Source organism: Mytilus californianus, unplaced genomic scaffold, assembly GCF_021869535.1.
Source record: "Mytilus californianus isolate M0D057914Y unplaced genomic scaffold, xbMytCali1.0.p SCAF_7, whole genome shotgun sequence".
In the NCBI taxonomy this organism is placed as follows: Eukaryota; Metazoa; Mollusca; class Bivalvia; order Mytilida; family Mytilidae; genus Mytilus; species Mytilus californianus.
In genome coordinates, this window is record NW_026262723.1 from 82486663 (window position 1) to 82775020 (window position 288358).

Below are 288358 nucleotides of genomic sequence, written 5' to 3' on the forward strand. Positions count from 1 at the left end.
GACTGGTTTAAGGACTATATCAGCAACAGACAGCAAGTTGTTTTTATAAACAATGAAACTTCAAATCAAGGCGAAATCAAGGCAGGAGTTCCGCAGGGATCTATATTGGGTCCTCTATTATTTCTTTTATATATTAATGACATTACAGATAATCTTTATAACCTAGCCCGTTTATTTGCAGACAACACCCCTCTCTCTCATATTCTGGTAGCAACTTTCAAACAATTGAAAGTGATATTCTAAAGACCTTTTTAGTTTAAATGAATGGGCCAAAAATGGTTGGTAGATTTTAATCCAAAGAAAACCAAAGCATTGGTGATTGCAAATGTTAAACCACCAGTAATGAATATTTTATTTAATGGTGAAAACGTTGAAACTGTTAAATGTCATAAGCATTTAGGTGTCACACTTTCACCAGATGGAAACTGGACCAGCCATATAGATAATATTACAAAGTCTGCATTAAAACAAGTATTTGTACTACGGAAACTAAAAATTCACACTTTCCAAAAAAAGCTTATCCAATATCTATGTCACTTTTATAAGACCACTATTGGAATATGGATGCGAAGAATGGGATGGTTGTTTTGAATATGAATCTAATAAACTAGAAAAAATACAATTGGAAGCTGCAAGGATAGTAACAGGGCTTACAAAATTTTCAAGTTGAGAATCCTTACATTTTGAAACGGGCTGGGAAACTTAATTTAACAATTTTCTATCAAATGCATAATAAATTTTGTCCCCAATATTTAATCAACTGTCTACCTACAGTTACATCTGATGTCAGTAGATACAACCTAAGAAATAATGATAATTATATACCCCCTAGATGTAGACTACGAATAACTGAAAAGTCATTCGTACCATCTACTGTCAGAATATGGAATGAATATGGAATAATTTAAATCTAACAATAAGAAACGCACCAACTATCCCACAATTTAAACGAAAAATAAAGGGTGAACTATTTAGACCCCCAACATATTATGGGAAAATTTAATATACTGCATACAAGACTAAGGCACCAGTGCTGTTCATCAAATGCAGACTTAAATAAGATAAATGAAGTGAATGATTCTAAATGCTCCTGCGGTTCTCCTGTTGAAGATGCCATCCATTACTTTCTAGAGTGCCAATTATATTATAACCAAAGAATATCTCTGATTAGTGGTCTTATAAATATGAAAATACACATTGATATTGAAACGCTATTGTTTGGAAAAGATGCATATAATTACGAAACTAACTATAAATTTTTTTATAAAGTTCGTTATTCCATTAAACAGTCAAAAAGATTTCAACGTTCTAAGTCAGCAGCTTTCTTTTTTCTTTCTGTCCTATTTGCTTTTTTTGTTGCCATGCCAATGTTTGACTCCTTCCTTTATTTTCTATAACTGTCGCTATATTATGTATGTGTTTGCTGTCATCATATATGTGTATTGTATATGTAAGGAGAGGACTTAATATAAGTTGTAATAACTTGTGTCCAATCCTATTGCTTGATTAATGCAATAAAATATTATTATATTAAAGTACATAAAAGAACATACAAATGAACATCGGTACAAGAAAGGCACTAGCATATCAGTACAACAGATAAGAAAAAATAATGCAGAAACAAAATAATAATACTAGTAAATGATTATCATATCGTTCCAAGAATGCTAACAAACCTTGTTGGTAGCTGCAATGTGCTTTCTTAAAATTTGTGTTCTAGTTCTAGATACATGGTATATATATATACAAGAAGACGGCGGAAAAAAAGGGGGAGGGTGATGGTTGTGTGCAAGTAAAACTGGATTAACACCACTACATTGTGTGCATGTACCAAGTTAGGCCAACTGAAAGCAAGAGTAAGGTAGTTAACCTGCTGACATGAAACAATGCAGTCCTTCACTCTTAAGTCTAACATCGGTGGCAATAAGATTTCATACAAAAACATCATGGCAATACAGGAAGACACGATCTAGTACAATGCCCAGAACAATATGTACACAATTCCAATACAGAAAAAACAATAAAAACATTTTATTCTCCGGCAAAACCGGAAATCAGCGAATTATTGTTTATATTCCCAGAAAAATAAAAGCAGTAAATGTAACTGTATAGTTATAACCTTTATCAATAAGTCTATTAATCAAAAAAAAAAAAGAAGAAAGAAATCATCCTATAAAAAAGATACATCAATATTTTCAAGTTCATTAAAATGATACAAGTCGCTATTCAAATTAATTTAGTAACACATATGGTGGATTTTTACAGGGTAGTTTTATATATAATTACTTTTACGGTACCAATTGTGCTGAACCAGATGCGCGTTTCGACAATAATAAAACCTTATATAAGTGTGCTTGATTTTGGTTGGTTGATAGCCAGTGTATTTTCATATACCAAAGTTTATCCAAAGAATATTGTTCATATTTCACCGCCGCTAAAGATACGCGCTTGATTATGCCTTTTTACCATTCAAGGAGACGATCATTTGTGCGTTTTGTCAAATGCAGCTGTTTTTGCTGACGTCTTGATATCGCGAGAACACTGGAACTAAATCAAATGTTTAACTTTACCATTCCTTTTGATATTCGGTGTGATAAAACAGATCTATCATGTTGAGGAGGGGTATTTGCACAAACACGGGTTTAAGAAGATATTACGTTCCCAAAGCTGCTCAAGAAATTTGACCGTTTCTCGGCTGGTATTTTTTCAGAGCTTTGAATGAGAGAGATACATTCCTTAATTCAAAATAATTTATAAACTTTTATACCAGCAAATTCAATAAAACAATATCCATATATTTAGACAAGTTCCCAATAACTGGCTACTGGGTACATATATATGTTATGAATAACAATAAGGGGATGAAGGATAAACGCCTTCCACACAGTCAAAAAGAAATACATGACATCTGAGAATATATAGAGAGGTTGTTTTACCAATATACTTGAACACATATGGCATGTAGAATTTTTTGTGCAGGTATATCTAGACGAAACCTAGAGATTGAATTAAGATGGTTGGGTCAACTATTCATCAATCATGAATAAGCTTTTTAAGTCACTACCAATAATTAAATACCCGCAGTTGGACTAAATATTGGACATAACTATTGCAACAAGAATATCTTAATTCTTATATTCCATACAAGACTTTGATATATTAATCTTGTATTTAGCTTGTAGATTAATGAAGTTTTCGGCAACCCTTAGCGCTAACATTATTAATATTATCAATTTTAACAGTTTTGTTCAAATATTACAATTCTAGTTCAAATAAATAAAAAAAAAAAAAATAAAATAAATAAAACTTACCATTTCAACTTCGAACAATATACAATCTGTTGCAAGGGAAAACTGTATCAATTATCCGATATTTGGTTAAATCTCAAATTACTTTTTAATTACTGTCCAACACCAAGATCAATATTTTTTATGTATTTTTCATTGAAACTGTTTTTCGTTGAATTGAAATTCTGAAACTTTCCAACAAATTGTATAGTACTATCAGATATACCATTTTGAAACAGGGCATACCGGTATAGGATATGGCATAACTAATGTAGCCAATTCTGATAAATCGAAATATCACCTTCAACTTCGGGAGAACTATCATTTGTGACTGATTTGTTGTTAATGTTTACAATTATTTAAACACCCTCTACTGCTTGAATCTAGCCAAAGAGGGAGTAAAAAGCATCTTGAATAAGTCATAATCCTATAGATGAGATTGATATTAGGGACAATAATAAAGTAAAAACACTTCGCTTTGCAGATTTTTTGTTACTTGTTCTACGAAAGACCCATTAAACGTGTTTTAAATCCATTTCGGAATGAACACGTGAAATTTACTAGACATGACAGTTGTTCTGTATCAAATTTTGTAATCTAAACACGTTAAACGTCTTTAAATAATTTAATGCACATGCATGCAAAACCTTCAAATCAAATTGAAAGTTTTAGTTGAATCCTTAGATTTAGTGAAATAATACGGTAAAGTAACACGACAAAATGTCCGATGTTTTAGTAATTTGATTTAACGTCCATTTATATTATGCTTAAATGTATACCTTTAATAAATATTAGCTGGAGTCTTATTTTAAAAGACAGATATTTTGATTTGCTTCTTAAATGCATATCTATACTTTATATACAATATTTATCCTCAGTAAAAGGTAATTGTGTACCTTAATTTATATGATATGTATACAGGAGTTCAAAGTAAAGTTGATTTTTTTGGTAATGCAGGCTTATTGGAATTTTTCTTTTTCAAAGCTGAAATTTGCACACAAGCTGAATCAAGGTAATAATTTTTGCTTTTAATCTATTTTCTCTACAAGGAACTAGCAAATACAAACTTTGATATTTGTGAGACTTAAAAATATTTGAAAATTGCTAAAAGAGGGACGAAAGATACCAGAGGGACAGTCAAACTCATAGATCGAAAACAAACTGACAACGCCATGGCCAAAAATAAAAAGACAAACAGACAAATAATAGTACAGATGACACAACATAGAAAACCAAAGACTAAGCAACACGAACCCCACCAATAACTGGGGGTGATCTCAGGTGCTCCGGAAGGGTAAGCAGATCCTGCTCCACATGTGGCACCCGTCGTGTTGCTTATGTTATTACAAATCCGGTAAATAGTCTAATTCGGTAAGTCACATTCGTGAAAAGGGAGGGTATTGTAGTTACGACATAAGGAACATATCCGATATCATATGTGAAACGGTTATTCCATAACGGTCAACCAACTCGTGAGGGCGTCCGTAAAATTTACGAAGGGATGATTTCAACCTCCCCATTTGGAACTCTTGGTTTAATAGCTTCCTTGTGAGCAGCAATCCTCTATCAAGGAAATCATGATAGGAAACACAAGCCCGGGAATATCGCATCAATTGGGAGATATATACTCCGTATGCAGGCGCTGCTGGAATGTTACTACATAGAAATGGAAAGTTCACAATTGGGAAGCTGAAATGATCTCTTTTGTCGTAATGTTTTGTTTTCAACCGACCCTCAGTGTCAGTTTCTAGATGTAAGTCAAGATATGAGGCAGACTTAACTGTATATGTAGTATCCTTTATCTCTAGTTCGATGGGATAAATTCGTTCAACATAGTCACCAAATTTTGTAAATTTCCCATGACACCACCCAACGTAAACATGCATGTTATGTATGTATTTTTATTTTTATCTCAAAAAAGTAAATTTTATCTAGTGCATATGATACACACTGCAAACAATACATATCCTGTTTTTATTGTGAAAACATACAACAATGATTTAGCTGTATACTCAACAAATTGATTTCATTGAAATATGATCTTAATGGTTTTGTTGAATATAAAAAGATTTAAAAAGTGATAGAAACCTCTACATTTGATACGAAACCTTGCAATATATTTTGACATAAAGATAGATTTACATCAGATTAACACGTACTTCAAAGGATTACGGGTAGCAAAATTTGTTCATATGGTCATTAAATAATGAATATCACGCAGTGGTGATGATTTAGTTTGTGGTAGATCATATTGTTATATTTTAATAGAACACTAAATTGAATTTGAGTACCAAGCATGCCCGCCCTTTCGTTTAATATTATATAAATACTTATGACACAATGGGGAATTTTCACATGAACCTAAGAAATATCAAATTAAAAAATATAATTTAAGTTAGATTAATATTCTTGTCAATCAATTCAGATACATTTAAAGATGTTCTTTCACCGACCAGTTCAAAGTATTTTTGAGTGCTTCCACCAATTTTATGCAATTAGCATGTTTCACATCTTTCAAATTAGTTTCAGTAGGATTAGAGTTTTTTTTTATCGTTTTGACCATGGTGAAATGTTTTGTTTAGATATTTACGTTTTTCTTTTTATTTCAAGGGTTTATCAACACTAATAAATAATTTCACAGTTTATAGATTGACAAAACGGAGAAGATACCAAGAGAGCAATCAAAACATACAGTCTATGAAAACAGACAATACTATAGTCAAAAAGAAAAACGAACCAAACACAACAGTCCATAACCAGACTCAAGCTAGCGAACACTAAGCCAGCGAACAATAAGATGCATCAAGCTAGCGAACAATAAGCCAGCGAACAATAAGAAAACGCGCCAACATGATCATGCCTAAAAACCGAAGACTTGCAATAACACAAAACGTCCTTTTAATTCTAATAACACTAATTTCCAGTAGGAGAACGAAATGCAATTCCATTTTAACACAGACAAAGTTAATTAGTTATTCGTGTATCTAATACAACTGTTTTTTAACCGGACATCTAAAATTCCTATTAGGTAATCCTTTCTCTTTTTAGTGCTCTCTGATTAGAGATGGGTTTGTTGTTTTTATAATAATGAAACAATTAATAACAATAGTTCACACTAAACTAGTGTACATGTAACGATACAAATAAATCTTCTACTTTACATATGCGTTTGAAAAGAAAAGAAAAATAAATCATCTGATTTTGGAACGTCCAGTCTTTTTTGTTAGATTTTCTTTAGAAATAAAAGCATTATACGCAGTTATCTTCTTTTGTCAAAGAACTAGTTCATTTTTCTAATTATTCAAAAGTATGTCGTCACTCTGGTAATGTATTTACTATATTTCGATAGGAAGAGTGATAAGTGTAAGAGAGGCACCCAAATAGAACGAGAAAAGAATCGACATACAGATTTTGGTCCATAGTTGGGGTAGGGTGACCCTACCACCACCCAATTTTAAATCATAAAAAAGTCCCCACGGCAAAGCTTTTGTCCACACTAGGTACAAATGATAGGCAATTGCCTAAGGTTGCCTGGACCCAAAGACCCAGGTGGGTAAAGTTACGGAACTTTTTTAATTGAGGTCCAAAGTTGGGGTAGGGTGACCCTACCACCATCCAATTTTAATTCATAAAAAAGTCCCTACGGCAAAGCTTTTGTCCACACTAGGTACAAATGATAAACAATTGCCTAAGGTTGCCTGGACCCAAAGACCCAGGTGATTTAAGTTACGGAACTTATTTCATTGAGGTCCAAAGTTGGGGTAGGGTGACCCTACCCCACCTAATTTTAATTCATAAAAAAGTCCCTACGGCAAAGCTTTTGTCCACACTAGGTACAAATGATAGGCAATTGCCTAAGGTTGACTGGACCCAAAGACCCAGGTGGGTAAAGTTACGGAACTTTTTTAATTGAGGTCCAAAGTTGGGGTAGGGTGATCCAACCCCCTCCCTTCTTTAATTCATAAAAAAGTCCCTACGGCAAAGCTTTTGTCCACACTAGGTACAAATGATAGGCAATTGCCTAAGGTTGCCTGGACCCAAAGACCCGGTGGGTAAAGTTACGGAACTTTTTTAATTGAGGTCCAAAGTTGGGGTAGGGTGACCCAACCCCCTCCCTTCTTTAATTCATAAAAAAGTCCCTACGGCAAAGCTTTTGTCCACACTAGGTACAAATGATAGGCATTTGCCTAAGGTTGCCTGGACCCAAAGACCCAGGTGGGTAAAGTTACGGAACTTTTTTAATTGAGGTCCAAAGTTGGGGTAGGGTGACCCAACCCCCTCCCTTCTTTAATTCATAAAAAAGTCCCTACGGCAAAGCTTTTGTCCACACTAGGTACAAATGATAGGCAATTGCCTAAGGTTACCTGGACCTAAAGACCCAGGTGGGTAAAGTTACGGAACTTTTTTAATTGAGGTCCAAAGTTGGGGTAGGGTGACCCAACCCCCTCCCTTCTTTAGTTCATAAAAAAGTCCCTACGGCAAAGCTTTTGTCCACACTAGGTACAAATGATAGGCAATTGCCTAAGGTTGCCTGGACCCAAAGACCCAGGTGGGTAAAGTTACGGAACTTTTTTAATTGAGGTCCAAAGTTGGGGTAGGGTGACCCAACCCCCTCCCTTCTTTAATTCATAAAAAAGTCCCTACGGCAAAGCTTTTGTCCACACTAGGTACAAATGATAGGCAATTGCCTAAGGTTGCCTGGACCCAAAGACCCAGGTGGGTAAAGTTACGGAACTTTTTTAATTGAGGTCCAAAGTTGGGGTAGGGTAACCTAACCCCCTCCCTTCTTTAATTCATAAAAAAGTCCCTACGGCAAAGCTTTTGTCCACACTAGGTACAAATGATAGGCAATTGCCTAAGGTTGCCTGGACCCAAAGACCCAGGTGGGTAAAGTTGCGGAACTTTTTATATTGAGGTCCAAAGTTGGGGTAGGGTGACCCAACCCCCTCCCTTCTTTAATTCATAAAAAAGTCCCTACGGCAAAGCTTTTGTCCACACTAGGTACAAATGATAGGCAATTGCCTAAGGTTGCCGGGACCCAAAGACCCAGGTGGGTAAAGTTACGGAACTTTTTTAATTGAGGTCCAAAGTTGGGATAGGGTGACCCAACCCCCTCCCTTCTTTAATTCATAAAAAAGTCCCTTCGGCAAAGCTTTTGTCCACACTAGGTACAAATGATAGGCAATTGCCTAAGGTTGCCTGGACCCAAAGACCCAGGTGGGTAAAGTTACGGAACTTTTTTAATTGAGGTCCAAAGTTGGGGTAGGGTGACCCAACCCCCACCTAATTTTAATTCATAAAAAAGTCCCTACGGCAAAGCTTTTGTCCACACTAGGCATAAATGATAGGCAATTGCCTAAGGTTGCCTGAACCCAAAGACCTAGGTGGGTATAGTTACGGAACTTTTATTATTGAGGTCCAAAGTTGGGATAGGGTGACCCAACCCCCTCCCTTCTTTAATTCATAAAAAATTTCCTGCGGCAAAGCTTTTGTCCACGCTAGATACAAATGATAGGCAATTGCCTAAGGTTGCCTGGACCCAAAGACCCAGGTGGGTAAAGTTACGGAACTCCTACAACTTAGGCCCAAAGTTTGTAGATCGTATCTCCCAACTTGAATTCTTAAAAAATTTCTCACGGCAAACCATTTGGCCACTCTAGTAACAAATGATATTAATTGCCTAAGGATGCCTGGACTCGAAGAACCCGCAGGTGGGTAAAGTTCCGGAACTTCTACAACTGATTTCACATTTGGGGTTTGCACACCCTATCACATCCCAAGTTTAATTTTGTCAAAAAATCATTCCGGCTAAGCGTTTTTCTCACTAGGTACAAATGATAGGCAATTCCCTACGTGTTACCTGGAACAGATGGGCCGGGTGGATAAATTCTTGGAACGTTTGCAACGGAGGTCCAAAGTTGGGAAATGGAGACCTTTTCCCCTCAAAACTTTAATTCGTCAAAACAATTCTCTACGCGGCAAAGCTTTGACCACATAAGGTACAGATGAAATTCAATGGCATAAAGTTGCCCGGATTAGATGAACCTGGTGAGTTAATTCACGGAACTACTGCAACTGAGGTTCAAAGTTGGGATAAGGAGATCATTCCGTCCAAACTTTAATTGTTATAAAATTTCCTACGACAAAGCTTTGATTTTGTCCATACTATGAACAAACGATAGGTTAGGCCTTGAAGTTGCCCGGACCAAATAGCGGAGGTGGGTAAATTCACCGAATTTCTTCAAATGAGATTCAAAATTAGGGTATGGAGACCCCTCCCCTCCCAATTTTACATGTAACCCTTAACAGATTCCTATGGCAAAGCTTTTGTCTTTTGCCCAGACCAGATGGCCCATGTCATCAGATAAATAATCTTATGAGTAGTATTGTCTGTGGTTTTTTAACCATCCACCAAAACCCGTGGTGCTGTGGTTGTCCCATATATGGTCATGCCCCGCCCCTTAATGCCAAATATGGGCATGTCCCACCCCCTAATATTATATATGGGCATATACCGCCCCCTTTTCCCCCAACCTAATGACGTCACCGGAGGTAAGTATATCTTTATCATTTTATTCTGGTGTCACCTATGTTGAACAGAGGTAAGGAAGATGAATAACGACGGATGCATACTGACCATATTTGGATATGAATATAACAGTATGACTCACGTAGAACCATGCCAAAACCATGAGTCATATCGAATGCACATCCGCCATATTTGGTCATGATGCGATCCGACAATTTCGATACAACGAGTCATCAGGATGCAAGATCAGGGCATGACGCACCACATGACACAATACCATTAGTCACACCAGATGTACGTTGACCGTATTTGGTCTTGTTGTGTAGGTCTGACGAGTCAGACATCCGTATGAGTAACAAAGTCGACATTGTTGGGACGTTCATTATACAAGGGCATGTCTCCCTTATTCGAAAATTTAAATTATATAAAATTTAAAAATGCAAAAATCCACACAATTCAAAATTATATAAAAATTGTTAAAAATTTTGAAATGCAAAAAAATCAAAAAATTCAAATTCAAAATTTGAAAAATAGAGAAAAAAAAATTGAAATAAAAAAAAAAAAAAAATCAAATAAAAAAAATCAAAATATTTTGAAAATCGAAAAAAAAAGATCACTGCATACATTGATTAACCTATCTATAAGAATGCCTGTAGCAAAACGATGGATGAATTTTACCTTTACGTATCCAGCGGATTTCTTTTATGCTTTTTGAAAATAATAACGGTGGCGCATTTACGATTCAACTTCACAAAAGCTACATATTTAAAATATAAAATTTGGAATTTTATGGATTTTTGAATTTTTGAATTTTTGATAATTTAAATTTTCCAATAAGGAAGACATGATGCCCTTGTATAATGAACGTACCAACAATATCGACTTTGTTACTCATACGGATGTCTGACTCGTCAGACCTACACAACAAGACCAAATACGGTCAACGTACATCTGGTGTGACTCATGTTATTGTCATATGGTGCGTCATGCCCTGATCTTGCATCCTGATGACTCGTGGTATCGAAATGGTCGGATCGCATAATGACCAAAAATGGCGGGCGTGCATTCGGTATGACTCATGAGGGGGGATTGGCATGGTTCTACGTGAGTCCTACTGTTATATTCATATCCAAATATGGTCAACATGCATCCGTCGTGATTCATCTTCCTTACCTCTGTTCAACATAGGTGATATCAGAATAAAATGATATATATATACTTACTTCCGGTGACGTCATTTGGTTGGGGGAAAGGGGGGCGGTATATATACATCCAAATATGGTCAACATGCATCCGTCGTGATTCATCTTCCTTACTTCCGGTGACGTCATTAGATGGGGGTTGGGGGCGTATTAGCCTGGGATCCTGGCCAACTGCTTGACAGTACCTATCGACGAAGTATTAGATTGGGTCAGGATGCCAGGCTAGGGGGCGTATATGCCCATATATCATATAAAATAAGGGGGCGGGACATGCCCATATTTGGCTTTAAGGGGCGAGGCAAAACCATATTTGGGACAACCACAGCAGCACTGGTTGTTGTGGGGGTTAAAAAATCAGAGACAATACTACTGGTTCACCTTTTCCCACGCAATCAAAGAAAAATATATATCAAATGAATCTACAGTTCCATACTGGGAAAAAGACCTAATTATCATTATCAGCTTCTTTAACAACATGTTTTTCAATAACTAGAATACTCAGTCAATCCAAGATGCGGGGTTATTAGTCCAGCTTAATGGAAAGTTCAGTTAACCTGGTCTAAAGGTTCAGTGTGAGCTTTTTACAATATTTGGCGTCTGTTGTTTGTAGTCCGTAGTCGTCCGCCGTCATCATCCATTTACTTTTACAAAAGATTTTCCACAAAAATGATCCGCTAATTATGATCTACTTATTAGTTATTGTCGTCAGTTGATTGTTAATATTTTGCTGGTTTTTGCAGATAAATTTCTATATTTTGTTAAATAATCTAATTTAAAAGTGTGAACAACATTCCCTGTTATTTTATCAACTTTTCAACTATAAATTATGTGTTGTGTGAAATGGCTTTCCGTACTGTCAAATAGTTCCTAAAATAACATTTTTTGTAGAATAAACGTATAGACAATGTAAAAACTATGTAAATGATTACCTTTCAAGACAAAAGAGTTTAAGTAAATTGATTTTTTCTTGAAAAAGCGGATTTCGTTTTTCTTTTTGTTTAAGGCTTGAGAACTATATTATGTATCAATGTATGGTGCGCAACTTTTTTTATGAATTAAATTAAAAAGGTGACATACCCCCAACTTTGGACCTCAATTAAATAAGTTCCGTAACTTTACCCACCTGGGTCTTTGGGTCCAGGCAACCTTAGGCAATTGCCTATCATTTGTACCTAGTGTGGACAAAAGCTTTGCCGTAGGGACTTTTTTATGAATTAAAGAAGGGAGGGGGTTGGGTCACCCTACCCCAACTTTGGACCTCAATTAAAAAAGTTCCGTAACTTTACCCACCTGGGTCTTTGGGTCCAGGCAACCTTAGGCAATTGCCTATCATTTGTACCTAGTGTGGACAAAAGCTTTGCCGTAGGGACTTTTTTATGAATTAAAGAAGGGAGGGGGTTGGGTCACCCTACCCCAACTTTGGACCTCAATTAAAAAAGTTCCGTAACTTTACCCACCTGGGTCTTTGGGTCCAGGCAACCTTAGGCAATTGCCTATCATTTGTACCTAGTGTGGACAAAAGCTTTGCCGTAGGGACTTTTTTATGAATTAAAGAAAGGAGGGGGTTGGGTCACCCTACCCCAACTTTGGACCTCAATTAAAAAAGTTCCGTAACTTTACCCACCTGGGTCTTTGGGTCCAGTCAACCTTAGGCAATTGCCTATCATTTGTACCTAGTGTGGACAAAAGCTTTGCCGTAGGGACTTTTTTATGAATTAAAGAAGGGAGGGGGTTGGGTCACCCTACCCCAACTTTGGACCTCAATTAAAAAAGTTCCGTAACTTTACCCACCTGGGTCTTTGGGTCCAGGCAACCTTAGGCAATTGCCTATCATTTGTACCTAGTGTGGACAAAAGCTTTGCCGTAGGGACTTTTTTATGAATTAAAGAAGGGAGGGGGTTGGGTCACCCTACCCCAACTTTGGACCGTTTCCCCGATTATAATTCCAAAAATGTTAATAGTTTGTATTGTTGTGATTGCATCCTCTTCTTGTTAATTTAAATCAGTGTAAAGAAATTGTTCTTCTGATTTCGGGTTTTCCGTCTGTTTCCAGATTTTTTTTTAAATAAGCCTCCTTGAAAAGCTTTGATTTGAAAATTTTGTCTGTTAAAGTAGCTAAAATCTTTATATCCATTCAGGTATCGTGTCACGTGTGTCATTGTCACATAAAACACATTTCCTATTGAAATGTAATAAATAAATTGCCAGTTTTCAATCATTCCTAACGAAAATTGTGGATATTTATTAGCTTTTATTTCCAACTTATAATTCTGACTGCAAAATTCTGTACTTTACGTTCCAAAATCGGTATTTTGTTTTCTTTTAAAAAGAATATAAGCATGTGGATTTAATTTTATCTTTACACTAGTTAAGTATGGTCTAATTTTTTTATTTATTCACTATTATCATGATTATAAGACAAACCGTTTCTACTCAAAGGTAATCAAAAAAGGGAGAGGAGAACCTAAAAGGAATTTTGAAAATCCTACAAGAGATGTCCTGTGGTCAAGAACAATTATGTTGTCTTGAATATATAAATAAATAAATAAATAAATAAACAGTTTTCAATTAATAGTCTTTTTGAAAATGTATTGCATTTCGTCTTCCCACTGGAAATGATTGTCATCAGATTTCAAAGAACGTTTCATGTTATTGCAAGTCTTCGGTTTTTAGGCAAGATCAGTTTGGCGCGTATTTCTTATTGTTCGCTAGCTTGATACACCTTATTGTTCGCTGGCTTATTGTTCGCTAGCTTGAGTCTGGTCAGTCCATAAAATGCTACACATAACTAAAGATTACGCAACACGAACCCCACCCAAAAACCGAGTTGTAACTCAGGACGCAGGAGTGACAAGGAGATTTTTCTGTACTAATTTAACTAGACTGATTAGTGTTGGTTATTACGACTAAAACATATGTGCTGTGCCTTCAGTGGTGTTACAATCGATGAATCTACAGAAAGGGAATGTTGTTGTGGCAGCGACAAGTAAAACATATCTGTGGTACAAAAATCAACATGGCGTCTGTTTGAGGGAATTACTTCAACTTTAACATTAGGAACCCTTGGTTCAATGACTTCTGTGTAAGCAGAACTCCTCTATCAGGGAACACAAATTCTGGAATGTCATACCAACTTAGAGATCAATACTTCATATACAGGTGCCACCGGAATTGTGCTACAAAGAAGTGGAAAGTTAACAATGGAAAAATTAAAATCATCTTTTCTGTCTTTCAATATCAAACCACCCTCATTGTCAATTTCTAAATTTAAGTCAAGATAAAACAACAAACTTAATTTTATATATGGGATTCATAATGTAATTTTCAATGGGATAGATGTGATCAAAATAGTCACCAAACTCTGAATCAATCAATAAGAGAACACCAACAACCACTGAACAACAGGCACATACAGAATGTGGCTCTGTTAAACATGTTTGCGAACCTCTAACCTGGAAGAGTGGTGAAGCAGCACAACACGAGAACAAATTGTAAAAATCAGTTGAATAAAGATCATCAGATCGACAAAAAACGCACAAAAAAAAAAAATTAACAAAAGAACCGAAGACACAAATGACCGATATGAGAGTTCTCGCAGTTACTGAAAGCTAGTTCAAAGCCAATAACAACAAATATAAAATTATGCATCCAAGTCTAAAATATCATATCACATAGAAAGTAATAATCTTTTAATAATTGCAATCTAATTGTCCGTGGAAAAGAATAATAACAATAGTCTTGAAGATATATTATCTTTTTTTACAAAGATTATAGACAGATCTAATGTATTGTTTATGAAAACTAAAAGACCCTTTACACAGAATGTAACATTACTTTGGCATATCAAATAGAATCTGGAAGTTAGTTAATGTCGACGCCCCTCCCCTCCCACAAAAACCCATAAAAAATAAATAAATAAACAGTTGATATTTTCCTGTAAGTAGCATTTTTCTTATTAAGATTTTCAACAACAAGGGCTGATTTGGTGCAATAAAATGGTGCCGCTTATATTATTGGTTCTAACAATTTACTAGTAGTATAATTTAAAGTAACATGTTCTTTTCTCCCTGCCCTTTTGATTTTTGTAATCTGCTGATTCATGTTCTAAAGCAGTACTAGTTGTATTCATTGTTATCTTATTGTCTCTTGTTGCGAGTAAAAACTGTGAAAAACGCTCAGAACGTATTATACTTATTCCAGTTCATTCTCTGATATTATTCATTAAGTTCGCTGAAATCACCTGAACACCAAATATGTGATAGCATGTACAAAACCAAATGGACTTAAAAGGAACAAACAATATCGTCTGATTGATTGATCGGTGCTTAACGCCACTTTCAGCACTACTGTGCTTTTTCGTGGCGGTCAGTTTTTATTGGTGGAGGAAGCCGGAGTGCCCGGAGAGAATCACCGACCTTCTGTCGGAAAACTAACAATCCTAGTTAATTAAGATTGGAGTCGAGCGCACCTACCACATGCGGGATTTGCAAGTGATACAGTAGTTCGACTACTTAGACCACTCGACCACCAAGACCCCCAATATCGTCTAAGGAAAATGTTTACCTGATGGAATTGCAATTTTACTTTTAGAATCATTACGTTATTTATTAACTGGAAATTTAAAGACACAATGTATCTTTTAAATAATGTCAGTAAGAAAACCAATGGCCATGATCAATAATTTTCTAAAGTTCTGAAGAAACAATCAATAGTTCTGTAGATTTGGTAAAAGCAAAAAATAGTTAAAAAAGTTATATAATCAAAACAGAAATTAAGTTTTTCGTCGGAAATTAAGTATCTAAGGACGTGCTTATTTTCAAGCAATTAAATAACTATTTAATAAAATCCATGTTTTATTTTATTGGAATAAATAGCAAAGAATAAACATTATACTTTATATAAATTTTACTGACATATTATAGTATTTGTTTTTTTAAAATGCTTTGTTTAGATAATACGAAAAATTTGATACAAAAAAAATATGTGATATGAATATCCTGCCATAAAAATCTAACATAAGAATTGATTAAGTTTACATACCACTAAAAGGATAATACGTAGGAAAATTTGTAAAAATGGTCGTAAAATTAATAGATACATGTCATTTTGTTATTCATATGGAGCCACCCTCCGTTTTATATAATCAGAAGGGAAATGATGTAATTCACGATTTCAAAATTATACAAAGCATAAGTATGATTGGAATTTTCAAAACAGGAAACGGACAATGTGATTAAATGAACGCAAGGAAGCGCCTTCCTGATGATTAAAAGAAGAACGAAATTTCTGCCTTAGTCATAAATATGTAATTTTACTCTGAGTACCTTCATTAAGTCCAACTTTTTATTTAAAAAAAAATCACTATTTATACCATATTGTTAATAGTCCTTTAGATACCGTCACGATTTAAAATGATAAACTGTGACTACAAATTATAAACCAGCGTTTTCATCCTTTGAGTAAACTTAGGCCGTGTTCACACTGAGGCTTAAACAAGTTTGAAACAAGTTTCGTTGAAATTTTTAACATTAATTATAAATAAATACAGCGTTAATTTTAGAAACGCTTGCAGCTATTAACTAACTTTTGAATATAGAATTTAATGCATGTCAAACAATTGATTAGTTTGTATTTCAAAGATAAAAACAATACGACTTGTGTACACAAAATATGTTTCACATGGGCAGTGTGAACGTGGCCTTATTCTCAAAGGGTGATCAATTTAACACTGTAGTTAGATCTTTGAATAACGTCTTTATCGTTACTTACACCGACTTTGTTTTTCTATAAATTAAAACATAACCAAATGTGCATTGTTATACAGTTATGAACACTTATTGTTCTAAGAATTAGCTGGATATGTACTGAGTAATATCTTAGTCTTGGAAAGCATGTTTCATTTATAAGTAGAAATGTCTGTGAACTAGCTCTCTGTAACTGAAAGTACTCTTAGATCGGTAATCCATATTTTTTATTGTGCTTCGTGGCAATCTGATGAGTAAATTCATATCCGGCTTATTTTACAGGTTGTTCATAATGTTGTGCTTATACATCATTGTCCCGGGTCTAGGATAGAATTTAGCGCTCACATTCCTTAGGTGCCTGTTACAAGTAAGGAGCCTGTAATTAAGTGGTTGTCGTTGGTTGCTGTTTGTCATATTGTTTTTTCGTTTATTGTTGTTTAGCATTAATCCGGCCGACTATTTTTATCTTTTGAATTGTTTCACATTTTGTTAAGCCGGGGCCTCTATAGCTTACCACACGGTATTGTTTTTGCTCATTATTGAAGGCCGTACGATGGCCTATAATATATTACACCTTCGTACTTTGGTATCTTGTGAACATTTGTCAATGGCAATTATAGCCAAATCTCCTTATTTTTGTATTAGCTATGGTATCCTTTATTTCAAGTTTAATGGAATAAATAAAATAATATCAGTCGTCAAACTCTGAATTATACAGTGAGAGTAGTTTTTGAGACAAGAATATACCCAGATGTCAGCGAAATCTCTATACAAATGACATGATCTTGCAGATTGAATCACATGGGTTGCCAGATGGAATGTAGCTACTCTATATAGATCGCTTGTTCGTGTATGATATCCATGTAAATGATTTTTAAATCTTTCAAATTTCGAATATAATTGTAAATGTAAGAAATTAAACTTTTGCAATGAAAATTACCGTATTTTTTATTATGACCATTATGTTTCTACATAAGTAAGCATTCATTTAGCAAAGTTTTATGAAAATCTGTGACCAAAGGTTTCCATCATATTTTGATGCTTACAGAGAATGGCTCTTAAAGGAAACACTATGAATAGAACTCATGACGTTTACTTTACTTTGGTAGTTCCTGCGTGTAGTATGCAAAACATGAAAGTATATGACGTATTCAAGTATATTTTGTATTCATATATCCATGACATTCATTTTTTTTTGTGTGAGCATTCCTGATAAAGGTAAACCCAGAAAAGTCTTACTCAAAACAGTGCTCACTGTTGGAAGTCGTACGTTGACCAATTGTTACTGAATTCTACGTCATTTGGTCAAACTTGGAAAGTTGTCTGATTGGCAATCATACCACATCTTCTTATTTTTATACCATGAGTACATAGCTACCAATTTAGAAAGCAACACACCACAGCATCGAACCACACAACTGTTATTTTCACTGCAGAATTTTTATGAACAATCTTTGTTGCATTACGTCGCTTTAACTGATTATGTAATGTATTTATAAAATTATTAAAAGAATTCCCGTAATTCAGTGTATATGAATAAAACAAGCATACACTCAAAATATATCATCACATGAAAATCGGTACAGAGCAGTTTCTACAGTGCTATGTATGTTGTTTCATAATTCTTCAAATGACCTTACCTTTCCTCTACAACCTTTATATTAAAATACAGTTCATCTTCCCAATATGAGTAACTTACCATTCTACCACATTTTTGAAAGAGACGTTAAGATGTTGTAAAAAAGTGTTGCGAATAAACCCACAAACGCATCCATTACGATGCAAGGGGTAATGGCTAAACATTTTACTATCATATCTCAATACTTATATACATATTTAAGTCATTTTTTGTTTTGATAGTCCTTTTGGTGTGTTCTGCTACTTTTTTATAGATATATTTCTAATAATTTTGGACATTTTTGCAAATCATTTGTAGTCTTTGTTAGTAAAATCGAGCAACCTATATGCTGACACTTATTTTATATATTATACAGACTCTTATGTTGAGGTAAAGTTTCTATTAATAGTATAACAAAACTTATAGTGACGTTGTTTTCAATTTGAAAACGATTCAGTGATTAAGCAATTTTTCATAGTTGATGAAAATGTAATCTGACCTTTGATCAAATTAAATGAATGTGGGTTGTTTTATCAAACACTTTTGGTAACACGAAAGAGAAAGAACAAATGTAAGAGTAAATTTCACGGTATATCATTTTCGCGTGACCAACAAAATTAAAAATGGACTGTGTGTATTAATAAAAACATCTGGTTTGATAATATTACATCGCCCCACTAATGTCAACGTCAATCGTATTACTATCATTCGTGATCAATTTTAGGCGTTGGTCTAAAGGAATTCCAAGAAGCAATTGGTCGGTATTGTTTAAAAAAAACTTCCTGCTTGTTTTGGGCCATGTAATTTCATCTATGGGTTTGGTAGCTTCCTTGTTAGTGTCGGCCCTTTTTCAAGAAGATCAGCAATATTATAGTACCAGGGAGAAATATACTAGCCAGAAGCCTGCAATTCAGAGGTTGCCGTTTGTTGCTTCATATCATATTTGTTTTCGTTTATTGGTATGTACATAAATCAGGCCGTTAGTTTTCACATTTGAACTATTTTACAGTTGTCATGTTGGGGCCTTTTATAGCTTTCTACGCGGTACTGGTTTTGCTCATTGTTGAAGGTCGTACGGTTGCCTATAGTTGAACTTCTACGTCATTTGGTATCTGGTTGTCCGTTTTCTCATTGGCAATCATACCACATCTTCTCATTTTCATATCATTATACATGTGCTGCTGTAAATGCTGCAACAACAACAACAAAAACAACTAAAACACTGGAGAGCTCACCATAACAAAATTGAAGTTATCTCTTTTGACGTTAATTTAATCTCCAAAAGACCCTTACTTTCGATTTCTGTGTCCAGGTATGAAGCAGGTCCATGCTGTATCTTAGCATCTTCTTAAATCAAATTCAATAAAATAGTCAGATATACATATACCAAAGAAACGTTGATAAATTATTAAGTGTAAGAACATCATCTTAATAGCGGAACTCAAGGTTAAAGGATTATGATGTGGTTATCTCACTTCAAACATAAAGAACTTAAGAAGGTCTCATAAAACTTGATGCTTTTGTATGCTTCACAATATATTATTTGAATTTTAAAGTAAGTAATATTCATTGCCCGTATTCTCTTCGTTTTATAATTTCCAAAACTACATGTGCTTCTAACAGTTGTACTAACTGTTCAATCCAGTAAGAATCAAATTCGTAAGAAAATATATAAATAACAGAAAGTTGAGAGGGTGATAGAGCAGATTGTTACCCCGAGAGAAATATTATTAACCGAGGCGAAGCCGAGTAAAATCTACTATTTCACCTTTGCAGCTATATGTTTTCAATTCAATATAATGAATGTTCTGATTTTATTGACTTTTAAATAATCGATTTCTGTTTTGCAAGTTTTTATTTGCTAGTATGAGATAATATCACTCACAAAAATGTTCTCGCTGACCCATGTGTAAATACTACTCTTGTACTCAAAATTAAAAAGAAAAACATGCAATCTAACATGAAGCATAATAAAGCTTACTGTACCTGATCACAAACAGCTGCTTATTCTTTAACTTTGAAATGTCTGTATTTCATCTTTCTTTTTTCCAATCTTACTGAGTCTCCGCTGTCACTTTCTATTATACTATGTCTTATTTATAAACTAAATATTTCATAAATAAACAGTTTTGCTACACAAACACATTGTTTGCATGATAACGCATACTTTATTTCAGTGTCAATGCATGCTTTGGGTGAATATTAACAGTTGCAATTTCATTTTCTTAATTTCATCATACTATTGCTATAAAGGTACAACGTAAGGGAATTTTTGGGATGAAAATATCATTATCACTAATTTACTGAAATGTGACCACAACTTCAAATATAAAGTTTAATTAAGTGTCATTGAAAGATGTAAGGAATTCATAAAACATTTAATATCACAGTATATCACTTTTTGCGTGACTGAAAATCATAAAAAATGGACCTTGTCCATGAAATGAAAACACACTTCTGCTTTGTTTTTCATCCCTACGTAGAAAAGTGATTATATCTGTATACGCTGTCCTGCATGTGGGGGCGTATATTTTAAATATTTAAGAAAGCTTCCAGATTTCTCTTCGACATAAACAGACCTACACTGTTCAAGGTAAGACAATCTTTATATTTAATTTTTTTAAACAGGGGCATTGTTTAACAAAGTTTGAAATTTGTTAAACAATACTTTTTTAAAATAAAATATAATAGAGAAATGTAACTTTTTGAATTAAATTTTCATTTTCTGGATTGCTATAAAAACACAGCTTCAAACTGCATAGGGAAATCTCTACTTTTTGGCTTGGGCTATGTTTCCTCTGGTTATGAGGAGTTGCTAATACAAGGTGCATAAGAACGGCAGAACAATCGAACAAACAGACGACTGAAGAATCCAGTGGAGAAACGTTTTTTCGCTGCAATTATTATTTTTCTTTTATAATGCATGCGTATCTATCAAAGAAACAATGCTTCGGGCAAATTTTTGGAACAAAAAATAATAGAAATGTATGTAACAATCAAGTAAAAAAAAAATCAAATCAAAATATTATTTAACAGATTACAGATGCAATATTGTATTTCAACAAATAAGGTTAAGAGGGTCTTAAATATTTAACAAAACTTTTGAGTCCAGTGAACAAACTCTATTTTCAATGGTTTTTTCTTCTAAAAATAGCTGTACCGCAATACGTATTCTGTAGAAATTGCACTTTTTGAACCAAATTGGTCAAACTTTTAGGCCGTTATTTTCTCATTTGAAATGTTTAACATTTGTTATTTCGAGTCCTTTTATAGCTTGCAGTTGCGGTACGGGTTTTGTTAATGGCAAAGGTCGTACGGTGAACTATAGTTGCTAATGTCGACGTCATTTGGTTTCTGTTGGAGAGTTGTCTCATTGGCACTCATACCACATCTTTTGATTTTTGTCGAGCCTTCGACTTTAGTCGAAAAAGCGAGACATAGCGATCCTACATTCCGTCGGCGTCGTCGTCGTCGTCGTCGTCGGCGGCGTCGTCGTCGTCGTCGTCGTCGGCGGCGTCCACAAATATTCACTCTGTGGTTAAAGTTTTTGAAATTTTAATAACTTTCTTAAACTATCCTGGATTTCTATAAAACTTGGACAGAAGCTTGTTTATGATCATAAGATAGTATCCAGAAGTAAATTTTGTAAAAATAAAATTCCATTTTTTTTCGTATTTTACTTATAAATGGACTTAGTTTTTCTGCTGGGAAATATTACATTCACTCTGTGGTTAAAGTTTTTAAAATTTTAATAACTTTTTTAAACTATCCTGGGTTTGTACCAAACTTGGACAGAAGCTTGTTTATGATCATAAGAAAGTATCTAGAAGTAAATTTTGTAAAAAAATAAATCAATTTTTTCCTTATTTTACTTTTAAATGGACTTAGATTTTCTGCCAGGAAACAACACATTCACTCTGTGGTTAAAGGTTTTAAAATTTTAATAACTTTCTTATACTATTTTGGATTTGTACCAAACTTGAACAGAAGCTTTTTTATGATCAAAAGCTAGTATCTAGAAGGAAATTTTGTAAAAAAATAAATCCATTTTTTCCGTATTTTACTTTTAAATGGACTTACATTTTCTGCCAGGGAACAACATATTCACTCTATGGTTAAAGTTTTTAAAATTTTAATAACTTTCTTATACTATTTTGGATTTGTACCAAACTTGGACAGAAGCTTGTTTATGATCAAATGCTAGTATCTAGAAGGAAATTTTGTTTTCTTCCAGTTACCATTACATTCAGTCTGCAGTTAAAGTTTTTAAACATTTATCAGATTCATAAACTATCCTGGATTTTTACCAAACTTGGACAGAAGCTTCTTACAATAAAAAGATAGTATCAAGAGGAATATTTTTATTGATTTACTTCCTCATTTTTGTTGAGCCTGCGATTAACAGAAAAGTAGGCGAGACACTGGGTTCCGCGGAACCCTTACGAATTTTTATATAAAGATGATAAATAAATTTCATCAAACAAGAAAGTAGACATGATAAAATAAACAAAAATATGTGACCATCAGTTCGTTTAGCCGGAATAGGGCGTATTGTTAAAGATTACGTTTTTTACCTGGAGACTTTTTAAAAATTGTTCAATAGTTTTTCGACCTTCCGAGGAACGATTACCAAACAAATCCCTTTTGTAAAATGTTCTGTTTTAAGGATGTTCGCTACTCTACTTCAAAATAACAAGATTTTTAAAAGCCTGTAATAAATTGATAGCATATGAATAATGGAACTTAAAAAGCAGAAAAAAATGATAGGTCCGTGTCCTTGTTTTTGTGTTATAATTAACTGAAAATTTGGCGGAAAATGATTTTCTAGATTTTTCGTAAATTTAACATTTACATCTTTTTTATTTCAAAAACTATGAAAAATTTAGAAAGATTTTATAAGATGATCAAAAATGGCGGTTTAAAGTATATATTATAAAATTATGAAAAGAAAAATAGGGTTTAGCGTGCAAATTTTTCATTGGCACTACATGGATAAAACTAGAGGATTCCGAATATCTGACAAAAAATTCAGAAACAAGAGTAGCGAACATCCTTAAGGATAATGGACCGTTTTATTATTTGTTGAAACCCTCACATACAACTCTTTCTATTATTTTTTAGATGATCAAAAGGAATAGCATGCAGGCTCTCTTCATTGCAGTTTTCGTACTGAACGGAATTGGTAATGTTTTATTTTTCATTTTTGTGTGTGTATATGTTAACACTTTTTTAACATTCATCATTTATTTTCTCGGCTCCACTGTTTTCTATTTCCCTGAATAACCATTTTTCATACCATTCCTGTAACTTGAGCATTTTAAATTGATGAGTAGTGTTTGCGTCAGAAAACATTTTATATAAAGCAATACTCATTATCGATACTTCCTTCTTCATTGGATAAAGTGTAAGCGGACTCGGAAAACAAAATTTAATAAAACATTTATTGTTTTTGGCTTCGTAACGCCAAATGTAAACGATATAGGACATTAAAGACCTATAGTTTATTTCGTACAGTTATTGTGAAATTTCAGGTTTAAATAAAATTCTATACATTAATATGGAACGCCACAACTGTCTTATGTGGAACTCTGATATTACTTTATGTTGTTTTATTATTACTTGATGATATTTTGTCTTTACTTAATATGGTTTTGACATTACGTAATGATGTTTTGATATAACTCAATATGGAATAGTCATTACTTAATGATATTTCGATATTACACGATATGGTTTCGTATTGACTTGATATAGTTTTGTCATTACTCAATATGGTTTTGTCATTACTCGATGTGGTTTCACCATTATTTAATGTGGTTGTGTCATTAGTCAATGTGGTTGTGAATGTGACTTAACGTTATGTAGTTGTTTCATTACATGATGTGGTTTTGTTATTTTGTAATGATGATTTGCCTATTTTTTATATGGTTTTAACATTACGTAATGATGTTTCAAAATTTGACGATTTTACACTACATGATGTGTTTGTTTCATTATTTGATGTGGTCCTGTCATTCTTTGATGTGGTTATCCCATTACTTGATGAAGTAAAATCACGTGACCAATTCGGAAAAACCTGTTCTATTTTTAGATAGATTTCCATGTTGTATGTGCCCTGGATGAGTGTGGCCATCCATTGAATTAGAGTTCAAATTAAAGTTCGGGTTACTGTTTGAGTTATACTTTGAGTTAGTCTTCGATTTAGAATTCAAGTCATTATTAGAATTAAAGTTTTAGTTAGCATTGAGTTTCGAGTTGAACTTCGAGTTTGAGTCACATTTAAGGTGTCCGAAAAGAGGGCTCCTGGGTATGCGTACAAAAGATAAACAATGTTATAGTACACAAAACGCAACATAGAAGTTGAAATAAAGTTAGATGTGGTGTGATTGACAATGAGACAACTATTCACCAGTGTTTAAATGCAGTGGGTGTAAGAAATCATATATAGGCAACCGTACAGACTTCAACACACCGTATAGTCAGCTACAAAAGGCCACCATGCACCATGTGAAAAAATTCAAACGACAAAACAAACGGTCTTATTTATATTTAAACAATCTACAAAAAAAAATGACGTTCATTTATACAACAACAACAATTGAACTTCATGCTCCTGACTTGGGGCATGTACATAAAGAAAGTGCACGTGGTGGCGTTTAACATGTATGTGAGCGCTAAATCCTAACCTTACATCGGACTGTTACAGTTGTGTAACAGCAAAAAACGAGAAAAAAATGTAAACTAGACAAAGTGATGCCCCCGCACTCAACTCATTTAAATTAACCGCTTATATCCCAAAAATGACAAAAAAAAACTTCAATTATCTCCCAAAAGAGCAAAAGATCATAAAAATAAAAACCCTGACCACATGCACACCTTCAATAATTGTACAAACAGCCAGCAGAGTGAAAACTTCCTAGGATTCAAACTGTAGGAGGAGTTATGCGGAATAACTATATATCCATAATGGGACGGACAGACGGACGAACGGACAGGGATAATATATGTCCCCAACTTTCAGTTGCGGTGGCATACAAAACAGTTTCATTTGGCTGACTCAATAGATCGGTATGACTGGGTAATATAAATCCATCGGGGTGATCTCGGATGCTCCAGAAAGGCACCCGTCGTGTTATTCAAGGAAGTACAAATCCAGTGATTTGGTTTTATTTGGTAGTTCACATTCAAGGAAAAGATAACGGTATTATGGTTACGACCACTGGAACATGTCCGTCGTCACATGTGAAACAGATATTCCAAAAAGTTTATTTTTCAATTAGTGCGAGGTAGATCAGGGAATTCAATTGATTACAAATAAAAGATTGATATTCATATAAGTTCGCTAAAACAAAATTCGGAAAATTCTTATTTTATAGTATTTATGCTTTGTCGCTAAGTCCGAGCCCCCCTCCCCCCGTTTCCCTGTAACTTTAGTGTGAGTTGATTTGAAGTGTTTCATTTGTTAACAATAAAGTTCAAGTCTTTTGATTTGTGTCGAGCCTGCGACATCAATGTAGCGGCAGTGAGACACAACAAACCTATATTTCGTCGTCGATAGTGGCGTCGGCGTCGGCGTCTCCATTTTTTTTTATTTCTATTGATTTTAACCTTTCATTATACATGTTATTAAACATGTATGCCATCATAATTTTGTACTTTTAGAATATCATACTGTATTTGTTTACCTCAACTATTGTATCTGTATTTATATTGTATGTTTCTCTGTAAACTTGTAATTAGTTTTTAGTTTTTAGTTTTTAGAGAATAAAGTATCTATCTATCTATCTATCTATAGATCGTTAGGTTTCTAGTTTTTTCACATTTTTCATTTCGGGACCTTTTATAGCTTACTATATGGTATAAGTTTTGCTTATTGTTGAAAACCATACAGTTTTGTTTTAGTTAAATAAAACCGAATTAAACTGTTTTGACATGATAAATTTGTAAACCCCCATGAAGTGTTTTAAAACTTGCATAGGAGTTATTCCTCAATTTCAAGAAAAAGCATCTACAGAAAAACATTTATTCTATTTATTTTATAACAAAAATTTAACAGTGTGAAACAAACAATACAAGTTAACAGCACTAAAACAAATCATACATCGTAACACACACATTAGAAATTCACTGTATATAAGTCTATTAAAAATATTAATCCATTCAACGTGAAGAAGGTGGGAGGCTGCATCACCAAACTGTACTGCTGTGACTTCCTGGTTGCCGTGTATAACCTTAAGCTCTTCTAATATGTTGTTAAATTCGACATACTTTCGTTTTTGGGCCACTCTCTTCCCACCGGCTGCATATTTGATCATGGTCAGGGCATAACAAGCTTCCTCATGTTCCAATAGTTTTATGAGTTGAAAGATGTTTTAATGTGGGTGCTGGACATGTTTCTTTAGCTTGCTGTGCCATCCCTCTAGATGTTTTGTAGTCATCGGTCCCTTTGTTCTGTAATGGTCCCAAAGGTGACTGTTCTGTTCGACCCAGTATGTGGTTTCATAGTCTGTCATTGGCGTGTAGTTGATGTTAGTATCAATCTGATCTATGTCGGTAAGGGCATTAAACCACACATATTCGACCCCAGCAGTAGGTACATGTGGAAGAATAGCGGCCTACTAGTTCATGAATGTTGTTGTCTTCCTTGTATGGTAGTACGTGCCCAAATACCATCTATGTTGATTTCATTAACAGTTTTTGGTAAAACTGGTATGTTCTTCTTGCGTTTGTTGTACATGGAATTTTTGCAAGATGGGAAAGCTTGTTATAATATTATCTATCATCAATTTATTTGTTCGGATGACAATTTTTCAACTTTACAAATTCAATGTTTTTTTTTAATCTTACTTCTATTTATCTGACTTATTGTTTATTTTTCTGTATTTCTATGAAGAAGAAAAACATATTATAAATAAACAGTGTATTATTTTTTTTTTAAATAATATTATACTTAAACAGTGTAAGAAATATGTTTTCTTTTAAAAAATACAGGTAAATCTTAGGTGAATTTTTAATTAACCTTGATTGTTATAAAAACAAATTATTTGTCAAAACATCTATTGTTATTTGCATGTGGGAATAGAAGAAATAGTTATTTCTAAAAAGTGGGAATAGGAGGAAGACACCGTAATCAGCAGGTAACACTTAAACCAAAGCTTGATCAATGCGGACTCTGGTAAATACCGAAAACGATATCAAGTGACCCGGAAGTGTTTGCATGCATAGAGATCCAATTAAATACGAATGCAGAAGTATATCGTTTATTCTCATAACCTGATGTTGTAAAAGTATCATTATGTAATAACACAAGATTTATTTTTTGGCCAAATTATAAAATCGTCATAAAAGTAGAATGAAGAGAAACATATTTTCCATCTGTTTTTAAGCGTTTAATTCTGTTTTGTATTATATTTTTACAGGTGAGGCAATGGCAGAGTACAAACGAGTTTGCTATTACACAAATTGGGCACAGTACCGACCGAATCCTTTTAAGTATTTCCCAGAAGATATTGACCCATTTCTCTGTACGCATATTATCTACTCTTTCGGAAAAGTTAGTGGACTCATAATCAAGCCGTATGAATGGAACGACGAAAGCACATCATGGTCAAAAGGTAAAAAGTACAGCATAGAAAAACTAATGAAATTATTTCAGTGTGCACAACATGTATGTTTCTAGAGTAACATACATCAGGTTCCAGTGGCGGATCTAGAAATGTTCATGAGTGGGGGCCCACTGACTGCCTAAGAGGGGGCCCGCTCCAGTCATGCTTCAGTGATTCCCTATATAAGCAACCAAATTTTTCCCAAAAAAGGGGGGCCCGGGCCTCTGGGTACGTTCGTAATAAAAATGTTTGGCAAACCAAAAATATGAAACATGTACGAGTTGCCTAAAATGAAACAATATTTTTTATGAATTTTATGCGTCCGAAAAAGACCCTCACCAGGAACGTTTAAGACAAATATTTGAAACCCAAAGATGTATAAATGCCGAAACAGGCGAAAAGCTATATATCCATAAGAGGGAGTTGCATCCCTTTTTAGTACATTTACATGATTTTATGAAACGGAAATTAACAAACGAACTATATAATTTAAATGATGTCAATAAGTTTCAGAATAGTATATCTTTATGTTAATGTATTCTTAAGATAATTATATCATATGGAAATTGCAATAAGGCAAGGACGACAGTAAAGCTTTCTTTTCTGTCATATAAGCAAATACGAACATATGTTTTTTCTACATTTCAAGTGAGTGGTGTGGTGAAATTCCTATCTTATGATGTATTCTAAATATGTATTCAGCGGATTCTGTTCTTCGATACGGAACTCAATAGTATATATCACTTGTTATACATCTTTTCAATGTAAAATAATTTTCAGCATAAAGTTTAGATGGTGAAAGTCATTGTTACCTGTCATTATAAATCGTTATGAATTGTAATTTTAATTAATAACAGGCATGTTTGAGAGGACAATGGCAGCAAAAACAACGAATCCAGATTTGAAAATTCTGATTGCCATTGGAGGATGGAACCATGGGTCTGGTCCATTCACAACCGTGGTTGATAATAAAAACGATATTGACACGTTTGCTGGAAATTCCATCGATTTCCTGAGAAAGCATAATTTTGACGGGTTAGATTTGGATTGGGAATATCCAGGAAATAGAGGAAGTCCACCTGAAGATAAACAAAGGTTTACACAACTTGTTAATGTATGTATAATTCTGATAAAGTTAATAACATTAGTTTATGTTAACCATGTCAATTATTCATCTACAGCAAAATATTAAAAATTAATCTTTGACTGATGTGTTCAATGTTTTCACTTTACTGATCCTCCATTTCCACTTCGCTTACAATGGATTCTTTCGTTACATTTTACGTTACCTGTCTTATTCGGGCTTAACGCCTTGTTGGTGTTATCTCTCATCGGTGTATACCCTAACCCTCTGGCTGATACTTACTTTCACCCTCCAAGATTGTTCAATTGCAGAATGGTTAATTTTATCTTTACTGAATATCAGGTTAAAAAAAACTCACCAAAGATACCAGGATTATAATTCAATACATCAGTAACTTTCTCGTCATTTCTAACTATAAATTTCTTTAATATTATTAGAGCCATTTTCAAAAGGTCTTTCGATCATAGTCTCATATCTCCCTCCCTGTGTACCATAAGGTTCTAACTATATTATGGTTTATTTCTAAACAGAACAAATTCTAAACGCTTAAGATATCCACCAAAAAACCCGTAATTTTTGACAGATTCTAGCAAATTTTGACTATCTATATCAAAACTATTTACAAAGGACATCCTAAAATAAATCCTAATTTCTGTTAGAAGTAAAGTTTAATATATAAATTCATTCATTTTGGTTAGCGGCGTCTTTTGATGGAAAATTAAATAACTCATTTGCAATCTTTCATTAAAAGGCCTTCAACAGCTACATGCAGCGATGTTTTGATTTTATAGAAATAAACAAAATTGTTGAAAATTGTTGGAAGTTTATGATTTGACAACTTTTACATTTTGGCAACGAAGGTAAACTAATACAGAGGAAGTCGGCCCAACCTCTTTATTTCTTCTTACCAACTATTGCTTTCTTACAAATTAAAGTGAAACCGATGTTTTATAGATACTTAGAAAGGAGTTTGAAAATGAGGCTCAATCATCTGGAAGAGAAAGATTGTTATTAACTGCAGCCGTTGCCGCCGGAAAGGGAACAGTAGATTCAGCGTACGAAATCTCAAAAATAGCGGCGTAAGTTGAACCTGCTTTTATATGAGATACATCTAGCATTTCTCTTTTACTTGTTATTTTTATCTAACAAAAACTTAAGTCCGTTCAACTTTTCTTGTATTGGATCTTTGTTTTAAATACAAATGTTTAAATATGCAGCTTGATCGATTTATCTACCATTTCTTAACCTTTTAAATTCCTTTTTCAAAATGTTCTCAATGAAAGGAAATAAAGATAACAAGAGGTCAACTAAATTATCAAAAGAATGACAATACCTTCGTTCCAAAGCCACACTAAACTTTACAAGTCAGGAATATGGCAGTTGTTTTTCACTTGTTCCGTTGATTAATAGCGTTTGGTTTTGTCAGTTTTTATGGACTTTCCCTTTTTGAAGTTGCCTTGAAGTTCGGTAATTTTGCTATGTTTTTTTTTTACATAGAACAATATAAACAAACCCCTCTTAATATATCGTACTTCAGAATTAAGTTATGATTTTTTTTTCTTTTGTTTTAAGAAGCAAGAACAAATATTTACATAATTTCATAAGAATATAAAGATTTATCCTAGAATTATAATTCTACTGCAGCAATTAAAAAAGATGTAGTATTTACATCATAATTTTATTATAATTATAATAATTTATTAACAAAATAGATTAATAATTGTTTCTGTTAATGCTGTAGACGTCAGCATATTTTATAAGACTAATTTGTAGTGTGCAAGCGATCTTCTATGAACCTTTTCATTCTACTTATTAAGATCAAAAAATATAGAAGATGGTTGAAAAGGGACTCTAAATATTTATACAATTACAGTGATCTAGATTTCATCAATTTAATGGCTTATGACCTTCATGGTTCATGGGAAAAGAAAACCGGACACAACAGTCCGCTGTATGCTAGAAACGACGAAACAGGAGACGAACGAACGCTAAATCAGGTATGGATTGGTGTATACGATATTAAAGAAAACAAATTTTGGAACATATTTGTAAACAATGACAGATTTTGTGCTCTGTTTTCCTCTCCAATAAAGTCAAATTTTAACAAACAGAGCAATTAAAAATAAAACTAGGCTGAATAGTCCAAATCAAAGACATACTGATATAACAAAAAACCAAAGAAAAAATAAAGTAATTTAGTTTTTATCATACAATTTTAGCCTACAACAGCTCGTAAGATGTTTTTTTTTGTATCCCAAGAGTAAACAAAGTTTAAACTACGACTTACTCTGAAAGAAGGTATTAATGGTTCTTGTAGTTAATAAATAAAACAATTTTGATAAGACTAAATAGTGATCTTACGTCAATAGCTGTAAATACATAGGGTTTGATTGAATTATAAATGTTGAATTCTTTTTTTTATTAGATTAAAGTGGAAGTCATCCACCTCTTTATCCCGTTATAGTAACATAAAAAAATTGCAGTTACGTTGTTTTTAAAGCCATAATACCAGAAAGGTTTTCAGATACATTGTTGTTTGAACATGCTGTGTTAATAACAATAATTTGATTATTTCTTTGAAAACAATAAAAATATATCTTTTAGGACTGGGCTGCTCAGTATTGGGTAGATCAAGGAACGCCAAAAGAAAAACTCATTCTTGGAATTGGCACGTATGGCAGATCATTTAAGTTGTCAAGTTCCTCAAACACTAGATTTGGTGCAGCAACTGCTGGTGGAGGATCTCCAGGAAAATATACGCGGGAAAAAGGCTTTCTAAGCTACTATGAGGTTATTGTTTTACAATATATATTTCCTTAAGAGTATACGGCTTGCATATCATCTTTTTTATATGCGGGTTTTACATGTTTAGGTATTTTGGAAGTAAATCGGGGACAATCCGCAAGAATAACATTATCTTGTTAAATGACAGATAGATGAGTAATCGAATTAAATATGGTCACTTATTGGTATATGAAAAAAACAAACATCAATATTTTACAAGTCTTTCTAAAATCGAGTTTGACCTTTCTAAATTTGATTAATACTTGACTTAACCACGTCGTGTGGACTCTGGTGGATTGTTGTCGCATCTCCTTATTTTGATATAAACCACACTGTCAAAACCCATTACTGGACTTGACACAACATTAAACAAAGGGTTGACTCCAGCATGAGCGATGGTTGTAACATTTAATGATAAACGCATCAAATTGAAACATACAACACTAGTATTAGCACGTTATCGTAAGATTGCTGTTATTGGGCATATTACTAGAATTACAAATTCACTTAGGTGATCTATCAGAAACCAGAATTGATATGTAATCGACAGATGGTCGTTGCTAGCATAATTTCAAAATCTATCTTGTTGATACAGCTAATAATAGACTTGACATGGAATCGTACCTGAAATGCGGTGTGTACATCACTGAAACGCATAAACATCCAAAAAACATATCCCAACATATTATCGTCAATAATAGACTATTGCCTAAACAATATGACAAGATTTAAATTACCTTCAAGCCTTGACAAATTTTTAAATAAATAAAGCCTAGACTATATAAACATATTGCAAAAGTCTCTCAGTCACAAAACATTAAGAAATGACTTCAGGCAACTATTGAAGAGGTCCGCGACGTGGGCCATGTGTGGATAACTTGTTTTATGAGCACTCACCCCTTTTATCGACCAGTTTAATAACTTTTACACTTTACTCTGATACCGACGATATTTTTCAAACTGCAGCGTCATAAATAGTACAGGGAGACAAAATTCAAACAGTTACGTAGTTTCGAATTCTATACCAAAATTGGTATTAATGTTCGCGCATTTTACTGAATACAAGCGAACAGTGAATAAAGTTATCAACTGGATCAACATATTATATAAATATACAAATAAGAAAAATTGTTAACATCATACGAAAATCTTTATTTTATATTTTAGGTTTGTTCAAGCGGATGGACAACAGCATGGAATGATGAGCATCAAGTTCCATATGCATATTCTGGAGATCAGTGGGTTGGATACGACAACGTTCGAAGTGTAACGATAAAAGTGAGTAAGAAACAAGTCAGACAAGTAAATACGTATACACGCAAGCGATAATAAATACGGCGCATGGCAGTGACTGATTCTTTCGAACAAACCGAGAACTTTTTTCAAAGGATAAATATTTAAACACGCAAAACTTCCATCAGTATTTTATAAATTTAGGCGTGCATTGTGTTGATTACATCTGTTATTAGCAATGTAAATTGTCTCAATCATAACAAAAATATTGTTTGTGAATAAAGAGCGTACATCGGTCATTGGCATTACATTATGAGAACATGCTATGTATAAAGACAATACAAAAAAAATAGCTATAACTTTGAGAAAAAAATGAAAAGTCATATACTGATTTTTGCTCCTGTTGATAGAACTATACTTGTATGACATCAATATGATTTTACACAATTTTTTGTTTCTACATCATCCATCATGAGGTATTCTTGATACCGTAAGTTGTGGAAGACAATTACATAAAATGTATGGCAGCATACTAACTGGATCAACAATTTGCAGCATACCAAAACCTCCAAATATGTTGATAGTCAACTATGAATAAGCCAGTTGTAAAATTATTTTTATTACAGCTGCGTGGTATTTTAATGTTAAAATGATTTTAAATTATCATTTGTAGCCATCCGATTACGGAAATCTAGGATGTCCAACTGATGAATGTTGCCGTTTTGATATTTTCTTCTAAATACTTTGATATTTGAATTAATATATGTTTAAGGTTCTTACTTGGTGCGTAGGTTGAATATACGCAAAATTTGCATTTTCGTCTTTCTTTTTATTTTTTAATGGTTCATGTGAGGTAAGCTGGTAATTCTCGTACATTTAACATTACAGTGATCGTTAAGAAAGTTTTTTTTTACAAATAAGAAATCGTGATTAAAAAATATATACATTTTCAGGCAAAGTATATTAAAGAGAAGGGACTAGGAGGTGCTATGTTTTGGGCTCTTGATTTGGACGACTTCACAGGGGATGCATGCGATGAAGGCGTTTATCCATTGATATCAGCTGTAACAAATGAACTCACGACAAATGACTCACCCACACCAAAACCAGTAACTACAACCTCACCAAGCTCACGTCCTCAACCGTCAACAGGTAATTATTTTATACATTAAAATTGAGAATGGAAATGGGGAATGTGTCAAAGAGACAACAACCCGACCAAAGAACAGAAAACAGCCGAAGGCCACCAATGGGTCTTCAATACAGCGAGAAAATTCCGCACCCGGAGGCGTGCTTCAGCTGGCCCCTAAACAAAAATATGTACTAGTTCAGTAATAATGGACAAAACAATTATTGAAGCCAGTTCTTGTTTTAAGAAGAAAAAAATTACAACTTTATGTATGACTTGTGTTTCATTTTTCATGTACACTAGTACCAAAATATTTTGAAAGCAATATACATGTCAATTCAAACCAACAGTGGTAAAAATATACAGCCCAACTTGCTGGCTTGACTGAGTCATATTTCTTTTTTTATAAAATTCTCCTTTGATAGATTAAAAAATTACTAGGAAACTAAGGTTCCAACTCTCTCATGCAAAGTTGACCTTCAATGAAGTTGGCTATTCGTTTAAGATCCCTTTATTTCTAGGTTATATAGCTCCTTACGTTTCTACATGTTTATACATCCCTTGCTCTTACATGTTTGGGTTGCAGCATTCCTAGTGAGGGTTAATCCAGTAAAGCGCTTCTGACGTACGAAATTTATTAAATGTTATTTCCATTTCAAATTATTTTTCTTGTTAAAGCCAATGAAAATGTTTGATTAGATATGAAATACCAATGAGTTTAACCTTTGTTATGTACGTTATTACATTGAAATTAATGAAAATGTGGTAGTGCCATATTATCAATTTGTCCTTTGATGACACGTTAAAGCAATAAAAAAAACTGTACAGGGCTGCAAGTGCATAAAGCAAGCATTACCTGAAAAGATCTTGTTTAAGATGTATTGTTATAAAAAAAACATAAGATTATTCATCAACCGAGAACCAAAATTCCACAATATAAACTATTTCAATAACTCCCACTATAATGCTATATTTTAGTATGTAACACAAGTATCGATGCGACACATTATCAAAATTGTGAGATTTTAGCTGCACCATGTTCGCATTTTAAGGTCAAGTTACAGTAAATGGGCTGTGTCACAGATTTTGGTAACATTTTGCATACAACTCGTTGAACTATAATAACGGAAAATCGAAAAAATAATGCATTTATCTCTTTTATTTTCTGAAATATTACGGATTGAATTCTTTCAAAATAGGTGAACATTAGTATAGAAAGCTCATACAATCGGCGAAAAACGTTCTTAAATTTTTTTTAAATCATCAAATCACCAATTTTAAATCCATAGATTTTTCAGATATATCATATGTTGTTGATACATAAATTACCGTTATTAATATAAAATAATCATATGGACACCGACGGAACACAAACTGATAAGATATTATATATATTTTGAAGTTACGAACTATAAACATTACTGAAAATTCGAAAGAAATAGACTATGTTGGGTACTTCCGAAAAAACCATACTTTTCTATAATTTCATAATTGGAAATGAATGAATCGTCTTTACAAATGATAATCGTGGTTGTTAGATTAACGTCCAGTAGCAAATTTTCATGTAAGTACTGGGCGAAAACACATTCACAATAAATCCAATATTTCTATGTTCTGCAATTCGAGTCACTCGGGATGAGGGAGGGAAATTAATACTAAAGCTAGAAATAAGAATATGTTAGATAGTAATCTTCATAGAGTTGTTTCTTTGATTCTTTCGTGTGCAGAAATCGTTACGCTATACCTACCTACACGAAATTTATTGGCTATACTTAAGGTTGTTTTGGTTGATTAGCTCTACAACGTCTGTATTAGGTTATGGATTTTTAAATATTTTGGCCTCTAACATCACTGAAGAGACATTAATTGTCGAAATGCGCATCTGGTGCAGTAAAATTGGTACTGTTTATATTATTATTTTCTCTTCTCTTAGAAATTTGGATTATCCCTCTTTCAGCAATAAAATTATTATCTTTTGAGAAATGTAGAATTTATTAAAAAAAATGTTTACAAAATGTACTATGTTCACAAGTTATTAAAGTTCAAAATATATCTATATATGTAACACAATGTGGTAGAGAACATTCATTATCTAATTGCATAACGACAACTATGTAATTCATTAACAAATTGTACATGTGGTGTTACAATTATTTTGACAATCGTATTGAAATAACCTTCGAACAATTTATCGGATGGGCAACAAAACAATTACAGAAGTGACCATTGACAAACTTAAGTGAATATTGTTCCAGTATAACTATTACATGTATTCTGCGGACAAAGGTTAACCTTGTCCGAAACATGCAACCTAAATCATGTGTCCTGTGGACATTTAATAACCTTGTACAATACCAGGAACACAGACTATATAAATACTAGGAAAGAAAAAAAAAAGATTAGATTCCATCAGGTCTCTCCACTCGTGGGTAGACAGGAATTCATTTACCACCAGAATTTATTTTTGTCAGGACCGAAAATATACCACTTTACGATTACGTGTCCGTGTGACAAATTGTGAACTTTCGAACAATTTCACATTTGAACTTTTGAAACATTTTAAAAATTATATTTACGTAATAACTTATTATTGTATTATCAAATCGACTTCGTTATATATGGCCCAGTGTAATAGTTTTTCAAATTTTGAAATATTTATTTTCTTAGCTCTCAGAATATTAACTTAGAGAAACTGTAGCTATACAAATTTCATAAAATTAACATTTTAAAACTAATTTAATGGTTTTACAGGTTTCCACAGAGTATGTTACTTCGACAACCAGGCACAATATATCAAAAGTCCGTATAAGTTTACTGCAACACAAATAGATGTAAACCTGTGTACTCATATAATCTATAAATATGCTAAAATAGTAGGAACTGAAATCATGCCTACAGAAATTAATGATTTAGGAAATAGTGGTAAGTAATGACCATAACCCTTTCTAAACCAATATGTTACATTTTCGCATTTGATAAAGTATTATGTGCCTTTTGGCAAATGTATATCAAGTTGGTTCATTCCTCCTATTCCCACTTTTTATAAATCTGGTAAGAAAAGTTAGAATTTCATGTGGGAATAGGGGGAAACTTGTGCAAACAAATGATTATACTGTATAAACATTGTTTAATCAACTTTTAATTGACAAGTGTTTTTTTGGATAAGTAATAGGTTATTTTTGTATGTGTATGAATTCTGTGTTTTTAATTAAAATAAATAAGAAAGAAATGGGAACATATATTAGTAAATTATTTTAGTTTTTTTATAACACAAATTCAACAGTAGATTCAAGCAAGCATTATGATATGAAACAAACAATACAAGTTAACAGCACTAAAACAAATCACACATTGTAGCACACACATTAGAAATTCACTGTATATAAGTCTATTAAAGTTTATTAATCTATTCAACGTGAAGAAGGTGGGAGGCTGCATCACCAAACTGTACTGTTGTGATTTCCTGGTTGCGGTGTCTAACCTTAAGCTCTTCTAATCTGTTGTTGATTTCGACATACTTTCGTTTTTGGGCCACTCTCTTCCCACCGGCTGCATACTGATCATGGTCAGGCATGTTTCAGTAGTTTTATGAGTTTAAAGATGTTTGGATGTGGGTGCTGGACATGTTTCTTCAGCTTGCTGTACCATCCCTCTAGATGATGTGTAGTCCTCGGTCCCTGTGTTGTGTAATGGTCCCAAAGGTGACTGTTCTTTTCGACCCAGTATGTTGTTACATAGTCTATAAAGGCTGTGTAGTTGATGTTAGTATCAATCTGATCTATATGTCTGTTGGGGCATTACACCACACATCTTCGACCTCAGCAGTAGGTACAAGTGGAAGGACAGCGGTACGGCGTACTAGTTGATGAATGTTGTTGTCTTCCTTGTATTGAACCTGAATCCCTGTTTCTTGTGTTTTTCTCCATATGCATTGTGTGAAGTCGAGAAAACAGCCTTTTGCGTTGATGCCAGGAAATACAGAAAAAGCTGCATTTCAGATGGCGACTTCATAGTCCAGGAAGATAGTGGTAGGCTGAAGTTGTAGTTGGTGTTGGTGGCATACATCTTTGAGTAAAGTCAGGAACCTTGTGTAAACTAGTTCGCTCTTGGCTGGAAGTAAACTGTGTACCAGTAGATACATTGCGCCGTCAACCATTGCGTGAAATGTGTAAAGTTGGAAGAATAGACTCGGACAGGAATGGGTCACCTTTAGTAGTACGTGCCCAAATACCATCTATGCTGATTTCATCAACAGTTTTTGGTAAAACTGGTAGGTTCTTCTTGCGTTTGTTGTACATGGAAATCTTGCAAGATGGGAAAGTTTGTTATAATATTATCTATCATCAATTTATTTGTTCGGGTGACAATTTTTTAAGTTTACAAATATAATGATGTTTTAATCTTACTTCTATTTATCTGACTTATTCTTTATTTTTAAGTAATTCTTTGAAAAAGAAAAAAACATATTACAAATAAACAGTATATTAAATTATTATTTTTTTTTTAAATAATATTATACTTAAACAGTGTAAGAAATATGTTTTCTTTTAAAAACGACAGGTAAATCTTAGGTGAATTTTTAATTAACCTTGATTGTTATAAAAACAAATTAGTTTATCAAAACATCTATTGTTATTTGCATGTGGGAATAGAAGGAATAGTGATTTTTAAAAAGTGGGAATAGGAGGAAGAATCAAGGTTCATTCATCCTATTCCCACTTTTTATAAATCTGGTAAGAAAAGTTAAAATTTCATGTGGGAATAGGGGGAAACTTGTGCAAATAAAGGATTATACTGTATAAACATAGTTAAATCAACTTTTAATTGACAAGTGTTTTTTTTGGATAAGTAATAGGTTATTTTTGTATGTGTATGAATTCTGTGTTTTTAATTAAAATAAATAAGAAAGAAATGGGAACAAATGTTAGTAAATTATTTTAGTTCTTTTATAACACAAATTCAACAGTAGATTCAAGCAAGCATTATGATATGAAACAAACAATACAAGTTAACAGCAGTAAAACAAATCACACATTGTAGCACACACATTAGAAATTCACTGTATATAAGTCTATTAAAGTTTATTAATCTATTCAACGTGAAGAAGGTGGGAGGCTGCATCACCAAACTGTACTGTTGTGATTTCCTGGTTGCGGTGTCTAACCTTAAGCTCTTCTAATCTGTTGTTGATTTCGACATACTTTCGTTTTTGGGCCACTCTCTTCCCACCGGCTGCATACTGATCATGGTCAGGCATGTTTCAGTAGTTTTATGAGTTTAAAGATGTTTGGATATGGGTGCTGGACATGTTTCTTCAGCTCTGTACCATCCCTCTAGATGATGTGTAGTCCTCGGTCCCTGTGTTGTGTAATGGTCCCAAAGGTGACTGTTTTCTGTTCGACCCAGTATGTTGTTACATAGTCTGTAAAGGCTGTGTAGTTGATGTAAGTATCAAAGTGATCTATATGTCTGTTGGGGCATTAAACCACACATCTTCGACATCAGCAGTAGGTACAAGTGGAAGGACAGCGGTACGGCGTACTAGTTGATGAATGTTGTTGTCTTCCTTGTATTGAATCTGAATCCCTGTTTCTTGTGTTTTTCTCCATATGCATTGTGTGAAGTGGAGAAAACAGCCTTTTGCGTTGATGCCAGGAAATACAGAAAAAGCTGCATTTCAGATGGCGACTTCATAGTCCAGGAAGATAGTGGTAGGCTGAAGTTGTAGTAGGTGTTGGTGGCATACATCTTTGAGTAAAGTCAGGAATCTTGTGTAAACTAGTTCGCTCTTGGCTGGAAGTAAACTGTGTACCAGTGGATACATTGCGCCGTCAACCATTGCGTGAAATGTGTAAAGTTGGAAGAATAGGCTCGGACAGGAATGGGTCACCTTTTGTAGTACGTGCCCAAATACCATCTATGCTGATTTCATCAACAGTTTTTGGTAAAACTGGTAGGTTCTTCTTGCGTTTGTTGTACATGGAAATCTTGCAAGATGGGAAAGTTTGTTATAATATTATTTATCATCAATTTATTTGTTCGGATGACAATTTTTTAAGTTTACAAATATAATGATGTTTTAATCTTACTTCTATTTATCTGACTTATTCTTTATTTTTAAGTAATTCTTTGAAGAAGAAAAAACACAGGAATAGTGATTTTTAGAAAGTGGGAATAGGAGGAAGACAACATCAAGTTAGACTTCGATGTGTTGACCAATTAGAAATGATTTTGATTTTTGATTTTTTGTGTTTTAACGCCACTTTTAAGCACCGCTTTTGGGCTATTTCGTGGCGGCCAGTTTTTATTGGTGGAGGAAGCCGGAGTGCCCGGAGAAAATCACCGACCTTCGATAGGAAAACTGACAATCCTAGTCAATTAAGATTGCAGTCGAGTGCACCCGCACGAGCGGGGTTCGAACTCACAACCTCAGTGTTGACTGGCTAGTGATTAAAGTAGTAACTACTTAGACCACTCGGCCACCGAGGCCCCTCCAATTAGAAATGACACAATCGGAATTCATTTAAGACAATTCAATTCAATGTTTTATTAAAGTCTCATCTCTCAACACGTACAATCGATATTTATACATTGTAAAACAATACTAAATAAATGAGAGCCATTCTATACAGAATTATAAGAGACTGTTAAAATGCATTGATATAATACATTAAACAATATGGAATAAAGTACTATTTATAATTATATTTAAAATTTCTACGTCTTCTTAAAATCAAATAACAGGTTTTGGCACACACACGTATCATATTTACATCTGAGAATAAAAACACTAACTTTTGGTTATCATTTAAAGTATTAAAATTTTCATTAAAATATTCAGCAACATAATATAAATGGTTTCTAAAATCGTCATAAAGAGGACATCTAAGTAAAAACAATAAGACACGTATTATTTCATTATATACATATTACAAATTGTTCATAAATCATATCCAATTTAGTGATGATATATTTAGATTTTTCTGTCAAAGAGTACAGTTTGAAAGTCAGCCTCTGTCAGATTTGTAAAGGGTAGTTATGTTGTCATACAAGCATGCACAAGTATTAGTATATACAAAGGAAGTTTTGCCAATTTGTATGTTTGTTTTATGCAGTTAAATGCCACGACTTTCAGGATGTTGGCACGACTTTAATCTATATTACTAAAATAACGAGGTCCAATTTGTAAGCCGGCATGACGTAAAAAGACGAATCAAAGAATTCAACTTTATATAGAACTATTACAGGATGTTGATTAAAATTACACCATTCCAGGCCCTTTTGTTTTCTAAATAATTAATATTACCAATAATTAACAAAGTTCCGTGTCGAATCCGACATCGAGACCAATAGTACCTGTTGCCTAATCTGTACGTTCCGCCTCTGTCAGGCGCACCAGCAAACGGTGTATTTTGGGATTTGGTATAAACACTGGTCATAATCACACCTGAACTTCGTCATTATACAGGGATTGACACTACTTTAATCAATCATTGACCAAAAAACATCTACAAGTAGATTCTGGTTGTGGTAAGAAAACCAGGACGGATTCAAACAGAAATATTTTGAAAGCAGAGAAAACTGTGCACCTTATAATCAGCGTTACTTTATCACATGACATTGCGAGTACTTAAAATCCAGACTGAAAATAAGGCGAAGGTACTTTAATTCAGTCACAAACCCGCGATGTCGCGGTTGTGTTCTAGTTATTATAAATATAAGAAAATGTGGTAAGATTGCCAACGAGACAACTTTCCACCAGTGACCAATTGACGTAGTAGGTATAGGTCACCGTACGGCCTTCAACAAGGAGAAAAACCATTACTGCATAGCAAGCTATAAAAGGTCCCGAAATAACAAATGTAAAACAATTCAAAGGAGGAAACTAACGGTCTGATTTATGTACAAAACAATAAACGAAAAACAAATATTATATAATATACAGCAACAATCGACAACCACTTAATCACAGGCTCCTGACATGGGACAGGCTCATACAAAAATGGCGGTTTTAAACATGTTTCCAGGCGCCCAACTCATCCCCTAACCAACGAGACAACTTTCCACCAGTGACCAATTGACGTAGTAGGTATAGGTCACCGTACGGCCTTCAACAAGGAGAAAAACCATTACTGCATAGCAAGCTATAAAAGGTCCCGAAATAACAAATGTAAAACAATTCAAAGGAGGAAACTAACGGCCTGATTTATTTACAAAACAATAAACGAAAAACAAATATTATATAATATACAGCAACAATCGACAACCACTTAATCACAGGCTCCTGACATGGGACAGGCTCATACAAAAATGGCGGTGTTAAACATGTTTCCAGGCGCCCAACTCATCCCCTAACCTGGGAAAATGTTGTAACAGCACAACATAAGAACAAACTATAAAAAGCAGTTGAACAGGCTTCTCTCACCTGATCGATACAAAGCACAATAACAAGTACTGGAATCTAGTTCAAAGACAATAACAACTAATTAAAACAAATCATGTATCTAGGACTAGAATATCAATCATTACACATCCAAAATCGTAAGTATGCTTAAACGAAGAAGGAAATCCGAATTCCCAGGAGAAACTACTGTAACAGTTGTTGTGTCAATAACTGAGTTACTCGAAATCATAACTGTTGTTCTGGAGGACCTCTAATTTTTCAATCGTTCGTTACCAGCTACTTTGATTTCGTAGAGATACAACTGAACGGAGAAGGTCGGTGAGAGGGAAATGTAATTGTCGATTCGTAGACCCGCAAAGTCTTGGGGCTTAAGTATTTACATTCATTAAGATGTTTTAACTTTTTTGAAGAAAAAAATGAAAAACAAGATTTTGAGCAGCAGATATTCAGGCAAATATCACAATTTTCAATAATATTCTGCCAATTATAAAAATACATATATATATATATATATACTTTGAATTCTGCTTTAGCTAATGTTGTAACGATCCTGGGAAAGTTGACCTAAGACGGTTTTTTGACTGTTCTACTTTCCCTTTTGGTTTTTATGTTCTTTAACTTTTCTTTATATCATTTGATTTCAAAAGTTTGGTCTCGAGTGATCATAAAAGAAGAATTCCAGAAACATGTGTTAAGCGAACGGACATTGAATAGCATGCGTATTTCTCTACCAATCCCGACTCGAAAACATCCAACAATTACTGGTGACAACAATAATCACTTTCGCATTAAAACATCTTTTGATAACGTTTGTTATTTGTTGTGTAAAAACCGAATCGAAACAGTTGCAAGTTCAAACCAATTACGAAATAAAAGAGAATTGAACATAACAAATTCTGAATAGTGCCGAATCTGGCTAAGCTGTTATCAATGATTGGGGATGAAAAATTCAAAATGTTTTGAGTGATTCCACTGTACTATGAACGGCAAATTAAAACAAAAATGACCGATTCATTGATATTTCTTGGTATTCAGAGGATATTTTTTGGGTTTATCGCAATTCAACGTATAAAGTAAATAAAATTCAGAAATGCGTAATGTGCATCAAATGAATTTTGGAATTAAACTTTGCATTACTAATCTGCTTCAAATTTGCGATCATGATAATTCCTATCCTATGTGTTTAACTTCTATTGGGATCTAAGCGATATTCCAGATTTTTTTCTTAACTTTTAATGGATCATTTTTAATTAAAGGTCAGTATGCCGAAGTTAAAAGACTAAGACGGCTTAAATCTGATATAAAGATCCTTCTTGGAATCAATTCAGAAATGGCAGACCCATTTAGTCAAATAGCACAAACTGCTGAAAGTATGGAAGAATTCGTTGTTAACTTACTACTTTTTGTAAGAAAGAATGATTTTGATGGTATTGATCTGATGTTTGACTTCCAAGGTTCTCCTGGTAACAAGGCCAAATTCACAGACCTGATTAAGGTGTGTACAATATCTACGTACAATGTTAATGTATTCTTTACAGATACGGATCCAGGAGGCGAAGCTCCCAAACAAGGCAATGTTTGGAGTGCCCCCTGCCCTCTAAATCCGTTTCTGCTTTAAAGAGGAAATATTGGCGACTATAGTATTTTCCAAGAGCGTAGACGTTGTTTTTGTTTTCCTGACAGGAGTGTTCTGAACGAGGGCAAAAGACATGACAGTTCTTTCACGAGTACTTACTATTAGATACAGAAAGTTCTATTTTTGAAATAAATTTGGAATTACAATTTAATACATCTAAGAGCTAACTTGTAAATATGCTATAAACGGTTGCATGAACTTACTCATACATGATGGAAAACACTCGCACTTATATGAGATTAAACAAAGTCTTAAATAAACACATGTCCTTTAAAATGTATAAACAACCTTAATAGTCTAAAAAGTTTGAATATATTTTATCTTACACATTCCCCAAACAATAACTGATTTCGGCCGTCCGCACAATATGATCACACATATAATATTATGTGAATGCATTTTGAGATGTGCCTAAGTTAGTTATATCATTTAAAAACGTCATATCAGTTAATTAGAAATTTAAGTTGTATTTTAAATATCAGTATTTAAATTTTTGAATGTTTATTTTAAATGTTTGACGAAGGTTTTATTATATAAGACACTTTTTAATCGAAAATCACAGTTACGAATTTTTATGCCTTCGTTATGCATGCTTTACACACTTTCTCCTTGAATGCTATCGTTATCAATAATTTGACCGAACATCTTCTTATATCGGCCTTAAAGTGTATCACACAAAATTAGCTTGGAGAAGCATTCATTATAATTTATTACTTTGAAAGGTGAAAACAAAAGAAATTTTCATGGTGAAGCTTTGTCAAGTTTGAATGTCTATAATTAATGTCCTAAAAGTTTCCAATCAATTACATAGAATACTGAAATATAACCCGAATCACTAATATTTATGCAGATAGAATTGCCGAAATCAAGATTTCAAGATTTACACAATGTAGTGTCAAAATTGTAAAGTCTTCTCTAAATGTAATATATTTATGCTGTATATTGAACTGAATGATAAAGACTAATGTTAGCATTCTCGAGGAAAACGTGTTTACTAGTATTTGATTTTTCAAGCTTACAAAGCACTATATGATTGTGTTTTCTAGGGGGAAAATTATCAATTTTAAATTAACATCGTTTAATTGACATTATTTAATACCATTAGAATTTTGGTATGCTTATTTCTGTATGTTATATTTGGGTTACCAGACTCGCGGACCCGAGTGTGCCTGATAGGTTTTTTTTATAAGAATGCAATATCCGAATTTTGCCTTTATTTGCCAAGAACTTTTATTATGTTATTCTAAAGGAATATCTTCTTTTTTGAAGTCAATACGCCAGTTATTTGACTTGGATGCAAACACCATGAGTCGTCGTCCCTTGATTATATCAGCACGAGTATCACCGTTTGAAGTTGATGCTACTTCTCGATACGATGTTGCTTCTTTGAGTCAGTAAGTAGTATTTACTTAATTCACATACAGATATTGAGGTATACCGACGTCCAAATACAATATCACGTGCATCGGAAACATATACATTTACATACGTCATCCGTTAAATGACCCAGAAAGAAAATGGAAAGTGTCAAAACCATGACAATGTCAAATCCTGTAGTAACATTTTGAAACTATGGAAAACCATTTGATTTATATTCTAAACAATTCTCCAGAATTTAGACGATACGTACTGTTTAAACCATGCATGTTTTTTCTTTAAAATACAAAAATGCAATGTATTGATTCACCTGAAGTAATTCTTACAAATTCCAAAGTTTAAAGTTATCATTGTCGGTTTGTAAACATTAAATTTAGAATTTCTGTCTGTAATCTTCATTCAAAACTTTTTAACAAAATAGTAGAAAAACAAACTCACCATAGACACAAGAATTAAAACTGCGTACCCCAGACGCGCGTTTCGTCTACAAAAGACTTCTCAGTGACGCTTGAATCAAAAATGTTAAATGACCAATTAAAGTACGAACGTTTAGCTTTCTCACTGTCAGTTTAAACTTCTCTGATGATTTTGTTATAGTGTTTGTTTTCTCGCGGACTGTGCATTTTCCCATTGACTCAATGTGGCGTCTTGTAGTTTTTCTAATGTAAATATACTTGACCATTGACAATTTGAGTTAAGAGTTCAGCTACCGATAGTAGAGTGTCAGACGAACGAATTCTGTATCAGCAGAATCAATACATTGAAAAAGCATTCACTTGTCTTATTTTGGGCAACTTTTGACTTTATGACGTGAGGGTTTGTCTATAACATCTTGTGAAAGAATTTAGTGCTTTAATACTTCAAATTTTATTGAACGTTCATTTAATGCTTTATGTGCTTCAAGTAATTGAGTTTAAAAGATGAACGAGCGAGTACTTATTAAAGGTTAATTTAGCTTCGTCACTTGTTGATGTCTGAGTTGAATTTATTCACAACTTGGCTATACTCGATGTTTTTTTGAGCTTGACACATGGTTAAGACACTATACTATCGGTGAAGGTTGCGTGTTGAGCTTTAATATTTTATAGATTGGATCGCTGTCTCATTGATATATAACCCTTATCTCCCTTTACTCATACCTATGAAAATAAGAAGATGCGGTATGATTGCCAATGAGACAACTGTCCACAAGAGACCAAATGACACAGAAATTAACAACTATAGGTCACCGTACGGCCTTCAACAATGAGCAAAGCCCATACCGCATAGTCAGATATAAAAGGCCCCGAAATGACACAAGTAAATGCCGGTTACATATAGATAAATAATTTGATCGTTTAGTTTAATTCAACTCAAGATAAAGACCCGTGAATGATGCATATTGTATCTTCATACCAGCATAGAGTACCTAGTGAGCGATCAAAGCTCCGCCATTTTTTGTACAAGGATTCGAAATTTAAGACATTCAAGTCTCTTTCTGTAGTATATGTCACATGTTTACACATCTATAATATCATTTTCAGATATCTGAACTTTGTCAATCTTGCTTCATTCAACTTTAACAGAGATTACAAATATAATATTGTTCATGGAAGTGCTCTCGATGCTGATAAATCGAATTCGTTCACAAATAATCTGAATGTGGTATGTTTTAATCTAAATAGTCGTACGCTGTTTTTGTCATGGAATAGTATGGCCGTATAACTTAATTTCTTTTTATGTTTCATGTTATGTAAAACAAGTTTGATTTTATCCATATTGTACGATCCTTTCCGAATAAAACAACTATTTCACAACTAGAAGCGTTAACTAATGAACATTATAAAAATCTAGTCTCCATTTAACGTATACCAAACCTCATTTACATCTTTGTAACAGAATAGAATAATGTTCAGTAAAATAAGCATTAATAGTGTGAGTATATTTTTACCCCAGAGTTTCCAAATAATGCCACATTGTTCATAAATTTGATTTGATTTTTTGGCAGAAAACATCCATAAACGTGTGGCTTAAAGCTGGTTTACCTAGAAACAAACTGGTAGTTGGAATACCTGCTTATGGTAATACATACGAAGCTTTACCGGGAGCACACATGATAGGAGCTACTGCATTTGGACTGGGAAAGGAGGGGCAATGGAGCCGTCAGGAAGGAAAACTGGCCTATTATGAAGTAATTATCAGTCACTTGAACTTGTTTACAAGAGATTCTCTTTATGTTTAGCTTTAATGTAAGATACAACCTTAAACTACTGCAAAGAGGATTTCGAAAACTTTTGCATTGTAGAATTGATAACTTGCCGTTAGTTTATAACATACAAATTTGTGATAATTTCTCTACTTTCCCGGTACTTAAAGTACACAATCACATACACTATCACGCACGTAGAGTGTGGTATTCCACATCATAAAAATCATTGTAATAAAAATCATCATTATTATTATCCTACACATTACTTGTCATTTCAGATTATATCATACTGCTTACTAAAGATATTTTTTTTTCTTAGGTTTGCAAGAATATTGGTAGCTACTGGACTCGAGTTATGGACACCACACAAGGCGTACCCCATGCATATTATTCTAATCAGTGGGTTGGATATGATGATATGAGCAGCGTACAACGAAAGGTAGGATCTGTGCAACTGTACGTTTTCCCCTTTGAAATTCTGTAAATAACTTTCTTCCCAAAAAAGTCTTCTTTTCAAATTGCTGTATATCATATTTGTTTTTCGTTCATTGTTTTGTACACAAATCAGGCCGTTGGTTTTCTCGTTTGAATGTTTTACATTTGTCATTTCGGGGCTTTTTATAGCAGACAATGCGGTATGGGCTTTGCTCATTGTTGAAGGTCGAGAGTTGTTAACTTCTATGTCATTCGCACTAGTCTCTGGTGGAGAGTTGTCTCATTGGCAATCATACCATATCTTCTTATTTTAATTGTATGTATGTCAAAGTAACCTAGTAACTGAAGACTAAATATTTAATATTAAACTGTCTTTATTAAGGTAACATTATAACATAGAGTATTATGAAATGATACCGTATTTTTACATCCAGCGCTTAGATGAATACTGCTGTATTTATCAGGACTGACAATAGCTACTATTGCCTTTTATTTAATGAGTCGTAAAATCACAAGATTACAAGTAGCGTCATTAACATTTCAATAAAAATTTAAGCCCTGAAAACAACAATAATGCAAAAAGTTCAAAAACCTCCAAATATGACATAAATGAATATTCAATTGTGTTCTAATGAATAACATGTCCATATTTTAAGCCAGTATAATTATGTTTCTAGCAATAAACAATTGCTTTATTTGGCGTCTTCCTTCCTTCGATTCTGAGTATCGGTTGTTTTTAAAACAGACCGGAATTTCCTTTTCCAAATTTCGGTTAAGCGATTTTTCCGGGTTTTCCAATCAGATCATGTGCCAGTTTCATTCCACATACACTTTTAATGAGAGTAGTGACCAGTTCCCCAAAAAAATTTTATTCATCTACTACCTTTAATCATTACCAATTTATATTTTTTTAGAAAGGTAATACATTATGTGTTTGTTTTCAGCCTTGAAAGTGGTGCATACTTCTTTAATTAATCAAAATTGTTAGTAGTACTGCTCATAAAAAACTTTTTAAAATGAAATAATGATTAATAATTTAAAAAGAAAAACTGATTAAGAATTTTTCGTTTGTTAACACTAAGCAAGGTTACACTGTTTTTCAAACGGTATCATATATCATCATTAAGAAAATCACAACACCGTTCAAAGTTTTCAATCTTATGTCGTATTGCGTAATGTTTTTAAGAGTTTTTGGCGAATTCAAGTTCACAGAGAATAAGTAATTACAAAGGAAAAGAACGGATAACCTTTTCCTGTTTCAAAAGTAATTGAGGTTTTAAAAGATTTTAGAAACATCACAAGTCCCTGAATAAAAGGAAAATAGTTGCCTTCATGTATTATGAATTTGATGTATCTGAAGTATGAGATGAACTAAACTGTGATAAATTTTTCTTTGAAATTTTGATTTAATCTCTTCAATAAATCAATATTTTTAAATTTAGATATTTTTTTTCAGACATGAATAACTTGCAATTAAGCAGTCAGTATTTCGTATAGCTGTCAGATATGATATCTTTTTAAACAATTAATGTGAGTAAAATGAGAAGAGGGGTGTTTCGAACAATAACCTCCCCCTTAAAAAAATCAACAAAAACAAACAGTGATGATTTTGTCCGTCTCTGAAACTATTTTATTAATTTATTTTGAAACGTCAATGTTGATTCCTGTTTTTAATATGACATATGTGATTACACTTTTCTCCAGATTGTAACAATGTATATTTGAAAATGAAAAGATAGCAAATAAGAAAAATCATTTCGTATAAGCACGGAACTTTCAATAAAGGCATGTAATTTCTGTCTTACAAAGAGCTTTAAAATGAAAAAAGTCAAACCCAAGAACATACATATTCATGAACAAAAATCAATTTTAAAGTAAAGTACAACCAAAACAACAATGATCAAGTACCAATACATATACAACAAAGACTACCACAGACTTGATGGTACCAATACAAAGAGAACATGTTGTATTATATATATTTGCGTTTCCTCTATATTTTATGATATCAGCATATTAGGTATTAAAAGGGAGGCAACAGATACCAGAAGGATATCTTTATCCAAACATTTGAATCTTGCTTTAATCAGCTGAGATCTAGATACAGAGCCTAACTGTTCTGTTGTAAGGTCAAGGTAGAAAATAGTTAATGTCAATAGTAAAGATTTTATTTGTAATTTTTCGTAAGGGTAAAATGTCAAATATACTTGTACATCATTTGTTTCTGCGGCTGTCATTTTTTTTTTAGCTGATTCTTTTTTTAATCTTTGATTCATTTAGTTTTACGTATCTTCTTATGTATTCATATACCACGTGGGAACTGGGAATCAAATGATATTAAATCGTTTTCTAATCAAGGAATAGTGGATTAATTTTGAAAATGACAAATATGCAAGTCTACTTTTTCTGCATGTATAATGCTTGAAAATTCTGTGGGATTAAGAAGTAAAATCCAAAAAAATAAACAGTTGAATATATGATAGATAAATACGGCTTAGTATGAAATCATAAATTTTCAAATGAATTTATTAAAATCGCCAAAAGTTCATGAAATTAAAACTTATTATAAATTATGATTTCATTCCAGATTGAGTACATTTTGCAAGAAAACTTGCTTGGAGTAATGATTGATGATTTAGGAATGGACGACTTTGCTGATAATTGTGGTGATGGCAGATTTCCATTGTTGTCAAAAATTAACGACGTTGTGTCAAAGACGACAACCCTAACACCAATAAGACCAACTTTTGGTCCTTTTACAGCCCGCCCTACAACTACCAAAACAACTACAACAACTACCAGGACGACCACAACACCAAAATCAACAACAACAACACCCAGAAAAACAACGACTCAACAATCTGTTAAATGTGGCATAAATGGTGAGCATAAATGTTAGATATGGTCTTTTCAGGAGCCTTTAAAACTTTCCATACTTTATTGACCGTTATTTGTTGTTAGAATGTAGATGAAAGCCTTCTTCCAAACAGTGTTTTATAAATTATAGCAGTGTGACTACATATTCACAATTCTCCACTAATACTAGTGATACATATACCAGTAGATACATGGATGTAGTGTTTACCGTCCATCTGTACCTTTCTGCAACAACTCGTAAAATACAACTGAATACATTGTAGTCAAACTTATAGCTCTACCTAATTTGAACGTGCATTTGTGCATTCTCAATCAAGTGTACATTCTATGGATTTTATATTTAAGTTGGACTTTGGAAGCATTGACACATTTCGTCTTTCAAACAACTAGTGCCAACAAAAAATAAATCGCCTCATCTTTGTTTTGCCAAATGCCAGTTAATGTTATATATATGTAAATAAGACATGAACACAACATTACAGAGGTCAACATATCACAGTCTCCAGCAATAGACGATTTCATAAAAGCTTTAAACCGTCCGAATTATGAAAAGTATGAATAAATTTAAAAGAGACAATCTAAGATCTGCCATTAAATTCAAAATTAAGTATTAAAACTTTTAGCGCTTTTTATGAACTCTTTTACTGAAGGTTTATTGATTAATTGGAGACATGACTACACAATTATAATAGAAAAAAGTATGCATTACACAGGAAACCACTGACTGACAAGTCCATTGTGTTAAAAACCATTTGTAACTCATACCATTAATAAGGCATCCTTACATAGCGGAGCGGTAATGTCAATTGTCTGACCAAAACATTCGATCCGCTCTCGATTGAACTTATATTTGAAAAGAAAACCAAACGGTTATAGACTTGTGCATGCTTACTTAATTTGTTAGCACTTATCATTGAATTATCATTTATTGTTCTCCTGACAGCGTTCAGCTGCGGCAGCACATAGGGGTCACCTATTGTCTTTGTCTCCTCCGTCGTCATTGTCAAACTTTGTTTAACGCAGATCCTTTAAACCATCTTGACATTGGACAGAATCTGCTTCAGGATATTAAACGGTGTACTTGTAATTCAAACTTCTGATGAAAATGGTTTTTGAAGTTTCACATACCAAAACATGGACGAAGCCAAATTTTACCTTTATCAATCTGTTAAATTGCATTTCCTCTTTGAACTTCTCAGGCATTTCTAATTTTATTATGGCTTCTCTTATGAATACGGACTGCGTCAGACAAACCATGGAATGCATTTCAAAAGATTTCTTTTAAAGGTAGTTTTGCTTACTTCTTTTTGAATCTGGATTTAGCATTCTGTGGATGAGATTCATATAGGAGTAAAATAGAAATTCGATATAGGAAAAGCCATTATTACATGAGTGTTTGTGGTGGTTATTTCATGATTTCGCCGAGAAACATCGATTTAGATTTGTTATTTTTATAAAAGTAAGAAGATTTACATTTAGTCATTTCTTCTTTAAACAAAGATTTTGCGGAATTTGTAAAAGACATATCCTGCCTTTATCGCACCTGTCATTGATGGATATAAACATATATGACTGCTGCACACACGTTGTCTTCTTCATATTAAACCTTTTAATGATAAATGGAATGTGAACACATAGGAAACCTCAATATAGAACAATTTGCTTCAAGTAGTTTTAAATAGATCATTCTTTAAAGTATTATCACGTTAACCTCAGTGCAATATACGTTATATATATTTCCAAATGATGCAACGTTTCATATTTGGTATAAGTTATTACTATCTGTACCTCAGTTCTTATATAGTTGACATGCCAATTTTAAAAAATTAACATAATATTCAAATTTATGCCGGTAGATGTATTCTAGTAATGATTGAAGTTGCAAAATGTTGTAAAACTATATTTTATGTTTAGGTCCAACGCTATGTAAACATGGAGCATTCTATGCAGATACATGTGACAAGAATGTCTACTATCAATGTTTATGGGGTAGACCTGTGAAAAAACGCTGCAATTGGAGTCTTGTATGGAATCAAGCAGGATTACGTTGTGACTATGCATAAAAGTTATTCAAGAATTTGACTTTGAAATATTGGATTGTCAACATTTGATTTTGTAGAAGTTGTAACCAAAACATGAGTAGAGTATCTTTTGTATATACTAATATATCATTTAAACATAATTTTAACATTTGTCTCTTTTCTATAGTTTGCTCTATAATTCAAGATTTATTCAATTTATTTTTTTTTTCATCAAAGAGAAAGTCAAATTGAATTTCATTTTTAGTGCATTCTGGACCTCTCTTCTCATAAAAATAACCAAAGCAACACGGTCACAAATTTTTTCCTGATAAGAACGAAATAAGAAAATCTAGGTTTTGTAGGGAAAAAATAAGATGTAATTGAAAAAAATAAGTCAAGTATAGAGACAACACCCGAGCCAAAAGGAGGAACACTAACAAATAATCAATATTTTACATAGAAAAACTAAAGATGGACGGACAAAAATAGAAATCATTAATGAAATTAGGCACCCGGAAGCGTAGCATCATCTTCGTCACCTGTGCGCTGAAGTTCATCTTGCACCCTATAATAGCGGATTGGTAAATAAACTCATCATAGATACCAGGATTGAAATAAATGTAACTCGTCTTACTAAAAAAACATTATTTCTATTAAAAATCGGTACGTACAAATAAATTAATTAATTTTATGACCGAATGTATAAGATTGAAAGGATAACAGTTACATATAGAAACAGCCAAGACATGAAATAAAAACATCACAAATGGTCAACACAGAAAACTAATGCAAAATCCACACGAACCCCTTTTATCACCTATCGCACTGATCGTATTGCTCATGCAAATTAAAATCCGAGGACAAATGTTAATACTTGTTTTCAGACATTCTGAATTTCGGCCAACGGAACGTCAAATATAGGAAGTGAATAGATTTGTTGTACCTATTGTTAAATATTTTTCATGACTGATCGAGTTTCATTTCAAAGTGTAATCAACTAGCAATTCATTTATGTTGGGGCGAGGTATCATTTTTGGAGCTTTGCTGACAGGATTTCTAGTTTGTACGTTTTTTTGCCATGGTTTAGTGTTCAGTACCTATCCTGTACTTGCATGTACTTATTTTAAGTCCGCTGATTGAAGTTTAAATGAGGAGTTGCGACACAAATGTCACCGCAGCTGCCTTATTGCTAGATATGCATTTCTTTAAATTCGAATGAGGTTGGGGTGTTTCAGAAACATGCACTGACAACACTGTGTTCATGAGTTTATAGTGTGTCTAATATCATATTGCGTAACTAAAATTCATTATGCATTTTTGAAAAGGAAAAGTTGTTCAACCGAAATTTTAATAAGTCTTAGTATGTACTGAGTTCCAAAAAATCAGATTCAGATCAGCAGGCGTTACAAAAAATGTTGATAAGTATAATTATCATGAAATTTTCAACGTCAATGAGCATTAACTCTGCCAAAAATTAATCATCTGGACCCTGCCACAAACTCGATCTGTAGTCATCACCATTATGCATTTTATGGCGTTACATAAAACAAATTGTTCCCGCTGCATGTTCATATGCCTGTTTGGGAGTCTCGTTAGTGGATTTCTTGTGTCGTAATTAAAACGTTGTTGCTCTCTGTAGAGTTTGGTGATGATGTCATACCTTCCTAGTTTCTGTTAAGATAAGTCTCAACTTAGTTAGATTCGGGACGTTTTGAGCTTGGCATGTTGTATAGATACATCTTTTGTGTTGAAGATTTTAATCGTTGCTGTTTCATCCCCGACATCTCATATATTCGTAGTTCAGAAATCAAGCGATTTTTTATTATTATAATAACATTTCTTTTTATCCTTCATTTAAAAAATAAAATTGCCTATATTAAAGTGTAAGTTGAACTCTATTTAACTCAATTACATGTGAACAAATTAAGATGTTAATTTAACTGATTTCCATTCTATAAGATATAAGATTAGGATAATGTCAACAAAGTTCTTATAGCCAAATGGCATAATATACTTTTTTAAATATTGAATACCATGACGTGGTGGGTAAAAAAATGTCTATTTATTTGCCTTGTAATCACCTGACGGATAATAAGGACAACAACAAATATCATTTAAAAAACTTTATGAACTATCAATTTGTCTTTGTGGTTGTTAAATATAACTTGAAAAATGAAAACATCCTAAATACAAAATTATGATATGTACAGTAAATTGTTTTCATCAATATCCGGAATAGTAGGTTGTCATATGAATTATCATTAAGTTTGATTATAAAACCCTTGTGAACATCATCATAAACATCATTGTAACTTCCAGCCCAAGGTCGTGTTGGAGCATCACTTGCATCAATGTAAGTATCGCGGAGTCCTACTTTATTGGATGGTAGTGCAGCGCGCGGAAACCCATCTTTCATTTCATTCGAAAAAATTAATAAAGGATGTCTTCTCTTTTTCCTAATATAAAAAATAACACGTAAGAAAAAAAATCCTGAAGTTAACAGTGAAGAACACTATATCCATATATTGTCTACACTTAAATCAGTCTTTACTTGTGCAGTGTCTTTGCTTAGTACTGCATGAATATAAAGATCACATGTTGATTATTATTATAATCAAATATTCATTACCACGTCTTTAATGGATTCAATGTTTAAATATATGTTGAAGAGTTTATGTTGTGTTATTGGTTTTGGTAGGCGGCTTACTTATGTAGTAATTGCGCCTTAAATTCACATAACATAAATATTATGTATATACGCTCATTCTTTAATTTATTTTTAGTATTACATTTTGGCGAGTAATCATATGAAACTGTGACGAACAGGGTTTGACTGTGTAACAATAAAGTATGTATATGGAAGAAAAAAAGGTAAAAGGAAAATGAAAAAAAACCAAAAAAAAAAAAAAAAATGATAATTCCTAATGAAATGTAAATTATTAACTGATAGGTATCATAAAATTGGTTAGAAATTTCATCTGCTTGTTCACCTTTGTGTCGTCTATGATATACTTATAAAAATAAAGTATAGTAAGGTAAATAGAACAAGACATGTGCTAGTTAAATGCTACCAATGTAAGGACGTCTCCCACGATTGATGTAGCAGATAAAGAATCCTTTAGTAAGGATTGATATTTTGTAGTTGTTACTTTTCCATAACGGTCGCGTATATTGTTCCAAATAAATTTCCAAAGACATACTGGTATTTAGTGATTCCTCCTTCCCTGACGAGAAAAAAAAACCACTTCTGTCATTGAATGAGAAATCACCGCTACCTACACCATTAGTCGCCTTTTTAGATATATATACATGTTATATATATAAGAAGTAAAAATAGAAAAATATGAAAAAAATTTAATACCAGTATATTATAAAAACAATGCAATTGTTTGAATTTGTTTTAAGTACAGAGATTGTCAGCGAAACAATAGTGCAGGGATGTGCATATATATACAATATTCTGTGTGTGTTTGTCTAACTGACATCCTCTAATACAAATTTTAGTTTTTATCGATTTATTGTCATAGAAAAGGATTTAGTACATGTTTCTATTCTGATATATATGAGCTTATTGTGTTTGTTTGTTTTCCTTATTTTCTAATAATATGACTGTTATTGTCAGTTTGTAGAAATCTGAAAGTGATATTGTATTTTCTTGTGTTCTTATTTTTCCTTTAGCTTTCATATTTTCTAATAATATGTTTGTAATTGTTAGTTTGTGAAAATTTGAAAGTGATATTGTACTTTCTTTTGTTCTTACTCTTCCTTTAGCTTTTAACATATACTGTTAAATTATTAAGACAAATTTTAGTGACACTTTCATAGAAAAGGCTGTAGCAAATGGTTCTATTCTTAAATATATTAGCTTAGTGTGTTGTTTTTGCTTGCTCGTTTTTCTTAATTTCTAAATATATGACTGTATTTGTCCGTTTGTGAGAATCTTAAAGTAATATTGTATTTTCCCCCTAGCCTATACTGTTAACTTATCTAGTGTCGGAGTAACTACTAATCTTCAATAGATCAGAGTGTTTTACTTGAATTTTTGAGACTTTTTAAAATTTATTGTGTGCATTGCGTGGTCAGTTACGTACTGGTTACGTACTGGCGTTTGAAAGATGATTGATCTACTGATGTACAACACAGGTAGAAAAAGTCTATTTAATCAAGCTCAATGGACTGACACAAAGGTGAAGTGTACATTGCACTTGTGACTTGCTTATCATTATTCTATGGATATTAAAAAAGAAAAAGATTTCAGATTCGGTTGAGTTTTATCTTTAATCGTGCTTGTTGTGTAACTTGGTGAAATAATTGAACTTGAGAGACCATCTGAGAAATATGTCATATAGACAGGTTACAAAAATATATTTTATAATATCTAAAGACTAAATGACACTTATTTGAGAATCTTCATTATTTACTAATAAGTATATTAGTTTCCCGTAAATAGTTATATACGGGACTAAAAGTATGTGTGTATCCGTATAGAAGGTGTTTCAATGAGAGGTCTATGGCTCCATGATTTTTTAGCGTCTCAAACATCTGTTTTCTTTGCGCATCATTTTTTGAGCAGACTAATAGAAAGTGTACAACATCGTCTGTGACTTTGCAGTTTTCACAAATTTCACGCGGACTTTTCCCTGTTTTGTAAAGATATTTATTGACATTAATAGAGCCAGATCTTAATCTGAATATGATTCGTTCATTTTCTCTATTCATTTGTGGAATAGTAATCTTAAAAGATACATTATTTTGGATGGAGTGTAGTAATCTTTCCTTTGGGTTGTCTGACCACTGTTTTTGCCATATTTGTTTTAAAATGGTTTTTGTTGAACATTTGATGTCTTCCTTACATAGGGGAATATGACAATCTATTGTACCTTTATTAAGAGCAACTCTGGCTGTCTGGTCTGCAATTTCATTTCCGAAAATTCCGACGTGGCTTGGGATCCACTCAAATATTATTTTACTACCTAGTTTGACAAACTGGTTGTATAAAAATATAATATCGTACAATAAATAATGTTTGACCTTAAATAAATTACTCTTTAAGGCATGGAGAGCTGATAAAGAGTCGACACACACAATCACATTATTTGGTTTAAAGTCTTCTACCCATATAAGAGACAGAAATATTGCCATAAGATCACAAGTGAAAATTTACATATTCTTATGCAGTTTGAAACCATTTTTTATTTCCCATTTCGGGTAGCCTATAGCAAACGCACATGAGGTATTATTAGAATTTGGATCTTTAGATCCGTCCGTATATATTTTTTTAAAAAACTGGCGATATTGCGTATCAATCATGAAGTTACTTTCACTTCGAATTAATTGTGGATTGTCCTTTTTCGAGATGAGCATTGAGAGTTGTGAACATACACGTGGTTTAAACAAATTCCAAGGGGGGGGGGGAGGGCGGGGGGGGGGGGGGGTGGAAATTGTTGGTTTTTATATATTTGGTTAATATCTATATCATTTTGATTAATCATATCTTTTGAAACAATAAAATACGGTTTTCTAGTCTGTTTAATTTTCCTGGAGTAGCATAGAAATGTTGCTTTTTTGCTAAGCTTTCCTTAGTTTGATTATCTTCATGACTAGACATATTCAAGAAAGATTTAGTAATTAGGCACTTCCTACGTTCTTCGTAGGGTGGGTCACCCATTTCTACTTGCAGTCCACTAGTGGCTACATTTTTATATGCAACTGTACAAAATCGAATTGCTTGACTTTGCACCCGGTCCAAAAGGAGTATGGCCACGAAGTGCTAATATTGGCCCTGTGAGGTGACAAAAAATAAAAGAGAAATAAGGTGGATCCTTTATATCTAAAACATATCTACGTATATCGTTATTTGTTATTATAGTATAAAATCATATTTTTGTGACGTCATTAATGTGACGTAATACCCGGAATCAAACCGGAACGCTCAATATGTTCAAATTCTTAAAGAATTTCACACTTCCTGATTAAATTTCGCATTGGAAACAGGCCTCGACCAATGTAATGTTACTCTTATTTTGATTGTTTGACACTTTGACTCAGTTTGCAACAATATTTAGCGTGGTCGAGGCCTGTGTCCACATCGAAAATTTAACTTTTGCTAACTAGCGTATCCTGAATTAACGCCGCCATTTCCGAGGAACGATAGATTCTTTGACGTAATAATTGTACCAAGGACTTGTACAACTGCTATAAAATGGAAATAAATTCTATAATTAATTATTTTTTTTATTGATAACAAACAAAAAAGAAGAAAATGGAATAACAAGTCTTTGTTTTTAGCGAAGCTTCGTTAACCGCCGACCCGGCGAGGTTTTTAAACACGAATAAATACGTCCTCCAACTTCCGAAGCAAGGTTGTCGGCTCTCCGGACTTTCCCGAAGTCCTGCGTTTAACACCCTTGCCATCAACTTCCAAGCAAGGACCGAAGCTCATAAACTCGGCAATCAATCCTTGCCGTCACCGGTTTTATGTATTTTCTGCGTCACTAATCGTTTATGCGGACTTGCTATTTTGTACTGTGACGTCACGATATGGAAACTGTCAGTTTCTATTGTAATCGACAAGCTTTCAAAGGGACACTACTCTTTGTGGTCGGAACTACTTTTTGGGGTTTACACCAAATACTCCAAAAAGGAAAAAGAATGAATTGACACTGAAAATACACGATTCGATTTATTCAAATTTTAATTACCTTTTTTACTTTTCAATATGTATTTTCTTCAAGTTTGCATTTTATTAAATGTAGAGTTAAATGTATTATTAAAATGAAAAAAAAAAACATTTTCTTGATGTCAAAAGCCGAACCTGCAAGTGGAAACGAAATGACCTGAAAAAATTCTACTATTAGACTTTTCCAAACTTCAATTTCTTTTTTTTAAATGGATTTCCCCCAAGTTAAGATTTAGGAAAATGAACATTATAATTTGCCAGAAAAAAATAAAACTTGTTTACAGATATGCAATTCATAGAACTGCCTATTATTTCAAACAAATTCAATTTTAACATATTTTTTTTATTTTAAAGCTATGTGATTGAGTTTGTTAGACTGTATAATTTTTTAAAAATTAATATGCAATGAGATTTGTAACAGATTTTTTTCATTACACAAATCTGAGATTTTACTCTTATGCATACATCATACGGTAGCATTAAACTTTGATTGATTTTTGAAGTAGTTTGAACTACATGTTTTGATATAATTTCTTGCTAGAATTGGATGCTCACTTTGACTGAAATTTTTTTTTAACGATTATATGTGTCTCAAATATTGTTACTGTTATCTCATTCGACTATATATATATATGTGTAATAATTTAATTCTTTTATGTTGACAATGCACATTTTCGTAATACTTAATACAAAATTATATAATAAAGTTCATTCAAAGAACCGGCAAATAATAAATTCGCTATATTGTCGGCGCCGGCAAAAAAGCTATTCCTAGAGAAATATGTTCTTTTGGCGGCTTTAATTAAGATATTTTAATCAGAGCCGGCAAAAAAGCCACTGTCTCAATTAAATTTAAGAAACAATTTGAAATCGATTGCCCTTTAATGGGTTTTATATATATATATTTTGTTGCCTCGATGCAGGTGAATATTGGGACGTGTGGAAGTTTTTTTAAACAGTGCTCAAAATTGTTGCTGTTTATTCTGAACTTATCATACCGAATTTGAGAAAACTTTTCCTACGATTAGATGTCAACACACCGTCAACATCTTTCAAGAGCATACAGTGTTTCTGTAAAACTCACCGTATAGATAATACATATGCAGGCTAAAAAAGTTAGTAGATTTACTTATTTACTAACTAACCACTGCTAAAATACCAGTGGCGGATCCAGAGGGGGGAGTTCCGGGGGTTGGAACCCCCCCTTTTTTTTTGGACCATCAATGCATTTGAATGGGGACATATAGTTGGAACCCCCTTTTTAAAATGGCTGGATCCGCCCCTGAATACCCGAACTTGGGATGTGATTTGCCGTATGAGGGAAGCGTCAGTACTGTCTAAATATACTGTCCTGTGTACAGTTAACTGTTTGACAATATCTCAGCAGTCTTACTATTTATGATTTAGAAATAAAGAATGGGTTCGTTAGTCCAAAAAGTTTACTGTATTTAGACAGTGCTGTTTTTCATATATTCATCTTATGAGTCAAGTACAATAGCCGGATATTTTCATATGGAATTAACATGTGATCTTCCTTAATATAAAAATCAAAAGATGTGGTATGATTGCCATTGAGACAACTATCTTCCGGAGACCAAATGATACAGAAGTGAACAACTATATGTAATATTCATCGCTGGACGTTAAACACTAATTATCAATCAATCAAAACTAGTTCAACCAAAAAATCTTTAAGCATTTGTTTCAAATGACAGATCTTGTCCCCTTTGTTTTGTTAATTATCAAGATGATGATGATGGATGGCTGCTGAATGTCCATCGCAAATAATGTGCTTAGTTATTCAAGACGAGAACATAATAATATGATATGAATATTTACCTTGCTTTGTACTAGACCGACACACTGAGCCGGATTTTTAACGTGCTAGTACACAAAACAATAGTCATTAGTAAGACAATGTCACCTTACCCGAACACATTATTCTGACTCCGAGCAGACCAGTCTTTGCTCTTACCCCTTAATGCCGCGTGCTTAGCGAAGAAGCAGCAAATACCAATGTTTTTTAAGTCTTTGGTTTGAACCAGACGGGATTTGAACACACGACCCCGAGGTGGACACGCTACCAAGAGACCACCGATGCGGTTTTCCATTATCATGAAATTAGTGTCTTCATATGGTGAATGTATAGACAATCTGCATGCATGCATTACTCAATATTTATAAGGGGAAATTTATAGTTTGAAGTGATACATGTATATATGGCAAAGATGCTTGTCCATATATATCTAACGGCACTATTGCTTATGGAGATGTGATATGATTGCCAATTAGACAACTCTCCATAAGAGACCAAATGACACAGAAATTAACAACTATTAGTCACCGTACGGCCTTCAAAAATGAGCAAAACCCATACCGCATAATCAGCTTTTAAAGGCCCCAAAATGACAATTGTAAAACTCTTCAAACCAGTCGAAAACGGCCTGATTTATGTACAAAATAATGAACGAAAAACAAATATAAAAATACAGCAACAAACGACAACCTCTGAATTACAGGCTCCTGACTCGGGACAGACACATACATAATGTGGCGGGGTTAAACATGTTAGCCGGCAATATGACCACTGGATGCGTAATTAAATTACACACATATTCATTTTAATGTAGGTTGGGGTTTATCTTGTAATTATATATGAAAAGGTATCATTTTCCGATGTGCATATTTTACTTGTTTTTACTGTAAATGGAGGTGAATCAATTTATGAATCTGGTATAATCAAAATTTCATACAGTTACCATCATACACTATGTAACGACCTTACATGCAGTTGGAGGGGCGGATTTAAAACGGACCGGGGTGCCCGCCCTTTATGGAACTTTATTTATGTTAATCCAGACTTTATACTGGTTCAACTACACATTTTGTCTAGTTTGGGTCCTGTGGGCCTACCATTTATCAAAATTCTGGATCCGCACCTGAGTTGCTCACATCCCAGAGGAGGGGCGACAGCCTTAGGTGCTGTGTGCGAAACTTTTTAGGTCACGGGGTACGATTTTAGCGTCCCTCGGCAATTTTGAATCTGGTAAAAGATCGAGTTGTTCATGTTTTAATATCAAATATACTCTCTTACACTCGCAGAAAATATAGAAAGTTTTGAAATAAAAAGATTAATCAATGATAGAAGATCACGTTATATGAAATATTTTTATTATTTTTTTTACCTTTTAAAGTAAATTTTATCAATAAAGAAATGCACTGTAATGGCGGGACTACATATGTTATTTTAGGCATATAAATTCATATGTATTTTAATTATTTTGAAAACAAAATGAAAATTTTGTCTTATGAATAGCCATGATGAAAAAATATAGTTTTTTTCATTATTCAATTGTGCATTATTTGTGTATTGTCTTCTCTCTAGTGTTATCTCTGTTTTGTTAACTGACAAATGACGAAATAATGCAGTATTTAAAATTTAGTATTTTACAAAACATTGTCCCGATTAAAAACTTAAAACCGACTGAATAAATTAAAATACGAGAATTCATTGATTATCGATGTCGAAATTAGCCCTTGGTAATAAACAGTCATTTTGGGTATAAATATGTTTATTCCCAAGAAATAACTAACAAATTTGTTTATTATGTATGTACAAAGTATATGTATATTGTATAATCAGCCCTTCTGTATATTTCTTGTTTTTTTAATTGATTCAACAATTTTCGCTTGTCCAGGTGTCAATAATGGTGATGTTCACACCACGAGATGTTTGATATACCGACATCTACACCATATAATTATGTTCTCAATTACAATGAACAGACCTTTCTAGAGCACCATAGGTGTTTGTCCATCCTCTATATTGTAAATCGTTAATAAATATACTGGAAACTGTTCATATCCCAACCATTCTAATATCCTATGACAAGGCCTTTACAGTATACACACCATGTGTTTTTTTATTTTGAGTGATGCCCAACCATCATATCATTAAATGTTAAATATAAAAAACAAGTAAATGCTGAAATTTTTGTCTGCTTTACTTATCATGATTGGACTTTTATTAGTCTGTAAAATGAAGATTGTACTACAAGTATCGATTCACATAAACCTAACAATATCAAATATACATATACATAAAGTCAAGGTCTGATGAACCCTGCCAGACAGACATGTACACTTAACAATCATACCATACAATACTCCAAATATAGTTAGCCAGTTGCTTATAGCATCTGACAAACTGATATAAAAAAGAAGATGTGGTATGATTGCCAATGAGACAACTCTCCAAAAGAGACCAAATGACACAGAAATTAACAACTATAGGTCACCGTACGGCCTTCAACAATGAGCAAAGCCCATACCGCACAGTCAGCTATAAAAGGCCCCGAAATGACAATCTAAAACAATTCAAACGAGAAAACTAACGGCCTTATTTATATACAAAAAATGAACAAAAAACAAATATGTAACACATAAACAAACGACAACCACTGAATTACAGGCTCCTGACTTGGGACAGGCACATACATACAGAATGTGGCGGGGTTAAACATGTTAGCGGGATCCCAACCCTCCCCCTAACCTGGGACAGTGGTGTAACAGTACAACATAAGAACGAACTATAAAAATCAGTTAAAAGAGGCTTAACTCATCAGATGGATAAAAATACAAATACTACAAGTCTGAGTCTACTCTTTATTAGCGTAATAATAAATTAATGGCACATTATTAAAAGAAGATTGTCAATACCATTTCACGTTGTTTACGTTTGACATAAACACCTAAAACTCAGTAGAGATTTCCATGTATTTTTAAAATGTATTCTGGTTCAATAACATATGCTAGACTTTGAACTGAACTCCCAATTGCATTGTTTCATATTTTTTATTTTAGGCTTTTATAGCAGTCTATATGGTGTGGGATTATTTCTCATTGTTGAAGGCCACACAGTTGTCTTTAATTACTTACATCCACTTCATTTGAATTTTGGTAGATAGTTGGCTCATTGGCAATCATACCCCATCTCCTTATTTTCATATTTTTTAATCAGGCTGACCATGACCAGATGCGGATCCAGGAATATGAAAAATGGGGGATAGCGGGTCCCAAAATAAGACAAAATTTGGAGTGGAACAGGTGAAAAGTCTGAATTAACTATAAATGTAGCTCTGTAAAAGGGACCAAGCCCCCTGTCCCCCCCACCCCCATAATTTGCCTCTTTTGACTGCAGTACTTGATATTCATGAATGATGATAATATCAATATGGCTTGTATAACATGTAAATAATCTGCCTATTAAGTGTATACTTCTGAAATTTACTAGATTTTGACTAAGACCTTTGTCCATAGATTGACTTTTAAGATTGACTTAAAAAAAAACAATAAAAGATATGTATTTTTATTTCCTGTGTCTATGATGATTGTTTGAATTACAACATGTATAATGGTCCTTCACTCTGGCAGTCTCTATCAGTACACAACATACAAAGTATATTTCTTTTAAGTCAGCTTCTCTGTGTTACAGTTCCATATAATATGTCCATTCTAGAAGAAAAAAATAATTAATAAATTTATTATACTGCATGACTTTATGAATGATAATAGTTCATCCAAAAATAAGAAAACAACACTTATGATACATGAACAATTAAATAAAAATACCCTATGATCAAATTAAAAAAATATTAGGAAATCATGTACAACAATCTAGTAAAATATAACATATATTTTTGCATATCTTTGAAGCTATTACATATTGATCTTATCTCCCTTTACAACTTCAAGAGAATATATTTTAGAAGCTTAAAGTATATTTCACAAAGTATTTTAGAGATTCATTCAAAGAAAATCAATTTGTAGCATGCATAGAAAAACACCATTCTAGAAGAAATAATTTAAAAACTTAAATTTGGACATTTTCTTAGCTCTTCAATCGATGATACCTATCAAGGCTATTACCTTTCACATGACAATTACAATATCGATACGCAGCTCGTGCCGTTTCCATCCAGTGCTGTCTCATAGCTGAAATTTCTTTCTTTCTTTTTATTTATGGCCTTTTGCTCTGCTTTTTATGCATTATTATATATATCTGCTATTATAATTAAATGCCAGTGCTTAATTTATTTATTTATTGATTTTATGCTTTTTAGTTTGTTAGTATTTTATGGTATACAAGTGAATTGCTGGTTCCCCCATTCAATGCACATAGAGGTGTTTGCCGCATGAGTATTGACTCTGGAGGCTCAGAAAACAAAATTAATATGCTTTCATTATATTTGCATGTTTTTTTATTTTTATTTATAAGTATTTGCATGAAGCTGCATGACTTTTTATTTTTTATTTATTAGTAATTGCATGAAGCTGCATGGTTTTTTAATTTGTATTTATTAGTATTTGCATGAAGCTGCATGAATTTTTTATTTTTATTTATCAGTATTTGCATGAAGCTGCATGATTATTTATTTTTTTATTTATTAGTATTTGCATGAAGCTGCATGATTTTTTATGTGATAGTGGGTTAAAGAGCTCACCAGAGCTCATGTTTTGTCTGTTATTTTGTATATATATGCCGACTTTAAATAAAATTTACTTACTTTCTTACTTACTATGCATACAAATTCAAAATACCATATATGAGATTTAATATATGTTCAATAAAATCAACCATGTGTCTGTCATGTCTGTCTAAGTCTTTGTTATGTGCATTTTATAGCCAGAAACAGGAGGCCACCAAAAAGAGCATATTTGCAGCAAATATTTAATTTTGAAAAAATGAAGTCTCAAAAAAAATTTTCTTCAACCAATTCAATTTTTCAGCTCTAAAATAACTTTTTGATAAAGGAAATTTTATATATATAAAAGCATTTTCTATGTATTATAGGCACCAAAAACTTCATTTTAGCTTCAGAGATATGCAGAGATATTTTTGATGTATGTTTACAGTGGCTCGAATCTCCATTTCCCTTGAACTTCAACTCAAGAAAAGGAAAATCACAAATAGATATGTGAAGAATACAAATGAACTAGTAAAATGCATACACATGATCAGTGACAGAATTCAATATTTACATGAAAACCTTATGGAACAGTATATTAGACTATTTTACAATATGATACAATTTTGGTGCGTTTATATAGAAACAATAAAATTTAATGTGCTATAGACTTTGCCAATTTTTGCCAAAATTGAATATATTATGAATGAAAGAGTCAGATCAGCAAGTCTTGCAAAAAAAAAGCTTATTTTCATATATAGAATATGGAACACACTCTCTAAATATTGACCATTTTGACAAAAAATATCAAAATTAGCTGATTTAATTCTCATTGACGGTCTCATATAAAATTGCACATTACAATCAAACTGACTTTCAAGTACAAAACTAGGACTGTTTGACCCTACCTATAAATCTAGCTTAGTACAGAAATAATCAGTTTTATTGATGACTATATTTCATGGTCCAAAATTGCATCATTTTGTTTGTTCGGTATCAAATTACGCACACTTTGTACAGTTAAAATGATAATAAATGAAGGTAAACTGTACTTTTAATGAAAAAAATGAAATAAGACTGCCAGTATATTGCTGTCTGACATATGAAACATCTTTGCAATCAATATTATCAAGTTTAAACTAAATATCTGCTCAAACTATTAAAGGAAAATCATCTATTTCTTAAATATAATTACATAATAGCCTGTAACATATGACCCCAATATGATAAATATAAAAAAATCTTTATAATTCTCCAATAGTTTGTCAATGTCTATCAATCAAACCACAATTTGAAGATTTTTGTTGCTCAATTTCTTCAGGTGTACATGTACCTTACCCTTGACAGGAATGTGGATCCAATTCTTTCCCTCATTACTTCAAGGCGATTTTATCATACCGGTAAATGAGACAGATTTTTTATTCCCTATATTAGACGTGAAAATTTCAATTACTTTCTCATTTATTTCTAATTACAAAAATTTAATTGCTTTTTTCATTCTAGTAGCCCCCTTTATGGTTTCTTGAAGAATTCTTGAATTTATATATATATATGGAAATATGAAAAATACAAATTTTAACATCCATCAAAATCTATTCTCTGTCCATGAATAAAGTTATTTATGGTACCGCAGCTAGAATAAAGTATGATACTTGTTTGAAATGCCCCTCCCCCTTTTTTAAATTTCTGGTACATTTTGCTATCAAGAAACGGGAATTTTGTATAATTGTCCACTGGCAATCAGACCTAACATCTATGCAATTGAATTCAGTCATATGCAATGATTTAAAACAGTTATTTCGTTTAAAATAAGTAATAATCATACCTGTATGGTTTGTACGCTGGCGGTCGTCAACTTGGAAAACGTAAACAAAGTAGTTCGCATGTACGCACTTTCAGCAGAATGGTCAAATGGCTACAAATTGTCGTTAGATTAAAATTGAATGGTTAAAGTTAATACAACAGCTCGTTTTAAACAGCGTTTTATGCAATTTATGAAAAAATGTATGCGTGCGCTGCGGATGACTACGTTCTGCAAGATCTTACATATGTAAGTACGGCTGATGGCAAGGGTGAGTTTCGAACAGCGGTATACTACTGTTGCCTATATTAAACGCAGGACTTCGGGAAAGTCCGGAGAGCCGACAACCTTGCTTCGGAGGTTGGAGGACGTATTTATTCGTGTTTAAAAACCCCGCCGGGTCGGCGGTTACCGAAGTTTTTGCTAAAAACAATTTCTTGTTATTCCATTTTCTTCTTTTTTGTTTGTTTTCAATAAAAAAAGTAATTAATTATAGAATTTATTTCCATTTTATAGCAGTTGTACTTACTTACCGCTTACCGCTGAATCTTCTTCCGTCCTTCAGGACAACCTCCATAGGAGTATCTGTTAAGTTTCCTTAATTTACCTCCACCATCAAGAATATATAAACATTTGTATGTAAAAATTATATACAGTTTCCTTTATGCACAGTGTACCATTTCACACGCGATTCGATGTTTATCTTTTAATCCAGACAGGTGTTTGGAATAAGCTTCTTTTCACCGTAGTTTTAGCTGACGGCGTTAAACATTTATCGTACAGTATAGTGTGGATTGACCCACGCTTACTGTACTTTCAGAATTCGTTCACATTCAGTTGTGATATCGCAGTATAGTGTGGTGAGACCCACGCTAACTACATGTCCTCATACTTTTTCGATGGATTATAACTGTTTCTTATTTCCAGGAATGAGTTTTTTTTTTTATATATTATGGATCTGGTCAAAGCTGCCAGGCGATTATCTTTTTAATTTAACTTTCTTTTTCTCTTTTTGTTGATTAAGCGTCCTAGCTCTGATAGGGCAAAACACAGTTTTCGAGATATAAGCTCACAATTCTGCTCTACTTTCTTATTTAAGATTATTCCTGGCCGACGCTGATTAATTTTCGTGCAGTCCAAAATTAATTGTAATCTGGTGTCTGTCGTCATGTTGTAAAACGATATTGTAGTTTCTCTTATCAAAAAGTCATCTAGTTGTTTTAGAAAAGGGTGACGTATATTTTCCCAGAATTTTACACTGAAGAAGGAGATGTTCTATATCTTCGTCGCCTTCATCACATAGTTTACATGTAGGTGATTCATACTTAGTGAAGCTTGCACGTTTATCTTGTGTCATGTATGTTCCAGTGACCAGTTTAAGTTTTACTCCTATTGATATGCCCCTTTTTATGGATTATTGTCATATTTCAGATCAATGATTGGATGGCAATTTCTTGGCAAAAATGCATCACAGTTAAGATGATTTAGTGAGGAGTAGAATCTACAATCATGAGTTATTCTTTGTATCCAGTACGAATCCATCTTTTCTTGTACTAATTTCTTCCATTCGTATTTTGGTAGGTTATCTAAAAATTGAAAGATGTCAATAAATCCATATTTGTAGAGAAGTTTTTTGGTAATAACATACCAACTGCTACTGTTGTCTAATTTAATATGCAGTTGTCTATATGCAAGTTGTTTCTCCACAGATTTGTTATCTTGTCTGCATATATTGTTGAACAGGGTTAGACATTTTGTGTCAATTGATGCTTCAATTGGAAGTATACCCGATATGATGTAAATGGCTGGATCTGGGGTGTTTGGAGGAAGCGATAGAACTTTCTTCAGCAGTGATTTTTGAAACTTTTCTAATTTTTGCATGTTTGATGGACCTGGTTGTAGTATTTCTAAACCATACGTGTGAACTGGTTGAATGTATGTTTTGTAGATGGATATTGATGTTACTGGGTCTAGCCCGTTAGTTCCATGAAAACCAACTGAAAGTAGACTATATGCAGTGCGTCGCGCTTTTGTTGTATTTTGCTCGACATGAAGTGTATCTGATTTTATTCTTGATGATGATCGAATTATACCTAAATAAAAGCAACAGTAGTATACCGCTGTTCGAAACTCATAAATCGATAGATATAAAAACAAATCCGGGTTACAAACTAAAACTGAGGGAAACGCATCAAATATAAGAGGAGAACAACGACACAACAAAAACACAACATTGAAATGTAACACACACAGAAACGAACTATAATATAACAATGGCCATTTTCCTGACTTGGTACAGGACATTTTAAGAAAAACATGGTGGGTTGAACCTGGTTTTGTAGCATGCCAAACCTCCCGCTTTTATGGCAACGTCAAACACAACACCAAAACGACAACATCACATGACGGACCACAATACAAATAAATGGTAGTACATATAGGACAAAGAAACACACGAATAATAGCTAACAAAAGGTACTAGGCTTAAAATTCAATACGCCAGATGTGCGTCTTGTCCACACAAAACCAACTAGTGACGCTCAGATGAAAAAAGTTTGAAAGTCAAAACAAGTCAAAACAAGTACAAAGCTGAAGAGCACCGAGGACCAAAACTTCCAAAAAATTGCGCCTAACACGGCCAGGGTTTTCTGCCTGGGACATGAACATCCTTATTATTTAGAATAATTTATAATTTTGCAAACAGTAAATTTTATAAAATGACTATATAATAGATATACATGATAAAATCGAAGTGGGGACTAACTACAGAATAAAAACGGATACATTACATAAAACAACTTAATCCAACACATAAAAATACACAGCCGAGTTAGCCAAAGCCTCAACGCACAAAGTGACGTCACATTTGAAATTCTAAAAAAACACACATAGTGACGTCACATTTGAATTTGTAAAAATATTTCCCAAAAATAAGATAGGATTAGGATTGATTCAAGATTAGATTAGATTTGTAATAATGACATTACATTTATTAATAACAATGAAAATTACAATACTTATTAATATCAAATTGTGGTAGTAATTAGATAATTAATTGTATTATCTAGCTATGTCGGTGTTTCTTCTGAATCAAACTGTAAACCAAATATATCGTATAAATTTCGTTGAACCAAATTAAAATCTAATAAATGAAGGGGGTGATTAATTATCTTTACCGTAACACACGAATATAACAGAAAAGACATTAAGACCTTTGACAAAATCCGACGAGAATAACAAATATAACATCAAAATTAAATACATGAATTTGGGATAGAAAAGTACCGTGACACGTCTTATAGCAATGCGGTTTCACACTCAGCAAAACAGTCACAATCGGGAATGTGTTGAGCTTGCTACATTTGGCATTTCTTGGTTGTTCAAGTTAAAAACACAGTTATGATTAGTAACTTTTCTAGTTTTGTTATCCACCTCTATGGTCACACTTTTTTTGTGGTTGTAGCGTATAGTGATGTAATTGGCTATATTGCAGAGCATGATTAATTAAAATTTGTAAGTCATATGGGTTGTCACTCAAAACCACAATATCATCTGCACATGTTACAGCGTTAATGTTAATGTGACCAATCTTACATCCTTGATTTGATCTTTCATATAGAATTTATAAGTCTTCAATATATAATTTATATAAGTCAGCACTCAATAATCCCCCTTGTTTGACTCCTTGGTGTACTTTAAATTCTTTTGACAACTGGTTTTTCCATTTAATGTTACAACTCGTGTTCAAATGCAGATCATCAATTAGTGACCAGGTTGCTGGGTCAATATCTAATAGGAATAATTTTCTCATTTGCATATTTACGATGACAACATCAAATGCTGATTTAGCATCAAGTAAAGCTATGTAGAAGGGACTGTTTTTGCCAACCTTTAATTGTTCATACTTTTATTTGCAACATGATAGAATAATCTCTTATCTTGCGTGTTCGCATTTATTATTCTATCTCTTTCAATATATTTACGTTTGTTTTCTTCTTTTCGTATTTCAGATCTGAAAACTTTTCTTGTTTCTTTTTTCATTCTAACTGACGGATGATCAGGGTCATTTGGTCTACCTTCGTCTTTCCAAATTTTATATGCTGTTTTGTTTTGGTGCAGACTTTCTTTAATTTGAGGATTCCAAATTTTTAGCTTCAACTTGTTTTTGCCGTATGATTTTTGGGCACAACATTTCTTCGCTGATATTGAAAGTATTTTCGTTGTTTCTTCAACTCTATTTGTAATTGAGTCTTCCTGAGTATTAAGTTTTTCTAATAGTACCGGAATTTGTTTAGTAATAATATCACTATATCTTTTAGTATCTACTTTGTTCCATCTGATCCTTGATTGAATATTACTTTCTAAAGGGTCCTCGTTTTCTGCTTTTGTTGGTAAAAAGCTGACATAATTAGCACTGGCTTTTTAATTGTCAACTCAATGCATTGAATTCTGTTATTGCCATCATTTAAAGGTTTTACATATTGATCAATGGCTCTGTCCCATATAATGGCTACTACTCCATATCCTCTGTGAGATCTAATAAATAAGTCGCATGTTCTACTTTCTGAGTCAACTGCTTTGCCTTTGCCACAAAATTGAGAGTGTAGTTCGTCTATAAAATAAAGTTCATGATCAAACAGCCAATGGTCTTGTAGTAATATGATATCCATTTTATTTTTAAAATTTTCCATGAAGGGGAAATTGTCTTTGCATTTTTACAGTTAAAAGATAAAATTTGTAGGTTCTTTTGTGGTGAACTGGCTTCATCATGCCCTGCGCAAATTATAGTTGGTGTGGTCTTGCCCATAAAGAATGGTTCTGTTGGATTGGATAGTTAGAATTATTTTGGATATACTTAGAGGCAGCTTGATTACCCTGTCATGCATGCCATGGTGAAGAGAATTGTAGTGAATATCATTGATATTTGGCGATATCTGAGGAGTCACATTCATATGTACAAGTCTAATTCACATTGTACAAGTTCTTGGTACAATTATTACGTCAAAGAATCTATCGTTCCTCGGAAATGGCGGCGTTAATTCAGGATACGCTAGTTAGCAAAAGTTAAATTTTCGATGTGGCCACAGGCCTCGACCACGCTAAATATTGTTGCAAACTGAGTCAAAGTATCAAACAATCAAAATAAGAGTAACATTACATTCGTCGAGGCCTGTGGCCAATGCGAAATTAAATCAGAAAGTGTGAAACTCTTTAAGAATTTGAACATTTTGAGCGTTCCGGTTTGATTCCGGTTATTACGTCACCTTATTGACGTCACACAAATATGATTTTATACTATAATAACAAATAACGATATACGTAGATATGTTTTAGATATAAAGGATCCACCTTATTTCTCTTTTATTTTTTGTCACCTCACAGGGCCAATATTAGCACTTCGTGGCCATACTCCTTTTGGACCGGGTGCAAAGTCAAGCACTTCGAATTTGTACAGTTGCATATAAAAATGTAGCCACTAGTGGACTGCAAGTAGAAATGGGTGACCCACCCTACGAAGAACGTAGGAAGTGCCTAATTACTAAATTTTTCTTGAATATATCTAGTCATGAAGATAATCAAACTAAGGAAAACTTAGCAAAAAAGCAACATTTCTTTGCTCCAGGAAAATTAAACAGACTAGGAAACCGTTTTTTATTGTTTCAAAAGATATGATTAATCAAAACGATATAGATATTTACCAAATATATAAATACCAACAATTTCCAACCTCCTACAAAATAAGGAAAAGTCCGAGTGAAATTTGTGAAAACTGCAAAGTCACAGACGATGTTGTACTCTTTCTATTAGTCTGCTCAAAAAATGATGCGCAAAGAAAACAGATGTTTAAGACGCTAAAAAATCATGGAGTCATAGAACTCTCATTGAAACACCTTCTATACAGATACACACATACTTTAAGTCCCGTACATAACTATTTACGGAAAACTAATATACTTATAAGTAAATAATGAAGATTCTCAAATAAGTGTCAATTAGCCTTTAGATATTATAAAATATGTTTTTGTAACCTGTGTATATGACGTATTTCTCAGATGGTTTCTCAAGTTTAATTATTTCACCAAGTTACACAACAAGCACGATTAAAGATAAAAACTCACCTGAATCTGAAATCTTTTTCTTTTTTAATTTCCATAGATTAATGATAAGCAAGTCACAAGTGCAATGCACACTTCACCTTTGTGTCAGTGTATGAGCTTGATCAAATAGACTTTTTTCTAACTGTGTTGTACATCAGTAAATCAATCATCTTTCAAACACCAGTACGTAACCAGTACGTAACTGACCTCGCAATGCACGCAATTAATTTGAACAAGTCTCAAAAATTCAAGTAAAACACTCTGATCTATTGAAGATTAGTAGTAACTCCGACACTAGATAAGTTAACAGTATAGGCTAGGGGGAAAATACAATATCACTTTAAGATTCTCACAAACGGACAATTACAGTCATATATTTAGAAATTAAGAAAACCGAGCAAGCAAAAACAACACACTAAGCTAATATATTTAAGAATAGAACCATTTGCTACAGCCTTTTCTATGAAAGTGTCACTAAAATTTGTCTTAATAATTTAACAGTATATGTTAAAAGCTAGAGGAAAAGTAAGAACAAAAGAAAGTACAATATCACTTTCAAATTTTTACAAACTAACAATTACAAACATAATATTAGAAAATAAGAAAGCTAAGGGAAAAATAAGAACAAAAGAAAATACAATATCACTTTCAGATTTCTACAAACTGACAATAACAGTCATATTATTAGAAAATAAGGAAAACAAACAAACACAATAAGCTCATATATAGAATTGAGAATGGAAATGGGGAATGTGTCAAAGAGACAACAACCCGACCATAGAGCAGACAACAGCCGAAGGCCACCAATGGGTCTTCAATGCAGCGAGAAACTCCCGCACCCGGAGGCGTCCTTCAGCTGGCCCCTAAACAAATATGTATACTAGTTCAGTGATAATGGACGTCATACTAAACTCCAAATTATACACAAGAAATTAAAATTAAAAATGATACAAGACTAACAAAGGCCAGAGGCTCCTGACTTGGGACAGGCGCAAAAATGCGGCGGGGTTAAACATGTTTTTTGAGATCTCAACCCTCCCCCTATACCTCTAACCAATGTAGAAAAAACAAACGTACAACAGTACGCACAGTAAAACTCAGTTTAAGAGAAGTCCGAGTCCGATGTCAGAATAGGAAAGAAAAGAAAATAAACAAAATGACAATAATACATAATATATATCAGAATAGAAACATGTGGTAAATCCTTTTCTATGACAATAAATCGATAAAAACTAAAATTTGTACTAGAGGATGTCAGTTAGACAAACACACACAGAATATTGTATATATATATGCACATCCCTGCACTATTGTTTCGCTGACAATCTCTGTACTTAAAACAAATTCAAACAATTGCATTGTTTTAATAATATACTGGTATTAAATTTTTTTCATATTTGTTCCATTTTTACTTCTTATATATATTACATGTATATATATCTAAATAGGCGACTAAGGGTGTAGGTAGCGGTGATTTCTCATTCAATGAGAGAAGTGGTTTTTTTTCTCGTCAGGGAAGGAGGAATCACTAGTATGTCTTTGGAAATTTATATGGAACACTATACGCGACCGTTATGGAAAAGGAACAACTACAAAATATCAATCCTTACTAAAGGATTCTTTATCTGCTACATCAATCGTGGGAGACGTCCTTACATTGGTAGCATTTAACTAGCACATGTCTTGTTCTATGTTTCTTACTATACTTTATTTTTATAAGTATATCATAGATGACACAAAGGTGAACAAGCAGATGAAATTTCTAACCAATTTTATGATAACTATCAGTTAATATTTTACATTTCATTAGGAACTATCTTTTTCTTTTTTTTTTGGCTTTTTTTCAGTTTCCTTTTACCTTTTTTTCTTCCATATACATACTAAATTGTAACACAGTCAATCCTGTTCGTCACAGTTTCATATAATTACTCGCCAAAATGTAATACTAAAAATGAATTAAGGAATGAGCGTATATACATAATATTTATGTTATATGAATTTAAGGCGCAATAAGAGATTTCCAATAAAATGACTTTACTCGACATAACCGACCTAACTCAACGTATTTCGTCCTATTGCATTGAAGCATGACGGAGGGGAGCATACACTGCATGCAATTTTTTGCTCTTTGAACACGCATTTTTTGCTGATATAGACTTAATGTAAAAATCAACCCCAACTACTTTTTTAAATTTTTTAAATATTTTGTTATTAAATTTTGAATGATTTTATTGACAAAAATATTTTAATGGAATAAGTAAGCTAGCAACTTGTAATCAAATACACCCATCATTTCTTGTCATTTCACTTGACCCATATTTCAGTTCTTCACAAAATATGAATTTTAAAAACTACCAAGTGAAAATTTAGCATGAAAATATTAAAATAATGAAATCCGAAGCGAGAAGTTTATCTCTTTTTTTATTTTTATAAGTTTTAACGTTAAAAAAAAGATTCCAACACACCCGAATGTAAAAGGTGTACGCGACTAAATTTAATTCAAGATAATTTGACGTGGACAGAAATTCATATCATTGATACATTTATCGAATAGTACTTTTTCGTCTTTAAATGATTGGGACGAGGTTTTTGTCCATGTATACCTAAACGTGCATTCGCGGATACAGGGGTAGAGGGCGTACTCCCCCCTTTCGATCGCCAAATAATTTTGAAAATCTCGCGTTTTCCACGTTATCTATACAATTTTTTTAGGGTAAAATCGTCCAAATTTTTTTCGCATCACTCAGCTCGGCAGTATAAATTCAATTATCGGGAACTACGCCCTCTTTCAAATATCTTGGATCCGGCCATAATCACAAATTGTATAGCACAAAAAAAAATTAAATGGTTGTCGTTTGACTTTGATAAATACGTTTTAAAAACAACAATGTTTGAACATTAGACATCTCGCATGAGATTTAAAAGTTTAGACTACATACTGAATTGGATTTTTCCTAGATTTAGAGCTCACTTAACACGGAAATGTGATACTGACGTGTAATTTAATGGACACATATTCTTGTTTCTGTTGTTTCTTTTTAACATAAATATTTATTTATTTAGTTATTTATAATTCCACTAACAAATTATCATGTATCTTTTGCCGATAAATTATCGTTACATTTTATAGAAACTACATATAATCTGCTATACAGTTATGAACACTAATGGTCCTACAGACACTCTGTGCTTTTGACATGACAAAAGGTTTTGCTTTTCTAGACTATTTATGTACTTTTTATACTTAATTTATAATGTGTACAAAAAAGAAGATGTAGTATGATTGCCAATGAGACAACTCTTCACAAGAGACCAAGTGACACAGAAATTAACAGCTAAAGGCCACCGTACGTCCTTCGACAATGAGCAAAGCCCATACCGCATAGTCAGCTATAAGAGGTCACAAAATGACAAATGTAAAACAACTAAAACGATAAAACTAACGGCCTAATTAATGTACAAAAAAATGAACGAAAGCACAGCAACAAACGATAACCACTGAATTAGAGGCTCCTTACTTGGGACAGGCACGTCCATACATAATGTGATGGGGTTAAACATGTTAGCGGGCCCACTTACCTGGGACAGTGGTGTAACAGTACGAATAATTGATTAATATTCTAGACTGGATAATTATTCTGTATTTATTAGTTGTAGTTGTTTTAAAGATAGTGTTCAGTAGCTGTGAATACTGTAAGATCGGTACATAGGAGTTTATTTGGAAATTTTAGTAATTGCTGTTTTTGTGCTTCGTTTTAGTCGAACGAGTCAGTCCCTTTCTTACTGTTTTAATTGTGAGTAGACATGATCATTTGATAAACATACTTCTATGATCTCTATTGGCTTTAACATGGACATTTATAAAAACTATGTAGCAAAGAGATGCATGCGTAAAATAAGTTCTCCACATAAATTGGCTAAAATCTTAGATAAAAATTTAGCCTCAAGCTATAATGAAGATGATGATACTGATGTATGTCTTATATCCAGCGACAAATATTACATATATATTAAGGATGATGAAATGATAATGATAAATATATATACCTTTTTGTACATGACCAACACTAATGGTCGCATTTTTATATGCTAGCTAACAAAATAGCGTACCCGAAACAAAGACACACTTGTTTTTCTTCGATTAAACCAACACCTGCTCTTACTCGTGAATGCATCATGCTTGGCGGAGAAGCAGAAAAATCATCCAGTTTTAAAATCATTCGATCAGGGGGTCCAACAAAATAATTAAACCCGTAATCGAGGCTAACTTGCTACCAGTCAATCCCATATTTAACAAAAACCTGTTTATATATTTTATGCTTTATGTGCATATATATTATTATTCTAGCAACACTTGTTTTGAAAACACTTTTTGTTACTATATAATTTATTTGATTTTTCTCAATGTTTCTTTGTATCAAAAAGCTCAGTTTTTATTGTAAAATGGTGTTTCACAGCTTCCATTATCCTTGTGACTTGCTATTTTATTAATATCCAGTAGGCATGCAATTATTATTCTAAATACTAGTAGTATAAAATATTTTTAACAAGTAGAGACTACTCCGTTTTGATGCAGACTTCCTTACCACTAGCATCTAAGATACATACACTGACAAAATATTATACCAGCACTCATATTACCATCACCCTGTCTGTCCGTCCGCTAGTCTATCCGTTCAACAAATATTTTCAATTTTCTCTTCAAAAGCATTAGTATGCTTAGCATGCATTCTTTTTTCGATTTATTCCTTACACTCCGACATGTATATACCTGGATCCGTGTGGAGCGCCAAACTATCAAACAAATGGCGTGAATAACGACTTCAGTGGCTCGTGATGTCGTCAACAATAAGCAAATACTCATACCGTATTATCAGATACTAGTATATAAGGCATTGACATGTAAACAGTTCAAACGAAAATAAATAGTTTTACAAGAGTAAAAATAACCCAAAAATTACAGAAAGTAACCAACGACATCCACTAAATTGAAGGCTCCCGACTTGGGAAATCCAATATAGAATTTGGCTTATTAAACCCGTTCATCAGCGCTCAACACTCTGATGTAACAGCACAACATAAGAAAAAAAACGTATTTGGAAATAGCTCAACTAATCAAATTTGAATTCAGTCCAAAACAATTACATTTTTATGATGAAAGACACAGAGTAGCGATCTTAAAGTACCCCCAGGTACTGAAAGCTGATTCTTACATGTTAAATTACCTGAGAATATTCAACATATTTAGTTAAAAAAAAATTTAAAATAAGGAGATGTGGTATGATTGCCAATATGAAATGAAGTGGATGTAAGCAATGATAGGCAACCGTACGACCTTCATCAATGAGAAAAATCCATACCGTATAGTCGACTATAAAAGGGGCCAACTTGAAAAATATATGAAACAATTCAATTGAGAAAACTATCGGCCTGATTTAAAACAAAACAATTTACGAAAAACAAATATAACAGATATGAATCAACGACAACAAGTGAACCACGGGCTCCTGACATTGGACAGGCACATAAAGAATGTGGACGGGTTAAACATGTTTGTGAGTGCTCAACCCCCTCCCCTAAGCCTGTGACAGTGGTGCAACAGCACGACATAAGAACAACCTGGAAAAAACCTTTCTTCAGAGATAATACTTATTTAAAGTAATTATGAATATAAAATGTGTTTTCAGCCGTGTATCACCTTCACTGGTGATCCTATGCATGGATATGTCGTAGAGTTTAACTTTTATATATAAATATATACCTCTAAGGCGAGACAAAAGTTGAAACTCAAAATTTTTGCTTTACTCAATCAATAGAATCCACGTCTAATCTGATTAGTAAGAGTTGTCTTAATTCAAAAACAACTATGACAATATTAAGCCTTCCTAATTAAAAGTACATTTTAAAAAGAAAATTACTGTAAAGACTGAAGTGGCATTATAGTTGTCTTAAAAATGTAACAAGTATGTAAATTGGCATTTTCATCCACTTTTAATCAGAGATACTTGGAGACAGGACATTTTTTAGCCAATTGTTATTTACTATAAATTGATACTTTACTATCCACAGCGGTCAGTGTTTATATATTATTGGCAATATCCATCCACTTTTAAACTTATACAGTTGTGATCAGTTCACAATGAGAAAGAACTTAATAATTTAGGTAAATTTTTGTTTAATATCGAAAAAATCGTAATATGTAGTTGTATTCCTTATTTATCATATGAATTTATTGTCATTCTCCGCCATACGTGTATTGTGTATAATTATTGTTAGTTATATTACACTGATCCATTTAAAAATTATTGTAAAATGTATATTCTATAAGCTGTATTGCTTCTGAATAAAGTATTATTATTTATATGCAGATTAGTCATCAATTGCTAATCAAGTACACCTTCCAAATTACAATCTATATAACGAATTGGTGTACACATGTTTTTTCATAAATATATCATTATTAATTACAAAATTCTTTTTTTATTTTAATGTAAATTGACTTTCATTTAAAAGAAAAGTGTATGTCAACTATTAAAATTTAAAGAACTACAAAACCTGTATTAATAATTTTTTTTTAAATATACACATTCCTTTGTCGAAAGTTTTCCCTGGGGAAAAATCGGAGATTGTAAGTAAAAAAGATTAACTACAGAAAAAGAGAACGTTTGAAATGATGCAATCCCAGTTATTAACTTTAACAGAGACAAATTCTGACTAACACTTTGAATTCGATATTTCTGAAGTTGCTAGAAAAATCACTGTCTCATAATAAATACCCACGAAAATAAAATCAAAGTCATGGTCAAAACCGTGAAAGACAACTCAAATCAATCGTATGATAGGTAAAGATACGTGGTCTTATGACAGTGAAGTTTTGGCGGGAATCTCAATAATCACGTGATATATAAAAATCATGATTTCTTTCGTTTTTCATCATCTTAGAAATACTTGATATAGATAAAATTTATCATGAATGAGTTTAATAGTTTAGGAATACTTAGTTGAAACTTGAGTGGCCCATTTAACAAAATTAATAGGTTAGCAATAACCGGTCCCGTTACGTGCGTACGTCGAGTTAGGTACGTATGTCATTTTATTGGAAATCTCTATTACTACATAAGTAAGCCGCCTACCAAAACCAAAAACAACAATATGAACTCTTCAACATTTATTTAAACATTGAATCCATTAAAGACGTGTTAATGAATATTTGATTATAATAATAATCAACATGTGGTCTTTATATTCATGCAGTACTAAGCAAAGACACTGTACAAGTAAAGATTGATTTAAGTGTAGATAATATATGGATATAGTGTTCTTCACTGTTAACTTCAGGATTTTTGTTCTTACGTGTTATTTCTTATATTAGGAAAAAGAGAAGGCATCCTTTATTAATTTTTTTCGAATGAAATGAAAGATGGGTTTCCGCGCGCTGCACTACCACCCAATAAAGTAGGACTCCGCGATACTTACATTGATGCAAGTGATGCTCCTAAAAGACCTTGGGCTGAAAGATACAATGATGTTTATGATGATGTTCACAAGGGTTTTATAATCAAAGGATAATTCATATGACAACCTACTATTCCGGATATTGATGAAAACAATTTACTGTACATATCATAATTTTGTATTTAGGATGTTTTCATTTTTCAAGTTATATTTACCAACCACAAAGACAAATTGATAGCTCATAAAGTTTTTTAAATGATATTTGTTGTTGTCCTTATTTTCCGTCAGGTGATTACAAGGCAAATAAATAGACATTTTTTCAAATGAACATGCGATGTAAATCATCAACTAAGAAACGTGAAACAACTTTTCTGTGGTTCAAACAACATCATACCGGTCTAATCATTTTTTTTCAGCACACCCTTTTCGTTTTCTTATCTTTTATCCCAAATGCTATTAAATGAAGTGAACCCACTACGTCATGGTATTCAATATTTTAAAAAGTATATTATGCCATTTGGCTATAAGAACTTTTGTTAACATTTTCTTAATCTTATATCTTATTGAATGAAAATCAGTTAAATAAACATCTTAATTTGTTCACATGTAATTGAGTTAAATAGATTTCAACTTACACTTTAATATAGGCAACCTTATTTTTTAAATGAAAGATAAAACAGAAATGTTATTATAATAAAAAAAATCGCTTGATTTCTGAACTACGAATATATGAGATGTCGGGGATGAAACAGCAACGATTACCATAAGAGATCTATATGTCTACATAAAGTCTTCAAAAGATGTATCTATACAACATGCCAAGCTCAAAACGTCCCGAATCAAACTAAGTTGTGACTTATTTAAACAGAAACTAGGAAGGTATGACATCATCACCAAACTCTACAGAGAGCAAAAACGTTTTAATTACGACATAAGAAATACACTAACGAGACTCCCAAACAGGCATATAAACATGCAGCGGGAACAATTTGTTTTATGTAACGCCATAAAATGCATAATGGTGATGACTACGGATCGAGTTTGTGGCACGCTCCAGATGATTAATTTTTGGCGGAATTAATACTCATTGACGTTGAAAATTTCATGATAATTATACTTATCAACATTTTTTGTAACGCCTGCTGATCTGAATCTGATTTTATGGAACTCAGTACATACTAAGACTTAAAATTCGGTTGAACGACTTTTCCTTTTCAAAAATGCATAATGAATTTTAGTTTCGCAATATGATATTAGACACACTATAAACCCATGAACACAGTGTTGTCAGTGCATGTTTCTGAAACACCCCTACCTCATTTGAATTTAAAGAAATGTATATCTAGCAATAAGGCAGCTGCGGTGACATTTGTGTCGGAACTCTCGTTTAAACTTCAATCAGCGGACTTATAATAAGTACATGCGAGTACAGGATAGGTATTGAACACTAAAACATGGCAAAATACGTACAAACTAGAAATCCTGTCAGCAAATCTCCAAAAATGATACCTCGCCCCAACATAAATGGATAAAAAAAATCTTGGAATTGCTAGTTGAACCCCCCCCCCCCCTTTTTCCAAAAAAAAATAAAATAATAAACATAGAAGGGACTATTATATGGGTTATATTCTAAAACGTTTAAATAAATTCTAATATGTGGTAAAGGAGAAGAAGTTGCGGGTATAAGTTGATACCCCTGATTAACCAAGATTGCCAAAGGGAAGTCCAAAAGTTATCGGTGTCAAACCAAAACTAGAGGTGCAACATGGCACTATAAAGTAGAAATTATGACAACATTATCATGAACTATGTCATGCCAAGATAAACCTAAAAAAAACATTTGAATGAAGAATGAAATAGGATATGTACCAGTTCATCTGTAAATAAGATTCGGTAAAAGTTATACAAAATTCAATTATTTTAGTGCCATTTGCGGAAACATAGTGGGCAGTGCGAACAAACGGAGGACCTTCGAAGACTGTATACTTCCCGCTCAAGCAAGCGAACGGGGTAGGGTATATAATAAATAATATAATAAACTGTATCAAACAATAATGGCTGTTATCAAAAGCAAGCTCACAGTACTTGATCTGCTTTATTTAAACGATTTTTTACACATTGATTTCCATTCTGTCTAAATATTTGCCGATTTAAGCAAAGAATTAGACCGATTGTGTACTGCTATTCTACAATCCAAGATTGCAGTATACAGGTCACCTACCTAAACCAAAAACAGTATGTGTTCACGTTCACGAATAACAGCTATATGATCGTGAAACTAGAAATTAGCAACATCAGAAAAATATGAATAATTTTATTTAAACAAAATACACAAGGGAATAATACATATTTCCCTTTACATAGATAGACATCACAATTACATCCTTTTTAAAAATTCAAGTGATCATTGAATATCTTTCTGATTACACTTTTAAATGAAACTCGATCAGTCATGAAAAATATTAAACAATAGGTACAACAAATCTATTCACTTCCCCTATTTGACGTTTCGTTGACCGAAAATCAGAATGTCTGAAATCAAGTATTAACATTTGTCCTCGGATTTTGACTTGCCATGAGCAATACGATGAGTGCGATAGGTGATAAAAGGGGTTCGTGTGGTTTTTACATTAGTTTTCTGTGTAGACCATTTGTGATATTTTTATTTCATGTCTTGGCTGTTTCTATATGTAACTGTTATCCTTTCAATCTTATACATTCGGTCATAAAATTAATTATTTCATTGTACGTACCAATTTTTAATTGAAATAATGTTTTTTGGTAAAGACGAGTTACATTTATTTCAATCCTGGTATCTATGATGAGTTTATTTACCAATCCGCTATTATAGGGTGCAAGATGAACTTCAGCGCAGAGGTGAAGAAGATGATGCTACACTTCCGGGCGCCTAATCTCATTACTGATTTCTTTTTTTGTCCGTCCATCTTTAGTTTTCTATGTAAAATATTGATTATTTGTTAATGTTCCTCCTTTTGGCTCTGGTGTTGTCTCTATAATTGACTTATTGTTTTCAATGACATCTTATTTTTTCCTTACAAAACCTAGATGAAAACAGGTAAACATCTATTTTTCTTATTTCGTTCTAGGAAAAAACTTGTGACCGTGTTGCTTTGGTTTTTTTATGAGAAGAGAGCTCCAGAATACACTAAAAGTGAAATTCAATTTGACTTTCTCTTTGATGAGAAAAAAATTAAATTGAATAAATCTTGAATTATAGAGCAAACTATAGAAAAGAGACAAATGTTAAAATTAGTTGTAAATGATATATTATTATACACAAAATATACTCTACTCATGTTTTGGTTACAACTTCTACAAAATCAAATGTTCACAATCCAATATTTCAAAGTCAAATTCTTGAATAACTTTTATGTCCTGTCTCAACGTAATCCTGCTTGATTCCATACAAGACTCCAATTGCAGCGTTGTTGCACAGGTCTACCCCATAAACATTGATAGTAGACATTCTTGTCACATGAATCTGCATAAAATGCTCCATGTTTACATGGCATTGGACCTAAACATGAAATATAGTTTTACAACATTTTGATACAATTTTAATCATTACTAGAATACATCTACCTGCATAAATTTGAATATTATGGTAATTTTTAAACATTGGCATTGTCAACTAAATAAATAAGAACTGAGGTACAGATAGTAATAATTTATACCAAATATGAATCATTGCATCATTTGGAAATAATTATAACGTATATTGCAATGAGGTTAACGTGATAATACTTTACAGAATGATCTATCTAAAACTACTTGAAGCAAATTGTTCTATATTGAGGTTTCTTATGTGTTCATTCCATTTATCATTAAAATGTTTGATATGAAGAAGACAGCGTGTGTGCAGCAGTCATATATGTTTATATCCATCAATGACAGGTGCGATCAAGGCAGGATATGTCTATATCCATCAATGACAGGTGCGATCAAGGCAGAATATGTTTATATCCATCAATGACAGGTGCGATCAAGGCAGGATATGTCTATCTCCATCAATGACAGGTGCGATCAAGGCAGAATATGTCTATATACATCAATGACAGGTGCGATCAAGGCAGGATATGTCTATATCCATCAATCAAGGCAGGATATGTCTTTTTACAAGTTCCGCAAAATCTTTGTTTAATGAAGAAATGACTAAATGTAAATCTTCTTATCTTTATAAAAAATAACAAATCTAAATTATTGTTTCTCGTCGAAATTATGAAAATACCACACTCACTGATGTAATAATGGCTTTTCCTATATCGATTCTATATGAATCTCATCCACAGAATGCTAAATCCAGATTCACAAAATAGTAAGTAAAACTACCTTCAAAAGAAATCTATTGGAATGATTCCATGGTTTGTTTGACGCAGTCCGTATTCATAAGAGAAGCCATAATGAAATTAAAAATGCCTGAGACATTCAAAGAGGAAATGCAATTTAACATAATTGATAAAGGTAAAATTTGGCTTCGTCCATGTTTGTGTATGTGAAACTCCAAAAACCATTGTCATCAGTAGTTTGAATTACAAGTGCACCGTTTTATATCCTGAAGCAGATTCTTTACAATGTCAAGATGTTTTAAAGGAACTACGTTAAACAAAGTTTGACAATGACGACGGAGGAGACAAAGACAATAGGTGACCCCTATGTGCTGCCGCAGCTGACCGCTGTCAGGAGGAACAATAAATGATAATTCAATGATAAGTGCTAACAAATTAAGTAAGCATGCAGAAGTCTATAATCGTTTGTTTTTTTTTCAAATATAAGTTCAAATGAGATCGGATCGAGTGTTTTGGTAAGACAAGTGACATTACCGCTCCGCTATATCAGGATGCCTTATCAACGATATGAGTTACAAATGGTTTTTAACAAAATGGACTTTAGCCTCATTGGTATCCTAGGGCGTAAGACATACTTTTTATATTAGAATTGTGTAGTCATGTCTCCAATTAACCAATAAAGTTTCAGTTAAAGAGTTCATAAAAAGCGCTAAAAGTTTCAATACTTGATTTTGAATTTAATGGTAGATCTTAGATTGTCTCTTTTAAATTTATTCATACTTTTCATAATTCGGACGGTTTAAAGCTTGACGCATCTTTTTTATATCGTCTATTGATGAAGACTGTGATATGTTGACCTCTGGCTTTCTTTGGGTGTGTAATGTTGTGTTCATGTCTTATTTACATATATATAACATTAACTGGCACTTGGCAAAACAAAGATGAGGCGATTTACTTTTTGGTGGCACTAGTTGTTTGAAAGACGAAATGTGTCAATGCTTCCAAAGTCCAACTTAAATATAAAATCCATAGAACGTAAACTTGATTGAGGATGCACAAATGCACGTTCAAATTAGGTAGAGTCACACTGCTATGATTTGTAAAATACTATTTGGTAGAAGGCGTTCGACTACATTCTAACAAAAAATAACGGTCAATAAAGTATGGCAAGTTTTAAAGGCTCCTGAAAAGACCATATCTAACATTTATGCTCACCATTTATGCCACATTTAACAGATTGTTGAGTCGTTGTTTGTTGTGGTTGTTGGTCTTGGTGTTGTTGTCGTCCTGGTAGTTGTTGTAGTTGTTTTAGTAGTTGTAGGGCGGGCTGTAAAAGGACCAAAAGTTGTTCTTATTGGTGTTTGGGTTGTCGTCTTTGACACAACGTCGTTAATTTTTGACAACAATGGAAATCTGCCATCACCACAATTATAAGCAAAGTCGTCCATTCCTAAATTATCAATCATTACTCCAAGCAAGTTTTCTTGCAAATGGGTTGTCGTCTTTGACACAACGTCGTTAATTTTTGACAACAATGGAAATCTGCCATCACCACAATTATCAGCAAAGTCGTCCATTCCTAAATTATCAATCATTACTCCAAGCAAGTTTTCTTGCAAAATGTACTCAATCTGGAATGAAATCATAATTTACAATAAGTTTTAATTCATGAACTAATGGCGATTTTAATAAATTCATTTGAAAATTTATGATTTCTCACTAAGCCTTATTTATTTATCATATATTCAACTATTTATTATTTGAATTTTACTTCTTAATCCCAAAGAATTTTCAAGCATTATACATGCAGAAAAAGTAGACTCGCATATTTGGCATTTTCACCATTAATCCATTATTCCTTGATAAGAAATATTTTATATCATTTAATTCCCAGTTCGCACGTGGTATATGAATACATAAGAAGATACGTAAAACTAAATGAATCAAAGATTAAAAAAAGAATCAGCTAAAAAAAAAATGACAGCCGCAGAAACAAATGATGTACAAGTATATTTGACATTTTACCCTTACGAAAAATTACAAATAAAATCTTTACTATTGACATTAACTATTTTCTACCTTGACCTTACAACAGAACAGTTAGGCTCTGTATCTAGATCTCAGCTGATTAAAGCAAGATTCAAATGTTTGGATAAAGATATCCTTCTGGTATCTGTTGCCTCCCTTTTAATACCTAATATGCTGATATCATAAAATATAGAGGAAACGCAAACATATATAATGCAACATGTTCTCTTTGTATTGGTACCATCAAGACTGTGGTAGTCTTTGTTGTATATGTATTGGTACTTGATCATTGTTGTTTTGGTTGTACTTTACTTTAAAATTGATTTTTGTTCATGAATATGTATGTTCTTGGGTTTGACTTTTTTCATTTTAAAGCCCTTTGTTAGACAGAAATTACATGTCTTTATTGAAAGTTCCGTGCTTTTACGAAATGTATTTTTCTTATTTGCAATCTTTTCATTTTTAAATATACATTGTTACAATCTGGAGAAAAGTGTAATCACATATGTCATATTAAAAGAAGGAATCAACATTGACGTTTCAAAATAAATTAATAAAATAGTTTCAGAGACGGTCAAAATCATCACTGTTTGTTTTTGTTGATTTTTTAAGGGTGGAGGTTATTGTCCGAATGATCCCTCTTCTCATTTTACCTACATTAATTGTTGAAAACGTTATCATATCTGACAGCTATACGAAATACTGACTGCTTAATTGCAAGTTATTCATGTCTCGAAAAAAAAATATCAAAATTTAAATACAAGGATTTATTGTAGTGAATAAATCAAAATTTTCAATAAAAATTTATCACAGTTTAGTTCATCTCATACTTTAGATATATCAAATTCACAATACATGAAGGAAAGTGTTTTCCTTTTGTTCGGGGAATTGTGATGTTTTATAAATCTTTTAAAAACCCAATTACTTTTAAGGCCGGAAACGGTAATCCGTTCTTTTCCTATGTTATTAATTATATAAAGCATTCTCTCCAAAAACTCTTAAAACATTACGTGATACGACATAAGAGGTGTGTTGTGATTTTCTAAGTAATGATACATGATACCGTTTTAAAAACAGTGTAACCTTGCTTTCTTTCTTAATTATTTCGTTTGAATAAGTTTCATGAGCAGTACTACTAACAATTTTGATTAATTAAAGAAGTATACACCTCCTTCAAAGCTGAAGACAAGCACATAATTGATTACCTTTCTAATAAAATATAACTTTGCAATTATATGGGAAGTAGATGAATGAAATATTTTGGGAACTGGTCATTACTCTCATTAAAAGTTTATGTGGAATGAAACTGGCACATGATCCGATTGGAAAACCCGGAAAAATCGCTTGACCGAAATTTAGAAAAGGAAATTCCGGTCTGTTTTAAAACAACCGATACCTAAAATCGTAGGAAGGGAGACGCCAAAATAAAGCATTTGTGTATTTCTAGAAACATAAATATACTGGATTAAAATATGGACATGTTAGACCTTATTCAATAGAACACAATTGAACATTCATTTTCATCATATTTGGTGGTTTTTATTAAACCGATAAATTATTTGTCAATCTTCTTGGCGATAGTAGCTTTTGTCAGTCCTCATAAATACAGTAGTAGTTATTTAAGCGCTGGATGTAAAAATAAGGTATCATTTCACAATACTCTCTGTTATAATGTTACCTTAATAAAGACAGTTTAATATTAAATATTTTTAGTCTTCAGTTACTAGGTTACTTTGATATACATACTATAAAAGTAGGAAGATGTGGTATGATTGCCAATGAGACAACTGTCCACCAGAGACCAATGCAAATGATATAGAAGTTAACAACTATATGTCACCATACAGCCTTCAACAATGAGCAAAACCCATACCGCATAGTCAGCTATAAAAAGCCCCGAAATGACAAATGTAAAACAATTCAAACGAGAAAACTAACGGTCTGGTTTAAGTACGAAACAAGGTACGAAAAACAAATACGATATTCAGCAATATGAAAAGAAGACTTTTTTAGAAGAAAGTTATTTACAATATTTCAAAGCGAGAAACGAACAGTTTCACATGCCTTACTTTTCGTTGTACGCTGCTCATATCATCATACCCAACCCACTGATTAGAATAATATGCATGGGGTACGCCTTGTGTGGTGTCCATAACTCGAGTCCAAAAGCCACCAAAATTCTTGCAAACCTAAAAAATATCTTTAGCTAACAGTATGATATAATCTGAAATGACAAGTTGTGTGTAGGATGATGATAATTATTTTTATGATGTGGAATACCACATTAAACATGCGTGATAATGTGTGTGATTATGTACTTGTTAAAAGAATTTCATGTTATAAACTAACAGCAACTTATCATTTCTACGAAGCAAAAGTGTTCGAAATCCGCTTTGCAGTAGTTTAATATAAACAAAAAAGAGATAAGGTATGATTGCCAATGAGACAACTATTCACCAAAGTTCAAATAAAGTGGATATAAGCAATTATAGGCAACCATATTGCCTTCAACAATGACCGTATAGTCGGCTATAAAAGCCCCCGACATGAAAAATAAGAAACAATTGTAAGGTTGTATTAAAAAGATTGTATCTTACATTAAAATAGAATCGCTTGTAAACAAGTTCAAGTGATGGATAATTACTTCATAATAGCCCAGTTTTCCTTCCTGAAGGCTCCACTGCCCCTCCTTTCCTAGTCCAAATGCAGTAGCTCCTACCATGTGTGTCCCCGGTAAAGTATCGTATGTATTACCATAAGCAGGTATTCCAATTACCAGTTTGTTTATAGGTAAACCAGCATTAAGCCACACGTTTATGGATGTTTTCTGCCAAAAATGTAAATCATAGTTATGAGCAATGTCGCATTATTGCATACTCTTGGGTAAAATTATACTACGCACTATTAACATGCTAATTTCCCTTTACGCCTGAAAAATATTTTATTCTGTTACAAAGATGTAAATGAGGTTTGGTATACGTTAAATATAGACTTGATTGTAATAGTATACATTATTCTTGGGCGCTACTAGTTATGAAATAATTGTTTTATTCTGAAACGATCATACAACATGAATATAATCAAACTTGCTTTTCATAACACGAAACATAAAAAGAAATTAAGTAATACGGTCATACCATTCCATGACAAAAAAAACGCACGATAATTTAAATTAAAACCTACCACATTCAAAATCTTTGTGAATGAATGTGAATTATCAGCATCGAGTGCACTTCCATGAACAATAGTATATGTATTGTCTCTGTTAAAGTTGAATGATGCAAGATTGGCAAAGTTCAGATATCTGAAAAAAAAATATTATAGACATGTAAACTAAATGTGACATACACTATGCTATAGAAATTAGAAAAAAAGACTTAAATAACATGATTTTTTCTTGAATCCTTGAATTCAAAAACGGAGTAGCTTTGATCGCTCACTATGTACCTCTATGCTGGTTTGAAGATACAATATGCATCCTTCTTTGGTCTTAACTTTGGGTTGAATTCAGCTTACGATCAAAACATTTATCTATATGTCACAGGAAATTATGAGTAAAGGGAGATAAGGGCTAAATACCAGTGAGACAACGATTAAAAAAACAATATTGTCTACAAAATATTAAAAACTCAGCACACAGCCGTCACCAATAATTAATAAACTCATCATAGATACAAGGATTGAAATGTTGTACGCCAGACGCGCTTCTCGTCTACAAAAAACTCATCACTTACGTGCGAATCAAAAAAGTTAAAAAGGCCAAAATAAAGTACGAAGTTGAAGAGCATTGCGTGTCTTCACAATATGTCAAGCTCTAAATACCATCGACGGTTATGTTTCCTACGTACGTGATCTTGTAATGGACGTTGGTATACTACCTCTATACGTTACAATTGAATTAAGCAAAAACTACTTACTGACTCAAAGAAGCAACATCGTATCTTGAAGTAGTATCAACATCAAAAGGTTGTACTCGTGCTGATATAATCAAGGGACGACGACTCATGGTGTTTGCATCCAAGTCAAATAACTGGCGTATTGATATAAAAGAAGAAAATATTCCATTAGAATCACATAAAAAAGTCTTGGTAAAATAACAATATTACATTCTAATAAAATGCATAATACCTCACCAGGCACACTCGGTATCGTGAGTCTGGTAAGTCAAATATAAACATACAAAAATAAGCATACCAAATAATTTCTAATGGTATTATATTAGGTCAAATGATGTTCCTTTCAAATTCATCATGTTCCCCCTAGGAAACATAATTTAAAAAGGGACCCGTGAGCTTGAAAAATCAAATAAACACGTTTTTCCTTTAAATTGACAAACATTTGTCTTTTTTATTCCGTTCAATATATAGCGTAGCTGTCAAACATCAATATTTTTTCTTTATGGAAGACTTTACAATTTTTACACTACATTGTGTATGTATAGCTATCTTAATTTTGGCAATAAACCTATCATTTGCATAAATAAAAGTGTTTTAGGTTATATTTCATATGATTAAATGACAACTTTGAGGACATAAATAATAGACATTGAAACTTGACAAAGCCTCACCATGAAAATTTCTTTTTTCAACACTTTTTATTATTATTAGTAATGGTTGCTTCTCCAATCTGATTTTGTGCCATACACTTTAAGGCCAATATAAGACCAAAGTGACCATTATAAATTAAGGTCAATAATAATGATAGCTAGTATAAAGGAGAAATTGTGTAAAACATGCATAACGAAAGCATAAAAAAACTAAACTTTGATTTTCGACTAAAGAGTAACTCAAATAATATAACCTTCGTCATACATTTAAGACAAATTTCAAAAATATAAATGTTGATATGTAAAATACAAATAAAATTTCTATTTAACTGATATGACGTTTTTTGAATGATGTAACTAACTTAAGTACATCTCAAAATGCATGCACATATGTGTGATCATATTGAGCGGACGGCCGAAATCAGTTATTGTTCTAGTTTTTTGGAGGGCATTGTGTAAGGACCTGTTTTTTTTTTGTTTTTTTTAGGATTTTGTTAACCAAACAGGTGTATTCATATACAAGTGCGAGTGTTTTCCCTTATGTATCAGTAAGTTCATGCAATCGTTTTTTGCATATTGATAAGTTAACTCCAAGATGTTTGCAATTGTTATTCCAAATTTATGTAAAAAACACTTTCTTTACCTAATAGTAAGTACTTTTGAAAGAACATTGGTGTCATTTGCCCTCATACAGGAACACAAAAACAATTTCTACGCTCTTGGAAAATACTATAGTCGCCAATACTCTTCCTCTTTAAAGCAGAAGCGGATTTGGGGGACAGGGGGCAGGGGGCCGGGTCTCCTTTCGGAGCTACATGTATGGTTTATGCATAGATTTTTTACATGTCCTACTCCAAACATTGCCTAGTTTGGGAGTTCCCCCCCTTTTTAAAATCCTGGATCCGTATCTGTAAAGAATACATCAACATTGTACGTAGATATTGTACACACCTTAATCAGGTCTGTGAATTTTGCCTTGTTACCAGAAGAACCTTGGAAGTCAAACATCAGATCAATACCATCAAAATTATACTTTCTAACATAAAGTAGTAGGTTAACTACGAACTCTTCCATAGTTTCAGCAGTTTGTGCTATTTGGCTGAATGGGTCTGCCATTTCTGAATTTTTTCCTAGAAGAATCTTTATATCAGATTTAAGCTGCCGTAGTCTGGTAACTTCCGCATACTGACCTTAAATTTAAGAAAATCTATTGAAATTCAACGGAAAAAATCTTATATATCACTTAAATCCCAATTGGTACTTTAACCACATGCAGATTAGGAATAATCATGATCCTGAATCTGAAGCAAATTAGTATTGCCAAAAAAATCTCAAAATTCATTTGATGCTTATCCATTTCGGAATTTTATTTACTCCAAACGTCGAATTGCGATAAACCCCAAATTAATCCCAAATTTCAAAGAAGAAAATATTTGCTGCTTGCCTATCACAGAAATTGTGCGAACATCTGGAAGGTGGTGGCATTTAACCGCATACAACTAACTTGCAAATTGGTAAAGTGAAACAAGTTGCTTTGTATGAACAATACTTTTGCAAGGTGAGAAACCCTTTATAAATCTTATCGAGGCAGAATTTCAAATTGCAATTTACGACATAATAATCTAAATATTTCACCACGAAATTGGAAATAATCTGTGTTTAGGTGTCTTTATGGAATTTCCGTTGTGTAATTTCTAATTGTTCTGCTCATCAAAACTTAACTTGATATGCATTTGGCAAAAGGCACATGACACCTAAATAAAGGCAACAGTAGTATACCGCTTTCCAAAATTCATAAATCGATTGAGCAAAAAAACAAATCCGGGTTACAAACTAAAACTGAGGGAAACACATTAAATATAAGAGGAGAACTACGAAACAACAGAAACACAACATTAAAGTGTAACACACACAGAAACGAACTATAATACAATGGCCATTTTCTGACTTGTTACAGGACATTTTAAGAAAAAAATGGTGGGTTTAACCTGGTTTTGTGGCTAGCCAAACCTCCCGCTTTTATGGCAATGTTAAATATAACATTAAATTGACAACATTACATGACAGGACTACAATACAAATAAATGGGAGAACATATAGGATAGAGAAACATACGAATAATAGCTAACAAAAGGTACCAGGTTTAAAATTTAATACGCAAGACGCGCGTTTCGTCCACACAAGACTAACTAGTGACGCTCAGATCGTTCAAAATTTCGAAAGCCAAAACAAGTACAAAGTTGAAGAGCATTGAGAACCAAAAGTTCCAAAAAGCTGTGCCAAATACGGCTATGGTATCCTCTCGGTTAAATGCGATAATGATACAGATTCTTTTATAAAAGACTATGGTTAGATGATTGGGTTGTTACTTACCACTATTTCCTAGATCATTAATTTCTGTAGGCATGATTTCAGTCCCTACTATTTTAGCATATTTATAGATGATATGAGTACACAGGTTAACATCTATTTGCGTTGCAGTAAAAGTATACGGACTTTTGACATATTGTGCCTGGTTGTCGAAGTAACATACTCTGTGAAAACCTGTTAAACCACATATCATTGAATTATTTTAAAGATGTTACATTGTAATTTGATGAAATATACATAACTACAGTCCAGGCGGAAATCCAGTTGAAATTAAACAAAAGAAATCGAACTCTTTGTAAGAGAAGGTAAAAAAGGCGAAGTTGGTAAATTTGAATTGTTCGCATGTGTTTCTTTGGGCTTTAAAAGTTTAATGAATGTGCCTTATGTTTTTCCTTAAATTATTGAATTGAGCTTAGAGATATTTGTAAACTTTTAAATTATAGAAAAATTTACACAAAACAGTCGATTGTGGTAGGTGCAAATTCTGGTGGATCTGTTTTGTGCATAAGCAAAATCGTGTTGACAAATATTTCGGCTTAACAAATAGCCTTCGTCGGTGTCAATAATTTTAACAATACTGATTGTATGTGTAAATCTTTAGACTTATATAATTTTTTCCTTATCTGCTCAGTATCGTTTATTCTAGACGATCCGGTAGATATTAAATTTGCTGGTTGGTCCTTTTTTTATAGACTTCTATATATATATATATATATATATATATATATATATAATCGAGAACATGCATTGTTAACTGTTTATTTCAGATTTATTGTAATTTGGATATACGTTTTAGTATGTTATAAATATGAAAGTTTGAGTCCAATCGGTGAACATGAATTTGACAGCTAATGCCCCTTTAAAATGCGAACATGGTGCAGCTAAAGTATCACGATTTTGATAATGTGTCGTATCGATGTTTGTGTTACATAATTAAATATAGCATTATTGTGGGAGTTATTGAAATAGTTAAAATTGTCGAATTATGGTTCAGGTTTGATGAATACTCTTATGCTGTTTTTTTTTCGAATAAAAAATCTTAAACAAGATCTTTTCATTTAATGCTTGCTTTATGCACTTGCAGCCCTGTACAGTTTTGTTTATTGCTTTAACGTGTCATCAAAGGACAGATTAATAATATGGCACTGACATCTTTTTATTAATTTCAATGTAATAACCAACATAACAGAGGGTTAACTCATTGGTGTGTATTTCATATCTAATCAGACATTTTCATTGGCTTTAACGAAAAAATAATTTGAAATGGAAAAAACGTTTTATAAATTTCGTACGTCCGAAGTGCTTTACTGGATTAACCCTCACCAGGAATGCTGCAACCCAAACATGTAAAAGCAAGGGATGTATAGACATGCAGAAACGTAAGGAGCTATATGAACTAAAGGGATCCTAAACGAATAGCCAACTTCATCCAAGGTTAACTTTGTATGAGAGAGTTGGAACCTCAGTTTCATAATAATGTCTTAATCTATCAAAAGAGAATTTAAACAAAAAAAGAAATATGTTATTTGGCTCAGTCAAGCAAGCAAGTTGGGCTGTATATTTTTACCACTGTTGGCTTGAAATGACATGTATATTGCTTTCAAAATGTACTAGTGTACATTAAAAATGAAACACATAAAGTCGTACATCAAGTTTGTTATTTTCTTTTTTCATAAAACAAGAATTGGCTTTGCTAATTGTTTTGTCCAGACAATGTATAAACTAATTACTAGTTGACGGTTGCGGACGTGAGCATGGTGAGGTTGTAGTTACTGGTTTTGGTGTGGGTGAGTCATTTGTCGTGAGTTCATTTGTTACAGCTGATATCAATGGATAAACGCCTTCATCGCATGTATCCCCTGTGAAGTCGTCCAAATCAAGAGCCCCTCCTAGTCCCTTTTCTTTAATATACTTTGCCTGAAAATATATATATTTTTTAATTACGATTTCTTATTTGCAAAAAAAAGTTTTGTAATGGTCACTGTAATGTTAAATGTGCGAGAATTACCAGCTTACCTCAAATGAACCATTAAAAAATTTAAAAAAAAAGACGAAAATGCAAATTTTGCGTGTATTCAACCTACCAAGTAAGAACCTTAAACATATATTAATTCAAATATCATAATATTTAGAAAAAATATCAAAACGGAAACATTCATCAGTTGAACATCCTAGATTTCGGTAATCGCATGGCTACAAATGATAATTTTGAATCATTTTAACATTAAAAAACCATGCAGCTGTATTAAAACAAATTTTACAACTGGCTTATTCAAAGTTGGCTATCATTTTTATCCTGTGTAAGAAGTGCTCGCTTTGTTCGAAAGAATCAGTCACTGCCATGTGCCGTATTTATTATCATTTGCGTGTATATATATGGCATGCAACTTCTTACTCCTTGTTTGAAAATTCTTCTCTCCATCATAGATATGCATGATATATTTGCCACTTAACGTTCAGAAAACAACAATCAATCAATTCTATCTCCTCTAAAATTGCAGTACTATAGTGACTTTAAACATTATTAAATAATTGATAAAAAATTCGTTTAACCCTTTGATCAGATATAAACACGTCTCGTCACTCTCCTATTATTTCAAATTTCCGATACAAAGAAAAAGGTATTATTGAATATCAAAGGAAGTAACCCATCAGAGATACAAGGCTTGTAATTTTTGCACGCAAGACGCGTGTTTCGTCTACAAAAGAAAATTCTAAGTGATTCAAACTATTTAAGCAATGGATGAATGCATTATACGCCTTTCTTGTGCATTTTGAAATTGAAACAGTTCATTTATAAATATGATCATAGCAATGATAATTCATGGTAACACAGATTTGCCAACTAATGGACATTGTGTTACTGCATAGGTTATGATGATGATGATGATGATGATGATGATGATGATGATGATGATGATGATGATGAGGAGGAGGAGGAGGAGGAGGAGGAGGAGGAGAGAAGGAGGAGGAGGAGGAGGAGGAGGATGAGGAGGAGGAGGAGGAGGAGAAGGATGTTTGACATTCAGCGGCTAATTATATGCATATTCGGGTCGAAAGCATTTTAATGCGATATTAATATAAATCCTGCTTTGTACAAGACCGACATGCTGAGCAGATTTTTTTAGCGTATTAGTTCACAAGGTAACAGTCCACAGGAAGACATATCACCCTAATTTGTGTTGAATAAATTGAAAAAAAAGAACAGACTAATATAATAATGCAAACATTGCTGAATATTCCTTATTTTCAACTCACAAGAAAAACGCACGCTAAAGTGAATATGAAATAATAAAGATAACAAAACACCGTAAAAGAAATGATATCAAAGGTTTCAGCATTACTTTTTGATATTAAAAATCACGCTATCAGATAACGACGTCAAAAGAAATAAAATGACGTTAAATGTATTTGTTGACATTTTTTCATCTAAACTGTCTCGATCATTACTAATAAACGGTAGAATATTACATGCTGAAATTTATATGGTGGATAGTATATTCTATGAGGATGTTCCATGTTTTTTAATAATAAGTTTTACTACAATTTATATTTTATCATTTTTCACTCGGACGTTGTGCGTTTTACAGGAGAAGTAGTGATATACTTGTCCGACTTGTTTCTTACTCACTTTTATCGTTACACTTCGAACGTTGTCGTATCCAACCCACTGATCTCCAGAATATGCATACGGAACTTGATGCTCATCATTCTATGCTGTTGTCCATCCGCTTGAACAAACCTAAAATATAAAATGTAGATTTTCTTATGAAGTTAACAATTTTCTTATTTGTATATTCATATAAAATGTTGATAACTTTATCCACTATACGCTTGCATTCAGTAAAATGTGCCAACATCAATACCAATTTTGGTATAAAATACTTAACTACGTAACTGTTTGAATTTTGTCTCCCTGTACTATTGATGACGCTGCAGTGTGAAAGATACAGCCGTCGATGTCATAGCAAAGGATAAAAGTTATTTAAAAGGGGCGAGTGCTCTTTTCTTGACGATAATATGTTGCGATTTATTTTTTGAATGTTTATGTGTTTCAGTGACATACACACCGCATTTCAGTTTACTCATAATCATAATGTACGATTCCATGTCAAGTCTTATCTATATCAACAAGATAGATTTCAACAACCATCTATGGGTTACATGTCAATTCTGGTTGAAGATTATATCACCTGAGTGAATTTGTAATTCTAGTATGCCTAATAACAGCAATCGTACGATAACGTGCCAAGACCAGTGTTATATGTTTCAATTTGATGTGTTTATCATTAAATGCTAGTAACAACCACCGCTCATGCTGGAGTCAACCCTTTGTTCGATGTTGTGTAAAGACCATGGCCAGTAATGGGTTTTGACATTGTGGTTTATATAAAAATAAGGAGATGTGACAACCATCCACCAGAGTCCACACGACGTGGTTAAGTCAAGTATTAATCAAATTTAGAAAGGTCAAAATAGTTTAATGATTGTTTCTGTTTCCATCTGAAGAATGCTATAGACGTCAGCACATTTTATAGACTATTCTTTAGTGTGCAAGCGATCTTCTATAAACCTTTTCATTCTACTTATTAAAATCATAAAATATAGAAGAGGGTTGAGTATCCACATAAGTTGTTTAACCACCCCTTATGGTATAATGCATTTGTACTTAATCAGGAACCGCGTCTGTCCATCGAGGTAATGATAGCAGGTATTTTAAAGATTATGTTAAAGTCTGGACTAACTTGAGATTTATTGCAATGATTCCCTTTTAAGAAAATCTTTAATCTTTTTCAAAGAATAATGGAATCCTATAGTTCATATGCAGATAAAAGTCGAATATACATTAGAAATGCATAACTGATTCTTTAAAAACAATTAATTTATGAAAAGTGAATCAAAATATTTCTACCATTACAGTTATCTGGATTTCATCAATTTAATGGCGTATGACCTTCATGGTTCGTGGGAAAAGACAACCGGTCACAACAGTCCGCTATATCCTAGAAACGACGAAACAGGAGACGAACGAACGCTAAATCAGGTATATATTAGTGTATTGTAAACAATGACAGATTTTTGTATGTGTTTTCTTCTCCGATAAAGTCAAAGTTTAACAAACAGAGTTATAATTAATTAATCAAGGCTGAACATTTCAAATCAAAGATATGCTGATATAACAAACGACTAATTTTAGTTTCGTTTTTATCATACAACTTCAGCTCATAAGATGTTTTTTTTTATCCCAAGAGTGAACCATGCTTCTAATCGAACATACTGTTAAAGAAGTTATTAACGAAAGTCTATACAGGGACTTTCTATACTAACTTAGTATAGACTGTCCCTGGTCTATTTCATAAACTTCCAACAATTTTCAACAATTTTGTATATTTCGATAAAATCAAAACACCGCTGCATGTAGCTGTTGAAGGCCTTTTAATGAAAGATTGCAAATGAGTTATTTAATTTTCCATCAAAAGACGCCGCTATCCAAAATGAATTAATTTATATATTAAACTTTATTTCTAACAGAAATTAGGGTTTAGTTTAGAATGTCAACTGTAAGCGAAGTGGAAATAGAGGATCAGTAAAGTGAAAACATTGAATACATCGGTCAAAGATTAATTTTTAATATTTTGCTGTAGATGAATATTTGACATAGTTAACATAAATTGATGTCATTAACTTTAGAATTATACATACATTAACAAGTTTTGTAAACCTTTGTTTATCTTCAGGTGGACTTCTTCTATTTCCTGAATATTCCCAATCCAAATCTAACCCGTCAAAATTATGCCTTCTAAGGAAATCGATGGAATTTCCAGCAAACGTGTCAATATCGTTTTTATTATCAACCACGGCTGTAAATGGACCAGACCCATGGTTCTATCCTCCAATGGCAATCAGAATTTTCAAATCTGGATTTGTTGTTTTTGCTGCCATTGTCCTCTCGAACATGCCTGTTATTAATCAAAATTACAATTCATAACGATTTATAATGACAGATAACAATGACTTTCACCATTTAAACTTGATGCTGAAAATTAGTTTACATTGAAAAGATGTATAACAAGTGATATATACTTTTGAGTTCCGTATCGAAGAACAGAATCCGCTGAAAGGTTTAAATTTTAGCAAATAAAATCAAACTGAATACATATTTAGAATACATCATAAGATAGGAATTTCACCACATCATTCACTTGAAATGTAGAAAAAACATATGTTCGTATTTGCTTATATGACAGAAAAGAAAGCTTTACTGTCGCCCTTGCCTTATTGCAATTTCCATATGACATAATTATCTTAAGAATACATTAACATAAAGCTATACTATTCTGAAACTTATTGGTATCATTTAAATTATATAGTTCGTTTGTTAATTTCCGTTTCATAAAATTATGTAAATGTACTAAAAAGGGATGCAACTCCCTCTTATGGATATATAGCTCTTCGCCTGTTTCGGCATTTATACATCTTTGGGTTTCAAATATTTGTCTTAAACGTTCCTGGTGAGGGTCTTTTTCGGACGCATAAAATTCATAAAAAATATTGTTTCATTTTAGGCAACGATAATTGGTTTAACTGTTCTGATTAGCTTCCTTTTTCTTACTCGTACATGTTTCATATTTTTGGTTTGCCAAACATTTTTATTATGAACGTACCTGATGTATGTTACTCTAGAAACACACATGTTGTGCACACTGAAATAATTTCATTAGTTTTTCTATGCTGTACTTTTTACCTTTTGACCATGATATGCTTTCGTCGTTCCATTCTTACGGCTTGATTATGAGTCCACTAACTTTTCTGAAAGAGTAGATAATATGCGTACAGAGAAATGGGTCAATATCTTCTGGGAAATACTTAAAAGGATTCGGTCGGTACTGTGCCCAATTTGTGTAATAGCAGACTCTTTTGTAGTCTGCCATTGCCTCACCTGTAAAAATATAATACAAAACAGAATTAAATGCTTAAAAACAGATGGAAAATATGTTTCTCTTCATTCTACTTTTATGACGATTTTATAATTTGGCAAAAAAATTAATCTTGTGTTATTACATAATGATACTTTAACAACATCAGGTTATGAGAATAAACGGTATACTTCTGCATTCGTATTTAGGTAGCACGGTAGTATTTGCATTCCGGAATTCAGGTTGCTCTTTTGTGTACCCTACTTATGTCAATGTATCTGAACAGTGTGATTGGACAAAAAATACAGTATCAATTGAACATACTTTCCCAAACTGAGGCATGGATCAGGTGTAGCAAAATATGAAATATATTTACATACAGGTGAAAATGTATTTTTGAGATTTTTTTTAAATTTTGTATTCACTGCATGATAAAAGACCTAAAAGCACTAGTGGCCTTAGGTTTTTAAAGATAGCAAAAAAAAAGTAAACGGTCATGATACATATTCAAATTCATTTCTGAAAATTATAATGAAAGTACTTCAGTAAACTATGAACGTAGAATTTTGGGCAGTGCTAGAATGTGGTGAAAAGTCTAAAAAGGCTATCATTATCCCTTATGGGCCAGGAAATACTACCGTGCCACCTTTAATTGGATCTCTATGCATGCAAACACTTCGGGGTCACTTGATATCGTTTTAGGTATTTACCAGAGTCCGCATTGCTCAAGCTTTGGTTTAAGTGTTACCTGCTGATTACATATTTACGTTTTGTTTTTGTTTTGTTTTTTTTGTTATTTGTTGCATTGCTATAAAAAAAGGTTAATGTATAGTATTTTATTTAAACCTGAAATTTCACAATAACTGTACGAAATAAATTATAGGTCTTTAATGTCCTATATCGATTTACATCAAAAAGTCAAAAACACTAACTGTTTTATTAAATTTTGTTTTTCGAGTCCGCTTACACTTTATCCAATGAAGAAGGAAGTATCGATAATGAGTATTGCTTTATATAAAATGTTTTCTGACGCAAACACTACTCATCAATTTAAAATGCTCAAGTTACAGGAATGGTATGAGAAATGGTTATTCAGGGAAATAGAAAACACTGGAGCCGAGACAATAAATGAGGAATGTTAAAAAAGTGCTAACATATACAAAAAAAAAAAAAAATAAAATGAAAAATAAAACATTACCAATTCCGTTCAGTACGAAAACTGCAATGAAGAGAGCCTGCATGCTATTCCTTTTGATCATCTACAAAATAATAGAAAGAGTTGTATATGAGGGTTTCAACAAATAATAACACGGTCCATTATCCTTAAGGATGATCGCAATCTTGTTTCTGAATTTTTGTCAGATATTCGGAATCCTCTAGTTTTATCCCTGTAGTGCCAATAAAAAATTTGCACGCTAAACCCTATTTTTCTTTTCATAATTTTATAATATATACTTTAAACCGCCATTTTAAAACATCTTATAATATCTTTGTAAATTTTTCATAGTTTTTGAAATAAAAAAGATGTAAATGTTAAATTTACGAAAAATCTAGAGAGAATCATTTTCCGCCAAATTTTCAGTTAATTATAACACAAAAACAAGGACACGGACCTATCATTTTTTTCTGCTTTTTAAGTTCCATTATTCATATGCTATCAATTTATTACAGGCTTTTAAAAATCTTGTTATTTTGAAGTAGAGTAGCGAACATCCTTAAAACAGAACATTTTACAAAAAGGGATTTGTTTGGTAATCGTTCCTCGGAAGGTCGAAAAACTATTGAACAATTTAAAGTCTCCAGGTAAAAAACGTAATCTTTAACAATACGCCCTATTCCAGCTAAACGAACTGATGGTCACATATTTTTGTTTATTTTATCATGTCTACTTTCTAGTTTGATGAAATTTATTTATCATCTTTATGTAAAAATCAAAAGATGTGGTATGAGTGCCAATGAGACAACTCTCCAACAGAAACCAAATGACGTCGACATTAGCAACTATTGTTCACCGAACGACCTATGCCATAAGCAAAACCCGTACCGCAACTGCAAGCTATAAAAGGACCGGAAATAACAAATGTAAAACATTTCAAATGAGAAAATAACGGCCTAAAAGTTTGACCAATTTGGTTCAAAAAGTGCAATTTCTACAGAATACGTATTGCGGTACAGCTATTCTTAGAAGAAAAAAAAACCATTGAAAATAGAGTTTGTTCACTGAACTCAAAAGTTTTGTTAAATATTTAAGACCGTCTTAACCTTATTTGTTGAAATACAATATTGCATCTTTAATCTGTTAAATAATATTTTGATTTGATTTTTTTTACTTTATTGTTACATACATTTCTATTTTTTTTTGTTTTTTTTTGTTCCAGAAATTTACCCGAAGCATTGTTTCTTTGATGGATACGCATGCATTATAAAAGAAAAATAATGATTGTAGCGAAACAAACGTTTCTCCACTGGATTCTTCAGTCGTCTGTTTGTTCGATTGTTCTGCCGTTCTTATGCACCTTGTATTAGCAACTCCTCATAACCAGAGGAAACATAGTCCAAGCCAAAAAGTAGAGATTTCCCTATTGCAGTTTGAAGCTGTGTTTTTGTAGAAATCCAGAAAATGAAAAATTACATTTCTTTATTATATTTTATTTTAAAAAGGTATTGTTTAACAAATTTCAAACTTTGTTAAACAATGCCCCTGTTTAAAAAAATAAAATATAAATATTGTCTTACCTTGAACAGTGTAGGTCTGTTTATGTCGAAGAGAAATCTGGATGCTTTCTTAAATATTTAAAATAAACGCCCCCACATGCAGGACAGCGTATACAGATATAATCATTTTTCTACGTAGGGATAAAAAACAAAAGCAGAAGTGTGTTTTCATTTCATGGACAAGGTCCATTTTTTATGATTTTCAGTCACGCAAAAAGTGATATACTGTGATATTTAATGTTTTATGAATTCCTTACATCTTTCAATGACACTTAATTAAACTTTATATTTGAAGTTGTGGTCACATTTCAGTAAATTAGTGATAGTGATATTTTCATCCCAAAAATTTCCTTACGTTGTACCTTTATAGCAATAGTATGATGAAATTAAGAAAATGAAATTGCAACTGTTAATATTCACCCAAAGCATGCATTGACACTGAAATAAAGTATGCGTTATCATGCAAACAATGTGTTTGTGTAGCAAAACTGTTTATTTATGAAATATTTAGTTTATAAATAAGACATAGTATAATAGAAAGTGACAGCGGAGACTCAGTAAGATTGGAAAAAAGAAAGATGAAATACAGACATTTCAAAGTTGAAGAATAAGCAGCTGTTTGTGATCAGGTACAGTAAGCTTTATTATGCTTCATGTTAGACTGCATGGTTTTTGCAATTTTTAATTTTGTTGGTCACGCGAAAATGATATACCGTGAAATTTACTCTTACATTTGTTCTTTCTCTTTCGTGTTACCAAAAGTGTTTGATAAAACAACTCACTTTTTTTTAATTTGATCAAATGTCAAATTACATTTCATCAACTATGAAAAATTGATCAATCACTGAATCGTTTTCAAATTGAAAAGTTTTGTTATACTAATAATAGAACCTTTACCTCAAAGTTTTGTTATACTAATAATAGAACCTTTACCTCAACATAAGAGTTTTTTAAAAGATAAAATAAGTGTCAGCATATAGGTTGCTCGATTTTACTAACAAAGACTACAAATGATTTGCAAAAATGTCCAAAATTATTAGAAATATATATGAAAAAAGGGGCAGAACACACCAAAAGGACTATCAAAACAAAAAATAACTTAAATATGTATATACGTATGAAGATGTGATAGTAAAATGTCTAGCCATTACCCCTTGCATCGTAATGGATGTGTTTGTAGGTTTATTCGCAACACTTTTTTACAACATTTTTTACGTCTCTTTCAAAAATGTGGTAGAATGGTAAGTTAATCATATTGGGAAGATGAACTGTATTTTAATATATAGATTGTAGAGGAAAGGTTAGGTCATTTTAAGAATTATGAAACAACATACATAGCACTGTAGAAACTGCTCTGTACCGATTTTCATGTGATGATATATTTTGAGTTTATGCTTGTTTTATTTATATACACTGAATTACGGGAATTCTTTTAATAATTTTATAAATACATTACATAATCAGTTAAGGCGACGTAATGCAACAAATATTTTTCCTTAAAATTCTGAAGTGAAAATAACAGTTGTGTGGTTCGATGCTGTGGTGTGGTTCTTTCTAAATTGGTAGCTATGTACTCATGGTATAAAATAAGAAGATGTGGTATGATTGCCAATCAGACAACTTTCCAACATTGACCAAATGACGTACAATTCAGTAACAATTGGTCAACGTACGACCTCCAACAGTGAGCACTGTTTTGAGTAAGACTTGTCTTGGTTTACCTTCATCAGGAATGCTCACACACAAAAAAATAAATGTCAAGGATGTATGAATAGAAAATATACTTGAATACGTCATATTCTTTCATTATTTTACATACTACACGAAGGAAATGCCAAAGTAAAGTAAACGTCATTGATGTGGAGTTCTATTCATAGTGTTTTCTGTAAGAGCCAGTATCTGTAAGCATTAAAATATGATGGGAACCTGTGGTCACAGATTTTCATAAAACTTTGCGAAATAAATGCTTAGTTATGTAGAAACATAATGGTCATAATGAAAAAATACGGTAATTTTCATTGCAAAAGTTTAATTTCTTAATTATGACCATTATGTTTCTACATAACTAAGCATTTACACAGCAACCAACGACAACCACTTAATTACAGGCTCCTTTAATACTTGTAACAGGCACCTAAGGAATATAAGCACTGAATTCTATCCTAGAACCGGGACAACGATATATAAGCACAACATTATGAACCATCTGTAAAATCAGCCGGGTATGAATTTACTCATCAGATTGCCACGAAGCACAATAAAAAATATGGATTACCGATCTAGAGAACTTTCAGTTACAGAGAGCTAGTTCACAGACATTTCTACTTATAAATGAAACATGCTTTCCAAGACTACGATATTACTCTGTACATATCCAGCTGGTTCTGTGGACAATTAGTGTTCATAACTGTATAACAATGAAAATTTGGTTATGTTTTAATTTATAAAAAAACAAAGTCGGTGTAAGTAACGATAAAGACGTTATTCAAAACAGGGACGAAAGATACCAGAGGGACAGTCAAACTCATATCTCGAAAACAAACTGACAACGCTATGGCCAAATATAAAAAGACAAACAGACAAATAAAAGTACAGATGACACAACATAGAAAACCAAAGACTAAGCAACACGAACCCCACCAAAAACTGGCGGTGATCTCAGGTGCTCCGGAAGGGTAAGCAGATCCTGCTCCACATGTGGCACCCGTCGTGTTGCTTATTTTATTAGAAATCCGGTAAATAGTCTAATTCAGTAAGTCACATTCGTGAAAAGGGAGGGTATTGTAGTTACGATATAAGTAACATATCCGACATCATCTGTGAAACGGTTATTCCATAACGGTAAACCAACTCGTGAGGGCGTCCGTAAAATTTACGAAGGGATGACTTCAACTTCACCATTTGGAACTCTTGGTTTAATAGATCTTACTACAGTGTTAAATTGATCATCCTTTGAGAATAAGGCCACGTTCACACTGCCCATGTGAAACATATTTTGTGTACACAAGTCGTATTGTTTTTATCTTTGAAATAAACTCATCAATTGTTTGACATGCATTTAATTCTATATTCAAAAGTTAGTTAATAGCTGCAAGCGTTTCCAAAATTAACGCTGTATTTATTTATAATTAATGTTAAAAATTTCAACGAAACTTGTTTCAAACTTGTTTTAGCCTCAGTGTGAACACGGCCTAAGTTTACTCAACGGATCAAAACGCTGGCTTATAATTTGTAATCACAGTTTATCATTTTAAATCGTGACGGTATCTAAAGGACCATTAACAATATGGTATAAATAGTGATTTTTTTTAAATAAAAAGATGGACTTGAAAAGATACTCAGAGTAATATTACATATTTATGACTAAGACAGAAATTTCGTTCTTTTTTTTCTTCTTCTTTTAATCATCAGGAAGGCGCTTCCTTGACTTCACTGAATCATATTGTCCTTTTCCTGTTTTGAAAATTCCGTTCATACTTATGCTTTCTATAATTTTGAAATCGTGAATTACATCATTTCCCTTCTGACTATATAAAACGGAGGTTGGCTCCATATGAATAACAAAATGACATGTATCTATTTATTTTACGACCATTTTTACATATTTTACTACCTATTATCCTTTTAGTGGTATGTAAACTTAATTAATTTTAATGTTAGATTTTTATGGCAGGATATTCATATCACATATTTTTTTTTGTATCAAATTTTTCGTATTATCTTAATGAATAATTGAGTAAACTTAGGCCGTGATGAAATGTAGCTACTCTTTATAGATCGCTTGTTCGTGTATGATATCCATATAAATGACCTTTAAATCTTTCAAATTTCGAATATAATTGTAAGTGTAAGAAATTAAACTTTTGCAATGAAAATTACCGTATTTTTTATTATGACCATTATGTTTCTACATAACTAAGCATTTATTTAGCAAAGTTTTATGAAAATCTGTGACCACAGGTTCCCATCATATTTTAATGCTAACAGATACTGGCTCTTACAGAAAACACTATGAATAGAACTCCATGATGTTTACTTTACTTTGGCATTTCCTTCGTGTAGTATGTAAAATAATGAAAGAATATGACGTATTCAAGTATATTTTCTATTCATACATCCTTGACATTCATTTTGTTGTGTATGAGCATTCCTGAAGAAGGTTAACCAAGAAAGTCTTACTCGAAACAGTGCTCACTGTTTGAGGTCGTACGTTGACCAATTGTTACTGAATTGTACGTCATTTGGTCAATGTTGGAAAGTTGTCTGATTGGCAATCATACCACATCTTCTTATTTTTATACCATAAGTACATATCTACCAATTTAGAAAGCAACACACCACAGCATCGAACCACACAACTGTTATTTTCACTTCACATTTTCACAAGTTTGAAATTTGTTAAACAATACTTTTTTAAAATAAAATATAATAGAGAAATGTAACTTTTTGAATTAAATTTTCATTTTCTGGATTTCTACAAAAACAGCTTCAAACTGCAATAGGGAAATCTTTACTTTTTGGCTTGGACTATGTTTCCTCTGGTTATGAGGAGTTGCTAATACAAGGTGCATAAGAACGGCAGAACAATCGAACAAACAGACGACTGAAGAATCCAGTGGAGAAACGTTTGTTTCGCTACAATCATTATTTTTCTTTTATAATGCATGCATCCATCAAAGAAACAATTCTTCGGGCAAATCTCTGGAACAAAAAAAAAAAAAAAAAATTGAAATGCATGTAACAATAAAGTAAAAAAAAAATCAAATCAAAATATTATTTAACAGATTAAAGATGCAATATTGTATTTCAACAAATAAGGTTAAGACGGTCTTAAATATTTAACAAAACTTTTGTGTCCAGTAAACAAACTCTATTTTCAATGGTTTTTTTCTTCTAAGAATACTTGCACTTAATAATTGCACTTTTTGAACCAAATTGGTCAAACATTTAGGCCGTTATTTTCTCATTTGGAATGTTTTACATTTGTTATTTCGGGTCCTTTTATAGCTTGCAGTTGCGGTAAGGGTTTTGCTAATGGCAAAGGTCGTACGGTGAACTATAGTTGCTAATGTCGACGTCATCATTTGGTTTCTGTTGGAGAGTTGTCTCATTGGCACTCATGCCACATCTTTTGATTTTTATATAAAGATGATAAATAAATTTCATCAAACTAGAAAGTAGACATGACAAAATAAACAAATATATGTGACCATCAGTTCGTTTAGCTGGAATAGGGCGTATTGTTAAAGATTACGTTTTTTACCTGGAGACTTTAAATTGTTCAATAGTTTTTCGGCCTTCCGAGGAACGATTACCAAACAAATCCCTTTTTGTAAAATGTTCTGTTTTAAGGATGTTCGCTACTCTACTTCAAAATAACAAGATTTTTAAAAGCCTGTAATAAATTGATAGCATATGAATAATGGAACTTAAAAAGCAGAAACAAATGATAGGTCCGTGTCCTTGTTTTTGTGTTATAATTAACTGAAAATTTGGCGGAAAATGATTCTCTCTAGATTTTTCGTAAATTTAACATTTACATCTTTTTTATTTCAAAAACTATGAAAAATTTAGAAAGATTTTATAAGATGTTCAAAAATGGCGGTTTAAAGTATATGTTATAAAATTATGAAAAGAAAAATAGGGTTTAGCTTGCAAATTTTTTATTGGCACTACAGGGATAAAACTAGAGGATTCCGAATATCTGACAAAAATTCAGAAACAAGAGTAACGAACATCCTTAAGGATAATGGACCGTTTTATTATTTGTTGAAACCCTCACATACAACTCTTTCTATCATTTTTTAGATGATCAAAAGGAATAGCATGCAGGCTCTCTTCATTGCAGTTTTCGTACTGAACGGAATTGGTAATGTTTTATTTTTCATTTTTTTGTGTGTATATGTTAACACGTTTTTAACATTCCTCATTTATTTTCTCGGCTCCAGTGTTTTCTATTTCCCTGAATAACCATTTTTCATACCATTCCTGTAACTTGAGCATTTTAAATTGATGAGTAGTGTTTGCGTCAGAAAACATTTGATATAAAGAAAAATTAAGATACTCATTATCGATACTTCCTTCTTCATTGGATAAAGTGTAAGCGGACTCGGAAAACAAAATTTAATAAAACATTCATTGTTTTTGACTTCGTAACGCCAAATGTAAATCGATATAGGACATTAAAGACCTATAGTTTATTTCGTACAGTTATTGTGAAATTTCAGGTTTAAATAAAATACCATACATTAACCTGTTTTATATAGCAATGCAACAAATAACAAAAAAAAACAAAACAAAAACAAAACGTAAATATGTAATCAACAGGTAACACTTAAACCAAAGCTTGAGCAATGCGGACTCTGGTAAATACCGAAAACGATATCAAGTGACCCGGAAGTGTTTGCATGCATAGAGATCCAATTAAATACGAATGCAGAAGTATACCGTTTATTCTCATAACCTAATGTTGTAAAAGTATCATTTTGTAATAACACAAGATTAATTTTTTTGCCAAATTATAAAATCGTCATAAAAGTAGAATGAAGAGAAACATATTTTCCATCTGTTTTAAGCGTTTAATTCTGTTTTGTATTATATTTTTACAGGTGAGGCAATGGCAGAGTACAAAAGAGTTTGCTATTACACAAATTGGGCACAGTACCCACCGAATCCTTTTAAGTATTTCCCAGAAGATATTGACCCATTTCTCTGTACGCATATTATCTACTCTTTCAGAAAAGTTAGTGGACTCATAATCAAGCCGTATGAATGGAACGACGAAAACACATCATGGTCAAAAGGTCAAAAGTACAGCATAGAAAAACTAACTAAATTATTTCAGTGTGCACAACATGTGTGTTTCTAGAGTAACATACATCAGGTACGTTCACAATAAAAATGTTTGGCAAACCAAAAATATGAAACATGTACGAGTAAAAAAAGGAAGTTAATCAGAACAGTTAAACCAATTATCGTTGCCTAAAATGAAACAATATTTTTTATGAATTTTATGCGTCCGAAAAAGACCCTCACAAGGAACGTTTAAGACAAATATTTGAAACCCAAAGATGTATAAATGCCGAAACAGGCGAAGAGCTATATATCCATAAGAGGGAGTTGCATCCCTTTTTAGTACATTTACATGATTTTATGAAACGGAAATTAAGAAACGAACTATATAATTTAAATGTTGTCAATAAGTTTCAGAATAGTATATCTTTATGTTAATGTATTCTTAAGATAATTATGTCATATGGAAATTGCAATAAGGCAAGGACGACAGTAAAGCTTTCTTTTCTGTCATATAATAAATACGAACATATGTTTTTTCTACATTTCAAGTGAATGGTGTGGTGAAATTCCTATCTTATGATGTATTCTAAATATGTATTCAGTTTGATTTTATTTGCTAAAATTTAAAACTTTCAGCGGATTCTTTTCTTCGATACGAACACAATAGTATATATCACTTGTTACACATCTTTTCAATGTAAACTAATTTTCAGCATCAAGTTTAGATGGTGAAAGTCATTGTTACCTGTCATTATAAATCGTTATGAGTTGTAATTTTGATTAATAACAGGCATGTTTGAGAGGACAATGGCAGCAAAAACAACAAATCAAGATTTGAAAATTCTGATTGCCATTGGAGGATGGAACCATGGGTCTGGTCCATTTACAGCCGTGGTTGATAATGAAAACGATATTGACACATTTGCTGGAAATTCCATCGATTTCCTTAGAAGGCATAAATTTGACGGGTTAGATTTGGATTGGGAATATCCAGGAAATAGAGGAAGTCCACCTGAAGATAAACAAAGGTTTAGAAAACTTGTTAATGTATGTATAATTCTAATAAAGTTAATGACATCAATTTATGTTAACTTTGTCAATTATTCATATACAGCAAAATATTAAAAATTAATCTTTGACCGATGTATTCAATGTTTTCACTTTACTGATCCTCCATTTCCACTTCGCTTACAGTTGACATCCTAAACGAAACCCTAATTTCTGTTAGAAATAAAGTTTAATATATAAATTAATTCATTTTGGTAAGCGGCGTCTTTTGATGGAAAATTAAATAACTCATTTGCAATCTTTCATTAAAAGGCCTTCAACAGCTACATGCAGCGGTGTTTTGATTTTATCGAAATATACAAAATTGTTGAAAATTGTTGGAAGTTAATAATATAGACCAGGGACAGTCTATACTAAGTTAGTATAGAAAGTCCCTGTATTGACTTTTACTTGTTATTTTTATCTAACAAAAAATTAAGTCAGTTCAACTTTTTTAGTTGGGGATCTCGGTTTTAAAATACAAATGTTTAAATATATGCTGCTTGGTAGATTTATCTACCATTTCTTTACATTTTAAATCCCTATTTCAAAATGTTCTGAACAGAAGAAAATCATGATAACAAGAGGTCAACGAAATTATCAAAGGAATGACAAAACCTTTGTTCCAAAGCCACACAAAACATTACAAGTCAAGAATATGGCAGTTGTTTTTCACTTGCTCCGTTGATTGATAGCGTTTGATTGTCAGTTTTTATGGATTTCCCCTTTTTGAATTTGTCTGGGAGTTCGGTATATTTTTTACATAGAAAACTCATGATAGAACAATACAAACAAACCCCTCTAAATATAAAGAACACGGAACATCCTCATAGTATATACTATCCACCATATAAATTTCAGCATATAGGTTGCACTTTGTAATCACAGCTGTTTCTCAAACCACGCCTCTTTTGGGGAGATATAGAATATTCATAGATAATTTATTTTGTCTACATACTGGCTCCCAGTTATGATCTCTATGTTGCATCTCAAAGAGACATAACTTGGGAATGTTACCAGTAAATATACATGTGTATATTGTTTATATTGAAATCTGTGGTAACCCTACAGTCGAGGTAGGAGTTGTTAAGAAATTTAGTGTTAGTTTAAACTCTTAGAAGTTCGGGGCATATAAACTTTGAAAATATGCTGCACAGCCCTATATTTTGACCTTTGAAAAAAATAGGAGTGCATATGAATTTTCCATTCTAGGATATGATTTTTTTCAAAACTTCATAGTAAAAGTGGTACAGTTTTAGCCGAACAGGGAGTTCCTATGGGAAAATGCATTGTCAATATTTACAGAAATGCAACCTATATTGGTTGAAAAAAGAGAACATACAGAATTTAACCAAACTTGATTTATCTCACAGATTTTAATGAAATTAACTCAAATATAAAGTTTTATAAATATCTAATGAAGATTGATAAAATCCTGGGCCTTAAATATGATGACTCAGCACAAATTCACAGTTTACAGTATGCATGTTTACTTAAAGGCCTGAATGCAGAATGAATTTATAATATATGCATATCTGTAAGTTAAATTGTTTAGAAGTGCTTATATTTACTCATCGCAGTCGTTGAAACTCATAGATCCTTCATGAATATTATTGGTTGGGTGTTTTTGTCCTGTCGATAACCCAAAAGTAAGCCGTAACTGTGACCTAAATCTGCTTTTTTGTCACCGCGGCATAAAAAATACAAGCTCGAAATACAAAATATCTCAATAAAACTTACAATAGTGTGTTCTATCCTGAATATGTACTTAATATTCCATATTGCTAGAAAAAGCAGAATAATTTAAGAAATTTGAGGCCCCAGGGGCAAAAAACTGAGAAAATTGCCTACCCCCTGGGTCATAAAACAAATAATTTAACTTGTAAATGCTATGATTTTATGATTTTAAATGTCTTTCTATAGAAACCAATAACTGTGCTTGGAGTTATACAAAAATCAGATGTTAGAAGTCATCTCTATAACATTTTAAGTGAATTTATACATCAGACTGGTATCTGCATATATACAACTACATTCGAACCTCGTTGTGTCGAAGTCGAAGGGACCAGTCGAAAGTATTCGACTCATCCGAGGTCGAGTGTGACGTCATATATTTGAAATGTATGAAATACCAATATGTGATTTCTGTAAACTAGATACATGTTTATTGATCATTTTGCTTTTTTCGATATGATAATATATGATTGTGTATTCATGCTCCTTATTTTTTCTTTCTATAAATAAAAATGTAAACACAGTTAACGTAGTTTATTCTTTACTGAGCAAATAAATTATCAGGTAAGAAAGCTTACATTTATTTTCATAAAAGACAAAAGACAAGCACTACTAACTTTGAAAGGTAAGCACTAGCTATTCATAAATTCCATCATACTAATTAAACACACAAGTACAGATTCAACACACAACATTCACAAATAAAATCAATACACAAATATTTACAAAGGTCAGTCACTATAAATTATGGAATCACTCGCGAAACGAAACAAGTCCTGAAAGATCACTGATTAGGGTCGTCTGCTTTGCGTTTAACTTTCTTTTAAGCTGTTTTCTGTTGAAATAGTTGTTGATCTTGGCGAGTAGTGGAAGCAGTTCTTCTGTATCGTCCTGAGCTTCAAAGTATGACTGATATGTATCAGTCATTTCAACCATGGCAGACAATTCGGAACGGGTTTTTCTATCGTGATCGTATCTTCTTCGTCACTGTCTTCTTCTGTTTCTTTCATACTCGAAGTTATGTGGTTGATAATATCGTCGTCTGTTAGTGGCTCAGTGGTTGGAATATCAGTGTCGATGTCGGCGTATTCTGTGAAATTAATTCCTGCAAGACGGGCTAGTGGAATATCATCGTCGTCGTCATCTTCTTCTTCTTGTTGGTCACTTACTCCGGACTCAATGTCAACAATGAAACCTGCATGTCTAAAGCAGTTGCTTATTGTGGTGGCTGTGACTGAGAACCAAGCTCGTTAAAGAAATCGGAGTGCATCTAGGACAGTTAGACTGAACTCTGTTTTACTCTCGGCACATGCAATCTGTTTCATTAGGACCCTTTTGCGGTAGTGAACTTTTAAATTCTGAAAGATACCTTGGTCACAGGGTTGTGTCTTACTGGTTGTATTAGGTGGCAAGAAAACCAGCTTAATACTTTTCAAGCCTTCAACGTGAGGATGAGCAGGGCAGTTGTCAACTATCATTGCTACTTTACGTTGCTGCCGTAAAAATTTCTTGTCAAGCTTTATTAACCAGTTGGTAAAGATTTCTGATGTCATCCATGCTATTTTATTTGCCTCATACTGTGTTGGTAGCATTTTGACATTCTTAAAGCACCTTGGGTTAACTGATTTACCAATGACTAGTATTTCGACTTTCTCGGAACCAGACATGTTTGTACACACCATAACAGTTAATCTCTCTTTACTTCGTTTACCACCACTGCAATCTACACCTTTGAACTCTAAAGTGTTTTCTGGCAACAATTTAAAAAAATAGCCCAGTCTCGTCAGCATTAAACATGTTATCTGGTGTAAACTCATTCATTATGCCTTTCAGTTCTGTTACCCAATCGTTCAAAGCTTCACTGTTAACATCAACAGATTTAGCCTCTCCACAATTTTTTTTAAATGTGATGTTGTGGCGATCTTTAAAACGATCAAGCCAACCATTGCTGCATTTAAATTCTGGGTGGTCTAATCTTTTTGCAAATTCCTCTGCTTTTGTTGTTAGCATTGGACCTGAGATAGGTAAGTTTTGATCTCTTACACTAGTAAACCATTTGAGTAGGGCGTGTTCAACATTTTCATAAGTTGCAGTTCTCATATGTTTTCTTTCAGGGGCAAAACTACTTTGTTGGTAAGCTTCTTTAATTTTATTAGCATTTTTTATCCAAGTGGATAGTGTATTTGCAGGAACACCAAAACTGCGTGCAATTTCTGACTTGGGTTTTGATGCCCTTTCGACTTCTATTATGGCTTGGTATTTATCTTCTATTGATTTGACATTGAGTTCTCTCTTAGCCGATATAGCTATCCCCCCGGATGACCCGGTGCCTTCTCTAGATTGTTCAGCTAACATCACGTACTGTAAGAATGAACTATTGTGGCCGTGCAAACCCTTTTATAGCAAAGTAAAAATATTTTCATAACTAATCTTTAAAGAATGTGAACAGTGTTCATAGATTAAAAAGACCGACTCATAATAATTAATAAACTATTTTAATCCTTTTAATTATTGTTCTTATTCTAACGGTTAATTTAATCTCAGCTTGTGTCATTTAAATTCGTTTCGTTTTTAAACCAAGTGAAATATGTTCAGCACATTCTAGTTCCGCTTGAACGATCAACAAAGGTGTTGATTAGCGGTCACCATAAACATGGTTATCTTTTTAACTGTTATATAAACAAGTATGTTTACACAGCTTTAATCACTTATGGAAATGATTAGGTTAAACAAGAAAAACATCCGTTATGAATTTTATTTTTAAAGTTTTTATTTCTTTCGATTTTTTTTTTTACTTTTGCACTTCGAGACATCAGGGTCAATTTACATCAATTTTACATCGACGGACTTAAGAATTACCTCGACTTAACCGAGAATTCGAATCATCCGATTTCTACTCATCAGAGGTTTAAATGCATTGATCAAACGGGAATTATGCCGAGACCGAGAAATTACTTCGACTCATCCGAGTTTTCGACACAACCGAGTTCGACACAACGAGGTTCGACTGTATTGCAAATATGGCTTGTTTTGACACTTCTAGTTCATATATTAGCTAAATTGTGTCAGATATATGGTTACAGATGATACTGTTTTGACAAGAATTCTAAACTGACCATTTGAGGCAGAAAATGAGAACTTTTATTGACAAATAGGCATACAGTAAGATGTGAACTGGAGACAGGGGGCAGGATTGGATATTTTATATAATCTTGAATGTTGGAATGATTGACTGCTAAACATTACATTTACAGTATTCTGAAATGCTTTCAATATGTTATCAGGACAATTTTAGACAGGTTCTATGCAATTTATGTCAGCAAACATGCAAATAGGGTAAGCTGGCATTTATTAAAGTCTTGTTTTCAAATTCTTTGAAATATTGAACAGGGGAGGCAGTATAAAATGTACAGTAAAAGAAAACTTAGAGTATATGCAGTGATTTCTTTAAGGCTATAATTCTGATAAATAAGTATTAATGTGAGAAAAAGTGTTTTTAGAGAGTTTTCTATTTCAATAAATGTTTGTATAGGTTGCACTTTGTAAATACAGCTGTTTCTCAAACCACGCCTCTTTTGGGGAGATATAGAATATTCATAGATTAATTTTGTTTACATACTGGTTCCCAGTTATGATCTCTATGTTGCATCTCAAAGAGACATAACTTGGGAATGTTACCAGTAAATATACATGTGTATATTGTTTATATTGAAATCTGTGGTAACCCTACAGTCGAGGTAGGGGTAGTTAAGAAATTTAGTGTTAGTTTAAACTCGTAGAAGTTCGGGGCATATAAACGTTGAAAATATGCCGCACAGTCCTATATTTTGACCTTTGAAAAAATAGTAGTGCATATGAACTTTCCATTCTAGGATATGATTTTTTTCAAAACTTCATAGTAAAAGTGGTACAGTTTTAGCCGAACAGGGAGTTCCTATGGGAAAATGCATTGTCAATATTTACAGAAATGCAGCCTGTAATATTCTACCGTTTATTAGTAATGATCGAGACAGTTTAGATGAAAAAATGTCAACAAATACATTTAACGTCATTTTATTTCTTTTGACGCCGTTATCTGATAGCGTGATTTTTAATATCAAAAATTAATGCTGAAACCTTTGAAATCATTTCTTTTACGGTGTTTTGTTATCTTTATTAATTCAGATACACTTTAGCGTGCGTTTTTCTTGTGAGTTGAAAATAAGGAATATTCAGCAATGTCTGCATTATTATATAAGTCTTAATTTTTTTTTTCAATTTCTTCAACACAAATTAGGGTGATATATCTTCCTGTGGACTGTTACCTTGTGTACTAATACGCTAACAAAAATAGGCTCAGCATGTCGGTCTTGTACACAGCAGGATTTATATTAATATCGTATCAAAATGCTTTTGACCCAAATATGCATATAATTTGCCGCTGAATGTCAAACACCCTTCTCCTTCCCTCCTCCTCCTCCTCCACCTCCTCCACCTCCTCCTCATCCTCCTCCTCCTCCTCCTCCTCCTCCTCCTCATCATCATCATCATCATCATCATCATCATCATCATCATCATCATCATCATCATCATCATCATCATCATCATCATCATCATCATCATCATCATCATCATCATCATCATCATCATCATCATCATCATCATAACCCATGCAGTAACACTATGTCCATTAGTTGGCAAATCTGTGTTACCCCATGAATTATCATTGATATGATCATATTTATAAATGAACTGTTTCAATTTCAAAATGCACAAGAATGGCGTATAATGCATTCATCCCTTGCTTTGAATAGTTTGAATCACTAAGAATTTTCTTTTGTAGACGAAACACGCGTCTTGCGTGCAAAAATTACAAGCCTTGTATCTTTGATGGGTTACTTCCTTTGATATTCAATAATACCTTTTTCTTTGTATCGGAAATTTGAAATAATAGGAGAGTGACGAGATGTGTTTATATCTGATCAAAGGTTTAAACGAATCGTTTATCAATTATTAAATAATGTTTAAATTCACTATAGTACTGCAATTTTAGAAGAGATATAATTGATTGATTGTTGTTTTCTGAACGTAAAGTGGCAAATATGTCATGCATATTTATGACGGAAGGAAGAATTTTCAAACAAGAAGTAAAAAGTTGCATGCCATATATATACACGCAAATGATAATAAATACGGCACATGGCAGTGACAGATTCTTTAGAACAAAGCGAGAACTTCTTACACAGAGTAAAAATGATAGCCAACTTTGAATAAACCAGTTGTAATTTTTTTTTTAATACATCTGCATGGTTTGTTAATTTTAATGATTCAAAATTATCATTTGTAGCCATGCGATTACCGAAATCTAGGATGTTCAACTGATGAATGTTGCCGTTTTGATATTTTTTCTAAATATTATGATATTTGAATTAATATATGTTTAAGGTTCTTCCTTGGTAGGTTGAATACACGCAAAATTTGCATTTGCGTCTTTCTTTTAATTTTTTAATGATTCATTTGAGGTAAGCTGGTAATTCTCGTACATTTAACATTACAGTGATCATTACAAAACTTTTTTTTACAAAAAAGAAATCGTATTTAAAAAACATATACATTTTTAGGCAAAGTATATTAAAGAGAAGGGACTAGGAGCTATGTTTTGGGCTCTTGATTTGGACGACTTCACAGGGGATGCATGCGATGAAGGCGTCTATCCATTGATATCAGCTGTAACAAATGAACTCACGACAAATGACTCACCCACACCAAAACCAGTAACTACAACCTCACCAAGCTCACGTCCTCAACCGTCAACTGGTAATTATTTTATACATTGTTTGGACAAAACTATTATCAAAGCCAATTCTTGTTTTATGAAAAAAGAAAAAAACAACTTTATGTACGACTTGTGTTTCAGTTTTCATGTACACTAGTACCAAAATATTTTGAAAGCAATATACATGTCAATTCAAGCCAACAGTGGTAAAAATATACAGCCCAACTTGCTTGCTTGACTGAGCCAAATAACATATTTCTTTTTTTTTTTAAATTCTCTTTTGATAGATTAAGACATTATTATGAAACTAAGGTTCCAACTCTCTCATACAAAGTTGACCTTGGATGAAGTTGGCTATTCGTTTAAGATCCATACAGCCCTTGCTTTTACATGTTTGGGTTGCAGCATTCCTGGTGAGGGTTAATCCAGTAAAGCACTTTGGACGTACGAAATTTATTAAATGTTTTTTCCACTTCAAATTATTTTTCACGGCTTGTTAAAGCCAATGAAAATGTCTGATTAGATATGAAATACACACCAATGAGTTAACCCTCTGTTATGTTGGTTATTACATTGAAATTAATAAAAAGGTGTCAGTGCCATATCATTAATTTGTCCTTTGATGACACGTTAAAGCAATAAACAAAACTGTACAGGGCTGCAAGTGCATAAAGCAAGCATTAAATGAAAAGATCTTGTTTAAGATTTTTTATTCGAAAAAAAACAAAACAACATAAGATTATTCATCAAACCAGAACCATAATTCGACAATTTTAACTATTTCAATAACTCCCACAATAATGCTATATTCAAGTATGTTACACAAGCATCGATACGACACATTATCAAAGTAGTGATATTTTAGCTGCACCATGTTCGCATTTTAAAGGGGCATTAGCTGTAAAATTCAATGTTCACCGATTCGACTCAAATTTTCATTTTTGATTTATAACATACTAAAACGTATATCCAAATTACAATAATTCTGAAATAAACAGTTAACAATGCATGTACTCGATTATATATATATATATCAGCATTTCGTGAGTATTTTAGTCTAGACGCCATCTTATTAACCATCGAGATGACCTCCGACATAACCCGATATAAACATAAATATAGACATAAATAGATAGCGACCTCGTGCAATTGGACTTTTCTAACTCTGTTTGATTTCATTTTATACGTTGAAAAAATAAGTTAATCATCGTTTTTACCTGTATAAGAATGACTTTTTAGGGATCGAATATGTCAACGAAATGGTTCACCTTTGCTTCAATGTTGACATTATTTTCCTTTTAATGGCTGAACACGACTAATAATGCGTAACCAATCTCTAGCTAATGAGTTGAATTGAAGGTCAGTTGAATAATTCATCAGCGATGTTTCTTTGGTTATTTGACAAAATTGAACCAAATAGTCTGCTAAAAGCGAGTTATTATTTCATTATATCACTTTTATTAATGATTGAACAAAAAAAATCATATTCTAATTTTTTTCATATCTCGTAGCTAATGCCCATTAAAGGTCAAGTTACAGTAAATGGGCTATGTCACAGATTTTGGTAACATTTTGCATACAACTTTGGTTCGTTGAACTATAACTAAAAATCGAAAAAAAATAATGCATTTATCTCTTTTATTTTCTAAAATATTACTGATTGAATTCTTTCATAATAGATGAACATTTGTATAGAAAGCGGCGAAAACGCTCTTAAATTTTTATTAAAATCATAAAATCCCCAATTTTAAATCCATAGATTTTTCTTATATATCATATGTTGTTGATACATACATTTTCGTTTTAATAATATAAAATAATCACATGGACACCGACAGAACACAAAATAAAATATATATATTTTGAAGTTAAGAACTATAAATAGATTATTGAATATTCGAAAGAAATAGACACTGTTGGGTTCTTCAACAAAAACCATACTTTTTATAATTTCATAATTGGGAATGGATGAACCGACTTGACAAATAGTCGTGGTTGTTAGATTAACGTCCAGTAGCAAATATGTCATGCATATATTTGCAATGCGATCACTCGAGATGAGGGAGGGAAATTAATACGGAAGCTAGAAATTAGGATATGCGAGATAGTAACTTTCATAGAGCTGTTTCATTGGTTCTTTCGTGTGCTGAAATAGTTACGCTATGCCTAGACGAGATTTATTTTCTCTTCTCTTAGACATTTGGATTGTCCCTCTTTACGCAAAGGGTCAATAGAATTATTATGTTTTGATGAATTGTAATTTTGCGGAAAAATGTAAAATGCATTAGAAAAAAATGTACAAATTTTACTTTGTTTACTAGACACTCAAATGTTAGTTCAAAACATAACTTAAATATATGACCGAGTGTAATGTAATAGTTCTTGAAATTCTGAAGTTTAACTAGATAGACTGTAGTAAATTTCATCAAATTAACATCTTTAAACTAATTCAATGATATGTGGTTTTACAGGTTTTCACAGAGTATGTTACTTCGACAACCAGGCACAATATGTCAAAAGTCAGTATACTTTTACTGCAACGCAAATAGATGTTAACCTGTGTACTCATATCATCTTTAAATATGCTAAAATAGTAGGGACTGAAATCATGCCTACAGAAATTAATGATCTAGGAAATAGTGGTAAGTAACAACCCAATCATCTAACCATAGTCTTTTATAAAATAATCTGTATTATTATCACATTTAACCGAGAGGATTAAGTATCATGCGCCTTTTGCCAAATGCATATCAAGTAAAGTTTCGATGAGCAGAACAATTAGAAATTACACAACGGAAATTCCATAAAGACACCTAAACACAGATTATTTCCAATTTCGTGGTGAAATATTTAGAATATTATGTCGCAAATTGCAATTTGAAATTCAGCCTCGATCAGATTTATAAAGGGTTTCTCACCTTACAAAGGTATTGTTCATACAAAGCAACTTGTTTCACTTTACCAATTTGCAAGTTTGTTGTATGCGGTTAAATGCCACCACCTTCCAGATGTTTGCACAATTTCAAGGAAAATTATTAACTTCTGTGATAGGCAAGCAGCAAAATGTTCTTCTTGGTAATTTGGGGTTAATTTGGGTTTCATTGCAATTCGACGTTTGGAGTAAATAAAATTCCGAAATGGATATGCATCAAATGAATTTTGAAATTTTTTTGCGTTACTTATTTGCTTCAGATTCAGGATCATGATTATCCTAATATGCATGTGGTTAAAGTACCAATTGGGATTTAAGTGATATTTCAGATTTTTTTTAGTTGAATTTCAATAGATTTTCTTAAATTTAAGGTCAGTATGCGGAAGTTACCAGACTACGGCAGCTTAAATCTGATATAAAGATTCTTCTAGGAATAAAATCTGAAATGGCAGACCCATTCAGCCAAAAGGGAAAACACTCGCACTTGTATATGAATACACCTGTTTGGTTAGCAAAATCCTAAAAAAAAACCAGAGGTCCTTTTAAATGTATAAACAACCTTAATAGATATAAGAAGATGTGGTATGAGTGCCAATGAGACAACTCTCCATCGTCTAGTTAGGATATAACAAAAAAATATGAGTATGTTGCACTTCAGTATTTCTGTTTTCCGTTGTTTTTCTCTCATAGTTGATGTGTTTCCCTCGGTTTTAGTTTGTAACCCGGATTTTTTTCTCTCAATCGCTTTATGACTTTTGAACAGCGGTAAACTACTATTGCCTTTTTTTTTATCTTACACAATGCCCTCCAAAAAACTAGAACAATAACTGATTTCGGCCGTCCGCTCAATATGATCACACATATGTGCATGCATTTTGAGATTTATTTAAGTTAGCTACATCATTCAAAAAACGTCATATCAGTTAAATAGAAATTTTATATTTTTGAAAGTTGTCTTTAATGTATGACAAAGTTTATACTATTTGAATTACTCTTTAGTCGAAAATCAAAGTTAAGTTTTTTTATGCTTTCGTTATGTATGTTTTACACACTTTCTCCTTTATGCTATCATTATTATTGACCTTGGTTTACAATGGTCACTTTGGTCTTATATTGGCCTTAAAGTGTATGGCACAAAATTAAATTGGAGAAGCAACCATTACTTATCATGATGAAAAGTGTAAAAAAAAAAAATTCATGGTGAAGCTTTGTCAAGTTTGAATGTTTATTATTTATGTCCTCAAAGTTGTCATTTAATCATTTTAAATATAACCTAAAACATTTTTAATTATATTGATAGGTTTATTGCCAAAATTAAGATAGCTAGACATACACAATGTAGTGTAAAAATTGTAAAGTCTTCTCCATAAAAGAAAAATATTGATGTTTGACAGGTACGCTATATATTGAACGGAATAAAAAAGACGAATGTTTGTCAGTTTCGAGAAAAACGTGTTTATTTGATTTTTCAAGCTCACGGGTCCCTTTTTAAATTATGTTTTCCTTGGGGAAAATGATAAATTTGAAAGGAACATCATTTGACCTAATATAATACCATTACAAATTTGGTATGCTTATTTTTGTTTATATTTGACTTACCAGACTCACGTTACCGAGAGTGCCTAGTGAGGTATTATGCATTTTATAATGTAGTATTGTTACTTTACCAAAAATTTTTTTATGTGATTCTAATGGAATATTTTCTTTTTTAAGTCAATACGCCAGTTATTTGACTTTGATGGAAACATCATGAGTCGTCGTCCCTTGATTAAATCAGCACGTGTACCACCGTTTTAAGTTGATACTACTTCAAGATACGACATTGCTTCTTTGAGTCAGTAAGTAGTTTTTGCTTTAATTCACTTGTAACGTATAGAGGTAGTATATAGCAACGTCCATTACAATATCACGTACGTAGGAAACATAACCGTCGATGGTATTTAGAGCTTGACATATTGTTAAGACACGCAATGCTCTTCAACTTCGTACTTTATTTGGCCTTTTAAACTTTTTTGATTCGCGCGTTACTGATGAGTCTTTTGTAGACGAAAAGCTAGTTCTAATTTCTATAGCATAGTGTATGTCACATCTAGTTTACATGTCTATAATATTTTTTTTCAGATATCTGAACTTCGTCAATCTTGCATCATTCAACTTTAATAGAGACTATAAATATACTATTGTTCATGGAAGTGCACTCGATGCTGATAATTCACATTCATTCACAAAGAATTTGAATGTGGTAGGTTTTAATTTAAATTGTCGTGCGCTGTTTTTGTCATGGAATGGTATGACCGTATCACTTAATTTCTTTTTATGTTTCATGTTATGTAAAGTTTGATTTTGTTCATGTTGTATGATCGTTTCAGAATAAATTATTTCAGAACTAGTAGCGTAAAAAACCCCAAGAATAATGAATACTATTACAATCAAGTCTATATTTAACGTAAACCAAACCTCATTTACATCTTTGTAACAGAATAAAATAATTTTCAGGCGTTATGGGAAATTAGCATGTTAATAGTGCGTAGTATATTTTTACCCAAGAGTATGCAAATAATGCGACATTGCTCATAACAATGATTAACATTTTTGGCAGAAAACATCCATAAAAGTGTGGCTAAATGCTGGTTTACCTAGAAAAAAACTGGTAGTTGGAATACCTGCTCATGGTAATACATACGAAACTTTACCGGGAACACACATTGTAGGAGCTACTGCATTTGGACTAGGAAAGGAGGGACAGTGGAGCCACCAGGAAGGAAAAACTGGCCTATTATGAAGTAATTATCCGCTACTTGAACTTGTTTACAAAAGATTCAGTTTATGTTTAGTTTTAATGTAAGATACAATCTTTACAATACAACCTTAAACTACTGCAAAGAGGATTTCGAACACTTTTGCTTTGTAGAATTGATAAGTTGCCGTTAGTTTATAACATGAAATTGTTTTAAAAAATACACAATCACACACACTAGCACGCACGTAGAGTGTGTAATTCCACATCATAAAAATCATTATTATTATCCTACACATAACTTGTCATTTCAGATTTTTTTATACTGGTAGCTAAAGATATTTTTTTCTTAGGTTTGCAAGAATATTGGTAGCTACTGGACTCGAGTTATGGACACCACACAAGGCGTACCTCATTCATATTATTCTAATCAGTGGGTTGGGTATGATGATATGAGCAGCGTACAACGAAAGGTAAGGCCTGTGAAATTGTACGTTTCCCCCCTTTGAAATTCTGTAAATAACTTTTTTTTCATAAAAGTCTTCTTTTCAAATTGATGTATATCATATTTGTTTTGCGTTCACTGTTTTGTACATAAATCAGGCCATTTGTTTTCTCGTTTGAATTGTTTTACATTTTTCATTTCTGGGCTTTCTATAGCTGATTATGTGGTATGGGTTTTGCTCATTGTTGAAGGCCGTACGGTGACCTATAGTTGTAAACTTCTATGTCATTTGCATTGGTCTGTGGTGAAGAGTTGTCTCAATGGCAATCATACCACATCTACTTATTTTTATAGTATATATGTCAAAGTAACCTAGTAATTGAAGACTAAATGTTTAGTATTAAACTGTCTTTTATTAAGGTAACACCATAACAGAGAGTATTGTGAAATGATACCGTATTTTTACATCCAGCGTTGAGATGAATACTGCTGTATTTATCAGGACTGACAATAGCTACTAATGCCTTTAATTTAATGAGTCGTACAATTACAGGTTAACAAGAAGCGTCATTACAATTGCAATAAAAGTTTAAGCCCTGAAAACGACAATAATGCTTAAAGTTTATAAGAGGAATGACAAATAATTCATTGGTTTAAAAAAACCCACCAAATATGACGAAAATGAATGATCAATTGCGTTCTAATGAATAATAACATGTCCCTATTTTAATCCAGTATGAATACTTTTCTAGCAATACACAACTGCTTTATTTGGCCTCTCCCTTCCTATGATTCTGAGTACCGGTTGTTTTAAAAACAGGCCGGAATTTCCTTTTCTAAATTTCGGTTAAGTGATTTTTCCGGGTGATCCAATCGGATCATGTGCCAGAGTAGTGACCAGTTTCCAAAAAATCCATTTATCTACTACCCATAGCATTGCCAATTTATATTTTATTAGAAAGTAATAAATTATGTGTTTCTCTTCAGCTTTGAAGGTGGTGCATATTTCTTTAACTAATAAAATATTTTAATAATTTAAAAAGAAGAGAAAAAAACAAATTAAGGACTTTTTATGTGTTAACCTTAAGGAAGGATACGCTGTTTTTAAAACGTTAGCATGTATCATACTTAGAAAATCACAGCAAGATTAAAAGTTGTCCTTCTTATGTCGGATCACGTAATGTTTTTTTTTAAGTGTTTGGCAAATTTAGATTCACAGAAAATGCTTTATATAATTGATAAGTAATTACATAGGAAAAGAACGGATAACTGTTTCCTGTTTTAAAAGTATTTTGGTTGTTCAAAGATTTTAGAAACATCCCAAATCACAGAATAAAAAGAAAATACTTTCTTTAATGTATTATAAATTTGATGTATCTGAAGTATGAGATGAACTAAAATGTGAAATTTTTATTTATCAGTAATGCTCCTTAGATTGAAATTTAAAAATTTTAAAATTTCATTTTCAAATGAATAACTTGCAATTAAGCTGTCAGATATGATATCGTTTTAAACAATAGATGAGGGTAAATGAGAAAAGAGGGTGATTCGGATAATACCCCCTCTCTGCGTTTCCTCTCTATTTTATGGTATCCGCATATTAGGGAATAAAAGAGAGGTGAAAGATACCAAAAGAATATCTTTAAACAAAATATTTGAAATCTTGCTTAATTCAGGTGAGATCTAGATTTAGAGCCTAATTGTTCTACGGTCTGTAAGGACAAGGTAGAAATTAGTTAATGTCAATAGTAAAGATTTTATTTGTAATTTTTCGTAAGGGTAAAATGTCAAATATACTTGTACATCATTTGTTTCTGCGGCTGTCATTTTTTTAGCTGATTCTTTTTTTATTCATTTAGTTTTACGTATCTTCTTATGTGTTCATATACCACGTGCGAACTGGGAATTAAATGATATAAAATCTTTCTTATCAAGGAATAATGGATTAATGGTGAAAATGCCAAATATGCGAGTCTACCTTTTCTGCATGTATAATGAATGAAAATCCTCTTAGATTCAGAAGTGAAATTCAAATAATAAAAAGTTGAATATATGATAGATAAATAAGGCTTAGTGTGAAATCGTAAATTTTTAAATGAAATTATTAAAATCGCCATAATTTCATGAAATTAAAACTTATTGTAAATTATGATTTCATTCCAGATTGAGTACATTTTGCAAGAAAAATTGCTTGGAGTAATGATTGATGATTTAGGAATGGACGACTTTGCTGATAATTGTGGTGATGGCAGATTTCCATTATTGTCAAAAATTAACGACGTTGTTTCAAAGACGACAACCCTAACACCAATAAGACCTACATTTGGTCCTTTTACAGCCCGCCCTACAACTACCAAAGCAACTACAACAACTACCAGGACGACAACAAAACCAAGACCAACAACCACAACACCCAGAAAAACAACGACTCAACAATCTGTTAAATGTGGCATAAATGGTGAGATGGTCTTTTCATGATCCTTTAAAACTTGCTATACTTTATTGACCGTTATATTTTGTTAGAATGTAGATGAATGCCTTCTACCAAACAGTGTTTTACAAACCATTAGCATTGTGGCTGCATATTCATACTTCTCCACTCATACTGATGATACATATACCAGCAAATACATGTATGTAGTGTTTTCCGTCCATCTGTACCTTCCTTCAACAACTCGTAAAAACAACTGAATACATTGTAGTCAAACGTATAGCTCTTCTTAATTTGTAGGTGTATTTGGTCATCCTCAATCAAGTTAATATTCTATGGATTTTATATTTAAGTTGGAGTTACACTTTGGAAGCATTGACACATTTCATCTTTCAAACAACTAGCGTCAACAAAAAGTAAATCGCCTCATCTTTGTTTGGCCAAGTGCCAGTTAATGTTATAATTTTTGTAAATAAGACATTAACACATCATCACACACCCAGAGAAACCCGGAGGTCAACATATCGCAGTCTCCATCAATAGACGATTACATAAAATGCGTCAAGCCCTAAACCGTCCGAATTTTGAAAAGTATGAATAATTTCAAAAGCGACAATATAAGGTCTCTTATTAAATTCTAAATTAAATATTGAACTTTTTAGCGCTTTTTATGAACTCTTTTACTGAAGCTATATTAATCAGTTGGAGACATTACTACACAATTCTAATATGAAAAATATATGCCATACGCAGGATACTACTGACGCCGAAGTCCATTGTGTTAAAAAAAGTTGTAATTTGCACCCAAAGTGTATGCTTATGTCTAAATATATAAACTTTAAACGATAAATAAAATAAAAACATAGGAAATCTCAATAAAGAACAATTGGCTTCTAGTGGTTTTAATAATCATTCTATACAATATTTTAACGTTAATCACGTTGCTATGTCTGTTTTGTATATTTTCGATTGATGCATATTTTTGCATTATAAGCGGTAAAACGAAACTTGTTCGTCATTTAGATGAGCCGTAATTCTTATGTAACTAATCCAACTACTAGTCAACAAGTGAAATCTTTAGGCTCCTTTATTAATCCAACTACTAGTCAGCAAGTGAAATCTTTAGAATCCTTTATTAAACAGTCTAATTTTATTTTTTATGTAATTGTAATGTCACCATTATATTGTTGTAATTGTTATTATGCAATTTACCCTCTTATTGGTGTAATTTGTGCTTAATAAAGTATGAAATGACATAAAATTATGTAATTTATTTATTACATAATGTACATCTTAAACTTGTCTTTAGAATACATTATTCTTGTAACCTTTTAAATTTAAATAAAATAAGCAGAATTTGGAGCACATATTTGACTTTTTCATACTTTTTTGAGCATTCACAGTTAACTTCTTGCATTAGCAAAAAGATCATAAATAAAAAATATAGAAACAAAAAACTTAAACAAAATACGCACACTATCGAAACTGAAAGTAACAAAGATTTTAAAACTGCAGAAATTGAGTCAATGACACCATAATTAAGCATAAATACAATGTACTAACCGTAAATATTTAACGTTACTTCTTTTAGTATATTAAATCATTACTATTTGTACCTCTGTTCTTATTTAATTGACAACGCCATTTTTGAAAATTAACATAATATCAATTAATGCCCGTGGATGTATTTTAGTAATGATTAAGATTGTATCAAAATTTTGTAAAACTATATTTCATTTTTAGGTCCAATGCCATGTAAACATGGAGCATTCTATGCAGATACATGTGACAACAATGTTTTCTATCAATGTGTAAGGGGGAGACCTATGAAACAACGTTGTAATCGGGGTCTTGTGTGGAACCAAGCAGGATTTTGTGACTGGGCATAAAAGTTATTCAAGAATTCGACTTTGTAATATTAGATTGAGAACATATGATTAAGTATAAGTTGTAACCAAAGCACGAGTAACTATATTTCAAGATGTATTCAATTTGTTCGTTTTTTTCATGTCAAAAATAAATTCTTGCATTAGCAAAAAAAGGCCGTTAGTTTTCTCAATTGAATTGTTTCATATTTTTCATGTCGGGGCCGTTTATAGCTAACTATACGGTATGGATTTTTCTCATCGATGAAGGGCGTACGGTTGCCTATAATTTCTTACATCCGCTTTATTTGAACTTTGGTGGAGAGTTGTCTTATTGGCAATCATACCACATCTCCTTATTTTTATATCTCTTGAATTTCACTTTCAAGCTACTATGGACCTCATGTTTCATAGAAATAACCAAAGCAAACGGTCACAACTTTCTTCTTAATAAGAACCAAATAAGAAAAATAGTTGTTAACTTGTTTGCCTCTGTTTTTTGTAATGAAAAAATAAGAAGCCGTTGACATCGAAAACAATAAGCCAAGTAAAGAGACAACACCCGAGCCTAAAGGTGGAACACGAAAAAGTAATCAATATTTTACAAAGAAAATTAAAGATGGACGGACAAAAAAAATCAGGGATGAGTTTAGGCACTCCAGAAGGGTAGCAGTCTCTTCTCCTCTGCGCTGATGTTAAGGTAAAACCATTGGTAATTCATACCGGTGATTATGCACTCCATCATAGCGAATTGTCAAATGTTACTCATCTTACCAAAAAAAAAAGTAGAAAAACAAAAATACCGAATTCCAAGGAAAATTCAAAACGGAGAGTCCCTTTAAAAGTCCCTTTAAAAAGACATTACTTTAACTAATAATCGGTACGTACAAATAATATGATTAATTCACGACCGAATGTATAAGATTAGAAGGATAACAGTTACATATAGAACAGCCAAGACATGAAATAAAAATATCCCCAAATACCACATAAAAAACTCAAGTAAAATCCACACGAATCTCTTTTACCACCATTGGCACCCATCATGTTGCTCATGGCAAGTTAAAATCGGGGACAAATGTTAGCACTTGTTTTCAGACATATTTATTTTTCTGCCAACGAAATGTCAAATATGGGAAGTGAATAGACTTGTTGAGCCTATTGTTCAATATATTTCATGACTGATCGAGTTTCATTGCAAAGTGTAATCGGAAAGATATTCAATGATCACTTGAATTTCAAACAGGAAAAGGATGTAATTGTAATGTCTATCTATAGCAGGGGAAATATGTATTATTTCCTTGTGTATTTTGTTTAAATAAAATTATACATATTTTCTGATGTTGCTGAACTAAAGTTTCACGATCCTATAGCTGTTATTCGTGAACATGAAAGCATACTATTTTGGTTGAATCAGTGCATCTGCAGATTGACTGTTTCTATTATTTTATAACATTTTAAATTCTGTACAGTTAGTTCTAGCAACGTTTTATTTTCTGTACTGTTTTTGACGTTGCTGTATGAAATACAGCCATTGATATTAACATGTATGATTGCATAACTACTCTAAGTAGATCAAGTACTATGAGCTTGCTTTCAGTCACAGCTATCATTGTTTGATACGGTTTAATATTGTTTTATTATAAACCCTACACCTTCCGCTTTCTGAAGCGGGAGGTATATAGTGTTAGGAGGTCCTCCGTTTGTAAACTGTTACAGAATCTTATTTACAGATGAACTGGTACACCTATTTCATTTCTTCATTCGAAGAATTTTTTGGGTTCATTTTGGCATGACATAGACTTTTGTCATATCCACACGACTACAGTTTAAATTTATATCCGCTTTCCTCATAAATCGCTAAAGTTTATGGAAATTTTCTCAGTATCTCTACTTTATAATGCCATTTTGCACCTTCATTTTTGTTTTTGACACTGATAACTTTTGGACTTTCTTTAAGCAATCTTGGTTCATCTAGGGTACCCATTTTGTATCCACAACTCCTCCGTAACCCCAGAAAGTTAGAATTTATTCAAACCTTTTTAGAATATAACCCATAAAATTGCACCTTCAATTTTGTTTGGGTTTTTTTTTTGGAAAGGGGGGGGAGTTGTTCACTTAGTTATTCATAGACTGTTATTCATGTATGATGTGGCGGAGTATCATTTTGGGAGTTTTGCTGACATGATTGCTAGTTTGTACTTATTTTCCATGTTTTAGTGTTCAGTGGAACGAGCCACAACTCGATCTGCAGCCATATTTATGCACTTTGTGGCGGAGCATAAAATTAATGTTACCAGCCACATGTTTATATGCCTGTTCAAAGTCAGGAGCCTCATCAGTGGTTGTCTTATTTCTTTTTTAAGGACATACGATACAATTACAGAGGAGGTAATGAAGTCGCTAACGTAAAATGTTATTTTTCCCAACGTCAAACTGTGACACATTGGGAAAAAGATACATTTTCGACTGATTTTAATCAGTAACTTGAAAACGAGCACATGGACCCCTCTTTTTAAAAATGGTATTTGGCTTGATTATGTTTGAAGATTATTTGTACCAATATTTATGAAAAAAATCACCGATGATTTTTTTTTAAATCAGAAAAATATACAGAAAAAATGTCGTTTTTTTTTCTCTAAAATCATGTATATTTGATAAAAGTTAATTATACACCTCTCTTGTTGAAGACTGTATGTAGCCATAAAGATGACTTACGGATATCGTTGCTGTCTCATTGAAGTTTACTCGACATCTTATGTATTCCTAGTCCAGAAATCAAGTGGTGTTATTATAATAACAACATTTCTTTCTATCTTTCATTTAAAAAATAAAATTGCCTATATTAAAGTGTAAGTTGATTTCTATTTAACCCAATTACATATGAACAAATCAAGATTTTTTTTAACTTATTTGCTTTCTATAAGATATAAAATCAGGAAAATGTAAATAAAAGTTCTTATAGCGAAATAATATTATATACTTTTTAAAATATTGAATACCATGACGTAGTGGGTATGCTTCATTTAATTTGGATAAAAGATTGGAAAACATAAAGCTATGGTACGCCAAAGAAAATATTTAGAACGGTATGATGTTGTTGTTAAAACCACAGAAAAGTTGTTTCACGTTTCTTGGTTGATGATTTACATCGCATGTACATTTAAAAAAAAAGCCTGTCTATTTGCCTAGTTATTATCAGCAGCCGTTTGTACGAACGTGGCATTGGCCTAATGGGTCATTAAGCCTTTATGATGCATTAGGCTAATGAAGACTTAATGACTCATTTGACTAATGACACGTTCGTACAACCGGCTGCTGGCGGCTAATAATGACAACAACAAAAAATATTATTTAAATTTTTTAATGAGCTATCCATTTGTCTTTGTGGTTAGTAAATATAACTGGAAAAATGAAAACATCCTAAATACAAAATTATTATATGTACAGTAAATTGTTTTCATCAATATACTGAAAGGTAGGTTGCCATATGAGTTATTCTTTGATTATAAAGCCCTTGTGTACATCATCATAAACATCATTGTAACTTCCAGCTCCAGGTCTTGTAGGAGCGTCACTTGCATCAATGTAAGTATCGCGGAGTCCTACTTTATTGGGTGGTAGTGAAGCGCGCGGAAACCCATCTTTCGTTTCATTCGAAAAATTTAATAAAGGATGTCTTCTCTTTTTCCTGATATAAAAAAATAACACGTAAAAACAAAAATGCTGAAGTTAACAGTGAAGAACACTACATCCATGTATTATCTACACTTAAATCAATCTTTACTTGTGCAGTGTCTTTGCTTAGTAACCTGAATATAAAGACCACATGTTGATTATTATGTTCATAAATGCAACTTAAATGGATTAATTTTTTTTAAATAAAAGCTGCAAATACTGAAACGTGTAAGGCAAAACTTGGTTTATACAAGTAGCAGTACAGAACATAAAAGTATTTAACAAATGCACCATCAACAGTAAAAATGTATACTAAGTATGAACACAAATTCAAACACCACCTTTTTATCACATTTCACAAAGAATAACATTGATATTCATTCAAGCATACTTTATTGTTAAAACTAGTAGTTTTAAAATATATTCGCACTTTGACCACATAAGCCGATTATCTGCTATGTGTACAATCACTAACATACTATAATCATTAAATCAAACACCTATTTTTTTTTCATTTCCCTAAAATATGCATGTCAAGTTTAAGCATGATTTGTAGTCTAAACTGAAACCTAGAGGATTCGACTTTAATTGCGAGCCTTGTTTTACAATATGTTATGATTTTGGTGTCGCCTGACCTTTTCTTTTTTTGTTTATTATTATTTTTTAAAACAAAAAACTCTCATAAAATATAAATCATGACTCTTTTGTGGTAATAGTATATACTCACAATTTGCAGAATAGAACTATAATAATCATCAAAAGTAGTAAGATGAAAATTCCACCAGCAACAAACACTGGAAAAAATGTACAAAATACTGTCGAGATTTCTAAAACTGAGAATGACGAGGTAGAACAAAAACACTAAACGCGTGTTACAAAATTATTTTTGAATAAGGACATTTGCATATTCTTAAGTGTAACTGAATATAATATTTTATTCAAGTTTGGGGAGCATGCATCTTCAGGCCAAATGGAAGGAAGGAGCACCAGTCCTTCGTTTAGATTAAATTATAAAATAATTTTGAGTGGCGGTTGGGTGAGCAAAATTAAACGCTATACTTAAATCAAAGAAAGAAATAAAGGTAGTTGCCTTAAAGCAACTTGACTGATCAAGGTACCAAATACTGACAATGGCAGTCGTCTATTCAAATACATCCCAGGAAAACCATTTAACTGATTATATTATTACATGAATGAACCTTAAACCCAAACCTTAATATATATGTTTCTTTTTGACACACTAAATACCTTGCTGTTGACAAGTTTTAGACAAAAAAATCATGAAGAGGATTTGAACTGAAAAATTGTGAAAATCTATATTTTCATGTTATTTACTAGGAGAGACAGAGGCGAAAGATACCAAAAGGATATTAAAACACATTAGTCGATGAAAAGGAATATATATCTTATGATGGAAATTATGCGATTTTTCTGATTATAACTGTTTTTACAAAAACAAAATATTGAAATCATGTTGTTCGATTTTTTTATTTTTCTGTTATGCAGTGTTGTACGGACTTACGTTTGTGTTTTTGATAATTATCCATTTTAGATTTGATGTTGTTTTTATCATTTTCAATTTCGATTCTTTATGTTCCCTGGGTATTTCCTATATATTTACTTAGGATACAACTTACCAGGTAAAGGAAGAGTTATGTAACGTGGATACCTTTCATTTGATTTACTGTTATCGATCATATTCTTCATTTCTAAAAATATAAGTACCATTACATTTACACTTTATCTATCAACATTTCCTGTAAGTGGGATCACTTACATTTTTTGAAGATATAATATGTAAAAAAAACTATATTAAATGCTTTCTATACTATTTGTTTCAACTAACAACTGTTAATGAATATATGCAAAGTTTAAATCTTATTTTAAAACCCTTTTTTCTCATAGAAAAAAATATTTGTCAAATTAGAACCGATCGAGCAAATAACAGAAACTTGATAACATAAAGCTCCAAGCTTTACCATAGTTTAGAAATAATATATATATAAGTCTGAAAATCAAACACAACAGTGTTAGAATTAGATTTTTATGCCGACAAATTTTTGTCCCTCAACGGGATTTGAACTCACACCTTTGATACAATACAGCACCAATCGCTTAGCCCCATGTCTAGTGTTCTGGACCACTCGACCACATTCGCTATATAAAAATATAACTTCAATAGTCGTAGTGTTACCTCGTCACGTAAGGCGAATATCTATATATATGAACATTGAACTTTTTTGATTATGCAATGATGTATCTATTATTAAACGCTTCATAAATATTTTAACCCAGGGAAAAATAAAACTCGAAACAACTGAGAGAAGAATTAAAAACATGTGATACCAATCAAACCACTTCTGACAGCCCTTAAATAAGGTGTACATATTACAAAGACACCTGTCTATTGAAAAACATTGATATGTTTGTTAGATATTGTGTCGTTGATTTGCTGTCTCAGCGACGTAAACAGCATATTTTTCATATTTTGTGCATATAGTTCTTCAACTCTAATCGATATTATATGTTCAGCACGTTTTGGTGTCATATATATATTTTTTTCTGGATTATCAAGAAAAAAACATTTCTATAACCTAAAAATGGAAAACCATTTTGTTCAAGCTACGCTATTCTCTTTTCCTACATTTTGTTTGATATTTCAAATATCAATGGAATACATATAACGATAAAAAAAAATACAGTATTAACACTGCAGATCACAATGACTGCTGATGAAAGCCAGAGAGAGGAAAGTCCGTATTTTCAGAAAAAAAATTTAAACTTTTTACTGATATAAAATTATTATTTTTAACAACAGAGGTTACATTAAAATGTCTTTTGTTGTGTTTACTTTTTTCAGTCTTTGAAAAAAGACTTTGCAAGCCAGTGTAATGTAATTATTGATAACTCGTCTAAAATATGCCTAAAATAGTGCAACTGGACGGCAAGAAAACAACATTTAATCAACCAATTTATTAATTAGCCTAGAACCTGAAATATGCGACTTGAATGTAATGTTTATTGGTGAATATGATAGCAGTACTGGCAAATAATTTGTTCTTACTACAAAATGTTAGATCTCCAACTAGTCGTTGAAGATCTCACACACAACTTAAAAAAATGAAAACTGCGACTAGAAAATCATTTTCTTTGATCATTTTGTCATATAAATCCTCCAAATACCCTTTTTCCAATTTATAAAGAGTTCATCTCTTACATTATGTAGTTGAAATATACATACCACAATGCTTGGCTTGAGGGTTTATGCTTCTTATTTTTTTAAAAGTTAAAAGAGTTTTGTTTATCAAATTATTATCCAAAGTGGTTTTACGTGTCATCAAATTTATTTGTCAAAGTATGTCTTAAAAAGTATTTTGGAAATACATCTGTTATCATTTCTGAATTTCAGTGTTACTTGTTCTATATATTTTTGGCATATCATGTTACGACATAAAGCATAGTCAGCACGTTTTTCTTTAAGAGTACTTACATAAACGAACTGATACATATGTCTGTCAGTTTTCAGTTCATATGTAATTGTGCTTAATCTAAGCTTGATACGAACGCATGTAAAGTAGTTGTTATATTTTAGGTCTTCTTTGAATTAATTAAGATTAGTCCAGAAACGCGTGTTGTGTGCATTAAAATTATGTCATTTTTTCTAGCAGTAATAAATATTTGCAGTAAGAATTTCAGTTTTATTGAATTTTGTTTATTGTTCATCTCCCGATATCTCTTCTTTTCAAATGTATTTCAGTGTTATAATACATTACATTACAATGGTGTTAATACATTGCCAACACTACACAGTTATGATATACATCATAAATATGTACGTAAAAACTTTACGCTAGCACAGCTGTGAATTTCTCAACTGTCCCTTATTAACTCGAAAGATTAAGGTTTAGCTTATAGGACAATTAATCACAAGATCATAAATAACATAATTAGCAAATTATTTTCCAAGTTATTTCATAGAAGACATTTTTGAAATAATTTTATTCGTAAAGCATACGCATATTAACTGGCCATTTGCAACATTATTCCCAAATAAAACACAATTTTATCAATTCTTAGGTTCCATAGCTCACATGTATGCTATTAACGTCGGGTTGACTTGTTAGATCGTTTCTTGAAATCCATTATTACTGGTATCATTAGATGATTGTATTAGAATGGTAAATTGATGATTTCACGAGAAAATTAAACTTTTATTTTTATCATTTTTTAAGAATTAGAAAAAACAGTTAATGAATTAAATCTGTAGTCCCTACAAATGAACAACATAAATTCAAAATTATAACGCAAAATTGCACAAATTGTTCGCTTTAAATGAAATTTCAAAACACGACACAAAACATAAAAAAGTAGAACTTAACACTTACGATCTCCTGAACATAGGAAGGGAAACTGAAATGTACAATTTTCAACAATAAAATATTTCGATTCCACATTTGAGACGGCAAGACAAAATTCTTTTCCTGTGTGTTTTCCTGTAAATATAAAATATAATTATAATAACCGAATGTTCCCTTGCCATGAGCAACAGGACGGATGCCAGCATTTGAGCAGGATCTGAATATGATTTAAGAGCAGCTGAGATGTTTTTGTTTTCTTATACAAAAGATGTTTTTAAAACTTTGGAGTAGATGATTATTATACGAATTCCTGTCTTATATTGAACAATCTAATTTTTTATGTTTCTTTTTATTTATCCCAAATAAAGTTTATGTTTAAAAAATAATGAAATATAAAGTAAAGATATACCACATCTTCTTATATCTATATATGTTTCTTATACACATTCTGAATAACATTGGCATTACCTCAACTACAATCATCATTTAAAATACCACAATAGATTAATCTGAGTAAAGCATTTTTTGTTGTTTGGAAATTAATGGCAACACCAACAAACATTGAAAAATACTTGACAGAAAAATACCCAAGAATGTTTTGAATAGTTCAATCAAATCAGATTAAAAGGAATAAGTTTTTTTATACCAGCATGACGGGACCAATCTCACCAAGTGCTTTAAGTTATTTTACCAATTTCACTTAACTGCTCAGAGTGCATCCTTAAACATGTGATAAAACGAACAGATTAGAGCAGACAAAAAAAAAAGCGTAAATAATATATCTGACGATAATATGCAAATCAAGATAAAAAGATATATAATAAAGTTACCATTAACCACGGTATGTGACCTAAAAATCGGAGTCCAATAAGAAATGCCTGCTTTAGCCTTGTTTCCTATTGTATTTCTTTTGTACAGTACGGAACTTCCCTGTTTCAAACAAAACTCTTGATATTCATACCATGACTTGGGTATCAACTCAGCTGCAATAATTATTATAAAAGTATTAGACGCACATTCAATGAATTAATAATCAGCCAATTTAACCGAATAAAATCGTATTTTTATATTTATTACCAACCCCGTACAAATGATGATACGATGATGTAATTTACAATTAATAGTTTTTAGGGCGGAAACAGGAAAGTATCATGCCTTTAAAAGTCTATTGCTTACAGTACACTGATTTTTACAGATATTTTACTCATTTCAGTGAAGACCAGTTTAAATGTTACGCTTATTCATGCACACACAAAGAAAATGATGACACATCTGTCATGGAATTGTTACTTTTACATATTACTTAACTTATGATAATATCTTGCTACTTTTCGTAGATGGAAAAATAAACACAATATAAAGTTTTTTTTTTAAATACCTTCATCAGGATCTCTCAAAACCAAATACTTGATGGACAAAACTGCTTAAATACCTGCTTACACGAGGAGCTATATGGCGAAAGGGGCATACAAAGTATTGCTAAATTCAATTAAATTCAACCTTGCTTAAGGGAGTTTGAACCTTAGTTTCTTAATAATTTCGAAATATATAAACTGGGAAGAAAAGTATAAATCATGTCAGTACCGAAGCACTGACTAATGATGTAATGATATCACAAGCAGTAGACTCGCTGCGTCCGAACGATTTTTTTGATTTACTTTCATCAGAAACATTCACAAAAATTTGAAAGCCTATACTCATTTAATACTTGAATACATGAGATCTATATTACCACGGGTAAATATTAAAAAAAACTTACATGACGTATTTTTACATCCAAATAAATATGTTGCATTGCAGTCACGGATCAAATACTTGCTTTTGTCTTTGGTTGTTGTTAGACACTCTTTTTCTATATACTGTTTTGTTGACTCTATGTTTAAATCTGCAAATAAAAAAAGTATTGCTATTAAATTTCTTTTCAGTTATGTTGTGGATTTTCAGTGTCGAGTAAAATTGATAAAAATTAAAAAGAGTAAGACAAAAATATTAATGTTTACCTTCAACAAATGTAAACACCAGAGCTGACCGACCGGAACTACAAGGAGTGTAGCTGGCATTGCTACATTTTGTTCTGCAGTCATTTATGTCACCTATGTTAATTACAGGTTTATAAGTAAGGCAGTAGCATCTAGAGCTCTGAAAAAGTACAGATTAATATTAATATAATATATACTATGGAGAAGACAAAACTTCTCTCAGTGTCTAAATTTAAAACCTCAAAAGCATTACTATTGGTTGTGAAAGAAAGAAATTAAAAAAACATTGGAAAGCCATAGGTCAATGGATAACAGATACCACTTTTAAAGAGTTAAAGAAAATAATTATTCACAAAAACGAAAGAAGTTATAATGTCAAATTGACTACAGATTTACGATTTATCCAAAAGTAATCTGCATATTTTTTCTCATATTTTAAACAGTGATTAATTTTCATTTCAAATGTACTTCTTAACTAGCTATCCATGATTTGAGAATTATTTTTCTTAAATTTAAGCAATGAAACGACATATAAGTTGATTAAATATGATTCCAATATTCACTAGATAAAATAATTGTATTAAGGAACTGTCACTTATAATGACAGTCGTGGTTGAAAGTTTACCAGATTGGTCAATAATAAATAAAAAGGATAACAGGAATGAAACAAATACTGTACAGCACAACATATCCTTACCTGTTCATACTCGCATACACATTTTTACCTTCTTGCGTTTGCGCAATTGAAAAAAAATACCTTAATTATAAAGTAGGTAGTAGATGCATCATCAGTACAATGTCTTAAACAATCTTCAGTCGTTTTTACACTTATCCCAGAATCCATAGGTGAAAAACTTCTGCCACATCCTGTCAATTAAAGCATTAAAGTCATTCAACTGGTTTCTTACTATGTTTTATCTCAAACTGCCGTTGCAAAAAAAACAACAAAAAAACATATTAGTACAGGAACAAAAAAATCAGGTGTGGAAGTAACAGAGTGAGTACTTTTGATATTTAAATTACACATCTTCATTTGTAGAGAAAAATTTGATAAGGCAATGAAACTACTAAACTAAATGTTCTTTTATTTGAACTCAAATGTTTAATTTTTCCGGATTTCAAAACTAATTTTTGTGTTCAGCATTTTTTTTGATAATAATCACTACTGGTGTAATTCAGATACGGAATATACCTATAAACGCAGCCCATTTTGTGTATTTAATTACTGTTCCAGTCCAAGCTTTTTCTGCTTTCTTATAATCCATGTAATTTGATGATTTATTAGATATGACAGTGGTGTTTATCTTTTCTATCACTGGAAGAGAGCACACATCTGAACTAGTTGCCCAGCTACTTTCTGGGAATCCGATGAAGACTGAACATCCTAGCAACAAAAACATAAAAATATAATGTTCTATTAAACCAAAACGACATGTATTTGAATAACCAATACATTTACCTACTTTAGGAGTCCAGATTTCAGTGAATATGATTTCACATTTGCTGTTTTTTTTAATTATTGAGAACTAAAATGAGTTGGATCACTTCCGTTCTGTCAAATTTGAGCAGCAGCTATATATATATATATATATATGAGTTCGAATCCCGGCCAGGGAAGAACAAATATTTGCTTCCGCAATTTTACAGATCTAACATTGTTTGGCTGTTATTCAGACGAATTATCTATACAAAATGTGTTTTCAGCCTTGTATCACCATCACTGGTGATCCGATGGATAAAATCTATCGTAGAGTTGTCACTGGTTCAGACGTAATTATTATATACATATATATGTATATATATAAACAAGTCTAATTTGAAAACAACGTTCAAACCTATGATTGCGTTTGATAAAAACCGCAATTTTTATACCTGTGCATGTAAAACTAATTTCTTGGTAGAGGGGTCTAAATACAGCACAAACAACATTTTCCAAAAGACCAAATGAGTGAAAAAGTATATTGTAACAAAACGCATTTGACTAGCGGGTCGAACAACTGATGTTCTTAAACCCTACTGACTGCCATTGGCGATTGCCAAATAAACGGATCACAAGATGTAACAAAATAGATCTTATTAATAATTTATTACCAAACAGAAAACAATAAACTTGCGGAATATATATATAGAGGATATATATCCAGCTTAAGGAGGTCCGTACTCCATGGTTTGCATTTCCTTTATGATATTTTGAAAGTTTTTGAGAATCGCTGCTTATATTGAAGCTATTGTTCCAGTAGTTCGATAGTAAAGCTGAAGACGTTTTGTTGGAGAAATTTGAATATTCTGGAATATCTGTGTTACAGAGATCATCACAAGTATGTTTCAGTTATCATAAGCAATAATCCCGTCCTCCTTAACACAAGTTTTCATCTGTCATTAACAACACGGAAGCAAGATTTTCCTACCTGTTTCAAGAACTAAATTGATCCCGTTGTGTTGGGATAAATGTCGAATACTACGTTTTTTGTTTTTACAACTGTGTTGTTTGTTCTTAATGTATTTATGGATTTTGATTGCACCATGCTCTCTTACTTTTTCTCTGTTATAACTGTTGTTTCAGTTTTAAGAAAAAAAGTCAACATTTAAAATTGATGAGTCATTGCTAATTTGGCAAATAACCCACTGCAAAGCAGCAAGCATATTAGAGAAATGTATGTCATTATCAATAAAAGTTTATATTTTTATACATGAAATGATTGAATGAATAACTTACCAGAAACTGAGATTAAAATGAGCAAAATATATAGCTGCATTATATCATTCATTTCTGTTAAATGAATGACTATATTTTGATGAAGTATATTTTAATAATTTCCTTACATGACTTCATATATGACCTCATTGCGCCGGAAAAAGCAATTACATCTAAATTTGGTAAATTAAATGTTTATCACTAGAACTCAAATTTTGAGTGACAAGATGGGTGGTTACATTAAAATTAAAAACTTTTTAACAATTCGTAGTGTCAATGGTATCCTGTAACCAGATCATTTTTTTTAGTTAAGCCTTTTTAGTTAAAATATTAAATGCATTTTGATTTTTCTTTCAAACGTTTGAGACTATCTTATTCGTACGTGGTGTCATTTAGTTCAGAAACACATGCTGTTCAAAATGCGTAAAAGTTACCGTATCAACCTTTATTTACTACCACTTGATGGCTTTTGCTTGTAGTGGACTGTCTCTAGTGGGAAAATCTGCTTCCTGAATAGTTCGTCATTGCTTACATGATAAAAATGATACTTTCAGTTGAGTAATATGGAGATGAACTGAGACTAGACTCCGTCAGGTTGATCAAACGATTAAGATGATGCTTAGGCGCATATTCATTCATAATCGTCGCAAGTACAAAAAGAGATTAGCATCTTGCATAGTTCTTCAATTTCACATTCTGGTATATTGATAATGTCTTATAACTCAATAACCCATATTTCAATGAGTTCGTGTTTTTCAATTATCCCAGAGAACTTGAGAATAATGATATACTTCTAAAGATAGAAGAAGGTCTGCTTCAAATCTTCATCTTTTCCTCTATAATGACAAAGTTGGACAAACATGAAAACTTTCCAATCGTCAACTTCCCGTTTCTCAACAGTAACATAACCTTTGCCCCATCGTACGCCATTTACACATATCAATTTTAAAATACGTAACGCTCGGGCATGGTTACAATTTGTGGCGTTCATTAGATCTTTAAATATCAAAATAGTCGTCTGATCTGCAAATTTACCGTTTGTGTGCCATCCCGATTGTGCCATGTGTGCTGAGTTTGCATTTGCATGGCAGGTGATACATGTATAGCAGTAAACGCATACCATGTCGACACACCAGGTATCGTTCTTGTTTTGTGTCTTTTTGGAGTTCATGCGATTCTTTCATTTTTTCTTTCTATCTCCTAAATAAGTTTATGAGATTGAACATCGATGATCTACTGTTGCTTCGAATTATAGTATTTGACCAATTGTCAAAAAGTATTTTTAATATTCTCAATTTTGCCAAAAACACATTGCGTCGAGTATATGTATTTTGTATATAAAACATGTTCAATGTAAACATGTTTAATTGATGAATTCAACAACACTTACCGTTATCTTGATGATATTTTTTCGTTAAATAATCAAGAATTCTCTAAATATACTGCCTAAATTTACCAGAGGATTTAGATAAATCAAATATTAACAGCAATAACGTTCTTTTCTAACTTGAGATTTTTCAGTTTTACACGAGAAACTCTACACAAAAATTTACGACAAAAGCGACGATTTTTGTTTCCCTATTGTTAATTTTCCTTTTTTTTGACGGTAATGTTCCTTTGGCACCGCCTTACGGTGTTTATATTTCACAACTCGTTAGCTATGAACGTGTCTGTAATGACGTTTTTGATTTCAATGAGCTTAATCTATGTATTACTAGCAAATTATAAAGTCAGGAATTTCGTTACCACAAACTTATTTCAAACGGTATAGCACATCCTAATTTTTACGGGAATGTTGTTTACCGAGCCGGAAATTTAGATAAGATCCGGGTAAACTTATCAATCCTTTAAATAAACTTATTCAACACTGTAATTAGATCTTTGAATATTGTTTTCATTGGTATAAATATTGATTTTGTTATCTGTAAATTATACCGTAATAAATATTATTGTTAAACATATATGCATATTCACGGCACTACAATCTGTCGATACCTATATATTGGAATTGCACATGTTTTTCTTTTACTGTTAATGACGTCTTTACACTAAATTCATTGTTTTATATGTGTACTGATTGATATTTAGTCTTAGATACAAAGGGACAATTGAATCTTTCTCATCACTTAGTGTCCGTCGTCCGTCGTCGTCTGCCGTCGTCGTTAACATTTACAGAAATCTTCTCCTCTGAAACTAACAGCCCAAATTTAACCAAACTTGGCCACAATCATTATTAGGGTGTCTTGTTAAAAAAGTGTGTCTGATAAACCCGCCTGCCAACCAACGTGGCCGACATGGCTAAACACAGGAAATAGTAGTATACCGCTGTTCAATAGTCATAAATCGATTTAACTGAAACAATCCGGGTCACAAACCAAAACCGAGGGAAACACATCAACTATAAGAGGAAAACAACGGAACGGCAAAAATACTGAACTGCTACAAAAACAAAAGCCAACATATATAGAAATGGACTATTTGATAACAAATGCCATATTCCTGACTTGGTACAGGACATCATGGACATTTTAAGAAAAAATTATGGGTTGAACCTGGTTTTATGGCTTGCCAAACCTCCCGCTTATATTGCAATGTTAAAAATACCGCTAAAATGACAACATTTCGTCACAGGAATACATTACAACTAAACGCAAGAACACTCAGGAAAGATACATACATAAATAAATAATAAAATAGTACATGACAACATGTAAACCATAGAATAACAACAGACACCTCTCATTTACACCACAATAGAATTATGAACTGTGAGTCACACGAATATATCAACGCCACAAAAAGTGACGTCACAGATAAATTTGTAAAAATAGAATATAAAATTGGGATTAAGTTTGTAATGATGTTATTTTATGTATTTTCTAACCACTAAAAAATAGATTATAGGGGTAAAATGCAAGTTTTGTCTATTATCTTGAAAACTGCTTTAAATAGAGAAAATCTGCCCGAAGCAGAAATGTTCTGAATCATGAGATCTACCTATTGTCCGTTTACCACAAATCTGGCGGACGACTTCTTATAGGAGTTATTTCCATTTAATGACGAATGTTTATCAATTTTTATGCCCCCCACGAGGCATTATGTTTTTCGGTCTGTGCGTCCGTTCGTTCGTCCGTTTGTCCGTCCGTCCGTTCGTTCGTCAGTCCCGCTACAGGTTAAAATTTTTGGTCAAGGTAATTTTTGATGAAGTTGAAGTCCAATCAACTTGAAACTTACATGTAGTACACATTTTCCCTATCATATGATCTTTCGAATTCTAATGCCAAATTAGAGTTTTGACCCCAATTTCACGGTCCACAGAACATAGAAAATGGGGCATTCGTGTACTATGGACACATTCTTGTTTTGTTTCCTTTTTTGCATTTTATCTTGAAAATCACAATAGATAGAGAAAACTTTAACAGCAAAAATGATCAGCAAGACAACATCTACAAATAAGTTAAAATAATTGATATCGTCAGATGACTACATTTTGAAGATATTGCCCTTTATTGACGATTTACAAATGTTTTACCTTTTTGCCTTATATCTTAAAAAAAAAATAGATAGACAGAAACTTAAATAAGCAAAAATTATCAGCAAGACTAGATCTACGAATAAGTAAACTTTGTTGAATCATCAGATGACCTTTTATTGGAGCTGTTACACTTCAATGACGATTTTTACCATGTTTTTGAATTTTGCCTCATATCTGAAAACCTATAAGAGATAGATAGAAACTTAAGAAAGCAAAAATGATCAACAAGGCAAAATCTACAAATAAGTCTACTGTCTAAATTATTCAGTTCACTCCTTATTGTATTAATTGCTCTTTAATGACGATTTCGATCAATAAAATTGAGAATGGAAATGGGGAATGTGTCACAGAGACAACAACCCGACCAAAGGGCAGAAAACAGCCGAAGGCCACCAAAGGGTCTTCAACACAGCAGGACAATCCAGCACCCGGAGGCGTGCTTCAGCTGGCCACTAAACACAATGTGTACTAGTTCAGTGATAATGGATGTCATACTAAACTCCAAAATATATAAATGAACTAAACTTAAAAATCATACAAGACTTACAAAGGCCAGAGGCTCCTGACTTGGGACAGGGGCAAAAATGCGGCGGGGTTAAACATGTTTTGTGAGATCTCAACCCTCCCCTATACCTGTTTAGTGGTCTGTCTATTATCTTGATAACTATTATAAATAGATAGACACTTTAAATCGCCAAAAAAACAAAACAAAAACAGCAAAACAAGATATACAAATACGTCAAATTTTGCCGAAATCGTTAGTGGACTCTTAAGAAGAGTGATTTTACCCTTTTTTGTGTAATGGGCAAAAGAAGATAGAGAGAAACTGTAAACAGAAAAATTATTAGTAATACAAACTCAAAATAAAAAGATATTTTTGTCATGCATTCTATTCTAGTCCACAATGTTGGAGAGTGTCCATTGATGAAGATGCATATAGACCTAGGTGAGCGACCCAGGCTCTTTAGAGCCTATAGTTAACTAGTTGTTATTGGCTTAGAACTAGCTTTCAATAATTGCGAGCATTCTCAGATATGTACTTTATGTCTGCGCTTTTGTTAGTTGTTTTTATGGTTTTCTACTGATTTTATAGTTTGTTCTTATGTTGCACTGCTTCGCCACTGTCTAATGTTAGGGGAAGGGTTTGACTCCAGCAAACATGTTTAACACCGCCAGATTCTGTATGTGCCTGTTCCTAGTCAGGAGCCTGTAATTCGGTTGTTTTTGTTTTTTGCTTTAATCATATTTTATTTTGTTAATTGTTTTGTACATAAATCAGGCTGTTAGTTTTTTTCGTTTGAATAGTTCTACATTTGTCATTTCGGGGCCTATTATGCGTATGGTTATTATCATTGTCGAAGGCCGTACGGTGACCTATGGTTGTTAGTTTCTACGTCAGTTGGTCTCTTCTGGAGATTTCTCTCATTGACAATTATACCACACCACATCATCTTCTTATTTTGATTTCGTCTATCCTTGGTGATAGAAAAGTGATTCAATTTTAAAATTTCAATTTTGGTGATGTCTGAGGGTTAGATAAGTTTCCATTACCAATCCGTTATTGCATGATCCCTAAGTAGTTAATATATCTTATAAACGTTTTTTTTTATAGAAGAACATTTAAATATGACGGTTAAGGTAAGATCTGCTTACCCTTCCGAAGCACATGAGACCACCCTAATATTCTGATAGGAATCGTGTTGCTCGTTTAATAGTTTTCTCTGTAATGTTTTGTAAACTTGTTTGACTTTTCATCTACTTTTGTTTTTGCCTTGGCGCTGTCAGTTTCTCTCGAATGTCTCTTTGGTATCTTTTGCCTCGTTTCGCTAACATAAAATTATAGCCCGTCTAACAAAACATTTGTTGGCCTTTTGATTATTTGTTGCTTAGCTTAGGTATTGTGAAAAATAAGGAGATGAGACAATTATCCAACAAGGTTCAAATGATGAAGATATCAGCAATCTAAGGTCACGATTCGGACTTCAACAATGGGAATAATCCATACCGTATAGTCACCTATAGAAGGCCCCGACATAAAAAGATGTGAAATGATCTACAAAATCTGAGTAGCAGCTGCAAGCTCTTGAAATCGTATAGGTTAAGAAATGTATTCTGCATACGTACTATAAGTTGGAATATTGCTGCTAAGGTGAAGAAAATTTATAATTTCAAAATTGAAATCGTCTCGTTTGTCATAGATTCAGCTGGTACTAAGAAGACCGCTCCAGTCAGATTCAATGTACGAGTCTAAAAGAGAAGCTTTACATGTGGTTTGTTTAAATATCTAGTTCAGGTGGATATACTAATGGGACCCAGTCATAACAGTTTGGATTGTTAATGGGAAGGACATCATCAATGTACCTGTATGTGAAATTAAATGATCTAGCTTCTTGATCGTCTTGTTTTTACAAGTGTCTGCAGGAAATCCGACTCGTATGAAAATAAGAAAAGGTCGGCACGAAAAGACCCACAGCTAGTGTCATAGGAATGCCGACAACCTGATGAAAAATCTTACCACAAAATTCAATAAATATTTTGGCACTTAATAAATCTAGCATACTGATTACTTGTTTTTCGGTGTAGCATGTTTTATCCTCGGGTTCATTTTAAAAAATCCCGAATTGTATCCCCCAAAAAAGTATAAAATCAAGGTTTTTATATTTTTTAAATAATCTATGTTAGCATCAGTACATTTGTTTTAATGTTAGCTTACTTTACCTGTTTATTTTGTATTCACAATTAAATAATAATGGATTCTGTATTTAATTTTTTTAATAATGATATATTATTCAATGCATATTATCATCCATTGATCACACCAACAAGATTATATAACAGGTTCTAAATAGTCATCGCTATCGAAATTTTCTTTGTTTGAATTTCTTTCTGCTACGTCTGCCGCGTCGTAATGTACTTCCACGTCCGGAATAGTATGGTAGTGCTGTTCAGGTACTAGATAATCTTGGTAATCAAAAGTGTCTTCTGATGTATCCATTTTCCTTTCGTGACAATTTGTTCTCAGTTGTGACACGTTATCTGACAGTTCTTTATATGCTGAATCATGTAATTCTTCGTTAGTATCTTCTATTCCGGTGTAATTTGAAAATTCTGTACCAGGTAGCCTTTCATTAACTTTCTTTAACTTTTCTTGATAAATGCGAATTCTGTAAATGTATGTTTGTAGTAAGCCATTGCTGACTTAATTTTGATTAATTTCCTCAAATAACTGATGAGTTAAGTGAAAAAAAGATATGGTATTTTTATTTAGCCCAAAGAGTTACACCTTGAAATAAGAAAAGATGAAATGAAAAAGAAAAATCTAACTACACTCACTAGTAGGTTGTGATACCTAAACGTGAAAAAACTATCGTTTAAATGACACACCACATTGTATACTAGACTACATATGATATAGGAAAAAGATTGAACGTTCGTAAGATTTCTCAAATATTTAATCCAAGTGCCATAATTTTTCATAGATAAACTTAACATACTTACTTTTTGAATGCTTTAGTACTGATTAAAACTATAATAAATATCAGGATAATTACAAACAGAATGACTGCTACTACAACTACAATAAAAGACACATTTTACTTCATAACAGCTATAAATGTCATAAATGAAATAACTTCAAAATGGAAACACATTTTCTTATTCTTAGGAATTTTTTCTAGTTGTAATGACAAAATACTTCGATTTTTAATATATTCTATGATACATTAGGACTTCATATTTCTGCTTTTGAGATGCTCTAAACCTATATAGGTCAACAACGAAAAAATGTATCATCATTAATATAAAACAATGAATTACTGTAAGCAAGTAAACATCACTGATATTGTAAAAGTATTCATAATCTTAAACGAACTTTTTATTTATGAAATAGATGCAGTGAGAACACACATACATGAGAGGGTTAACGGTGTGTTAACGTTTCTCCAACATTTAATTTTTTAAGAATTACAGGTAAATAATTTCTTTAAAAAAAAAACACTCTAAGGTAAATTCAAAAAGAAGGAAGTCCATAGAAACTGACAAAATCAAACGTTAGATTTTAATTACCAAGGAAAAGAACTGTCATATTCCTGACTCGGTACATACATTTTCCGAAGAAAGTGGTGGGTTTCTAAACCTATATAGGTCAACAACGAAAAAATGTATCATCATTAATATAAAACAATGAATTACTGTAAGCAAGTAAACACCACTGATATTGTAAAAGTGTTCATAATCTTAAACGAACTTTTTATTTATGAAATAGATGCAGTGAGAACACACATACATGAGAGGGTTAACGGTGTGTTAACGTTTCTCCAACATTTAATTTTTTAAGAATGACAGGTAAATAATTTCTTAAAAAAAAAAAAACACTCTAAGGTAAATTCAAAAAGAAGGAAGTCCATAGAAACTGACAAAATCAAACGTTAGATTTTAATTACCAAAGGAAAAGAACTGTCATATTCCTGACTCGGTACATACATTTTCCGAAGAAAGTGGTGGGTTTCACCCGGTTTTACAGCTAGCTAAACCTTCCACTTGTATGAATGTAGTTAATAGTTCCGTTATATTGACAAATTAGTGTAAGCAACCCAAACATATATAATAGGTTAATGTAACGATAAGTGGGATCCAGAATCAAAAATTGTGTAAAATATACAACACAACTGACAAAAAACACTCTAAGGTAAATTCAAAAAGAAGGAAGTCCATAGAAACCGAAAAATCAAACGTTACATTTTAATAACCAAAGGGAAAGAACTGTCATATTCCTGACTTGGTACATACATTTTCCGAAGAAAGTGGTGGGTTTCACCCGGTTTTACAGCTAGCTAATCCTTCTACTTGTATGAATGTAGTTAATAGTTCCGTTATATTGACAAAATAGTGTAAGCAACCCAAACATATATAATAGGTTGATGTAACGATAAGTGGGATCCAGTATCAAAAATTGTGTAAAATATACAACACAACTGACAAAAAATATCCAAACAAACATACAAATAAATTTAACATAGACACCAACAAAAAAGTGTTAGTAGTTGATAGTACATACAGTATATAGTATAAACTTTCTCGATTAAGCAAAATATAAAGAAAAGGGTAGTCAAAATAAATACAACACTATAAAAACCTCTTGCGTCCGAATCGCACATCTACACCAGGAACGTTCAACGTCAAAAACCCGATAGCTGGATGCATAAATATCGAGTCACGTCAAGAGTCGTACAATCAAAAGGAACATAAAAGCACAAAGAAATATGGTTTGCTTGCCAATGAGACAACTCTCCACAAGAGACCAAATGACACAGAAATTAACAACTATAGGTCACCGTACGGCATTAACAATGAGTAAAACCCATACCGCTATAAAAGACCCCGAAATGACAAATGTAAAACAATTCAAACGAGAAAACTAACTGCCTGATTTATGTACAAAATAATGAACGAAAAACAAATATGATATACAGCAACAAACGACAACCACTGAATTACATGCTCCTGACTTGAGACAGGCACATACAGAATTTACAGGGTTAAACTAGTTTGAAGAGGCCAACCCTCCCTTAACCTGGGACAGTGGTGCAACGGCACTACACTAGAACAAACTTACGAAACAATAAACGATAAACAAAAATGAGAAACAGCAATACACAAATCTGAGAAACAGCAATAAACAAATATGAAAACAGCAATTAAAAAATATGAGAAACAGCAATAAACAAATATGAGAAACAGCAATAAACGTCAACCATGAATTACAGGCTGCTAACTTGGGACAGGCACATATAAATCGTGGTGGGGTTAAACTAGTTTGAAGGCGCCAACTTTCCCCCTAACCTAGGACAGTGGTGTAACAGTACAATATAAGAACGAGCAACAAAAAAAAAAAAAAATTGAAAAGGGCTTAACTCATCAGATGGATACAAAGCAGAAATACACTTAACAAAAACATAGAGCGGACGTGGCATTGTACTTATACATCCCCACAACAAAAAGACACTAAGTACATATATGAGAGTACTCGCAGTTACTGACAGCCAGTTCAAAGCCAATAACAACTAATAAAAAAAGCAATGCATGCATCTAAAACTAAAATATCAATCAGTACACATCTAACATCCAATGGATTTAGTATAAAGACGTCATCAACAGTCAAAGAAAAACACGACCTTGTGCAATGCCAAGATACAGGAATCGACAGATTGAAGAGCCATGAATGTGCATATGTATATAACAATAATATTTAGTTTGATTTTAATTTACTGATAACAAAATCAATATTAATTACAAAAAAAAACAAAAAATATTCAAAGATCTAATTACAGTGTTGAATTGGTAGCCTTTTCGAATAAGTTTGTTTAAAGGATCGATAAGTTTACCGGGATCGTTTCTAAATTTCCGGGCTCGGAAAACAACATCTCCGTAAAAATGAGGATGTGCTATCCCGTTTGAAATAAGTTTTTTACAGGTACAACCAAAATTCAAAACCAAATCTTTATATCTATGGTAACGAAATCCATGACTTAATAATTTACCAGTAATACATAGATTACGTCAATTGAAATCGAAAACGTCACAACAAACACGGTCATAGCGAATGAGTTTTACTATATAAATACCGTAAGATGGTGCCAAAGGTACATCACCGTCCAAAAAAGGAAAATTAACAATAGGGAACAAAAAATTGTCCCTTTTGTCGTAAATTTTAGTATAGAGTTTCCCGTGTAAAACTGAAAGATCTAAATCTAAGAAAGGACAGTTATTAGCGTTTAAATTTGATTTATCTAAAGTAAGTTCATTAGGGTAAATTTCGGTAGTATATTAAGAAAATTCTTGATTATATAGCGAAAAAATATCATCAAGATAACGGTAAGTGTTGTTGAATTTATTAATTAAATGCAATTTAGATGGGACTTTACTGAGTTTGGTTATAAACTGTGATTCATAACAGTACAAGAACAAGTCTGCTATTAAAGGGGCGCATCCGGTGCCCAAAGGAATACCTACAACCTGTCGATAAACTTTATTGCCGAAACCTACATACAAATTATCAGGGTGATAATTAACAGCTTCAATCATATCATAACACCTCCAGTAAGTATATCTAGCATATTTACCTTTCTCATCAGTGAAGACGGCTTTAAATGAGTTGCAGCAAATATATTTGCATTCAGATTTACCACGACCATTTAATTAAATAAGAAAACTTTTGTTGATAAGATTGTGTGGAAGTGTAGTGTAAAGAGTTGAATAGTCAAAACTGTCATCAAAATCAAAAGGACCATCAAAAGCACGAAATTTATCTAAAACATCCAAAGATTTTTTACTCTCCAAAAATAGTTAATTTCACTATTCTCATATGTTTTATTGATAGCAGTTAAAGCGCTAGTTAAAAGCAATGAAAGATAAGAACACTCACTAGAGGCCGAGATGAAACATTTTATTGTTTTTTTGTAGTTTAGGAAAGTGGAGCGCACGGACTTGAATGTAGAAGAATTTAAAATTTCATTCTTAATAATGTCCGTGTAGTATTTACGGCATACCACCACCACATTGTTGACTGCTTTGTCGGCCGGTACAAATACAAAAAGCTTTGGGAGTACTTGAAGTTTGTTTCTTATTCTAGAAATTGGCGTATTTTGTACGCTTTTATTTATTCTAAATTATTTTCAAAATGTGATATTCGAATATCCACAACATTCATATACTTATTTAAATAAGAATCAAGAGATTTTTTATCAGATCTTTCCAGTTTACACCAATTTTTACAATACGACGAAAGAGCGTCTTTTGTGACCTGACGACACTGTTTTCAACCTATTTTAGATATTTTGGTACTTTTTTCAAATAACCTCTCGGTCTTGAACGATATTGAGGTTCCCCGTATAATATGGCAATATGGATCATATCTAAAATTCGACGATTCACAGTCTCAAGTTAGAGGAGTATTATTTTCTACACTGACGTCTGATGTTACTGACGTATAATTAAGAATTTAACTTCTGCTGGGTTTTTATATGTATACGAAATAATAGGTGGTTCTGTGTTATCAAAAAAGGGAGGTATAAAGTTTTGAATGGCAGGGACATTAAATATACTCGATAAGTTGATGACATCAATATCTCTATAAATATATTTAATTGAGAGAAAATACCATTAATGATCTTCAAGTTTATCAAGTTTGATTGTTATTTGATCCAATAACATAATAATTGATGCCTACCATTGTTTTTAAATATAGATAGGAGATCATCAAGTATATTTTTATACTATGTTTAATTCGTCGATTTCGATTGATACGTTTGTCATGAGACCTATTATAACGTTGTCTTTTATCAACAATATTCGTGATATCAACTTAAGAAGTTTTAGATATGCGCCCGTGTGCCATAATATTGTCATTTAGACCCAGGGGATATGCTGTCTGCAGTCGTTTAATCCAAGACAATTCGATAATTTTACGGGAATCATGAAATTTTTCATACGATTGCCCTTGATGTTTCTGGATCGTTTCGAGTGGTTCGAAACTTATACATTTAATATTGTGATTGTGTTTACCTAAATTGTAGTAAATTATACTTATGAATTTCTAAAGTTTTCGGAAGCGGTATAGATGTTGCTGTGTTCGTTAAAAAAATTCCAGTCCTGTTTTTCCTACATAATGTATACCACACTTTGCCTTTGTACAAGTACCAGATAAAAGAGGCCTTGAGTTTTTAATGTAATGTCACAGGAAAAGGAAAGCGAAAAATCTCTCCCGTTCACTGTTGACCTAACAGTATTATTAGAAGATAATCTAGAGTAGGTTAATCATTTTCTGGCATTGCACGGGAATATTTGTGGATATCCACGTGCATTTTTATTTGATAATCTGGCTGCAGCGGCATTGCCACCTTTGACACAATTGTAAAAAGTGCTAAATAAAGAAGGGGAATTTCGATTGACGGCGGTTGATTTTATATTTGAAATGCGGTTTTTTGAACACGTGCAAGTTCTTGAAGGAGTGATGTATTTTATTTTCTTGCCATTCCGTAAAATCATGATTTATTAAGGGTAATGAGAAAATTAAATGAGGCCGAAAGTCATAACATTGAAAAAGGATTACAATTATAACGGAATATATAAACAATTCATACAGCAGTCGAAGAATTCTCATAAAAACTATATTGAACAGCCTTACAGAATGACGTTTGTATAATAAAACAGACATATAACAAACACTGGTCCGAAAAAAACAGTTATATCGTAGTACATTTATTAAAGACAGAAAAGGAAAATTTATAAAATCACACCTGCTCTATCCAAAAAAGATTTTTACAGTGTAGTGTACTACTATTGGGACAAATTATATCAAAATTATAGAAAAGTCTATAGGCTGTCACTTAAAGCAATTACAATTTTATGTAAAGGGGTGTATAATACAGTTTGACAGCTTTAGATCTAGACATACTAATTATTGACCATTTCAAACTGGACCAGATCACTACTTTACCTACATGTAAAAATTACTCCAAATTGTTTATACATGTAACCTCCACACATACTATTTTATGTATACAATATAGATACATAAATTTGGAAGGTGTAAGAAAAGAATGTACGCAAGTTATACACTGTCCTCACTAGGGACTGTATTTGTAGACAACGAAAATTAAATGACGATAACTGTCCCGGGACCTAATACAAGACAAATACAGAATGATATAAAAATTCTTAGTAAAACCATAGAAGAGGGCTGGGATAAAATACAGTAAAAGAAATAGAACATTAATAAAATGAAATATGTGACAGCTCTTTCACAAGCAAAAAAATCTAACTGTGAGTCTATATAAACATTCTGTGAGCAAATACGTATAGAAACAATGTCCAAAATATAATGAAACTCAGAGGAATACTATCAGGACAGTCTCTTGTATCAGTTGCAAGTCTGATGGCGATAATAGGCAAACATTTTGTAAAGTTTCTAAAATATAAATGAAACAAAACGTTTTGAAAGTTGACTTTGTATATGTATTTATTTTTATTTACTTTAATATCAAATCGAGTGGTCTGCCCTTATTCGACTATAATCGGACATGGTGGTGGTTCCTGTGACAGGCAGGAAAATGAAAGTTAACTGTTACGTACGTTGATTGTATTTATTTGGGGGAAAATAACTAGAAATAACTAAAGGTAGTTGCCTTCAAGCAAACTTGACTGCTCAAGGTACCAAATACTGACAATGGCAGTCGTCTATTCAAATACATCTTAGGAAAACCATTTAACTGATTATATTATTACATGAATGAACCTTAAACCCAAACCTTAATATATATGTTTCCTTTTGACACACTTTTGTGAATACCTTGCTGTTGACAAGTTTTAGACAAAAAAATCATGAAGAGGATTTGAACTGAAAAATTGTGAAAACCTATATTTTCATGTTATTTACTAGGAGAGACAGAAGCAGAAGATACCAAAAGGATATTAAAACACATTAGTCGATGAAAAGGAATATATATCTTATGATGGAAATTATGCGATTTATCTTGTTATAACTGTTTTTACAAAAACAAAATATTTTTTGTTTGACTCCATTTTTTAACGTAGCGATATAATAGTAACACAGATAGTTTAATTTTATATAAGAATGTTCAGTAAATTTAACTTGTTTGTTTTGTAACAAGAAAACGAGTTTCATGATCCAAATTTTCCCTTTTCTCCCCCCCCCCCCCTCCCCCTGCTTCCAGATGTTTGTAGCATTTATATTTAAATCATGTTGTTCGATTTTTTTATTTTTCTTTTATTCAGTGTTGTACGGACTTACGTTTGTGTTTTTGATAATTATCCATTTTAGATATGATGTTGTTTTTATCATTTTCAATTTCGATTCTTGATGTTCCCTGGGTATTTCCTATATATTTACTTAGGATACAACTTACCAGGTAAAGGAAGAGTTATGTAACGTGGATACCTATCATTTGATTTACTGTTATCGATCATATTCTTCATTTCTAAAAATATAAGTACCATTACATTTACACTCTATCTATCAACATTTCCTGTAAGCGGGATCACTTACATTTTTTGAAGATATAATATGTAAAAAAAACTATATTAAATGCTTTCTATACTATTTGTTTCAACTAATAACTGTTAATGAATATATGCAAAGTTTAAATCTTATTTTAAAACCCTTTTTTCTCATAGAAAAAAATATTTGTCAAATTAGAACCGATCGAGCAAATAACAGAAACTTGATAACATAAAGCTCCAAGCTTTACCATAGTTTAGAAATAATATATATATAAGTCTGAAAATTAAACACAACAGTGTTAGAATTAGATTTTTATGCCGACAAATTTTTGTCCCTCAACGGGATTTGAACTCACACCTTTGATACACTACAGCACCAATCGCTTAGCCCCATGTCTAGTGTTCTGGACCACTCGACCACATTCGCTATATAAAAATATAACTTCAATAGTCGTAGTGTTACCACGTCACATAAGGCGAATATCTATATATATGAACATTGAACTATTTTGATTATGCCATTATGTATCTATTATTAAACGCTTCATAAATATTTTAACCCAGGGAAAAATAAAACTCGAAACACCTGAGAGAAGAATTAAAAACATGTGATACCAATCAAATCACTGCTGACAGCCCTTAAATAAGGTGTACATATTACAAAGACACCTGTCTATTGAAAAACATTGATATGTTTGTTAGATATTGTGTCGTTGGTTTGCTGTCTCAGCGACGTAAACAGCATATTTTTCATATTTTGTGCATATAGTTCTTCAACTCTAATCGAGATTATATGTTCAGCACGTTTTGGAGTCATATATATATTTTTTTCTGGATTATCAAGAAAAAAAACATTTCTATAACCTAAAAATGGAAAACCATTTTTTCAAGCTACGCTATTTTTTTCCCCTACATTTTGTTAGATATTTCAAATATCAATGGAATACATATAACGATAAAAAAATACAGTATTAACACTGCAGATCACAATGACTGCTGATGAAAGCCATAGAGGAAAGTCGGTATTTTCAGAAATTTTTTTAAAAACTTTTTACTGATATAAAATTATTATTTTTAACAACAGAGGCTACATTAAAATGTCTTTTGTTGTGTTTACTTTTTTCAGTCTTTGCAAAAAGACTTTGCAAGCCAGTGTAATGTAATTATTGATAACTCGTCTAAAATATGCCTAAAATAGTGCAACTGGACGGCAAGAAAACCACATTTAATCAACCAATTTATTAATTAGCCTAGGACCTAAAATATGCGACTTGAATGTAATGTTTATTGGTGAATATGATAACAGTACTAGCAAATAATTTGTTCTTACTACAAAATGTAAGATCTCCAACTAGTCGTTGAAGATCTCACACACAACTTAAAAAAATGAAAACTGCGACTAGAAAATCATTTTCTTTGATCATTTTGTCATATAAATCCTCCAAATACCCTTTTTCCAATTTATAAAGAGTTCATCTCTTACATTTTGTATTTGAAATATACATACCGCAATGCTTGGCTTGAGGGTTTATGCTTCTTATTTTTTTTAAAAGTTAAAAGAGTTTTGTTTATCAAATTATTATCCAAAGTGGTTTTACGTGTCATCAAATTTATTTGTCAAAGTATGTCTTAAAAAGTATTTTGGAAATACATCTGTTATCATTTCTGAATTTCAGTGTTACTTATTCCATATATTTTTGGCATATCATGTTACGACATAAAGCATAGTCAGTACGTTTTTCTTTAAGAGTACTTGCATAAACGAACTGATACATATGTCTGTCAGTTTTCAGTTCATATGTAATTGTGCTTAATCTAAGCTTGATACGAACGCCTATAAAGTAGATGTTATATTTTAGGTCTTCTTTGAATTAATTAAGATTAGTCCAGAAACGCGTGTTGTGTGCATTAAAATTATGTCATTTTTTCTAGCAGTAATAAATATTTGCAGTAAGAATTTCAGTTTTATTGAATATTGTTTATTGTTCATTTCTCGATATCTCTTCTTTTCAAGTGTATTTCAGTGTTAAAATACATTACATTACAATGGTGTTAATACATTGCCAACACTACACAGTTATGATATACATCATAAATATATACGTAAATACTTTACGCTAGCACAGCTGTGAATTGCTCAACTGTCCCTTATTAACTCGAAAGATTAAGGTTTAGCTTATAGGACATTTAATCACAAGATCATAAATAACATAATTAGCAAATTATTTTCCAAGTTATTTCGTAGAAGACATTTTTGAGATAATTTTATTCGTAAAGCATACGCATATTTACTGGCCATTTGCAACATTATTCCCAAATAAAACACAATTTTATCAATTCTTAAGTTCCATACCTCACATGTATGCTATTAACGTCGGGTTGACTTGATAGATCGTTTCTTGATATCCAGTATTTCTGGTATCATTAGATGATTGTATTAGAATGGTAAATTGATGATTTCACGAGAAAATTATACTTTTATTTTTATCATTTTTTAAAAATTAGAAAAAAACAGTTAATGAATTAAATCTGCAGTCCCTACAAATGAACAACATAAATTCAAAATTATAACGCAAAATTGCACAAATTGTTCGCTTTAAATAAAATTTCAAAACACGACATAAAACATAAAAAAGTAGAACTTAACACTTACGATCACCTGAACATAGGAAGGGAAACTGAGATGTACAATTTTCAACAATAAAATATTTCGATTCCGCATTTGAGACGGCAAGACAAAATTCTTTTCCTGTATGTTTTCCTGTAAATATAAAATATAATTATAATAACCGAATGTTCCCTTGTCATGAGCAACAGGACGGATGCCAGCATTTGAGCAGGATTTGAATATGATTTAAGAGCAGCTGAGATGTTTTTTTTTTCTTATACAAAAGATGTTTTTAAAACTTTGGAGTAGATGATTATTATACGAATTCCTGACTTATATTGAACAATCTAATTTTTTATGTTTCTTTTTATTTATCCCAAATAAAGTTTATGTTTTATATTTAAAAAATAATGAAATATAAAGTAAAGATATGTTTCTTATACACATTCTGAATAACATTGGCATTACCTCAACTACAATCATCATTTAAAATACCACAATAGATTAATCTGAGTAAAGCATTTTTTGTTGTTTGGAAATTAATGGCAACACCAACAAACATTGAAAAATACTTGACAGAAAAATACCCAAGAATGTTTTGAATAGTTCAATCAAATCAGATTAAAAGGAATAAGTTTTTTTATACCAGCATGAGGGGACCAATCTCACCAAGTGCTTTAAGTTATTTTACCAATTTCACTTAACTGCTCAGAGTGCATCCTTAAACATGTGATAAAACGAACAGATTAGAGCAGACAAAAAAAAAAGCGTAAATAATATATCTGACGATAATATGCAAATCAAGACAAAAGATATATAATAAAGTTACCATTAACCACGGTATGTGACCTAAAAATCGGAGTCCAATAAGAAATGCCTGCTTTAGCCTTGTTTCCTATTGTATTTCTTTTATACAGTACGGAACTTCCCTGTTTCAAACAAAACTCTTGATATTCATACCATGACTTAGGTATCAACTCAGCTGCAATAATTATTATAAAAGTATTAGACGCACATTCAATGAATTAATAATCAGCCAATTTAACCGAATAAAATCGTATTTTTATATTTATTACCAACCCCGTACAAATGATGACACGATGATGTAATTTACAATTAATAGTTTTTAGGGCGGAAACAGGAAAGTATCATGCCTTCAAAAGTCTATTGTTTACAGTACACTGATTTTTACAGATATTTCACTCATTTCAATGAAGACCAGTTTAAATGTTACGCTTATTCATGCACACACAAAGAAAATGATGACACATCTGTCATGGAATTGTTACTTTTACATGTTACTTAACTTATGATAATATCTTGCTACTTTTCGTAGATGGAAAAATAAACACAATATAAAGTTTTTTTTTTTTAAATACCTTCATCAGGATCTCTCAAAACCAAATACTTGATGGACAAAACTGCTTAAATACCTGCTTACACGAGGAGCTGTATGGCGAAAGGGGCATACAAAGTATTGCTAAATTCAATTAAATTCAACCTTGCTTAAGGGAGTTTGAACCTTAGTTTCTTAATAATTTCGAAATATATAAACTGGGAAGAAAAGTATAAATCATGTCAGTACCGAAGCACTGACTAATGATGTGATGATATCACAAGCAGTAGAATCGCTGCGTCCGAACGATGTTTTGGATTTACTTTCATCAGAAACATTCACAAAAATTTGAAAGCCTATACTCATTTAATACTTGAATACATGAGATCTATATTACCACGGGTAAATATTAAAAAAAACTTACATGACGTATTTTTACATCCAAATAAATATGTTGCATTGCAGTCACGGATCAAATACTTGCTTTTGTCTTTGGTTGTTGTTAGACACTCTTTTTCTATATACGCTTTTGTTGACTCTATGTTTAAATCTGCAAATAAAAAAAGTATTGCTATTAAATTTCTTTTCAGTTATGTTGTGGATTTTCAGTGTCGAGTAAAATTGATAAAAATTAAAAAGAGTAAGACAAAAATATTTAATGTTTACCTTCAACAAATGTAAACACCAGAGCTGACCGACCGGAACTACAAGGAGTGTAGCTGGCATTGCTACATTTTGTTCTGCAGTCATTTATGTCACCTATGTTAATTTCAGGTTTATAAGTAAGGCAGTAGCATCTAGAGCTCTGAAAAAGTACAGATTAATATTAATATAATATGTACTATGGAGAAGACAAAACTTCTCTCAGTGTCTAAATTTAAAACCTCAAAAGCATTACTATAAGTTGTGAAAGAAAGAAATTAAAAACATTGGAAAGCCATAGGTCAATGGATCACAGATACCACTTTTAAAGAGTTAAAGAAAATAATTATTCACAAAAACGAAAGAAGTTATAATGTCAAATTGACTACAGATTTATGATTTATCCAAAAGTAATCTGCATATTTTTTCTCATATTTTAAACAGTGATTAATTTTTATTTCAAATGTACTTCTTTACTAGCTATCCATGATTTGAGAATTATTTTTCTTAAATTTAGGCAATGAAACGACATATAAGTTGATTAAATATTATTCCAATATTCACTAGATAAAATGATTGTATTAAGGAATTGTCACTTATAATGACAGTCGTGGTTGAAAGTTTACCAGATTGGTCAATAATAAATAAAAAGGATAACAGGAATGAAACAAATACTGTACAGCACAACATATCCTTACCTGTTCATACTCGCATACACATTTTTACCTTCTTGCGTTTGCGCAATTGAAAAAAAATACCTTAATTATAAAGTAGGTAGTAGATGCATCATCAGTACAATGTCTTAAACAATCTTCAGTCGTTTTTACACTTATCCCAAAATCCATAGGTGAAAAACTTCTGCCACATCCTGTCAATTAAAGCATTAAAGTCATTCAACTGGTTTCTTACTATGTTTTATCTCAAACTGCCATTGCAAAAAAAAAAAAAAAAAACATACTCGTACAGGAGCAAAAAAATCAGGTGTGGAAGTAACAGAGTGAGTGCTTTTGATATTTTAATTACACATCTTCATTTGTAGAGAAAAATTTGATAAGGCAATGAAACTACTAAACTAAATGTTTTATTTGAAATCAAATGTCTAATTTTTCCGGATTTAAAAACTATTTTTTGTGTTCAGCATATTTTTTGATAATGTTCAGCATATTTTTTGATAATAATCACTACTGGTGTAATTCAGATACGGAACATACCTATTAACGCAGCCCATTTTGTGTATTTAATTACTGTTCCTGTCCAAGCTTTTTCTGCTTTCTTATAATCCATGTAACTCGATGATTTATTAGATATGACAGTGGTGTTTATCTTTTCTATCACTGGAAGAGAGCACACATCTGAACTAGTTGCCCAGCTACTTTCTGGGAATCCGATGAAAACTGAACATCCTAGCAATAAAAAAATAAAAATATAATGTTCTATTAAACCAAAACGACATGTATTTAAATAACCAAAACATTTACCTACTTTAGGAGTTCAAATTTCAGTGAATATGATTTCACATTAATTTTGCTGTTTTTTTAATTATTGAGAACTAAAATGAGTTGGATCACCTCCTTGCTGCCAAATTTGGGCAGCAGCTATATATATATATAAACAAGTTTAAATTGATAACAACGTTCAAACCTATGATTGCGTTGGATAAAAACCGCAATTTTTATACGTGTGCATGCAAAACAAATTTTTTGTTAGAGGGGTCTAAATACAGCACAAACAACATTTTCCAAAAGACCAAAAAAGTGAAAAAGTATATTTTAACAAAACGCATTTGACTAACAGGTCGAACAACAAATGTTCATAAACCCTGCTGACTGCCATTGGCGATTGCCAAATAAACGGATCACCGATGTAAAAATGGATCTTAATTATAAATTTAATACTAAACAGAAAACAATAAACTTGCGGAAAAGATGATATACCGCAAACAAAAGGTGCAAAGGTTTTTGTACACCATATCCGGATTTCGACAATTAATGTCTCTTCAGTGATGTTAGGAATCGATACTGTATTTGGAAAGCCATACAATTTACCTCAATTAAGGATAGAATCTTGAATTTTGAGGAGTCAAAATAGGATGAACGGATCCTATAAACCCAAAGGCAAATATAATACAAGCCCAAACGAAAAAATATAAACAAGTCTAAATTGAAAACAACGTTCAAACCTATGATTGCGTTGGATAAAAACCGCAATTTTTATACGTGTGCATGCAATTATATGAGTTCGAATCCCGGCCAGGGAAGAACACAAATTTGATTCCGCAAATTTACAGATCTAACATTGTTGGGCTGTTATTTAGACGAATTATATATACAGAATGTGTTTTCAGCCTTGTATCACCATCACTGGTGATCCGATGGATAAAATCTGTCGTAGAGTTGTCACTGGTTCAGACGTTATTATTATTATTATATATAAATCTAAATTGAAAACAACGTTGAAACCTATGATTGCGTAAGATAAAAACTGCAATTTTTATACCTGTGCATGCAAAACTAATTTCTTGGTAGAGGGGTCTAAATACAGTACAAACAACATTTTTAAAAAGACCAAATGAGCGAAAAAGTATATTTTAACAAAACGCATTTGACTAGCAGGTTGAACAACTGATGTTCTTAAACCTTACTGACTGCCATTGGCGATTGCCAAATAAACGGATCACAGGATGTAACAAAATAGATCTTATTATTAATTTATTACCAAACAGAAAAAAATAAACTTGCGGAATATATATATATAGAGGATATATTTCCAGCTTAAGGAAGTCCGTACTCCATGGCTTGCATTTCCTTTATGATATTTTGAAAGTTATTGAGAATCGCTGCTTATATTAAAGCTATTGTTCCAGTAGTTCGATAGTAAAGCTGAAGACGTTTTGTTGGAGAAATCTAAATATTCTGGAATATCTGTGTTACATAGATCATCACAAGTATGTTTCAGTTATCATAAGCAATAATCCCGTCCTCCTTATAACAAGTTTTCATCTGTCATGAACAACACCAAGGGTGCATCTACAAAAGCAAGATTTCCCTACCTGTTTCAAGAACTAAATTCATCCCGTTGTGTTGGTGGGATTCATGACGAATATTACGTTTTTTCGTTTTTACAACTGTGTTGTTTGTTCTTAATGTATTTATGGATTTTGATTGCACCATGCTCTCTTACTTTTTCTCTGTTATAACTGTTGTTTCAATTTTAAGAAAACAAGTCAATATTTAAAATTGATGAGTCATTGCTAATTTGGCAAATAACCCACTGCAAAGCAGCAAGCATATTAGAGAAATGTATGTCATTATCAATAAAAGTTTATATTTTTATACATGAAATGATTGAATGAATAACTTACCAGAAACTGAGATTAAAATGAGCAAAATATATAGCTGCGTTATATCATTCATTTCTGTTAAATGAATGACTATATTTTGATGAAGTATATTTTAATAATTTCCTTACATGACTTCATATATGACATCATTGCGCCGGAAAAACCAATTACATCTAAATTTGGTAAAGCAAATGTTTATCACTAGAACTCAAATTTTGAGTGACAAGTTGGGTGGTTACATTAAAATTAAAACCTTTTTAACAATTCGTAGTGTCAATGGTTTCCTGTAACTAGATCATTTTTTTTAGTTAAGCCTTTTTAGTTAAAATATTAAATGCATTTTGATTTTTCTTTCAAACGTTTGAGACTATTCGTACCTGGTGTCATTTAGCTCAGAAACACATGCTGTTCAAAATGCGTAAAAGTTACCGTATCAACCTTTATTTACTACCACTTGATGGCTTTTGCTTGTAGTGGACTGTCTCTAGTGGGAAAATCTGCTTCCTGAATAGTTCGTCATTGCTTACATGATAAAAATAATACTTTCAGTTTGAGTAATATGGAGATGAACTGAGACTAGACTCCGTCCGAAAGGTTGATCAAAAGATTAAGATGATGCTTAGGCGCATATTCATACATAGCCGTCGCAAGTACAAAAAGAGATTAGCATCTTGCATAGTTCTTCAATTTCACTTTCTGGTATATTGATAATGTCTTATAACTCAATAACCCATATTTCAATGAGTTCGTGTTTTTTCAATTATCCCAATGAACTTAAGAATAATGATATACTTCTAAAGCTAGAATACGGTCTGCTTCAAATCTTCATCTTTTCCTCTATAATGACAAAGTTGGACAAACATGAATACTTTCCAATAAACAACTTCCCGTTTCTCAACAGTAACATAACCTTTGCCCCATCGTACGCCATTTACACATATCAATTTTAGAATACGTTACGCTCGGGCATGTTTACAATTTATGGCGTTCATTAGATCTTTAAATATCAAAATAGTCGTCTGATCTGCAAATTTACCGTTTGTGTGCCATCCCGATTGTGCCATGTGTGCTGAGTTTGCATATGTCGACACACCAGGTCTCGTTCTTGTTTTGTGTCTTTTTGGAGTTCATGCGATTCTTTCATTTTTTATTTCTATCTTCTAAATAAGTTTATGAGATAGAGCATCGATGAACTACTGTTGCTTCGAATTATAGTATTTTAACAATTGTCAAAAAGTATTTTTAATATTCTCAATTTTGCCAAAAACACATTGCGTCGAGCATATGTATTTTGTAAATAAAACATAATCAATGTTAACATGTTTAATTGATAAATTCAACAACACTTACCGTTATCGTGATGATATTTTTTCGTTAAATAATCAAGAATTCTCTAAATATACTGCCTAAATTTACACAAAGGATTTAGATAAATCAAATATTGACAGCAAGAACGTTCTTTTCTAGATTGAGATATTTCAGTTTTACAAGAGAAACTCTAGACAAAAATTTACGACAAAAGCGACGATTTTTGTTTTCTTATTGTTAATTTTCCTTTTTTTGGACGGTGATGTTCCTTTGGCACCGCCTTACAGTGTTTATATTTCACAACTCGTTAGCTATGAACGTGTCTGTAATGACGTTTTTTTTATTTCAATGAGCTTAATCTATGTATTACTAGCAAATTATAAAGTCAGGAATTTCGTTACCACAAATTACTTAAAACCTTGTACTTAATTATTCCATAGATACAAAGATTTGGTTCGCAAGATGGGCTGTACCTGTAGAAAACGTATTTCAAACGGTAAAGCACACCCAAATTTTTACAGGAATGTTGTTTACCGAGCCGGAAATTAAGATACGATCCAGGTAAACTTATCAATCCTTTAAATAAACTTATTCAACACTGTAATTAGATCTTTGAATATTGTTTTCATTGGTATAAATATTGATTTTGTTATCTGTAAGTTAAAACCATACTTAATATTATTGTTATACACATATGCATATTCACGGTACCACAATCTGTCGATACCTATATATTGGAATTGCACATGTTTTTCTTTTACTGTTAATGACGTCTTTACACTAAATTCATTGTTTTTTATGTGTACTGATTGATATTTAGTCTTAGATACAAAGGGACAATTGAGCCTTTCTCATCACTTGGCGTCCGTCGTCCGTCGTCGTTAACATTTACAAAAATCCTCTCCTCTGAAACTACCAGCCCAAATTTAACCAAACTTGGCCACAATCATTATTAGGGTATCTTGTTTAAACAGTGTGTCCGATAAACCCGCCTGCCAACCAACGTTGCCGTAATGGCTAAATAAAAGCAACAGTAGTATACCGCTGTTCAATAGTCATAAATCTATTTAACTGAAACAATCCGGGTCACAAACCAAAACCGAGGGAAACACATCAACTATAATAGGAAAACAACGGAACAGCAAAAATACTGAACTGCTTCAAAAACAAAAGCCAACATATATAGAAATAGACTATTTGATAACAACTGCCATATTCCTGACTTGGTAAAGGACATCATGGACATTTTAAGAAAAAATTTTGGGTTGAACCTGGTTTTATGGCTAGCCAAACCGCCAGCTTATATTGCAATGTTAAAAATTTCGCTAAAATGACAACATTTCGTGACAGGAATACATTACAACTAAACGCAAGAACACTCAGGACAGATACATACATAAATAAATAATATAATAGTACATGACAACATGTAAACCATAGAATAAAAACGGACACCTCTCATTTACACCACAATAGAATTATGAACTGTGCGTCACACGAAAAGTGACGTCACAGGTAAATTTGTAAAAATAGAATATACAATTGGGATTAAGTTTGTAATGATGTTATTTTATGTATTTTCTAACCACTAAAAACAGATTATAGGGGTAAAATGCAAGTTTTGTCTATTATCTTGAAAACTGCTTTAAATAGAGAAAATCTGCCCAAGCAGAAATGTTCCAAATCATGAGATCTATATTGTCCGTTTACCACAAATCTGGCGGACGACTTCTTATAGGAGTTATTTCCATTTCATGACGAATGTTTATCAATTTTTATGCCCCAACTAGGGGCATTATGTTTTTTGGTCTGTGCGTCCGTTCGTTCGTCCGTTTGTCCGTCCGTCCGTTTGTTCGTCAGTCCCGCTTCAGGATAAAGTTTTTGGTCAAGGTAATTTTTGATGAAGTTGATGTCCAATCAACTTGAGACTTAGTACACATTATCCGTATTATATGATCTTTCTTATTCTAATGCCAAATTAGAGTTTTGACCCCAATTTCACGGTCCACAGAACAAAGAAAATGATAGAGCGAGTGGGGCATTCGTGTGCTATGGACACATTCTTGTTTTTTATTCTTTTTTGCATTTTATCTTGAAAATGACAATAGATAGAGAGAAACTTTAACAGCAAAAATGATCAGCAAGACAACATCTACAAATAAGTTAAAATAATTGATATCGTCAGATGACTACATTTTGAAGATATTGCCCTTTATTGACGATTTTTACAAATGTTTTACCTTTTTGCCTTATATCTGAAAAAAATAGATAGACAGAAACTTAAATAAGCAAAAATTATCAGCAAGACTAGATCTACGAATAAGTTAACATTGTTGAATCGTCAGATGACCTTTTATTGGAGCTGTTACCCTTCAATGACGATTTTTACCATGTTTTTGAGTTTTGCCTCATATCTGAAAACCTATAAGAGATAGATAGGAACTTAAGAAAGCAAAAATGATCAACAAGGTAAAATCTACAAATAAGTCTACTGTCCAAATTATTCAGTTCACTCCTTATTGTATTAATTGCTCTTTAATGACGATTTTGATCAATAAAATTTAGAATGGAAATGGGGAATGTGTCAAAGAGACAACAACCCGACCAAAGAGCAGAAAACAGCCGAAGCCCACCAATGCGTCTTTAACACATTGAGACAATCCAGCACCCGGAGGCGTGCTTCAGCTGGCCACTAAACAAAATGTGTACTAGTTCAGTGATAATGGACGTCATACTAAACTCCAAAACATATAAATGAACTAAAATTAAAAATCATACAAGACTAACAAAGGCCAGAGGCTCCTGACTTGGGACAGGGGCAAAAATTCGGCGGGGTTAAACATGTTTTGTGAGATCTCAACCCTCCCTCTATACTTGTTTAGTGGTCTGTCTATTATCTTGATAACTATTATAAATAGATAGACACTTTAAATCGCCAAAAAAACAAAACAAAAACAGCAAAACAAGATATACAAATACGTCAAATTTTGCCGAAATCGTTAGTGGACTCTTTAGAAGAGTGATTTTACCCTTTTTTGTGTAATGGGCAAAAGAAGATAGAGAGAAACTGTAAACAGAAAAATTATTAGCAATACAAGATCAACATAAAAAGATATTTTTGTCATGCATTCTATTCTAGTCCACAATGTTGGAGAGTGTCCATTGATGAAGATGCATATAGGCTTAGGTGAGCGACCCAGGCTCTTTAGAGCCTATAGTTAATAAGTTGTTATTGGCTTAGAACTAGCTTTCAATAATTGCGAGCATTCTCAGATACGTACTTTATGTCTGCGCTTTTGTTAGTTGTTTTTATGGTTTTCTACTTTCTATAGTTTGTTCTTATGTTGCACTGCTTCGCCACTGTCTAATGTTAGGGGAAGGGTTTGACTCCAGCAAACATGTTTAACTCCGCCAGATTCTGTATGTGCCTGTTCCAAGTCAGGAGCCTGTAATTCAGTGATAGTTGTTTTTTGCTGTATATCATATTTCATTTTGTCTATTGTTTTGTACATCAATCAGGCTGTTAGTTTTTTCGTTTGAATTGTTCTACATTTGTCATTTCGGGGCCTTTTATGCGTATGGTTATTGATCATTGTCGAAGGCCGTACGGTGACCTATGGTTGTCAGTTTCTACGTCACTTGGTCTCTTCTGGAGATTTGTCTCATTGACAATTATACCACATCACATCATCTTATTTTGATTTTGTCCATCCTTGGTGATAGAAAAGTGTATCAATTTTAAAATTTCAATTTTGGTGATGCCTGAGGATTAGATAAGTTTCCATTACCAATCCGCTATTGCATAATCCCTAATTAGTTAATATATCTTATAAACTTTTTTTTTTATAGAAGAACATTTAAATATGACGGTTAAAGTAAGATCTGCTTACCCTTCCGAAGCACATGAGACCACCCTAATATTCTGATAGGAATCGTGTTGCTAGTTTAATAGTTTTCTCTGTAATGTTTTGTAAACTTGTCTGACTTTTCATCGACTTTTGTTTTTGCCATGGCGCTGTTAGTTTCTCTCTAATGTCTCTTTGGTATCTTTCGCCTCGTTTTGCTAGCATAAGATTATAACCCGTCTAACAAAACATTTGTTGGCCTTTTGATGATTTGTTGCTTAGCTTAGGTATTGTCAAAAAATAAGGAGATGAGATAATTATCCACCAAGGTTTAAATGATGAAGATATTAGCAATCTAAGGTCACGATTCGGACTTCAACAATGGGAATAATCCATACCGTATAGTCACCAATAGAAGGCCCCGACATAAAAAGATGTGAAATGTTCTACAAAATCTGAGTAGCAGCTGCAAGTTGAGAAATGTATTCTGCATACGAACTATAAGTTGGAATATTGCTGCTAAGGTGAAGAAAATTTATAATTTCAAAATTGAAATCGTCTCGTTTGTCATAGATTCAGCTGGTACTAAGAAGACCGCCCCAGTCAGATTCAAGGTACGAGTCTAAAAGGGAAGCTTTACATGTGGTTTGTTTAAATCTCTAGTTCATGCGGATATATTAATGGGACCCAGTCATAAAAGTTTGGACGAAGAACATCATCAATGTACCTGATCTAGCTTCTTGATCGTCTTGTTTTTACAAGTGTCTGCAGGAAATCCGACTCATATGAAAATAAGAAAAGATCGGCACGAAAAGACCCACAGCTAGTGTCATAGGAATGCCGACAACCCGTTGGAAAATCTTACCACAAAATTCAATAAATATTTTGGCACTTAGTAAATCCAGCATACTGATTACTTGTTTTTCCGTGTAGCATGTTTTATCCTCGGGTTCCTTTAAAAAAAGCCCGAATTGTATCCCCAAAAAAAGTATGAAATCAAGGTTTTATCTTTTTAAAATAATCTATGTTAGCATCAGTACATTTAATGCTAGCTTACTTGACCTGTTTATTTTGTGTTCAAAATTAAATAATAATGGATTCTGTATATTTTTTTTTAATAATGATATATTATTAAATGCATATTATCATCCATGGATCACACCAACAAGATTATATAGCAGGTTCTAAATAGTCATCGCTATCGACATTTTCTTTGTTTGAATTTCTTTCTGCTACTTCTGCCGCTGCGTAATGTACTTCCACGCCCGGAATAGTATGGTAGTGCTGTTCAGGTACTAGATAATCTTGGTAATCAACAGTGTCTTCTGATGTATCCATTTTCCTTTCGTCACAAATTTGTTCTCATTTGTGACACGTTATCTGACAGTTCTTTATATGCTGAATCATGTACCTCTTCGTCAGTATCTTCGATTCCGGTGTAATTTGAAAATTCTGTACGAGGTAGCCTTTCATTAACTTTCTTTAACTTTTCTTGATAAATGCGAATTCTGTAAATGTATGTTTGTAGTAAGCCATTGCTGCCTTTATATGGATTAATTTCCTCAAATAACTGATGAGTTAAGTGAAAAAAGATATGGTATTTTTATTTAGCCAAAAGAGTTACACCTTGAAATAAGAAAAGATGAAATGAAAAAGAAAAATCTAACTACACTCACTAGAAGGTTGTGATACCTAAACGTGAAAAAACTATCGTTTAAATGACACACCACATTGTATACTGGACTACATATGATATAGGAAAAAGATTGAACGTTCGTAAGATTTCTCAAATATTTAATCCAAGTGGCATAATTTTTCATAGATAAACTTAACATACTTACTTTTTGAATGCTTTAATACTGATTAAAACTATAATAAATATCAGGATAATTACAAACAGAATGACTACTACTACAACTACAATAAAAGACACATTTTACTTCATAACAGCTATAAATGTCATAAATGAAATAACTTCAAAATGGAAACACATTTTCTTATTCTTAGGAATTGTTTCTAGTTGTAATGACAAAATACTTCGATTTTTAATATATTCTAAGATGCAGTAGGACTTCATATTTCTGCTTTTCAGATAGTCAATTTTCCAATTGACAAACATGATGCTCTAAACCGATATAGATCAACAACGAAAAAAAAGTGTATCATCATTAATATAAAACAATGAATTACTGTAAGCAAGTAAACACCACTGATATTGTAACAGTATTCATAATCTTAAACGAACTTTTTATTTATGAAATAGATGCAGTGAGAACACACATACATGAGAGTGTTAACGGTGTGTTAACGTTTCTCCAACATTTGATTTTTTAAGAATTACAGGTAAATAATTTCTTGTTTGATAAATATGTTTATTCAAGTTTAAGGACACATGATGAGGTATCAATCACATTTTAATTTGCTATAAAAAACACTCTAAGGTAAATTCAAAAAGAAGGAAGTTCATAGAAACTGACAAAATCAAACGTTAGATTTTACTAACCAAAGGAAAAGAACTGTCATATTCCTGACTTGGTACATACATTTTCCGAAGAAAGTGGTGGGTTTCACCCGGTTTTACAGCTAGCTAAACCTTCCACTTGTATGAATCTAGGTAATATTTCCGTTATATTGACAAAATAGTGTGAGCAACCCAAACGTATATAATAGGTTAATGTAACGATAAGTGGGATCCAGCATCAAAAATTGTGTAACATATACAACACAACTGACCAAAAAAAATCCAAACAAACATAAAAATAAATTTAACAAAGACACCAACAAAAAAGTTTAGTAGTTTATAGTACATACAGTATGTAGTATAAACTTTCTCGATTAAGCAAAAGATAAAGAAAAGGCTAAACAAAATAAATACAACACTATAAATACCTCTTGTGTCCGAATCGCACATCTACACCAGGAACGTCCACCGTCAAAAACCCGATAGCTGGATGCATACATATCGAGTGACGTCAAGAGTCGTACAACCAAAAGGAACATAAAAGCACAAAGAAATGTGGTATGCTTGCCAATGAGACAACGCTCCACAAGAGACCAAATGACACAGAAATTTACAACTTTAGGTCACCGTACGGCCTTAGCAATGAGTAAAACCCACACCGCTATAAAAGACCCCGAAATGATTAATGTAAAACAATTCAAACGAGAAAACTAACGGCCTGATTTATGTACACAATAATGAACGAAAAACAAATATGATATACAGCAACAAACGACAACCACTGAATTAAATGCTCTTGACTTGAGACAGGCACATACAGAATTTACAGGGTTAAACTAGTATGTTGGGGCCAACCCTCCCTTAACCTGGGACAGTGGTGCAACGGCACAACACTAGAACAAACGTTATGAAACAATAAACGATAAACAAAAATGAGAAACAGTAATACACAAATCTAAGAAACAGCAATAAACAAATATGAAAACAGCAATAAACAAATATGAGAAACAGCAATAAACATCAACCACTGAATTACAGGCTGCTAACTTGGGACAGGCACATATAGAACGTGGCGGGGTTAAACTAGTTTGAAGACGCCAACCCTCCCCCTAACCTGGGACAGTGGTGTAACAGTACAATATAAGAACGAGATAAAAAAAAATTGAAAAGGGCTTAACTCATAAGATGGATACAAAGCAGAAATACACTTAACAAAAACATAAAGCGGACGTGGCATTGTACTTATACATCACCACAACAAAAAGACACTAAGTACATATATGAGAGTACTCGCAGTTACTGACAGCCAGTTCAAAGCCAATAACAACTAATAAAAAAAGCATTGCATGCATCTAAAACTAAAATATCAATCAGTATACATCCAACATCCAATGGATTTAGTATAAAGACGTCATCAACAGTCAAAGAAAAACACGACCTTGTGCAATGCCAAGATACAGGAATCGACAGATTGTAGAGCAATAAATGTGCATATGTATACAACAATAATATTTAGTTTGATTTTAATTAACTGATAACAAAATCAATATTAATTAAAAAAAAAAAAAAAAAAAATATTCAAGGATCTAATGACAGTGTTGAATTGGTAGCCTTTTCGAATAAGTTTATTTAAAGGATCGATAAGTTTACCGGGATCGTTTTTAAATTTCCGGGCTCGGAAAACAACATCTCCGTAAAAATGAGGATGTGCTATCCCGTTTGAAATAAGTTTTCTACAGATACAACCAAACTTCAAAACCAAATCTTTATATCTATGGAAGAATTTAGCAAAGGTTTTAAGTAATTTGTGGTAACGAAATCCATGACTTAATAACTTACCAGTAATACATAGATTACGCCAATTGAAATCGAAAACGTCACAACAAACACGGTCATAGCGAATGAGTTGTACTATATAAATACCGTAAGATGGTGCCAAAGGTACATCACCGTCCAAAAAAGGAAAATTAACAATAGGGAAAAAAAATTGTCCCTTTTGTCGTAAATTTTAGTGTAGAGTTTCCCGTGTAAAACTGAAAGATCTAAATCTGGGAAAGGACAGTTATTAGCGTTTAAATTTGATTTATCTAAAGTAAGTTCCTTAAGGTAAATTTCGATAGTATATTTAGAAAATTATTGATTATATAGCGAAAAAATATCATCAAGATAACGGTAAGTGTTGTTGAATTTTTAAATTAAATGCAAGTTAGATGGGACTTTACTGAGTTTGGTTATAAACTGTGATTCATAACAGTACAAGAACAAGTCTGCTATTAAAGGGGCGCATCTGGTGCCCATAGGAATACCTACAACCTGTCGATAAACTTTATTGCCGAAACCTACATACAAATTATCAGGGTGAAAATTAACAGCTTCAATCATATCATAACACCTCCAGTAAGTATATCTAGCATATTTACCTTTCTCATCAGTGAAGAAGGCTTTAAATGAGTTGCAGAAAATATATTTGCATTCAGATTTACCAAACGACCATTTAATTAAATAAGAAAACTTTTGTTGATAAGATTGTGTGAAAGTGTAGTGTAAAGAGTTGAATAGTCAAAATTGTCAACAGAATCAAAAGGACCATCAAAAGCACGTAATTTATCTAAAACATCCAAAGATTTTTTACTCTCCAAAAAAATTTAATTTCACTATTCTCATATGTTTTAATACAAAAGTTAAGTTCTTTGATAGCAGTTAAGGAGCTAGTTAAAAGCAATGAAATATAAGAACACTCACTAGAAAACGAGATGAAACGACATTTTATTGTTTTTTTTTGTAGTCTAGGAAAGTGGAGCGCACGGACTTGATCGTAGAAGAATTTAAAATTTCATTCTTAATAATGTCCGTGTAGTATTTACGGCATACCACCACCACATTGTTGGCTGCTTTGTCGGCCGGTACAAATACAAAACGCTTTGCGAGTAGTTGAAGTTTGTTTCTTATTCTAGAAATTGGCGTACTTTGTACGCTTTTATTTATTCTAAATTATTTTCAAAATGTGATATTTGAATATCCACAACATTCATATATTTATTTGAATAAGAATCTAGAGATTTTTTATCAGATCTTTCCAGTTTACAACAATATTTTCAATACGATGAAAGAGCGTCTTTTGTGACCTGACGACACTGTTTTCAACCTATTTTAGATGGAGGACGATATTTTGGTACTTTTTTCAAAAAGTTTTTAACCTCTCGGTCTTGAACGATATTGATGTTCCCCGTAATAACATGGCAATATGGATCATATCTAAAATTCGACGATGCACAGTCTCAAGTTAGAGGAGTATTATTTTCTACACTGACGTCTGATGTTACTGGCGTATAATTAAGAATTTAACTTCTGCTGGGTTTTTGTATGTATACGAAATAATAGGTGGTTCTGTGTTATCAAAATAGGGAGGTATAAAGTTTTGAATGGCAGGGACATTAAATATACTCGATAAATTGATGAAATCAATATCTCTATTAATATATTTAATTGGGAGAAAATGCCATTAATGATCTTCAAGTTTATCTTTACGCGGGGACAGCCTATGGTGGCAAAAAGCTGTAATTATACGCAAATATTCATAGAGTGGGCTGAAGAACGAGATATTGTCACACTCCTTGAAAATATCATGAAATTTTAATTGTTATTTGATCCAATAACATAATAATTGATGCCTACCATTGTTTTTAAATATAGATATGCGATCATCAAGTATATTTTTTATACGATGTTTAATTCGTCGATTTCGATTGATACGTTTGTCATGAGACCTATTATAACGTTGTCTTTTATCAACAATATTCGTGATATCAACCGAAGAAATTTTAGATATGCGCCCGTGTGCCATTATATTGTCATTTAGACCCAGGGGATATGCTGTCTGCAGTCGTTTAATCAAAGACATTTCGATAATTTTACGGGAATCATGAAATTTTTCATACGATTGCCCTTGTTGTTTCTGGATCGTTTCGAGTGGTTCGAAACTTATAGATTTAATATTGTGATTGTGTTTACCTAAATTGTGGTTAATTATACTTTTGAATTTCTAAAGTTTTCGGAAGCGGTATAGATGTTGCTGTGTTCGTTTAAAAAATTCCAGTCCTGTTTTTCCTACATAATGTATACCACACTTTGGCTTTGTTCAAGTACCAGATAAAAGAGGCTTTGAGTTTTTCATGTAATGTCACAGGAAAAGGAAAGTGAAAAATCTCTCCCGTTCACTGTTGACCTAACAGTATTATAAGAAGATAATCTAGAGTAGGTTAATCATTTTCTGGCATTGCACTGGAATATTTGTGGATATCCACGTGCATTTTTATTTAACAATCTGGCTGCAGCGGCATTGCCACCTTTGACACAATTGTAAAAAGTGCTAAATAAAGAAGGGGAATTTCGATTGACGGCGGTTTTTTTTATATTTGAAATGCGGTTTTTTGAACACGTGCAAATTCTTGAAGGAGTGGTGTATTTTATTTTCTTGCCATTTCGTAAAATCATGATTAATTAAGGGTAATGAGAAAATTAAATGAGGCCGAAAGTCATAACATTGAAAAAGGATTACAATTATAACGGAATATATAAACAATTTATAAAGCAGTCGAAGAATTCTTATAAAAACTATATTGAACAACCTTACAGAATTACGTTTGTAAAATAAAACAGACTTATAACAAACACTGGTCCGAAAAAACAGTTATATCGTAGTACTTTTATTAAAGACAGAAAAAGAAAATTTATAAAATCACACCTGCTCTATCCAAAAAAGAGTTTTACAGTGTAGTGTACTACTATTGGGACAAATTATATCAAAACTATAGAAAAGTCTTTAGGCTGCCACTTAAAGCAATTACAATTTTATGTAAAGGGGTGTATAATACAGTTTGACAGCTTTAGATCTAGACATACTAATTATTGACCATTTCAAACTGGACCAGATCACTACTTTACCTACATGTAAAAATTACTCCAAATTGTTTATACATGTAACCTCCACACATACTATTTTATGTATACAATATAGATACATAAATTTGGAAGGTGTAAGAAAAGAATGTACGCAAGTTATACACTGTCCTCACTAGGGACTGTATTTGAAGACAACGAAAATCAAAGGACGATAACGGTCCCGGGACTTAATACAAGACAAATACATAATGATATAAAAATTCTTAGTAAAACCATAGAAGGGGCTGGGATAAAATACAGTAAAAGAAATAGAACATTAATAAAATGGAATATGTAACAGCTCTCTCACAAGCAATAAAACCTAACTGTGAGTCTATATAAACATTCTGTGAGCAAATACGTATAGGAACAATGTCCAAAATATAATGAAACTCAGAGGAATACTATCAGGACAGTCTCTTGTATCAGTTGCAAGTCTGATGGTGATAATAAGCAAACATTTTATAAAATTTCTAAAATATAAATGAAACAAAACGTTTTGAAAGTTGACTTTGTATATATTTTATTTTTATTTACTTTAATATCAAATCGAGTGGACAGCCCTTATTCGACTATAATCGGACATGTGTGGTGGTTCCTGTGACAGGCAGGAAAATGAAAGTTAACTGTTACGTTGATTGTATTTATTTGGGGGAAAAGGGGGGTATTTATTGAAATTAATTTTAAGTTACCTCAAAGTGTATATATTGTTGGCACGTCATTGTTTGTTATATCATTTTTTTTTCTTCAGGAGACGGGTTTATAAAAGTTTTTTCATACTTGTTTCCAAATCCCATATTTGACAGCTATGTAAAGTTAAGCATTGAATTAAATAAAAATGTACATGGATATATTTATACTGAACACCGTTTTTCTTCAAATATAAAATTGCTGGAATGATTATGCCTTTTTTATTTTTCAAGTCAATGGTTTGTTTTCCTTTATTGTTTGTGATTCTCATTTTTAATAAACAAATTAGTTAATGGTGGTTGGTAAAGTTAACTGTTGGAACCAATACACCAGTCTTTTTTTTATAAACTGCAAAATTAAATTGAAAGTAAATGTGAAAATGTAGTGATATTCACAATTTTTACAACGTTTGATATGTGAGTGTGGTCTCTTTTCTTTGATATTTTGTTATATTTTGTATTCAAAGAATGAATGGATGATTTTTCCTTCATAATTCTTAGGGAATTATATTTGATACACAAGAAACAACTTACTAGATGTAGGAACTAAAATGTAAGGAAGAAATCTTTTGCTTGATGTCGAGTCATTGATTGTATTTCCTTTTTCTAAAATATATAAGTAATGCTATACTCACATTATACCGTAGATTTTTATACATAAACACACAGGAAATACATTGAAATAAGATATGAAAAAGTACTCTTTTTCCCCCGTTTATGACAGTACCAAATGCGACGTTTGTGCTATATTTGTTTGCTTCAATTTGTACGATATTGGTAAATGTAAATGGTATACATATAATTGTTTTCAAACAACATTTTCCGAAACTGACTTCATGAAGTCCCTTATCAAATGGCAAAATCAAAAGCTCAAACACAGATACCACAGATACAGTTAAGTCTACCTAATATCTTGACATACATCTAGAAATTGACACTCATGATCGGCTATAACAAAACTTTACGACAAAAGAGATGATACTAGATTCTCTATTGTGAACTTTCCATTTCTATGCAGCGATATTCCAGTAGCGCCTTAATATGATTATATTGATGTAAACATACATATGCATATGGAGTATATATCTCCCTGTTGATACAATATTCGAGAGCTTGCATTTCCTTTCATGATTTTCACGATAGAGTATTGCTGCTTAAAAGGAAGCTACTGAACCAAGTGCTATAAGTGGTAAGGTTGAAGTCATCCCTTCTAAACGCATCACGTTTCGGTTGACTGTTATAGATTATCTGTGTCACATATGACCACGGATATGTTCCTTTGTCGTCACCTCAATTTCGTCCTCTTTTCCTAGATTGTAACATGACTGAAAGACACATCACTGGATTGGTACTTGCATGAACAATACGACAGATGTCACATAAAGAGCAGGAACTGTAAACCCTTCAGGGCCAACTGAGATCATCTCCTGTTTGATGGGGTTCGTGTGGCTCAGTCTTAGTGTTATATGAAGTGTATTGTTGGCTTGTTCATCTATTCGTCGTTTTACGTGACTTATTTGCAGTTCTTATTTTGCGGATCATTTTTGCTGTGTTTAGTTTTTTTCTTTTATCTTTGGGCAAAATGAAAAATAGGTAACAATCATCATTAAAAGACAACAACTCCTTTATGGAGTCAGCTGACAATTTCCGCTATGTTGACTTATTTATAGATCCTGGACTGCTAATCATTGTTGCTTTTTAAACTTTCTCTTTATCTTTTATAGTTTTCTAGATACAAGCAAAAACAAACAAATATTTTTTAAAGTATCTATCTATCTGTTAATTATACTTTTCGTGATAATTTGCAAAAGTTAAACGAAATAGTAAAAATTGATATTTGTGGACAAAACGTCCTTTAAGGAGTTTCCTGACAAATTTGACAACTGGAGTAAATCTTGACATTCTGTCTTATTTTCCCTCCGTCAGATTTCCTTTATTTTTGAGTTGTTATTTCAAAATAATAGACAATATTTACATTCTATCGCTATTTTCTATTTTCAGCCTTGGCTTGGCGATCATGTTGGTTGGAAAGTGGGATCATCATCTGACAAAAAGAGATACCCCAAGAATGATTGTGGTCAAGTGCGGTTTCAACTGGTCAAGTAGTTTCAGAGAAGAAGATTTTTTTCAAAGTAAACAGACGACGGACGATGACGACGACGACGGACGCCAAGTGATGAGAAAAACTCACTTGGCCCTTTAGGTCATTTGAGCGAAAAATAAAAACCGCCATTAGAATCATTTTCTTTAATAACTATTTCATGAAAATTCTCCCCATATCTTTATTTCCAATTGATGACGAGTTCATTTCTTACGTTTTGTAGTTGAAATGAGCGTATCCCAATGCTTGAGGAATATAATTCTTAGTTTTTAAACAGTTAAAAAGCTTCTATTCATCAAATTATTACCCATCGAGGTATAACGTGTCTTCATAATTATTTGACAAAGTATTTCTGGCTTCAAAAGTATTACTGAAATACACCTTTTATTATTGCTAACTATTCATGTTACTTGTTCGTGATATTTTTGACATAATATGCTACGTCATGATAAATAGTCAATACGTTTGCAACTTGTATCAACAAAGTATTTGCAATCAACTGATACATTTTGTCCGGTAGATTTCAGTTCATTTGTAATTGTGCTTAAAAACGTATAACAAAATACCGAACTCCAAGGCAAATTCAAAAAGCAAGCTGAGCTTGATATTCACTCCTGTAAATTTGATGTTAGACGAGTTTTTTGTTTTAAAGCCCTTTTTGGTTTTGTGTCTTCGAACGTTTTTGTTGTTTTCATTTGTTTATATCCTCATTGAATTAATGAAGATTAGTTAAGAAACGGGTGTTGTGTGCATCAAAATATTATATTTTTTTTCTAGCAGGAATAAATATTTAAAGTGAGAATATAAACTTTATTGAATTATAGTTTTTGTTCATCTCCCAATGTCTCTCCAATTTCAAATGTAATATGGTGTGATAAAAAAAGAATGACATTACAATGGTATTAAGTTATTTAAACCACTACACATATGATATAGATTATTATATGTACGTAAATACAATATGCTTGCACGACTGTGAATTGCTCAACGGTCCTTCTTTATTAACTCGAATGAATTAGGGTTTAAGTCACAGGACAAGTAATCACAGGAATGTACATATACATAATTAGAATTTATTTTCCGAGTGGTTTTAGAGAAGACATTCTTTATATAATTTTTTTGGTAAAGCAAAAGCATATCAACTGCTCGTTTGCTACATTATTCTAAATACAACACAATTTATCAATTCTTAGGTTAAATAGCTTAAATGTGTGCCATTTCCTTTGACTTGATGGATCGATTCTTGAAATCCTTTATTCATGATATCATTTCATGGTTGTATTTAAATTGTAAATTGATGATTTCACGAGAAAAGAATACTTTTATTTTTATCATTTTTTAAGAATTCGAAAGAACAGGTAATAAATCAGATCTGCAGTCTTTACAAATGAACAATATAAACAAAACAATATAACGCTATATGTCTCAGAAAATGTTGGCTTACAATTTCAAACAACGACACAAAATATAAAAAGTAGAACTAAACACTTACGATCTCCTGAACATAGGAATGGAAACTGAGATGTACAATTTTCCACAATAAAATATTTCGATTCCGCGTTTGACACGGCAAGACAAAATTCTTTTCCTGTAAGTTTTCCTGTAATATAAGATGTAATTATAATAACCTAATGTACCCTTGTCATGAGAGGACGTGAGCCAGCAGTTGCGCAGGATCTGAATATAGTTTATGCAGTCAGGATTCTACTTTGTCAAAGAGGGACGAAAGATACCAGAGGGACAGTCAAACTCATTGATCGAAAACAAACTGACAACGCCATGGCCAAAAATAAAAAGACAAACAGACAAATAATAGTACAGATGACACAACATAGAAAACTAAAGACTAAGCAACACGAACCCCACCAAAAACTGGGGGTGATCTCAGGTGCTCCGGAAGGGTAAGCAGATCCTGCTCCATATGTGGCACCCGTCGTGTTGCTTATGTTATTACAAATCCGCTAAATAGTCTAATTCGGTAAGTCACATTCGTGAAAAGGGAAGGGTATTGTAGTTACGACATAAGGAACATATCCGATATCATCTGTGAAACGGTTATTCCATAACGGTCAACCAACTCGTGATGGCGTCCGTAAAATTTACGAAGGGATGATTTCAACTTCACCATTTGGAACTCTTGGCTTAATAGCTTCCTTGTGAGCAGCAATCCTCTATCAAGGAAATCATGATAGGAAACACAAGCCCGGGAACATCGTATCAATTGGGAGATATATACTCCGTATGCAGGCGCTGCTGGAATGTTGCTACATAGAAATGGAAAGTTCACAATTGGGAAGCTGAAATCATCTCTTTTGTCGTAAAGTTTTGTTTTCAACCGACCTTCATTGTCAATTTCTAGATGTAAATTATTCCCCCATTACGCCACCTAATTTTTATAATCGTAAAAATGAAAGCCATTATAGTGATGATGCGCTGTCAATTTAGCTCTTGAAAACAGATAAATTCATCTACATAGTATCATTACAATCCTTATATGCCTGTTGTATTTTAATAGACAAATGTTTATTCTAGCTATTAAGCTTCATTTAATGTACTTTTATGCATTTTAGGCAAACTTAAAACTATTTTCTGATCGGTTGTCAGGGGGAATTTTCGAAAGTTCAAAATATTAAAAAAAAATTCTAATTGAATATTTCTTGGAAGGGCAGACTAAAAATAAACAGAGGTTGAAGACTAATTACCCTAGATAACAAACACAAAAAATGAAGTTTTTTGAAAGTTATACATTTTGAAGATCCACTTGAAAAGTCTGTCGTCAAGTACTTTAAGTAAATATTTGTTATTCGAACATACCTACTCTGTTGTTATGACTCATTAGAAAGGTATTTCACTTGACCCGTATATTCCATTTTTTAGTACTGGAATTTTTTAATGTTAGTATATCAACCTAGAGCCTAAATAAATAAAAATAATATAATCTGAAGCGAGATGATGTGTCAAATATTTTCTTTAATACGTTTTCAAGACAGAATAGCCAACTCAAACACGCCTGAACATAAAAAAGTATACTCGACTTTCTCCTTTCGCTGAAATTATTGCCCATTTTGGGGGTTTTCCACCAAGAAAAACTGTCGGCGGGGGGGGGGGGGGATGGGTGGGGGGGGGGGGGGCAGAGATGCAAATTAATGCTTTGAAAAGTTCAATCTATTATCTTTCTTTGGAATTTTCGGCGGAATTTATGCATATGCAGAAAAAAGATCCACATGTTATTGCGCAGACCACAATCGACTGTTTTGTGAAAATTTGCCTATAATTCAAAAGTTTACAAATATCTTGAAGCTCCATGACATTATTTAAGTAAAACACATACATAAGACGCATAAAATCCTAAAGAAAGCACATTCATTAAACTTTTAAAGCCCATCGAAACAGGTGTAAATAGTTCAAATTTACCAACTTGGCCTTTTTTACCTTCTCTAACAAAGAGTTCCATTTCTTTTGTTTAATTTCAACTGGGTTTCCACCTGTAAGAGTAGCCGAGATGTTTTTTTACTTTTACTTTTTTTTTAAAACTTGTAATATATAATAATTATTAGCATTCCTGTCTTATACTGAACAATCTAATCTAAATTTGTTAGGTTTCTTTTTATTTATCACAAATAAAGTTTATGTTTAAAAAATAATGAAATATAAAGTAAAGATATGTTTCTGATACACATTCTGAATAACATTGGCATTACCTCAACTACAATCAACATTTAAAATACCACAATAGATTAATCTGAGTAAAGCATTTTTTGTTGTATGGAAATTAATGGCAACACCACCAAACATTGAAAAATACTTGACAGAAAAAAACCCATGATTGTTTTGAATAGTTCAATCAAATCAGATTTAAAGGAATAAGTTTTATATACCAGCACGAGGGGATCAATCTCACCAAGTGCTTTAAGTAATATTACCAATTTCACTTAACTGCCCAGAGTGAATCCGTAAACATGTGATATAACGAACAGACAAAAAAAAATCGCAAATAATGTATCTGACGATAATATGCAAATCAAGACAAAAGATATATAACAAAGTTACTATTAACCACGGTATGTGACCTAAAAATCGGAGTCCAATAAGATTTGCCTGCTTTAGCCTCGTTTCCTATTGTATTTCTTTTATACAGTACGGAACATCCATGTTTCAAACAAAACTCTTGATATTCATACCATGACTTGGGTATCAACTCAGCTGCAATAACTATTATAAAAGTATCAGACGCACATTCAATGAATTAATAATCAGCCAACTTAAGACAAATAAACTCGTTTTTATATATTCATTATCAACCCCGTGCAAATGATGATATGATGATGTAATTAAAATTAATAGTTTTTAAGACGGAAACAGGAAAGTATCATGCCTTCAAAAGTCTATTGCTTACAGTACACTGATTTTACAGATATTTTACTCATTTTGATTGAAGACCATTGTAAATGTTGCGCTTATTCATGCACACAAATGAAATGACGACACATCTATTAGGGAATTGTTACTTTTACATGTTATTTTACTTATGATAGTATCTTGCTTGCTATGTTTTGTAAATGGAAAAAAAACACACAATATAAATTCGTCGCGTATGAAGTTCTTTTTTGGAAAAACCTTCATCAGGATCTCTCAAAACCAAATATTTGATGACCAAAGCTGCTTTCATACCTGCTTACACGAGGAGCTATATGGCAAAAGGGGCATACAAAATATTGCCAAATTCAATTAAATTCAACCTTGCTTAAGGGAGTTGGAACCTTAGTTTCCTAATAATTTCGACATATATAAACTGGGAAGAAAAGTAAAAAATCATGTCAGTACCGAAGTGCGATAATATCACAAGCAGTAGAATCGCTGCGTCCGAACGATTTTTTGGATTGACTTTCATCAGAAACATTCACAAAAATTTGAAAGCCTATACTTATTAAATATTTGAATACGTCAGACCTATATTACCACGGGTAAATATTAAAAAAAACTTACATGACGTATTTTTACATCCAAATAAATATGTTGCATTGCAGTCACGGATCAAATACTTGCTTTTGTCTTTGGTTGTTGTTAGACACTCTTTTTCTACATACGCTTTTGTTGACTCTATGTTTAAATCTGCAAATAAAAAAAGTATTGCTATTAAAGAACAAATATTAATTTCTTTTCAATTATGTTGTGGATTTTCAGTGTCAAGTAAAATTGATAAAAATTAAAAAAAGTAAGACAAAAATATCAACAATAATATTAATGTTTACCTTCAACAAATGTAAACACCAGAGCTGACCGACCGGAACTACAAGGAATGTAGCTGGCATTGCTACATTTTGTTCTGCAGTCATTTATGTCACCTATGTTAATTTCAGGTTTATAAGTAAGGCAGTAGCATCTAGAGCTCTGAAAAGTACAGATTAATATTAATATATACTATGGAGAAGACAAAACTTCTCTCAATGTCTAAATTTAAAAGCTCAAAAGCATTACGATTCTTTGTGAAAGAAAGCCATAGATCAATGGATAACAGATAACACTTTTAAAGTGTTAAAGAAAATAATTTTTCACAAAAACGAAAGAAGTTATAATGTCAAATTGACTACAGATTTACGATTTATCCAAAAGTAATCTGCATATTTTTTCTCATATTTTAAACAGTGATTAATTTTCATTTCAAATGTACTTCTTTACTAGCTATCCATGATTTGAAAATTATTTTTCTTAAATTTAAGCAATGAAACGACATATAAGTTGATTAAATATGGTTCCAATATTCACTAGATAAAATAATTGTATTAAGGAACTGTCACTTATAATGCCAGACGTGGTTGCAAGTTTACCAGATTGGTCAATAATAAATAAAAAGGATAACAGGAATCAATCAAATACTGTACAGCACAACATATCCTTATCTGTTCATACTCGCATACACATTTTTACCTTCTTGCGTTTGCAATTGAAAAAAATACCTTAATTATAAAGTAGGTAGTAGATGCATCATCAGAACAATGTCTTAAACAATCTTCAGTCGTTTTTACACTTATCCCAGAATCCATAGGTGCAAGACTTCTGCCACATCCTGTCAATTAAAGCATTAAAGTCATTCAACTGGTTTCTTACTATGTTTTATCTCAAACTGCCATTGCAAAAAAAAAAACATACTCGTACGGGAACAAAAAAATCAGATGTGGAAGTAACAGAGGGAGTGCTTCTGATATTTTAATTACACATCTTCATTTGTAGAGAAAATTTGATAAGGCAATGAAACTACTAAACCAAATGTTCTTTTATTTGAACTCAAATGTTCAATTTTTCCGGTTTTTAAAACTAATTTTTGTGTTCAGCATTTTTTTTTTATAATAATCACTACTAATTAAATCAGATACGGAACATACCTATAAACGCAGCCCATTTTGTGTATTTAATTACTGTTCCTGTCCAAGCCTTTTCTGCTTTCTTATAATCCATGTAATTCGATGATTCATTAGATATGACAGTGGTGTTTATCTTTTCTATCACTGGAAGAGAGCACACATCGGAACTCGTTGCCCAGCTACTTTCTGGGAATCCGATGAAGACTGAACATCCTAGCAACAAAACATAAAAATATAATGTTCTATTACACCAAAATGACATGTATTTGAATAACCAAAACATTTACCTACTTAAGGAGTTAGTTCAGATTCCAGTGAATACGATTTCACATTTGCTGTTTTTTAAATTACCGAGAATTTAAATGAGTTGGGTCACCTCCGTGCTGCCAAATTTGAGCTGCAGCTATATATATATATATATATGAAAACAAATAAGGCTGAAAATGCACCAAATATTTATATTCAATATGAATATTCACATTTTGTCTATTACAACAACAAATTGTTCAAAAATGTTCTCCATAGTATCCTACCGGTTTCACTGTTTAACAGATCTTCAAGGATATGGTTGCTGGCGACGTCGTCAGGTTTAGTCCTGAACGTCATAATATAGCACAACGTAGGTACTTAAAACGAAAGTGAAAGTACATAATTATAAAGAAATGCCTTCCAGATTCTCATTAAACTTGCGGAAAAGATGGTATACCGCAAACATGAGGTGCAAAACTTTGTACACCATATCCGGATTTCGACAATTAATGTCTCTTCAGTGATGTTAGGAATCGAAACGGTATTTGGAAGGCCATAAAATTTACCTCAATTTAGGATAGACTCTTAAATTTTGAAAGAGTCAAAAAATTTGATCTGGAGAAAGTTCATTCGTCGTTAAGTTTATTAATTTTGGTATTGGTTGTTCCGGGGGTTCCATCTCGTGTCTTGATATCGCTGGCCCAGATCATATATAGATACATATATAAGTACGTCTGAACCAGTGACAACTCTACGACAGATTTTATCCATCAGATCACCAGTGATGGTGATACAAGGCTGAAAACACATTCTGTATATATAATTCATCTAAATAACAGACCAACAATGTTAGATCTGTAAATTTGCGGAAACAATTTTTTGTTCTTCCTTGGTCGGGATTCGAACTCATGCTACTGAGATATCGTGGCATCAAATCGCCTTGCACTATGGCCGGCGCGCTAGACCACTCGACCACCTAGGCTAGACAAAAATCAAGCTTTTGGTGGCCGGGCATTACCTTTCCTCGTCAGTTTGTATCTACATGTAGCGTCGTAACACAGTACATGATATTTAAGGTATGAAGATGGAATATTACAGATCATCTGAATTATCTATCGTAGAGGATCTTACAAATTAATGTAGGATGTAGTCACAGAATTTATTATAAAAGGACGTCTGAACCTGTGACAACTCTACGACAGATTTTATCCATCGGATCACCAGTGATGGTGATACAAGGCTGAAAACACATTCTGTATATATAATTCGTCTAAATAACAGTCCAACAATGTTAGATCTGTAAATTTGCGGAAGCAAATGTTTGTTCTTCCCTGGCCGGGATTCTAACTCAGTAGCATGAGTTCGAATCCCGGCCAGGGAAGAACAAAAATTTATAGTGTCTAAAAATAGCAACAATCAACATTCAATCTATCTAGGCGTGGATCAGTTTGTAAATAAACTGATGCAGTTACTACATTAAATTATATAAGTGCCTAAGAATGTAGCTTTAACACACAAATGAGTCTTATAAAATTAGTTGTTATATTTTATATTATTCACGCAATATTTCGCTAAACAAATTAGCTTCATCAGGCGCGTGCAGCCAACCAGGTAAAAGTTAGAGGCTGTAAAGAAATTTTTGCAGCTCAATGTAAAATGTCTAGAAAAATATTTTTGCCGCTTATTGTACATAGGAATTCTGAAATCAAAACAAATAGTTGTTTAAGTTAAATAGAATGAAGTTCAGGATTTATTCCTTTGGTTTTAGATATAACTGCTTTTCATCTCTCTCATTAAGTCCATCGGGTTCAAGAGTAACTAGCTGATGCATCCAGAACATTTCTCTCTGTTTTCTCCTTTGGGAGTCCCAATTTTGGTTTACCTCAATTATTTGAAAGTTGATATTTTCAAAATTATGCCCTGTTCTTAAGAGGTGTCTCGTAATTGGACAGTTTCTTCCTTTTGTATAAAAATACCGGTGATTGTTAAGTCTGATGTTGAATTTACTTTCTGTTTCACCAACATCCTGCAGCTTGCAAGTTCCACAAGTAAGAATATAAATACTATTTTCCGTTTTGCAATTAGATGTAACATAGATGTGGTATCGCTGCTTTGTTACTGTGCTGCTGAAAGAGTCGTCAGTGTTGGCGACTTTACAGCACTTACAATTGGTTCTTCCGCATTGTTTGTAACACCTAATTTTAGAAGTCTCTTGTTTCTTTACTTTAGCAGTGACAAGTATGTCTTTGAGATTTTTGGGTCTGCGATAGGCAATAACAGGAGGTGATGGAAAAGTTTCTTTTAAGGAAGAGTCATTTTTGATAAGACGCCAGTGCTTGCGGATAGTAGATGAACTATTTGTCAAATCGGGATGGAAGGTCACAACAAACGGAATTCTATCTGCGCGGGTCGTCTTATCTTTGTATTCCATGAGGATATCTCGATCTTTTCCTTGAGCTTTATCAAAAGCGTCTGTGATGTTTTTTGTTTTGTTTCCTCTTGATTTTAGTTGTAGTTGAGTTTGGATTACGAGGAGCAAATTCGCTTTAGTCTGATGGCTTGACTGTAAGGTATGCTCCTGGAGCAGTGTTTCGGGTGACAACTTTTTGGAGAAAGGAACTGGTGTTTATCAGTTTTCTTTGTGTGGAGATCAGTTGTCATGACCCCGTTTTTTACAAATGTGGTGGTGTCGAGAAAAGCAATTTTCTCGCTTGAAAATTCAGATGTAAATTTAATTGAATGATGGAACTGATAACAATGATCTAAGAAATCTTGTAAATGTTCTGCAGTATCGTTCCATTTCATGTCAATATCATCAATAAAACGGAGCCATGACAAGGGTTTGTATGGCACACTCAAAAGGATGCGTTCTTCAAGATCCCCCATAAGAATGTTGGCAAAAGAAGGTGCCATTTTTATTCCCATACTAGTTTCGTCAATCTGTAAAAATTGCCTGTCGTTGAATACAAAATTGTTATTTTCAAGCACTAGCTTGAGCAATTGAACTAGACAGTTAGTTAGTGGATGTTTATCCTTTCTACTGTTCCATACTTTTTCACACGCGGCTATTCCTTCATCTTTTGGAATATTTGTGTATAAAGCTTAAGAACACACATCCATCGAAACCAAAATTGTGTCATTAGGTAAAGGACTTAAGGAATTCATTTTCTTCAAATAGTCAGTTGTATCTTGAATATGAGATGGCAGTTTACAGCCTCTAACTTTTACCTGGTTGGCTGCACGCGCCTGATGAAGCTAATTTGTTTAGCGAAATATTGTGTGAATAATATAAAATATAACAACTAATTTTATATCACTCATCAGTGTGTTAAAGTTACATTCTTAGGCACTTATATATATTTATATCAGTCTAAATTGAAAACAACGTTCAAACCTATGATTGCGTTGGATAAAAACCGCAATTTTTATACGTATGCATGCAAAACAAATTTCTTGTTAGAGGGGTCTAAATACAGCACAAACAACATTTACCAAAAGACCACAAAAGTGAAAAAGTATATTTTAACAAAACGCATTTGACTAACAGGTCGAACAACAAATGTTCTTAAACCCTGCTGACTGCCATTGGCGATTGCCAAATAAATAGATCACCAGGTGTAATAAATGGATCTTTAATTATAAATTTAATACAAAAAAAAAATAATAAACTTGCGGAAAAGATGGTATACTGCAAACAATAGGTGCAAACATTTTTGTACACCATATCCGGATTTCAGATAACAGATATCCTTCATCCAAGCACCCAAAATTATCCAAGATCTTTCCGAAACCTCCTGTCTTAGCTTTTCGGAGACCACCAAGTCTGAAAGACTTATTTGTGAGAGCTGACGTCTCCTCTAATAAAAGCGGTTCAACTGCAGGATGGTGCAAGTCGTGTGGTAACAGACGATGTCTGACTTGCCAACAAATACTGAATACTCAAACATTTACTTGCCACTCCACTTGGTCTGTGTACACTATATTTTGCAATGTAACTTGCAAAACCCAGACTGTGGTATATCTTCTTCAGTGTCGATGTGGCATGCAGTACGTTGGCGAGACAGAACAGCCATTCAACAAACGCATGAATGGCCATCGAAGTGACTACACCTGCAAGCCCGACCTCCCTGTAAGTTGTCATTTGAGATCACATGTGCACGCCTAAGCTGATCTCAAAAACCTTACCATCACAATCATAGATAAGATTGGATAAGAAAGCTAAGGACGGTTTCCTCAGATGGCATAAATGAAAAAAAACATAGAATGAGTCACTCATTTTCCTTACTATCAATCATTTTCCTACCATCACTTGTTTCCAGTAACTCAGGCTTCCGTACTGGAATCTTACAGTTTTAAGGAATTTTTTAATTATACCAGTTTAAATTACAGGGTTCTATTCATTTTGGAGGGATGTATAAGTACGCATTCACGTTCAATTATTTAACCTTAGTCAAAATTTATTATTATTTTTTAAATCATTATCAAACTGCTATAAATACGCAGCCTCTGTTTTAATTACTCTACCGTTGTCAAATTTGAAATATTATACTAGCTTGGATCGGTCAGTGCTGTTTATTGGGAATGTATTTCCACGCAATCGTTGTTATAACATCTTAACTGTCGTCACCTTTGAAATTTTAGAGTTGTACCAGTTCATTTCGCATATAACTAATTTTATTTGAAGCATATCGTTGCAGTCTCTGTTGTAAATAGCTACATAACCTACGATCTGTTTAAAATTTTTTTTAGAATTGTACCAGCGTCTCTGTGATATTCAGTTTTGACTGTTTTATTGTATAAATTTCAAGATTGTTATAGTTTTATAATCAGACTAGATTGGTATGATTCATTTTACATCGTGATCATACTGATGAAGGATACCTGTTATCCGAAATATTTAACATTTGTTCATTTTATTATTATTTTTTGGTGATATTGTACCCTTTTAGACTTGCTATATATATATATATATATATATATATATATATATATATATATATATATATAAACAAGTCTAAATTGAAAACAACGTTCAAACCTATGATTGCGTTGGATAAAAACCGCAATTTTTATACGTGTGCATGCAAAACAAATTTCTTGTTAGAGGGGTCTAAATACAGCACAAACAACATTTTCCAAAAGACCAAAAAAAGTGAAAAAGTATATTTTAACAAAACGCATTTGACTAACAGGTCGAACAACAAATGTTCTTAAACCCTGCTGACTGCCATGGCGATTGCTAAATAAACGGATCACCGATGTAATAAATGGATCTTAATTATAAATTTAATACTAAACAGAAAACAATAAACTTGCGGAAAAGATGATATACCGCACCCAAAAGGTGCAAAGGTTTTTGTACACCATATCCGAATTTCGACAATTTATGTCTCTTCAGTGATGTTAGGAATCGAAACGGTATTTGGAAAGCCATACAATTTACCTCAATTTAGGATAGACTCTTGAATTTTGAGGAGTCAAAATATGATGAAAAATATATAAACCCGAAGGCAAATATAATACAAGCCCAAACGAAAAAATATAAACAAGTCTAAATTGAAAACAACGTTCAAACCTATGATTGCGTTGGATAAAAACCGCAATTTGTATACGTGTGCATGCAAAACATATTTCTTGTTAGAGGGGTCTAAATACAGCACAAACAACATTTTCCAAAAGACCAAAAAAAGTGAAAAAGTATATTTTAACAAAACGCATTTGACTTGCAGATCGAACAACAACTGTTCTTAAACCCTGCTGACTGCCATTGGCGATTGCCAAATAAACGGATCACCGATGTAATAAATGGATCTTAATAATAAATTTAATACTAAACAGAAAACAATAAACTTGCGGAAATGTTGATATACCGCAAACAAAAGGTGCAAAGGTTTTTGTACACCATATCCGGATTTCGACAATTTATGTCTCTTCAGTGATGTTAGGAATCGCAACGGTATTTGGAAAGCCATACAATTTACCTCAATTTAGGATAGACTCTTGAATTTTGAGGAGTCAAAATAGGATGAACGGATCATATAAACCCGAAGGCAAATATAATACAAGCCCAAACGAAAAAATATAAACAAGTCTAAATTGAAAACAACGTTCAAACCTATGATTGCGTTGGATAAAAACCGCAATTTTTATACGTGTGCATGCAAAACAAATTTCTTGTTAGAGGGGTCTAAATACAGCACAAACAACATTTTCCAAAAGACCAAAAAAAGTGAAAAAGTATATTTTAACAAAACGCATTTGACTAACAGGTCGAACAACAAATGTTCTTAAACCCTGCTGACTGCCATTTGCGATTGCTAAATAAACGGATCACCGATGTAATAAATGGATCTTAATTATAAATTTGATACTAAACAGAAAACAATAATCTTGCGGAAAAGATGATATACCGCAAACAGAAGGTGCAAAGGTTTTTGTACACCATATCCGAATTTCAACAATTTATGTCTCTTCAGTGATGTTAGGAATCGAAACGGTATTTGGAAAGCCATACAATTTACCTCAATTTAGGATAGACTCTTGAATGTTGAGAAGTCAAAATAGGATGAAAAATATATAAACCCGAAGGCAAATATAATACAAGCCCAAACGAAAAAATATAAACAAGTCTAAATTGAAAACAACATTCAAACCTATGATTGAGTTGGATAAAAACCGCAATTTGTATACGTGTGCATGCAAAACAAATTTCTTGTTAGAGGGGTCTAAATACAGCACAAACAACATTTTCCAAAAGACCAAAAAAAAGTGTAAAAGTATATTTTAACAAAACGCATTTGACTAACAGGTCGAACAACAAATGTTCTTAAACCCTGCTGACTGCCATTGGGGATTGCCAAATAAACGGATCACCGATGTAATAAATGGATCTTAATTATAAATTTAATACTAAACAGAAAACAATAAACGTGCGGAAAATATGATATACCGCAAACAAAAGGTGCAAAGGTTTTTGTACACCATATCCGGATTTCGACAATTTATGTCTCTTTAGTGATATTAGGAATCGAAACGGTATTTGGAAAGCCATACAATTTACCTCAATTTAGGATAGACTTTTGAATATTGAGGAGTCAAAATAGGATGAACGGATCATATAAACCCGAAGGCAAATATAATACAAGCCCAAACGAAAAAATATAAACAAGTCTAAATTGAAAACAACGTTCAAACCTATGATTGCGTTGGATAAAAACCGCAATTTTTATACGTGTGCATGCAAAACAAATTTCTTGTTAGAGGGGTCTAAATACAGCACAAACAACATTTTCCAAAAGCCTAAAAAAAGTGAAAAAGTATATTTTAACAAAACGCATTTGACTAACAGGTCGAACAACAACTGTTCTTAAACCCTGCTGACTGCCATTGGCGATTGCCAAATAAACGGATTACCGATGTAATAAATGGATCTTAATTATAAATTTAATACTAAACAGAAAACAATAAACTTGCGGAAAAGATGATATACCGCAAACAAAAGGTGCAAAGGTTTTTGTACACCATATCCAGATTTCGACAATTTATGTCTCTTCAGTGATGTTAGGAATCGATACGGTATTTGTAAAGCCATACAACTTACCTCAATTTAGGATAGACTCTTGAATTTTGAGGAGTCAAAATAGGATGAACGGATCATATAAACCCGTAGCAAATATAATACAAGCCCAAACGAAAAAATATAAACAAGTCTAAATTGAAAACAACGTTCAAACCTATGATTGCGTTGGATAAAAACCGCAATTTTTATACGTGTGCATGCAAAACAAATTTCTTGTTAGAGGGGTCTAAATACAGCACAAACAACATTTTCCAAAAGACCAAAAAAGGTGAAAAAGTATATTTTAACAAAACGCATTTGACTAACAGGTCGAACAACAAATGTTCTTAAACCCTGCTGACTGCCATTGGCGATTGCTAAATAAACGGATCACCGATGTAATAAATGGATCTTAATTATAAATTTAATACTAAACAGAAAACAATAAACTTGCGGAAAAGATGATATACCGCAAACAAAAGTTGCAAAGGTTTTTGTACACCATATCCGAATTTCGACAATTTATGTCTCTTCAGTGATGTTAGGAATCGAAACGGTATTTGGAAAGCCATACAATTTACCTCAATTTAGGATAGACTCTTGAATTTTGAGGAGTCAAAATAGGATGAAAAATATATAAACCCGAAGGCAAATATAATACAAGCCCAAACGAAAAAATATAAACAAGTCTAAATTGAAAACAACGTTCAAACCTATGATTGCGTTGGATAAAAACCGCAATTTTTATACGTGTGCATGCAAAACAAATTTCTTGTTAGAGGGGTCTAAATACAGCACAAACAACATTTTCCAAAAGACCAAAAAAAGTGAAAAAGTATATTTTAACAAAACGCATTTGACTAACAGGTCGAACAACAACTGTTCTTAAACCCTGCTGACTGCCATTGGCGATTGCCAAATAAACGGATTACCGATGTAATAAATGGATCTTAATTATAAATTTAATACTAAACAGAAAACAATAAACTTGCGGAAAAGATGATATACCGCAAACAAAAGGTGCAAAGGTTTTTGTACACCATATCCAGATTTCGACAATTTATGTCTCTTCAGTGATGTTAGGAATCGATACGGTATTTGTAAAGCCATACAACTTACCTCAATTTAGGATAGACTCTTGAATTTTGAGGAGTCAAAATAGGATGAACGGATCATATAAACCCGTAGCAAATATAATACAAGCCCAAACGAAAAAATATAAACAAGTCTAAATTGAAAACAACGTTCAAACCTATGATTGCGTTGGATAAAAACCGCAATTTTTATACGTGTGCATGCAAAACAAATTTCTTGTTAGAGGGGTCTAAATACAGCACAAACAACATTTTCAAAAAGACCAAAAAATTGAAAAAGTATATTTTAACAAAACGCATTTGACTATATATATATATATAGATTCATATATATATAGAGAGAGAGAGAGAGAGAGAGAGAGAGAGAGAGAGAGAGAGAGAGGATATATCTCCATTTTAAGGAGGTCCGTACTCCATGGCTAGCATTTCCTTTATGATATTTTGAAAGTTATTGAGAATCGCTGCTTATATTGAAGCTATTGTTTCAGTAGTTCGATAGTAAAGCTGAAGATGTTTTGTTGGAGAAATACAGATATTCTGGAATATCTGTGTTACAGAGATCATCACAAGTATGTTTCAGTTATCATAAGCAATAATCCCGTCCTCCTTACCACAAGTTTTCATCTGTCATTAACAACACGAAGGGTGCATCTACCAAAGCAATATTTACCTACCTGTTTCAAGAACTAAATTGATCCCGTTGTGTTGGTTGGACTCATGTCGAATATTACGTATTTTTGTGTTTACAACTGTGTTGTTTGTTCTTGATGTATTTATGGATTTTGATTGCACCATACTCTCTTTCTTTTTCTCTGTTATAACTGTTGTTTTACAGCAGTTGATCAGGTTTAAGAAAAAAACGTCAACATTTAAAATTGATGAGTTATTGCTAATTTGGCAAATAACCCACTGCAAAGCAGCAAGCATATTAGAGAAATGTATGTCATTATCAATAAAAGTTTATATTTTTATACATGAAATGATTGAATGAATAACTTACTAGAAACTGAGATTAAAATGAGCAAAATATATAGCTGCATTATATCATTCATTTCTGTTAAATGAATGACTATATTTTGATGAAGTTTATTTTAATAATTTCCTTACATGACTTCATATATGACCTCATTGCGCCGGAAAAAGCAATTACAATTAAATTTGGTAAAGCAAATGTTTATCACTAGAACTCAAATTTTGAGTGACAAGATGGGTGGTTACATTAAAATAAAAACCTTTTTAACAATTCGTAGTGTCAATGGTTTCCTTTAACCAGATAATTTTTTTAGTTAAAATATTAAATGCATTTTGATTTTTCTTTCAAACGTTTGAGACTATCTTATTCGTTCGTGATGCCATTTAGTTCAGAAACACATGCTGTTCAAAATACGTAAAAGTTACCGTAATCAACCTTTATATACTACCACTTGATGGCTTTTGCTTGTGGCGGACTGTCTCTAGTGGGAAAATCTGCTTCCTGAATAGTTCGTCATTGCTTACATGATAAAAATGATACTTTTAGTTTGAGTAATATGGAGATGAACTGAGACTAGACCCCGTCCGACAGGTTGATCAAAAGATTAAGATGATGCTTAGACGCATTTTTTTAAACATAACCTTCGCAAGTACGAAAAGAAATTAGCATCTTGCTTAGTTCTTCAATTTCACTTTCTGGTATATTGATAATGTCTTATAACTCAATAATCCATATTTCAATGAGTTCGTGTTTTTCAATTATCCCAGTGAACTTAAGAATAAGGATAAACTACTAAAGCTAGAAGAAGGTCTGCTTCAATCTTCATCTTTTCTTCTATAATGACACAGTTGGACAAACATAAAAACTTTCCAATTGTCAACTTCCTGTTTCTCCTTTGCCCCATCATACGTCATTTACACATATCAATTTTAGAATACGTTACGCTCGGGCATGTTTACAATTTATGGCGTTCATTAGATCTTTAAATATCAAAATAGTCGTCTAATCTGCACATTTACCGTTTGTGTGCCATCCCGATTGTGCCATGTGTGCTGTGTTTGCATTTGCATGGCAGGTGATACATGTATAGCAGTAAACGCATACCATGTCGACACACCAGGTTTCGTTCTTGTTTTGTGTCTTTTTGGAGTTCATTCGATTCTTTCAATTTTGTTTTTCTATCTTCTAAATAAGTTTATGAGATTGAACATCGATGAACTACTGTTGCTTCGAATTATAGTATTTTAACAATTGTCAAAAAGCATTTTTAATATTCTCAATTTTGTCAAAAATACATTGCGTCGAGTATATGTATTTTGTATATAATACATGTTCAATGTATTCATGTTTAACTGATAAATTCAACAACACTTACCGTTTATGATATTTTTTCGTTAAATAATCAAGAATTCTCTAAATATACTGCCGAAATTTACACAAAGGAACTTACTTTAGATGAATCAATTATTAACAGCAATAACGTCCTTTTCTAGATTTAGATATTTCAGTTTTACGATTTTTGTTTCCCTATTGTTAATTTTCCTTTTTTGGACAACTCGTTAGCTATGACCGTGTCTGTAATGACGTTTTGGATTTCAATGACCTTAATCTATGTATTACTAGCAAATTATAAAGTCAGGAATTTCGTTACCACAAATTACTTAAAACCTTTTACTAAATTATTCCATAGATACAAAGATTGAGTTTGCAAGATGGGCTGTACCTGTAAAAAACTTATTTCAAACGGAATAGCATATCCTAATTCTTACGGGAATGTTGTTTACCGAGCCGTAAAATTTAGATACGATCCGGGTAAACTTATCAGTCCTTTAAATAAACTTATTCATCAATGTAATTAGAACTTTGAATATTGTTTTATTGGTATAAATATTGATTTTGAATAAATCTAGTATAGCTGTATTTGTGTGAAAAAAAATATACACTTTATTTATTTCGGTGAAAATTATAGAATGTTCAGTCAATTAAAATATGTCTCGTCCCAAATTCCAATGGTTGCACATGTATCAGACACGGCAAAAAGTTAAAGAGAGCATTAATGATAAAAAAAATCTATTGCAAGGAATGAAAAAAAAAATCTACTTTCTGGGTAAATTTTGACATTAATACAGATCAGGCAAAAATTGTCGAATCAGCAATGTTCTTCCCAAGGGTTGGAATTTAAGGACTGTTCTTATTCTAGTTTAATGGAATTATTTACGGAATGATCTTATTCTAGTTGCCATAAATCAATTTGTGTATTAGATAAATTAACAAATTAAATAGGTAAAAACCAAAATTAATCAATTTAGTGTAGATCTTATATATACCAGTTAAGGTGGTACGGTAATATTTCCTGGACCATAGGGATAATGAAAGCATTTTTAGAATTTTCTCATTTTCTAACACTGATCCAGAACCTACATACACAGTTAACTGAAATACTTTCATTAAAATATTAAGAAATAAATTTGAATATGTATCATGACCGTTTACTTTTTCTGCTATCTTTATATCTTTATACCACTATTGCTTTTATGTCTTTTATCATGCAGTGAATACGAAATTTTAGAAAGTTCTCATTTTCAACTATATGTAAAATTATTTCATATCTTCTACACCTAACTCATCCCTCAGACTGGGAAAATATGTTCAGAAGATGTTGAATTTCTGTGCAATCACAGTGTTCAGATATATTATCCTAATTAGGGTACACAAACTAGCAATCTAGTTCCCGGAAAGTAAATACTACCGTGTCACCTGTAAATGTTGCGCTTATTCATGCACACACAAAGAAAACGATAACACATCTATCATGGAATAGTTACTTTTACACGTTACTTTACATATGATATCATCTTGCCAGGTTTCGTAAATTGAAATAAAACGATATAAATTCCTTGCGTCTGAAAGTCTTTTTTTGGAAGCTCTTTCATCTTGATCGCTCAAAACCAAATATGTGATAACCAAAACTGCTGTATTACCGGATTACACATGTTACACAAGAAGCTTTATGACAAAAGGAGCATACAAAGTATTGCCAAGTTATTTTAAGATCAACCTTGCCTCAGGGATTTGAAACCTTAATTTCTTAATAATTTCTAAATTGATGAACTGAGAAGAAAAGTTTAAATGATGTCAGTACCGATGCACTGACTACTGATGTGATGATCCCACCAGCAGTGGAATCGCTGCGTCCGAAGGATGTTTTGAATTGACCTTCATCAAAAACACTCACTAAAGTTTAAAAGCCACGAATTATTCAATTTTTGAATATTTGAAGAGCTATATGACGAAAAGGGTAAATAACAAAAAAAAAACTTACATGACGTATTTTGACATCCAAATAAATATGTTGCATTGCAGTCACGGATCATAAACTTGCTTTTGTCTTTGCATTGGTTGTTGTGAGACACTCTTTTTCTATATACGTTTTTGTTGACTCTATGTTTAAATTTGCAAATAAAAAATGTACAGCTGTTGATGAACAACTTCAATTAATTTTCAATGATGTTGTAGACTTTCAGTATCGAGTAAAATTGATAAAATTATAAAAGTAAGACAAAAATGAAATTAAAGTAGTAAATATAAATCTGCAATCATATTAATGAATACCTTCAACAAATGTAAACACCATAGCTGGTTGACCGGAACTACAGGGAGTCCAGCTGGCATTGGTACATATTGTCCTGCGGTCATTTATATCACCATTAATTTCAGGTTTATTAGTGAGGCAGTAGCATCTAGAGCTCTGAAAAGATTAATATAATATATACAATGGAGAAGACAAAACTTCTTTCAATGTCTAAATTTAAAAAATAAAATGAAACACGATTGGTTGTGAAAGAAAGAAAATAACTTCATTGGATAGTCATAGAACAATGGATAATAGATACCACTCTTAAAGATTTTAAGACGCCATCAATAGTTGGTTAATTGTTATGGAATATCTGTTTCACAGATGACAACGGACATGTTCCAATTGTCGTAACTATAATCCCGTCTCACTTTCCCCGAATGTGACTACCAAATTAGACTTATCACCGAATTTGTACTAAAATGAGCAACACGATGGGTGCCCCATGTGGAGCAGGATCAGCTTACCCTTGGCGGGGTGTGTACTGCTAAGTCTTTGGTTTTCTATGTTGTGTTTTGAGTACTGTTGTTTGTCTGTTAGTCTATTTCTTTTTTAGCCATGTCGTTGTCACTTTATTTTCCACTTATGATTTTTGAATGTCTATTTGGTATCTTTCGCCTCTCTTTTAAAGAAAATAGTTATTCAAAAAAACGAAATAAGTTATAATGTCGAATTCACTACATATTTAACGATTTATCAAAAAGTAATCTGCATTAATTTTCATGTCAAATGTATTTCTTCACTAGTTATCCATGATTTGACAATTATTTGTCTTGAATCTGAAACGGCATATAACATGAAGTTGATTACATATGATTCCATTATTCACTAGATGACATAATTTCGTATAAAAATTGTCACTTAAAATTCCAGATGTGGTTGCAAATATACCAGATTGGTTAATAATAGATAAAAAGGATAACAGGAATCGAACAAATACTGTACAGCACAAAATACCCTAACTTGTTTATTCTCGCAAACACTTCCTTTACCTTCTGGCGTTTGCATTTGAAAACTTACCTTAATGACAAAGTAGGTAGCAGATGAATAATCAGAGCAATGTCTAAAACAATCTTCAGCTGTTTTTTAGCATTAAAGAGATTCAACTGGTTTCTTACTTCCATTGGAAAGAACATAGTCTGACGGGAACAAGAAAATCAGTCATAGAAGTAACAGAGGGGGTTTTTCTAATTTCTTTGACATAATTATCTTCATTCGTAGAGATAATTTACTGATACAAGGAAGCTATTTAACCAAAGTTTCTTGATTATAATTTGAAGATTTTACGGACATGACACCTGACTTATCACATAATTGTTTTCTCTGATGCAGACAACATTCATTTTTTACAGATGGGTAGATTTAAAGATTCAACACAAGCAACACTTGTTATATTTTTTCAACACTACTTGTAAATATATATGTAGATGAGAAATTCTAATTAATTGAAAGTAATTCAGACTAAAATATGTCCATGAAATTTTTTCAGCCGAACTTAGTCTAACGGAATCCAATGTTAAAAGGTATCATAGTATGATATCGTACCTCGAACTCAAAATCTCCTATGTTCACAACGAGAAGTAAGAAACCTTTCCGTTTCTATTGTTAAACATGTTAAAGAGAGGCGAAGGTATATTCAAACTGATAAGTCGAAAACAAACTGACAGTTTTCAATATATTTGTGGTGATGTGATTTATGCTCCTTCATATTAGAGATTTCCAATAAAATGACATACGTACCCAACGCGACGTACGGACTAAATGGGACTGGTTATTGCCAACCAATGAATTTGGTTAAATACGCCGTTAAAGTTTTAACAAAGTATTTCAATACTTTTAAAATCGTACACTGGAATTGTCGTTCATATGAAATAATTTTAAGATGAGGAAACATGATAGAAATCATGCATTTTTATTTATCACGTGGTTCTCCAGATTCCCGCCTTAATTTTCAGTGACTTAAGATCACGTATAAACACACATATCACTTACCTATTTTACGATCGTTTTCAGTTATCTTTCATGGGTTTGAAAATTATTTTTCAATATACTTTGAAGATGAACGATCCATTTTTCTACAAAATGTATATTTGACATGATTATTTTTTCATCGTCCGTTCTTTCTTTCTTTCTCCATCTATTTATTTATATTTTTGTGGGGAAAACATTTTTTTAACAATTTGAAAAATGTCGAAATCAGTGTTTGTCAGCCTTTCTCTCTTGGTAAAAGTTAAAATTTGAGATAAAACTATCACTTCCATTCAAATTCTAAATAACCTTCTTTTCCATTTATTATACAATTTAAAGATACAAAATTTCCTATGTAGTTGTATTTTAAAAGGTGTTCTCGATTAAAAAAAGAGGGGCGAAAGATACCAGAGGGACATTCAAACTCATAAATCGAAAATAAACTGACTACGTCATGGATAAAAAAGAAAAAGACAAACAGACACACAATTGTACACAAAACACAACATAGAAAACTAAAGACTAAGCAATATGAACCCCATCAAAAACTGGGGGTGATCTCAGATTAAGGATTGTTCTGTGAATGCTTTACGACTTCAAATACGAAAGACGTTTGCAGGCAAAATATTTTATATCCCTTGAAGTACTTTTACTTATAGTAACTTATCTATTGTATTGTTAAGCAATTCATAGAGGGCTACCGAATTTGCTTTTGAAACAGAATCATTGAAATGAATGCGTTATAAGTTAGAAACATAGAAAAACATCAGATAATAAGATTTCAATGCACTATACAGTCAAAACGGCACGCTATTTTTTTCCTTTTTAATGTTTTTTATTCCCAATGCAGTGCAAAAGATCACGATTTTGCCCAACGCTTAAATATAAGTACCAACAGGATGTAGGACCATAAGTGCTTATTGCATACGTTGTTTGAATATGCATATTCAGGACTTTGATTATGAACCCGACTTTGTACTAGACCGACAGGCGTATCAAATTTTTGTAACTTGCTAGTTCACAAGATAGAAGTCCACAAGAAGTCATGTCACCCTATCTGGACGCATTATTTTAACTACGGACCGATCAATCTTTGCTCTTACTCTTAAATACCGCGTGCTTAGCAGAGATGCAGCCACTCTTTGATTTGAACCGGCCGAGGATCGAACCCAAGACCTCCCTCACTCAACTCACGGCGAACACGCTACCACAAGAACACATAGGCGGTTATGAATATATGGAAGATACACATATATGTCTATGTATATTCAAAAAAATTGAAACAAGAATATGTGGCCATAAGACACCATGCCCCCTTACAATATCACATTTCCAGGTTCAGTGAACCAATTTAATCCGAGTTAAACTCTACTTTGGTACATCATTTCAAAAGTCGGACGGATGGATGCACAGACCAAAAAACGTATTATTCCCTTATTATCATTAGTTGTTAATAAACAAAACTGAAATAAAAGATTCCATACATAAAAGAAAAACAAAGGATATGGGGTATCCAGGTAGTACATGCATAGCCAAAAAAAAAAACCAAAAAAGCAAAGGAACAGTCCGTTTTTATACGTATTTATATAAGTTAAACGCCAAACATTTCATAAAAACAATTTGTGAGCAATAAATAACGTTAACCTTCGCATATATTTCCACAGACTTTTCCTATAACCTATGCATTATTACAATTAAAGACAAGAAATCACTAAAAATAACTGATACAGTGAAGTGTAATCATATTTTTCTTAAAAATGCATCCTCATGAATTCCATTTGATAAAATTCTACGGAAAGATGACAAGTATCAGATATATGAATCAGTGATCTGAGTTTCTGCCTCCGACAAACGTATCTTGAAATAAATTTAGAAGTACGCTATAAAAAAGTCGTATACACCTTTTACATTCCAGTGTGTTTAAAAGTCCTGTTTTAACCTTATAACTTAAAAATTAAATATGAGAATATCATCTCGCTTCACATATCTATGATCATATATTTTTGGTTTTAACAATGTTCACCAATAGCGTTCATTCTTAATTATAACTAATCAAAGAGTATTTATCAAGAATTTCTTTTGTTAGTACTGTGTGAAAAGCTTTGTTTTTGAAAATATTTTAAGATTCACTTCATTGTAGATAAAGGACACTAATGTGTAATATTGTTAAACGATCCCTTACAAGGACTTTGGCAATCTACAAAGGGAACTACATTGAGGAATTGTATATGTTCTAACGGTATATCTTTGTCATTTATTTAAGACATCTAGAAGCTATATAATAAAAAAATCCTTAAGGCAAATTAACCGTTTTAGTCGCTTGCATGTCACAAACAGTAAGTAAATACAAAGTGGGCATTCAAAAACAAAATTCCGAGAAAGACGGTAAATGCTATAGGGAGTTATACAATTAATACAAACGAACTCAATGTTAGGTAAAGCATTCGTGTATAGCAATGTAAATTTATCTGCTTCATAACACTTAGCAATCCTCATTTGAAGAAAATAACTTACCAGAAAATGAGATAAAAATCATCAAAATATGTAGCTGCATTGAAACATTCATTTCTGCTGAATGCATTGATAATGTGTATACTGGTGAATTATACATCAATTATTTCCTCGTATGAACTCGTCATTTAAGAAATATTATTTCCACTAAGATTGGTAATTACTTCATTTATTGTGTAAAGGTTGCACTTTGTAAATACAGCTGTTTCTCAAACGACGCCTCTTTTGGAGAGATATATAATGTTCATAGATATGTTAATTTGTTAACGTACTGGTTCCCAGATATGATCTCAGTGTTTCATCTCATAGAGACATCACTTGGGAATGTAACCAGTATAGAAAAACATGGTAACGCCTAGATTTTAATTCTTAGGAGGTCCACAAATGGAGGTAAGGGTAGTATAGAATTTTAGTATAAGTTTAAACTCTTAGAAGTTAAGGGCATATAAATGTTGAAAATATGCCGCACAGCCCTATATTTTGACCTTTGAATAAAATAGTAGTGCATATAAACTTTCCGTTCTGGGATATTATTTTTCACGAAACTTCATAGTAAAAGTGTCATAGTTTTTGTGTTGTTGATGGTTCCTGATTTAATGATTTTTTATTTCTTCAGCACATAATAGATAGAATCAAGTCAAATTTAGGAAATTGTTTGCAGTCTTTTTTTTAAATATAAACTAATTTTATAACTAGATTGGTAATTTCATCAGTTTTGTAAGAACAAAAAAAAAACCAAAAATCATAGATTTCCCCATGCGTATTCTTGATCAAAGACATACATATAACGATAATTAAATATCATATGTGTACTTTTTGTCGATAGAATGGACCGTTTTGATTACATGGCTTTATTAAATGGGTGCTTAAGTTTATTGAAAAAGAATTTTCAGAAAAAACGAAAATCAAGAAAAACATTAAAAGAGTCTTTCCTATAATACATTTGTTTTCCCGAGAGTTCATTTGTTGTGATATGGTTAAATTCATCCAATATCCTTTAATTACCTATTTTACTTCAGAAAAAAACTTATTTGGCAGATATCTAGGATCGAATTGTTTTTACAATAAGGTACAGTGCGTGCTCTGCACCGATAAAATTCTAGTATGGTCTCCTTCCTATTGAACAAGGATAAAGTGTCAAAACATATTCACAATAATGTCTATAAATAACATATAATTTTCAAATACCTATATAATAATTAATGCATATTTTTAGGTTTTTCTTGTTGTATAACACACCTCGGGGTGTCAGAATTGACCAAAGAAAGACCTCCCGTGTATTATACGACAAGAAAAACCTTAAAATAAGCATTATCTGACTTATATACCGTTAAAACTATTATTTTCTGCAAAGATTTGCATGATTTGCATCCTATTTTACCGACCACACTAAAATGGGATATTCTTTTATGGTGCGTTCATGTTTCAATACGCCCTACGACTCATTTATACAGTGAAACAAAACTCACTAATTGATCTAGATATATAAATTTTAGAAATCATAATCCAGTTACAATACAAATATTACTGTTGTCACGAAATAGAAGTTCCTTCATAATATTAATTCCAAATGGAATGAATATTCTGGAATATTATTTCCACTGGAATAAATATTACAGTATATGTTCCTAACGGAATAAATGGTATAGAATATTTGTTCCATCAGGAACAGATATTATGACATTGTTTATAACAAAGTTTCCAGTGGAACTTCTGTTAGGTGGAACAAAAATATGTTGACACTGTAACTGCTTGAAGCAAGACACAAATGAATTGTTACGGTGTATGAAAAATACAAGTCACTTTGTAATTAATTTTATCAACTTAGTTTATGAAAGGGGGATGGTATGTTTTTTCTTCTTTTTTTTTTCATGACATTTATATCGCAAAAAAGTTGATTTTTTTCGTCAACAGTTTTTAACGAACTATTCAGAATAATTATTTTCTCTCTTTTGCCTGGCAATATATTTTTTTTTAAATTGAGAATCAGTATTAAATATTCTACCACACCCCATTATAAAGTACATGGCTTTTATTCTATAAAAAATAAGAATATTTGGTCATTTGATAGAGTAAAAGGTATAAATAGAGATGTAAAAATAATGGCACGAAGAGTACGAAATCGTGTTACATGTGCAGGTATGTAACACGAAAAACGAATATCCATAGGTAAAAGTATGATTTCCAATAAAGTGTGAATCAATAAGATACTCAAAATCCTACACACGATTGTGTTACATCTGGCTTGTTTTAAAAGTGTTTTGAAAATTTTGCATTATTAAATTCATCTCACATAATGTCCCTTTCTAGTAGCGATAAATTAATAAAACTTCACATTATTTGAATGGAAAGTTAAAATGTGTGTCAACGACGATTTTTTCGTATTTCAGTCTAATAAACGGAGGAAAGGATTGTTTCGGCCTTAAAGCTATTAAAGATGGAAAATTGAAAAGTAAAACACCAATTGGCAACACAACACGATAACTATCAAACAAATTAAAGGTTAGGGTAAAATTGATTATAGTTTGTATTTTAATCAAGGAAAATAATGACCCTACATAGGTCATTATTTTATGCCTTAAAGCAAATTTCATTGAAACTTGGTATCGTCCAGGTTGATTCTTCAAAGAAATTAACTCCATATAGGTATATATTTGATAATATCAATGGTTTATGTAGGTCGTAACTTCAATTAAAAAAACAAAAATGAATGCAGACTAATTCGGCATTTCACATATTTGGCGTAAATGTTCATTTTCTAGTTTGCAAACGTTACATATGAACAATGTCATATATATAGTACAGAAAACTATTCCTCTGTCAATATGCGTACCACAATATGCCGCCATAGAAACAATTCCTTTTGGACAACATTTCCCCACTTGTACATTCCAGTGATTACCTTTTTATAACGTTTTGTTGTGTTGTTGCTGCTTCCATATTTGATGTGTTTCTTGATATTTATGCTTTGTATTTGCCTTATTGGATCTGAAACGATAATGTGTATATTTCTCATCATTAAGATATTTCTATAATTTAACCGATAGCTATCCAAAATCAATCAAGAAATGAAACAAGCATGTATGCCCTTATATTTTACAATTATGGGTTGTTTGCCTGTGAGAGAGCTTTCACATGTTTATTTTATCTTTGTTCTTAATTGTTAATTCAATATTATGGTGTTTGGATGTATAAATACTTATCCACGCTTGCTATTTTTATTATTGCCCCCTGCTATGGTTTTACTTAGATTTCTTTTAATCTCTGTTTGTGCCCTGTGTTTGCTATATAGATATAAGAAGATGTGGTATGAGTGCCAATGAGACAACTCTCCATCCAAGTCAAAATTTATCTCCGCATCTAGTAAGTGTTCTACTACTCATCTGTCAGTTCTTCTAACTACCTCCCTTACTACTATCAAAGAATTTGTTAATAACTTTTGTAATAAAGCTTATTATTTTTGGAGTGTTAAAAATTCTTGAGAGGTTTTAGATAAAATATGTGCTTTTGATTGGTCTTTTTAATTCTGTTGACAGTTATGATTTTTCTACTTTCTACACTACACTTCCACACAATCTTATCAAGAAAAAGTTTTCATATCTAATTAAATGGTCTTTTGAAAAATATCATTGCAAATTTATTTGCCGTTACTCTTTTAAAGCCTTTTTCTGTAACGAAAAAGGAAAGTATGCTAGATACACTTACTGGAAATGTGGAAATATGACTGAAGCTTTAAATTTTCTCCTGGACAACATATATGTACGTTTCGGCGATAAAGTGTATCGACAGGTAGTAGGTATTCCTATGGGCACTAATTGCGCCCCTTTAATAGCAGATTTATTCCTGTATTGCTATGAATCTCAGTTTATGACCAAACTCAGTAAAGACACGTCATTGTTACATTTGGTTCATACATTTAACAATACCTACCGTTATCTTGATGATATTTTTTTGCGAATTAATGCAGAGTTTTCTAAATATACTACCGAAATTTACCAAAAGGAACTTACTTTAAATAAATCTAACATAAACAGCAGTAGTTGTCCTTTTCTAGATCTAAACATTTCAATTTCTTAAGGGAAACTCCTTACTAAAATTTACGACAAAAGAGACGATATTTCCTTTCCTATTGTTAATTTTCCTTTTTTAGACGGCGATGTTCCTTTGGCTCTATCATACGGTGTTTATATATCCCAACCCGTTCGTTATGCCCATGTGTGTAGTGATGTCATAGATTTTAACGAACGTTATCAATGCATCACTGGTAAATTATTAAGTCTGGGATTTCGTTACTATAAATTACTTAAATTTTTTACTAAATTTTTTCATAGATACAAAGATTTGATTAGTAAATTTGGCTGTACCTGTAGAAACTTATTAAAAACGGTATTTCACATTCTAAATTTTACGGTAATATTGTACTAAAAGCGCGGAAATCACTATGTGATCCGTGTAAACTCATCGAACATTTAAACAAACTTATTAGTAAAGATTGTCTTATGAATGTTGTAATTATATCTTTGAATATTGTTTACATTGGAACAAATATCGATTTGTCATCAACCAATTAAAACATAACTAAATTTGTATTTTTTTCAAATGTTTTTTTTTTTTGGGATGTATAAATACACATCCACGTTCATTTTCTATATAGAGATTACATTATCTATATATAACATTATATAGATATAAGAAGATGTGGTATGAATGCCAATGAGACAACTCTCCATCCAAGTCACAATTTGTAAAAGTAAACCATTATAGGTCAAAGTACGGCCTTCAACACGGATCCTTGGCTCACACCGAACAGCAAGCTATAAAGGGCCCCAAAAATGACTAGTGTAAAACCGTTAAAACAAGAAAACCAACGGTCTAATCTATATAAAAAACGAGAAACGAGAAACACTTTTGAACCACATCAACAATATACATATTTATTAAAAGGTTAAATCTTAACTATCCTACATTTGTCGATACTTTATTTTGGCTGTCCATGACGTTAAAACACTAAATCTCTGGGATATGTTTTAGTTGATTTTAGTCTCTGATGCATGATTTTTATTATTAATTGTGTTTGGCTTTCAACTAGCTTTCAGTAACTGCGAGTACTCTCAAATCGTACTTTTGTGTTTATTTGACCTTTTGATACAATTTGTAATGCATTTTTGTTATTTAATGTTTACTTATTTTGTTTTATATCTCGTCTCACTATTTTTAACATATTCCACCTTTAATAAGTATTTAATATGACAATAAATTTTCACTTCTGTTCTCGTACTATGAACAACAAATTTATTTATTTTGTAAAAAAAATTTCCGTCCTCCATGTACTCCTTACAACAAAATTATTTTTATTTACCTGTGTACGTTATTTTATTAGACGGCATTTTTGTCCAAGGTTATAGTTGTCCTTCTTATATTGTTTTACATCTCACCCCCTATTTATTAATTTTGTATTTACATTGTGTCATAGATCAAATTTATTCGTTCAGTGTATGTTTACTTGTTTTTGTTAACTTGTCTTTTGATTGAGTTAAGCCATTTCAATTGATATTTTACAGTGTGGGTTTCTATGTTGTGATGTTACACTATTATTTCAGGTTAGGGTGAAGTTTGGCGCCTGTTGAAACGTTTAAACCCGCTGCATTTGTTTGCACCTCTCCTAGTCAGGAACCTGTTGTTCAGTGGTTGTCGTTTGTTGATGCGGTTCATAAGTGTTTCTTGTTTCTCGTTTTTATATAGATTATACCGATGGTTTTCCTGTTTGAATGGTTTGACACTAGTCATTTTTGGGGCCCTTTATAGCTTGCTGTTCGGTGTGAGCCAAGGCTCCGTGTTGAAGGCCGTATTTTGACCTATAATGGTTTACTTTTACATATTGTAACTTGGATGGAGAGTTGTCTCATTGGCACTTATACCACATCTTCTTGTATCTATGTAGTATAATAGCAATTGTTATAATTAGAATGTATGGCAACAGTATTCAAACGAAGTTGATGTAATGCAATGATAATCCCTTTCTTTGTAATTAAGTACAAGGGTTAGCGAGCATTTATCATTTAGAAATGAATCATCATTCTTCTGCGCATTCCAAGATTTTCTTCATTATAACTTTGAGATATTCTGGAGTATTTTATCTGGCACATCTACCTGTTAATTAAATATGAAATAGTCTTTCAGAAAAATTATTTCTTTTTACAAAGTTTAATTTAAAACTTTCAAAAAGAACAAAAAGACAAAATAAAAATTCAGTTGTGTATGGAAAATGCCATATTTTTTTTGTGTGCACTTACTTACTTAGAAAGGTTGGTAATAAGAAGAAACACTTGCCTAATAATCCCTAAATAGCTTTATCTACTCTTTCATGCATCCTTTGTTTTCAAAACTAAACGAATGTATCCTTATTTAGCTTTAAGTGTTCATAATTAAGGTAAATCCATAAATCACGACAGACGGTCATTCACTGGGGAAATATATATTGGAGCCTAGGTTAGACAATTGGAAATATCGCAGCTTAAACATATATGTTTAGATGAACCCAGTTGGATATACAGCCAGGAAATATATATTTAAGCAACGGTTTGGCAATTTGGTAATGTCTTAGACATTGTCAATTCATCTGGGTTAAAAGACACGTTTTCAAGCGTTTCAAATATGTTTAAGAATTTTTAATCAAATTGTACTTCCTTGTACGGCTCACATTTCATTTAACAGTACATACAACCTGTCGCCTCCACTTGTTGTTATAACCACTAGCACTGCATTTCTCACGTGAAAATTATCTAATAAGATGTATTAAGGACCGCGTCATGACGAAGAGCTGCCTTTGCCTACATATGTTGTTTCATGTATAGGAAAAAAGATTGCATTTTATTTTTGCTGTTTTAAAGAAAATAAAGCCTCCCATAAATAAAGGAATAAGTAACATTGACAAAGTTGACTATTAAAACTATTCTGTATTATCTTGACACAATAAATCAAGTTTTACCTCGTCATATTTCATCCTATTCCAATTGGCAATTATAACCAAATAAAAATAAACGAAGCATATTTCGCCAGGACTAAGTGAAGAGGAAAAATTATTGAATTTTGAGCAATACAAATCTTATTTTCCCCCAAATATATAAGTTTCTTTTTTTGGCCAATCATTGAAGTGTTTCCTAGTATAAAGGAATATAATGTGAGTTGACATTATCATTTGAAGGTCTCAAATTGATATATCACATCTTGTATTTAGACAATACACTTTCATTAATCTACTTTATATGATTCATAATCAGTAGAAATAAATCGTCTTCTAACAGGAGTAACACGACTGATGTCACTAGAGGATCAGGAAATACTAACCCCTGTTGGCACCATATATTACCCCCTGGTTTTCCTTGGGTTAATGTTGCTCAATGTTTAGTTTTCGTGTTTGTCTTGTACAAAGCAGGGTTAATATTCATATTTCATTAACATGTTCTCGTCATGAATATGCTTTTAATTTGTCGCTGGAGGTTAAACTGCCATCCATCATCATCATCTTTAGTTTTCTGTGTAGTGTTTTATGAACTTGTTGTATTATTAATGACTTATACTTTATTGCAGCTTACACATTTTAAAATATTTTAGAATATCATATGACAGCTGAATTTACCAGAAAAAAACGTGCAATTTATTAAAACAACTACCTGTTTAGCAAGATGCATTAGTAAAAGAAAAATCTGACGTACTGATTGTACTAAAAGTACGAACAAACTTTGGCAATCCGACAATTTAACGAGTGTTTCCCATACAAAATTGAATTGTGTAAAGTTTAGCTGTTGAGAAGTCCTATTTATCATTTTGCATATAATTTTATTTTCATGTTCCACAAGATTTTATCTGGCACGTTCATATTAGCAGCCAAGATTCTCGTATTTAGATATATTTATAGACCATCTTTTACTAGCCACGTCTATAGAATATACAAATTAAACTAATAATATGTACACAACGGACCAACGATTATATTTCTTCGTATAAAGCATCTATGGTTCGTGGAAATATGTTTGATGCCTATTTCTTTAGCTTGCACTTTGTGAATACAGCTGTTTCACAAACGACGCCTTATTTGGGGATATTTTGTTTTGTTTACCTACTGGTTCCCAGATATGATCTCTATGTTTCATCTCATAGAGACACAACTTGGGAATTTTACCAGTATAAATATGCAACCTTTTAGAGATCCCATAAGAATGGATGTAAATTCATCGAATTTTTTGTTTATAATTCTGCAAATTTAAAAAAAAAAAAGAGAATTTCTGTGGGAGAACAGATATGATATTCTTGGTTATATATTTCAAAAGGAACATAGAAAATTATTTCCTTATATGAAAATGCACATAAACATTTTAATTCTACGCAGTTTTTTTGCGGTTTATATTGGCAAAAAGACAAAATGTAATAACACAAAAATATAATGTAAAAATAACTCACAGAGCATAACAACCACTACATTACAGATTGATTGATTGATTTGGCCGTTGCATTACTTAAATAGGTCAACATGAGTGGCAATTAACTTTAGAACGAGATAAAAATTAGACAATTATTATATGTTTTGCTTGAAAAGTGAGTTGACAGGACATCATGGCAATTTGAATTGCAATAGGTCTTCCTAGCACTCATCGAATATCTTTTTTTTATTATAAAAACTGTGTTATGGATGTTGCGTTCATTAGCCAATTCTTATTGTAATTTCAAAGTAACACCTCGCCTTTTTATAACGTTCTCTAGTATTGAATGACTAGTTTAATTCTTGTATACCATATGTATCAACGTCTCGAAGGTGACGACTAATGCCAATAAATTACGATACATGTAGCTAACAATAAACTGTTTTGTTTACTTTTTATTTTTGGATTGTGATTGGAATAGGTGGTAGAAAGTTAAACATAATGATGGTTTCTAACCTTATTTTCTATGGGATTTTACGTGATTTTTTAAAATTCGCACCACAAACCACACCCTTGCCTCAAACTGCCAAATTAGAAGAATAAAAAAAAGATCGCTCAGTGGAAACGATATTAATATGTAATTTTGACTAACGCATTTTACCTCTAACGGATGTTATCAAAAGCTTATGTAGTAAGCAAGTGTATAAAATATTTAAATATATCAATGCCTAAATTGAAGTAAAAGGGTTTGAAACTGATGTAAATAATGTGCCGATACAGATTATAATAGAATACAAACATGTACAACCAGAGGGTCGGTCCAAACAGCTATTAATGAAACAAACAGCGCATATAATACATGTACATTATGTGGAAGTTTTTCAATATAAAAATAAGAAGATGTAGTATGATTGCCAATGAGACAACTCTCCATTACAGACCAAATGACGTAGAAATTAACAACTAAAGGCCACCGTACGGCCTTGCTTCAACAATGAGCATGTATATGGCTATATCATGACGGCCAGTTTTTATTGTTGTTGGAAGCTGGAGTGCCCGGAGAGAACCACAGAACTTCCTCAAGAAAACTGGCTATCCTAGTCAATTTAGTTTTGAGTCGAACGCATTTGTCACGTGCGGGATTCGAATTAAAACCCTCCCTGACAGGCTAGGGATACAGTAGATGAACTACTTAGACCACTTGTCTACCGAGACCCCCGGACATGATTTTAAAGAATGAAAATAAGACTTTTTAAATGATAAATTTTGTTTAACAAAATTCTGAAACTTTCTACAGTATTTCATCTTGCATTTTTCTGCATATGAAACACTTTCAGTGACTTTGTCAAATGATTAGTTTTCAAAAGTTTATTTTGTAATTTTAAAAAGATGAAAATTATATTATCAAAATTATCATGGACACAATGATTTTAAAAAGCCGGTAATACAGATTTGGAACTATTTGACGTTAACATAGCAAATGTTTTATGGCTTCCGACTCATGCTTGCAATTGATGCAGATAGTATTTCTTGATAAGTTATATGACACAGCAAGGTGTCGAGACTTTATATCCAAAACCAAAATTCTGTATTGAAAACAACGAAAAAAAATATCATTTCTGTCCAATCACAAATATTTTATTTAGTTTATTTTTTCCATCGTTACTTTCCTACGTAATCTATATTATTTTGGTACGATATATTATCAATATCCTTTGAACATGTTTGTTTTCATATTTAAACTTAGGCTTATCTCCAATAAATAGGATGCGTAATGTAAAAAGTAAAATAACAAAAATACCGAACTCCAAGGAAAATTTAAAACGGAAAGTCCCTTATCAAATGGCAAAGTCAAAAACTCAAATACATCAAACGAAAAGAAACCAACTGTCATATTCCTGATTTGGTACAGAGAGGCGAAAGATACCAAAGGGACATTCAAACTCATGAGTCGAAAATAAACTGACAACGCCATGGCTAAAAAAGAAAAAGACCAACAGACATACAATAGTACACAAAACACAACATACAAGCATTTCTTTATGTAGAAAATGGTGGATTAAACCTGGTTTTATAGCTAGCTTAACCTCTCACTTATATGACAGTCGCATACAATTCCATTATATTGACAACAATGTGTGACGTTTTAAAAACTAAATGCGTTTAGAGGTATGGAGCTTTTTCTTTCCTTTTTTTCCTTTTTGATTAATATTTGTTTTTAATTAATTTGTATTATTATTGTTTCCTCTTATAGTTGATGTGTTCCCCTCAGTTTTGGTTTGTGACCCGGATTTGTTTCAGTTAAATCGATTTATGACTATTGAACAGCGATATACTACTATTGCCTTTATATAACTTATTTTACCTTATTTTATGTGTACTGGATCTCATCCATACAATCATACGAACACATTAGTTCATAAGTGCTGTATCTCTATTATTGTTTTTCATAATTAGAAAGGAGGGGTAACACGTATAAACTACTGCTATTGTAAGATTTAACGAATAAGAACAAGCGCTTTATAAAATAATTAAAAATAAGTTGAAATAATAAAGAACATTAAAAGAGTCCATGCCCCAAGCGCTTGTGGATTCAGAGGATGGATGGCTGGCTGTTTAAACGTCCAGTCGTAAATTTCATGCTCCGTGTAGAGGTCCTCACAGTGACTTTGAGATGAATAACAGCAATTAAAACGCTGTTCCTTTGCTTTTTGTGTTTTTGGCTGTGCACAAACGGATTTTTTGTTATGGATGGATAACCCCTATCCTTTTTTTTTCTATTATAATAAGGATGAGGATATGATAATGTATTTGTACTAGACCGGCACGCTGAGCCGGATTTTTGACGTGATATTTCACAAAGTAATAGTCCGCAGGAAGGCATGTCACCCTTCCCGGACACATCGTTCTGACTCCGAGCCGACCATTCTTCGCTCTTACTCCTAAATGCCGCTTTCTTAGTGTAAAAGCAACTCATATGAATGTTCAAGTCTTTGGTTTGACCCTGATTGGAATTGAACACACGACCTCCCGGAATCGAGACGAGCACGCTACAAGAGCATGTCTTCTAATACAAAAATTTTTTTTTCCGGGAGGGATTTATGATCTGTATCTAAATTTTGATATTTCAAGCAGCATACAACGTAATTTGATTACCCCCTTTTTCGTTCCTGGAATTAACGTTTTGTTAATTTTTGTGTCTGCAATTTGTAGGAAAATGGTTTATTGATATTGCATTCTGCTTTATTATCTTTTTTTATTGTCAGTCGAATAGAAAATTCTAAGATCGAATTAAAGCACTGGTCTTAACTTCCCTTAGTTTTTGCTTTTTCTATGACAAGCGGTCAACTGAGCACAGGTTAGTGTCATAACATAAAAAGCGTCCTGTGAATGCACACCTCTTTATAAAAGAGCAGTCGAAGATCAGGGTTAAAAATACTATTCATACAATTATATATAAAACAATTCCGACTGTGTCTTTGCTTAACCAACATTACAATTACGACTCTTATTACTGCTATGAAAATACATAAGATCATCTTAACAATAAAACCCCTCCGGAGCACGTGAGGTCAAACCTGTTGTACAGTCTACCGTTTTACAATGTAGTGTTTTTTGTAGGCTGCTGTTTTTCTTTTTGTCGTTTTTCATGTTTTGCTAATGTGCTGTCTGTTTCTTTTCGAGCTATGATTTATATTCCTCTTTGGTAGTATCTGGAATTTATTTTAGTTTCTGCAATTGGTAATAAGTTCGGAAAAAAAATATTAATCTCTACTATTGTCACATTAACCTAATATGTCTTTTTGTGTTGCTCATCCGGTTTTGTTAATATAATGGAAATATAAATAATAATAATAATAAATACAACATTTATACAGCGCATTATATAATAACAACAATTACTCTAAGCGCTTCACATTTGAAAATAAATAAAATACAAAAATACATAAAACATAAATTACAAAGCACCAACTTACAAGAATCTAACAAGCATATAAACATTAATAAAATACTAAAAATGAAAAATGCATGTACCCTAAAATATACAACAACAAAAAACAGTCTAAAACTAATGCAGTCAATTAAAAGTATATAAAATCTACAAGAAATCCTTAAAAGCAGTTCGAAATAAGTGAGTCTTGAGTTGCTTTTTAAAAACATCCAAAGAATTTACACTCCGCAAGGACGATGGCAAACCGTTCCAGAGTGTAGGTGCAGCCTTGTCAAAACGCCTCTCACCGTAGCCTTTCGTTCGGACGTCATTCGGAGGATGTAAGAGCATACAATTTTCCGACCTGAGGGATCTACTGGGTTTGTAAGGCGTAATTAAATCTTGAAGGTAGCTAGGAGCCTTGCCATTCTGGGCTTTGTACACATATAAAAGAAGTTTATATTGGCAACGGTAATGTATGGGTAGCCAGTGTAACGATATTAGAACAGGCGTAATTGAGTCAAATTTCTTTTTTCGTGTAATCAAACGTGCTGCTGTATTTTGGACCCGCCGTAACTTACTGATAATGTTGGTGTTAGTACCGTACAACAATGCATTGCCATAGTCCAGCCTTGATGTAACTAGGGAGCATACTAGTGTTTTACAGGATTCTACTGAAATTAAAGATCGAATTCGACCAATATTCCGAATTTGGTAAAAACAAGCCTTAGTGATCGCACTGGCTTGATGTTCCATGTTGATGGTTTTATCAAAGTACATGCCCAGATTTTTCACACAAGAAACGTCGCTTAACACAGTTCTATCAAATGTCAGACGGAAATCGGAAAGATGCTTCAATTGATGCTTTGGTGCAAAAATGATTAATTCTGTTTTGTCTTCATTAAGTTTCAGCATGTTGACACTCATCCAATCACCAATATCAGACAAACATTTTTCTAGGCGTTTGGACAGATCGCACCAGTCTCCTTGCGGTCTTATGATTTGATAAACCTGAGTATCGTCTGCGTATGAATGGTATGACATTCCGTGGCGCCTACAAATTTCACCTACTGGTTTTGCAAAAATACAATACAGTTTCGGCCCTAAAACCGAGCCCTGCGGTACACCAAAATCGAGTTTTATATCGTCAGATTGTACTGATCCTATAGCAACACGTTGAGTCCTGTTCATAATATACGATTGTAACCATAGCAAAGCATCTCCGGTAACGCCAAAGGAATATTCCAAACGATCAAAAAGAATTTGATGGTCGATGGTATCAAAGGCGGCCGATAGATCGAGCATAAGCAAAACGGCACAACAGTTATTATCTTGTGCATAGGCAATATCGTGATGAACACGTAAGAGAGCAGTTTCCGTGGAATGACATGCACGGTAGGCTGACTGAACAGTATCATGTAGAGAATGTGAACTCATGTGATTTTCCAGTCGACTGTCGACAACCTTTTCCAGTGTCTTTGAAATGAAAGGTAAGTTAGAGACTGGTCGGTAGTTTTTGAGCACCTCTTTATCTAGACTTGGTTTCTTAAGTAATGGTCTCACAACAGCTTGTTTGAACGACAGTGGTACACATTGTTCTGATAGCGACGTGTTAACTATATCTGTGATTGACGGCAACAAATGATCCACACAAGGCTTAAGAAGTTTTGATGGTAACGGATCAAGTTCGCAAGACTTTGTCGGAGCAGCCAAGATAATTTTACGAAGTTCGTCATTTGAAACTGGTGATAACTATCTTAATGGTTCACCTTCGAATTTTATATCAGCTCTCATTGTATCACGGTTGTAATTGGATGCATCATTCTTGGCCGTTAGATTGTCACGAATGGCATCTTATTTTTCCAACAAAAAATTCACAAAATTTGTCAGCCAGAACTTTTTCATCATCATGCGAAGGTAGTATGACTTCTCGCCTATTGCCCATTAAGTCATTTGTCAAACGATGCAATTGCTTTTGATCATGTTCTATTTCGGATATTTTGGTTGAAAAATAGTCCTTCTTGGATTTAAGGAGAAGCTTGCTTGCTTTCAGACAGGTATCTTGAAACAATTGACGATGAACTGTTAAATTCGATTTCCGCATACGTCGTTCTGCTTTCCGACGGTCTCTCTTAGCTATGCGGAGTTCGTCTGTATACCACTCAGTGTTAGGACGCATTATGATGTTCTTCGATTTTAATGGTGCATGCCTATCGATGATTGAACTAAGCTCGGTGTTATACAAGTTTACTATATTTTCAATCGACCCTTCACGATTTTGAACTATTTTAGTAGTGCTCAAATCTTGTATGAAGTCAGTTGTACTGATGTCACTAAATTTGCGATAAGACACGGTATGGCGTTTTTTCGGGGGCTTTGAGATCTTCAATGATGTAAACAAAGCAAGGTGATCAGCAGAAGGATTACCATTCTGATCGAATAGACATGGGTCCTTAATGGATGGAGATGTTTGCACAATTATGCTGTTGTCTCTTGTTATAACGACATCAAGTGTGTGACCCTTATTGTGTGTTGGTCCTTGGACATGTTGTACCAGTCCATGGTCACGAAAAGTTTCATTGAATTTCCGAGTATCGCTCGCATTCACATTATCCAGGTGAAAATTTAGATCGCCCGTAATAAGCAACTCGTTTGGTATGACAACAAGCCGATCTAGGAATTCGGACCATTCCTCAAAGAATGTGGTGTTTTTCAGTTTATTTGTCCGAGATGGAGGAGGACGGTAGATGACGCATAGTCGGAAATGATGTTATTTAACTACAACATCGCATTCTAGCAATTTTAAAATGTGAGAAGGTCTGAGCGTGTTTGAACCGCTTCACTTCAATATTTGATTTGTGGATAACGGCTACACCACCACCTGTCTTTCCGGTTCTCGAAATTTGGTGAATACTGTATCCATTTGGAGTAATTTCGGAGATTACAGGTTTGTCAATGGAAGTTCCTAGCCAGGTTTCAGTCAGTGCTAGTATATCTGCATCATTTGAAAGCAAAAAATCACAGATCGAAGTCGATTTGTTCTTTACGGATCTTGCATTTAGCGAAATGAGGGAAATTCTATCAATGATTTGACTGATAACTATTCGCGGAATCTTTCGAAGATATGATGTATCACGGGCGAATGTTTCATGAGTGTCCTCGTCAGGTCTATGTCGAATGAGAGTCTTGATAGGATGTGTATCGATACTATTAACAGTGAAGTTCGATGAACATTGTGGTGTTATATGTATCAAATTGCTATGGGAAATAGTTCCTCTGAAGGAATGATAAGCACACGAAACCCTGTTTGATGTCACAACAGTGCGGATCGATCGGAAAAAATTTCTTCCGGCTTTTGTCCCCCATCTCGTCTTTTGGGTAGATTTAACGATGGACGTACTGTATTTTGAAATATTTTGACATGTAATCCACGGATGGCTGAATACTTGAGCCGTAGATAAAAATAGCCTGACAGGTTGTAATGAGTTCATGGTTGATTGATCACAATAAAAGTTTGTTGACAAAATGTATTCGGTCTCTAATAATGTTATTTCTTGCTGAATTGTTTAAATAAAACAGTCATTGATTGAATATAACACTATTTACGATAGAGTCAAAATTTGGGAAGAAACAGTGTCTGGAAGTCACAGGAAGAGCAAAAATATCACTTACGTTGTGGGAGCTGCCATTAGCGCTAACCAATTATCCAACGTTGTAAACAACTGTAATACAAGTGGGAGGTTTAGCTACATATAGAACCAGGTTTAACTTTCCATTTACCTCGGGAAATGCCTGTATCAAGTCAGGAATATGACAGTTGTTTTTAACTCGTTCCGTTGGTTGATAATGTTTGATTTTGCCAGTTTTTATGAACTTCCCTTTTTGATTTACCTTGGAGTTCGGTATTTTTGTTATACTTTTTTGCTACAATAAACGCCAAAATTACTTTTATCACTGTCAAAATAAATGAGTATTTTTAATTATAATAATAATAATCATCACGATAATAAGGATAACACAATCATCCACAACTGTGTTGATCTTCTTTTATGTTAAATGTATATATTATTTTCAAATAATCATGAAGAACGCTTATAATGGTCCTGTATGGTCACAATTACTATTTTTCTGATTTACAGAATGTCCAACTTGTATCGTATACTAGTACATGCTTTATGTAGTCGTTTTAAAAGAGGGAGTAGTTACAAACCTTTTCCCGCAGTGTTTATTTTTATCAACGCAAAACAATAATTAAGGGTCACAACACTTCAGAATTATAGGGAGAAGTGACTTCTCCCTGGCAGACAAACAGGGAGAAGGGAAGACCCAACAGGGAGACTTCAGGGAGAAATGAAGCCCCAACAGGGAGATTTCAGGGAAAATTAAAGGATCGCGTTAATACTTTTTAAGAATCAAATTTTCCAAGCATCTATATCTTTTTGTAATTTGTCAAAGCATTTTTTGCATGACAACTGCTAAGGTGGTATTCACTTGTCTTGCCATGCTTGTGGTCTGAATTACATTTATTTCTACGAACACAAATTGTCAAAACATATCACAAGGACCAGAAGAGCTACGGTTGTGCAGCTAGGTCTGAATGAATTGAAGATTTGACATTGGTCAAATTTTGCAGCATCTCAAAGATTTTTCAAACAAAATAAAATTGAAAATGGAAATGGGGAATATGTCAAAGAGACAACAACCCGACAAAATAGCAGACAACAGCCGAAGGCCACTAATGGGTCTTCAACGCAGCGAGAAAATCCCGCACCCGGAGGTGGTCCTCAGCTTGCCCCTTAATAAAATTGTGTACTAGTTCAATGAAAATGGACGTCACACTAAACTCCAAAACATACAAATGAACTCAAATTAAAAAAACATACAAAACTAACAAAGGCCGAGGTTCCTATGTTTTGAAATGCTCACAATTGTGTTTAATAACATTAAATAAAGCAAGAACCCTTTAAAACAAAAAACAATTAATTGATAAGTAAGTTTAAATATCTTGAATACGGTTTCACTGTCTTTCATTGCTAAGATCATAATTAAAAAATATATTTGTTAAGAATTCAGAACGAAAAACTTGTTGTCACTTGTTGAAAACGTATAGTAAAACTCTGTTAATTTCAAATATGTGCGATTGTTTGCGGTATTTTCATGGAAAAAAACGTTTTCCAGCGTTAAGTTGCCGTTGGAAATGCATATATATGATTCTTGAACACTTCACGAGTCTTAAAATATGACAAAATCACAAAATGTGACAACGGAAAAGTTATATTTGTCATTACCGGAAATTGAATAAGTACGTGTAAATCGAAAACAAATACGGTGCGAGACGAGGCGGAAAATTCGTACTTAATAGTTTACAAATATATACGAATTCGGAAGAAAAATATTGCCGTCCTTTAGCGAATTGATGTTATAGTATTCATCAAAATATTGTTTAAAGGACCTTTGGCTAAAACAAAGCACATGCAGCAGTCTGTATCACCAAATCCTGAACGAAAACCAGACTAAGTTTTGTAGTTTATACATCGTTGTGCTGGTTCCCAGCTGACTGCTAAACTTTGTACGTAGTCAAAATACAAGCTGATTCCAGTTTACATTATGCAACATTTGAAAAGAAATGAGTAGTTTTTAAAGAAGCATCAAATTTTGATATCTATCAGTAAATATAAGATATCAAAATTAAAATTGCATATTAATATGGATTAAGTAAATGATAAGAGTTTAGAAAAGAAAAAAATAGCGCCCTCTTCAATTTCAATAACAAAGATGGCGGACAATAAACAAACATCGCAAAATCGAGTTTTTTTCTTGTTTATTACTTTTAGTACACCCTGTCTTGCAATTTTAATGTTGGAGTATAATACCGCGGACAATTTAATTCTGAAATCGGACATAACATGTTTTGTATTTCGTCGACTATCGGGTCGTTTACGTTTGGATCGAGAATTTTTCAAAAATCACGAGGCGACATTGGGGAATTTTAATGAAAATCGAGGGCGAAATAAACTTCTCCTTGGAGCTTCTCTAGAGCGAAGTTGGAAGGGCGACATAGTCGCTCACTTCGCCTGGTGTGGTGACCCCGACTAACGAAAGACCTGTTTGGGCATTCTATTTTTTTTTAAATATCTCATTTCCATATTATAATTTTTCACTACCAACTTGACATTTCTCAGTTCCAAGTTGACATTTTGCACTTCCAAATGATGCAAAAGATACCAAAGGAAATACAAATTCAAAAACATACTGACAATGACATGGCAAAAAAACAAAAAGCGACCTAAAGCCAAACAACAGTATTGACAATTCTTGACTCCAAGTCGATATTTCACACTACCCACTTGACTTTTTAAAGTCCCAAGTTGACATTCCAAATGAGGAAGTGTTAAAGAGCGTCACGCGACAGATAATTAGACTGATTCAATATTAGGTGTTTGAAGCCGTTTTTGCATTTTTTTTTAAAGAGTAGTCAGCAATCCCACATACAACTTAACATATTGGAAACATGTTGAAAGTAACGATAATTTCACAATTTAGAACGATTTTGCTTTACAGTCCTTTTAGAATTTGTTTACAAGTAGTCTACTAGGGTAAATTGGAACTTGAAATATGTATTGACTCTTGTCTATCAACGACAAATGTCATATTCCTGACTTGCTACAAGAATTTTTCAAAGAAATTGGTGGGTTAAGCCTGGTGTTATAATTAGCTAAATCTCCCACTTGTATGACATTTGTTTATTTCTTCCGTTATATTGACAAAGTTGAGTGAGTAACCCATACAGACATAATTGGTAAACATGACAATAATTATGCAAAGATACATCACAAACATACAAACACACCTGACTTGAAGTATAAACAAACATACAAATAACTCTGACAAAGACGTCAACAACCAAAAATGCTTTTTGTAGTTGATAGAGTATTGTAAAACATAATTTCATATATACTTACCACAAGGAATCCAGCAGCCAAAACTGTGTAAAACCTAAATCACAGAAACACAAACATAAATATTTAAACAAACATACAAATAAATCTGACAAAGACACCAAAATAAAGGTTTCTGCAGTTGGCAGTACATAAACTTTTGCAAGTACAAATGAAGTAAAATATAATTACAAGGGTAAAAAAATTAAAACAAAATTATAAAAACCTCATGCATCTAGAGTGTACGTAGGGACCCACTATCATCAGGAACGACCAGACTTTCTTTTACACAACCCTGACGCTTCAATATTTTAGTTTGTAACCCGGATTTGTTTTTTTCTCAATCGATTTATGAATTTCGAACAGCGGTATATTACTGTTGCCTTCATTTACCCAGACACCGATGACATTTTACAAAATCTGAGTTGCAAGTGTCTGAGGAAACTCTGACTCATATGAAAATAAGAAAAGGTCGACAAGGAGAAGTGCACAGTTGGTTCCTATGATACTCTTTTTATGGAGAAAAACATGCTGATTATTTCTTTTTAGACTGGTTTTTGCAATTTTTAATGTGATATGGTAGTGTTAATAGTAGAAAAATCAAAGCTTTTGATAGAATTTATTTCAGAGAATGACCGAGAATTAAAGCTGTTGGACAATATTTTATACAGTACTGATGCACGCATTTGATACACGCTTCAAGAGTGCATCAGTACTGTAGAAATCAACATTAAATTTTCATTATTGAAGGATTCTTATCCAAATCGTAACATAATGGACTCTTGAGATCAAGAACATTTTACTTTAGTTGTTCTATCTAATACACTTTTTCTGTTATGATCAAACTATCACTTCATCAAAATATAAACATTTGCTTCGTTCGGTGAACTTCATTACGTTTCTCATCTTCATCTATACATACAAAAACTAACAAAATTGTTTGGAGAAATAAAGTAAGGTTTTATTGTTTTGTTAATTACTAAAGTCAGCATCGGTTTAGCCTTTTTACATGCTAGCTTGTTTGATTTTTTGTTCAAAACTAAATGATAATGAATTCTGTATTTTACATTTCTAATAATGATATATTGAATAATGCATATTATCATTCACGGACCACACCAACAATATCAGATAACAGGTTCTAAATAGTCATCTCTATCGAAACTTGTTTTGTCGGAATTTCTTTCTTCTTCGTCTGCTGCTGCATAATGTATTTCTTCTTTAGGAATTGTATGGTAATGCTGTTCTGGTACCAGCTGATAACCTTGGTACTCCACGCTGTCTTCTGATTTATCCATTTCTATGTCATGACGGTTTGATCTCAGTTGTGACACGTTGTCAGACAGTTCCATATATCCAAAATCATTTGCCTCTTCGTTAGTATTTTCTATTCCGGTATAATTTGAAAATTCTGTACCAGGAAACATTTCATTTACTCTCTTTAACTTTTCTTGATAAATGCGAATTCTGTAATATCATGTTGTTTTTAGTAATTAATTGCTACTCAATTTAGGTAAATTTTTCCGGCTACATGAAACATTAGATGAAAATATGCCGCATTTTGCAAAATTACCTATCCATAACAGTAACGCTTTTGAACGAGAAAATATCAAATAAAAATTTTAATCCGACTAGACTTACTGAATCGTTTGAATAACTAAATGTGTTTAAAGAGAAGCGTGAACGCAGTTTCGTAAAATAATCATCAAATCAACAATATGTTTTTTTAATTAGTTTAATACACTTACCGTCTGAATGATTTTATGCTGATAATAACAATCAGAAATAACAGGAAAATAACAAACAGTATGACTGCTATTGCAACTAAAATGAAAGAAACATTCTACATTTTTAAACAACAACAGTTAAGCAACAAAAAAGTAGTCTGGGAAAACATGATTTATCTATTTGAACTAACTTTCAGTAACCACGAGTACTCTTATTACGGTGCTATGTGTTTATTGTTTTATGTTAGTTGTTTTTGTGCCTCGTTTTGTGCCTTTATTGTGTTGTTACATCATTTTCCCAGGTTAGCAGGAAGGTTAGGTGCTAGCAAACATGTATTTTCATTTTATCAACTCTTACACTAATATTAATAAACTAATAATTAAAATATAAAGATAAACCAAGAAGCAAGAGGACCACAGGTTTTTGTTTCAACAAGAAAAATAAGATTGTCTTCAAAGGTTTATTATTAGATTGGTGTTGGTCTGTCTTAACTTTTGTTTGTAATTGTTGGTGAACTTATACGTGTCTTCTCTTTTTCTACTTTGGTCATTATGTTGTATGTAATTCTTCTTTCTTACGATTTACGATTGCCCAATTGGTATACACTTACCAGAAGTAGGAAAAGTACTTAAACGTGGATGTTTTTTCTTTGTTATACTGGGATCCCATTTATTCCTCCTTTTTATAATTATAAGTTATATTTAATCATTCTTTATCAACGTTTACTTTGGGAATAGCGACAACACACATGCTTTGTAGATACAACAAGTAAGTAAATAAATGCTGATGATAATCGGTTTTTTTTCATTCTTGTTTGCTTAACTGTACCATAACACTGGCATAGTTAAACTCTTATATAAAATAAGGTAGAATGTGTTGTTTCGGCATATCTTACGTTTTGTAAATCTACAACACGACCGACTTGTTATATACTTCTCCAAACAAATTTTGCAACACAAATTCTGACTGAAAATAAAGTAAAGTGAAATCTCAATTAACATTTTAACTTTGTTGGCTTTTTTTTCATCTGCAATCATTAATGTATTCAAAAGTAGCTACACTGTTAGCAAACTTTAAGGGAAGGGGTCCAAATTGAAAGTCACAATTTTAACAATGTTTTGCACATGGCTTTGTTAAATAAGAGGCTCTCAAGAGCCTGAATTGCTCACCTGTAATTTTTTGCTTAAATCTTTCATCAATGATTTTATTTTTGCTTTTCAATATATATTAATGAATGGCTTAACACTTCCATTGAAATGTTCTTTGTATCTGTTATATTTTCGTCAAAATCAAAGAAATGCATTTTACCCCTATGTTTCATTTTAGCCATAGTGGCTATGTTTCTTGACGTACAAGAAAATAAAATACAAATTTATACTAGATACTCTGAAACTCATTCATCCCAAGTTTGGCTGAAATTGATTCAGCAGTTTCAACGGAGAAGATTTTTTAAAGTAAGCAAACTAAATGAAAAAATTGTGAAAAATTGATTTTAAAGGGCAATAACTCCTTAAGGGGAAAATTGACAATTATGGTTATACGAACTTATTTGAAGATCTTACTTTGCTGTTTACAGTTTATCTTTATTATTAATAATATTCAAGATAATAACCAAAATCTGCAAAATTTCCTTAAAATTACCAATTAAGAGGCAGCAATCCAACAATGGGTTGTTAGATTCATCTGAAAATTTCAGGGCTGATAGAGCTTGGCCTAATAAACAGTTTTAACCTCTCATCAGATTAGCTCTAAATGCTTTGGTTTTTAAAAAATAAGCCAAAAATTGCATTTTACCCCTACGTTCTATTTTGAGCCATGGTGGCCATGTTTTTTTACGAAACAGAAAAATAAAATACAAACTTTATTCTAAATACCCTTAGAATCATTCAGCTTAAGTTTGGTTGGAATTGGTTCAGTAGTTTCAGAGAAAAAGATTTTTTAAAGTAAGAAAACATGATAAACAAATTGTGTAAAATTGTCCTTAAAGGGCAATAACTCCTTAAGGGGTCCTTAAAATTACCAATTAAGTGGCAGCAACCCAACAATGGGTATTCAGATTCAACTGAAAATTTCAGGGCTGATAGAACTTTACCTAATGAACACCTTAACCTCATGTCAGATTTGCTCTAAATGCTTTGGATTTTGAGATATAAGCCAAAAACTGTATTTTATCCCTATGTTCTATTTTTAACCATGGCAGCCATGTTATTTGACGAAACAGTGAATAAAACACAAACTTTATTCATGATACCCTAAGCATCATTCAGCTTAAGTTTGGTTGGAATTGGTTCAGTAGTTTTAGAGAAGAAGACGTTTGAAATAGTTTACACCAGACGGACGACGACGGACGACGACAGACGACGACAGACGACGACGGACGCCAAGTGATGGCAAAAGCTCACAGTTCCTTCGGAACGGTGAGCTAAAAATGCACACAACGTTCATTGGCGAAGTGGTGATTCTGATGGTATAATTGATTTCATATGAACAGAAAGTAACATTTCCCAAGAAAAAAGAATTAAACAAATTGGGAGTTGCATTTTATACAAAGATTTGAGCCCTCAAAGTTTGACTCCCAGTTATCAAAATTGAGTTTCAAGACTTTCATTGTCAGTCAATTTTTTTTTTTTATAAATAATATAATTTCAAAAAAATGACAAAAATTAAATTTTCATATGCATCATTTAAAAACAAACAAAAAGATTTCTGTATATCTTAACCGTTTTGAGGTTAAATCCCAAATTATCATTTTTCAATACTTCCCCGAAAAGAAAATTGCGGATCTTTCAAACGAACAGAGATATTACCCCTGGCCGGTTTTCTTTTTTTTTTTTTTTTTTTAGTTTATAGGCTTTAAGATAGTTTCCAACTTGAAGGTGAAATATGATAAAATTGTTGTGAAATCTTGCAAATATCGGTGACAAAAATTCTATGACAGCTTTCTTAGCAACAAAAATATATGCAGTAAACATTTTTTCTTGCAATTGTGCTTGCAAAATATGCATGAATTATTTACCATTTGATGCAATGCAAGCACCGATAAACTGAAAAATAGACTGTTTACTCGAACATCTGAAATATATTTGTTTTTGTTGAATATTGACAAAAACAACCACTTGTCAAGATGTGAGATCTTTAGTTCATTAAACTTTAGAAATTAAAACAACGATTAAAATGCAGTTCCAATATTTACCATATCAAGTTAATCCGTCCACAATTCCAAATTGAATTCATTACGAGTTCATCTCTTACGCTTTGTGGTTGAAATACATTTATCTCAATGCCTCGGCTAAATTTTTGGTTTTTTAATAGTTAAAGATTTTATTCTTTAGATAATCACCCCTAATATAGTCTGACACTTCATTCCGTCATTTTTTTGTTCCCATGGTAATGTGCCTAGGCTAAGGTTGTAACTGCCTCTTGTAAAGCCAATGTGTCTATATTGTATTGGCGCGTAACTATTTTATTTTACTTTCCCCATTGTTATGGTCTCGAACGTACTTGGTTGAGATTACTTATGAAATACGTGTTGTGTGAAGTAATAAATATATTTATATATTTACGTTATCAAAAGTATATGGAATTCGATTGATATAAATTGAAAGTTACTAGACAATTATATACATAAATTCACTCCGATATATTTTGCCATTTAAGGTTCTAACTAGCCAAATGATTTTAGAGAAGAAATTTTTAACGATCAATATCCAATAAGAGATATGCATATTTACCGCCAGCAGACATCATAATACAAGTACTTTTTTTTCGTTGTTTTGTCTTGAGATATATTTTCTATCTAAAGTCTATCATTTGTTACGATCTTACGATTTAAAATTGCATAAAAAACAGTTAATAAATCAGATGTACAATCCATAGAAATGAATAACATATAGCAATTAAGGTATTACAATTAAGTAAAATTGTTGGCATAAAATTTCAAAACACGCCTCTAAAATACTAAATGAAAAAATTAAACACTTACGTGATCGAGAGCATATGAATGGAAACTCAAATGAACAATGTTTAACTGTAAAATGATTACTACCCCTTGTTGACAAAGCTAGACACAAATCTTTTCCTGAAAGTTTTCCTGCTAACATAAAATGATAAAATTTGATTAAAAGAAACATAATTTGAAAGTTAAAAAAATAGACATTAAAAGCAGATGTTATTTAAAATGTATTTTTGACTTCCCAATACCAGACCTTCCTTTGGAAATATTATTGAGAGATGCATAAAAGGAACTATGAGGAAACTAAATTTTTCGAATCAGCTGGGATATCAATAAAAAGTAGAAAAACAATGCGTTCAAATTTCGTCTTGAATGAAAATAGGCTAATGATTGTTGATCAATCTGATTTAACAACTACATAATTGTAATTTTTTAATTTATTTATGTAGCTCTGTAAATAATAAGTAGGGGGAAAACAATAGGTTTAAAACCAAATAAATAAAAAATCACAAAATTTAAAAAAACCTCCTGTTTTCAACAAAAAATGATATCTAAGTATTATAAGCTATTCCAATTCTATTTCCGATGTCAAACTAAGGGAACACAAATAAGTTTTTGTAAAAAGAAATTTTTAAAGCATGTAAGTTGTGTTAGGATTTCAACGAAAATTGATATTTTAAAATACTATTCCTGTGTTCAAATTATCATACTTTTCGAAACGTCCGTAAAAATGGGTATTGCCTAGATTTTAACGAAAATTCATATACTTTAAGCTCTATGGAAAACAGATCCAGAAAAAAAGCATATGCTCTGTTTTCTTTTATTCTGTGCCTCATGCAAAAATAAGCAATCGGGCCGTGCCGACACGTAGGTTTTGTAGTAAAATGTCCTCCGCCTCACGCATGTAGTTTAATGGTGATGCCATGCAGGAATTCGATAAAAGGTGATTAAAAAGGTATCAGCAGTACATACGGCATAACTTAAACAAGCCATATCTTTCTTTTTTATCTTGTTAACCGCATTTATATTGTTTCTTGTAATTACTTTGATATAAAGTAAATACATCATTCATCTTATTTAAACCTTCTAATAGTTCAATTTGTAATAGTCCGCCGAGTTATCTGGAAATCTTTAGACTTAAGACTTAATGAATATATATATAAACTGATATGAATAAATGTTCCGGACGTGTCTTACTTAACAGCATAGAGTGCATTCTTCAACATTCAAAAATATGAACAGACGTGTGCTGAAAAACTGCGTAAATTTATGAAAACAGTATTTTTCCGAATTCCAAATTTTATAAATCTATCCATGATCTTTTTTAAAATGATGTTAAGGACACCTATTTTGTTTGGAGTTGTGTCCATGACAGCATCCTATTGACATTTTTTTGTCACAGCTAACGTTTCATCGAATATATTGCTTTTTTCCCTACAATTTAGTATGCTGTTAAACTGCCTGACTTGTAGAGATATGTTTTACAAGACTATGGAAAACGAGAAAAATACATAACAAAATTACCAGTTACCACGGTATGTGACCTAAAGATCGGAGTCCATAATTTATTTGCATAAGCGCCTCCTATGGTATTTCTGTTATACATTACATAGTATCCCCATTTCAAACATATCTCTTGATAATCATAACATGATTTGGGTATGAACTTAGCTACAATAATTATAAAAATATCATATCTATAAACAATATGATATTTATAAACAATGTCAAATTAACCCAATTTATATAAACATTATGCATATATTTATTATTAATAATCAACCAAGTACAAATTGTGTAGAAATTATTTTATGATTTGATGATTGAACGAACAATTAATGGAATTTAAACAATATGAATTAAATTTATTTATTGAATTGATAAGTATTGGACCTATCTCCCTTTTTACGTTTCGAATGTTGTAAGCGGCATATTAAACGAGTTGTATAATATATATTTTTCTGTACATAATTATAATAATAAGCGATACACAATAAGCTCGTGCATTAAATAAAGGCAACATTAGTATACCGGTGTTCAAAAGTCATAAATCGATTAAGAGAAAACAAATCCGGGTTACAAACCAAAACCGAGGGGAACACATCAACTATAAGAGGAAAACAAAGGAACAACAGGAACACCGAAGTGCACAAGCACAAACGCCAACACACATAGAAACGAACTATTTAATAACAACTGCCATATTCCTGACTTGATACAGGACATTTTAAAAATAATAGTGGGTTGAACCTGGTTTCATGGCAACCCGCTTGATGACAATGTTAAAAAATATCGCTAAAACACTACTATATTAAGGTATACACATTAAGGTATACAACAACAAATCATAGCCCCATTGCTTCCTATGTTATCCCCCCCCCCAAGGGTGACTGGAGAATAGAAGTATGGTCACCATTGGTCTTCCTCCGACCGGCAGTAAAACCCTCACCAAAGTGGGGCGTCCGTTTGGCTGTGTGGGATGTATAAATTTGCAGCCACGTCCGGTCAGAATGGGGACGTTAAATCCGATGCCTCGTGTAAAGAGAGTCCCATGCTCTTTGCACGTTAAGAACCCTTGCAACAACTCTTTGAGGGGTCCGTAGGTGACCTGTCGCAAGGCTAAATTTCGGTCCCTATCCAATATACCCTCATTTCCCGTGGCAGTCTAAATTTCTCCGACCTTAATCCTGGACGCCTCTATTACAGAACCTACCTATTGTATTTTTGTTAATTTGTTCTCGTCCTGAATATGCATGAAATATTTGCCACTAAACGTTAAGCAACCAACAATCAATCAATCAATCCTATGTTAAATTCTGCAATTTCAAGCATTAATACATGTAGCTACTTTGTCTTAAGTTCAAATAAAGTGGCAGTCATTTCATGTCAAAACTATACCTCATCCTGACTTCTGCTGAAAAATTTAACATCAGAGCGCACTGGTTCCCGGAAGTTTGATAGTACAAAAACAGGTACTTCTGATCTGAACAACAGGGCAAATGTGCCCTTCTATTAAAATTTCATATTTTTTTTTAATATTCAGCAAGGGTTCTACAGTGATACCAAAGTACCCAAATATTGTATTTGTTGACAAAGTTACAGCTATGCGTAGGAACTATTTTGTTTAAAATATGTACCACTTTGTTGTATGTTCTTTCTAACCGTGACCGAATTAGTGGTTCTATACCTTAAAAGGCGGGAATTTATACAATAATAAAGCCAGTTGTTTTGGACATGTTGTTTCATTGTTTAACAAACTTTAGACGGATTGCACGGACAAAATAACCCATCACACCCTGCACCAAAAAATTTTTGTTTGATGCTTATATATTTTATTATAACAGATTTTGCATGCAGTCTTTACCAAACCGTTATGGCTTTGAAGAATAATATTTTGATACATTATGACATTTGATGGATGGTGCTGGGATCCAACAGATATGAAAAATAAATGTGTGTTTGACGGAATTTATCTTATTTAGGTTCTGTAAGCCAAGTTTCAACCTCTTCAGTGCTGGTTGCCCTTTACTGGATCATTGAAAAACATAATTATATTGTCCTTGAATGATTAATTCTTTGGCCTCTTGAAATTTGATTGTTGTTATAATGTTGTTGTAAAATTAAAACCATGAAAAATTCGCCAATTCTAAATTTGGGTTTTTCTTCATGAGACAAATAATTCAATCAGGACAGAGAAACTAATTGTATGTCATAGGTATTACTTTATTCGATTCACCATTTACGTATAGTGTCAGTTTTGTGTATTCGATATCATATACAATAATAGTTTTATGGTCTTGAACATGTCTTTTCTAACATTTTCCTTACAGTTTGTCAACTGTTAACATCTTGCAATGTTACAAAAATTTCATTTATTTTGATTGACTGAATATTATTTATGCAAGAATTAAAGGAAAAATAACAAGAGTGAAAAATCTATAATGGAATGGTTACTTTTAAATGTACATTACTGATATTATTTAAATTTTATCTTTCAACTTTCTGTTAATAGTGAAAACCTTACATGACGTATTTGTACATCCATATAAATGCTTTGCATTGCAGTCACTGACAGCAAATCTGGTTTTGTTCTTGTTTGTTGTTATGATACACTCTTTTTTTATATACGTATTTGATATCTCTTTGTTGAAATCTTTAAAAGAAAACAAGTATGGCTTGGAAGGAACATGATAAATAACTTAATTCAATATCACATATACTATTTTAAGCATCGAATATAAAATAAGAAAAAAGTGAGACAACTATCATCATATTAATGTTTACCTTCCTTTATCACATGTTCATTTTAAAAATATTTTTTTTTGGCTTGAGTTTAACATCTTCTAATAAAACTCAATTTTAAAGACATGATATCAGTAACACATATAGTATTTGGATACAAAACATCAGATCAGGGATATTATTTTACCTATTTTTTGACAGTTTTAGGTTTTTGCATTAACAAGTCATATTATGTTTCAGAGCATAACAATTAAAATCTTAGATGTGTATGAATTGTTTATAAAGGAATTACGAAAGGTTATGAATGAAAACAAAAAGATCTCTCAAAAGTATTTTTTTGTAAATTTAAAAAGATTGATACAATAGAATGATAAAAAACATGGTCATAGTTTATGTAATGTTTTTTTGAATACGTTCTGAGTATTTCTTCGACACGCAGAAAGTATTTCACAAAAATACTTTGCTGGCGCTTGGACAGTAAAGGATAATTGTAACAGGCAATCTGATAACTAAAGAATATAATTTTGTAGTACAAAATATTGACCTTTCATAAATGTAAACACTAAAGCTGACCGACCAGAGCTGCAAGGAGTGTAGGTAGCGTTGGCACATTCTTTCCTGCAATCATTGGTATCACCATTAATTTCAGGTTTATCAACAATGCAGTAGCATGTTGAACTCTGAAAAAGTCCAGAAGCAGAATAAAATAAAACATACTATGTAGATAAAAAGATTCGAAATCAACACTAAAGGTTGTGTTCGAAGAAAATCTAAATATTGGAAATCAATAGTACAGTATATCATCGATACCACATTTAAAAAGTTAACGAAAATAGTAATGCACAAAAACGAAAAAAAGTAATAATGTGAAATTGACTACAGATTTATCGATTTATCTAAAAGTAATCTTTTGCTTAGTGTTTAGACAGTGATTAGTTCTAATTTCAAATTTGCTCAAAACATTGAAATGGCATATAATGTAAGGTAACATACATATGATTCCAATATTTACTAGATAAAATAAATCGTATTCAGAAATTGCCACTTATGATATCAGATATAAATACAAGTTTACCTAAATACTCAACCTATACTGGGTGTGAGAAGCATCAATTTCATTCACAGGAGTCGATTTAACAAAACACATTTAATCCGATTTAGCTGTATTTGAATTTCAATGGGTTTTTTTCAATCACACAAACGCTTTTTTAATTCCCTTTTTGTCTGCATTTAATAAAACTTACCTTAACGACAAAGTAGGTAGCCGATGAATAATCAGAACAATGCTTTAAGCAATCTTCAACCGTTTTTACACTTCTCCCAAAATCCAAAGGTGAAAAACTTCTTCCACATCCTGTCAGTTATAGCATTTGAATTGAATGAATTGGTTTATTTATATCTTTCACTTCTAGTCACCAGTTGTTTATACGAATGTCTAAATCACTGGTGGTTATTGGCGAAACATACCAAGAAGACTAGCTAAAATTACCACCTCTATACGTTCCTGGTGAAGGTAAATCTAGAAAAGCGCTTCGGACGTATGCAATTTTTAAAGTGTTGTTTTCATTTTTTTCACTGCACTGGGTCGATAATTCTCATGGTGGACTGTCAGTCCCCGAGGGTATCATCAGCTCAGTAGTCAACACTTCGGTACTGACATTATTCATATCAAACCTTACTTAAATTTTCCGTTTATAAATTTAATTATTATTAAGAAACTAATGTTTTAACTCCCTCAGACAAAGTTGACCTTAAATGAATTAGGCTATTATTATTAGGTCCTTTTTGGTTATAAAACTCTCTGTTTCGGTTCTTATACATACATGGCTGTCTACTGTTCGGCTTTGAGAGTTCCTGGTGAAGGTAAATCCATAAAAGTGCTTCGTACGCATTGAACTTATAAAGTATTGTTTTCATTTTTCATAGGAGAGCTGATACTTTTGATTTGTTTACCCTACGCAAATACAGCTTCATTGTTTGAGTCTTTCCTTGAAATCTACTTAGCTAACGGTTCTTAATTGTAAAGTAGAACTAAATGATTTGATTATTTCACGGTCGGTATTATTACAAGTACGGAATGTTTGACTGGTTCAGGCTCTGCTGATGATACTCTTGCACATTCGTTGCACCTTAGCTATCTCACTGACTATTTTAGTGCATTCGTGTGGCTCTATTCGTTTACATGCATGTACTCTAAAAGGAGCGAGACGGGGTGCGTTGGTAACGACTCTCTTGCTATGCATGAATCAACTGCCATGCGAATTTACACTAAAACCAGTATAAGAATTGTCCTTCCTGCATCTGTCGTTGATTAGATATGTTGAAAGATAGGATATAACTATCATGTTGTTATATATTAGGTTTTGTATTATTTGAGATTCATATTAATTTGCCTAATTAATCTGTATTGAAATTCAGTTGAAACGATGAGGTACGAAATGTCAGAAATATTTATTCAGGCCTTTTAAAATATATGTTAATTGTATTAGTGAATGAACCTGTTGATTTATTGGGGTAGACCTAAGGAATGTGAGACAACTCTAACAAAGGTATATGAAGTCCTTTGTGCGTTTTAACCTAGCAGTAATTGAAACAGTGGTCGAGCATTTATCTTGTTTACATTTGGCTGTGAAAATGATGCAGGAAGATCTAGGAAAATTGGACAAGTTAGACGCCACCAAGCACTAAATTAAGGAACTACCTTTTTGTTAAAGCTTCAATAATCAAGAGCTAAAAAGGTGGAAAATTACCATTCATACATGAAATGCTTTAAAAAACAAACCTATGTACTGAGGAGTTTTTGGAACGACTATAGTGTCTTGACATCATTTAGATAAAATGTTGGAAGGTTTGGGAAAAATATTGAATTTGAAAAAATAGATTGTATAATATAGTAATAAGGTTTTAATGCTAAGCTATTGATTAATATGCTGTACTAAACTCTATGTCTTTGGTTTTTTAATTCAAACAGCAATATTCTAGAAAATATAATCTGAGCATCCATCCTTGTACATTTTAATGCTTACAAATAATCTACATTAGCACAAAGACAGTACTTTGATAGTGAAAGGCTGTCAAAACATTGAATTTTAATAGCTTACTGATAACAGGGGCTTTTGTAGTCTTGGGATAGAAACCAACATTAAATATTATAATGTTGATATGTAAATTCGTCCAAAGGGTATTCGTCCTAATATAAAGAGAGACTGGAGATTTTGTTGGGGAAAAAAATTGATTTTGTCCAAAAGTTTTCATTTTTCTTGAGCCGGTTAGCCAACTTGTTTGGAGATTTTAAAAATTTCAAACGATCAAATACAATTTAAAAAAAATGTGATTTTCAAGGTTTATAAACAATAATTGTTTTAGCAATTTTTTGCAGGAATTAAACGACAAATTTATTTTTGGCAAAGTTTGAAAATAAATGTGTTATCTGAGCTGGCCAGAATTTTTGCATTATTAATAATTCTAAACTATTTATTTACATTTAGGCTACAAATATTACCATGATATTTCAGATTTACCAGTCATGGGTATTCCTACTGATAACATGTGCAAAACCACGCAATACATTTTTTTAGGTTACCACAAAACCGGTCATATTCAATATACCATAAACATAAAATGCAACGATGAATTTGAACAAGACTTTGGAAGATGATGCATGGACCCCTACTATTTCAATGGTGTAAATATAAGCAAAATTAAACAAGAGGAAATTGTTGGATTACCAAGGCCTACCCCCTCATTGGAAATATTGGTGCAAAAAGATAACTTGTGATGTCACAATGACACCATAAACATTTCAATTTCCGTATTTTACCTAAAATTGAAATTTCACACATTAATTTTAGTCAAAATATATATATGAGTAAGACTTTTAACCCAAAAGATATTTTACACACATTACGATCTTTGTAAAATACATTATGAAGCAAAATATCTTCTTGTGTGGTGCTCTTGCTCATAACAAATATTAATGACAATATCTCAAAAAGAGGCTATGGAAGTTTTTAATGATTTGCACTAAATTTTAGAAGTGTGATGTGTAATGCCAATATGTAATATTACATTCAAAATTATAAATACTGATGTCCGACAGACTAATGTATTTTGAAGATGAGACGGATTTTATATGGAAGATAAATAGTGTTTTCAGCCCACCTTGGCCAGAAGGGCCCCATGTGAGCTTAAGCCACCACTTAGCGTCCGTCTTCGTCCGTCGTCTGTCGTCGTCGTAAACTATTTCAAGAATCTTCTCCTCTGAAAATCCTGGGCCAAATGCATTCAAACTTTAACTGAATGTTTCTTAGGGTATCTAGTTTATAAATTGTATCCGAAGTATTGATCCATCAACAAACATGGCCGCAATGGCTAAAAATATAACATAGGGATCACATGCAGTTTTTGGCTTATATCTCAAAAACTAAAGCATTTAGAGCAAATCTACCTGGGGTGACAATGTTCTATAAGTCAAGATCTATCAGCACAGAAATTTTCAGATGAACCGAACAACCCATTGTTGGGTTGCCACCACTAAATTTGTAATTTTAAGGAAATTTTGCAGTTTTTGGTTATTATCTTGAATACTATTGAAGATAAAGATAAACTGTAAACAGCAAAAATGTTCAGCAACGTAAGATCTACAAAACGGTAATATGCCCAAAATTGTCAATTGACCCATTAAGGAGTTATTGCCCTTTAAAGACAATTCTACACAATTTGTTCATCGTGTTTGCTAACATTTAAAAATCTTCTCCTCTGAAACTACTGGGCCTAATACTTTAAACTTTAAATGAATGTTCCTTAGGGTAACTTGTTTCTAAATTGTATCCGAAGTTTTGATTCATTAACAAACATGGCCGCAATGGCTTAAAATAGAACATAGGGGTCAAATGCGGGTTTTGGCTTTTATCTCAAAAACTATACCAGTTAGAGCAAAAGTGATGGAGTTAAATTAATGAATAAGTCAAGATCTATCTGCTATGAAATTTTCAGACCAATTGGACCATCCATTGAAGGGTTATTATCCGAAATAGTTTATTTTTATAATTTTTTGGTTATTGTCTTTAATATTATAATAGATAGAGAGAAAGTGTAAATGGCAAAAATGTTCAGCTAAGTAGGATCTACAAATAAGTCAAATGATCAAAATAGTCAATTGATTCCTTAAGGAGTTATTGCCCTTGAAACGTTTATTTTTTTACATTTTTTCGTGCAAGTTTATTGCTTTTTCAAAAATCTTCTTCTCTGAAACTGCTTGGCCAAATACTTTCAAACTTTAACTGAATGTTCCTTAGAGTATTTAGTTTATAAATTGTTTCCGAACTTTTGATCCATCAATAAACATGGCCGCCATGGCTAAAAATAGAACATAGGGGACAAAAGCAGTGTTTGGCTTATATCTCAAAAACTACCGCAGTTAGAGCAAAAGTGAAAGGGAGTTTAAGTGATAAATGGGTCATGATCTATCTGTTATGAAATTTTCAGACAAGTTCGACAACCTATTGTTGGGTTACTGTTGGAAATAGTTTTCTTTTATTAAATTTTACTGTTTAAGGTTATTGTCTTTAATATTATAATAGATAGAGAGAAAGTGTAAATAGCAATAAATGTTTAGCTAAGTAAGATCTACAAATAAGTCAACATGATCAAAATAGTCAATTGACCCCTTAAAGAGTAATGGCCTTTAAACGTTTTTCAATTTACATATTTTTTGTGAAAGTCTAATTACTTTTTCAAAAATCTTCTTCTCTGAAACTACTTGGCTAAATACTTAAAAACTTTAAACGAATGTTCCTTAGGGTATCTTGTTTATATATTGTGTTCGAGGATTTGATCCATTCAAAAAATGGCGGCAGTTTCTAAAAATAAAACATAGGGGTCAAATGAAGTTTTTGGCTTTCATCTCAAAAACTAATGCAGTACATTTGTAAGAGCAAAACTGACATAGGTGAAAGTGTAAAAAAAGGTTTAGATCTACCTGTCAAGTAATCTTTAGACCAATACGACAACTTATTGTTGGGTTACTGTCCAGCAATAGTTATTTTTTCGGAAAATTTTACAGTTTTGGGTTATGTATCATCTTTAATATTATTATAGAAAGAGAGAAAGTGTAAATGACAAAATTGTTCAGCAAAGTAAGATCAACAAATACGTCAAATGCCTGAAACTAAAATTACAGGTGAGCAATATCAGGCTCTCATTAGCCTCTTGTTTTATTTTCGTTTCAAGGGGTTAAAAGTGGTCTTATTATCCTTATCATACCTTCTCCTTATTTCAAATTGTGTATTTCCCATGACTGTGTTTTCTCGTTGTGTTGTTCGTTAATGCCTTTGTTATATTATGTATTATACTTTAAAGTTAAACATAATAGAATGTTAGACTGCATGGTTTTCATATAGGTAGACTTATTAATTTGATCGTGCTTTCAGTATCTTTGACCATTGTTTTCTACGGTTACATTTATAGTGCCTAGCAAATTTTTGTGAGATAGACGAATCCGGTCTGAAAACGATCTAATTCATTTTAATCCACAAAAAAGGTAGAGTTGGTCATAGTTTTACTTAGTTACTAACTGCTTTCGTTTGAGTATAATTTGAAGGATAACAACATAATGAGACTAAATATGAAAATAAGGAGATGTGGTATGATTGCCAATGAGACAACTCTCAACAAGAGATCAAATGACATAGAAGTTAACAACTATAGGTCATCGTACGGCCTTCAACAATGCGAAAAGGCCGCTATAAAGGGCCCCGAAATGACAAATGTAAAACACTTTAAACGCAAAAACTAAAATCTGTTTTTGTCTTTTAAGGCACATGAGCGTTTTACCATGCGTAGATGTCATAAAATAGGCAGAAGATCCCAAGGGGACATTCATAACTTATAAGTCGAAAGAAACTGACAACTCCATGGCAAAAAAACAACAAAAAACAACGAAAATACAAACCGATACATAGAAAACTAAAACTGAGCAACAAAAACCTCCCCCAAAACAGGGTGTGATTTCAGTTCTACGGGAAGAGTGAGCAGTAAAATTAATTCTAATGTTCCTATTCAAAATAACAACTAGTTTAAAGGCTTGATTCAGATTACACTATTCCAATATTATTTAAATGCTCTCTTTTGCTAAATTGTGTAAAAAGACCAAGAATTGGAAACTTAAAGCTTGTATATCAAATATGATGTATGTTTCAGATTTCCAGTGTTTTAATTGTTTTTTAGATTCATTTCTATGTTGAGCATTTATATCGGAAATGAACAAATGATCTTCTTATCAGGTTCATCATTCAAAATAGCCACTTATGGTATATTTGAAACACGTGACATACCTATAAACGCGGCCCATTTTGTGTACTTTATTACTGTTCCTGTCCATACTATTTCATGTCTGTAGATATTCATGTACCACAATAAATCTTTGAGTGTCTCAGTGGTGTTTATCTCGTCTATCCCCGGAAGTGAGCACAGCTGGGAACTCGTCGTCCAGTTACTTTCTGGGAGTCCGATGAAGATTGAACCTACTCGAGTAAAACAAAGAGAAAAATTATATTCTTTACTTTAACTTAATGCATCTTTTCATACGGAAGTCATTAGAACATGATGGATAAAAAAAAACATTCTATTTACATTTTATAAGGATGATGTGTTCAAAATAATTAATCAGATATTTTTCTTTAATGAAATATTTTTATCTTTTAAAATTATTTTGTTAAATGTGCATTTGGCAAGGTAAAATATGTATGTTTAATGTTATAAATTCCGGTAGGTTGATATGTCTGGTGGGTGACCGTTAGTTCCCGTTGGTACCAACAGCAGTGTCTTAGTACCGTCAGTACCTCCGTGCGGTACTCCTTTTCAAAACATTTTCATGTCATAAGCATGTTAGAAATGCATACGGCTTATATTTGATTCTTATCGCCGTTTATGAGTCATTAATACAATTTATCAGGAGTAACACGATTGGAAACACTTGAAGGTCAGAAATTGCTGACAGGAACGCCTTTGTTCAAATGAGATTTGAGTTGCTGAATTTTTTTTTCTGTGTATGTTTTTTTACTCTATTGTTTATATCTTTAACAAAAGTTATAAGGTTAATGGAAAATACCTTATCACCGATTATGTCTGATTTACAGAATTTTACACGAGAAACACTACGGGTTAGACTGGTGGATCAGAAGTATTTCACATGAACACCTGATTTTTTTATATTGCCGTATTTCAATATTTTTTTTAGTACAGATTTGTTTTCATTCTTAGAGCTTTTGCAGCCATGGTGATATTAATCCGTTGTTAAACTATTTATGTTCTTCATTGTCCACTTGGTGTTTGTTTTAACTTTCTTTCAGTGTTAAAATCATTTGCAGTCCTGATACGATTTATGTTCTTTACTGTCCCCTTGGTGTTTGCTTTACCTTTTTCGATTTTTCCGTCCGTTCGTTCGTCCGTTCGTCCGTTCGTTCGTCCGTTCGTCCGTTCGTCCGTTCGTCCGTCCGTCCGTCTGTCCCGCTTCAGATTAAAGTTTTTTGTCAAGGTAGTTTTTGATGAAGTTGAAGTCCAATCAACTTGAAACTTGGTACACATGTTTCCTATGATATGATCTTTCTAATTTTAATGCAAAATAAAAATTTTGACCCCAATTTCACGGTCCACTGAACATAGAAAATGATAGTGCGAGTGGAGCATCCGTGTACTATGGACACATTCTTGTTCGGTGTTAAAATCATTTGCAGTCCTGATAAAAATAATTTCAATGTTGTGAGTGTTTTGAACGAAATACAGAAGTATATCTATTTAAGGCAAATTAAAAGTTTTTAGTTACTTGTATGTCAACAACAGTAAGTAGATACATAAGCAGCACTCAAAATCCAAAGTCCAAGAAAGACGGCCAATATCAATGCCAAACAAAAAAGACAAAACGAACAACCAATAGTACATTACACACTTCACCGAAAACTTAGCCAAAAGCACATCTGGGTACAAATTAACTCAATATTTTGTAAAAAATGAATGTACATCAATATTACTATGTCTGCTTCTTAACTCTAAGCAAACGTCATGTGTAGGAAAAAATGAAATACGTTACTTACCATACAATGATATTAAAATGCTCAAAATATATACATGTTTTGTAATATTCATGTTTGCTGATTGAATAGATACATATGTATTCTGGTGAAGTATATTTTATTTATTTCCTCGTATGAACTCGTAACTTAAGAAACATTATTTCTACTTAGTTTGGTACTTCCTTTACTTTAATTATTTTAACGCTAAGGCGTCATGACAGCATTCTCGATATTTTTAAGGCGTCATGACAGTATTCTCGATATTTTTAAGGTGTCATGACAGCATTCTCGATATTTTATTTGATTTTGTGTTGTTAATACTGTATTACTAATATAACACACAATATATAAAATCAAGTGAAATTCAGGAAATTGATTGAATTTGTTTTTAATGAATATTAACGATTATAAATGAATATCCTTTGTGTACAATTTTTGCCGACAAAGGGGACTATTTCTTCATATCGCTCTTTGTAATAGCTTTTTAGATTTATTGAAGAACAATATCCAGAAAAAAAACGAATTGAAAAAAATCGTAAACGAGATTTCCCTTTTATATATTTGTTTTTCCTTATATTATATTGGTTTTATTATGGTATAATCCACCCGACATCCTTTATTTTCCAAATAAGTTCAGGAATGGTTAATTTTGGAATTGTCTTGCCAATGGATTGAATCGTTTTTTTTTTTTTTTTTATCTCGTTGGCATACCCCTATATTCTTCTGCCCACCCAAATTATGAACAAATTTTTACCACCAGATATAGTGCGTGCTCTGGACCAAAGAAAATGCTAGTATTGCTCCCTTATTAATGATAAAGGATAATGTATCAAAATATTTTCACGATATTCTCTACATTGTAATTGACATATATTTTGATAATAGCAATGGTCTATGTAGGTCTTAACTACTCTCCAAAATACAATAAACAAGCAAAATGAATTCATTAAGCAGACTGATCCAGCATTTTATGTATTAGAAGAAAGGGAACATGTTTTAAAATTCGCGAACGTTATACAGTATATGAAAATATATATGAACAACGTTATCATTAAAGAACAGAATACCCTTCCTAGATATCAATATGCGAAACGCAAAATCGCCGCTATTGAAAAACAATAAAACGTTTCTGTAGAATAAAAAATAAAAACCTTTCTTATGGGATAAGAAAACAATATTTCCTCGCGTGTACATTCAAGTGATAACCTTTTTTGTTGCGTTTTGTTGGGTTGTTGTTGTTGCTTCTATATATTTGATGTAATTATTGACCTTTTTGCTTTGCATTTCTATTATTGGATGGGAAAAGATTATTTGGATATTTCTCCCCATTAAGATATTTCTATAATTCAACAGATAGTAAGTCCAAAAATCAATCAAGAAATGAAACAAGCATGCAATAAATATAAGATCAATTGTAATAATAATAATGTGTTGAACACCTATACAAACTTAGTATAATTAAGAAAATTATCTTTCTTCAGGATTAAGTACGATCCTTTGCGAGTCCATATCATTAAAAAGAAATAATCATTCTTTCGTTTTTTCCAAGATTGTCTTTATTATAATTTGAGACTTTCTTGATAATTTCATCCTGCACATTTAAACCCTGTTTTTTTCAAGTTTAATTTGAAACTTCTTAAAGAGAACAGGAAAGACATTATAAACATTTAGTTTGATTTAATCAATTTAAGAATAAAAAGAAAATCAGACTTGAACCTTTGAGAGTAACTGATTTAACAGGTCGGGACCATAAGAATTCTGACTTCAGAATACATTTGCATTGTAATTTCGCAAACACAAAATGTAAACATGTCCTTGAGATTAAATGACCAATCGGAACAATGAACCACAATGCATTGTGGACTACTACGAGTTTACCAATACTAATGACGACGTGGAATCTTGTTGAAAAGTGTCTTTTTGTATTGTATCTCGGAAATTCTTGTTTATTATGTTTGCTCATCTGATGTTATCTATAGAACGTATATAACATAATCTTAAATTTTCATGCTCAGATTTTAAAAACAATATTGCTCACCGGCTTCAGCATTCGAGATTTTTTCGTCTTGTTAAAGTAGCAAAGAACAGGCTCGTCCATTTGTATGCACTGTACCTGTGCATACGTTTCACTTGAAATTGATATCGAACTGTCAATTTTCCAGTAAAACTCCTCTTAGATCTTTAAAACTCGTTAAAACATGTTCAATGTATAGGTTACACGATACCGTATGCTCTTGGAATTTTCGTATCACATACATGTGACTAAATACATATATTCTTTAATATTTATTTTGTACACAATAAACAAACATGGACCACCACCAAAAAAGACCGGGCGGTGACCAGTTTTTCCTTTTTATTACACTGGACGGGGTCGATAGGAATAGGTGAAAAAAATGTGGAGGGTAAACGAGAAAAACAAGGGCCTGTCTCTTAATACAAGATTATTTTTTTAGGAAAGTGGATCTGTTTTTAAATTTTCGTAATTCTAGCAACATCAAAAGTAGTTTGATTAAGGAAAATAATAGTGCCTCTTCGTTTATACGTTATCCCTTTTATACCCCTTTCTACGCTCCATTAATTAACGTTTTGTTATTTTTTGTGTCTACAATTTGTTTTAATTTGTAGGAAAATTGTTCATTGATATTGCATTTTGTTTTATTATCTTTTTTCCCTAGTGCAATGAGGCGGAGGCAGACAGTGCAATAGCAACTTCTAACATCGAATTAATGCACTGGTCTAAACTCCTCCCAAGTTTTTGCCTTTTCTATAACAAGCAATCATCGGGACACAGGCTAGAGCCATAACATAAAATACGCCCTGTTAATACATATCTCTTATAGCAGTCGAAGATAAGTGGTAAATTTACTATTAATATTACAGTTATATATGAAACAATTCCGATCGAGTGTGTCCATGCTTAACCAACATTTCATTAACGACTCTTAATTTAGCTAGGAAAATGCATAAGATTATATTAACAATAAAACCCCTCCGGAGCACCTGATGTTCAACCCCATTTCTGGATTGGGTTCGTGTTGCAGAGTCTTCAGTTTTACCATAGATGTATATACATCTATGGTTTTACAATGTATTGTTTTTCTTTTCATCGTTTTTCATGTTTTGCAATAGTGTTGTCAGATTCTATTCGACCTATGATTTTTGAGTGCCTCTCTTGTAGTAACTGCCTTTTAGTAGGTATTTAATTCTAACGTTTTCCTGAAACAGGACTTAACAAATAAAGTTCACTTTTTATAAAATAAAGACGCATGTTTCTGGAAATAATCCTAATCGGGGACACTCGTGGTCAAGAGTTAGGGAAAACAATATAAAACATTTGCCAGCATAAAAACCAAAAATACCTTTATATAACTGTCAATGATAATGATAAGGATAACACAAGCATCCACAACTATGATGATTTTCTTTGTTCTTTAACCTATACATTATTTTCAAATAATTCTGAGGAACGCGTGTAATTAATACGTCAGTCAGTATGGTCAATAATGTGTCCGGTCATAAAAATAAACACTAGGGTTGCTATTAAACTATGTTATTTAAACCATAAAGACAAAGAAAAACTTCAATTTGATGACCTGATTTGCCTAAAAAAACTATTTTATTTATAAAATAAAGCGGTGACATCATATAATTTTGTAAAATAAAAGTCTATATTATTGACATTTTCCTCAAAGGATAAGTGCTTTTTGTGACTCTTTAATGAATTATTGTATTGGCTTCCTGGAACGAAAGAACATAATTTAATTCAGGCATTGTTTCTAAGTTGATGACCTCGTTGAAACTTTGAGAAGAAGAATTGCGTTAAAGTGTAGTTCCTTTGGTCTCGGTTTTGTCAAGTGTGTGTATGGATTTTGTGTCATGAATCATTACACCATAATTATGTCGGATGTATTTTGTCTTAGATTGCTATTGTGTCTCCATTACAGTATAGACTGTCTAATTGGTATCGTATCATGCTCGTTGTAGTCATTGTAAAAGAGGGAGACAAATAATGCTTCAATGTTTCCAATTTGCAATCATTTATATTATATACATGATATATATATATATATATATATATATATATATAAAAGATTCCAAACAAGTATGCCCTTAAAACTGAAATGACCACTGAATGCCTTTACGACGTGTATCAATAGTTACAAACCTTTCCGTGTACTTTTTATTTTTATTCAACGCAAAACAATTATCTAAAATACTAAGGGCGATCTACGAAAGACCGGTAGGGGCATTCTATTTTTAAATTTCTCGATTCTATTATTTCTCACTACCAACTTGACATTTTTCAGTTTCAAAATGACTTCTTCAGTTTCAAGTTGATATTTTGCACTTCTAAGTGAGACGAAAGATATCAAAGGAAATACAAAGTCGAAAACAAACTGACAATGCCATGGCAAAAAAACGAAGAACGACCTAAAGACAAACAATAGTATTTACATTTCTTTGTTCCAACCAGACATTTCTCAGTTACAAGTTAGGATGAAGTATTGTTAAAGAGCGTCCATCAACATAACATTGGACTTATTAATTATCAAGTGTTTAAAACCTTTTCTGCACGTTTTTCTAAGTAGTCAGCAAGCAATCCCACATGCAACTTAACATGGTCGAAAGATAATTTCACAAAATAGAACGATTTGTTGTTTAACAATCCTTTTAAATTTCGTTTACATGTAGTCCACTCGGGGAAAATTGGAACTTGATATATACATTGACTCTTGTCTGTCAAAGCTCGTGACGGTTTAATGTTTCTTGCTCGAATCTTATTTTCTATTTTATACTGAATACTAAGGATAAAGATTAGTCTTTATTCCTATAATAGAAACATGTGACCTACTGAATTTGACTTATCACCGGGTTTGTACTTACATGAGCAACACAAGCAGGATATGTTTACCCTCCTGGAGAACATGAGATCATCCCTAGTTTTTACTTAAAGGTTTGTGTTGTTCTTGTTTTAGTTTTAAGTGTAGCTCTTTGTGCTTTTTAATTTTTTTTTATATCTGTGTTGTTTATACCTGTAACAGTCTTGTCTATCATTTGTCATGAAAAACGTTTTAATTTCAAATACTGTATTGAATTTCACACTCGGTCAAGTTTTAGGGCTAGACAATTTACATGACCGATGTTTTACAAATTTAGTGATGTCTTAGGGTAAGATAAGAGTCGATTACCTGATGCCTTTAAATATCATTTGGTATATCTTATCAACGTATTCTATTGGAGTATTACAACGGGTGTCACATGTTGTGCATGATCTGCTTTCTCTTCCAGAGCACCTGATATCAACCCCGGTTTTTGGTGGAGTTCGTGTTGGTCAGTATTTAGTTTTCAATGTTGTTTTTGTATACTGTTATTTGTGTTTTTGTCGTTTTTCTTTTTGCCATGGCATTGTAAGTTTGTTTTCGACTTATGAGTTTGAATATCCCTTTGGTATCTTTCGCCTCTATTTTAAGATTAGTTATCATAACCTTGATGATGTGTTTCTAATAAACTGTAGAATTGTACCACAAGGAACTTAATAACTAAAAAATCAAATATTGGCAGCAGTTATTATATTTATACTTTTCTCGATTTTGATATTTCAGTTTTAGACGGGAAATTCTATAATTAAATTTACAGAAATGTTTTTCGTTTCTAGTGTAATTTTCTTTTATTATGCTTCTTCTTACGATGCGTAAATTTCTTAACTGATTCGCTATGACCGTGTCTGGAGTAATGTTTTTGATTTGAATAATTAAACGAAATCTGTAAAACTGACAAATTTTAAATTAGGGTTAACACGGTGTTTACTTAAAACCTTTACTTTAATAATTATTTTATAGATGCAAAGATTTTATTTGCACGTTTGGGTGTACCTGTTCAAATCTTATATAACACATTTGATATCAAATCATAATCATTACGGAAATGTTGTTATATGCCTCGTGATTTGAGAATATCCACTTTGAGTTTGTTCCTTTCAATAAATTCATTCTTTAAAATTATCAAGTAAGCATTTTAGTAATATCTTTTAATATTCTCTTTATTGGTACCAACTTTCCAAAATTATAGTATGGGGATATTGGGCAGAAGGACGGCCGGTACCTATTTTGTGTAATCAACCCCAATTACAGTTTTCAACAAGTTTCCCTAAATCTTTGCACACATATTTGAGTTTTGCATATGCTGTTATGGGATAGCTATAGGAATGTTTCCTCATTTTCTCCACACTTGGAAACTTTTAGAAAAATTTACAAAAGATGGTACTTTTGTAATTGACTCACTTAACAGTTTGCAACAAAAATCTTTGAAACTCCACATAATGCATGATTATACACATATTAGAATTGTGCACCTGCTATTATGTATTAATAGTGTGAGAAATTTATTCCCATTTTTCCACACTTAGGAACGAACATAAATACTTTTCAGGAAAATTTACATAAGATTCTACCAGTGTTGTGTAATTAACTCCACCTGCAGTTTCAACCAAAATATTTGAAACTTGATACACGTATTGAAGTTTTGCACTTGCTACTGCTGTTTTGGAACTTTTTAAATTGTTTTTCTTTAATTTTACTTTACAAACTTGTATACTAATTCATTCATCGGCCAAATTTACAGAATATAGTTTATTTTCGGTGGAACCCGACCATTTGTGTCTTGATCATTTTTTTAGTAATGTTTTTAACAACTATTATACTTCTATCCCGGTCAAAATACTTTTGATCCTACATCCTAAAGTAATATTTTGCTAGCAAAGGTGTTACTTTTCACACACTGATCCTGACGTATAAATCCGCCGGACGAGTATTTTTTTACACTTATTTTTGGAGATTTTTTTTTTCTTTTTTATTTAAACTATACAATACTTTTCATTTACTTTGAATACTGTTAAATCGGTTCTTTGTGTCTTATGAATGTATCGCTTTTCAACTGATTTTACAGTTTATTTGTATGTTGTTACATCACTGTCCCAAGTTTAATGAGTTGTGCGCTTACAAACATTAAAACTTTTCCACATTCTGTGTGTATTTTTCCCAACCTGTTCATGTTGTTGTGGTCGGTTTCTGTCTGTCATATTTTATTCTCATTGCTGTAGAATAGAACTGGTAGTCAGTTTTCTCGTTTAATATATTTTCACTATTTTAGACAGAGGCCTTTTATAGTCTACTGTTTAGGATGGATTTTGCTCCTTGTTGAAGTCCGTGCTCTGATCCGTAATTGTTTATTCTTTAGTTTTTATGAACGGTTTTCTCATTTGCTATCATTCCAAATCCCTTATATATATATTCGGTTCTGTTATGTGCAGAGTGTCTGATATAATCCCAATTTTGCACAGTAATTGAAAAATTAAAATGAGCGTACTCTGGCGAATAGCTGTAAGATATCGCAAGTGGATTAAAACTGTAGTGCGTATTTGTATAGCAAGACATTGGATTTAACGTTCCAAGTCTTTACGTAAAACAGTCATTGAGACAAAATTGTTAAAAGACACATTCTGGTATAAATCATAAAAAAAACATAGGCTGTAATTCAGTGGTTGTCGGTGGTTGCTATATATCTTTATTGATTCTTTTTTTTTGGTTATAAATCGGGACGTCAATTTTCTCGTTTTCTCATATTTTTCATTTGGTCATTTCTTTTCATAGGTTTCTATACGATATGGGTTTTGCTCATTGTTGAAAGCCCTATGGTTACCTTTATTTGCTTCTTTCTACATCATTAGGTCTCTGGTGGATGTTTGTCTCATTGGTAATCATACCACATCTACTTATTTTCATATGCTATGTTTTATTTCACAATTAGATTAAACGTCACAATTTTGAATTATTATTAAAATAAAAGTAAATGCATTTAAATGTGTTGGCACTTAATGTTAATATCTTATCATAGCAAATAATAAAACCAAACAACGAATAAAGATTATAAGTTAAAAAATATAGACAGGTTTTTCCAAATATCTGCCTTAGTTTGTGACGCGACTCCTAGGCGTCGTTGTAGTACGATCGCCATTACAACCGTGAAAAAAATGTAAACAAGATATACATCTATTTCCCAGACCGAATATGATTAACGTAAACACAAGAATGTGAAGCGTACTTGACCTCGGCAAAATTACAAAATAAGTAATAAAGTAATTAGATAAGGAATGGACATTAAAATTATAAGTGTATTGCAGGCCAGGTGTTGTGTCCTTAAAATATAACTCATTTTATTTGATACGTTAGAACCGGGACATAATATTTGCGAATACGAATCCCAGGTTACATATCGATTATAATCATTTGGTAATCATAATATTGATTATTATAACACATACATAAATAAAAATAAATAGTCTTACGGGTCGAATGTGATATATCAGAATAGAAAAACCAGGTGCAATTTTATCAAACTCATAGACATTTCTGTAGTCATGCAAACCTATAATGAGGCAGTCCTAAAATTCAACAATCTTCTAACCCGACGGTCCTATATTCGACAGCTCGTTTTCTCCGGCGCGCGGTTACTTACATCTTCCGAAAAATATACCTATAGACATGTACCGTTTGATGATAAACTTTTTCACAGAAACGATTTTTTTTGCTTGTTTTCGACTCACGTATACTGCTCAAAATTGAGTGACGTTTTCGTATCACTTTTGTCTCCGCATGAATTGCGCTATATGCTATCAGTGCGTCGGCCATATGTAGACTTGTGCTGCGTTCACACGTAATTCGAATTCGATTCGCATTAACTAATTCGAATTAGTTTAATTCGCATTCGAAACGTTTTACGTCTAAACGTAAATTCTAATTCGAATTAAAATGTGCGTCAAATTCGCTTTACTGTCCAAACGACGTTAACTTTTAATTCGTATTAACAAAAACGCATTTCTAATGCGAATTGGATAATGCAATTTAACCAATTCGAATCAATTCGATTTAAAAAAGAAGAGTGTGTGAAAGCGATTAGCGAATTCGATTCGCATTCGATGCGAATTCAATTCGAATTAAATGTACGTGTGAACGAGGCATTAACTTTGCGATTTAATTGGGCCGAAGAAGTTTTGAACTTTCACGCCCCATGTTATCATATAGTTATCAGGTGTTCGATTCCAATTTCTTTTGTAGAAAAATTACTTAACATGAAACAACTAGTATGCATAGTATAACATCATGCTCCGGTCCGTGCTGAAAATAAATGAATGTCATTAAACCACAAAAGACACAAACGTGTAAATTAAAAGCAATGATCAGAATTATGTTTTAAAAGCGTCATTTAGTGTTTTGCTAATTTCCCCCTCCCCACCACCCCAAAACAGAGATCTCGTATATTTTCATCCTGAATCTGTATTAGACTCCTTTATAAGTCCCCGATATATATAATACAGTGAAATACAGAATTACAGTATTACATTAGGGATGTATATTGGACCATCCGACTAAAGTGAATATACTTTAAGCACACCCACCCGGCACCCAACGTCATTTCAACGTTGAAATGTGGTTGATATTTCGTCATGACGTTGCTTCAACGTTGTTTCAACGTTGTAACAGCAATGTCGAAGTTATGTTGCAGAAAGTAGGTTGATTCAACGTTGAATTTTAGTTTGAATTTTCAATGTTGAAGTTAGGTTGAAATAAATATGTTGTTTCAACGTTAAATGTTGGTTGACATGTCGACGATGGAGGTTCGTCCAGAAAAAAATTGTATGCATCGGTGTAAAAAATTATCCACCATCAGCGTTAAAGGTGAATCATTATAGTTGTACATTCTTTGTTTTTGTACCAACAAAAGTTAATAAATTAGATTTTGCTATGAAAAATTGTAATCAATGTTTCCTTTCATTTTTTTTTGTACAATATCTAGTAAAATTAGGAATATTCCAAAACCGGGACGTTTATCAAAATCATAAAAGTGTACAAATTTAAATTATCATTCATCGAAATATGCTACTAACTTATTTGTTATTATCCGGAAATATTTTAATCAAAGATAAGACACAGCATGTGAAAGTGCGGCATCTACACAACTGATACACGAGGATTAGCACTCCCAATAATCTATTGATAAAATTATCACGTGACATGATGCTGATTAATGTATGACCACACGTGTGTGACCGCCTTTTTCAAACGCGGAAATTGTATAATTTTCCTGGACAATATTTAGGACCGTTTTCAGCAAAGAAAAATTCATAGAAATGTAAGTGTTTCTTTAAATTATTATCTGTTGCTGTATTAATTGTCTTTTAATGCTTGTGTGATGTTAACATTGGGAGATTATAAATGCACAAACGTACGTGTATATTTTGAAAATCTCGCCATAGTGCATGTAGTGTATGTTGTAAAGATAACATTACTGACCTCAGTGTGTACATCGTCATGTTTGTTGTACGTTCAAATTTATGACTGCACTTCTATATAAATATGTACTACAATCTGGAAACACCATCCTCAGCCTACATACAGCTCATTTTAGTTATTTACTGCTGATTTGTTAAAGAAAAGGAACTTTTGCGAAGTAAGATTATCATCTCCCCCTTTGTTATCTAAAATTTTAACCCGTCATCCATAATCACACTATTTTAATTATTGTCAACTATGCTCTGAAATTTTTAATAATTTCTTTTTACTCTTCAATCGAATTTTACAAATTTAAAATATTGCTTGGCGATGATGATGAAGGATAAAAGTAATAGCTGTCAAGGTATGTATTTTTTTTTAAATTTTTAACATTTTGATTATCAATAATCAGTTTGTATGTTAAATTGCCTGTGTTGTTTGTGTGAACTTTGTGATTTGAATTGATTTATATGCTCTATATGGGCCCTTTAATTAGGAATACTAGTAAAGACATTTGATTTGATTTGATTTTATTTGGATTAATATTTTTTTAATGCATATCAAATTTAAAACATAACCTCTGCAATCAATAAGACAGGTGGTATTGTTACAATAGATCCTGGTGTTCGAGATGGGTGGCATTGTTACAATAGATCTTGGTATTCAAGACGGGTGGCATTGTTACAATATATCCTGGTGCTCGAAATAGGTGGCATTTTAACAGTAGATCATGATGCTCGAGATGGGTGGCATTGTTACAATAGATCATGGTGCTCGAGATGGGTGGCATTGTTACAATAGATCCTGGTGCTCGAGATGGGTGGCATTGTTACAATAGATCCTGGTGCTTGAGATGGGTGGCATTTTAACAATAGATCCTGGTGCTCGAGATGGGTGGCATTGTTACAATAGATCCTGGTGCTTGAGATGGGTGGCATTGTTACAATAGATCCTGGTGCTCGAGATGGGCGGCATTTGTACAATAGATCCTGGTTCTCGAGATAGGTGGCATTTTAACAATAGATCCTGGTGCTCGAGATGGGTGACATTGTTACAATAGATCCTGGTGCTCTTGATGGGTGGCATTGTTACAATAGATCCTGGTGCTTGAGATGGGTGGCATTGTTACAATAGATCGTGGTGACCGAAATAGGTGGCATTTGAACAATAGATCGTGGTGCTCGAGATAGGCGGCATTGCTACATTGTACATGTACAGGAGCGAAAAAAATGGTAAAAACGGATCCGTTTTTATATAAACCAGTAAATTATTTAAAAAAAAACCTATATAACATTTTATTCCCTGCCTTTGACGTTCTACGTAATTGCTAAGTCATGTTTACAAAATATTATTTGTGTTTGTTTTTTTCAGGAAGAGTAATGGAGGCCTACACAAAGATAACAGAAGCTGAATTTAAGGAGGATTGTGCAACAGAAATGGTTGGAGGAGTTTAGAGACTACAATTCATTTTCACGAAAATAATAAAAATTGATTAAGAGATTATTTGTATTCATTTACCAGATCAACTTTTGGCTATATTTAATTTAGCTTTTGTCATAACTTGACATCTGTTGTACTGTTTTTTTTTTTCAAATCTTGCTGATGTCCTCTGTAGAGTCATGTGGCTTCAATATCTTGTGTGGTTACTAACTATTATAGATATAAGAAGATGTGGTATGATTTCCAATGAGACAAATATCCACCAGAGTCCAATTGACGTGGAGGTCACTAAACGGACTTCAACAATAAGCACACACCACACCGTATATACCGCAATAGAAGACCCGGACACAATACACCCTTCAATAATCAATTCAAACGAGAAAAACCAACCGCCTAAATTTGTAACGACAAACACATGTGACAGATGAACCAACAACAAGCAACGCATTGCTTATTTCAACATGAAAGAATGTTGTTGCAATATTAGGGTGACGTTGTTTCAATGTTAAGTTTCAACCTATATTCAATAAAAAATCAACGTTGATACAATGTTGAAAATATAACGTTGTTTCAACGTCAGATATTCAACGTTTTATCATCCTTCCCTACCGCTATATCAGCTTCCTCAACATATCTGTAAAACTCAGTTAGCGCGTGCAAGTGAGGAGACATTATCAAGTGAGCAGGACTTATCAACAAATTCTCCCAACATATTGCCTTGTATTGTAATGGTGATAAGTCACCAAATAAATTCTTTTAATAAAATAAATTACACTTGCAGTACATATTTTACAATGAACCATTTCTTTCTTCCTAAAATTACTTTACATTCTGAAACGAGATGTTGATAAAATGGTGTCGACGGCAGTCTTGATAAGTTCTGCCGGGACTACTTTTTTTCAAAACTGAACTATTTGACCTAATTTGAACTATTGATCTGACCTGTATTGAGATCAATCTATCGATACAAATGTCAACAATGCGGGGGTGGCAGTTTAAATTATTAAAAACATTTATAGTGAACATAAATCTGACTTTCTCAAATTAACTTCTTGTTTTACGAATTACGACTACTTAAATATATATGTGTACTTTTAGTCTTGAAAACAAACAGCATTGTGATGCGTTTCTGACATTTTTTATGAAGCGTATGCTGTTCAGCAGTCATCGAGTAGAAATTTTCTTCTTCTGGTGATATGAAATACTACGATCTTTCAATATAATCTTTAATATTTCTTTTTTTTTTAGTATCATCTTCAAATATTATACTCTCATATATGCATTATCATGTACACGAAACATTTTTCTTCCTCTAGTTAATGGGAATATTTTACCCTGCGTATTTTGGCCACAAGGTGTATCCGCGGTTTAATATTTTGATGACGTGTGTTGCCTAGTAATAACAGAGACACTCTGGTAACTCTGGTAATAACAATTCCCGCGAAATTATTGAAAAAGGAAATTTTGATAAAAAAACATTGCTTTGAAAGATGATAAAAATGTAATCTGAATGTGGATTGTATAGATATTGAAAAATATCAGCCCCCTCGACAGAATATGAAGCTAAATGGCTCGTTCGCTACGCTCACTCGACATTTAGCTTCATATTTTGGCTCGCGGGCTGATATTTTTCTATATCTACATATCCACATCCAGATAACATGTAGTGTCAACTTTTAAAACCAACCGTTATTTCAACGTCTTTTCAACGTTACAGATCAACGTTGATTCAACGTTGTTACAACGTTGAAATGCCTGCTGGGCACATTCCTTCATATATGGACCATTAAGACGTGGTTTATAGAGAAGTGCCCTTAATAGTAAGTTTTGCGGTGATTTGTCTATGGATGCAGCTGTTTCAATTAAAGTTTTTCAGCAAGAACTGGCACCCAGGAATACAATAGTTTACTAGCCTTACTTTTCGAAATATGGAAGCGCCGTCCCAAATAACCAAACAACAAACTAAGTGTTAACCTTTAAATCAGTACGATCGAGCAACAGCTGATCTGCAATATCGTAGTTGAAAAGTAAATTGTGTATTTATTCCACTAAAGTACCGAAAACTTAGTTACATAAGACAAGTATACAATAAGGCGTAACTGTCATTCATGATATGTCTATTTATACGCTGACGTGGTTTCCTGATTTTATTCAATTTTGAACTCCTTACTCCTCTGTTAACAATATGTTTGTCTGAGTTAATGTTGTCGGAACGTCTGTCCATTTTGCAGCCTAAAGATAGTCGTCATGTATAAAAAAAAATCGTCTCTTCATACTTGTTTGATTTGCATCCAATTATAACTACATGCATGTAGCCTCGGGGTAGGTTTCATTATTATTATATAAAGAAATGTGCAGGAACGGATTTAGGGGGTGCCCAGGCCCCCTTATGAAGCTTTATTCATGGTTAATTCAGGCTTTTTATCGCTTCCACTACAAATTGTATCTTGTTTGTGGACCCACGGCCCCCCTTTCAAAATCCTGGATCCATCTAATGTGTAGATCTTCTATACAAACAGAGCGGGCAGATGCACTGTAGTCATCGGATTAATTTTCATAGATAATTTCGTTTGACGACGTGTCAACATTCGTCTGCCAGTGTAATTTTACTTTCATAAAAAGTTTTATTAAAAAAAAAAGATTGTGTGCAGTCGGCACAACTTGTATAGTTCACATATTTTATTTATTGATTTTTTTTTTGCACATCTGAAATTTTCTACAATTATTTGGACAAATATTAACTGCACAAGAAATGCCTCCACCTTTTTTTTTTATAACTTTCGGCAGTATCCATAGTGAAATAAGTAAGAAAATGGAGGAAATACAAATGTTAACAGAAAATCGATAATGTTTTGATCAATACACGTGCGTTATTTTTCACGGTTGTAATGGCGGATCGGTCACGTGAGAGGTTAATGGATGCGCCCATGTTTTCTAGGTCAATTATAGATAAACCCGTCTATATTTAAAAATAATAACTTCAGTATATACATGTAACACTAATAAAAAAAATAACAATATACTACCTCTGCATTTTAAAAACTCTTATTAGTAGATCGAATTTCCAATGAAATCATAAATTGACTTCCAGGCTTCTTCATACTGTGGAAAGCTGACAGTTACCAGCAAAGGAATCCAGTAAGTGGCAGCTACATAGAATTAACATACACCGGAAGAAATACAATCACCCTAATGCGAAGTTCAAAAAAAGTATTAACCGTCAACATTGCTTAGAATAAGTATCTGTGCCTGAACACCGTTTATAAATGATATTATTCTAAAATTATAGACTAAACATTTTTGTGAGTTCTGAGAAAACTTCCACTGCCACAATATGTGAATATCTATTTCGTTTGGTGAACAACATTATGTACTGTAATATTCATATACGTCCGTGATACACAGATTAAATCAAGCATGAAAACTAACAAAGTCATTTGGAATATGAAATCAAGAATTTTAGGTCTTTTTATAATAATGTGAGTTCGAGTTTAAACTTTTTTTACAAACTAACATACTTTTCCCGCTACTCATTTCTCTTTTGAAATTAAAATGATAGTGAACCGGTACCTCTAATTTTACACAATTTTTTTCCGTTCACATTGATCAATGTATGAGTAAAATGTGTGGTACCATTCATGGAAAAATCACAACAACATCATGCAACAGGTTCTAAATAGTTGTCTTTGTCGGAATTTCTTCATGCTACATTTGCCTCTGCATAATGTACTTCCACCTCCGGTATTGTATGGTAATACTGTTCAGGTACCAGATAACCTTGGTAATCCATTGTGTTTTCTGATGTATCCATTATCCCTTCATGACGGTTTGCTCTCAGTTGTGACACGTTGTCAGACAGTTCCTTATATCCAGAATCATTTCCCTCTTCGTTAGTATCTTCTATTCCAGTGTAGGTTGAAAATTCTGTACCAGGTAACCTTTCATTTACTTTCTTAAGTCTTTCTTGATAAGTGCAAAATCTGTAAAAATATGTTTGTAGTAAGCCATTGCTGCCTAATTTGTGATAATTTCCCTAGATAGCAGATACATCAAGTGAAAAGGAAATCGTAATTTTTCAAAATTAGTTTTTCATAAGAGGTACACTGAAAGATAAGAAGAGGTGGGATAAAAAAAAGAGAAATTTAACTGCACTCACTAGACAGTCGTAATAACTAAACGTCAAAAATTTCGTTAAAATGACACAACACAGTGTATATTGGACTACATATAATATAGGAAAAAGATGGAACGTTTGTAAGCTTTTCCAAATATTAAATCCAAGTGGTATGATATTTATATATATATATATATTAGCTTAACATACTTACCGTCTGAATGCTTTAATACTGATTATAACCATAACAAATATCAGGATAATAACAAACAGACTGACTGCTAGTACAACTACAATAACAGAGACATTTTACATCATAAAAGCAACAACTGTCTTAAATGAAATAGCTTCAAAAGCAAACACAAATTATTATTCTCGGGAATTTTGTCTAAGTGTTATGACAAAAGGCTGATTATTGATAGATTCTACATTACAGTGGGATTTCATATTTCTGCGTTTGCGATAGCCAATTTTACAATTGACAAACAGTATGCTCTTAATCTATATGGTTCAACAACGAACAAAATGGATATTCATTAATGTAAAACAATTAATAGCTGTTAACAAGTGAACACCACTAAAATTGTAAAAGTATTCATAACCATAATCGAAAAATATACATTTACACAACTGCATTGAGAGCACACATACATGCGAGGTTCATCAGTGTGTTATTACTTCTCCAACATTATTTTATCCATACAAGTAAATATTTTTTTAATAATGGGCAATAAGGATTAAAGAAAAAGTATAACAAAATAAACGAACTCCAAGGCAAATTCCAAAAAGAGGAAGTCCATAAAAACTGACAAAATCGAATGCTATCAATCAACGGAACAAGAGAAAAGCAACTGCCATATTCCTGACTTGGTACAGGCATTTTCCGAAGAAAATGGTGGGTTAAACCTGGTTTTATAGCTAGCTAAACCTACCACTTGTATGACAGTTGTTGATAGTTTCGTTATATTGACAAAATTGGGTAAGCAATCCATAAAAACGTCATAGGTTAATGTGACAATAATTGGGATCCAGCAGCCAAAACCATGTAAACATATATTACAGACATACAGCACAACTGACAACAAAATTCAAACAAACATACAAATTAATCTTACAAAGACGCCAACAAAAAGGTGTAGTAGATAGTAATTAACTTATCATAGATGCCAGTATTAAAATTTTGTAAGCCAGACGCGCGTTTCATCTACAAAAGACTCATCACTGACGTAATTTTGACAATGACGGTCACAAAAAAAAAAAAAAAAAAAAATTGTCGTTGATAGTACATACCGTATTTAGTATATACTTTCTCGATAAGTAAAAATTAAGTAAATATAAATACAAAGGTAAACAAAAAAGAAATAACACTTTAAAAACCCTTTGTGTCCGAATCGCACCTCAGGACCCACCTGCACCTGAAATATCCATAGTTTAAAAGTCAAAAACCCGATGGCGGGATGCATAAAAACCGAGTCACGTTAAAAGTCATACGACTAAAAGAAACATAATAGCACAAAGACAAATAACGGGTAAACTAATGTAAAATAAAAAGATATACAATTTCAGCACCTAGAATCAATAACTCCAGACCGTCTCAAGAATCTCTAGTTCAGGAAGATATATTAACGGGATCCAATCAAACAAGTTTGGATTGTTAATTGAAAGAACATCATCAATATACCTATATGTGAAATTAAATAATCTAGCTTCTTTGACCTTCTAGTTTTTTAATAGTGTCTGAAGGAACTCCGACTCATATGAAAATAAGAAAAGAGAAAGGCAAGGAGAGTTAGTTCCCATGGGAATGCCGACAACCTGCTCGAAAATTCTACCCCAATTTTCAACAAATATGTTGTTAATGAAAAACTCAGGCATACTGATCACTGACGATTATTGCTTTAAGACGGGTTTTAAATTTTTCATGTGGTATGAAATACCGTAGTGAAATTTACCTGTTACATGAGTTTTATATTAATTACTTCGTATATGAGTAAATCTGTGAATCAGTGATCTGACAGTGGAAAAAACTCAACCCTAGGAAATAATTATTTCAGTTGTATTTATGATATAAAAAGACACCATACGGACTCTTTATTTAATTTTCTGGTTTGTATTATACAAAATGTGAGACGTAAAGAGAATATTAAATTGAATTGAACTGAAGATATTATTCAAGGTGTAATATGAAAATTTTATTATACATCATAAACAGATTGTACTATACCTTCCCAATAACAGCAAATTTTATAAACACTAATAGCCTCTAATGTTTGACACGTGGTAAATGTTTGATAAACGTGTATGAATTATATTTTTCATATGTTGAATTTCCGTGAAGAGACTGGTTTCTATACCTAAAAGGAGTTATTCATTTCAGAACGATAGATCTTTCTTTTGAAGAAACAACCCGGATAATACAAAGGTTCAATGACATGCGTTTTATGGCTAAATAATAATGACCTGGGTAAGGTCATTATTCACCCGGAATTATATGCATATAATTCTTTGATTTTACAGTGATAATGTGTTTCCGGTCTAAAAAGCGCTTCGGACGCATGAAATTTATTATGTGTTGTTTTCATATCTTACAGCACTTGGTCGATACCGCTACTGGTGGATTATTAGTCCAAGATGGTATCATCAGTTCAGTAGTCAAAACTTCGGTACTGTCAGGATTTATACCAAACCTTTCTTAAATTGTCCGTTTATAAATTTATAAATTATTGAGAAACTAAGGTTTCAACTCTCACAGACAAACTCGACCATAGATGGATTGCCTATTATCTTAGGTTCATTTTGATCGTGTAGCTCTTCAACTATTTTGGATCTTATACATCCTTGGCTTTCAAATATTCGGATTTGAACTTTCCTGATGAAGGTTGATTTATAAAAGCGCTTCGGACAGATGTAATTTATTAAGTTGATGTTTTCCTTTTTTCAGCACTTGGTCGATATTGCTGCTGGTTGACTATCCGTTTCCGAGGGTATCATCAGCTCAGTACGCAGTATTGACATGATTCATAACAAACCTTTCTCAAATTGTCAGTTTACAGATTTATAAATTATTAAGAAATTAAAGTTTCAACTCCCTCTGGCAAAGTTAACGACGATTATTTCTAGGTCCTCTTTGGTCATATAGCTATTCAACTGTTTGTGCACTTTGAGCACTCCTAATGAAGGAAAATCAAATCCAGAAAAGCGCGTCGGATGCATGAAATTTATAAAGTGTTGGTCTCATATTTAACAGCAATGGGTCGATTCTGCTGCTAGTGGACTATCAGTCTCTTATGGTATCATGAGCTAAGTAGTCAATACTTCGGTACTGCCTTGATTTATAAAAAACCTTTCTTAAATTGTCGATCTCTAAATTTAGAAATTATTTTTTGTTCATATAGCTCTTCAACTGTTTTGGACCTTGTACATCCTTTCCTTTCCATTATTTGACTTTGAGCGTTTCTGGTGAAGGTTATTCAGAAAAGCGCCTAGGATGCATGAAATTTTTAAAGTGTTATTTCCCTTTTTTACAGCCTTGGGTCAATACTACTTCTGGTAGAATATCAGTCCCCGAGGTATCATCAGTTCAAAAGTCAGTTCCTCGGTATTGACATGATTTATAGGAAACCTTTTTAAAACTGTCCGTTTATAAATTATTCAGAAACTGAGGAATCAACTCCTTCAGGCAACGTTGACCTTAGGTGGTTTTTGGATATTATTTTTATATCTTTTTGTATCATACAGCTCCTCAACTGTTTTGGATTTGATACATCCTTGGCTTTCAATTTTTCGGCTATGGGCGTTCTTGGTAAAGGCATATCCAGAAAAAAACACTTCGGACGCATAAAATTTATAAAGTGTTGTTTTTATTTGTTTTTATTTATTGACAATGATAAGCATCACCACAAGAAGTCTATACTCATCAAAAAAGGCTACCATTTCAACAATGTCCATAGACAGATGTGTTAGCGAGACCAAAGTTGTTAAAAATTTTCAAAATCAATCTATTCTACCAACTGACATAACGAAATAATTAAAAAACAGAAAAAGTAAATAGAGGTGTGTTAATTTCTATTCTAATATGACGTCCTTATTTCACTTTGTAAAAAAAGCCGTGTTCTAATTAGGACAAAATATATTTGACACATGCGAACAAACTTACTGTTTACATTCTTGTTATTTTCATTTGTACCCTAATAAAATATATATTTTTAGCTGCTTACATAAAATTTATTGTATATTGTTATTCAGACAACATATATTTACCTTGAAATTAGTTTTTGAACTTATTGAATATGAAAATGTAATGTACATACTTCATGGGGAGGATAAAAATACCGTTTTTTTCTCTATTAGAATCGAAATAATTCCTTCATGTCATGCTCTATGGTCATTTCAACATTGGTAGGCATTATATTTGACCATATTTTACACCCCATAATGCTCGGTGTAAAATATCGACAAATTTAACGCCTATCCATGTTAAAATGACCATAGAGCATGACATGAAGGAATTATTTCTTAATCAGGACAACACTTAAATGCACCGAAAAAGCTGCAAGTGTGATCATATTGACTAAAGTACAGAGAAAAGGAGTAATAACCCCGATATTGAATTATTCAACATTTATCAAAAAGGGACCATAGAAAACACGAAAAGTGTTCAAAGATCACTCAGCAAGATCGATATTAACAGCAACAATATTATATTGATGGGCGACTTCAATCTCCTGAATATCAGTTTCAAAAACTGAACAATCAAATCATCACCCTCAATGGTACAAATATAAACCATAATATGTTGGGTATAATAATCATTAAATTGGATGATTAATAAACTCATCATAGATACCAGGATTAAAATTTTGTACATCAGACGCGCGTTTCATTTACTAAAGTTTATGTTATGACGTGAATGAACTTAAGAACACCTTAAACCGAAATACTTAATGTGTATGTTTCCTTTTGTGACACATTAAGTGATACCTTGTTGTTGACATGTTTAAGATAAAACAACTTAAAAAATGGAGAAATCTAATGTTTTATGTAATTTATTAGGATACAGAGGCAAAAGATACCAAAACGATATACAAACTCACAAGTTGATAACAATAGTGAAGCAATTTCGAATTTCGGTTTTTTTAAAAATAAGATTTGAAATCATCAAATATTCAAATTATTTTATGTCACTTTATCCACTGGCAAATGAGATGTTGAATTGTACTGTACAGATCAGTCTGAAACCTACCTGTATACTGCAAGAGGAAAGTTATCTACTATAGGAATTCAAACAAAATTACTCATTTTTTTCTAATTTAATGAAAAGGAATATATATCTTATGAATACAATTATGCTAATTATCTTAATATTTCAACTGTTCTTACAATTGCAGATTAGTTTTTGTTTGACTCAAATTTATTTAACGTAGCTATATGAGGGAGATAACTCAGATAACTATATACAGCAATGTCTAGTAAATTTAGCTTGACTGTTTGTTTCGTAGCAAGAAAACAAACGAGTTCCGTGACCCCAATTTTCCCTTTTCTTTTCAGAAAGCACACTATTAGAGCTATCTTTTTTTTTTAAAGTCGTCTTTCGTTTTTTTTATTGACACCAAAGTGTTTTTCCCATCTATAAATTATACAGAACCTAACAATTTTGCATAACCTGATGCTTGAAAAATAGTTCCGTGACCCAATTTTCTTATAAAACGTATTTAGAAAAAAGAATGATATAAACTTTATTTTGGCATCTACATTAAATCAGTTACGAAACATGTCTTTGTTCGTACTTCTCTCATAGATCTATACTTCATCAATCTTGTTGTTCAATCTTTAACATTTTTTCTGTAAAATAGTGTTGTGTGGACTAAAAGATAATTAGCATAGATAATTAGCATAATTTTCTTCATAAGATATATATTCCTTTTTATTAAATGAGAAAAAATTGAGTAATTTTGTTTGAATTCATATAGTAGATGACTTTCCTCTTGCAGTATTTTTGCTTTTTATTTATTTTAGCTATGGTCATGATGGTGTTGTCTGTATTGTTTTCAATTACGATTCTTGATGTTCCCTGGGTAATTCCTACATATTACATAGAAAACAACTTACCAGATGTAGGAAGAGTTATAAAACGTGGAAATCTTTTATTCGATGTACTGTTCTCGATCGTATTCTTCTTTTCTAAAAATATAAGTACTACTTCATTTACACTTTATCAACATTTTTTGTGAGTAAGATATACATACATTTTTGGAAGAGATAAAAGGTAAAAATACTTATGTTAAACGTATTTGTTTCAACCAATAACCGTTTCCTTATATATGCATAGCTTAAATCTGATTTTATAGAAGAAGAAAAAACATTTGTCAACATTCGATATAGTTTTTGAATCAGAACCGATCAAGGAAATGTTCATTCGTTACAAAGTTTTTTTTATAACATAAAGCTTCATGCATTGCGATAGTTTAGAAATTATATACATCTTTTTAGTATTGAACTATTGCAATGATGTAATCGTTCATAACTGTATCCTTTAATTGATAGTTGTTTCATTGACAACCTTTCCAAATCTCAGTTTGTTTTAACCCAGGGGACAATCAAAGACGAAACAACCGGTGAAAGGGATAAAAACCTTGTGATGAAAATCAAGCCACGGCGGACAGCCCATAACTTATATGTACATTTGGCATGGACACCTATATATTGATGAAGACTGATATGTCTTTTATGTCTTTCATCTTTGGGTTGCTGTTTCAGTCGCGTAAACAACACATATTTTTTTATATTTAATGAAATCAAGAATATGTGATCAGCACGTTTTGAAGTCATATATATATTTCTGGATTTTCAGGAATATATACCATTTCTGTAACCTAGATATGGAAAATCAAGTATCCTTTTCCTTCAAGTTGCGCTTTATTTTCCTTTCATTTTGTATGAAATCTCAAACATCAATGGTATACATTTAACGATCAGAAAAAATGGAATTAACGCGTCATTTATAATGACTACTGAAGAAAGCCAGATATACCAAAACCCTACTTTCAGATTAAATTTTAAAAAACTTTTAACTTTTTTTCAGAGATAATAGTTTCATTTTTAACACACAACGTTATATATTATTTGTGATCAGGTGTCATAATTTTTAGTTGACAAAGTATAGCTTCAAAGGTATTTCAAAATACAAATGTTATTATTGCTAAAATTAAACTTTTACTTGTACGTGATATTCCTGATATATCATGCACCGTTATGATGAATAAACCGTACGTTTGCAACTTGTGTTACAAAGTATTTGCATAAATTAACTGAGACATTTTGTCAGTGTCACCTTTCAGTTCTAATGTAAGCTAAGCTAGCAAAAAACTGATCAAAATTACTTGGCTTATAATTTGGAAGTTATTTTTCACTTGTACCATTGATTGATAGCGGTTGATTTTGTCAGTTTTTATGAACCCCCTTTTTGAATTTGACTTGGAGTTCAGTATTTTGTTATACTTTTTTGGTGCGTTTCATCAAATACGTCAAATCAAATATGAAGTGGAAGAGCATTTTAAATGACAATTCCAAAAAGTTGTGACAAATAAGGCTAAGGCAATATGGGAGTAGAAAAATATTATTGTTGAATAATTCAACATTTTATAAACAATAAATTTACAGAAAATGAACATATCAATGACATTTCATGTCAACACAAAAATGCTGACTACCGGACTGATGACGAAACGTCACAGTAGCATCGACTCAGTGGTTGTTTCAACTCATCAAAGATACCCGGCAACTCACTCCTGCATGGTTGATGTTAGACAAGCTTGTTGTTTTAAAAGCATCTTTGATTTTTGTGCCCTCTAACGTGTTTTTTTTTTTTTTTTGGTTTTATATTGTTAACGTCTTCATTGTCCCATATGACTGGTTGATTGGTATTTCACGCCACTTTCAGCACTTTTGCGCTATTTCGTGGTGGTCAGTTAAGTTTTTATTGGTAGAGGAAGTTGGAGTTCCCGGAGAGATCCACCGATCTTCGGTACGAAAACTGACAATCCTAGTCAATTAAGATTGCATTCGAACGCACCTGCCACATGCCGGATTCAAACTCACCACCTCAGCGTTAGCAAAACTAAACACTTACGTTTTCTTAAACAAAGGAATGGAAACTGAGATGTACAATTTTCCACTGTAAAATAGTTATTCTCCACAGTAAAATAGTTAATTTCCACTTTTGACACGGCAAGACACAAATCTTTTCCTGTAAGTTTTCCTGTCAATATAAAATATCATTATTCCCGCATTTTCCCCCATGAGCAACACGACAGCAGCCACCAGGTTTGCAGGAGTTGTCTTCCTTCCCACAGCACTTGGATTTTTAAAACTATGTAATAGTTGAGTATAATCGTGATTACTGTTTTATACTAAATAAAACATGTAAAACACCACAACAGATTCATCTAAGTTAAGCATTTATTTTGTATGAAAATTAATGGCAACACCAATAAACATGGGAAAATACTTGAAAGAAAAAATACCGATGAATGATTTAAATAGTTTATTAACAATAGATTAAGGAAGAAAAATACCGAATGATGATTTGAATAGATAATTCCCACTAGATCACGGCCGACACTCGGCTAACCGAGAGATTGGTTGGTTAATCTATATTGAGTATGCGGCTATATGGGCAGTTGGTCTGTTAATCGGGTCGGTTATACGTCTGTTAAGAGTATAACGCACAATTTAAATGTTCAACTCTGTTAAATATACAGATTTTTGGCATATTATAAGAACCAGTTAAAAAAAAGAAAAGTGTCTGACAAAATGATATCTATCATAGAACATTTTCCACCTGTAAAAACATTTCATAGTCTGCGATAACTTCAGTAAAACTAAAAGGCGTTGCGCAAGTATGTGGTATTTATGCTTATACGCATAGCAATTGTTTTAATAAAAGGCGAAACAAACAATTTTAGATATCATTTAAAGGACACAGAATAGTACTTTGGTTCTAAAAATAAATTGACATTAGTAAATATTTCATAATTGTAATATAACGTGAGTAATACCACGTTTTAGTGACTATTAAGGGAATAAAGTCTGTTAATGGGTTGGACAATTAAAATTGTGTCAGTTAAGAGTTATTTAGCCACGACAATAGTTTTGCTACCTTTATAATTTCCCATTAAAAAAGTTAAGAATGAGATGTACTTGAGTAAAAAAAAATGACAATACGGTGCAACAGTATCCTTGTAGTAAGAGCATTTTTATTTTGATTTTCTTTGCATTTTATTGAAAGGTGTGTCACTGCAATATAGCGTGATATGGATTGGCCGCTGGAATATGCATGAATTTATTATTAACGTTTTCAATCAGCCTTGATTTTTGTGTCTGTTTAAAGAAGCACGTTCAAAAATCCGACTGAAAGTGTCTGTCTTATACAACACCGGATACATATAGCGTGTTGTCGTTCTCATATGGACATGATATTTGCCACTGGACGTTAAACCCTAATTCGTCAGCATCATCCAATTAGTTCTTTTGTTCTATTACTTAATCATATGTTGTTTACAAAACATTCTAAAGAAGTAAATGGAAAGAAGCGAATGCAGCTACATTTGATTATCTTAAGTTTTAATTCATTTAATTCCGTTTAGTTCCTTTCTACATAAGTGCAGAGGAGAACTGCAGTTGTGCGCTTGTAAAATTCTAGCATTTGTCACCAATTTGAGTACATCGCAATCCGTTACTGTTTCAACCACCCCCTCCCCCTGAAATTTTGTTTTGTTTGCACTTTACAATATTTACTGAGCTATCAGATTCAGCGGTTGACAGGAGGCCAATGTTTATCGGACTCCAGTCTCAAATAACATAAAGTGATATACAGTATAAAAATTGCAAAGCATCTATATAGATATCGTTGTCTATACCAAGGAATTATATATTTAAAAGGAATGGAAACGCGGCTCGAGATCAATCGGGATACCCGCAGAGCACCCGCAGAGCTATAATCCATGTCTGTCTCAATCGGAAGTATGATGAATAATATAAAGAATCATGATGGAGGACCATTTCCTGTCATATAGATCGGTTTTTTTAATTCACGGGGTCATCTTGCTTGAGAAGATATAAAGGAGAGAAAAACCCAAAATCAAGAACAAACTTTTATTCCATGAAAAATGTAAGGCCTTAGGACTCATTTTAATGCCTCATCAAACATACGTTTGTAATATTGTATTATGAAAATTCTCATTAAAATAGACCTTGGTCTTGAAACTTGAGCGAGTTTCATCCGGATTACAAAACAAAAAGTACTGTGTTTTGATTTTTTTCTAAAAGCTCGACAACTACGAAGTGCAAAACAAAACAGTTGATATCATTATGAAGCTGAAACCTTATTCTATCATTTTGCCCTTTTTTTAAGTTTCTGGTAAAATTTCTGAATTTTCTACGATTTTTCGAAATTTCAGTTTTGAATTTCTTTATTCTGTCAAAATATGTCTATCAATCTGGGAGTGTACTACGATTTCTTTTAAATATTGGAAAGTAGAAAGAACAAAGTGAGAAAATGAGATATCATTTTAAAGAAGGAATATTTTCCTACAGTCTGAGTTTGGTCTAAATTACAAATGCTAAATGTAATTGGTACAATGTAAATGATTTTATTTCGAAACATGTTGAAAATTTGAAGTAGTGCGTCAATAAATACATCGACACTTCGTATTTTTGTAAGGGTTAAATAACTACTTGAAATAGATGTGACATTGACATACAACACAAAAGCTTAATCTTTTTTCTATCACATAGTGTTGGTTTTATGAAAATGGTGATAAAAACGAATTTGCTATGATTTTTCAAAATCCCATGTTTATAGTTCACATTGACGCCATTTTGTTCAGTCAAGTTCCACACCGACGAAGTCGGAAATTACAGGCAAGAAATATATATAAGACTTCCGATTGGGATTGATTTTGCCGTTTTATATACGATTTTATTCATTTATTTTTTTGTCAAATACTATTTTTTTATACTAAATCGTTGTTTGGTATTGCAGTTTGCCATTATTAAGCGTTGCCGCAAATTACCATACGCTTAACAGTAAAACAGTTCCTTCCTTTTTTCTCGCAGAGCAGTAGTCTAGAGGTCGCAAAAAAATATTCCTTCGGTGTTAAAATGAATAATATGCGAATGTGGGAAAGTTTTAGCTGTTTCTAATTATAAAATTTTATTAAATCTCGGCATAATTTAGCTTTAACAGGTGAGCTCGGCGTGATTTCTTTTTGACACCTTAAATCAGGGACAGCATATAGTTAGTATACACTGTTCCTGCTTAAATATATATACGACAAAAATTAGCTTATCAATGATACATGATAGATTATACCTGCAAATTGGATATCCCGGTGACAAGTTTATTATAACACCTATATTATCTAAGTTCTTTTATCTAGACAAAATACTACATCTGTTCACGTACTTCTTCCTTTATACTTTTCTATACCAGTCATATTCCAAAATTGAAAAGTTATTTTTTAACTTTTTGCATTATCTTAAATCTTTTTAAAAACTCGTATAATGTCAGATTTCATCTATTAATTATTCTTAATTGTTGCATACCTTCGTGAAATATCAAGAGGAGGTACAAGAAAAAAACTGTTTTTCAGAAGTAACTTTGTTTAAGGTTGTATTTTTTGTTTATTTCATTTAAGGAATGGTATATCTAAATAGACAATTCCTTGTTTCATTTCATGATTAAATTACCAAGTTCGATAACTACTGCCAGATAAGTAATGAGCCAGTTAGAGCGACGGGATGTAATTAACACACCACCCAAGGTTGCAGTCTTGTAATTGACTGCTCCATAGGCTCACATGCAAAACAGCTCATCTTTGAAAATAAAAAAATAAAAAATGCTACATAGAAAAAAAATTTCATGTTCATATCATGTATGTATTAATGTGAAATTGTGATTTAATCGAAAAAAAAGTGGGTCATGCCACGAAGAATAAAAAGTTATGTAACCCTGTTGTCAAAACAATTTTTTTCTACTTTCTGTTTGCTGTTTTTACTAGGCCGCACCACTTCCAGTAAACATGATATCCTTCCACTTTCTTGGATTGATATCCCCAAAAAGATGCAAGATTTTTTTTAAATCTATATATATGTTTGAATTCAGCATAAACTTTTAATCAAACAGAAAAAATTGAGTCCAGAAAAAAATTCTGAAAAAAATGGACTATTTTATTTACCTCCATGTTTTGACATGCACCGGAAACTGGAGTTGTAATACAAGACTGGTACCTATAACTATAATGACATGTCTTAAAAAAATAAATCATTTACTTAGTTTCATTAAGTAGCCATATTTGAACATAAAAAATGCCATTAAAAGAATTGTTTTGTTGTATTAATAAATATAATCCCACTATTAAAGGAGTACCCCTTTCTGAAAAAAGGCAAAATTTGGAAATAAGTCATGCCTATCAAATGATCTGTAAATCTCATTCTACTCTATCTTTATGAATGTTTTCTTATTATTTGGATACTGTAAAGCTAGAAGAGAATTCTTATCTATTATTTTTATTTTTTTCCTTCTATTTGATTGAACCACATTCAATAGTTTACCCCTCCCCCTTTTTTCCATGAAATCTACCCAAGTGGGCCTCTTGTTTAAGTCAAATTGAAAAACTACCCAAAACTTTTTCATATTGAAGAATTTGTTGCAATTCAACTATCTAAAGACAAGAACGACCATACCTTTCTCTTTTTTGACTATACATGTCTTTATACATGCCTACTATATGATGGTTTTTAGACTGTACTTGACACCCCAATGCATATAAACTTTGCAATAAAATTCAAGAAAAAACAAAATGAATACTCAAGTTAGTGTTTTTGGTAAGAATATTGATTACTTGTCACACCTAATCACAAAAATCCTTGTCATGATGGATAGTTTTAGAAAAATTCTACTTTTTAAACAAATTTTTAACCCAAATATTGAATTTTCAATTAACCATACAGTGCCGCAGACAGGAAAAGAAGTCATAGACTCTTGTAAAGTGAACATTTTGTGAAAATCTTTTCACCAAAAGTTCATTTTATACATATTCTACCTATATGTCAACTATTGAGCCATAAAAATAATAACCCTAAAGAAAAAAGTTACTTTTGTATGTAACTGTCCCTTCAACTTTACACTGATTTTCAATGAAACTGCGCAACTAGAATTTCCATCACAAGAAGAAGATTTTATAGAGGAAAAAATCTTTCTATGTTCTTTTTAATTAAAAATCATGTATGTAATACTACCAGAATCTCAATTTACCTCAAACTGATGTGCTTTATATCTATTTATACTTTTGAATGGTGTCTTGTATAAAAAATCATAATTATTACATAATTTAAGTTTTTTCATTGTAACTTGATACCCCATAATTTTTTTTTCTTAAAAAGTCCTTAAATCATGATGTTTTGTCATTCTGGGCACACAAAAGTCCACATGAGCTACTTCCTTGCAGTGAACATATGAAAAAATTACCCTATGCAGGTTGCAGTCTTGTAATTGACTGCTCCATAGGCTCACATGCAAAACAGCTCATCTTTGAAAATAAAAAAATAAAAAATGCTACATAGAAAAAAAATTTCATGTTCATATCATGTATGTATTAATGTGAAATTGTGATTTAATCGAAAAAAAAGTGGGTCATGCCACGAAGAATAAAAAGTTATGTAACCCTGTTGTCAAAACAATTTTTTTCTACTTTCTGTTTGCTGTTTTTACTAGGCCGCACCACTTCCAGTAAACATGATATCCTTCCACTTTCTTGGATTGATATCCCCAAAAAGATGCAAGATTTTTTTTAAATCTATATATATGTTTGAATTCAGCATAAACTTTTAATCAAACAGAAAAAATTGAGTCCAGAAAAAAATTCTGAAAAAAATGGACTATTTTATTTACCTCCATGTTTTGACATGCACCGGAAACTGGAGTTGTAATACAAGACTGGTACCTATAACTATAATGACATGTCTTAAAAAAATAAATCATTTACTTAGTTTCATTAAGTAGCCATATTTGAACATAAAAAATGCCATTAAAAGAATTGTTTTGTTGTATTAATAAATATAATCCCACTATTAAAGGAGTACCCCTTTCTGAAAAAAGGCAAAATTTGGAAATAAGTCATGCCTATCAAATGATCTGTAAATCTCATTCTACTCTATCTTTATGAATGTTTTCTTATTATTTGGATACTGTAAAGCTAGAAGAGAATTCTTATCTATTATTTTTATTTTTTTCCTTCTATTTGATTGAACCACATTCAATAGTTTACCCCTCCCCCTTTTTTCCATGAAATCTACCCAAGTGGGCCTCTTGTTTAAGTCAAATTGAAAAACTACCCAAAACTTTTTCATATTGAAGAATTTGTTGCAATTCAACTATCTAAAGACAAGAACGACCATACCTTTCTCTTTTTTGACTATACATGTCTTTATACATGCCTACTATATGATGGTTTTTAGACTGTACTTGACACCCCAATGCATATAAACTTTGCAATAAAATTCAAGAAAAAACAAAATGAATACTCAAGTTAGTGTTTTTGGTAAGAATATTGATTACTTGTCACACCTAATCACAAAAATCCTTGTCATGATGGATAGTTTTAGAAAAATTCTACTTTTTAAACAAATTTTTAACCCAAATATTGAATTTTCAATTAACCATACAGTGCCGCAGACAGGAAAAGAAGTCATAGACTCTTGTAAAGTGAACATTTTGTGAAAATCTTTTCACCAAAAGTTCATTTTATACATATTCTACCTATATGTCAACTATTGAGCCATAAAAATAATAACCCTAAAGAAAAAAGTTACTTTTGTATGTAACTGTCCCTTCAACTTTACACTGATTTTCAATGAAACTGCGCAACTAGAATTTCCATCACAAGAAGAAGATTTTATAGAGGAAAAAATCTTTCTATGTTCTTTTTAATTAAAAATCATGTATGTAATACTACCAGAATCTCAATTTACCTCAAACTGATGTGCTTTATATCTATTTATACTTTTGAATGGTGTCTTGTATAAAAAATCATAATTATTACATAATTTAAGTTTTTTCATTGTAACTTGATACCCCATAATTTTTTTTTCTTAAAAAGTCCTTAAATCATGATGTTTTGTCATTCTGGGCACACAAAAGTCCACATGAGCTACTTCCTTGCAGTGAACATATGAAAAAATTACCCTATGCAGGTTGCAGTCTTGTAATTGACTGCTCCATAGGCTCACATGCAAAACAGCTCATCTTTGAAAATAAAAAAATAAAAAATGCTACATAGAAAAAAAATTTCATGTTCATATCATGTATGTATTAATGTGAAATTGTGATTTAATCGAAAAAAAAGTGGGTCATGCCACGAAGAATAAAAAGTTATGTAACCCTGTTGTCAAAACAATTTTTTTCTACTTTCTGTTTGCTGTTTTTACTAGGCCGCACCACTTCCAGTAAACATGATATCCTTCCACTTTCTTGGATTGATATCCCCAAAAAGATGCAAGATTTTTTTTAAATCTATATATATGTTTGAATTCAGCATAAACTTTTAATCAAACAGAAAAAATTGAGTCCAGAAAAAAATTCTGAAAAAAATGGACTATTTTATTTACCTCCATGTTTTGACATGCACCGGAAACTGGAGTTGTAATACAAGACTGGTACCTATAACTATAATGACATGTCTTAAAAAAATAAATCATTTACTTAGTTTCATTAAGTAGCCATATTTGAACATAAAAAATGCCATTAAAAGAATTGTTTTGTTGTATTAATAAATATAATCCCACTATTAAAGGAGTACCCCTTTCTGAAAAAAGGCAAAATTTGGAAATAAGTCATGCCTATCAAATGATCTGTAAATCTCATTCTACTCTATCTTTATGAATGTTTTCTTATTATTTGGATACTGTAAAGCTAGAAGAGAATTCTTATCTATTATTTTTATTTTTTTCCTTCTATTTGATTGAACCACATTCAATAGTTTACCCCTCCCCCTTTTTTCCATGAAATCTACCCAAGTGGGCCTCTTGTTTAAGTCAAATTGAAAAACTACCCAAAACTTTTTCATATTGAAGAATTTGTTGCAATTCAACTATCTAAAGACAAGAACGACCATACCTTTCTCTTTTTTGACTATACATGTCTTTATACATGCCTACTATATGATGGTTTTTAGACTGTACTTGACACCCCAATGCATATAAACTTTGCAATAAAATTCAAGAAAAAACAAAATGAATACTCAAGTTAGTGTTTTTGGTAAGAATATTGATTACTTGTCACACCTAATCACAAAAATCCTTGTCATGATGGATAGTTTTAGAAAAATTCTACTTTTTAAACAAATTTTTAACCCAAATATTGAATTTTCAATTAACCATACAGTGCCGCAGACAGGAAAAGAAGTCATAGACTCTTGTAAAGTGAACATTTTGTGAAAATCTTTTCACCAAAAGTTCATTTTATACATATTCTACCTATATGTCAACTATTGAGCCATAAAAATAATAACCCTAAAGAAAAAAGTTACTTTTGTATGTAACTGTCCCTTCAACTTTACACTGATTTTCAATGAAACTGCGCAACTAGAATTTCCATCACAAGAAGAAGATTTTATAGAGGAAAAAATCTTTCTATGTTCTTTTTAATTAAAAATCATGTATGTAATACTACCAGAATCTCAATTTACCTCAAACTGATGTGCTTTATATCTATTTATACTTTTGAATGGTGTCTTGTATAAAAAATCATAATTATTACATAATTTAAGTTTTTTCATTGTAACTTGATACCCCATAATTTTTTTTTCTTAAAAAGTCCTTAAATCATGATGTTTTGTCATTCTGGGCACACAAAAGTCCACATGAGCTACTTCCTTGCAGTGAACATATGAAAAAATTACCCTATGCAGGTTGCAGTCTTGTAATTGACTGCTCCATAGGCTCACATGCAAAACAGCTCATCTTTGAAAATAAAAAAATAAAAAATGCTACATAGAAAAAAAATTTCATGTTCATATCATGTATGTATTAATGTGAAATTGTGATTTAATCGAAAAAAAAGTGGGTCATGCCACGAAGAATAAAAAGTTATGTAACCCTGTTGTCAAAACAATTTTTTTCTACTTTCTGTTTGCTGTTTTTACTAGGCCGCACCACTTCCAGTAAACATGATATCCTTCCACTTTCTTGGATTGATATCCCCAAAAAGATGCAAGATTTTTTTTAAATCTATATATATGTTTGAATTCAGCATAAACTTTTAATCAAACAGAAAAAATTGAGTCCAGAAAAAAATTCTGAAAAAAATGGACTATTTTATTTACCTCCATGTTTTGACATGCACCGGAAACTGGAGTTGTAATACAAGACTGGTACCTATAACTATAATGACATGTCTTAAAAAAATAAATCATTTACTTAGTTTCATTAAGTAGCCATATTTGAACATAAAAAATGCCATTAAAAGAATTGTTTTGTTGTATTAATAAATATAATCCCACTATTAAAGGAGTACCCCTTTCTGAAAAAAGGCAAAATTTGGAAATAAGTCATGCCTATCAAATGATCTGTAAATCTCATTCTACTCTATCTTTATGAATGTTTTCTTATTATTTGGATACTGTAAAGCTAGAAGAGAATTCTTATCTATTATTTTTATTTTTTTCCTTCTATTTGATTGAACCACATTCAATAGTTTACCCCTCCCCCTTTTTTCCATGAAATCTACCCAAGTGGGCCTCTTGTTTAAGTCAAATTGAAAAACTACCCAAAACTTTTTCATATTGAAGAATTTGTTGCAATTCAACTATCTAAAGACAAGAACGACCATACCTTTCTCTTTTTTGACTATACATGTCTTTATACATGCCTACTATATGATGGTTTTTAGACTGTACTTGACACCCCAATGCATATAAACTTTGCAATAAAATTCAAGAAAAAACAAAATGAATACTCAAGTTAGTGTTTTTGGTAAGAATATTGATTACTTGTCACACCTAATCACAAAAATCCTTGTCATGATGGATAGTTTTAGAAAAATTCTACTTTTTAAACAAATTTTTAACCCAAATATTGAATTTTCAATTAACCATACAGTGCCGCAGACAGGAAAAGAAGTCATAGACTCTTGTAAAGTGAACATTTTGTGAAAATCTTTTCACCAAAAGTTCATTTTATACATATTCTACCTATATGTCAACTATTGAGCCATAAAAATAATAACCCTAAAGAAAAAAGTTACTTTTGTATGTAACTGTCCCTTCAACTTTACACTGATTTTCAATGAAACTGCGCAACTAGAATTTCCATCACAAGAAGAAGATTTTATAGAGGAAAAAATCTTTCTATGTTCTTTTTAATTAAAAATCATGTATGTAATACTACCAGAATCTCAATTTACCTCAAACTGATGTGCTTTATATCTATTTATACTTTTGAATGGTGTCTTGTATAAAAAATCATAATTATTACATAATTTAAGTTTTTTCATTGTAACTTGATACCCCATAATTTTTTTTTCTTAAAAAGTCCTTAAATCATGATGTTTTGTCATTCTGGGCACACAAAAGTCCACATGAGCTACTTCCTTGCAGTGAACATATGAAAAAATTACCCTATGCAGGTTGCAGTCTTGTAATTGACTGCTCCATAGGCTCACATGCAAAACAGCTCATCTTTGAAGATAAAAAAATAAAAAATGCTACATAGAAAAAAAATTTCATGTTCATATCATGTATGTATTAATGTGAAATTGTGATTTAATCGAAAAAAAAGTGGGTCATGCCACGAAGAATAAAAAGTTATGTAACCCTGTTGTCAAAACAATTTTTTTCTACTTTCTGTTTGCTGTTTTTACTAGGCCGCACCACTTCCAGTAAACATGATATCCTTCCACTTTCTTGGATTGATATCCCCAAAAAGATGCAAGATTTTTTTTAAATCTATATATATGTTTGAATTCAGCATAAACTTTTAATCAAACAGAAAAAATTGAGTCCAGAAAAAAATTCTGAAAAAAATGGACTATTTTATTTACCTCCATGTTTTGACATGCACCGGAAACTGGAGTTGTAATACAAGACTGGTACCCCAAGTCAGAGATGCATCATACAATTTTCTTTGAAGTCGGCCGCGTTTCCATTCCTTTTAAAAATTCAATTCCTTGTCTATACTATTAATTTAAAAATAAGGAGATGTGGAATAAATGCCAAAATTGTTTTAACAATCATCTTGGAGGGTCTAAATAGTAAAAAGGGGTGTTTCATGTCTGTATTCTTAAACAATTGTTATTTTTCTCTCTTTTTTAGCAATGCATCACTCTCTGCTTATCTATTATTCTATATTCTGCGTCTCCATCCAGATTCTCGTGTATACCATGAGGGTCCGGATTGGGGGTGTTGTTTATTTCTGTATTCTTTAAATTGTTATGTCACTTTTCTCTAAATTTTATTTATTTTTCTCATTATTCTTTCTCTATTCTTTATATTTTAGCATCCCAATATATTTTACTTACTGATGTTTAGTTACATTACGACGTTTATCTCTGATTTAAAAAAGCAGATGTGGTATGATTGCCAATGAGACAACTCTCCACAAGAGACCAAAATGACACAGAAATTAACAACTATAGGTCACCGCACGGGCTTCAACAATGAGCAAAGCCCATACCGCATAGTCAGCTATAAAAGGCCCCGAAATGACAATGTAAAACAATTCAAACGAGAAAACTAACGGACTTATTTATATATAAAAAAAATGAACGAAAAACAAATATGTAACACATAAACAAACGACAACCACTGATTTACAGGCTCCTTACTTGGGACAGGCACATACAAACATAATGTGGCGGGGTTAAACATGTTAGCAGGATCCCAACCTTCCCCTAACCTGGGACAGTGGTATAACAGTACAACATAAGAACGAACTATAAAAATGATGTATATACTGGTTACCAATGTAGATGACAATTTGGTGTCATTCATAACAACGAAACAGAATTCATTGCCATTCATAACTCTTAACAGACCAAATAACAGACCGGGTTTTATACATCCGACCCATTAACAGACCAGGTTTTTAATAAAAATTGATTAATATCACCAAAATACAGATTTTCGTGTAGATTTTTCACACAATGATATTAATATGGTTAACAAACATAATGCCTGTCTTTTTTCGATGTTCAAAATATTGCATGCAAGTAAATTCAGCCAAGTTGTCATTTTGTGTACATTTTGTGTGTGTAAAATGTGTATAAATTTATTGGTGAGTAACCCGCCTTTTCATTTTATTGATTGTTTATCGAAGCTAGAAAAAAAATAATTACACCACTGGATTCCAATACATTGAATTGTTTTGTCAGACATGAATAATTTTTATGATAAAAAATATATTTAAAAAGTTATACAATGAAACATACTGAACTTGCAAGTATTTTCTCGATAACACCTGATTAACAGACTTTAGCCAACCCAATTAACAGACCAACCGCCGATATAGCCGCATACTCAATATAGATTAACCGACCAATCTCTCGGTTAGCCGAGTGACGGCCGTGGATTGAAAGAAATAAATTACGACTATATATATTACAGCATGAGGGGATAAATCTCACCAAGTGCTTCAGGCTCTTATATCAATTTCACTTTACTGTCCAGAGTGAGTGCTTAAACATGTGATTAAACGAACAGATTTGGGATGAAACAACTGAGTAATTAAAATATCTGACAATTATATCAGGGTCTGGATGGGGTCCTTCATTTCTTCATTCTTTAACTTTTTAGACCATATTTCTGTTCTCGATTTATTTTGCCCATTATACTCTATTTTTTTATAATTTAGCGCCCAATTATTTTCTATTCTTTATTTTTTGCCTATTTTTCTCTAATCTAAATTGTTTTGCCTTTTATTCTTCGCGTTTTGCCCATTATTATCTATTCTATGAACCCCATTCAGACGCTCTTATATGTAAAACAAGACAACAAAATTAAACAAAATTACCAGAAACCACGGTATGTGACCTGAAAATCGGAGTCCATAAAGGTCTGTGTGCATTAACTCTTTTTGCTATAGTAGTTCTGTTATACAGTACGGAATGTCCATCTGTTAAACAGAACTCTTGATATTCATACCATGATTTGCCATTTAAATCAGCTAAAAAAAAATTATTATCAAAGTACTTACTGTACATACAATGTATTTATTATCAGCAAAATTAATAGAAATACATTCCTATTCATATACTAGTATTCATTATATATCCCTTGAAATTATGATACGCTGATGGAATTTACAACGAATAGTATTTAGGACGAAAACAAGAAAGTAATTGTCTTTACTTTTAAGTTAGAGTCAATTGATTACAGTTCACTCACTGAAATTTCAGCCATTTTGAATGAAGACCCGTGTTAATAATGCACTTTTTCATGCAAAAACAAAAGAGAATGATAACACGTTTTGAATAGAATGGTTCCACCTTACTTATGATATTTTCGTGCCACATTCCGTAAATAGAAAGTAACACAATATAAATTCGGCGCGTCAAAAGGTCTTTTATGGATTGATCTTCATCAGGAAAGCTCAAAACAAAATATTTAATGGCCAAAGATGCATGAATAATTGAATACGTGAGGAGCTATATATAAAAGAAGCCTTAAAAGTGTTGCAAAATTAATCTAAGACCAACCCAGCCTAAGGGAGTTAGGGGGAACCTTAATTCATAAATTTTTCTAAATTAATCATCTCAGAATTTGAGAAAAGTATGTTATAAATCTTGTCAGTACCGAATCATTGCCTGCCTTCTGATCTGACGATATCCTCGGTGACTTATAGTCCACCAGCAGTGGAATCGATTCAGTGCTAAAAATGAAAATTACACTTTATAAATTTAGTGTGTCCGAAACCCTTTTCTAAATTTACCTTCATCAGGAACGGTTACAAACATTTGAAAGCTAAGTATGTATAAATACTTCAATACGCGAAGAGATATATGACCAAAACGGTAAATAACAAAAACCTTACTTGACGTATGAGTACATCCATATAAATGTTGTACATTACAGTCACTGACAGCAAATTTGCTTTGGTCTCTGGTTGTTGTGAGACACTCTTTTTCTATGTACGTTTTTGTTGACTCTATGTTTAAATCTAAAATATAAAAAAGCGTTGCTATTGATGAACAACATTAAATTATTTTCAATGATGTTGGAGATTTTTAGTATCGAGTAAAATTAATACAAATTATAAAGCAACATAAAAATAAAATTGAAATACATTTGTAGTTGATATACATCAACAATTATATTAATGTTTACCTTCAACAAATGTAAACACCAGTGCTGACTGATTGGAATTACAAGGAGTGTAGATGGCGTTGGTACATTCTATCCTGCAGTCATTTATATCACCATTAAATTCATGTTGATCAGTAAGGCAGAAGCATGTTGAAGTCTGAAAAGTACAGAAACATATTTATAGAATACGCACGATGGAGAGGAGAGGACATACCTCTTTCAATATTTAATTTAGAAACTAGAATGCAACCAGGTCGATTGTGTAAGAAGAAATATAAAAGCTCTGGAAATTTATAAGACAATGAATAACCGATACAACATTCAAACAGTTAACCACAAAAACGAAAGAAGTTATAGTATTCAATGGAATGTAGATAATGATAGCGACATCAACATTTGATTTGTTGAGACTATCCCACGTGACATTGAAACTTTATATTCCCCTCGGAGTATCATATTCCCTTCTGAACATCGGGACTACCACGTGCGACGTTACGCGCGGTTAATTTTCGTAACGTTTTGAACGTTCATTTCATGTAAATAGCGATTGTATAGTCATAATAATGTTCAAAAAAATTTCAGACATAAAAAAAATAACAGAAAAAAACATGTCATAGACTAAATCATTAACTTTTGATCGGGACTGCTTATAAATGTTTATATAAGTAATAAAAGCAAGCGGGTAAGAAAAAATGTATATAAGTTAATATGGTACAAAAGATTTAGGCAGTAGAATAAAACATTCATTTCCCTTGGCTTAGGGAGATATGAAGATTTTGTCACACTCGAAAAGTCATATTTCCTTTCGGCATGAATTTTCATGGGTGAACACGTCTTTATATATCCCTCAGACAAGGGAAATATATGTTTACTGTTGAATTGAAGACAGATTAACGATTTATCAAAAAGTAATCTCCAAGTCTTTCCTGTTTTCAAACTGTGATTATTAATTTTTACTTTAAATGAGCTTCTGCATTAACATTTCGTGATATTATAATTATTTGTATAACATTTAAGCATTGAAACAACATATAACATTAATAAACTGCATATGATTCTAATATTCACTAGTTAGAAAATAGTTTACAGCACAATAGAGCGTTACTTTCAATCATCTGAGTTAATTTAAGAAAAAAACATTTGGTCGATGCAGCAGGGTTCGAATTCCAGTGTAGTGAGCGCAAGAACACACATAATAACATATACCGTTTTTCCCTTTTTTCATTTGTATTTGACAAAACTAACCTTAATGACAAAGTAGGTGGCAGATGCATAATCAGAACAATGTCTTAAACAATCTTCTGTCGCTTTTACACTTATCCCAGAAACCAAAGGCGAAAAATTTCTGCCACATCCTGTTAAAAAAGTATTGATTCAACTGGAACAATAAAATTAGGATTTTCTTGTAAAACTTTATGTTTATACAAGGAAGTTACTGAACCAAAGGTTCTTAAAGTTGATCGTAATAATTTGAACATTTTACGGACACACTTGTTATTATATTAACGGATATGGAATATTCCACGGTTTCTGCTAGTGTTCAGGGACACTTTCACTTTCGAGCGACATGACTTATCCAAAAAAATATTGATATTTCCCATGATCATGTTTTCCTGATGTGTTGTGTATTCTACTTTGAAGTTAAACAGCCCTATTAAAATTTTATCTGGCAATATTTATATAAAGGAGACAGATTTTAAAACGCAACTTAGCTTCTTTCTGAATCCAAGGTAATTATTTTAAGTGTATTATATTTTTTATGATTTATCTGAAGAAATATTGTTTACACTGGTATTAGAGGATAGCTAGAATTTGTGGCTAAACGAATTCGGTTTCAAAAGTATTTAATTCTCTTTAACGTATAATACAATTTTGACAGCGTGTGGGTTCGCATGGCAATGATGCATTAATTTGTTGTAGAAGACGCTTATACTGTCAACGCACTCAGTCTTGCTCCTTTTGCAGTTCATGCAATTTACTCAGTTACCTTGAATCGTATCTTCTTAATCGATTTATGAGATTTGAACAAGGGTAAACTACCAGTGTCTTAATTTACATACCAAAATATAATACACTTAAAATAATTACCTTGGATTCAGAAAGAAGCTAAGTTGCGTTTTAAAATCTGTCTCCTTTATATAAATATTGCCAGATAATAGTTTGCCTTCCTTTACTTACAACGTTATCATTTTGATTTAAATTGGAAAGGTAACAGGAAAATGAGGCTGAAAATATTATTTTGTATTACGGATTACAAATGTGTCGAGCTTTGTGATGTGATAATGACATATAGATGTCAGTACATATTCTGGAAACAGCCGGGATTTATGTGCCTTTTTTTTTTTACCACAATTGGAACTTCACTTTAATAACGTCATCATAACTTGTGTTTCTATGTGACGTACTCCTAATCTACATAAAAGCATTAGAAAGTCAAAGGCCTATAAAGGGTTAGAATAATTAGTATCCTTCAATGATACGTTTCTAATCTAAAATCTAACTATTTACACACCAAATATTAAATTAAGTACTCAAAGTATTTGTTATATAGTATTGCATACAAAAACGAAATCTTTGCATCTATGAAAGAAGCTAGTAAACTTAATAATTTTTTACCAAGATTACGTTCATTGAAATCTAAAACATCACTACAAACACAGTCGTCGCGAAAAAGTTGGGAAATTAAATATACGCCATAAGAAGGAGCAAAAGATACATCATCGTTCAAAAAGAAAATTAACAATATGTAACGAAAAACTCCCTTTTGTCATAAATTTATGAATAGAGTTTCCCGAGTGAAATTGAAATATCGAAATGTTGTTTACATTTGAGAATTTCTGTGTTATTAATTTTGCAAAAGTCATTTTCCGTTTGTAGTTGTCACGATGTTGTATTGACAGAGTCCACAGTTATTCGTTTAACAAATTGTCTAGTCCGAGATTACTCTGACGTCCAACGGCTGTTTTGCCAGACAAGCTGGGGCTGTGGGACGTCAGAGTTCGTCCCATATCAAAAAGTGGATATTTGCCCGTCCAAAATGAATGCGCCGCTTCGTTGCTTCTAGAGCCAACTGACGGCCTTGGATCCATATAAATCGGCCCTTAGTTTGAAGTTTAAATGCAGGAATCGATGGATAACTGTGAAAACTGTCCAAATAAGAGAAAATAAAGGGTGGCAGGTAGGTGAAACTTGCATAAATGAAGAGATAAACGAAAAATGAACAAACTGAGGCCCGATTTATATCGACCCAAGGCCGTCAGTCGGCTCCAGAAGCAACGAAGCGGCGCATCCATTTTGGACGGGCAAATATCCACTTTTTTATATGGGCCGAGCTCTGACGTCCCACGGCCCCAGCTTGTCTGGCAAAACAGCCGTTGGATGTCAGAGTAATCTCGGACTACAAATTGTCATGATAACTGTATATTGAAGATTTTTTTTATCTTTTAGTCGTTTTTAATTTTTTTGTAATAGCGTTGTTATTTTCACTTCGACTAATGAGTTTTAAATATCCTTTAGGTACTTTCCGCTTCTTTTTATATATATTATGTATGATTTTGATTTCAAGTGTTTCATTTTTTTCTATTTTGAAAATTCATTACTATGGTGAGGTACCTTTGGTAAATGAACAATTGGATGTTTACTTAACTGGTTAAATTTTGTACTGATGTAATTGAGATATGTGACCTACCTAAAAACGCAGCCCATTTTGTGTATTTTATTACTGTTCCTGTCCAAGCTTTTTGTACTTCCTTTAAATCCACGTACTTCGATGAATTATTGAATATATCATTGATGTTTATTTTGTCAATCCCTGGAAGTGAGCACATCTGTGAACTCGTAGTCCAGTTACTTTCTGGTAGTCCGAGGAAAATTGAACCTCCTTGAATTAAAAAAGGGAACATAATTTTTATTTAAGGTTTCTTTTAGACGGAAGTCATAATAATATGTACACTGTATAAAGATGATATGTCTAAATAATAAGTCAAATATTCTTATTTTTCATATTTATTTAGATAAATACTCATCCGTTGCAATAAAATTGGTAACGTTTAATGTTATAACTAGCGCTTGGTTGATCCATCTGCTGGCGGGTCGTTAGTACCCACTGATATCACCAGCACAGTAGCTCAGTAACCTTTCTGATTTGGTTATACTTTTGATCTTTTGGGTTATAGCAGCTTTTCAACGTTTGTATAACGTTTCATATTTTTAGACGTTGTGACCTGGAACATCGATGAAAAAAATGTGCTTTAAGAACGGCAAGTTATCCCTAGTGACGTAAGTATATGTTCTTGTATAACCAATGAGATCTAGTCTAACAGATGGGGAAAAAGTAGGGGGTTTCTCTTAATTTTGTTTATAAGAGTCACAACAATGCACGAAACATTTTTTCGTTGATATCTATATAACTACCGCATTTTCACTTCAAAACACAACTTTCGTAGATACTGCCTATTTAATTGGCTATTTTCATAAAGATATTAAAGTTTAATCACATTCAGCAGATAACGGCCCAAAATTGAATAAGAAATGAATCAAGCATGCAACTAGTAAAAAGACTATTATAATATTTATTATGTTTGGAACAGGTTTACCAACTAATTAGAATTGAAGAAAAAAAATGGTATCCCAAGGCATGGAACACGTGTTACACAATTCATATGCCCGTTATGTTTTTGAAAGAAATATATTTTTATTATTTCTACATTTTCTTTCTTATAATTGTGAGAATTTCTGGAGTATTTCATCTAGCACATAAACATATAAATGAAATACACTGTCCGTAAAATAAATTTGTTGTATTTTCTTAAAGTTTATTTTGAAACTTTTAAGAATAACAAAAAAGACATTATTGAAACTCAGTTAGGCTGATAAACTGATAAAATGATATTAGGTTTCGGGTTCTTGCTTGCACACAATTCAGACAGTGTTTGTATCTACAAAACGATGTACCTCTATTTTTGTTTGTACACATACTGCACTTAAAATCAAGGATGGTAATCAGAAAAAATTAACCACCAAATTATTAAATTAAACTGTATAAAGCTTTGTCTATCCTTTAAGGCATTTTTTTTAATTTTATAGCTACATGAATTGATCCATGATATTTTGTTGTAAGTGTTAATGATAAGGGTAACTCCAGATAGTAAAGCAGCTAAAATAGATACGTTAGGGTGACGGCTGTGGAATATATGCCTAGAAATATGTATTTTTGCAAAATTCAGGATATTTGGTTTTGTCTTGAGCATTGTTAACTCACCTCGGTTAAAACACACGCTTGAAAGTGTTTTAGAAATTGTAATTTAATAGTACGTCTGTGAGCGTTTAACAGATAATTTAAAGGTACGTACAACTTGTTGCATCGACTTGTTGCAATAACTTCTAGCATTTCATTTCGTACGTTAAAATTATTCTATAATGATGTAGAAAGGACCTCGTCATGATGGAGAACTGCATTTGTCTACTAACATATCTTATTTCAAGCATATAAAAAATGATTTTATTTTATTGTTGTTTTTTTAAAGTAAGATGGGTTTCATATAAATCAAGTCATGTATTTGTAACTTTAACTTAGACTATTTAAACTCCTCTGTATTATTTTGACATACTGAATAAAGTTTTAACTGGTCATGCTTCATTCAATTTTAAGTGGTAATTTTAACCAGAAAAAAACGAAACAATTATTGAATTTTAAACAATTGTATTTTTTGGGGGTTATTATTATTATTATTAGGAAAGAATCTTTTTTCCATTTTATGAATTGATTCCTGGAATTAAGGAATATAAAGACACTTAAATATTAGTCTAAAATTACTATGACAGTTGTTTTTCACTCATTCCATGGTTTGTAATAGTCGAGCGTTTTGGTTTCGTCATTTTTTATGTATTTTCCCTTTTTAAATCTTCCTTGGGGTTGTTTTTGTTATTACATTTTTTATTGATACATCATATTCATCTTATGTTTATACAAGAGAATTCATCAATCTGCTTTATATGAACATAATTACTTGATATAAATCATCAACGTATTATAACAGGAGTTACAGGGCGGTTGTCAGTAGTGAAGCAGGAACTGCTGAACCCTCTGGAGCACATAAGGTTAACCCGGTTTTGCTGGAGTCAGTATTGTTCAATTTTGTGTAGTGTTTAATGGTCTTGTTGTATTGTTTATGTTATAATTATTGCAGCTTAGGCATTTTGAAATATTTAAGAATGTCATATATTTTGTAAACAACAGAACTTACCAGTAAAAAACGTAGAATGTATCAAAAAAGCCAGTTGTATTGCATGATGCATTTCTCAAAGACAACTTTGATGTTCTGATGTATAAATCGTTTTTCAATTGTTTTTTTCCGAAAGAATTAACTTTTAAAATTTGAAATATTTATTTCCTCTGTCCCTTGTTTCATTCGAGCCGTTGCATTTTGAAACTATTTTATGACTATATTTGGTAATTATTGTATGATCTTAATATTTTTTGTTTTTACCAAATACTTATATTATTGCCGTTTCAAAGTGCGAAAAAGCTTTGACAATCTGACAATATAAAGTGTTTCCCATACAAAGTTTAATTGTGTCAAGGTTAGCTGTTGGGAAGTCCTTTATGTCATTTTGTGTGTCAATGTTTTATCGTGCTCTACTAGTTTTTTTCTGGGACTTACATATTATCAG

At 32.3% G+C, this 288358-nt stretch overlaps 3 protein-coding genes and 5 long non-coding RNA genes across 22 annotated transcripts in view; 2 read left to right on the forward strand and 6 right to left on the reverse strand.

The window, feature by feature from the left end:
* The window catches only part of LOC127707772 (uncharacterized), a 10546-nt gene extending 7077 nt beyond the window's left edge, over positions 1-3469 (reverse strand). The window contains exon 1 of the mRNA XM_052212532.1: positions 3312-3469. Within this exon, the coding sequence (XP_052068492.1) occupies positions 3312-3314 (3 nt within the window). The 5' untranslated portion in view covers positions 3315-3469. The remainder of the gene's footprint in view (positions 1-3311) is intronic.
* A 17413-nt stretch (positions 3470-20882) lies between these two features.
* On the forward strand, positions 20883-130426 carry LOC127709317 (acidic mammalian chitinase-like). 4 transcript variants are annotated; one of them, XM_052214780.1, is made up of 17 exons: positions 20883-20973; positions 23502-23562; positions 27800-27994; positions 28843-29099; positions 30024-30148; positions 30943-31066; positions 31674-31859; positions 33021-33131; positions 34040-34238; positions 36967-37137; positions 43876-44114; positions 45525-45649; positions 47156-47276; positions 47620-47802; positions 125890-126009; positions 128145-128439; positions 130156-130426. In XM_052214780.1, the coding sequence occupies exons 2-17, from the start codon at positions 23502-23504 to the stop codon at positions 130299-130301; spliced, it is 2658 nt and encodes an 885-aa protein (XP_052070740.1). In that variant the 5' UTR covers positions 20883-20973; the 3' UTR covers positions 130302-130426. The 4 variants fall into 4 exon arrangements, with proteins under 4 accessions (XP_052070740.1, XP_052070738.1, XP_052070739.1 ...); XM_052214778.1 differs by lacking the exon at positions 125890-126009 and adding an exon at positions 48140-48259 and having other exon boundaries at positions 130156-130423; XM_052214779.1 differs by lacking the exons at positions 125890-126009; positions 128145-128439 and adding exons at positions 48140-48259; positions 50843-51137 and having other exon boundaries at positions 130156-130421.
* LOC127709319 (uncharacterized) lies at positions 53462-197145 on the reverse strand. 11 transcript variants are annotated; one of them, XM_052214786.1, is made up of 10 exons: positions 165489-165616; positions 141485-141676; positions 141050-141159; positions 140314-140452; positions 140073-140198; positions 139144-139296; positions 138341-138448; positions 135593-135664; positions 134683-134749; positions 53462-55609 (listed from the first exon to the last, which is right to left on the reverse strand). In XM_052214786.1, the coding sequence occupies exons 1-10, from the start codon at positions 165538-165540 to the stop codon at positions 55288-55290; spliced, it is 1341 nt and encodes a 446-aa protein (XP_052070746.1). In that variant the 5' UTR covers positions 165541-165616; the 3' UTR covers positions 53462-55287. The 11 variants fall into 11 exon arrangements, 9 of the variants coding, with proteins under 9 accessions (XP_052070746.1, XP_052070747.1, XP_052070749.1 ...); XM_052214787.1 differs by lacking the exon at positions 165489-165616 and adding an exon at positions 143009-143136; XM_052214789.1 differs by lacking the exons at positions 53462-55609; positions 138341-138448; positions 139144-139296; ... (3 more) ...; positions 141485-141676; positions 165489-165616 and adding exons at positions 133626-134089; positions 160195-160302; positions 160979-161131; ... (3 more) ...; positions 187196-187387; positions 197076-197145.
* LOC127709320 (uncharacterized) lies at positions 83953-87449 on the reverse strand. The gene is made up of 2 exons (XR_007985593.1): positions 87176-87449; positions 83953-85191 (listed from the first exon to the last, which is right to left on the reverse strand). It is a non-coding gene; the product is annotated as an uncharacterized LOC127709320 (long non-coding RNA).
* On the reverse strand, positions 90637-92030 carry LOC127709322 (uncharacterized). Its single transcript, XR_007985595.1, has 3 exons — positions 91906-92030; positions 91172-91292; positions 90637-90815 (listed from the first exon to the last, which is right to left on the reverse strand). It is a non-coding gene; the product is annotated as an uncharacterized LOC127709322 (long non-coding RNA).
* On the reverse strand, positions 101723-104593 carry LOC127709323 (uncharacterized). Its single transcript, XR_007985596.1, has 3 exons — positions 104558-104593; positions 103020-103080; positions 101723-101844 (listed from the first exon to the last, which is right to left on the reverse strand). It is a non-coding gene; the product is annotated as an uncharacterized LOC127709323 (long non-coding RNA).
* A 28733-nt stretch (positions 197146-225878) lies between the features above and the next one.
* LOC127709325 (uncharacterized) lies at positions 225879-265511 on the reverse strand. 2 transcript variants are annotated; one of them, XR_007985597.1, is made up of 3 exons: positions 265440-265511; positions 259546-259621; positions 225879-225917 (listed from the first exon to the last, which is right to left on the reverse strand). It is a non-coding gene; the product is annotated as an uncharacterized LOC127709325 (long non-coding RNA). The 2 variants fall into 2 exon arrangements; XR_007985598.1 differs by lacking the exon at positions 225879-225917 and adding an exon at positions 258471-259197.
* On the forward strand, positions 253832-255274 carry LOC127709321 (uncharacterized). The gene is made up of 2 exons (XR_007985594.1): positions 253832-254138; positions 255146-255274. It is a non-coding gene; the product is annotated as an uncharacterized LOC127709321 (long non-coding RNA).
* Positions 265512-288358: the final 22847 nt, after the last annotated feature.

Excerpts from the sequence above, each read along its gene's own strand:
- LOC127709317 (XM_052214777.1), top strand. The coding sequence starts at position 23,502 with ATGATCAAAAGGAATAGCATGCAGGCTCTCTTCATTGCAGTTTTCGTA. Across the intron at positions 37,138-43,875 it reads TAATGATTTAGGAAATAGTG|GTCAGTATGCCGAAGTTAAA; the intron begins GTAAGTAATGAC and ends TTTTAATTAAAG. Across the intron at positions 47,277-47,619 it reads TCACAAATAATCTGAATGTG|AAAACATCCATAAACGTGTG; the intron begins GTATGTTTTAAT and ends ATTTTTTGGCAG.
- LOC127709319 (XM_052214781.1), bottom strand. The coding sequence starts at position 197,127 with ATGAATGATATAATGCAGCTATATATTTTGCTCATTTTAATCTCAGTT. Across the intron at positions 160,303-160,978 it reads GTCACATACCGTGGTTAATG|GAAAACATACAGGAAAAGAA; the intron begins GTAACTTTATTA and ends TTATATTTACAG. Across the intron at positions 149,687-150,020 it reads AGTACTAAAGCATTCAAAAA|AATTCGCATTTATCAAGAAA; the intron begins GTAAGTATGTTA and ends ATACATTTACAG.